Source organism: Cricetulus griseus, chromosome 2, assembly GCF_003668045.3.
Source record: "Cricetulus griseus strain 17A/GY chromosome 2, alternate assembly CriGri-PICRH-1.0, whole genome shotgun sequence".
Lineage (NCBI taxonomy): Eukaryota > Metazoa > Chordata > Mammalia > Rodentia > Cricetidae > Cricetulus > Cricetulus griseus.
In genome coordinates this window covers 97,207,603-97,495,234 of record NC_048595.1, presented here as the reverse complement: position 1 = coordinate 97,495,234, position 287,632 = coordinate 97,207,603, and the positions used below count along the sequence as shown (strand labels likewise).

At 44.3% G+C, this 287,632-nt stretch overlaps 6 protein-coding genes, 2 long non-coding RNA genes and 1 pseudogene across 19 annotated transcripts in view; 5 read left to right on the top strand and 4 right to left on the bottom strand.

The window, feature by feature from the left end:
• Positions 1–23,375, top strand: part of Ccdc180 (coiled-coil domain containing 180) — a 60,558-nt gene extending 37,183 nt beyond the window's left edge. Inside the window, exons 23-38 of the mRNA XM_035438690.1 lie at positions 2,878–3,022; positions 3,596–3,712; positions 6,314–6,412; positions 7,510–7,629; positions 9,158–9,330; positions 9,578–9,630; positions 9,745–9,823; positions 11,855–11,932; positions 13,787–13,853; positions 15,586–15,727; positions 17,304–17,464; positions 17,972–18,109; positions 18,902–19,013; positions 21,198–21,303; positions 21,974–22,109; positions 23,217–23,375. Of these exons, the coding sequence (XP_035294581.1) occupies positions 2,878–3,022; positions 3,596–3,712; positions 6,314–6,412; positions 7,510–7,629; positions 9,158–9,330; positions 9,578–9,630; positions 9,745–9,823; positions 11,855–11,932; positions 13,787–13,853; positions 15,586–15,727; positions 17,304–17,464; positions 17,972–18,109; positions 18,902–19,013; positions 21,198–21,303; positions 21,974–22,109; positions 23,217–23,375 (1,885 nt within the window). The remainder of the gene's footprint in view (positions 1–2,877; positions 3,023–3,595; positions 3,713–6,313; positions 6,413–7,509; positions 7,630–9,157; positions 9,331–9,577; positions 9,631–9,744; positions 9,824–11,854; positions 11,933–13,786; positions 13,854–15,585; positions 15,728–17,303; positions 17,465–17,971; positions 18,110–18,901; positions 19,014–21,197; positions 21,304–21,973; positions 22,110–23,216) is intronic.
• A 12,292-nt stretch (positions 23,376–35,667) lies between these two features.
• Positions 35,668–101,224, top strand: Tdrd7 (tudor domain containing 7). 2 transcript variants are annotated; one of them, XM_027403164.2, is made up of 17 exons: positions 35,668–35,812; positions 50,540–50,752; positions 52,717–52,858; positions 53,525–53,705; positions 59,044–59,117; positions 61,261–61,478; positions 71,954–72,537; positions 75,042–75,228; positions 78,226–78,337; positions 79,492–79,694; positions 82,321–82,455; positions 84,260–84,346; positions 86,334–86,468; positions 88,555–88,665; positions 90,394–90,896; positions 94,457–94,617; positions 100,761–101,224. In XM_027403164.2, the coding sequence occupies exons 2-17, from the start codon at positions 50,546–50,548 to the stop codon at positions 100,979–100,981; spliced, it is 3,261 nt and encodes a 1,086-aa protein (XP_027258965.1). In that variant the 5' UTR covers positions 35,668–35,812; positions 50,540–50,545; the 3' UTR covers positions 100,982–101,224. The 2 variants fall into 2 exon arrangements, with proteins under 2 accessions (XP_027258965.1, XP_027258966.1); XM_027403165.2 differs by having other exon boundaries at positions 35,696–35,837.
• Positions 55,135–57,706, bottom strand: LOC103159533 (annotated as a pseudogene).
• Positions 101,225–112,626: 11,402 nt separating the features above from the next.
• Positions 112,627–116,576, bottom strand: LOC113834383. Its single transcript, XR_003482883.2, has 2 exons — positions 116,455–116,576; positions 112,627–114,621 (listed from the first exon to the last, which is right to left on the bottom strand). It is a non-coding gene; the product is annotated as an uncharacterized LOC113834383 (long non-coding RNA).
• Positions 116,577–124,555: 7,979 nt separating this feature from the next.
• Tmod1 (tropomodulin 1) lies at positions 124,556–180,458 on the top strand. The gene is made up of 9 exons (XM_035439888.1): positions 124,556–124,713; positions 141,313–141,469; positions 148,268–148,387; positions 155,539–155,628; positions 156,843–156,973; positions 158,600–158,707; positions 161,568–161,711; positions 171,633–171,777; positions 178,933–180,458. The coding sequence occupies exons 1-9, from the start codon at positions 124,594–124,596 to the stop codon at positions 178,995–178,997; spliced, it is 1,080 nt and encodes a 359-aa protein (XP_035295779.1). The 5' UTR covers positions 124,556–124,593; the 3' UTR covers positions 178,998–180,458.
• Tstd2 (thiosulfate sulfurtransferase like domain containing 2) lies at positions 179,368–203,008 on the bottom strand. 5 transcript variants are annotated; one of them, XM_035439887.1, is made up of 10 exons: positions 202,989–203,008; positions 200,284–200,501; positions 195,294–195,607; positions 192,777–192,897; positions 188,525–188,650; positions 187,704–187,809; positions 184,382–184,500; positions 183,779–183,937; positions 183,032–183,170; positions 179,368–181,575 (listed from the first exon to the last, which is right to left on the bottom strand). In XM_035439887.1, the coding sequence occupies exons 2-10, from the start codon at positions 200,446–200,448 to the stop codon at positions 181,343–181,345; spliced, it is 1,482 nt and encodes a 493-aa protein (XP_035295778.1). In that variant the 5' UTR covers positions 200,449–200,501; positions 202,989–203,008; the 3' UTR covers positions 179,368–181,342. The 5 variants fall into 5 exon arrangements, with proteins under 5 accessions (XP_035295778.1, XP_027258955.1, XP_027258954.1 ...); XM_027403154.2 differs by lacking the exon at positions 202,989–203,008 and adding an exon at positions 202,877–202,977 and having other exon boundaries at positions 200,284–200,498; XM_027403153.2 differs by lacking the exon at positions 202,989–203,008 and adding an exon at positions 202,877–202,962.
• A 117-nt stretch (positions 203,009–203,125) lies between these two features.
• Ncbp1 (nuclear cap binding protein subunit 1) lies at positions 203,126–241,116 on the top strand. Its single transcript, XM_027403151.2, has 23 exons — positions 203,126–203,385; positions 212,389–212,477; positions 213,016–213,116; positions 214,998–215,154; positions 217,552–217,659; positions 218,346–218,467; positions 219,347–219,416; positions 220,157–220,372; positions 223,772–223,869; positions 225,030–225,093; positions 225,967–226,077; positions 228,295–228,359; positions 228,780–228,842; positions 229,676–229,750; positions 230,626–230,729; positions 232,514–232,636; positions 234,318–234,420; positions 234,927–235,020; positions 235,827–235,930; positions 236,569–236,683; positions 237,900–238,028; positions 238,498–238,611; positions 240,133–241,116. The coding sequence occupies exons 1-23, from the start codon at positions 203,352–203,354 to the stop codon at positions 240,244–240,246; spliced, it is 2,373 nt and encodes a 790-aa protein (XP_027258952.1). The 5' UTR covers positions 203,126–203,351; the 3' UTR covers positions 240,247–241,116.
• A 2,434-nt stretch (positions 241,117–243,550) lies between these two features.
• On the bottom strand, positions 243,551–263,965 carry Xpa (XPA, DNA damage recognition and repair factor). Of its 7 annotated transcripts, none has more exons than XR_003482879.2 (8): positions 263,702–263,965; positions 260,209–260,319; positions 253,310–253,415; positions 252,571–252,736; positions 250,900–251,017; positions 249,460–249,556; positions 248,274–248,481; positions 243,614–243,746 (listed from the first exon to the last, which is right to left on the bottom strand). XR_003482879.2 is itself a non-coding variant. In XM_027403159.2 (7 exons), the coding sequence occupies exons 1-7, from the start codon at positions 263,865–263,867 to the stop codon at positions 243,686–243,688; spliced, it is 867 nt and encodes a 288-aa protein (XP_027258960.1). In that variant the 5' UTR covers positions 263,868–263,964; the 3' UTR covers positions 243,553–243,685. The 7 variants fall into 7 exon arrangements, 3 of the variants coding, with proteins under 3 accessions (XP_027258961.1, XP_027258960.1, XP_027258964.1); XR_003482880.2 differs by lacking the exon at positions 243,614–243,746 and adding an exon at positions 247,186–247,322; XM_027403159.2 differs by lacking the exons at positions 248,274–248,481; positions 249,460–249,556 and adding an exon at positions 247,184–247,322 and having other exon boundaries at positions 243,553–243,746; positions 263,702–263,964.
• Positions 263,966–264,041: 76 nt separating this feature from the next.
• Positions 264,042–276,276, top strand: LOC103160726. The gene is made up of 3 exons (XR_004768269.1): positions 264,042–264,478; positions 274,204–274,372; positions 275,926–276,276. It is a non-coding gene; the product is annotated as an uncharacterized LOC103160726 (long non-coding RNA).
• Positions 276,277–287,632: the final 11,356 nt, after the last annotated feature.

Genomic DNA, 287,632 nt, shown 5'->3' with positions numbered 1-287,632 from the left:
TGCTAAAAGATGTGTTCTGCACATAACACGCCTATTGCACCTATAAACTCCCTGAGCTGTGACTACCTCCCCACTCCCCCTAAAAAGACCTGCACAGGACTGGGCCCACTGGACATTTCATTCTGGGAGGGGGCCAGACTCATGAGGCTCCTCCCATGGGGACCACCGACAGTCAGTGGTTTCTCAGGAAAGGGTGTCACCTTCTTCAGTGGGGTAGTCACTGATGAGTTACCCATATTTCTGAAAACAAGCCTCCCACCCCCACCATGTTCATACAAGCAACCCTAATTAAACTCAGTGGGCCACACACACACACACAAGAGCTATGAAAGTGGAAGCAAGGCTTGTTGAGAAAAAGGAAGGTGGGGGAAAGGCCATGGGGTTAATGTGAAATTCATTCTATACAGGTATGAAATTGTCAACAAATAAAGTTAGCTACTCCCTATAGAGGAATTGTGTGTCTGTCCTTCTCTTCCTAGTGTCTTTCATTTGCGTGTATCCTTCTTTGAGGTTGGTTTGTCTGTGTTATATCCTGTATCAACACTTTCTTCCCTTGTAAGGCTGAGTGATATTCTGTTGTGTTGTGTTGCATGCCACCCCGGCCTATTGATGAGTGTGTGGTTGTTTACACCTTTGGGTGATTGTGAATAGTGGTATAAGGGACATTATAAGTAACAGTTTGGGCTCTGCTTTCAAATATGTTGGACCCATCCCCAGAAAGAGAACAGGTGTATCAAGTGGCGGTCCCATCCTTTTCTTCCCAGGAGTTATTTTTATATCTATTTTCTATAGTAACTTTCATTTTACATTTCCACTAGCAAGGCACAGGAGTTCTGGTTTCTCTGAATCCTCACCATCACTTATTATGAATTTCTTTTTAAATTGTAGTGGATGTTAGGCAGTGTCAGAGGATGGTTTTAGTTTGCATTCCCCTAGTAACTAGTGATGGTGTTTTTTCTGTCTGCTCATTGGCCCTTCCCCCCCCCCCCGTCTTTGCTCATTCTTGCCTGAATATAATACCAAATTCAGCTTTTCACATTTGTAACAAGCCATACTTGATCCATTTTAATGCATGTGAGTGTTTTGCCTGTGTGTCTATATGTGCATCACATATGTGCATGCCTCATTGTAGCAAGCTTTGTTGTTGGTCACCAGCTCCCAAATAATGACACAGAGACTTATTAGTTATAAAAGCTCAGCCTTAGCTTAGGCTTGTCCCACTAGCTCTTATAAATTAAATCAACCCATTTCTATTAATCTAGATTTTTCCTTATGGCTTTCTACCTTTCTTATGTCCAACTCCCTCCAAGTCTTGTTGGTGTGTTGCACATTCACGCATGGATTCATCTGCTGTTTCCTCTCTCTGTTCAGAGGTCTTGCCTATTCCTCCTGTCTAGCTCTTGACCACCATGCACTATCCGTGGCAGTGTCTGTAGGGCTTACATTCGTTTTACATATTATTCAGGCACCTCTGTCCTGCATATGCCTGCACTTGTATCCAAGCCTGATGACCTATGTTTGGTCTCAGGATCCCACAAGGTGACAGGAGAAAACTGGCTCCTGAGATGGGTCTCCAACCACAAATGCATCATGGCATGTGAGTGCACACACACATGCACTCACACACACACTCGCACGTATGTATGCATAAAACATTTCATAAATAAAAATGTAAAAGCTATTCCTTAGGGTTTAAAACTGAACTGTTACAATTTTCTTTCCTGGTTGTATCAACTGTTTTTCCAAATTGACTGCTTCCTGCTTGTATTTCCCTTTCTGCTTATTTTCTATGTTAGTTACTTGTTGCCATGGTAAAATACCTGACAGAAGAAACCTAAGGAAAAGTAAATCTTGGCTCAGACTTGCAAAGGGTTACATTCCAACATAGCAAGAAGGCATGTCACAAGGAGCATGAGGTGGCTGGTCACATTGCTTCTGTGGTCAGGAAGCAGAGGTCTTTCTTTTTCTTTAAACATCTTATATTTGGTTATTTTGTAATTTATGTCAGATAATTCTAATATCTCTTGTGTTCTCCTCCTTGTTTTTTTGGTTCTTATTCATAGTGTCTTACTTCTTTGTGATTTTTTTCCCACTGAAAGTCACTTGTTTCTCAGATTTTATCTGCAGTGTCTTCTCTGAGGCCTGGACTCACAGGGCATTCCTGTTTTTAGTGAACCACTTGGGGAAATATCTACTAAGAACCAATTAAAATTCTCTGCTTGAGATTTTGATTCATTTTGTCATTCTAGAGAACAATATTCAGTTGGTAAACAAAATCTGATATTAAAAGGAGCTTTCTTTCCTTCTTGCCCTGGGATCTCAGTATCCTGGAACCTGATGAGGTTCATGTGTCAGTCAATCTCACTGAAAGTGCTACCCTCAGGACCCAGTTCCATGCGGGCTCTTCCCCCTGTGCAGTCATGGAGGCTCAGTGTTAAGGTCTCTAGGTCAAAGTCAGCTTTAGTACCACCCACATCCCAAGGGACCCTCTAGTTTCAGTTCATCTGGAGACTGCAAACCTCATCCTTATGTGGACCTTTTTATTCATTCATTCGTATTCATTCATTCATTCATTCATTCACTCACTCAATGGTATTGAGAATTGAACCCAGAGCCTCCTGCATGTTAGACAAGCATGTTAACACTAAGCTACATGCATAGCTTCCTTGTCTGGAGTTTGTGCAGCATTTCCGTTCTTCAGCTGGCCTGTCAGGGCACTGACCTGATGCACTAACTGGCAATCTCACTGACTCTGCATTTGCATAACCTGCATTTATCTTTCCACCACCTGCACCCAGATCTAAAGTCATGGCCTTGGGATGAACGAGAATGTTCAGTTTGACTAGTGGTCTTTGCTTCTCCTCAATCATTCTTCAGATTGTTTTCAGAGGGAGGCAACTTTTCCTCTGAAGAAATCGAGTCCCTGTGTCATCGACTGGAGAAGGAGGCTACTCGGATTGAGTTTGTTGAAAGTCTAATCATGATCCACATGGAGAAAATGGAGACAGAGTACCTAGAGCAGGTGGGGACCCCTGCAGATGGAGTATCTAGACCAGGTGGGGCTCCCTGGAGATGGAGCACCTGGACCAGGTGGGGCTCCCTGGAGATGGAGCACCTGGACCAGGTGGGGCTCCCAGGAGATGGAGTAGCTGGGCCAGGTGGGGCTCCCTGGAGATGGAGCACCTGGACCAGGTGGGGCTCCCTGGAGATGGAGCACCTGGACCAGGTGGGGCTCCCTGGAGATGGAGCACCTGGACCAGGTGGGGCTCCCAGGAGATGGAGCACCTGGACCAGGTGGGGCTCCCAGGAGATGGAGCACCTGAACCAGGTGGGGCTCCCAGGAGATGGAGCACCTGGACCAGGTGGGGCTCCCTGGAGATGGAGCACCTGAACCAGGTGGGGCTCCCTGGAGATGGAATAGCTGGTGGGGCTCTGTGTCCCCCCCCAGACAGCTTCCAGGACTGCCTGCCAGAGGCTGTCACTTCTGAAGAAAGGGTACACCTGGACCCCAGCCATATTTAAGCTCCCACATTCTTCCAAGATCTAATATTCCAGATCAAGTTTACCCCAGTTTACTTTTCATCTTTCCTTACAGGCCAATGATGTCATCAACAAATTTGAAAGTAAATTCCATAACCTGTCTTCAGACCTGATTTTCGTAGAGAAAATCCAACGGCTGATGACAAATCTGCAAGTGAACATCAAGTGTCAGGTAGGTCAGGTCCAGCCTCCATCTGGTGGACACCATCACACACACCTGCACATCCACGCGGTACAGCAGTGTGGGGTCTGTCCCAGGGTACTTCAGCCAGGAAGACAAGTAATGCTTAGGAGCTCCACCCATTCATTGAGTTACTGCACTCCACGATCACCAACTTATTTTGTTTAGCATTATTTGTCCATAGAAGAACTAGATAGACTGCTTTTATCTCCTTAAAGCGCTCAACCCAAAGCAGGACCTGAGGTCATGCCCCAGAACTCATGTCTAGAAAGCTGGGCACGGTATACATGATAGCAATTCCAGTGCTGGGGAGGAGAGACAGGCAGATCCCTGGGGCTTGCTGACTGGCCAGGCTAGCCTACCTGGTGAGCTCCAGGGCAATGAGATACCCCGTATCGACAGCACAAATTGGGATTGACAGGTTATTAAATAATAATACAAAAAGAGGACATGACATTGGGGGTGCTAAGGAGATGGGAGAAAATCTGGAAGATGTGTGAAATATGGTGAAAACACATTGTCTAAAATTCTCAAAGAATTAATAAAAATATCTAATTATGTATATTATGTTCTGTCTGCATGAATGCCTAAAGGCTAGAAGAGGGTGCCAGATCTCATTACAGATGGTTGTGAGCCACCATATGGTTGCTGGGAGTAGAACTCAGGACCTCTGGAAGAGCAGCCAATGTTCTTAACCTCTGAGCCATCTCTCCAACCCCCAATAAAAATACTTAACACAAAAGTGAATTGCTCCTGACAGTAACATATATGTTGACCTCTGGCCACTATCTGCACACACACATACACACACACACACACACACACACACACACACACACACACACACACACACACAGAGAGAGAGAGAGAGAGAGAGAGAGAGAGAGAGAGAGAGAGAGAGAGGGCCAAGGCTGAGAGAATGGACCTGGATGAGGTGTCTACAGGGACATGTCCTGATTCCAGAATTGAGAGGTCATGGGATCGGTGGAACTCATGGTACACTAGACATGAAGAGCCTGGGCTGACCTCCTAGAGATGGAGGGGTTTAAGTACAAAGCTTTCACAGCCCAGTTGTACATGCTCAAAGAGCTTAAGAGCTTAAGATGCTGGACACTTATGGGCATTGGAGATTGGCCTGCAACAGTGGCTCCAAGTTCATTGTCTCACACCAATGATGATTAAAAGCTCAGACACCCAAGGAAGTATGCAAAGTGGAAATGGGCTGTGTAAATAATTACTACAGGAAAAGTTAAGAAATTGAGAAAAAGTAAGAAATTAAGGAAAAGTAAGGGAAATTCCTGAGAGTGGGAAGACTTTCCAAGAGATGGAAGAACACTGTTTCCTTTGTCTAGGAGGGATTTTGTAGGGCAGTGTCAGGACTATTAAGATTGGTTAATTATCTGGGCTATCATGAGCCAAGCAAATGGAGGGCCCCCACTGTCTCTGCATACCCGCTGAGCCCAGGAAGAAGAGATAATCACGTGTACTTCTTGGGTTTCCCACTGAATTAGGAGTGTTGGAAGCCCTTCTCTGCCTGTCTCTGACTCTAGGTTTGTTTGTTATTGTCTTTGTCAGCTAGCCGCTGGTCATTAGCTTGTATTGCTACCTGACCTTGAAGGCGTCTTGTTTATTATACTGAGCTCTCTGTCCTCAAACTTACATGACCAGCGTGTAGCTCTATCATGGCAGTGCTAACTCGATCAAAGCCACCAAGATGCAGCTGCAGCTTTCTTAGTTATCTGACATGTCTCTAGGGTGGGTGAGAGATCTCGTAGTAGAGGCTTTTTTTTAGAAGTCATCCATACTTATGCTTTGGTCTGTTGTAACTAGCTACCTGAAGCAGGGTATGTTTGAAGGACAATAGTGACTTACCTGTTCCCTAAGGGACATTGCAGGGACAGCTAGGCAGCATTCATCGGCCCACTCTTATCCACTCGTCTTGGTTTCCTCATACATAAGCATAAGCCTTCGAATTCATTCCCCTCAGTGCTAAAAGCTCAGCCATTTAAGTCCTTCCATCTTTCTTTTTAACTCCAGCTCCTGTTCTAACTGCAACCTTTGTGAACCACTTGCAGCTTCTATCATGGGTTCCTTTCCCTTACTGCCGAGAGAGCCAGCTCACTGCTTTGGCAAGGCTGGCTGGCTAGAGAACTCTCAGGAGCCAGGTCCCCATTCTGAGGTTGCAAGCACAAATGACTGTGCCCAGATCTCTATGTGAGTACAGAGGATTCGAACTCACTTCCTTCAGGCAGCACCCTTGAGAAGCACCCTTGTCCAGGATACTGCCTATGTCCTCAGGTATCCTGTAATCTGGGATGCTGTGTTAGAGTGTGGGTATTCCAAGCTCTGAATGCCTTACATACTTAACTGCACTCTGTGGCGCCAGTTTCATTTAAACCATAACTATGTGATACATCAACAAACCTTTTAAACTTGTATTGATCTTTTTGATATGACTGTATACTTTGCCACTGGATTTTTTCCAGTGTTTAATCAATTTCCTGTGTATTCTAATATAAATATGAATTCTAATATAAATATAAATTCTATATATATTCTAAAAACAGAATCTCAAAACTCCTGGTTTCCTAGGTGGCAAAGTCCAATTCGCAAGCAGAAGGATTAAATTCTTCTCTGGAACAGCTTCAACACAAGATACAAACATGTCGAGACTGCCGGGGAGATAAGGGCGTGAGTGGATCACAGATTCTGAATGTGCACAGTCAAGACTGGCACAGTTGGTGTAGACTTGCATCTGGGTACCAGATTTCTCCAGCACAGAGAGGGTGGGGTGTCTTTGAGCCTCAGTGGCTAACTTTTGTGTTACTCAATGGAAGGCAGAAAGAAAAAAACAACCAATCCTGCTCCCCCTCCCACAGCCTCAGACGAGCATGCAGATGTTGGTGGGGGTGGGGGCCTGAGACTGGATTTGGAGACCCTACTTCCCTCTGCAGTGTCATTAGGCCTTCTTTGCCCTGGGAGCTCAGCCCAAGGTGAATAAGAGAAGTAGGAGCTCTGTGCTCCATTTCATCACAGTCCATAAACCGATTTTTCATGTCTAACCTGTGAAAAGTCGAGATCACAGTGGAGTTGAGCAGGACCCTGTTTGGGAGCATCTCTGGCTCCCCTTCCAAGCTCCACCTTTTCTTTGATGTTGTGTGGCTATCAGGAGAGTTTACCCAGCCTTCTGATGAGGTGGAGAAAGTGTAAGCTGGGCGAGCTATTCCTGTGTGGATGGAGGGGCCCAATTTATAGTCTGCAGAGCAATGGCAAGGAGACAGTGGTAAAGTCTTGGATGCATGGTGAAGATAAAGATGGTTGAGGGTGCATGCCTAGACCTGTAGGGTGCTGCTAAGGGGGATGTTGGTGAGATGGACAGTCAGTTCTCCTTCACAACTCTCCACACCCTTGCCAACTGGACCAAATTTGTCCTTTAAGCATAATATTTTAGGGCTAGAGGAGACACTAGGGGATGTCCCATATCCCCATTTTATAGATGAGGAAACTGAGTCAAGAATTTTTGAATCACTTGCCTATAGCTGAACCTACAAGACCAGGAGCAGAACTCCCCCATCAGTGAAGGATCTGCCATCTTAAGACAGCTGCCCAAGGCAGCCATCCAGTGACACCCCTCCCCCAACACATATACACACTCCTCCAGGACCATTTCCTATAAGAAAGGGGACTTGGAAGAACCCAATGTTGTCATTCCTGGATAAGCCCCCGTTCCTGCACTTCTGGTGACCTTGCCTCTTTTCTGGGGCTCCCTCACTCTGTATTCCCACTAGATGGTGGCCATAGATGACCTCCTTGCCTTTATCCGATCCTGGAAAGAAAAATTGAGCCAAAGGATTAAGTACCTCAACTGCAGCCTGGATTCGGTGTCCATTACTCGTGAGGTCTTTACGGTAAAGAACATGGAGAGATGGGGAAAAGGGAAACAAGTTGTAGTCTGGGCTCCTAGGAGACCCCACAAGATGTAGTACTGCACAAGAGGAGAGGAGATGCCCAGGTTTCATCAGGCCTGCTGGGGAGTTATGGGAAGATGACCCACCATGGAGTCAGATCTCAGCTGGGATGGCCTGTGGGCCAGCTCCTTGCACTTATCTCTCAGGAGACTCGTCACATCTTTGGCAACACTTCTCTCTCCCAAGGCTCTCAAGTTAGCCAGTGCATTCGGTCTCAGTCAAGTCCATTCACCTTTGCCTTCCCATGTGCCGTGAGCAGTCACATCCTCCATCTCCAACAAGACCCCAATGCCTCTTCCTCTAGCTACTAAGTCTCTTATGCACTCAATGCCCAGTCCTTTTACAGCAGCAAAGGCCCAAATAACTTTGTCATCCTCCTGCCTTCAGTGTCAAATGCAAGCCCTTCAACCAGTCACAAGGGAGCCTCCATGGGCTGTCACCAATACCCTTTATCCCTTTCTCCTAGTCAAAGGCATCTCTTGCCTTCTGGTCTGGGTGGGACTACCGGCCCTGGAGTATCTTCCACTTCCCCATGAGTCCACCGTCCAAGAGGTTAGGTCTCTGGTTAAAAAGCTAGCTGCTGGAGACTGAGCACTGGCATGGGCAGAGCCTGCATGACCTGCCTCTTTCCCCATCCCCACATTAGGTTTTGCTCATGACAGTCTCAGCCACTCTCAGAGAACTCAAGAGCCAATTACTGCATGAGTAGGCTGCTGCTCGGCTCTCACTGCCAGATTTTTGCCACTCTTCCTTCTAAGGGGAGGCTTTCCCTACTGGGCAGTCAGGTAACCCCCCTGCCCCCAGCCATTTCCTACAACTGCTCATGGCAATACGGAGGCTCCAGGGTTCCAGCCCATGCCCTTCCAAAGGCCTTCCAGGAGAGGAGACTCAATAAATGATGGAACAGTCAGACTAATTACTCTTTGTGGGTGTCTTTACTGCCCTTTCTCATAGGCAGTTGGTCACGCTTAGTCTTGTCTTCATTCATTCCCTCAACCCATGTGGTCAAGACACCAGTTGGGGTATCTATGGCTGACACTGTAGGTCTCACTTCATGCTAACAGAAGATGCTGGAACTTTCCCTTCATAGGACTTGTCCTAATTCTGACAACACATTTATGCGTGTGTGAGTGCATTTAATATCCTTCTGTCTTACCTAGACTGCAGGCTTCAAGAGGTCAGGTACCCTATATAGCCTCTCCATCCATGTCCCCAGCATTCAGGCATAGCCTTGTGGAGAGCAAGGACTCGGGAAATCTTTATATATAAAGTCAGGAATGAATGAATGAATGAATGAATGAATGATCAATCGACCTCCCCTGAGGGAATAGGAGCACAACCACTTCATAGAACAAATGAGCTCAGGCAGCTTGCTTCCAGCCATCACTTGGAAAAGATGGCAATGGACAGTATCTGTTGTCTCCTTAAAATGTGGTTCCTCTACTCAGAATTTCTCTCTGGACTGCAGGACAACACCATGAATGATATGGATATAGAGAGTGACATCCCTGCGTCTTCAGAGGTCGTTGAGGAGGAAGCCAAGGTGGGCCTTATAGCCCCTGAGTCCTTCTCCCAACCAACCCGCATGGGGAGGCCCATGATTGAAGACCCTGCTGTGGATGTGGTCAAGAAGATCCTTCAGTGAGTGCCTACCACTTTGGCTCTGGGGCCCTGTTCACTGGAGTACCATAGGGGTGCTGCTCCAGGAGCCTGTGACTTCAGGCCAGAGGTTTCCCCTCTTAAACCTCAGTTACTCACCTAAATCCTTAAGCCGGAGGTGAGACTCATGCACGATCTATTGAGGACCAACTGTTTGTTACCCAGGGCTTGGCCTGGGCTGTTGTTGTGGTCACTATGGAAAAGCTCACTTCCTTCCCTTTGGTTTCAGAATTCCTCAGACAAAACTGGCTTTGGCGTGTGATAAGGATCGTTCCCACACAGGTAGAAACACAGAGCTGTGGGTCTCGGAAGGTAGTGGCAGGGAAGTTGGTGGCAGCTGCAGCCTATCATCACCTCTTCTTCTCTGCTCTTGTCTTTGACACCTGTCACCCAAAGTCTTGAAGAAACATCGGTACCGGGGAGAAAAGTCTATAAAGAAGGCCTTGGCCAGCTCCAGTCTCACTTCGGCTGGGAGGTAAGGGTACAAGGCCATCCCAAATTTCCCCTTCCCAGATGCCCTGGGCCCAATTGTTCCCAGACAAAGGCCACATGGCCTGTCTTTTTTCTCAGACTCTGATCTCAGGCCCCACTTGCACTCATGCTCAGGAACTGTGCGGGAAGGAACGGGAGCGGCACTGCAAACACCGGCTTCATTCAGGCTTGAGTTCATCCTTAGGGGTGGATCACAGCTCCCACGTGTTTGTACCTGGAAAAGTTTCTAGGTGGCTATCATTGGGATGACAGGCATATCCCTGTCCTGCAATTTCCCCACGAGATGTACAGCATTAGAAAGGGGGACAGACTGAGCACAGGAGCAGGTGGGTTTCCTGGAGCAACTTCACAGATACGGGAGGACTAGGACATGGCATCTAAGTCCATGGTCACTTACGCAGCTCTGGGGAGGTCATCTATCACACATGAGCCTCTGGCCACTAGCTCTAACCTGCATATTTTAGGGAAAGCAAATGACAGAAATCAAATGGCTGAGCCAACTTTGACTCTACTAAGCTCTAGATAACGTGTGTGTGTGTGTGTGTGTGTGTGTGTGTGTGTGTGTGTGTTTATTCCTTGTGTAAATGCATTTACATCTAACTAGAAGTGTTGTATGGTTACCTATGGTTATCTACTGACCCTGAGGCCTTTCCTTGAGTCTTCATGGGAACGGGAGGATGAAAAATTCTGGACCTGATCACCTCTGCCACCTGCCCTCTACCTGGCCTTGGCAATAAATCCAAAGTTAAGGTTTTTGCTTTTCAGAGAAGTTGAAGGGTGGGTAAGCATCCTGCAGAGCTGTTCTAAAATTCAGTCATCCTGCCCCATAGGCATTGTGGGTTCTCAGGCACCCCAGGAAGGATCCAGTGGGTACAGAACCTCCTGCCCCAGACACACATACACTACAAAGTTGATGGGGGACGTCCTTTTTGTGTGTATGTTTCTCTTATTGGTTGATGAATAAAACACCAATTGGCCAGTAGCCAGACAGGAAGTATAGGCGGGGCTTCCAGACAAGAATAATTCTGGGGAGAGGAGGCAGAGAGGAGCTGCCAGGGAGGTGCCATGTAGCCTCCGAAGGAGTAGCATGCAGGAGCCTTCTCTGGTAAGCCAAAACCACATGGAGTTGCACAGATTAACAGAAATAGGTTAATAATTAAGAGAGAGCTTGCCAATAAGAAGCCTGAGCCACTGGCTAAACAGTTTATAATCAATATAAGCCTCTGTGTATTTATTTGGGACTAAAGGGCTGCAGGACCTGGTGGGACAGAAACCTTGTCTACAAATGGCACTACCAACATGAAGCAAGAATTTCCACATAAAACCTGACAAAAGCTTAAAAAGGGATTCTAAAAACAAAAGAACAAAGTCAAGCACAGCTTCTTGGTAGCAGCATTTTCTTGGGTGGGCTCTGTCACTATAGGCAAGCAGAGGCTCTCTGCTCCTTTAAGAGAGGCTCCCTGACTCAGCATTAGCTGCAAAAACCTCAGGACTCTTTTAAGAGGCCCTGGTACCAAACAATTAAGTGGTGTTTATGAGCAGCCTGTGATATGCTTCTTGGTGGTGACATGAACCTAGAAACTCTGCCATGAAGCCTAGACTCTCAGAAAGCCAAGGAATAGACCAGCCTTCACTTTAATCTTAGCCATGCAGATTAAAGACTCTTGTGGTCAGAAAAAGATAGAGATATACAGTAAAGGCTGATTCAGATGAAGAAAAACCTCTAAATGTTTTACAGTGTGTTTAGAACTATATGTAGGCTTGGGAGAGAAAAGAAAAAAAGGATAAAGTCCTTAAAAAAGAAATAGAGTAGCTGGGTGTGGTGGCACACCCCTTTAATCCCAGCACTCGGGAGGCAGAGACAGGCAGATCTGTTATTTCAAGGCCAGCCTGGTTTACAGAGCAAATTCCAGAACATCCAAAGATAAAAAACCAAAAGATAAAAGAAATAGAGAATCTGGATACTATATGCTATTGTTTGATTGCTGAGAAAGGATCATCTTCTGTCTCACAGCGTGACACGACATGCCAAGGTCATCAGAGTCGACAAAAAGTACCAGGTTCTGGGGGAAAAACCTCCTCCTCAGTCTGAGTAAGTAGTGGCACATTGTTCCCCCCCCCCCATGGAACCCTTCCCCTCTGTGAGAACCCTTCCCCTCTGTGAGAACCCTTGTCTATGAGAACCCTTCCCCTCTGTGAGAACCCTTCCCCTCTGTGAGAACATTTCCTTCTGTGAGAACTCTTTCTTGGTGCAACACTTTCCCTCTGTGAGGATAGTGGAGGAGTAGGGAAAGTAAACTTACACATCAAGATCCGTTTGTCTTAGGTTAATACATGTGTTTGTTGAGAGACATTTTTCACCCAAAAGCTCACATTTTTCCAAGCTCAGCATTTCATGGTGCCAAGACACCTTCGAGGTTTGAGGGCTTTGCTTGTTTGTTTTGTTTTATTTTGTTTTTACAGTTTTCCATCCCTACTGCATTCCTTTTTTCCTTTAATTGGCACTTTGCCGATTAAAGCAAAAGTCAGTTTACTTTATAAAGCTTATTTTTGAGCAAATCAGCCCAATCTCAAGTTGAAGACATCAGAAGCCCTTGGAGAACACCAAGCTCTAGAGTGGAGCCCCACTCTCTCACTGAGGGACCCCTACTCTTCTTGGCAGACTTTGACCACCCCCCACCCCCCCAACCCCCACCCCTCACCCCTCACCCCCTCCCACCCCCCCACCTCCCGCCAGGGGAGGTCTTATCTCTGGAGTTGGAGAACCATGTGAGGAAGGATGTCTAACCTACCAGGTGACTAAGGAGAGACTTCATGTTGGCAGTTTGATGTGCCCTCACACTATGCATGTGATTTCCTGTGCCACAGAAACTCTGACTCTGTTCCCTCTAGTCCTGTGTCATTTTAGTTCCATAAAGAGGTGAACTCCCACAGTAGTCAAGATACAGAACTGTTCCACCCCCACAAACATCTCCCTCTTACCTTTCCCTTCACCACCCCAACACGGAGCAATCAGGAATTTGATTTTTTTTCCTTGTAATTTTGTCAGCTGGAGAATAGCATACAAATGGGCTTGCAGCATTTGACTTTCTTAGTGACAGCACAATACCCCAAGTTCCATCTTAATCTCACTCTGCTACTATAACAGAATGTCTAAGGCCATACAATGTATAAACATCAGGGAAGGTGGAGAAGTTCAGGGCAGAACTACCAGCATCGAGCCAGGCATGGTGGGACTTGCCTATAATCCTAGAACCCAGGGGCTGTGCACAAGATCACAAGTTTAGCCTGCCTAGGCTACAGAGCAAGACCCTGTCTCCAAATGTATCTTTTCGTCAGGACCTCATTCCTATGATAACTAGCCCATACCCTGAGTTTCCAACATGTCTTAGCTAAGGTTTACTATTGCTGTGAAGAGACACCATAGCAAAATCCCTAGCTCGAGGCCCATTATCTATTTCTGATTAGTTAAATTTAAGTTTCATTTTTGTGGACTATGGTCATCTGTTCATTCTGAGCTCATGCAGGAAATTCAGGTGTCAGAGATATATCCATCTAATTATCTCCCAATCAGTATTTTAAATACTTAGTAGACTTTATAGTCTACTGGGAGAGACAGAGAATAATTAGCCAGTCAAACCAGTCAATCCCCAACCCACTGATTAGGGTGCTCCAGAATCAGGCAATTGAGAATCAGCACAGAGCTAGGATCAGGAGAAGAAAAGGGACAAATGACAAATGATACCAAGAAGTTTCACAGCTTTTTTTTTTTTTTTTTTTTTTTTTAATCGTGACATTCAGAGGGCAAGGTCCTGGAGCAGTAATGAGTAATTATTAGGAGTGACAGGGCTGGAGAAGAACACTCTGAACACTCAGATGCTTGGTTCTGTCTGTGTTGGTGCATCTGGAAGATGCACCTCACAGATCTGCTTTGTTTGGATTGCAGAGACTTCAAAGGCATCATCATGACTCTCCTCTGGGAGAGCAACGAGCACCTGCTGTTTGTGGTGGAGGTAAGAGCCCACTTGCAGGCCCTTTGCCCATCCTGGAAGCTCCCCCACCTCCTCTGTCTTAGGCAGTCTGTTGAGCAGGGTACTCTAGGATCCTACCACCTCAGGACCCTAATCAGTTTCCTTTTTGTTTTGTTTTAACTTTGCCACCTAAACTAAACCATCCAGTGTGTATTTATTTGTTTACTTATTTGTTTGTTTTTCAAAACAGGGTTTCTCTGTATTGCTTTGGGGGTTGTCCTGGAACTCACTCTGTAGACCAGGTTGGCCTTGAACTCACAGAGATCCACCTGCCTCTGCCTCCCAAGTGCTGGGATTAAAGGCATGTGCCACCAACACCCAGCCCAAATTTATTCTAACCAGTCAACAAAGACTGCTTGGACACAGTTTGTGTGTCAGTTGATGAGTGTGCCAAGAGGAACAAACCCAACCTCTATCGCTAAAGGCCCCAGCAACCCAGACATGGTGGGATGCCATGTTCCTTCCTGCTGAAGCCAGGGTTCAAGTCCTGAGACGTGGAAGGGGCATGGGCAGGAAGAAATGAAGTAGTGTCTGACCACCAGATGAGTTTCACACAAGTGGCTGGCCCTGAATAGCTGGAGCCATCTTTGTATATACTTCAAAAACAAGCATGTTTTTTCATACTAACATTTTTTCCCTCCCTCCAACGTCAACTTCTGGCAAAAATAAATAAATAAATAAATAAATAAATAAATATGTCAAATATATTTTTCCCCAACTTTGACACAAAAACATCTTCTAAACAAAAAACAATGCTTATCTTTCCGCTTGCTTGGCCACATATTGTCTTTACAAAGCTAAAAGTTGACAAGTATAGGCACACATTCTCAAGAATAACAATATCATCCAAAACTTAACAAAGCATATTATGGAAATAGGGGTGATCTGCCATAAGCTGCCAGCATACAGTTTGCTTGCACTTCTTCAACTGCCCATTAACTTTTATTGCCTCTGATCCTGTCAGCCACTGGATCAGAATTGTTTCCAGGGTCAGCTGGTATTCCCAGATAAGAAACCAGAGAAGCATCAGTTCCCAAAGAATTTTAAGGCCAAAATATTTGAGAAAAAAAATGGGGTTTCTGGGAATGATCATATCTGTCCCATGAGTGACTGACAGAGTGACACTGAAAACCACCAAGAGAATCATCAATATTATGATAGAGAAGAGAATATGCAGGCCGCACAGTTTCAGGAGTGTTCTGTGCTATCTCAGAGTCCACTCTTCTGTGCCTAGTGAGACTGTCTCCACGGGCTTTGCCTCATGGAAACCTGTTGGACAAGCACTCATATACGGATCCACAACTGGGCCACATGGCTCCCAACAGAGGGACACAGGTAGCCAGATGGGGCTTGGACACAGCCTGCATGCTATTCTGCTCTGGCATGTCCCAGAACACACTCAGGCCTCCTGCCTGCCTTCCACAGGCTGGGTTCTGCCAGGCAGGGCTCCCGTTCATCTTTCTTTGTGGTCCACAGCCTAATACTTTCTAGTTAACACATAGGCCTGTTCCAGTTTGAGATGTCATAGACTAGGGTCTCTAAGGGCTAAATAGGAGTTTGCCATTCAAGTAGCAGCATGGTCTGTTTGTAGCCATGCTTGGTGGGCATGGGATATGGAAGGGGTCACATGGGCAGATGGGGTACATGTAAAGGCAAGAGGTGTGGAGTTCAAGATGGGCTGGTGGGGACACACATGGTCACCTCTTTCTGGCAGGATTTTTACCGAAGAGAGAAACGCCCTGTCACCAGGCCTGAATTCATGTACGACACCTTTGACCAGTGTGCTGACCACATCGTCAAGAAGATCCTGGAGTATCACAGCCAGGTGGATGAGTACCACAACTCCTGCCTCCTGGGTAAGTGCAATTAAGCTGGGAGGAGACCCACAGAAGGAAGGCAGGAGCAGGTATGGTCAGGGGTGAACCTCAGCCTATCTTCCCTTTGACTCCTTGAGGAGACAGAGGAACAGCCCTGGGAAAAACCAACCTCTTGGAGTTAAGAGAGAGCACTGTTTGTTTCTCAGAGCTTGCCTTTCCATTCACAACCCACCTGACCTTCCCAAGCCCAGCTGACCACAAGGCCTTTGCTCTAAGGACAGTGATAGGGAATGGGTCCCTCTGAGCTCACTGGGAAACACTGACTATGACTTGGATTTCACTCATTCTACAATCACAGGCTATGGCCAGTCATTCCATGGCTTTTGGTTCATTCCCAGAGTTGTATAACTGCCACTAGTGCCAATGTTAGCCTCATCAACCTCTCCCCTTACAGGCCCAAGCAAACAACATTCATGCCTGTCTATAATTTTCCTCTCTGTCCCTTTCATGGAATGAATTCACATGACCCCTTGTGACCGTCTTCCTTTGTTTTACGGAATGTTTTACGGAAGTTATGCATGTTGTGAATTATATGGTACTTAAAAAAAACACAGAATAAGATTCCTCTGTGCAGATCTATCCCACTTTATTGGGCTCTGCTGTGTGATTTCAGAGGCAGCAGGGTAGGTGTGTGTTGGGGCAGGGGTTAGGAGGTAGCCAGACCTGAGGCCAAAATCGAGCCCTGTGACATTGGCAAAATGATTCTACCTCCCTGAGCCTCCATTTTTCTTATCTGTAAGCTGGAGGAAGTAACAACAGTTGCCATGGTAGGCTTCTTTAAGGGTTAATCCCTCGCAGCATGAGGGAGGGGGAGGCAGGGTTTCAAAGTCAAGGCTAGCCTGAGCTATACGATGATAAGAGTAGGGGATGAATGAGGAAGAATAAAAAGGAGGTAGAAGGGGAAGAATGGGAACAGGGGAAAGGAGGGGAGGAGGGGGATGTACTAGGCACAAGATAGAAAATTATGTTTTTTATAGTTAAATAAAAGGGGAAACTGGAAACACAGGAGTAAGATACTACAGAACGACCAATCAGTTACCAAAGAGAATAAACCAGAACTTCTAAAAAGGAGGCATCAAAACTTGACAATTTAAAGTGATGAGTGGGTGTGCAGCCAGATTTACATAGCTGAACGTGAAACTGGTGAAGTGGGAGGCAGACGCAGAGGGAATACCCTGCAAGACGAGGAGATGAAAGCATGAGCAGTAAAGATAACAAGAATGATGGATAGGTCTTAGCCCATGACTGTTTGGAGGTACAAGAGAGGAAGGAGACAAAGTCGAGGCAATACCCAAAGAGGTCACAGATGGAAACTTGTCCAAGATAATGAAAGACAACCATTTAAAGAACACTGTGAGAAGGAGCCCTCTGAATTTGCTTAACCTTCATTTTTCCATCTTTGTCTTGCCACTGGTCTCCTTTAGGTGGAGTAGCTCTTACCACATTGGAGACCTGTCTTCCCGCCCCCCTTTTTTTTTCTTTTGGAGACATGACCTCAGCAACTTAATTCTCCTCTATCCAGTCCCTAATATCCTACACTACCCTCCACATACAGAATTACGTGCCCAGGTGAGGCGGTTTGAAGAGCTGCTGCCCCAGGTGTGTTGGCTGGTGACAGAGAATTACAAGGAACAGCATTGGAACAAGTTTTGTGCATCCATGAAGGAGATCTGGGAGCAGTTTGAGCAGCAGCAGAAGCAACTGGAGAAGAAGAAGGTGAAGGTCACAGGGCCAGGAGTGCAGGGAGTTGAGAATGGAGGCAGGGCAGGAGCAGGGCTGAGTCTGAGGGAAGAGGGAGAGCTAGGTTTGGGGACCGCTGGGGACAGTGGACACTGGCGAATTAGTGACCAAGCCAACACTTGCAGGCAGAAGGCATTCGCCAAACTCTAAGCTGTGTTTGAAATCTTTGGTAGGGCCTTGGCCATTGAGATCAATGACAGTTCCAGTGTTCCTTGGTGCTGTGGGATATGACAGGTGCTGATTTTATTGAGCTAAAGGTCTAGATTGTGCTGGAGCAGGTGCCCAGCTCAAACTTCTTTCCAACCCTCAGAGTTGGCACCAGCCACCCTCCCACCTTTTCCTCACAGCCACTCAGTCCTCTTTTTACACTCAGAGCACAGGGCATACCTGTCTGGATGTGGCCTTCATTGATAGATGATGTTGGTCCTGATTTCACAGTCTGGCTCAAAAATCTCGACTCATTTCTGACTTGTTTGTTTGAAGAATGAAAATTCAGAGAAGCTCCATCCAAATCTTGGCCATCCCATATATGCCCAGCAAATTCAGTCCCTGAAAATTACGGAGGAGATAAGACAGGAAGAGCTGAGCCAAGTGTTGCGCTCAAACCGGGAGAAGTTGGAGGTGAGTGCTGCCACTCAGCCTCTGCCCAGGTGCTGAGGTCCCCTTCAGAAAGTTGGCCCTGACAGTTGGTACCTGAGCCAGAGAGCACAAAAAGGGTAGGTCTTTTTTGGTAGATGAACTGGCCATTATGGGATGCTTACATTGCTTTGATTTTGTGTGTTTGTTTGAAGACAGGTTCTCTCTATGTAGTCCTGACTGTCCTAGAACTCACCATGTAGACCAGGCTGGCCTTGAACTCACAGAGTGCCTTCTGAGTTCTGGGATTAAAGGCATGGGCCATCACGCCTGGCCATACTTTGACTCCTAAATTATTTACAAGAACTAGTAATGACCATTTTCTTCATGATCCATACCTACTTTTTTCAGTTTGGTGAATTGCCTGTATATGTGCCTTGGTCATTTCTGAATTGTGTGTGTGTGTGTGTGTGTGTGTGTGTGTGTGTGTGTGTGTGTGTGTGTGTGTGTGAGAGAGAGAGAGAGAGAGAGAGAGAGAGAGAGAGAGAGAGAGAGAGAGAGAGTTTGGGGATTGAACTCAGGTCCTGATGCTTTCATGGCAAGTACTTTACCCACTGAGATATTTTTCCAACCTCTCCGAATCCTTTCTTAGTTCAAATCAGACCAGATGTTGGGAGAGGTCTCTGGGCTCCAAGGACCAGGTGCTAGTAAATTCCCATGTGGTTGTTAACATGGCATCAGGGGTGCCTTGCCACAGTGGCCAACTCTACCCTCCCTCTGCTGGCCTGGTAGGGCAGATTTTGTTTATGAAGTCCATTTTTGCTCTCTTTCTTCCAGGAATTTGCCAAGAAGTACAGCCGCTTCTTCATAGCAAGTTTGGCCTCCTTCACAGAGAAATTCATGTTGCAGTTGGATGAAGTGGTCACCATTGATGACATGCAGGTTCCACGTAAGTGGCATACCAGCTGTGTCCCTAAGGGATCATGAGGTATAGGGTGGTTGGGGGTGAGGGGTGTCTGCTGCCCCTTAGTCAAGGTGAAACTTTTTCTCCATTGAGTGGTATTCTGGCCCCCAGAATGATCTAAAATAGCCACACTTATGGCTTTGAATGAGTGAGTTTGAGTATATAGCAAGTCAAAGTAACAAAAATAAATATCAAGTTGCAGATAGATCAGTAGACAGATAACAAAACATTATCATACAGTACTCAAAACACTCAGTTGGAGAAGTCCCTTTGGGGCACCCATCTGGAGCTACTGATGGATAATTTTTGGACAGAACAGGATGCCCCCTTAGTTGACACTTCTGTTATCAAACTTGGGGTGGGGGGGTGTCACAGCCTATGTTCCAAATCAGATCTGACTTTCCATCCTAATAAACCCACTAAATAAGCCAAACAAAGTAGAAAACAGAAAAAGAAAAATTTATTCAGTGTGGCCACATTCAGGAGAGGGACTAAGAAATCCAGCAAAGCCCCCAAATCTGTCTTCTGGGTCCTGAAGTGAGGTCAAAGTTTAAATAAAGGGCCACACATATGCACATCTAAACAATGCAGGTCAAAATATGTTCCCACTCACCACTGACCTATCATTGTCAACGTCAGTCTCATCCTATGAAGCGATCTAACAAGTCCTCATACTGTGTCACATCTCCTTCTGGGAAACAAGTCCCCCTCTGGCTGAGGTCATTTCCTTCTCCTAGAATGAGACCCCTGGCGAAATTCACATTTCTTGGAGACCACTGCTTCAACAGGCTGGCAGATCCAATCAGATGCTCATAACACGAAGCAGAAACCACCCTGGGAATTTGAGGCTGAGGCCTGGGATTCCCCACTGAGACTTTTCTCACGCATGGGATTCCCTCTGGCTTCTCTCTCTCTCTCACTATAGCTGCTTTTACATAAACAGTGTAAACAGTGGTCACCTCTGTTGGAAGGCATTCCAGCTGTTCTCAGACATTGTTCTTGGGCTATTTTGCAGGTCTCTCTCCATGTCACAGAGTTTAGGGGGTGAAGGCCAGCCTATTCCCAGATAAGTGACCTTGGAGGACACTTGGAGACAAATGTGCTTGGGTCAGAAATGGGCACCAATGGCTGCTTCCAGAGCCAGCTTCTTAGAGAGAAAAGCTTCTGTGTCTGTGAGGTCACAGTTAGTAAAGCACCTCTTTCCTGTCAGGGATGGAGTCCCATGATAATTTATTGATTTAATGTGGACCAATTGACTTTTCTTATTTTCATCAAAAACAATGTTTTGACTGAAAAAGTAAATGTCAACAGAATCAAAGAGTAAATATAAAAACAAAGTCCTGGCAGGGAATAATTTCATACTCTTGGGCATATGGTTTCTGAACATAAAATAAGAAACAGAGGTCCTAAAGGAAAGGGTGGCACTTCTCTGGGCCAAGATTAAGACAGGTTTAAAAAAAAACAAAAAACCGTCCACTATAAAAAGAAACCACAAATCAGAAGAAAATTCCTCCTCACAACTTGTGAGTCAGAGAAAGGCCAGCTATCCCTGTGGTGCTAAGAACTCCCACAGGTCAATCTTGAAAGCAGACAAAAACCAGACACAGGCGTTTCCCAAGAGATGCAGTTCCTGTGGCAATGACAGCAAAGGACACTCAGCCCTCACAGCAAAGAATGTGGGCATAAGCATGCTTGAATTAGAGGTAAATGTTAAGAACCTACTATAAGCTTTCTGTGTCTCAAGACACTCTTGAAGTGCCCAATGGGGCATGAGATCCTCCTGTCTCAGCTTCCTGGTGTCTGGGACCATAGGCATGTATCCATCTAACTTCTTGGTTTCAGTTTGGTGACTGAACTATTAGGCCTGGTGAAGAAGTCAGGGAGCAGAGGCCACACCCAGATGAGCAGACAAATAGACAGACAGACAGAAGGCAGGAAGTGTGTGCCTTGCTGGGTGCTCTCTTGAAGAGTTTCTACTGGTTTGTTTCACTCTGCACTCAGAGCCCTGGAAAGTTTGTCAAAGTTGGATCCCCAGGCCATCTGCTGAGTGGCCTTGACTGTTCCTTCCAGAATGAGGCCTCCAATCTCTAAATATGACCACAGTGTCACGTCCTTGGTTCTCAAGCTGTCTGTGAGGTCACAGTTAGTAAAGCACCTCTTTCCTGTCAGGGATGGAGTCCCAAAAGCAGAAACTATCACTCCTCATAAGGAAGAAGCTGGCCAGGCTGTCTCTGGATGAAGAGTCTGAGAAGTCCCTGATTGATCGTGGGAGCAGGTGAGAGTCTAGAAACAAGGGCAGTGTGAATGGTTGTATCCCCTGAGGGTGGGGCAGGGCTGTTGGGAGACTCTGAACTCAGACAGACCTGATAGCCCTAGAAAGTCATTGATTTCCAGCCTTGAATTTCCTTCTTTGGAATGACTGAGGCTGTTTGAAGAGAAAGTTAGGTGAGGTCACCCAACACATTCTGAGGACTCCACAGTTACTGATTCACATGAGAACCACTATAGGGGACTACAGAGAAAAGGAGGCCTGTCCAGTACAGTCTCAAGCTGCTGCTAGCTCTGTGAACCAGCTTTCAAAGTGCCTGTGCCCTGGTTCTGTGAGCAGTGATTCTCCCAATTGTATTCTCCACAGATATTCCTACAGCATAATAGTAAAAATGAGCCAGGAGCTCATGACTGATGCCTGAATGGCAGCCTGATAAGGAAGCAAGGCCCAGAAAAGGGAAGAAACTTAGGTGTGGCATTTCCCTTTTTCATTCAGCAGGCCCCATGATTGTGCACACTGTTAAGTCATCATGGAAAAAGGAAACAGCATAAAGAACCCAACAGGAAAAGCTTAGGGGATCTTTAACAAAGCCATCTAAATCCATGCTGATGGCTGAGTTTTCAAGCTGTGTGCTGGGTAGTTGACCAATGATGAAGCCAAGCATGTTTGTCTATAGGAAATGGCCAGGAATCAAGCCCAATGAAATCACCATTCAAACTAAGATACTGACTCGGAGGACATCATCAATAACTACCTCTAAGACCACGCTGGGCCACTTGGCCACCATAGAAGCCCGAGATGCTGTGTACCTGGTGAGTCAGAGTCAGGAAGAGTATCCCAGGGGGAACAAGGCAGCCCAGATTGGCTGGCCTGGGAAGGAGAGAGCTTCACTCCACTAGGTACCTTAACATCTGGCCCATGGAGAAAACAGCACATTCCAGCATGCCTCAGAGCCACGGGTCTCAACTCCCTATTGGCACAAGGACACATGTCAAGGACCATGTCCATCCCCTGGACCAGCATGGTCGCTGACTCTGCTGTACTTATCTGAGAGATACCTTACCTAGTGGTTGTGGAGAGACTTTGTGAAAGGACAGCAGAGCCAGGCACAAGGCAGTCAGACACAACAATGCCCATAGCTGTGGGAGTGCACTGGGGTACAATAGCAGGAACATCTGAAAGCCTTCAGGTGCTAACTGTTACCTCCTGTTCTCAACATGAGGCATCTTGTCACATCCTCTCCAGATGCTGAGGGATGTAGAATCTCCCCCATTTCACTGACAAGAAGAACAATACCCAAAGCCATACCACTCCCAAATAGCAGAGCCAGGGTTTGATCCCCACTGATAGGCTATGGGGCTGACCTGATGAGGCTTCACCCAGATGCCACCTGAAGTATATCTGAAGATACACAGATCCTTGGTCCTGGTGCCTATGGAGAAACTTGGGCCTATCCATATACCATTGGAGAAAGCCTGAAGTGCCCAATCCTAGTGTGTCCCCAGATGCTACTCCAAGTCGTAGGCAGAGGGAAAGACTCTACCTGTTGAATTTAGTGAGGGGTGGAGACCCAGTGCTCAGCCTTCTGAAGAAGCCAGGAACCCCCATAGAAGCTCCATGCAGGACAGTGGTCAGGAATGCTCAGGTTCCAGAAACAGAGGCATATGGGTCTCCATCCCTGCTCAGCTTCTCTTTTGCTGGATGGCCACAGGGTTCCAAGTCTCAGCATTCCCAACTCTAAGGTAGGAAAATAACCTCACATACCTGAGAGCTTGTGGGGTGAATTCCTTAGAAATGGCTTGTAGGGCTAGTGCTGTTTCCTCAGGGCCAGGAGCTGCTTGCTATGGGTCCCAGAGCTCAGGGCTCCCAAGTCTGTGAGGGAGGGAGTCACCATGGGCCTTCCTCTTGCCTCCCTTCAGAAATACTTGATACTGCTTGACAAAGAACTGAAGAATATCCATAACCACTTCAAGACACTGGAGTTGGAGGCTCAAAGATGGAAGGAGAGCTGGAAGCGTTCCCTTGACACCATCCAGGCCCTATACTATCCAGGCCTTCCTTCCTCGCACCTCAAATAAAGCCTTTATTTCTGCTCCCTGCCCATCTGTTTACAGCTCTACATCTCAAGCACTGTAGTTTCATCAGAGATGAGGACACTTTGAGTAAAGCAGACAAATGTGGAAGGGGTGCACTTGGTTAGCAAGGTTGGTTGGTGGGTACCAGGACCCAATCAGTTAAAACAGACACCAGGACATCAAAGGAGATAGCATCCATAAGCATGCTTGGTGCTTCATTTCACTCTCTGGATAGAGACTGGAGAAGACAGTGTCTGCCATTCAGGCTAGGAGGTATCAGGGGCCTGTCTGGCCTCCATTGTGGGGGATTACCACAACTAGAAAGCCTGTTCTTGGGTCAGGAGAGATGACTCAGTGGTTAAGAGCATCTGCTGCTCTTCCAGAGGACCCAGATTGGGTTCCCACCCACACTGGGCAGCTTACAACCACTTGTAACTCCAGCTTCTGAGGTTCCAGTGCCCACTTCCTGACTCTGTGGGCACCTGCACACACCATACATATTGTACACACACACACACACACACACACACACACACACACACACACAAATGTGCTAATAGGGAAAGCTGTGAGGTGTTCCACTGTTGCTTTGGGGTACCTTCTCCAAATGGCCACAGGCTTCAATAGTGAGAGCTGGGTCAGTATCTGCAGAAAAGACCTCTCATTCTAGATTTTTCCAGGGCCAGAACTTGTGAAAACACAAGGTGCAGGGCAAGTAAGCTGACCTGAGTTTGATCCCTGGAAGCCATGAAGTGTAACTGACTCCTTCAAGTAGTCCTCTGACATTCACATTCACAGTACATACATACAAATAAAACAAAAACCAGGCATGCAGTAGCCAAGTATCTTGCTCCTCTGAGGTTCTCTGGTCAGGTGAGATGTATGGGCAGGGCACTGTCTATAGAACATGCTAGTCTGTTTTCCAAAGTTCCAAGAGCTACTGAGATCTCTCACCAGGAAGTGAGATCACTTCTTCAGGGTTCCATTACCTGATCACCTTCCTTTAATGAGACCTACAAAGTTCCTCTGACCTAGTGACCACTCAACTTCTCTCATTGTGTCACTTCCTTGACTGTACCTGGTCACTGTCATTGAGAAGATCCGGATGTCTCCATGGCTGCAGGGCTGAGGAGACTGTGCTGGGGGCTCCAGAATCTTCTTACCAGTTCATTGTGCCTCTCAGGATCTCCCATTTCCAGATTGGTGCACTGGGGCTTGTTCTAGAGTCTACTTCCAAAAGATATCACTAGGTGAATGTGAGGTGATACAAAACCTGTCTATCCATTGGTGTCACAAGCAGCACCTGCACAGACTCGGAATGGGAGGAATGGGGAGAATACAATTCAAAACCTGCCCAGAGCCGGCCAGTGGTGGTACACAAACGCCTTTAGTCCCAGCACTTGGGAGGCAGAGGCAAGAGGATCTCTGTGAGTTCAAGGCCAGCCTGATCTACAAATTGAGTTCCAGGATAGCAAGGGCTACACAGAGAAAACCCTGTCTTGAAAAACCAATCAAACAAACAAACAAACAAAACTACTTGGCAGGGTCCCACCCTGTGATACTGCCCAGTTACTTTGCCTGTGGTCCTTGTTTTCCATTCTGTGCTATGAGGCATGGGAATGAAAGGAAGTTCATATATTGTCACCCTTTGGCCCAGAGCCTTCTGATGGCTTCCTACTGTTCTCAGAATCAGATCATGTGTCCTTTCCAGCCTATGTGGTAAGCAGCAACATGCTATGACTTTCTACTCCTGGTGGACTGATCCTCATGAAACCACTGAATGGTTATTGGTTTACTTCTGACTAATGTAATATGGCAAGAGCAGTAGGATGCTACCCCTGTCTCTGTAGGCATGAGCTATATGAACACATGGCTGGGTGGGCCCTATAGAATAGACATTTGTTTCTTGCAAGTCTGAGATCAGAGCGCCAACATGGACCAGTTCTGATAAGTTCTGGGGTGAAGACAGACTGATGTACGTGTGTGGACATGATGATACTCCAAGGGCTGAGGATAAACCAGGACACTGAATTACAGCAGTAGAGATAGAGTCTGGTGTCGTTCCTAAACACAAATGAACTTACAGAACCAGGAAAATCTGGTTCTGTAACCAGATTTCATTTTTTGTTACCCAACTTGACTTTGACTGTACTGACCATCACTTGAGTTGCTGTTGTTACAGTTGGTTGTTCTCCATCAACAGTGAAAGCCTTTTTAGCAAATGGTTCATTATTTTTAAAGGCTAGTCAATGCCCAATATATCACCATGATTCCATTAAATATTCTTTGCTCTTACTTACTTATTAACAGGGACACGTAAAGGACATAATCTATGCCATGCAGCCACTTGCAAAGATGAGCGTGGATTTCCCCACCATGTAGAAAGGCAGGTGAACCACACTGTCAAAGATCATGTAATTGCTTAATTGCTCAACATTTTTTATTCCAGAGACCACACATTTTCATCTATATCACAGGCTAGGATATTATTTGAGCTTCATTTGGTCAAATTATCTCATTAATATATAAATGCTTTTAAAAAGCAGAGTTTGGGATTTAGCTCAGTGATAGAACACTTGCCTAGTGAGAGCAAGGCCCTGTAGGTTTGGTTTGTAACACTCAGAGGAAAAAATGATAAAATATCTCTCTCTCTCTCTCTCTCTCTCTCTCTCTCTCTCTCTCTCTCTCTCTCTCTCTCTCTCTCACACACACACACACACACACACATCACACACAGAGAGAGAGACACACAGTCACACACACACAAAGCAAAAAAAAAAAAAAAAAAAAAAACAGAAAGAAAACATAAAGGAAAACAATGAAAGCCAAAGAGCTAACACACACAAACTTTGAGCTGGCAAGATGGTCCAGTGGACAAAGATACTTGCCACCAAGCCTGAAGACCAAAGCTGGATTTCCAGGCCCATGTGGCAGAAGAAGAGACCAATTCCCACAGGTTATTTTCTGATCACACACATGTTATGGAAAACATGTGTGTGCATACACACAAAATAAATAAATACAAAATAAAATGTAATGAAAAATTTTGAGACAGGGTCTTGCTTTCCTGGAATTCCCTATAAGAACCCAGCTGGCCTCAAACTCACAGAGATCCACCTATCTCTGCCTTCTGAGTGATGGGATCTAAAAGCATATGCCACTCTGCTTAACTTCATAAATTTTTGAAAATTTATTTTTATTTTATGTGCATTGGTGTTTTGCCTATATGTATGTATGTTGGAGTTACAGACAGTTGTGAGCTGCCATGTGGTTGCTGGGAATAGAACCTGGGTCCTTTGGAAGAGCAGCCAGTACTCTTAACCACTGAGCTATCTCTCCAGACCCTTTATCAAAATTTTGTAAATTAAAAAATATTAATCCTGCAGGGTGTGGTGATGTCTCATGCCTTTAATCCTAGCACTTGGGGAGCAGAGGTAGGAGGATCTCTATGAGTTCAAAGATAGCCGGGTCTACATGGGGAATTCCAGGACAGACGGGACTTTGTAGAGAGACCATGTCTCAAAAGCAACAAAACATATGTGTGTGTAAGTTAGTGTTTATGAGTGTGTGTATGTGTGCATGTGTATGTCTGTGTATGTGTGTGTGTGTAAATTCTATCTTTGTCACAGCAAATTACTGCTTCATCCTCTTAGAGTATCATTTGCTCATTTGTGGTGTCTATAGTATTTAACAAGTTAAATTTTTTAGAATTTTTCTGTGGATATGCCTTTAGCTGTAATTATCAATGTGAAGGAGAAATATTCTCTATTCATGAGCACAAACACTGATGATGACTCTTGTAACTTAACATTAGGATACAACAAAATCAGGCAGACATGCTGCCCAACATACTAAAACTACAGAGCTTTTATTTCACGGCAATAGTTGTAGTTTTGCCATCAAACATATAAAAGCAAATGCAGTATGCTGACCCATTCTTATTATGTAGTTATGGAGAAAATGTTTCTACTTACTTAGACACTCATCTAAGTGAAAATGCAAATATTTAGCATCCTGCAGAGAACTCTTGTACTCCTAAGACCAAGCCCACGGATATTATTTTGACTATTGGAGGCCTGGCTTTCATATTGTCAGGACTGCAGCCCTGACTAATGCCAAGTGATGTGTGGGCATGACACACAGACCATAAAAATAAGTCACTTTGTAGTGACAGTGCCCATTTGCCATGCCAAAGCTGTAACCTACAAATCTCAAAGAAATGGAGTTTGGCCTTTTCAGACTCAATATGGGGTGAGGATTGAGAGGGTGACTGAGTACCATCGAGGCCTGTGCTTTACTTGAGCCCTAAGGAAAGATCCCTAACAGAGTTATCAATTCTGTTTTGAACGTCCAGCCATTGCCTAACAAGGAAACGATGTGCTCTGGGTGCCACGCTCGAGAAAACGGATTAATCCGAGTTTGCTGGGAGGAATTAAGCATGACCTTGAGCCCAAAGAAAACATTAGGAAAGTTTGGCAGCATGCTCCAAACACCACAGGAGCTCCCTCCCCAAAGGGAGAGTTTATATTCCTCCTCTCCAGCCTCTGAGTTAGGACCCAAAAACTACACTATCTAGAGAGGGGCGTTTGGATAATGGAACTATGACCTTCAGAGATGCCTTTCTCATAAGCATGGGCTCATGGGATGGGAGTGAGGAGGCTCTCTGGAGTAGTCACATTCCTCACTGACAAGTCACATCCCTCCAGTCTGTTCTCTACCTCACCGTCTCTAAATGTGGATAGGGACAGGGTGCCTGGTAGCTTCCCAGGAAGGAAGCAATTGGAGAAGAAGCAGGAAAGACACACTGGAGACTTTTAGAAATTTAAAGAGAGAAACTATATGGATAACTAGTAACAGAATCAAGATCAAGGCTCCGTAGGAACAACTGTCATGTTTCATGGACTCTGTATGTCCATTTACTAGAATCAACAGGTTGTAATTCCAGCCCTCAGTGTGATGGTGTTAGGAGGTGGGGCCTTTGGGAGATGATGTTGGTCATGAGGGTGGAGTCTTCATAGATAGGACCAGTGCCTTTATAAAAGAGATCTCAGTGAGCTCTCTGCACACTTGTCACTATGTGAGGAGAAACCCACAACAGGACACAATGAGGAGCCAGCAATCTGCAACCCAGAGGAGGGTCCTCAGCAGAACCGGACCAAACTGGCACCCAGATCTTGGGCTTTCAGCCTCCAGAACCGTGAGAAATAAATTTTTTGTTGTTTGTAAGCCACACAGTCTGTGGTGCTTTGTTATAAGCAGCCTAAATGACTGAGGTATTGTCAGTCTGCAACTGGTACCCAGTTTGCTGATTTACAGGTGTATAGCTCTTCATGGGAGTTTTGCTACTAGATAAATGTTTGCTGTTTTTTATGCTTTTAATGTATTGCCTTTTGTTTGGGGAGTCTTTTATTCCACGCATTGGGAGTACAGACAGGTGGCAAAGCAGCACAGAAAGTGTTGAACTTGAGCCAGCCTTCACCCATTCATTCATTGCAAATGTTTGCTGCCAGCCTGTGTGTGCCAGGCGCCAGAACATGTAGTCATCATGATCCTGGACCCACCTTGAATACACAAGTGACCCTGTAACGAGCAAGCTGCGATGTTTACAAGCAGGTTTAGAGTCCAACTTCTGGAGCATGCGCTGTAGGAGGAGGAGCGATCAAGTCACAGCTGAGTAACAGCCAGATTCCTGCAGGAGTTTCCTCTGGACCAAGCCCTGCCCCAAACCCGGGGTTAGAATGTTACAAATGCAAATTACAAAGCTGCGGAGAGCAAGGGCTCCAGCTTTAAATGGAAGAGCAAGTAAAGGGAGAATTGGGAGATAAAATATTGGGCTAAAAGAACTCTAGGGAGTCCTTTGAAAGGAATGATTTCTTTAAAAGTCCTCAAGTGGTTAAGCGCTAGGGCAAATAAGGTATCCTGTGATGTAGTGGGTAATGGAGAATTCCATTAACAATATGCACATGTGTCTATTGCTGAAGAACGGGAACATCTTGCTCTCCTTGTCTCTGGATGGGGTTGGTTGTCGGGGAATTTCTAGCAGTATTTAAATCTACAGGGCCCAGGAAACAATTCCCAATCTCCATTTTATGACAAATATTTTAAAGCCTCTGCTCATTTACTCCTGACATAAAATTCACAGCTCCCCTGGTCCAGAAAAACAAAAAAATCACATAGAAAATTTATTGTAAAATTATGCGGAAAGTAATCCATGTTTATATAAAATAGAGGTTTGTCATCTACACCAAATAGCTAGCAAGGCATTGACACTTTGTTTGGAACAAGGGGAACTTACCTGACTAGCGACACAAGGAGCATCCAAGTACTGGTCCAGACTAACTGCCCAGTTATTGTGACAACTGAAAATACTCTTATGCCCTGGGGATGGGAGCTTCTCCCCTGGTGAAACTCTTGATTAATAGGAACTGACCTGATGGCCCCAAGAGAAGCTCTTCTGCTACTTAGTGGATTAGCTCTGTCATGGAAAGGGATCCAAGCTGGAACTGGAGCCAAGGGCTTTGGAACTCAGTTCAGTGTAACCTTGGACTTTGATGGTGGTTAGGGTCAGGGGCTGTGATGCTGCCTGGGTGGCACTTTTCGGGAATCCTAACTCCTCTTCCCTTTCAGAGTCTGTGAGTCAGTGCTGAGTGAGTGCCTCCCATGTTCCAGGCAGTTTCTTGTTGCTGCTTTCCCCTTTCTTCTCTCCCAGCAGCTATTACAGCATAATTTTTGTACCAATAGATTTAGCTGTTATTTCAGTTTGGTGCCTGATTGCCTTGTTTAAAGTACTAGTTACCACAACCTCCTGCTGTGCCAAACTTCTGGGCCTCTCAGCTCCCTGGTAGTGCTTTTTATCTACACCCAGTCACTGTCTGTATTGCAAGCCTTGTCTAAGGCTAAGCTGTATGAATGTCCGGCAATTCACAGGGAAGGGGGTGAAGATGGTCTCTTAGACAGCACAGGCTCTCCCCTGTTAGTTCTCCGCACAATATGCCCTTAAAGCTTTCATTATCCCCTTTCCCACTGTTGGTGGCTCTGTGGCCTCAGCCACTTCCCTGATCACCCTGCTGGGATTAGGGCCTTTCAGCTGACTCACCTTGGAAGCCTTTGTGGGAAGCTTAGGGGTTTTGCTTGATCAGCATACTCTGAGCTCCACCAGGGCCTGAATTTCAACAGGGTTCTGGCAATCCCTCCCTTTTGTTTGGTGTTTTGTTTTTGCCCCCTATTTTTCCTTACTCAGTTAAAACAAACATCGTGTCTAGAAATTTCTGTCTGTTCACAGGGCAGTAACTGAAGAGGGAGCGATGATACCATTAATGATTCATCAAAAATAGAGCTACCCAGAGGTTTCTTTTGTTGTGGATCTAATTTTCCTGACCTTGTGTAAGCAACTAGTAGCCAAGAAGCAGGGTTCCCCCTGGATTTAGAAACAACTCAGCATGTGGCAGAGTGGCAGGCAGGAATGCTGGTAATGTCACTTGCAGCTAAGCAGCTAGGAGAATGAAGACTCAGTTAAGCTGCACTGAGGAGATGAAATGCTGGGTCCTTAACTGCTTTTCCATGAGACCACATGCGAGGAAAAAAGTGCCGTCTAGAAGCTCAGCTAAGAGAGCACTTGTTTTTAGGTGGGGGCAGTGAGAGAAGTTCTCCGAGAGGTACCTCCGGTGACACCCAGTTATGTCACTGCAAGTCCCTGCAGTTCACAAATGGATCAGAAAGTGATAAACCAGAGTTCTATGGTGCTTTGTGTTTTCTTTTTGGGAGACAACATAAAGAAGCAACAGATACATTTGGGTAGAAGGTGAGATGGCAGTACTTGACGTCTCTCAAAATGCCACTTGAGATTTAGAAGGGAGGATTTGCAACGCTCCCCGTTGGCTGTGAAAGGGAGGATGAAGGGTGTATTGATTCTTGGGTTGTACTACAAAAATGTGTCGAGTAAGAGGGTAAAAGCTATAGATATGTGCTTGGAGCAAGGCCCTTACTGGGCTTGCTGGACTATTAAGGGGGTGGAGGTAGAGTGCCCTGCCAAGAGCCCTGTATCCTCATGCTTTGGTCAGGTGTCCTGCTGTCTCCACTATGGCTCTATTCACAAAACTAGGCTGCCCCGATGAACAAAAATGCATGAAGAACTTTGAGTGGAGGGATTTGTTTGTTTGTTTACCCTGGAACTCACAATATAGACTATGCTGGCCTATGGACTCACAGAGGTCTGCCTGCCTCTGCCTCCTAAGTGCTGGGTATAAAGGTGTAACACTGTGTCCAGCCTGGTGGAGTTTTTATATCTCCATCTTTCTCAGCTCAGGATACTGTAGCAGTGGGACCATCTTCCCTCCCTACACTTAGGCCTTGCTTTGCATTTCCTTTTCGTGATAAGCTCCCTTTGGTGAAGCCTCTGAGGGGACACATGATCTACCAGGAGACTGCCTCCTGAAAAAGTCACATGAGCAGGACTCTGAGGACCTGTCAGCAGCCTTGGAGATGAGAAATATGTATTCTCTTCTCCGGAATGGCAGATCCACCCATTTGCTCCCCGCCTCTACTCACAGTGACCTAAGATGAGCTTGGCCTTTTCCTGCGGAAGAATACCTTTGAACGGCATTCTATCTATTGCAAAACTCTGCTCTTTGGTTCTAGTTTTCCCTAAGGCAGTTTCCAATGTGTATTCAGAGTGGGATTTGACTCTGTAAAATCCTGTGTGTCTATGTTGTTTCCACAGGTTCTGACATATTGTTCCACAAAAGGATAACAACCCTGAGTCTAAAGAGTAGCCTGTGTAAGCTGGGCATGGTAACACATGCCTATAATTCCAGCACTTGGGAGTGTGAGGCAAGAAGATAGTTTTATGCTAGCCTCAGCCACATAACAAGCTCTTGTCTCAAGAAAAAAAGTCTTAATTATCCTAAATTCCAGCTTTAAAACAAGCAACCAAACAAGATCACATAATTTCCTTGCTAAAATCCAGCTACTTAAGACTCCTCCTGATGCATCTCAGTTAAATTTACCTGCAGAACAGACACTTTGTCCAAGGCCAGTGTATATATGAAAAGATGCTCTATGTCTTTAGTCACAGGGAAAGGCAAGTTAAAGCCTCTGTGCTATGTCCCTCAGTATATAGTCTCAATGTTCTATCCATCCAATGTAATGCTCCAATGTAATGCTCCAAAAAAGACTGACGTTATTCCAGAAGTCCTGAGTTCAATTCCCAGCAATCACATGGTGGCTCACAACCATCTATAATGAAATCTGGTGACGTCTTCTGGCCTTCAGGCATACATGCAGGCAGAATGTTTGTATATAATGTATAAGTGTATATAATGAATCTTAAAAAAAAAAAGACTGATGATGCTGAATACTGGGAATGAGTGGATGTAGCCACTTAAGAGTCCACTTTGACATTTATATATAATTATATATACAATATGATTATATATTATATAGTTAGGGATGCATATAAATATATATTCACATATGTAAATATATACACTTAAGTATACTTTATCTTACATCTTGATATTAATTCTACTCCCAGGTATGTATTGAAAAAAACCATTTGACCACACAGTGGTTATTTATAGAAGCTTCGTTCAGAACAGCTCCAGATTATAAGCAACAAAAAATGCACATTGAATGTGACATATCCATATACCCAGCCATCCTGTTGACTGTTGATAAGTACAACAGGGATTGATTCACAAAAAAGTTACACTAAGTAAAATACCAGACGCAAAAGACTTCATTCATATCATATGATCCCAAGCATATGGTACTTTAGAGAAAGCAAAACTGTGGTGACAAAAATCCCATCAGCAGCCACCAGGAGTGGTGGGTACAGGGAGGGAACAAAGGTAGGCAGAGGGCACAAGGTAACTTTTAGGAATGAAAAGACTAGTTCATCATTTGATGGTGATAGTGGCTACACAGTTGGATACATCTGTTAACATTCATCAAACTGCACACTTGAAATACTTGTGTGTGGCTACTATAAAGCTGGTTACAGAAAACTAGCTACAGCATAAAGGATCTCAGACTTAGGGTCCATGCACATCATTTTATGATTTATTTTGTACTGAACTCAGTACTGTCTAACTTCCTCTCCCCGAAGGCATCCTCTCAGTTCATAGGTGCTGTTTCGATCCCCCACCCCCATCTGAGTGTGGAGCTAGGACATGCCATGAGTATTGTAGAGTCCAAATAGGGAGCTGGCTGTATTCTAGATCTGTGAAAGCCACTGCCACGTTTGGAGTAGATTAGGGGACAGCGTAGGGAGAAAGCATGAAGTCTCTGTAGTTAGTTGTTTTTAACTCTTTGTTCTTTTGGAGGGCCTGCCATCCAGCTCCCAAGCTAATCACATGGAGACTTATTATTACTTACTAATGCCTGGCCTTAGCTTGGCTCATTTCGAGCCAGCTTTTCTTAATGTAAATTATCCTATCTACCTTTTTGACTCTGGGCTTTTTCATTTTCTTACTTCTATAATCTTACTTTCACTTTTACTCTGTGGCTGGCCCCTTCTTTTCTTGCTCCTTGATCTCTCTTGCTTCCGGATGCCTCTTTTTCTCCTTCTATTTATTCTCTCTGCCTGCCAGCCCTGTCTATCCCTTCTTCTGCCTCACTATTGACCATTCAGCTCTTTATTAGACCAATCAGGTGTTTTGGACAGGCACAGTAACACAGATTCATAGAGTTAAATTCAAAATAAAAGAATGCAACACATCTGTGCATCATTAAACAAATGCTTAACACAGCATAAACAAATATAACACATCTCAAAATAATATTCTACAAGTCTCTGAATCCATAGAGTGACAGCATTGGGAACAGGGAACAGGGCAGGGAGAAAGACATCCGAAACAGACTGAAACAGAATAAAGGAGATGTAGAGAACTCAGTTTCAGAGAGAGACACTTGGGCAGATTTAGGCAGGGGCCAGATGTGAGATTATGAAAGGGAACTGTGTTCAAAGAACATTCCTGGCCAAAGCCTTAGGACAGAATCTGCTGAGCACAGGATATCTGGCTTTCCACAATCTCCATCCAGTCTATTCATCGCCTACTACAGCTTTTCAATGAATGGAAAGTTCCTTAAGCACAAGGCTTATAGGTCCTCCACACACTTTTGCTATTTGACAGGAGGTATTAAGTCCATAACAGTTAATTATCCACTCACCCACTGAAGGATATTTATGCTATCTCTATTTTTTAGGTATTGCAAGCAAATAAACATCCTTGTACAGGTCTGTGGCCGATAAACCCTTTCCTTTGTCTTGGGTCAATATCTGAAAGTGGACTTGAAGGATATAAACCACTAGTATATGCAACATCACAAAAGAATCTCAATAGAATTCTGCTGAGTGAAGAAAGCCACACCCTTCCCCCAAAAGACAATCATATGAAATAATTACATTTATATAAAACCCTAGGGGGAAAAAAACAAGCAGATCTAATATAAAAGAGAAGTTACAGGACTAAGGAATGGGGCATAAGGTAAATATTATAGAAAGAGGGAGAACTTATGAGGGTGTGGCTGTGCTCGTTATGTTAGTTTCTGTGATGGTTTCTCTGTTGTATGCATACCAAATTCATCGAATGTACATTGAATCATGCAGCTTATAGTATGGCAAGTATATCTCAAACTGTAAAAAAAAAAAAATGCCAGCTGGAGTAGGCAGCAAACTCTCAGCAAAAACATACAGAATGATGGAAAGTGTTCATGGTGAGCTCAAGGCAAACCAGGTGTTAAGAAAATGTTAGTGGAATTACTGCGAAGGGGTGAATAAATAGCAGATATCCCACACTGTTAGAATGAATGAACGAATTTGACAAGTATGTATTTCATGCTTATTACATACTGGGCAGGATCCCAAGATCCCTGTCCTCCGACAGCTTTAATTTTAGGGCAGTGGATGAAAGTGGTGCAGCTATACAGGTGTGAAGGAGACGTGACAAAGCAGAAAAGAAAGGATAGAAGAAGGCTGGCATTTTAGTGTGGTCACCTTCCTCCAGAGAGTGACCGAGAAGACAGCTGAAGACGGATTGTCTACGGGAATGAAAACGAACTAGTGAGATGCTGAAGAGAATGAACTTTAGGGAAGGAGTGTGAAGCCCACAGCCCGAGCTCCAGCCCGGCGTGCGCACGCGCAGAAACCGCTAGGCGGCGTCGGTTTCCCCTCTCACCCGCGGACCCCGGAGTGGGCGGCGGCGGCCTGAGCGCCTGCGCTTGCGTAGAGCCGAGTCGAGCCGAGCCGGGCGGCCGAGGGGCGGGGCGTGGTGTGGTGGGGCGTGGCCTAGCGGGCGGGGCTTTAGGTGATTCCCAAGCCCCGGCTCAGGCCGTGCGGGGGAAACCGAAAGTGGGCGGCGGCCGCATCGGGGCCCTGGCGGAGGAGGCGGAGGGAGCCGGGCCCAGAGGCGCGGGCGTGGGCCAGGGGCCCCCGGGACGAGGTGAGCTCAGGTCGGGGCGCGACAGGTGAGGGCGACGCGGGACGGGCTGCGGGGCGGCTGGGCTCGGGCGGGACAGCGGCGGGGCGCGGCGTCTCAGGCCCCGGCCTGGTCCCCGACGCGGCGGGATTCCAGAGCGTCGTGCGTGACGCCCCGGGACGTGGGCCGGGCGTCCAGCGGGGAGGCCGCGGTGCAGCCAGAGATGCAGAGGGGGGCGTGGGCGGCGCGCAGATCTGAGCAAGAAGTGGCTCCCGGGCAGGAGCAACCGGCCGTGGCCGCCCGTGCGGGGCAGAGGTACCCGAGCTCTGCGCAGTTGTGCCTGCCCGCGGGCCACACTGCGGCGGCCTCCGCCCTCGAGACCGGCCCGTGAAGGCCGCGCACATCAGGCAGGACCTACATGTAGCCGTTCCTGTCAACCGTGAGCGCTGGGGAGGAAACAAGCTTCTACGGAGAAGTTGTCTTGGAAGTCGGAGCTGACGGCTTTTCTCTTCCCATCCTCTTGAGGGGTATATTTCTATTAATATCCAGGGCTACCATTCCCCAGTCATTTTGGGAGCAGGGAAGGGAGCTGTGTATAGAGATGTTAGTCAAGACCCAGCCCCAAAGGATTCTGATACTGCCACTACAGACCAACCAAGGAAACCAGTATTCTGGTTGGTAACCCCTTCGGCTCTGGACATCTGCAGAGAAGTGTTCTTGGGAATGGAAACGCTTTAGTGATAGAAGTGAAATTTAGAACTAAATCACTGTCACTTCCTGGATGAGAGTGTGGCATTCTACAGTGGGGCCTTTGCTGATACATACTGGCATCTGGGCTTCAGAGCTTAATTGTGAGGTCAGGAATAAATTGCACCCTTTCTTTGAGCCTGTTTTTTTCATGTACCAAATGGTAATAGTTAACTTACCCTTCGAAGTGTTGTCAAGACGAGGTAAACCCTTTGGCTCATAAAAGTGGTTCTTTTCCTTTCTCCAAACTGGCCATATTTTACAGTTTGGGACTTGAGGGTTTTTGGGGACAGAGACACACAGATGTTTTTATAGGATAAATTGGCACATGGTGATTTTTGTCGTTGTACCCAGATGACATAGTTGAGCTTCAGTTACATGCAAAGTACTGAGCCGGTTGTGGAGTCCACAGCTCCTCAACCCTTCTCTTTTGTAGATTCCATCTTTGCCAAGACAGCGAGGCAGCACTTGGCAGTGCCCTCCGATTTTAGTCCTGTGGATTGGAAGTGAAATGTAATCCCTGCTAATACCCTTTTAAATGCGCCACATGAACATGGCTGAGTGAACTATTGTGTTTTGCATTATGAGTTTGGAACTCTTACAAGGATCTTTCTAATATAACGGATGTTTAATAGAAATGTAAAGAATACACTTTATAACTAAATTCTGCGTGCTTGTTTGTGTTTGATGAAATACAAACAGCAAGAACTGAGCTTTGATGTGGAAAAAATGTCTGGATGCTTTCATGGAATAGGAGTTTCTTGTCGATTAGAATGAATTTGACTTTCATATTTATGTGAATTGGCTTCTTTCTTTGTTCCAAATTTGTTTCCTTCACTGTCCTTCATTGTTTCCATGAATTCCCCAAGAGGTCAAAGTCTGTCTTTTCAAACAAACAAAAAATAATCAGTTTTGTAATTTTTAGTCCAAGTGTGTGCCAGTCAGAGCTTCTGCTGAACCAAGATAATCCAATGAGATTTCCAGCCAGACTTAATATTTCAGCCTGTGTAGCTTTGTCATGAGCAAGCAAACTGGTAATTTCCATCAGAACTTTGGAGCCCATTTGTAGGATATTTTTGTTTGTTTGTTTGTTTGTTTGTTTACTCATTACTCTTTGGCTTTTTGGGGGTCCACCACTCAGCTCCCACATAAATCAATCACACAGTCTTATTCTTACTTTGAATGCCCAGACTTAGCTTGACTTGTTACTCGCCAGCTTTTCTTAACATAAATTATACCATCTATCTTTTGTTTGTAGGCTTTTATCTTTATTTCTGTATGCCCCCCTTTTTTTTCTTTCCCCGTGGTTTGCTGTGTAGCTGTGACTGACCCCTGGTATCCTCTCTCCTCCTCTTTTTTGCTCCTCCATCTTTTCTTTGCCCAGACTTCTCCTATTTACTCTCTCTGTCTGCCCGCCCTGCCTATCCTTTGTCCTGCCATACTATTGGCTGTTCAGCTCTTTATTAGAACAGTCATGTGTTTTAGACAGAGTAACACAGCATCAGAGTTAAACAAATACAACATAAAAGAATGCAACCCATTTTTGCATTATTAAGCAAATGTACCACAGCATAAATAAGTGTACCAGATCTTAAAATAACATTCTACAATACCCATTTCCTCCTCAAAGGAATCTGAGGAAAGCATAGAACCAATAGCTTTGCCTGTGCTCAAAAAGGCACAGGTACTTGGTAGTTAGAATTAGGGTTGAGACCCAGATTCCTGACCAGCCAACTAACTTAATCATCTCAGTGTGTAGACTTACAGAAATTCCTAACTTAGATATATTTCTGTAGTGGCCAAAATAAATAATTTGAAATAACAAGAATAAAAAGATAAACTGCTTCCTAAAAACCTCTAAGGAAGAGAATTACTCTTTCCTTTAAAAACCAGTTATAGATAGACTTACTTAGGTTCAACAAGTAGACTATCATTGGAAAGGAAATAACAGCCCTGTAAGCTTGTGCACACTGGGTGTGGTGAATACCTATAATCCCAGCACTCTGGCGTCTGATAGAAGGCTACATAGGGGGACTTTGTCTTTTAAATGAAAAGCAGAAACAACCCACACACCTTTCCAGATGAGAAATTGCTGGGTAAGAATCTTAGATACATCCTACCCTCTCTGAGGCTTGTTTACTGCTTGGTAAGATGAAAGGCTTGAATTAGCTTAAGTAATGTCTAAAATCTTCCAGCACACACTTTCTGGGGCTTTTAGGTCCCTACTTGGTAAGATCATGTAAGATCTTAAGGAGAGAGTAGCAGTTACCCGAAGTATATTCTCTAGAGCAGTGGTTCTCAATCTTCCTAAGACTGCATCCTTAGTATAGTTCGTCATGTTGTGGTGATTCCCAACTATAAAGTTGTTTTCATTGCTACTTCATAACTGTAATTTTGCTGCTGTTAATGAATCGTAATATTAATATTTAATATATAACTCCCGTGGGGGGTGCAACCCCCTGCTCTAGTGAGATAATACAGATGCTTCAATATTGAGGAAGTAGCTAAAAGGGTAAGAGAGTTTCCCCTAATAATCCTTTGGGGTTATTTGGGTAATTAGAATTTATGAAGGGGAATTAGAATTTATAATGGGAAAAATATAGTGAGAAAGACAAGACAAATTATACAGTTAAAAATAGTTGGAAAAAAGAGAAATTTAGCAGCAGAAAAAAACACAGATAAGAACCAGACTAGTGCACTGTGGTTGGTTGGTAGACACCCATAACCATAGGACACTGGAGGAATATGGATGCTTGCCTGTGGGATACCCAAGACCATGGTGGGCAGCATCAGAAAACATCTATTTCAAACGCATCAAAGCTCATGTTGTGTGTGGTACATCTGAATCCCAGCACTTAGGAGTCAAAGGCGGGAGGATCTGAAGTTTGAGGCCAGTCTGAGCATCATAAGGAGACACTGTCTCAAGCAAACAACAAAAACTTCCACAGATTCTTCAATGTAAGACTCTTTTGAGTCCTTTCTAGGTATATTAAAGAAAAAGAGCAATTTTATACAATATAGTTTTGAAATATGATGAGGATTGTTTTAAGTCATGTAAATTGTTTAAATTTAGAGTTAGCAATGTATCTTAGAGGTAGAGCCCTTGCTTAGCATGCAGAAGGCCCTGATTTCTGTCTCCAGTACCACCCCACCACACACACACAATATTTAAATGTGATGTCCTATACTTCTTATACAGCATTAGCATCGTGGGGCATTTGCAGTGAAGTGTGTAGCATAGAGGAAAGGGAAAAGGTGATGGGAAAGGAGGAGCAGTCAGGTCATTAGAGCTTTTGCAACATGTGACATTCTATTGGATTAGGCTATATCTCTGCTAAGTCAACTTGTGGTAGTACCTGTTAAGGTGCCTGTGTTGTGTGACAAAACTTTTCTTGGGGAGGTGCTACACACACATCTACTCACCCTAGATAAGGAGCCCATGACAAACCAAAGTACAGATGCCATTAAAGTTCTACTTGGTGAACCAGTGAGTTTTATTGGGGTTATGTACAGGTATATGGCTGAGGAGTTACAGGAGCAGAAATGACTCAGACAGCTGCATCACCAAGGCCCATCCCAGCATGACTGACAGCTCACAGAAGCTGGAAACCTGAAGCACACTGCACAGCCTGCAGGCAGTTAGTTTAACAGGTTGAAAACTATCCTTTCCAAGTGACCCAGTTGTTCTAAACCCCTTCCAGACAGCTGGCTGGTCTCGGATCCTGTGCAGCTTGGCTTGTCTGATAGGATCTCTCAGCTTTTATTGCTTACTCTGGCAGGGAGGGGATCTAGAGAATCTAGTCAGTTTCATGGACTTCTGGAGCTATTTTGAATTGTTTACCTTCTTGTTTTAAGGAGCTTCCCAGCGGGATGGGGTATTTCAATCTAGAGAAACTGTTAGACAACAGCCTGCTACCATTCTTTGCTAGTCCCAGGTCCTCTTTCTGAGGTTGGGTCTATTCCCTACAATGCTCTAGACAGCTGGGTCTGGGGAATTAATTGTGTTTTGTTCCAAGACCATTTGCAAAAGTTAGTGACCTTTTGCCTACTTCTTAGAGAAATCATGGAGATCCACTGGCTTGCTCACCAAACTTGTCTGTTGTTACACATGTTTATAAGGCAAGTAAGTGAATCAAGACAACTTCTGATATTTTGAATTAAATACAAAACTAGAAATTTCTCCAGCTTGTTTTCTATTTTCAGCCAGTATATTTTATCTATGGCCATTTCCCATACATAGCATTCTAATGCAAAAGTTTCTTGAGTAGTTTCTGCATGCACACATTGTGCTGAAGTGCATGTAATGCTGGTTTGATGCTTCTGTTCCCATGAGTAAGGAGAAGAAAGAGCAGGAGGGAGTGAAAATGAAGTATGGCCTGTTATAGCATTTCTTCTTCATTGACAGGTCTTTGCAAGCTGGCTTTGTGACTAATTCCTCGTGCCAATTTTTAGTTTGCTTTGCTGCTTGGGAGTTTTACTTAGCTCAGGCAACCCCTGTACTGTCTCGGCAGTCCTCAGGAATGTGGACCAGAGGCTCTTCACTCTGAAATGGAAGGGCCACTCCATTTCTCTCTACCTAGCCTCACTTGTGGTCACCTGGTATTATAGGATATTCAAGATGCACAAAGTAAAAGCCTTAAATTTCACTTAGATTCAGTGAAAACCAAATTTGCATCTACCACAACATTTTTAGAGACTAGAAATAAGGGGAAAGGTTGAGGCAGAATACCCAAAACTTTGCCTTTGAACTCTCAAAAGTTAAAATTCCCTTGGTAAGCTCACTGTTGTTCTTATAATGAATGATTCTCAAGATTTACAAAAAAGAAGCACTTGAAATTTTTTTAGAGGAAGATATTCCTTTGTACCTGAAGAGTGTAATTGCCATCAGTAAAAATTATAAACAGACCAACAAAAATGTCATGATAATCAAAGAGTTCATAAATTACAGCATTCTAGAGCACTATACACTGTAAAATACTATTTAAGCCGTGTCTCTGTTTTTGATCAGTACCTAAAGCAATACAGCTAATGGGATTTGCAACAGAGACTAGAAAATTCACCGTGCATGAGAACAAGGTAAGCACCTGAGCTTCCTTTCTCCCATCCCAGGAGTTAACAGTATTTAACCATCTTTCAGGTCCTCACCTTGCAGCCTCAGATGTCTAGGGAGCTAGTGTTCCTTGCAAGACAGTGTACTTTAGGGAGAAAGTGGGGATGGGGGAGGGTAGAATGACCTTAGTTTACAGACTGCAGGCATCTGCATGGGCATGGCTTTCTACTTTTCTCAACTATGAGCTCCTTTTTGTAGCTTAAAAAAAAAAACCCTGAAAATCTATTACTTACTGTACATGTACATGTGGTATTTGTTGGTTGATTAAATAGATAACCACCAAAAGCTTATGTGGAGTAACACTTTGTGTTATGAATCCCAGCACTCTGACTGGAATCAGAGACATGCCTAAGTGTGCAGTGTTCAGGCACTGCAGCAGCACTTACTGCCCCCTAGGATATGGACACCTGACAGTAATGCCATCATAATGCCCTGACCACTGTCTACTCACTGTGAACTTGGAGCTCAATGTGAACGAGGAGCCCAGGAATAGCCTAACAGTTGCTTTTCATCTGGTGACAGTCATAGTCTTGTTTAGTTTATAACAATCAATGTAACTTGAGGAAAGTTTTAATAATAAATGGCTTCATGATTATTCATATAATAGCTCACATATGTGTTGTATTATAGCGAGTAGAAGGAAGAGGGAATGGATAGTTAGATGGAGAATTTCTCATTCATTCAATATAATAATTTATTGAGTTCTTGTGGACTAGACACTGAAGAGTCTGCAGGGAACAGACACAAATCTTGCAGTGAAGGAGCCAGTGGCATAATATTGGGTGATGATACACAGTAAGGAACAGTAGTAGAATAGAGATCACTGTGCAGTTGGCACAGTGGTGACTTTGAGTGGAGTGGTGGCCAGCAAAAGCATTGCTGAGAATATGATGTTTGAGGTATTTATGTGAAGAAAGTAGTATTGACCCTGGGGCAAGGAGTTACAGGTGTGAGACTGGCAAGCACAAAGGTCCTGAGGTGGGGCTGTTCCAGAAACAGTCCCTGAAAGGTAAGGATGAGTACAGTAGAGTGAGGAAAAGAAAAGAGAAGAATTGAGGTCAGAGAAGATTTTAGTTTTTTGTCTGAATGAGACAGGATGGAAGGAAGTAGAAGGTTTTGAGCAGGAGAATGGCATGATGGGATTTAATATGTAAGGACTTCTTTGTTTGATATATGTGGTCTGAAGAGTAGATTCTAGAAAGTAAAGTGGAAGCAGAGACCAGTCAAGAGGCAAAGATGGACTAGTGCGACCTCATGGAGGTGGTGGGGAGTGGTGGATGTCAGGCATCCATCTTCAAGTATTGCTTGGTGTTGAGGTAGAAGGAATAAGAACTACTGGTAGGGAGCCTCCTCATGCTGGGGCCTTGGAGAAGGAGCTTGTGCCAGGAAAATAAATGTGCTGTTTGCATGCTGGCATTGAATTTGGACACACAAGCATAAGCAGACCCAGACACAACCTTCTGTAGGCTCCAGGTCCCGCCCACCAAATGGAATCAAAATATATCACCTATTTGTAGCAGCTTTGCTGTGGAAATAAATACTAAAATATAGACTTTTAAAATTTTTATAATCTGTGTTTTTAAAAGAGAATGTCAGTAGCAGGTATGTGGTAGCATGAAACTTTACCAGAGCAGTTCAGAAAATTTCACTTAGCTAAAGCAATTGCTAGGGAACAGAATTCAGCATGCAGGTTAAATGATAGGAATGAAAACTGAGGATGCACATGCACTGTTCCACACAGATGAGCTCTGTCATTGAAGCCTCTGCCTGTCCACGGGAATGATGACTAAGTATTGCAGTAGAAGGGCAGGGCAGTTAGGGCCCTGGTCATATGATACCTGTTGGGTTCAGTGCATGGAAAGAGGGAATGGAATTAGAGAAGGAAGCCTTGAAACCAGCTTTCCAGTGACAGTTAAGTCCTGAGTGGAGTATGTGACTTTCACCACCTCCTTACCTTCCTAAAACAAAGGCCTTGCTTGGGAAACTGCTGTTGGCCACACTTTCAAAACAGAAAGAAGGAAGACAGAGGGCTCCTTTCCTGGACAAGGTGGAAAACTGTCCTAGAGAGGAAGGAGAAGCAGACTTGTGTGGGGCAGCTAAAGAACTCACTTTGGATGAGCGGCAGGATGAAGGAAGCCTGGTCTTGTAAACCTTCTTTGTATGTGTTAGTGAAAGGCTTTCTAGTAGTTATTAAAATAAGCCTGTCAGAAGATTGTCCCCACAAGGCAAGTTTGTATACCATGAATGCACAGGCTTTATGTCATTTTTCTTGGCTAGTTACTCAGGAGTAGGATTGCCGAGTTCTGTGTCTAGTATATGCTTCACTTCTGAGAAACTGCTAAACTAGTTTCAGAGACCTGCTTTGAATACCCACCAAAAATGCATGTACGTTCTGGTTACTCTGCATTCTCATCAGGACTGTGTTGTCATTTTAAAAAGTGTGTGTGGTTTTTGCATGTGTATGTGTTAGAGATATGCATGTTTGTGTGGGTGTGCTTGCTAGAGCATGCATGTGTTGGAGGCCAGGGCTTGAAGTTGAGTATCTTATTCTACTGCTTTTTAACCTATTGGGGGGGGGGGAGTGGGAGACAGGTTTTCCTTTTTAAAGAAGTATCATTTATTTATTCTTTAAATTATGAGTGCTCTGTCTGCACATATGCCAGCATTCCAGAAGAGGGCATCAGATCCCATTATAGATAGTTGTGATCCACGTGTGGTGACTGGACTTGAACTTGGGATCTCTGGAAGACAGCGACCACTCTTACCCACTAAGCCATTCTCCAGCCCAGGGTTCTTCTTTTTGGCTACCCTGCCTCTTCCCTCCAGTGATGGTGTTATAAATGTATGTTGTCTGCTTAGCTTTTCATGTGAGTGCTAGGTTCCCAAATTCATGTCCTCATGTTTGTGTAGCAAGCACTTTACCCACCGGGACATCTGTCTGGCCCATCAGAAGTTGTTGCTGTTGGTGACGGTGGTGGGGTGTGTGTGGGTAATGTGGGTACCCCTGTGTTGTGGTACACATGCAGGAGTGAGAGGAGAACTTGAGATTGGTACTGACCTTCTACCTTGTTTGAGACAAAGTCTTTGTTTTTTTCTGCTGAATATGCCAAGCTCGCTGGCCTGGGAGCTCCCAGGGATCCTATCTCTTGCCTCTCATCTCAGCATAGAGCTGCTGGCATTACAGACTTTTGGACAGTTCTGGAGGTTTGAACTAAGGTCTTCATATGGGAGATGTTTTGTTTTTTGCTCTGTCTGCCATTTTGACTTTATTAGTGATTTTGTTGTCTGTGTGCAGGGAGGACTTGGAGGAAGGAAAGGGAAGGGTGAAACAATGTGATTATATTATAATCTCAAAAAATAATTTTTTAAAAGTGTTTGTTTTTGACATGTGCATCTCTACTGAAGTGTGTTCAAGTCATTTGCATATTTCAGTAGTTCTCTATTGAGTTTTGAGTGTGTATGCAGAGTACTAGTTCTTTCCTTTTCTTTTCTTTTCTTTCTTCCTTCCTTTCTTTTTTCTTTTTTTTTTTTTGATACAGGGTCTCTTTATAAAACCCTGCATATCCTGGAATTAACTTTGTAGACCAAGCTACCCTTGAACTTATAGAGATCCTCCTACCTCTACCTCGTGAGTACTGGGATTAAAGGCCTTCATCCAGCTAAATGCCAACTCTTCAATGGCTGTATTATGAAAATATTTTCTCTTAGTCTGACATTGTCGTCATTTTCCTAATGTCCTTTGGAAGAACAGAAATTTAAATTTTTGATGAAATTCAACTTGTCACCTTATTCTGCAGTTAAAAATAATAATCTTGACATAGTCCGAGGTCACAGAGATACACTCTGGTGTTGTTCTGAATGTTTCATAACTGTTTATGTCTGATCTAGATAATCTTTCTCAAGTTAGTTTCTCATAGGGTTCTAGGGTTCGAGGTTCTTTTTTTTTTTTTTTGTGGTGAGTGTGTGTGTGTGTGTGTGTGTGTAAGGATGATTGGATGTTGAGTTTTCTCCATTGAATTTCCCTAACATCATTGTTGAAAATCAGTTGGCGTGTATGGATTATATATTCTAGTTATGACAGTTCAGACTGAGGAGGTCTTGTTGAGAAGAGAAAAGTGCATTAGGAAAACAGGTCCGCATTTGCTACTTGAGCTTTGCTTTCATTTGAGAGTCATATATATTAGACCCTCATCGTAGGAGCTGTTCTTTTAAATGGACAAATAAGGAAATTACTACAGAGGTTTGCTCTTCTGTTTTCTAAGCCAGAGAAAAGGAAAGGCTGCTTATGTAGAGCTCTGCTATCCAATGTGGGAGCCACTAGCCACATTTAAATCAAATATTTACTTCCTCAGTCATCCTAGTATGTTTTAGGTACATAAAGCCACATGTGGCTAGTGGCTCCCATTTGGACAGCACACACATAAAATGTTTCCCTCAGCAGAGTGTGGTGGCACAGGCTATAATTTCAGCTCTGAAGAGGCTGAGGCAGGCAGACCACAAGGTCAGGGATATCATGAACCATGGTGAGTTCCAGGATAGCCTGGACTACATGTTGAAACCCTGTCCTTGTTTTGTTTTGTTTTTTCAAGACAGGGTTTCTCTGTGCAGCTTTGGAGCCTGCCCTAGAACTTGATGGGTAGCCTAAGCTGGCCTTGAACTCCATCTGCCTCTGCCTCCCAAATGCTGCCCAACTGAAACCCTGTCTTTTTAAAAAGTTTTTTAAGTAAATAAAATGTTATTTTATCACAGAAAGTTCTATTGGACAGCATAGGTAAAGATTTTAAAATGTCCCCTGGTTTTTCACTTTCCTTCCTTTAGTGACAGGATAAGCCACCTTTTCTGGTTTCTTGAGTGATACTCTGAATGTTTCTTCATTCTGTCTTTTTCTCTGAACAAACTGAAGCTAGATAGTTACTAGTCTAAAGAGAATATGAGCTATCGTTGACGGATAAACATCATTAGCAAAAATCCCTGCTAATTCCTAGGGTCTCAAATCCACCTTTCATTTTTCTCTCTTGTTCAACTTGTCTACTATTATTTTTTGAAATTATAATTACATCGTATATATATATCATTTGGTACTAAGCCCCACACAGTTACTTGTTCTCTGCATTTTTATCAGATGTGCTGTGCTGGATGGTTTTATGTGAGGTTGACACGAGCTAAAATCATCTGAGAGGAGAGAACTTCAATTAAGAAAATACTTCGATAAGATGGGGCTGTAGGCAAGCCTGTAGGGTATTTTCTTAATTGGTTATCAATGGGTGGTGGCCCAGCCCATTGTGGGTGGTTCCCTTCCCGACTGGTGATTGTAACACAAAAAATAAAAGACCCAGAGACTGATATTGGGGTTTAACCTGAAGATCAGGGAAGCAAAGTAGCCGTTGGCTAATCCTTACCTCTAGCTCAGCTGAAAGGGCTGATCCAAGAGCTTTTCACCAAGCCTCAATCTGCTGCCTCTTTCATCAGTGTGGATGGAGAATGAATGCCTCCTACTGAATACTGAAGACCCTGTATAAGGACAAATATTTAGAGTGTAGTTAGGAATTTTGATGGTTTTGGTAAGGTGGTGGTTATAAGTTCTCCTCACAGATCTGTGACTTCACTGGCCCAGGGTAATTGGCAGGGTTTCCAGTACAAGGCATGACTTCCATTTTGTTTCCAAGGTATGAGTGCCACTGTTACACCCTTAGGGTTACCATGCCATGCTGGTCGTTGATGTGGCTTATAGGCCTCGTAGCTGGATAGGACTGTTTGTTGCTCCCCTCCCTTGGAAGCTTATGTGGCACCTTCTGGTACCATGCATGCTACTCCTGAGGGAGGAAGCTTTCAGGTCAGGTCTAGCTCAGCCTGGTGTTGGGAGTTTTTATTAGTAGTTTATGACTCTTAGAAGGGGCATTATTAGTGAAGTTGGGAAATTTTTATTTAAACTATATATGTGTATGTATATATAGACTCATGAGTATTATAGATATTTTATGTAGTTAATAGTATGTTTTATATCCTCTCCCTGTTTCTGTATTTATCTCATCCCCTTCCTTAATTAGAGCCCCCCCCCATTTTTCCCATTTCTTCCTTCAAATCACTAGAACCTTGCTATTCTGCTACTACCCTCACCAATGGTCCCCTTTTACTCTGCTGGTTTCTGCAGTTACTCTAGGATATGTACTCATATCTGATAATCTGGAGATAGGAGACTCATGTCAGGGCCTTGTTACCAACTCTGTTCCATATTGACTTAAGGCCAGAGAGTTCAAACCTATTCTTACTCAAGGTTAAAGGATAGTATGTTTGACTTAAGGTGTGGCTACTGGATATCTTGACCCTCAAGACCAAATTACAGGATGTTTGATTTAGGGTGTGGTGACTAGATGTTTTGGGTATTGGGAAGGTAATTACATTTGTTTATTCCTTGTATCATGGTGAGGAAGTCTTTTGCCCTCCCCTTTTGCTTGAGGTGTATAAGGGCCATGAGTAACAAACTTGGGGTGTCTTCAGTATTCATTGAGTGTCCTCCCGACTCTATCTTCTGTCTTTTGTCTCTTTCTTTTCTCAATCCTCACTCCTTTCAGGCACAAGCTCATCGGCTGGACCCCGTAATCTCAGATGAAAAACTATTCAATGTTCATCTTCCTGGGTCTGGGTTGACTCACTCAATATCCTTTCTAGTTCTGTCCATTTACCTACAGATTTCATGATTTTTTTTCTCTACAGCTGAATAGTATTCCATTGTATATGAACCACATTTTCATTATCTGTTTATTGGTTGGTTGAGGGACCTTTAGGTTGTTTTAGGTTGTTTCCATTTCCTAGCTATTGTGAATAGTGTGGCAGTGGACATGGCTAAGCAAGTATCTGTGAAGCAGGGTGTCAAGTCTTTTGGGCATATTCAAGGAATAGTATAGCTAGGCCATGGCAGATATATTTTTAGTTCTTTGAGGGTTTTCCACCCTGATTTATAGGGTGATTAAGGAGTTTGTTGTCCCACCAACAGTAAGAAAGGGTTCTTTTTTTCTCCCACAACCCCTCCAGCATTTGTTATTGATCTTTGCAACTCTGACTGGGGCAAGATGAAATCTCAAAGTTGTTTTGATTTGCATTTCCCTAATTGCTAGGTATAGTGAACATTTTTGAAGATATTTCTTTGCCATTTTTTATGTCTTCTTTTTGAGAACTTCCTGTTCAGGTCCCAAGCCCATTTTTTAAATAGATCATTTGTTTTTCAGACTTCTGTTTCCTTTTTTAGTTATTTATATATTCTGGATATGAATCCTCTGTTAGTTGTATAGATGGCAAAGATTTTCTCCCATTCTGTGTGTTTACCCAGGCAGAAGCTCCTCAGTTTTATGAAGTCACACTTATCAATTGTTGGCCTCAATTCCTGGGCAAATGGGGTCCTATTCACAAAGTCCTTTTGTAAACTTGTATATTATAGGGAACTTTTGTATATTGTAGGGAATTTTGTATACTTGTATATTGTAGGGAACTGCCTATGTTTTCTTGTAGTAGTTTTAGTGTTTTGGGTTTTACATTTAGGTTTTTGGGGTTTGATCCATTTGAAGTTTTTTTTTTTTTTTTTTTTTTTTGTGTGTGTGTGTGTGTGTGTGTGTGTGTGTGTGTGTGTGTGTGTGCAGGGTGATAGATAGGGGCCTAATTTCATTCTTCTACATATGGACTTCCAATTTTGTTGAAAGCTATGCATTTCTCCAGTATATGCTTTTGACATCTTTGTTGAATATTAGATGGATGTAGTTGTATGTGCTCATGTTTGAACGGTTTGTGCCAGACACACTTTTGAACATTCTATTGATTCCTTTTTGGTCTGCAAGACACTGGGATACAGCTCTCATCCTTTCCCTCCTATCCCTCCTCTCCATCTCCCTTTCCTCCTCTCTTCCCCACTTGTGTTAGCCTTTTGTAGTTCTTTTTCCTATACCTATCCCTCCTTACATGACTATCTTCTACAGAAATCCATCTTTAGCCTTGTCCTTGTCTATCCAGATGCTGAAGACCAGTGACTCTCTGCCAGCTCAGGCCTCTAACTTGAGTTCCTAGTGAATATATCTGTATGGCTATCTTTGGACATCCAGGAACCACCTGTCCAGAATGAACACAACCTTTTCCTCTCTTGCAAACCTGCCTCCAGCCCATGGCTCTGTGAGCAGTTACTACCCAGCAGGCTTTAGCCAAATACTTGGAGCCCTCATCACTTGTGGCTTCTGCATCCCAACTACTTTTAGCTTGGGTTTTGTTTGTTTGTTTTGTTTTGTTTTGTTTTTAATTCCTCATGCCCTATTTTCAGGTTCTCCACATTTTCAAGCATTCTCACATCTGTGAAAATCTTCCAATTTAGTTTTTACTAAGGCTAAGTGACTTTTCAAACACTGGAGCCGATCACTTTATTTTCCTCATTTGTGATCTCCCTTCAGTGACGCATTACTTTAACAAATGCAGTCATTAGCATACTGTGGTTATCTGAAAGTCTGCCCCTGTCTCCCTCTCCAGTTTGGATTCCCTTCCAGTCCTGCCAGTCACATGGCTCCCTGGAGTTCTCAGAGCACTCCTGTGCCCTTTTCTCCTACCTCCACACCTCTGCCTTTGCATTCTACCTAGCCCCACAGCCTGGTTTTCCTCCTGTTCTATTCATCAGAAATCCAGGCAGGCCTCCTCTTATACCTTTCTGACTTACCCTGCATTCCCATGGTACTCCATATAAATATATAATTTCCTTGTATTATTCTCACATAGGAGATACTCAGCATAATCTGAGTATGTGGCATAATCTATAAACTTGTTTGTGGCATAATCTATAAACAGCTTCAGCTCTGAAAAATCTATTCCCATTCACAGACTGATGAGACATAATATAATAACCTTCTCCTGTGTTCTTATAGGTGAAGATGCTGGAAGCAGATCTGGTTTCAAAGATGCTAAGGGCTGTCCTGCAGTCTCATAAGAACGGGATAGCATTACCTCGACTCCAAGGAGAGTACCGATCTTTGACTGGAGACTGGATCCCTTTCAAGCAGCTGGGTTACCCTACTCTAGAAGCCTACCTGAGAAGTGTGCCAGCAGTTGTCAGGATAGAAACTAGTAGATCTGGAGAGGTAAGATGGTATCTTGCCTGTCAGAATTCTCAGACAGAGTTGAAGTCACCTCCCTCCTGGTGCTTCTGATCTCATACCTGTGGTAAAAGTGAAAGCACTGAGTAGCTTAGATCATAGCATTAGCACACCTAAGGTACAGCCCACATTCTCATGTCTTATGTAATGTAATGCCTCAGAGTATTTGTGATATTTATCCAATTCCAGTGTCTAAACAGAATAACTAACTGTACAGGAAACTTGAAAAAGTCATATCTACTCACTATAAACCTGTACAACTGTTTCAGTTTTTTATTACACATTTATTTATTGTGTATGTATGGACACACACTCATACACACCATAATACACATGTGGAGTTCAGAGTTTGTTCTCTCCTTCCACCCTGTGTGTGGACTTGGGGATTGAATTCAGGTAGTCATATTTGGCAGCAAGTGCCTTTACCTATTTAGCCATGTCACTAGCCCTCTTGCAAGTGTTTGCAAAGGTCAGTAATGACCTGGTCACTAGATCTAATGGGCAGTTTTAAATTCTCATCTTTGACCACATTCTTGCCAATCCCTGCTATCTGGACCTGGCTTATTTCCTAGTTGATAACTCATGGCAGGAGTGTCTCTGTCAAAAGCTGTGTTGTAGTTTTCTTCCTTCAGTAGCCAGCTCCTCCATAGGAATATGATCATAGTATCCTCTCACTTTAAGCCCTCTAGCTTCTCTGGAAGGGCATTAGTGTGGTGTGGGTACAATAGACAATGTTTGCTCACTCTATGTGTCAGCAGTCTCACTTACTGGTACCTGCCCATTTCAATATGATAGGGACAGGCAGAATTAACTCCTGCACTCCCTGCCCCAAAGGTGCAGGTTTCTGGGTACCCTTTCCCTTATTTGAACTTCTGAGACGTTTCCCACCAAGTTTATTATGTTTGATTTTTCTGTTTGGGGGTGCAGCAGGGGTGGGGTGGGGCTAGGTAGAGAAGAAAAGGAAACCAGGATCAAGAGAACAGTTGGAGGAGAAGATCATCTGTAAGAACTTGTGTAAGGGGAAGAAGACACAAGTTAATTACAGTTTATATCAGTAGTACTGTGTGTTGGCATCCCACAGCCTCCCAAGTTTAAGACATCAGCTCCTGTTCCTTATAGCACTCATCAAAGAGTTCTCAACTTTTCTCTCTCTTTAGAAAAAGAATTTCTGAAAGTGAGAGATTGGCCTTTTCTCTCTTCATAATCTATACTTCATAAATATATGTTGAATGCTTGAATGATCAGCTATCCAAATGAATGAATGAACTGGTAGTGCTTCATAAACTTTCTGAAATATGTTTTATTTTTAACTCTTTTCTCCCCTATTTTGGGCATTTAAAAATGTTTCCAAGTTTTGACTATTTAATCTCCCCTTCTGAACATACTGAGGCAGGTAACTGTTCTTTTGACTTACATTGTAATGTATTGTCAAGAATAGAAGCACTGGCCAAAAGAGTATGAATGTGATTTGACGGTGGCACAAAGCCATATTCTTGAATTCAAATGAGAATCTCGTATGCACAAACAAATGTAATTTTAAAAAATAATACACTTTGGCCTCACAGAGCCAGCCTCAGTGTGTGAGCTAGGAGCTTCGCTCTCTGAGCCCTGACTGCTTTTCCTTGTGTAAGTGGGAAAAAATGTACCTTTGTGTCTGTCCTGGTGTATGTAGAGCACTGGATGTTTTGGGCTTATTTGCTAACCCCTTGTTACCTACTTTATTGAAGATATTTAATACCCGTTTAAAGAATAAATGACAATCTCAAGTTGGAGAAAGAATACTAGATCACGTGTGATTCCTTTTGTGTTAAATATAATTTTGGTCCTGCAGAATTGGGAGAGAGCCAAGCAGAATTGCATACACCTAGCTTTGGGTATATTGGCTTGCTGGCACCCAGACACTGCAAACTGGCTCTCAGAATGTCTTGTTCTTGCTCTGCTTCTCACAGATCATCTGCTATGCTGTAGCCTGCACAGAAACTGCCAGGATCGCTCAGCTTGTGGCTCGTCAGAGGACCTCTAAAAGGAAAACAGGGCGACAAATTAATTGTCAGATGAGAGTCAAGAAAACCATGCCATTCTTTCTAGAAGGTAAGGCTTTCGTATAAAAATTTAAGTCTGTCCCTAGTAGATTGTCATAAGGACTTACAGAAACATTATCTTTGTTCCTGATAACTGTTAATTGAATAATTTGTTGATATCCACATGTCAGAAGAAAAATCCTGCAATGATGAAGGGATAATGAGTGTGGCTCACAAAGCCAACCCAGTGGTCACAGTGCAGAATAATGCACCACAGGTAACTGTGGTGATGGCTAAGTGTGGTTTTACCCTTTTAGCTTATTTGACAAGAATCCTCATCCAGAATATTGGATGAACCAAGAACCCATAATAACATATGGTGTACTGCCATCACTGTGAATTAGGAACATGGGCTTCTAATGAAGGGAGACTTAGGCTGCAGGTACACTGTGGACTGAGAAGGTGGGAGGAAAATGTTGACCCCACACCAACTGGTGGCTGCTTGGGAAGTGCTAAGTGGTGAGCAGAGGGAAGCACTGGCTAGTGAGGCAGGCAGGACCCTCATCCACAAAACACTCCCCAGGCTCATCTCCTACTCACCACCCTACCAAGTCCCCTCTTTGTGTTCTTCCAAATTTCTGACAAGTGTTACCCACAGAAATACCTGGTCAGGGAGCATAATGAAACTACAGTTTGAAGAAGCCAGCTGATTCTGTTGTGTCTACCTAATTTATAGGGAAACCAAAGGCAACCCTCAGACAACCAGGATTTGCCTCAGACTATTCTATCAGCAAGAAACCTAACCCAGCACTGTTAAGAGACAAAGGAAGCACCCTGGGAGTTAAGGCTGATGTGGACATGCCACCTTACCCAGACATCCCAGTGCAGAGACATGTGAGCATGTCTGCCAGCAGCAGGTACTGGGCTTTATCTGACTTAAGGAGAAGCGTGGCAAGCTGGGCTAACAAGGATTAGAAGTGTGTGTTCATATTGAGAAGGACTGCCTTTCTGTAACTGCATTCATATACTTCATTATCAGTAGGTCCTCTTACTGCCCAGTGGCATCACCTGAGTGCTCCCCATCCTGTTCCCTTTGGCCACTGTGATCTCCCCTTGTCCTATTGGCCGTTCACACTCTTAAGTTGTTCTAAGATGTTATGTTACATACTTTTCAGGCTTTTTTTTTTTTTTTTACAAAATTGTTCTTTAAGTAAAATCTCATCTAGCCGTAAACTCTCCTTTGCTCTAGTAATCGCTCACGGCTATGCAGTAGTGTTTAATCATGGTGCAAGGGCACCACGGAACTGGAATGGTAATGAGACACTACTGTCCTTAATTTGGGGTGGCCATGTCTGAGCCAGCTAACACTAAGATCATTATTTTATGTTGTGGGATGGTTTCCTCACTTGTCCAGTAAAAACGTGCCAGTAGCTAGTTGAAACGTTTCTATTTCTAAATGTTATGGTTTTATGAAGTTACTCAGAGGTCAGCAAACTACAATCCATGAGCTACAGTCCAAAAGCCCCCTGCCTGCTTTTGTAAATACAGTTTTATAGAAGCATGGCCATATCCTGCTCATGTATTGCCTGTGCTATTTTGTTCTGCAGTGGCAGAGTTAAGTGATTGTGCAGAGCCTAAAGTCTGTCCTGTTGACCTCCTGACAGGAAACACATGCTGAGCCCTGATAGAGCTGAATCAGTATCCCATCTTCCTTCCAAGTTGAAAAATTGTGCCCTTTTGCAAATTTGTGATATAGCAGTGTCTACTGGGGGGTAAAGGTCAGTTTTTCCTCAGAAGCTTTCCCTCCAGATACTAGAGTATTTAGGAAGACTTAATAGAAAATTAATTTGGCAGAAAGGTATGCTTTGGAATTTCCCATTAAGCCTTCACATGAATCAGTGCAGAGGTGTGGAACTCTGAAATTGCTTGTGCTAAAAATCTTTAAAAAAATTATTAGTAGCTGACAGTTTGCTTCTTTTAGAATTAAAATACTATTAGGAAACATGCTTCATTTTAAACAGTTTAGTTTTTTAGGCAGTATTTCACATGTTCTTTTTATTCAAGGGCTTACTCACAGGCAGTATTCAAAGTCAGACTTTTGAAATAAAGGCCTAAACTATGGAATGTTACAAATATGACACTGTCAAAAAATGAGCATCTGGATAATTTAAACCATTGCTATCCTTTCAGTACAAGTCTGTAACAGGGAATGAGTAGGATCAGGATCATAAGACAAATGAGAAATCACAGGTGCTGGGTACATTTGTTAATGAAGAGAAATGTCAGTTTCAACCTTGCAGAGTATGAAACCAGCAACTAGTTCTGTGACAGAGCATCAGCCGTATTTCAGAATATTGTCTGTAAAGCCTCTTTCTCCACCACCAAATCTGCATCTCTCTGCTGAAGCTCTTTCTCTTGTTCCTATTGCCTCTGCACATCCTTCTTTAGACACTGTAGCCTCTGGGAATAGCAGAGTCTTCATGTTTCTTGAGTTCTTCAAAAGTGAGTAGCTCCAAATGAGTTTGTTCAATTTGGTCCCAAAAGTCATTCAACTGTTTCATGAGCCCCATAGCATGAGACTGGTAACTGTCAAGCAAAATTTTCATCTTCTTTTCCATCTTCGCAGCTCTTTTGGATTCTATGGTAATGTGACTGCTGTTTACCTCAAGTCTCTTTTTAAGTGATTCAAGTCTCTCCTGTTTTGCTAGCTAGATTAGCCCTTGTGTAGCAGCTATGACCAGGAAGATACTGGACTTCACTGTAGCATTCTTCCCCACCTGGTTGTAAGTTTCACTGGAGAGCTCCCCATGGATCATTCCTTGTTTTACCACTTTCATCTCTTGTACCAAAATATCCTGGGCATTTTTCAGTTCTTCTTTGGAGAAATCCTCATAAGGGTTATAATTAAAATAGGTAATGTGCTCTGAATTGTTGGTGGCAAATCCAACAGTTTTTCCTTTTTTATTTCCAGATGGCTCACAGGGATGTTGTATAGAAGGTCATAATGAAGCATAGTTACCATTTCTTTTTTGATCAATTCTTCACTTTTCTGTAAGTCTATTAGAGGTGGTTCTACATTTAAAGGTCTTTAAATAGTTTTGTTTAGTTCAGATGGTCTTGGTAGGTTCTTCTGAACAGCTTTGTGAATTCCTTTCATTTCCATTATACACTCAGCATCTCCTATGGCTTGCTTTCCAGCGTTCACATCGGCAGCATCTTCAGTGTAGGTATCATCTATTTCAAGCTTTTCCAGCTCCTCCTCAGCATTTTCTGGTAGAACAATTTCAAAATTGTTGTTAGGCATAGCAATTCTCTTTCAATTTGCTTCACATAAGAGGGCTTCCTGTAGTCTGCCATTCCATCCTCTGAATTAATGTTTAACTTGTCTCTAAGTAGTGTTTTTCCTGGGGTGGCCTTAGTGACTGGTTTGGGTGTTGTTCCACTTGGAGGAGTCAGACGTTCCGCTCCATTGGAAGAAGTGTTTAGAGGGGAAGATAGAACTGTATTGGAAGTCTGCACAACTGGCCAGTGTGGGGTCACACCAGAGAAGTCAACTCTCATGCAGTGGAGTATTAAGCCCACCTTTCAATGGAGTGTCCACATTGCTCAAGGCCATGAGGTTCTGAGATTCCTGTAGAATCCTATCTTGGGAGGCCAGTGTCCCTGCTGTCCTCAAAGCAAGGCTATTGTTTGTGACAATGTGCTTAGATAGGAGAGTGCTAGAAACAGAGTTTGTGATTCCACACTCCCCTCAGTCTGCCAAGCAACTTCACTGGCCTGCCTTACCTTGGCAGTTTTCTGGAGTTCTGCATCTGAAATCTGAGGGGCAGGCAGCACTAACTTGTTTCTCTTTGTAGGAAACACAGAGATACCTTTGGGTTGAAGAACAGTTGATGGTGATTCAGATTCTTTGTCCTTTTAAAATGCTGATTGTCTTTCCTTCTGTGTCTTCCTTCTAATTTAGAACTTAGTTCCCCATCAAAATCCTGCTGCCGTAATTTCCTGAATCTGCATCAAGAGCCTGATAATTCTCCAAAGTATCATAAAAACCAAGAATGGTCTTTTTTGCACATGGGATTTCGTCATTATAATCCATTCCTCTCTTTGTTCTCCTTTTCTTTTTTTCTGAGCCTCTATGCCAGCTGCTCTAAGCTCCCGTCTTTTCTGGAGGGCAGCAAGGCACCTTGCTTCTTCCAGCTGCTTCTCTCTCGCTTTCCTCTTAGCCTTCTTTCCTTGAGTATTGACCAGGTGGGTTCAAGCCTCAGAAAGTATCTCAAGTTCATCTCCTGCCATATCAATTCGGTCAGGCAGAGCTGGTTCTGTTTCTGGATTTTTGTTTGTTTGTTGTTTTTAAATTTAAATTAGAAACCATTTTATTTTACATATCAATCCCAGTTCCCTCTCTCTCCCATCCTCCCATGCCCCCCCCAACCCCCGTTCACTCTTCAGGGAGGGTGAAGCCTTCCCTGGGGGATCATCAAAGTCTGTCACATCATTTAGGGCAGGGTCTAGGCCCTCCCCTGTGTATTTAGACCGGGGGAATGGGCTCCAGGTTTAAGTTTGGGGGGGTCATCTGTTGTTAACTCTTTATTGTCCCTTTTATCTGGAAGGAATTCATAGTGTTCCAAGCACTGGGTTGCTGTTCTTCCAATGGTTGGCGTGATGGTCCTCCACTGTGTTGGCATCAGCTTGGTCAAGTGTAACAGTTTTCCTCCTGTTCTCTAGACTATTCAGTTTTTTTAATACTTGGGTCCAGCCATTCATACCATCTGGCTTTGCACTGCTTTGCTGATTTCCTATGCATCAATGAGGCGACCCTAGACCACTGGTGTTTCCCATTTTCATAACTGCTGCTTTCAGAATTTCATCCTCGGTATTTCTTTCTCCACATGCCCCCTTCAATTATAATCCGAGGCATCTTGGTGGTGGAGTGGCCCAGCAAACAGACAAGAGGAGCTTCAAGAAAATAGCAAGAGGGGGCTGGAGAGATGGCTCAGAGGTTAAGAGCACTGGCTGCTCTTCCAGAGGTCCTGAGTTCAATTCCCAGCAACCACATGGTGACTCACAACCATCTATAATGAGACCTGGCACTCTCTTCTGGCCTGTAGGGACACATGCAGGTAGAATGCTATACACATAATAAATAAATAAATCTTTAAAAAAAATAAAGTAGTAAGAGGGCTTCAGTCACAGGATGCAAAGAAGCCAAATCCTCCAAGAATGAGCTTCTGTTTGGAGGAGATGAGGTATTTCTCAGTGTAGAAGATGGAAGCCAATTACTCGGGGACTTTCCAGCAGAAGCATCCAACACAGCAACCAAGGAGGTCAGCTATGCCACAGTTTAGTTTTTAAAAGTCTTTTGTGTTGCTCAAAACTGTGATTGCCTCTCCTAATGAAAAAATGTAGCATTGGTTCCTTTGAGGATAGTTCATTCAGCCATTCAGCACTCACTCTTTTGCTAGTATAAGGCATTGCTCAAGATCCGGGCCACAGCTGAGACACCAGTGAAGGACAAATACAAGAACATGAATGTGTGTGTGTGTGCATGTGTGTGTGTGTGTGCGTGTGTGTGTGTGTGTGTGTGTGTGTGTGTGTGTGTGTTGGGTGCATGTGGATGTGTGGGTGTGTGTGTACGTGTGTGGGAGTGGGGTGTGCATACCTGTGTTTATGTGTGTAGGTATGTGAGTGGATGTGGTTTGTTCATCCTCATATTTGGAAACATCTTCCTATGTAAGTCCAATAGTTGATAGTAAATTATTTTGGAAGGGATATAAGGCAGGCAGGTGTGGTTATTGAGCAGCCTTTCTGCTACTTTGCAACACCTCTTTCATTATAGCCAAGATAGAGGGTAAATGTAATATTTCTAAGATCTGTACTCTTCTACTCACCTGTACGCCTGTTTTAAATGGAGTGACTTGGTGACACATCCCAGTCTGTGGTGCTGCTAACCTTTCATCTTGGGGTTATAGTCCAAAATATTGTTTATTTCAAGTGTTTATTCTTTATGTGCTTTTATTTATTTATCCACTTAAATATGATTAGTTGAAACTCTAACTTCCAGGTTCTGTAGGAGGCTTTTAAAGACCTACTTTAAGTTTACCTTTACCATACTTTTCTCTGAGTAAATGTGAAGTATGATGCCAGATTTATTTTCTTATTTGGGAATATTTTCATAAGTTATTTTGCTGGTCAGTGCCATGAGAACTTGAAATGAAAAGTAGAGTGTTAAAAACTGGCCATTCTTTCACACCTTAGGTTTAGTCCAAAGTCATCCCTGCCAGCACCTTTGCAGACGCACCTCTCAAGGACCTGCGCCAAGGAAGTGAATGGTATGTTTCATATGTGCCACGAGGCTCGGGCCCCAAGACAAACAAAACATCCGATGGTGGCTTTTGACATGTGCACTCAACTTCTCCTGCATGAAATTTATCTCCCTCCCTCTATGTCTAACTTTAATCTCATGGAGTGAAGTGATCTTTAGAAAACATAATGCTTCCAGTGATATTATCAGCATGGCTTAAGGCCTTTATCACACTAGAGCCCTTCTACTCTGTGTCCATGTGGCCCTTGCAGAGTTACCTGTTTTCCTCATCGTCTCCCTAATTAGAGGGTAAACACTCAAGACATGGCGCTCAGCAGCCTCACTTTAAGGAAACTACATGCTCTATTTCAAAGTTATAAATGTGGGACTGAGACACTCTACTAGTAAAAGTTGGCACTCTAAACTGTGAGGTGTGGGGCCTAGAGAAATGGCTCAGAAGTTAAGAGTATTAGCTACTCTGCCAGAAGACCTGAGTTTGATTCCTAGCACCCACATGGTTGGCTTAACAACCATCTGTAATCTCAGTCCCAGAGTATCTGACACCCTCTTCTGACTTCTGCAGGCACCACACACATGTGCTGGTGCACAGACATACATGCAGTCAAACACAGCCATACACATAAAATAAAAATAAAGATTAAAATTATTTTTAAACTGTAAGGTAACAGCTAAGTTACCAAAAGGGACATTAAAAAAGCAGTAGGATGGTTAATAAAGTCAAGGAAACCCATGGTTAGAAATGCACCACTTACGGATGTGACTTGTGCAAGCAGTGTTTAAGTCCACTGAGTATTCTCACCAAGGACAGGTTTACAGAGTGCTGACCATGTACTCAGTGTAAGTGACTGGACAGGATTTGCTGCTTGCACTATGCCTCTTACTGAGTTCTAATTCCTTTTCCATAGGAATGTACTTATTTCATATTTATTTCATACTTATTTCATTGCTTATGAAAATGAATAGTATGATTTTTGTATATAAGAATTATTTTTACATATGCATTTGTAAACCAGGACTACTAAGTAGTTTTATATTAAGAGTTTAAAATAGAATAAGTTATTTCCTTAATAGGAAACACATATGGGTATCCTGGACCCTTCTGCTCTCTGTGCCAGTCTAAGAGTATCAGAGACACATCATCATGTCTTCTAGTGAGAAGAGAGGAATCAGCTCTCAAATATCCTCAAGGAAAACTCCCTTTGCTACCTGGCATCCTTGAAGACCAGTGTCCCCAGACTAGATTGTATATCTCTATTAATTAGTTAAAAAATAAAATTACTATATTTAACAGAAAAGATATCTTACTAAACTGTAAATGCATTCTTCATGTAGATGTTAGATTTTTAATACTTTGATATGTATCCTGGTAGAATTCTCAGTAGGTTTGACATGGCTTCCATAGTTAAAATACAAGAATGGTACAGAAATACACAGGTTTATCTCACTTAGTATGTAAACTCAGGCACTCTTAGTTTTAAATAAAAAATAAACAGAAGTGAAAGAAGCTATCTAAAAGTTTATGAAAGATAAATATTGAAGAAGTAAATGCCAGTGCGTGTTGGTGGTGATGTCTGGGTGCCAGACCTGTTGTTGGTGTTCATAACTAACTGGGATTGTTTTTGTAGTTTTTGAGCTTCTGTGGATTGTTAAATTGTTTTTCTTAGTAAAAGAGAAAGTTCACTATAATCAGAAAACCTGGACATCTTTTTATCTTTTATAAAATGTCCTTCACTCTTCCTACTAAGGCATATTTGTGCCTTATGTAACAAAATTATAGCATTATGACTTCCAGTTGAGCACTGCACATACATTTATATTATGTAAAATGTTGCCTCACTTAGTTGCAGTTAGAAAAGCATTAGTTAAATAGTAAAACATTATTTTTTACCCAGCAAGATTGCTCTAATGTTCAAAGTAAACCATAAAGCATCATTGCAGAATGAAGCGGCAAGTTACCTTGTTGGAGGTGTCTTGGCTCTGCTGATAAAATTCAGGGGTAATAGGGTGAGGTGGTCCTCAGTGCTGTTCAGTGTAAGTCCACAATCCTCTAAAATTCATGGTCCCATATGCCCATAGCATAGCAAAGTCAGAGACACAAATGTTAGGTAATGGGAATAATCTATTAATGTTATCATTCTTTTAATTTAAAGATAATTTAAATCAGACTGTTGAGAAACCAAATGTCACGCCTCCTGCCTCTTACACTAATAAGATGGATGAGGTTCAAAACCGAATAAAGGAAATATTAGACAAGCATAACAATGGCATTTGGATATCTAAGCTTCCTCATTTTTACAAAGAGTTTTATAAAGAAGACCTTAACCAAGGAGTTTTACAGCAGTTTGAACACTGGCCTCACATTTGCACGGTACGTGTTTTCTTCTTTTTCCCTTCTTATGCCTCTTCCCTGCCCAGCTTGCAGGTCCCAAGTCACTAGTCATGGGAGCAGAGTGCTTCATGTGTGCTGTTGTACTAATCTGTCCCTAAGATTAACACATGTGGCTTCTTAACACTACAAGAAAGATGTCAAGGTTGGAAGTGCTTTACCTATTTTGTCTTAATTTTAAGATGCATTTAGTAGTTGATAATATAGACTGTCTACCACTTTGTATTGATTGAACTTCTGCCAATAAACATTGACTGTTCTGCCATTTTAGCATTTATTGGTAGCAATTTGTATTAGTCTCAGTTTGTACATGCTTATTCTTAGAGCATTTTCAAGACTTTCAGCTGGAAAGATAAGTTATTTGTGCTAATTGTTTTTACATAGAACTTTGTTTGGAACTGATGCTATACTCATTTTTGAGACCCCCCTAACAGGCTCCCCTCATGGTAGAAACTAAATAGATTGAAAGTTTTCTGGAGCTGCCTCTGCTCAGAGTTAGTGATCCTAATAAGATGGTGGATCAGGGCAGTTTGTTAGAAAACTTGGTCCAGCCAGAGATAGAGACAGCTAGATTCTTGCACCCAAGTACTTTGTAGATGTTTCTTAATTATGAATATAGTCTGTTCAAAATGCAGCTGTCCTAAATGGCAGCATTAACACCTGCTTAGAACTTGTGTGTTTGTAGAATCAACTTCTTGAGTATGTTTGTTTTGAAAGAGGGCTTTTTCAAAGCCTCTGACCTAAGAAAAGCATGTGTTTTTGTCACTATTTTCCTCCATAGACTATGGTTCCCTTTGAGTCTAATGCCCAGTTCCAGACAGAAGTCATCTGTCCATACATCCATCCTGCTTGCTTCCCTCCATTCACACTACACTGCTTGTGTTTATCACTGGCCTAGGTGCTGGAAGCACTGAGATTAAGTCTGGTGAAGTAAATAGCAATGGAAAAATATGGTTAGGACAGTGTGACAAATGATAGAATACTCCAAGTGAAGTAGGGAAACAAGAAATGTCAAACTCTGGAGACACTGCTCCGTTTCCTGGTAAGTGCAGGAATAACAAATGTTCTGGAGAATGTCACCTGTGGTGTTTAAGATATAGAGCTTGTTCTTAAGATGGGAATTCTGTTTCCCTTCATTTGTGGAAGACTTTCCTTGAATGTGGTATGTTGATATTGATGTCCCCTCAGCCACCTTACTCCTGAGGGAGCTTGTTAGCCATTTGTTGGCCTGAGTTTCAGCCCATCTTGGATGCATACGATCCTTTGATTTTTAAAAAAATCCCTTTATAATCACATACTTTATAGTAAATTTTTAATGGCCATAGAGCTTTTTATGGTCAGGATACATAGATAACTTGCTGCTATATTTGGATAAGGAATTTTTCCCCTCTCTCTCTCTAGACAGGGTTTCTCTGTGTGCCCCTGACTATCCTGGAACTCGATCTGTAGACCAGGGTGACCTTGAACTCATAGAAATCTGCCTGCCTCTGCCTCCTGAGTGCTGGGATTAAAGGCGTGTGTCACCAATACCTGGCTTTGGATAAGGACTTCTTTAGAGCATATATTTAAAGAATAAACAATGTGTCACCTTTTTGGTTGTTTTATACTTCATGAGGATTACTAGCAGTTGTGTAGCTCAATTTATTACTTTTGGAGAAATTTGCCTCTTTGCTGCTCTGCATGTCTACAGAGTCCCAGAGTATTTGCTGCTCTGCATGTCTACAGAGTCCCAGAGTATCTATCCTGCAAATGTTAGGCTGCTACCTAGATGAATGGTTTCCTCTTACATTTAGATACTGAAGCAACCGACTTTTTTTGTTAGGTTTTCAGCACTTGGATCCATCTGTACCTCATGATCATTTCATGCCCAGTCAGGAGTGTTCAGCAGGAAGCAGGACTGCAAAATTCATGCCCTACCAGTGTCTCTCTTGGTTCTGAGTAGGGCTATGTAGACTGAGTAGGAGGCTGAGGAGGACTCCCAGTAGGAGGTGCTGATGGAAGACAGTGTGTCTAGGATGCCACAGAATTCCAGTCATTTAGGTGTCTGTTGATACTTTTCACGTCTATTTTTTAAGTTCTGAGTATTTTTAGCTACTTCAGTTATCCCTTGGTCCTTTCTCCCTGGCATTGAACAGTTGCACCAGGCTTATAGTCCTTTTCTCCCCTTTATTCTCACCTCCATGAAGAGCAGAAACACTGATGGCATGCCTGGCGCTGTGTTACCACAACCAGCAACTCAAAGGCAATGCAGAAAGTCTGGGATTAGAAATGGGCCCTTGTACTGTGGCTCATCATGACTGAAGAACAAATCTAAGTGCATTGTATTTCTTCATTTTTAAAAGATTCCCCTCAACTGTATAAAACACTCTGTATGAAAAAAATTAAAAATCAAGTTATAAAAATGCAAATATACTTGCTATGATACCTTGCCCATATTTTATTTTCTGAATTCTAGTTAACTTTAAAATTTTGCTAAAGCCTTGAGCTGGATTATGCATTATATACTTTCAACAATATAACTTCAAAAGTGACAAAGTCATATATACTTAGCTGTTGCTAAGATACTTAGGCATCTCTCTTCTCTTCTACCCACACTTTAATCTAAGCATGTGTTAATTTCTCCTAATAAACCATAACTCTGCATTCTAAAAAAAAAATAGAACTATCCTGTAGTCCTACCATACTTGTGGATGTTTCCATATGCTTGTCTGCAGGGCAGCTTCAACTTCAGGGACCAGATAGCAGCTGTGAAGTTTTACTTTGATGGAGCTTCAGATCAGGAGTGTGCAGTACCATGTTATGGAATGCTAGATGACAATGTTGAATTTTTATTTGTAGACAGGATACTGTTATCACTTTGTAGCCCAGGCTAGCCTTAAGCTCACAGCAGTCCTGCCTCAGTTCCTTGAGTGCTAGGATTATAGATAAGACTCCAATGCTGGGTTGCACGACATTTAACCTTTTGTGTCACTCAGATAGCAGAGGGTGTGCTGAGCTAAGGATACTGTAAAGTAATGAAGAGGTTCTTGTTTTTAGACAGCTGTGAAGGAAATAGAAATGGTGGAGAAGCTTCTCTTAGCTGTGTGGAGTCCCCATCAGGGCCTAAGAGAAGAGCAGTAATGTCTACTGGCCGCTCTAAACAAGATGCTCGCTAACTGTTGGACCTGACTGGCAGTTACAAAACACTTGTGTCTACCAGCCAGTGATCTAGGTGCGAAGGATAAAACAGAAAACAAGACACACATAGTCTTTGCTCCCATGGAACTATCCTATACATCGAGGAAACTCATCATTTAGACAGATAATGGTAGGCCTGCACTAGTTATGATGGCCACCCAGGAAGGGAGTAAACAGAAGGACTTGACATGGGTGACAAGTGCTCAGAGGAGATGACTGTTAAGTGAGACCCTCACACTGAGTGATGTAGACCAAAGGGACAACTCACACCAAAGTCAGAGGCCAGGAAATATTTTCAGGAAATTTAAGAAGACAATGGCTCAAAAGGAAGCTGAAGAACCAAGCATGAACCAGTTAGCTTCATAAAGAATCATTACTAGGTGGAAGTGGTGTGTCCCTACTCTGAGGTCGCCAGGATCCTGGCCTCTGACTGACTTGCAGATCTTACAGTAGGGACTGCTGAACAGGGGATTAGACTAAAACCTGCTGAGACCTGGTGGAGAGAACAGCCTCTTCCCTGTGTCAGCTGGCATGTCCATCTCCAGTGTCCTGCCCAAAGCAGAGTAGAGAGCTGAGAGGCTAGATTTTTGAGCCAGATCAGATGCACCCAGCTGAGAAGAGTTTCCACCCACAGCCTTAAAGATCCTGGAAGACCACTTTGGAACCCCCAGACAAGTATTCCATGTTTAATGTCACAGCAGGCCTTAGTTACAGAAAGTGATATGTTATGATTGCAATGTAATATTACTGAATGTAAGATGTCATGAATAGTTGGAAATACCTGATGACACTGATTATTAATAGCTTCCACAAAGATGATTTGCTATTCCATGCATTTCTGTTGGGTATCATCTTATAACCCATGGAAGTCACTGCCTTTTTAGAACTGCAGAACCTCTGAGTGGGAAGCATTCTTACAATTCTTACAAGTCTGCACAATGTCTGAGAAACTAGAAGCAGCAGCAGTTCCTTCACTCGCATGAGGCATGGTTTGTGCTCTTGTGTGCAGGAATGTGTTAATGTAATTGTAGAATTAATTGATGAATATAATAAAATTCTCTTCAGCCCATGCAAAATGTGTTGCCTTAAAAATAGCCTGTTCATAAACAAATGTGGACCCCTTGGGAAGTGGAATATGAACAATGGGAATACTATCACTACCCAACCCTCACAGTATCGAACACAACATATATATATATCCAGCAGAAGCCGTGGTGAAAGAGAAATGAAGGGCATGGCTATGGAATCTGGTTTCTAGCAAATGGAAGTCCTGGACAATTTGTAAGTCTCAACAGACCTTTGAATAGATGAAAGATGAACTGGCACATGGCAGAATGAACAGAAGTTGAGAAATAGTGAGCCATCTGTGTCTGAGCTACCCACAGGCCTGAAGGATAAATTGTGTTGGAACATGATTTGAAGCCTCAACACAAAACAGCTGCTACTCCATGGAAACAGAACTGTGCCCATACAGATGTGTTGGAAAGTATCTTGACTTGATTGGATACTACATTCTTACAGAATCTTAGAGAAAATTCTAATTCCATAGAGACAGTAATCTCTGAGGCCTCTGCTGCTCATTTGAGGGTGTCATTTCTTAGCTATATAACTTCCAACCTACATATCATCCTCTAAAGCCCTAATCTCATCTATGAGGTAACTAATCCTACACATCATAGGGTAGTTGTAATTGAATTAAATGTGACAAAATACATAAAGCAGCTGCCAGCAGAGCATCAGAAACCACAGCCCAGCCTTACAGCAGACAAAGCCATTGCTGAAGCAGGGGGATGCCCAGCAAGTTCTACAGAAAGAGTTACTTCAGTGAAAGCAAGAGATACTACTGAGTGGAGAAGGGTCCAGATGAAGAAACAGGGACTGCAACTCTAATATGAGCATTGGTGCCATCTTGAAAAGGATTCCTCTCCTTTCCTCACCCCTGCCACAGGTAATGAGAGCAAGAGAAAAGCCTAGTTCCCAGTGAGTCCCAGCTCCTAGTCGGAAGCATCCCAGAACGTTCTATAGATGTAACTGGAAGATTCCATTATCTTTCAAATGTGTGAGCCAGTGGCTTGAGCTTGGGCCAAGATGCCATGAATTTTATCCTTGTTGAAATGGGGCAGTGTGTGTCTAGAGACAGCATCAGTGAGAAGCATTAGGCAGACAAGCAGTTGAGAGAGTTGGCAACGCAGGAGGCTCTACCTCTGCAGCCACGTTCAGGGTTGTGGACAGCCAGGGATTACAGCAAGAGAACTTCTTAGGTCACATTTAAGTTCCTGTAGATGTGCCACAAATTATGCTTCTTAAACAGAACCCACTGGGAAGTACGGCTCCTTTCAGCACCTTGGCTGTGGATACTAGTATGGGGTGCTGCTGCAGAGGTGTGTGAGGTGTGTGTTGATATCCTGGCGTCTCCCTTTCCCGGGTCTTGGGCAACCTGGCCCTGTTCCTGCTCTTGACTCCTCTCCTCCTGCCCCATGGTTTCTCCTCAGCACCTGCCCGTTGCTCCACACCAGCCCTCTCCTGGGCCTGGGACTTCTCCTTCGGGAACCTTTCCTGGTTAATCCTAAGGCTCTCTCCCTACCCTGGGGTCGCTCTTCTCCTGGCTACCTTCCCTTACCCCAGGATTCATCTTTGATAGGTGATCGCTGCTCACTGACAACTCAAAGGCTGTCAAATGTTGCATGGCTGTGTCATGCATGCATTAGGTGGCAGCATAAGGACATTGCATGCAGAAACCATGTGGAACTGGGGCCACGTGGAGCTGGGCCAACAGCAGCTCCATGACTCCAGTTTCAATGGACCCAACTGCTGAGACTCATTCTAAACCACTCCCACTCCCCATATAAACAAGCACCTCCTGCCTGCTCTCTCTCTCTCTCTCTCTCTCCTCTCTCTCTCTCTCTCTCTCTCTCTCTCTCTCTCTCCCTCTCCTCTCCTCTCCTCTCCTCTCCTCTCCTCTCCCTCTCCTCTCTCATTCTCTCCTTCCATTTCTGCTCCTGATCAGTTAACACCTATTCCTCCCTTTGCTCCCTTTCTCAATAAATTCTATGTGGGTTTGTTGAGTTTCGTGGATCACATGTTTCATCGCCTGAAGCTGCAGCAAAGAACAACAGTGTATGGTGTAGGGCTACACTGTGCTGGTTTAGCTGGTCTCTGTCTTTCCTTGAACATAGTGCATCCCTTACCTCCCAGCAACACATGCTTCAAATTGTACCAATCAGTCTCTTTTTATTGTGGGTCAGTGACACTAGCCCTTTCCTTATCTCTCAGCTCTGCCTGCCAGCCAGTTTCACCTTTAGCACAGAGAGGCTGCCTAAGGAATCAATTGACCAGTCTTCCTGTGAATTGAGCATAGGTACAGGCTGTGAACAGTGACAGAAATTGTCATTGTTGAGGAAAGGCACTTGGGGTTCTTTCCTTTGCTACTAAGGTCAGAGTTTTACATTATTTAGTTAGTTTTTTTTTTTTTTTGTTAGTATTGATTCATTTTGAGCTTATAACCATTGTTAAATGTTTAGAGGACTGGAAAGGAGATCTATAGGTGAATAAAGGTGTTTATTACACCATTTTGAGTTTCAGCTGAATGATAGCCATGTAAGTTTGGAACATTATATAAGGCTTCAACATAAAACTGCTTCTCCATCACAACAGAGCTGTGCCCATATAGATGGTGTGGGAAGTCTCACTTTAATTGGATGTTACTAGATTCTTCTAGAACCCTGAAGAATTCTAATTCCATAGAAACAGTAAACTTAACTTCAGAGGCCTCTGCTGTGCTCTTGGCAGGTTAGCCTTCAGAGACTAAGTTCCCAGGTAAAACTAAAATGAAAGAAGATCTCCCTTGGTTAAGGAGAAAACAGTCAAGTGCAAAGGGTGAATTCTCACCTGTATGAAAACACACCTGTCCAAGGAAGTTGATGTTTTTTCTTTGGACCTACACCCCCAAACCTGCTGTGTCTCCTAGAAGCATGTAGAAACCTGGCGAGGGGACTCCAAATGATGCAGAAATGAAGCTGGATAGAATGAACTTGTGAGCGTAGAAAACTTAAGGCATATTTGACATAGACTCTGGTGGTCACCACAGAAGGTGGCTTGTCTGTGGCGTAGAGTGTTAGTGTCTTACATCACTGGTCTCTCCTGTAGAGGGCATCTTATGTGGAGGTACAGGCCTTGACAGGTCCTGTCACTAGACTGATAAGGATGGACATCCAGAGTCAAAGCTACAAAACAAAAAAGGCCATAACAGTATGTTAAGATGTTGAGGTTTTGCCCCCAGTGGGGGTAGGGCTGGGGGTGAGGGTGGGGATGGGGGAGCTCTTGATCCTTTCCTAGGTATGTGCCTGAATCAGGCGGGCCAGAGGAACCAGAAGTTGTCAAAATCCTCTTCTGGGAGATCTGTTAGAAATGGTTTCCTGGCTGTCACATGCAGGAAATTACAAAAGCCATGTTTCTGTGTTGGGAGCTGAATCAGGAGCCCTGTGACATGGGCCAGAGTACAGAAAAGAGCAGATGTCACACACCTAGTGTAACCATGGTTCCTTAGCTTTAGGGAGATTTGGAGGGTACAGGTTTCCTTTGTAAGCCCATTGTAGAATATAAAGGTGTGTTAGTCTTGTTTATGCTCTGGAGCATTTATTTAATGATACAAAGATGTGTTTGATTAAACAAAATTTTCCTACAGTCAGGAGGCTGGGTCAGCAATTAGCTGACAGGAAGTGGTAAGGAGAAGCCAGGTGGAGAAGGGTCTTTAAGGAGGGGAGAGAAAAGCACAAAGATTTCTGGGGGACACAAGGAGAAGAGGTGAGCTACTTGTTATTCGACCTCTCTGAGGAGTTGAATTCCACCTCAACCTTTGAATCTTGAGTTCTTTAAAGGACAGAGATTTAGGTAAGTAGCTGTGAAACAGAAGTCCTCCACTGCAGCTCTTGTGGCCTACCGCTGCTGATGGCAGAGCTGCAGTTGCTGATTCAGACAGCCTTGGCATAAAAGGCAGAAACAATTTAAAAAGCAGTCAGAAGAAAGTGCCAGGAAAAGCAAGTTTCCGTCCATAGAAGATTTTAAAACAAATGAGATAAAAAACATTTGTTTTATTTTTTAAGTCTAAATAATGTCTTCCATGTATATTCTCCCCTTTGAACTGAGAAACCTGTAAGCTGGTAGTCTCAACCCCTTTGGGGCTCAAATGACCCATCCACAGGGTCACTTAAAACCATCTGAAAACACAGATGTGCATTACAGTTCATAACAGTATCAAAATTATAGTTATGAAGTAGCCACAAAAATAGTTTTATGGTTGGGGGTGGGTCACCACAGCATGAGGAATTGTGTTAAAGGGTCGCAGTGTTAGGAAGGTTGAGAACCATTGCTTGAAGCTGTTCTCCAAAGGTTGGTTAATGAATATTTAGTCCAAACATGTTTTCCATGTCACTAAATTTATCAGGGAATACATTTTCTTGAGATGTTGAATGTGTCTGGATTAACTGGAGCTAGGTCAGGTGTTCCTGAAGTTAGGTATGTGTTTAATCTTAGTCAACCCGCCAGACCTTTGAAGAACCTCCCTTTTGAAATAAGGAAGCAGTCTACAGCCATAGCTCCCTGAACACACCCAGGCTTATCTGAAATAAGGAAGAATCCACTACAATTTCACTGGAGTTTACAATTCAAGGAAATCATGGAGAGAGGGATGATTACCTTAAACAAAAGCATAAACTGTGGAGGAGCTGTCTTCTAGTCTAGGTCATTTCCTGACTGTTGCTTGGACTTGAGTAAATTCTTGCCATTCACTTTGTAGGCTGATTGGCAAAGTTTGACATAGTTGCTGCAGACAGACTTATAAATACCCTGCTTCTAGATGCCTTTTAAGATCATCATGGAATTAGCTGGAAATGGTAGTGCACTTCTACAGTCTCATCAGTTGAAATGTAGAGGTAGTCAGAAGTTCAAGGTCATCAGATAGATGGCCGATTTGAGACCAGTCTGGGCTACATGAAACCATGTCTGAATAGCACAGATTTTTCTTGAATAAAGACTAGAAAAAACAGGATTGTGCTTTTGCCTTAGACCAACTTCTACTAAGTGGATAAGTTGTCCATAACTTCTGTCAAAAACAGTGCTTCTTGTTTAGAAGGGCTCACTGCATTGGCTGTGTGCAGAGACTGCACATAGGCCTTTGCTGGAGTTAATGTAGGTCATCACATGTTATCATACCTAACACATAGGAGGAAATGGAGGCTTGGCCCTGGAGCTCGTGGATGATGGGGACCAAATAAACATTGAAGTATCCTTTATTTTCAGGTAATGTCTTTGGAAATAAAAGCTTCATAAAACTGGAAAATGTGTCCTTTTAGGGGTTAAGTGGGGACACATGCAGTTGTGGACTGAGGCTTGTGGCCTGTTCTCTGCTGAACTAGCTGGCCCACCATGCACTTGAGATGGCGTTGAGAAGAGGTTGGTAGGTGAAGGCTCATCTGGCTTTAGATATGGAAGCCTGCCTGTTGTGACTTTGCCAGTATAGTGCAAAGCAGCCTTAGGTTACATAAGTCGGGGGGCTTCATGCACACTGAATCCCACATGACGTTCTCCCATGAAATGTTTCTTCTGACTTGTGGGCCATTTAAACTCTGAAAGTCAGTCTTAGCCTACAAGTTGGGGACTGTACTGGGCAATAAGCTGATGGTTGCCTACCCTGGTCTGTCGGAGAAGGGCTTCGACTTAGAGGACATTTAACCCCATCAGTTCCTCAGGGTGTGCCTCTCAGGCATGTGAAGTCAGAGTCTGGAAGATACCTGGTGGTCTTTTCCCACTAGCTCTTTAGGGTGGCAGTGCTTTCAGTTGCCTTTCTGGTGTGGTGATTGAGCAAACTATCTTATCTCTGGGGCATCTTCACTGAAGAATCCCTCATGGAAGGCTGAGGAAGGAAGGCAGCACTCCTGTTGTGCTCACATAGTTCTCGTGTAACTCCTGAGGTGTATTCCTGATGTAGCTTCATCCCACACTAGATCCAGTGTATGTTGTGAGCTTGGCTCTGGATTTGGCAGACAGACACTGACTCATGATTCCCTGGAGCAGTGTGAGTCTTAACTGTCTTCTGAGTGAAATGAAGGCCTTTTCTTTTCCTGATTGTTTCTGAACTGTGGCTCAAGCCATTCGTCAGGTGATGCATTAAAAAGAATAACATTTACACCTTTTTTTGCATCATGAAATTGAAAAGGGTGCTTTTCTCAAACTGTGTTTTAGCCACTGAAATATCTGTCATTTGCTTTCTTTAAAATTTTCAGGTGGAAAAACCTTGTGGTGGTGGTCAAGATTTACTTCTTTATCCTGCCAAGAGACAGCAGCCCTTGAGAAGTGAACAGGACCCTGAGAAGGAGCTCCCGTCCCCACCACCTGCTCCCAAGCAGGAGGTGCCATCGAAAGGGAACCCAACAGTGATGCCAGATGTCAAGCAGAAAGTGGCAGAGCTGCTGGTGAAATACTCAAGTGGCCTTTGGGCAAGTGCACTCCCCAAAGCATTTGAGGACACATACAAAATCAAGTTCCCCGAGGATGCCTTAAAAAATCTTGCCTCGCTCTCTGATGTGTGCACCATAAGCTACATTTCCGGAAATACCCAGAAGGCAATTCTTTATGCAAAACTCCCATTACCCACTGACAAGATCTTAAAGGATGAAGGGCAGGCACAAGGAGATTTTGACATCAAGTCAATGATTGAACAAGAATATTTGCAGATAGAAAAAAACATGGCTGAAAATGCTGATGAGTTTGTGGAGGACATAACCGTGCCACCTCTGGTGATTCCTACTGAGGCCTCCCCATCTGTGTTGGTGGTTGAGCTGAGCAACACAAATGATGTGGTTATCAGGCAAGTTGGCATTTCTGGTTGTTAAGATGCGGTGCAGTGTTGTCACTTGGCCATTCTTTGAATGGATGCTGTTGAATGAAGGAAGAAAACCACCCTGAGGGGGGTTATAGTGAAGTGCAGTAATACACTAATATTTGTTAAATGCTTACAGTATTCTTAGGAGAAAAGAGGACTAATAGTTTTTAAAATTGAATGGTAATACGAACTTGGAAAAATTATGTCATAAGCATCATGGCAACTATATCAGAAACATTACATTTCTATCCAGCCTGTAAACAGAAAGCTCTCTCCAGACCAGGTGATGCCATCAACCTAGGTCTGTGCAGCAGTCCTGAAAAGTCAGGGTAGCTAACTTCACCATACATCTCAGATTAGCTGGTGGACCTAGAGGTGCCCTGCTGACTTGAGTCTTTAGATGTCATTGTGTGGGACGAGTAGCTGTCACCTAACTAGCTAATGATAGCTAGAATTGAAAACAGCTTGACTCTGAATGCTTGTCTTAGGCTTTTAAGAAAACTATGAAGCACACAGAAAATGCAGAAAGATTGCAATTTGCTGCTTCCTGCAGTGGGAACCTGTATCAGTGAGGCACTGGATCACCATCCAATGTGGAGCTGGGGCTGGGTAGAGGGGGAGAACACTGAAGCAAAACAGAATCCAGTCCCCTTCACCCCAAATGGCCCTCTGGTTTGGGCTGCCCAAGACCCATACCTGAGCTACAAAAATCCCAGAGAAAGCCCAAATCAAAATCTCCAAAAGGAAGAGCTTGGCAACATTAAAGCTCCAGTACTTAAGCAGACCAAGGCTAAGGAGACAATGATACCTGGCTTCCTGGCTCCGCTGTTAGGAGGGCTCCTTACAGGGGCTATAGTTTATATGGGATATTGGATGCAGGTGAATCTTTGTACTGGTGGCATGCTGAGATTGATCTATACACCATTTCTGTCTGATTGCTCAGGTAATTTGGAGACTTACAAACCTGTACTTGTTACTGCCCACTCTCATGCAGCTGTAGCACCATCCCTTTTCCTCACACATGAGTGTAGGCATCCTTCTCTACTGACTGTTGCTGCAAGCAGAGGCAGCTGCAGCTCCCAGGTGCCTGCCAGGAGTTTGTACTGGGCAGATTCCCTCACCACAGTTCAGGCCCTCAAGGAGGCACTCTGACCAGGCCCCAGGCTTCCAAGAGCCTAGAGCCCCATGGAGGACTATATCCAACCTCTCCTTAACATTTGCAGCACTCAGTAAATGCAAATGGCGGAGTTTGACAAAGTATCTAACCAGTTCAGGGATAAAGACCACATATAGAGTTTCATCTTAAAATAGCCATTGTCTCCAAAGATGCATTCTTTGCATTTTGTGTAAAACTTCTTTCTAGCTCTCTGTCTTCTCTCTACTAACAGGGAGGTTGGGCGGCCATCTCTGTCCTTCTGATAGTTACTAAGACCATATGGAGCAGTTTCTTAGTGTTTCCTCGAATCACCTGAGGCCCTGGATAAAACTGGATCAATACAAGAAACAGGTCTTGTGCCACCCCACCTCCTTAGCTTGGTGACTTGGGGGCTCTTCCAGCTGACAGGCTTTATCCTGTGGCTGAGATCTTCTCATTTTATGAGCCAGACTTGGTTTTCTAGATCTAGCTAGCATCCTGGAATGAGGCCCTCAAGGAAGGCAAGAAAACAACCCATTCATGGCAGACAAGAAAGGAATGTGTTTTGAAAACACACTGGATCAAAGGACTGCATATCAATAGTAGAAATGTTTAGAAAAGGCTGGGGTATGTTTGAAAATAATAATTCTCAGGATGTACATTTTAGAGGAATCCAGACAGAACATGTCACCTCTAAGATATTAGCTCAACATTTTGTTGTAATTTGCTCAAATTTTTTAAACAAGTTTTGGGAGGCATTGCATTGCTACATCTTTCTGTCTATCTTGCAGAGCTAGAGATGGAGCTCAGGGCCTAGCACAGACTAGGGAATTGCTCTGCCACATATACCCCCCAGTCCCAGGCATCACTTTGTTCTTTTTTGATAGTTTCCCTGCTTTTTAAAACTTGAGAATTCTGAGATGCAGCCTCAGCCAGAGTCAAACTACCTGCCAGGTTCTCCTTTCAGTAATCCATACAGATAGATCTAGCAGCCTCAATCAAACTCTGGGGGCTAATCTGGACTCCCATGGTGTCTCCATGTACCTTCTCTCCTCCCTCCCTGGGGTCTCTTGCAGCTTGCTCCTCCCTGGGGCCTCCAATGCCTACTTTTCATCCAGCCACTCTCAGGGCTGTCTAACATGGCCATGTTGGGCAATGATCTCTATAGTCCTGTCTTACTGCACTTAGAGAAATGTTCCATAAACACAGTTCCTCTCCCTGCTGCTGTGAGCAGCAGTGAGACTGGAAGCAACTATGGCTGCAGGGGAGACAGGAACACTGGTGATGCCCTCTAGACTGTTTTCTCATCAGTTCATCTCATCTGTTACCCTGCGCTGTCCTCTCATCAACCCAGGTATGTAGGCAAAGACTACTCAGCTGCTCAGGAACTGATGGAAGATGAGATGAAGGAATACTACAGTAAGAACCCCAAAGTGACACCAATCCAGACTGTGCACGTGGGGCAGCTGCTGGCAGTCAATGCAGAGGAGGATGCCTGGTTACGCGCGCAGATCATCTCCACGGATGAGAACAAGATAAAGGCAAGCTCAGTTTTGTCTAGCATGAGGTAGATATGTTACCAGTTTTCAGATGTGATTGTTGCTTCTCATTGTGCATTCATAATGTGTGATTTTTACCAGAAATTCAAAGATAGTGTCTGTCAAAGCTATCCCCATCAGCTTTTATGTTAATGGTAGTCATGATATCTCAGTTTCCTAAAACCATAGAGCAAATGTAAAGTCCTCTGGGAGGGGCAGGACTTGGGTCTAATCAGAAGGGTATTTCCCCACTTGCAGCACTAAGGAGTTCTGTGAGCAGCTTCAAGCAAGCTTTTCCTGAGGATGCAGCCCCAGCAGAACTGCTATTCTTCCTCTCAGTGTCTTAGCCTGAGCTGGACTGCTCCCAGGGCCACCCTCAGTCCTCTTGGGTCCTGGTCCTGCCCCATCATCAGCCTCCAGGACTTCTGGCAGCTAAGAGGAGTGTCCAGGCACTGCTATTACTCAGGTGACACTGAGATCTGTGGCCACTTGATGGAGCCAGAGAACCAGAAATGAAAGCACTGGGTGGCTGCTCACTGGTGGCTATCCCAAGTAGAAATGTTTGATGTGCTTTCCTAGAGCAAAAAACACAGGGAGAAGTAGGTGAGTCATACGGGCCCATCCGGGGACAAGCAGTTTTTGAATTATGGTTGCCATTTAAATATATGTTATCAGCTGGACCTGGTGGTGCAGGTCTATAATCCAGCTACTTGGGAGGCAAAGGCTGGATTATACAATTTCAAGGCCAGCCTGGGCAACAACTCTGTAAGAAACTGTTTCAGACAGTTACAGGCTGTCACTCCATGGTAATGCCCTTGCCTGGGATACATAAGGCCTCACGTTCAGTCTCCAGTACCACAGAATAAACAAAACTCTACCCCTACTACCATCACAGCAAAGACATAGTGTGGTGGTCAATAAAGAGGCCAGCTGCAGACAAACCCTGTGAAGACTTTGGAGCACTCCCAGTATGTTGCTGGTCTAACAACATGGCCCGATTTTTCTCTGGATTTCTCACACTGCATCCTGTTATTAGAGTATCTCCCATGGGTCCAAGAAGAGCAAATCCAAGTTGCAGTTGTAGATTGCTATTAATGAAGATGAAAGCTGCCTGAGTCTTGAAGCCTGTGAGAGGAAAGAACTAAGTGTGGCAAAGGTGGACTTGTGCACCGAAGTGGCCAACAGCTGACCCTTTGGACTCTTCTGGCCACTTGGGTCCAGGCAGCAGAGTCCAGTATCATTTCCTAAGAGGGAGTCTTCGATGCAACAGCCAGGCACATTCATCACATGGTCTGGAGTTGGAGGGCTCTTTGCCACTTTTCTTCCTCAAACTCTGCTGTGGAGGAATTTATCTTTATTTCCTGCTGCACCTGTACCTCATTTTCTTCAAAAGACATAGGGACCTGCCTCTGTTGACTTGTGTTTTCTAGCCAACTCTCTGCCTGCCTTTGTTTGCTTTGTATTTTATTTTTAGTAACTATCTATCATGTATTTTCCTTAAGGAAGCATAATAGGTTATCAACAGTCTCAGATTCTTATTCTTTTTTTCTTTTTTTGTTTTTGTTTTTGTTTTTGTTTGGTTTGGTTTGGTTTTTCAAGACAGGGTTTCTCCATGTAGCTTTGGAGCCTGTCTTGGATCTTGCTCTATAGACCAGGCTGGCTTCGAACTCACAGAGATCTGGCTGCCTCTGCTTCCTGAGTGCTGGGATTAAAGGCATGCACCACCAACAATGGCTTTTTTTTTTTTTTTAGTTATTTTAAACCCATGATAGCAAAACTTAAGGTTTCTTGTTACTAAGAAAAAAAGCTTCCAAAGCTTGGGAGGCAGAGGCAGAGAAATCTTCAGCCTGGCCTATATAAATGAGTCCCAGGCAAGGCAGGGCTACATGGTGAGACCTTGTCTTAAAAAACAGAGGGGGACTTTGTGGTCTTAGGACTTGGAGCAGAGTTGTGTGTGAGCTGTAAAAGTTGTCTGTGCTAATGGCGTGTGTTCAGTAACACTTTTGTAGCCCTAATGAAGTATCCTGACAAGAGACAACTCGGGAAGGGATTATTTTGGATGCAGTCCTTCACTACAAGACAGTTAAGGCCGGGGCAGAGCAGTTAGTCCATTTGCAACAAGAGCAGGAAGAAATGAATGCATATGCACTTGGTGCTCAGCTGGCTTCCTCTACTTTTATACAGTCCAGTCCATGGCGCTGCCCACTGAGAGCCTAGGTCTTCCTGTATCAATTAAGGTAGTTGAGATAGTCCCCTGCAGACATTCTACAGGCTACCCTGATATACACTCACTGAGATACTTCCCAGTGATTCCAGGGATATAAAGATGACAAACTAACCATCACAGTGAGAAGAATGTGCAGTGCCAGCTCTGTCTCGAAGCTGGGCCTTTGCTATTGTGCATAAAGACATACTCTGTCTGTGTGCACTGGAAGACAACACTGGGTTTTCCTTTTGTTAAGTAGAATTCTGTGTGGTCCAGCCTGACATCATTGTTTCTCCCCAGAAACATGTCAGCCCCTAGTAGCCAGTGACCTCGAGCTAGCTGTCACAAGTGCCGCTTTGGGATCCTAGCATGTGCCCATTATCAGAGGGCTGATGGCTTCTCTGGAAACAGCTGCTGCCCCTCAGAATGGGAAGGACTTGTGGCAGGAAGGACAAAGTGACACTGCATTGAATGAAGATGGGGAGAAGCCAGATAGCAGCATTGGTAGCCTTGGCAAAGCCTCAGAGTCTGCTCTGCCTTGGCCTTGTTTTCCTTGTTGACTAAGGGGCTGTGTGCACTGGAAGCAGACAAGGGCCTGAAACATGGGACCCTGAGGTCCAGCTTGTTGTTGTCTTGTGAAGTACACCAGGGAGCCTTTCCTTTGGCTTTGAGGAGACATCTGAGGTACTACTTGCTGATTATGGAATAAAATGAATCCAGTTAAATGTATTGAAGTTTTTAATAAGATTGAAGACTTTGAGCACAGACATGACTGGCTTTGCTTTATTCCTTAGGTTTGCTACGTTGACTATGGCTTTTGTGAAAATGTTGAGAAGAGTAAAGCATACAGACTGAACCCACGCTTCTGCTCTCTGTCCTTCCAAGCTACGAAGTGCAAACTAGCAGGTAAGGGGCAATTCTTAGAAAACCCTTGTTACTAACCTAGGTGTTCACGTTGGAAATGCTCACTATGTAAACCAGACTGGCCTTGAACTTAAACTCCTCCTTCCTCACCTCCTCAGTGCTGCTGTTATAAGTGTGGCCCACCACACCCAGTTCATAACATGTTTTTCTTGAAAGGTTCCGTAAATTAATTTATATGTGAGGTGTTCTGAGATATAGTAATGATAAAAATATGACAGTGTTTTTATGTTTTGTCATATATATATATATATATATATATATTCATTATATTGATCATAGTTCATATTTTATTATAAAAAGTTAGTCTAGCCATTTGAAAGGGTGTGTGTTTGTTTTGTTTTGTCTTAGTAAAAGTTGATACAGCCTTATATCATGGGACTCGTTCAGTCTCAGTCTTGTTGCTTCAGGTATTAGGAGGGCCCCTCAGCCCTCCCATGGATATGGACTGAGGGGATGCACTCTGCTAGCAAACCCTTGTGCACCCAAGCTGAGTTTGACTGTGGGTTGTGTGCTGGTTCTTGTACCTTTCCTCTTTACAGAAGCGCATGAGTGTGCACATGTGGGTGGCAGCAGGAATAAGGTGGGGAAGGCACAGTGAGATTAATGGTACTAGGCATTGTACCAAGGAGGCTTGTACTCTTAACATCAGTTTCCTCTGATAAGTCAGAGCTTCTGTGGTATCCTTGGAGTCAGTGATAAAGGGGGAGGGAAGGGGTTATTTCAATTTTCAGTAATACATATTAACTTTGTAAGAAAAGTAGTTGTACAAGTTTAATTGAAAAAGAAAACCAGGTGTAGGAAAGCTATTACAAATACACCATTGACAGGTTCTTGTTCATCTTAGTCTCTTGTTTTATATACTCACTTGCATATATGTCTTGAAGGCAGCTCCTTCTGTGGTAAAGCTCTGGTTGGTCATCAGGCTCCTTATGTTAAGAGTACCTGCTCTAATGTGTCTCTTAAAGAGACGTTCACTTCATGACCTTCATCTACAGATGTGTAAGGTAAAGAATTATTGTGAAATGAAGCTTCCGTTAAAAAGTACACCATTATGAGTAATCAAAAGAGACAATGAAGTTGTCCATCCACAATGCTTCTGTGACTAAGTAGAAATGAAAGCTGTTGCTTTTGTCCAGGGTTGGAGATTCTGAACGATGATCCCGACCTCGTGAAGGTGGTTGAGTCATTAACATGTGGGAAGATCTTTGCTGTGGAGATACTCGACAAGTCAGATATCCCCCTGGTGGTTCTGTATGATACCTCAGGAGAAGATGATATCAACATCAATGCCACCTGCCTGAAGGCTATATGTGACAAATCTCTAGAAGTTCATCTCCAGGTACCACTATGGGGGTGAGGGTGGGGTCCTCTCCAAATGCTACTGCCTGCAGAGGGTCGAGCCAGGAGAGGCAATAAGGTAGTGCAGTTCTCAGTAGCTGGTGTTGATTCTGACACTGGGTAGTTTATTTTAGGCATGTTTAAGCACAGAACAATTCGGAGAAAAGTTTTCTGGTGATGATTAAATCAATCCCCTTTGCACTGACATGACTACATTGAAGCTCTTGTAAAGAACCAGTGACATCTTCCATAAAGATAGGCTCTATAGATTAACTGAGAAAGCAGGACCAGAGTAAACAATGCTTATGAAAAGGGTCTGGGGGTAGCTCTATAGATTGATTGAGATAAATAGACTCATGATAAGGGTCTGGGGGGGGGGGCACTATGACCTGGCCATATAGATAGCACAGAGATCACCAGGCTCTTAACCAGCCTTCCATCTCTAGCCTTCTGGGCAGAAACAGGTTATACATCCCTTCCTTTAAAGATACAACCATGCCTGCTTCACACTCCTGGTTTCCCTAGTGGTGATCTGTGAGCATAAGGACCTCCTACAGAAGTAAATCATCACAGCCTGGGGACATGGTTGAGCAGGCACAGTGCTTACCATACAAGCAGGAGGACCCGAGTTCCATCCTAGCATGTGCATACTAAGAAACAACAAGAAAAGCCCAGCTGCAGTGGCATGTATCTATAATCCCAGCTCTTGGAGAAAAAGGCAGGGTGACACCTAGGACTCATTAGGCAAGCTGTCCTCAGCAGGAGCCCTTGTCTCAAAAGGGAAGGTGGAAATTCACTGGGGAAAAAAGTTGGTATTGACCTCTGGTCTACATATGAATACATATATGCAAGCACACGTGTGTATACACACACACACACACACACACACACACACACACACACACACGCACGCACACACGCACTTTCAAAAAGGGGGGGGAAAGAGAGTGAAGGAGGGGATATGAGAAGAAAATCACCAGAAAAGAAAGTTAAAGATTTTAGGCAAAGAATTGATACTATATAGTTAGAAAAACAAGGAGGGGGGTATAGGGGAAAAGATGTCACCTTACTTTAGAAAAGCAAGGAGGGGAGTAAATGAGAAATGATAAGCCAGTCCTAGTAATTATTTCTTAGGGATTAAGTTTCTTATTTTCCAGTGTCTGCAGTGGAAATAATTTTATATGAATTTTTCCTATAAATATTTAAGAAATACAAAAATTCCATCAGTGAAAATATTTGTTAGCCTGAACATTCTTTAAATCTATAAGATGTAAGTGCTCCAAATGAGCAAACTAATAATTATAGAATACGCAGCTGAAAGAATAGGGTGGGTGCTGAAGAACAGGCCTACCATTTTAAACACTTGATAAAAACATTTAGGGAAAGAGACCTTCAACAAATAAAACTATGAATTGTTTTTTATATGTTGTAATTTGACTCCCAAAACGACTAAGAATAAATCATTTTGATTATAGTTTTTAAAAATCATTAAAATTCATGTTGCCCATTGTGTGACTAGTTTGATGTCAATTTGGCACAAGCTAGAGTCTTTTGGGAAGAGGGAATCTCAATTGAGAAAATACCCCCATCAGATTATCCTGTAAGGGTGTTTTCTTGCTTGATGATGTGGTAGGGCCCTGCTCACTGTGTGAGGCACCACTGAGAGGCAGGTGGTCCTGGTGCTTGTAAGAAAGCAGGCTAAGCAAGCAATGGAGAGCAAGCCTGTAAGCAGCACTCCTCTATGGCTTCACTTAAGTTTCTGCCATTAGTTCCTTCCCTGACCTCTCTCAGTGATGGACTGTAATCTTGCAAGGGGAAACAAACCCTTTCCTACCCAAGTTGCTTTGGTCATAGTGTTTATTACACCAATAGAAACCTAGCAGACACAGCAGGCTATTAATGGAATGGATTTTTTTGAGATTGAAATACAAGCAACAATAAGTCTCTGTGTCATTATTAGTGAGCTGGTGGCCCCAAACCTTCTGTTAATCTGTAAAAGTATGATTTTGGAATACTTCTCATTCTTGGAAAGAAAATATGACAGTTAAAAAAAACACATTCAGCCTTCTACATGATGGACTACATAGGAAATGTCTCTTTTGTGTCTTACACAAATGGCACTTGTATCATTTAAGTTGTGAATTTCCATTTGCTCAGATGCCTTTTAACTTAGAGAATTTTAAAATATTACATTAGTTCATTTTCTTGTTACTGTGACCTAACACCTGACAGAAGTGACTGAAGGGAAGAGAGCTTGTAGGCTTGTACTAGGAGGGAACATAGCCCACCATGGCCGGGAAACTGTCACTGTGGGCCGGTAGGGCGCCTGCCACATACTTTAGCCAGGGAGCAGATAGAAATGAAGGCCTGTGGGGCTCAGCTCACTTCTTCCTATTAGTCAGGAATCCAGCCCATAGGATGATGCCACCCTCACTGATGCTAGGTATTCACTCAGTTAAACATTTCTAGAAATACCCTCGTGTGTACTTCAGAGGTATTGTAATTCTCAGAGCTGTTGAGTTGACAATGAATGTTAACCATCACAAATACGTAACTGATGGGCTGTTCAGGTAGCTGCTTAGGTAAAGGAAGCATTTGTCATCAGTCTCCACGTTTGCTTGTTCCAGGTGGATGCCATGTACACAAATGTCAAAGTGACTAACATTTGCTCTGATGGAACACTCTACTGCCAGGTGCCATGCAAGGGTCTAAACAAACTCAATGACCTTCTCCATAAGACAGAGGACTACTTCCACTGCAAGGTATGATGGAACACCATCTCCTAAGATCAGCCTCAGACTGCAAGCAGGGGAATTGCAGAATGCATTAGGGTGAATAATTACTTAATACTTAGAGGCTGATGTTTCAAAATTATGAGTAGAAAATCCAGATTGCAGAGCTTTGGGGGGAAGCTCCCACTCCTGCCTTATAAAATGAAGGTGCCGCAGTGTGTCCCGCTGAAATATCACAGATAGTTGCCGTACTGCCTAAAACAGTGCCTGGCATGTAGGAAGTGTTCAGCAATAGAATAGTTGATGACTTGGGGCAGGTAACTGATGGGCCCCCATCACAGTTGCCTATGACTGTCCACATGAGCCAGCTTGTCAGGTGTCACCCGTAAGCTCTCTGCTGAGGAGAGACAGCCCATAAATGTGGTTCTACAATTCAGTTCTGTGAGCTCCTTCCTCATCTCCCTCTTTCCTTCCCTTCTTCCTTTCATCCTGAGTCAGGACATGCAGAGGGTTAAGTCACTAATGTGATCTCCTTGCCTCTTGTGTTTGGCTAGCACCTCAAGTTACTGTATTCAGCATTATAATATTTTCACTACTTGGCTACTCCCCTGCATTATGCTAGAGCAGTGGTTCTCAGTGTCCTTAATGCTGGGACCCTTTAATACAGTTCCTCATGCTATGGTGACCCCCCAATCATACAGTTATTTTGTTTCTACTTCATATCTAATTTTGCTACTGTTATGAATTGTAATATAAATATCTGATATGCAATCTCCATGGGGGTCACAACCCACAGGTTAAGAACCACTAGAGTAGAGATAGTTGTCAGTTTTCTACATTCCTTATTTAGTTTCATACATAGAATATATAGTTTAAACTATGTGTTCAATCGCTTTAATTCTTACTCATGCTATAGGGAGTGGAGACATCAAATATATAGCTTTACTCTTTTATGTTGGAGATGTCATTATATTTAAATCATATCTAATTGATTACATAATTATAAATATATTACATGTATACAAATTTTAAATGAAATAACATATAAATTACATAAAATTTATGTTATTTAATATATATTATACATAGTATGTTTCTTATATATAGTATGTTTGTAAGTATAGATGGCTGTTTCACTTGCTGATTGAGTTTGGGAAAATAGGAGACTCCTAGAGAGGCTAACCTTGTGAGGATTCATTTGTCCTAATCACCCAGGATGCTGTAGGTACTTGACATTTCTTAGTGCTATGCCACTCAAGGGGAGTCCTTGCCCAGAGAGGACCAGAACAGAACAGAAAGTCCTGGACAAGCCCTCAGTGCAGGCTGGGGCAGAAGAAGAGCTGAGGAAAACCCTGCCATTTGTTAGTATTTTACAGGCACTGATGAATCTGTGTTCCTAGTTTGGAGTTAGAAAGAAATGAAACAGTAACATGAAGTTAAATGTTAAAAGGCAGAGAGAAGAGGCCTTCATTGGCTGCCCTGGCCTCCTGACTTCATCTATCTGCTCTGTGGTCTGGTCAGATCCAGCAGCCCTTTTCTTGTGATAGCCAGAGCCAAAGCCCACATGAACCCTACTAACCCTGCTAACATTGTAGACACTTTAAGTGTCAGTCTGTAAGCCACGTGTGTGAATGAACTGGTACTAGCAAGAATGACAGCTGAAGTCAGAGTCTATAGCACAGTGGTAATCTTGTTGTGTCTACTACAGCTGTTCCTGGGGAGAGAGGGAAGCCTGACTACGTGTGGGTAAACAGTCCACACCTCCACGCTGTTCCCAGTGCTGTAGCCATGTTTGCTGAGATTAAGAGCTGTTTCTTGCTTTTCTGTTTCATAGCACATGACCTCTGAGTACTTCATCTCACTACCCTTCTGTGGGAAGATCTGCCTCTTCCATTGCAAAGGAAAATGGTTACGAGTGGAGGTAAAATGAGCCCCTTGACTTGTAAAGGTTATTATGTGTTTCATGTATACAAACATTTTCTCAATAGCACAATACAAATGCTTGGCTTCATCACCAGTTTCTGATAGCCAAGATGGCCTCATCCTGCCTCAGCTCTGACTTTCTTCATGTTTTTAGTATATTTATAACTGTACACATAGCTTTGCTATGCATTATATACAATAGAATATTGTATACTAGAGCCATATATACTAGAACTATAGAGATAAATATGTGTGTAGAATATGCATAGTAAAAAAAAATAGGTCTAGGGAGATGGCTTGGCCAAAAAGTGCTTTTTGCACAAGCATGAGGGCCCAAATTTGGGTCCCCAGCACCCACACAAAGAACCAGGCACAGAAGCAGGTGCCTGTAATCCCAGTTCTGGGGAGGCAGAGAAACCCTGGGGCAGCCTTGCTGAGTTGATGAGCTTGAATTAGTGAGCTGTGGATTCATTGAAAGATCCTGTTTAAAAAATAAGGTTGAAAGTAATTGAAGAATATTCCTATCAGCCTCTGGCCTCTGCATGCTTGTGTACACATGTTTGTGTTCTCACACATATACACACACATGCATATGAATGATTAAATGAACAGCTTTGAATTTTATGTAAATAAGTGTCAGTGCACTATCTACTGAAGCATCCTTTTCATTCATTGTGAGACTCAGCTCTGGTGCTGTTGCAGCCTATTTTCATGCTGTGCAATGCAGCAAGATGAACAGTCCGACACTATCACACCACTCTTCCAATGAGTGTTGTGGTTTTTGTTGCCACTGTGAACCTTCCTGTGTGCAACATAAGAATCATAAGGATACCAACCCTAGAGGATAAGAAGCATCATTTAATTGCTTTCTTTGATATGTAAGAAGTGCTTCAACAGATGACCTTCCTGTTTAGTAAGACTCAGCCATCCCTAGCCAAATGAAAGCAGCAATTCTAGAGTGGTAACTGCCTTTGATATGACTATGTTCCCAGAAGGCTGAAATCTAGGGTATGTCACGTGTCACATGCTCAGCATGATGTTATTGAGCTCTTAAAGCTCTGTTGTTTAGTTGATAGTATGTAAATGTACAGATCTGTTTTTAACTCAAGATGCTCTGAAGAGTTAACAAAAGTAATATAAAGAGTCCCCACTTGCCCTGTTAACATCTTGTATAACTAGTCTTTGATTACCAAACCAGGAAATCAACATTAATACAAGTAGCTAATGTCCAGGATTGTCTTTTGTTTTCCACATTATTGTACCACTTTTCTGCCCTGGGATCCAATCTGGATGCCCCGTGGGTATGCATGTCACGTCTTCTCTAAATCTCCAACATGCTGCTAGTTAGTCTTCACTTTTATGACTCTAAAGAGTGGTGCCATTTTGTAAATTCTCTCTCAATTACGTATTTAAATTTCTGCTATGTACTTTGCACAAAAGTGTTTCCTAGTGTGTGTACAAATACTTAGAACAAATATATGAATAAATATATAGTATATTGCTATCAAATTGTTGAAGTGATGCCTTTGTTCTTGACAGTTAAATAAGACTTACTGGGCTCTGTGTAGTTTTCCCATTACTGAACGTTAATTTGGACTTTATTTTATCCCTGACTCTGAGCTTCAGATTTTTTTCAGTTGGCAGAAACAATAGAAATGACTAAGTTTTATAGCAAAACTGTAAAATATATTATAATTTAAAAACATTTTCCCTCTACAAGTAAAATCCCATCTTGAATAGTCCTTTTTTATTTTCCTACACATTTTAATATTTTTAAAATAGTGACATCTAATTAGCAGTATTTCAAGGATTAGAGAAGTGGTAGACACTGGTGTCCTTGCAGTGGTCAGTTGGTCAGTACTGTTTTCTGACTATTGACTTACTATTTCCTGAACCTTCAGCTCTGTATGGGATGTGATGGTGGCAGTGTGTCCTTCTGTCCTCCCACTGTGATAGTGAGTTAGTCAGTGTTCATTTCATTGCAGATCACGAACGTCCACAGCAGCCGGGCCCTCGATGTTCAGTTCCTGGACTCTGGCAATGCAACATCCGTAAAAGTATCAGAGCTCAGAGAAATCCCACCTCGGTTCCTGCAGGAAATGCTTGCCATACCCCCTCAGGTATGACCTGCCTCAGCCTGGAGGTCTATGCAAGAGCTGCCTGTTGATCAACCGTGCCAGTCCTGATCATGCTCATGAGCTAAGTCTCTGTAAGAAGATTGGAGAGTGTGGATGTTCTGGTCTTTAGAAATGATTTGGCTGACTTGCATAAGAGTCCAGGCACATTTACAGACCACTGTTTAGTAAACACTTGTTTTCAAGAACACCGAGTCATTAGGCCATTACCCAAGTAGAGGTTCTATTGTAATAATCACATGCCAGTACTGATATCTAACTAGCCAGCTTCCACATGCTTCAGGATGGTGGTGTATGTAAGTGTTTATTCCCAGGGTTGATGGTTTATTTGGCTCACCATTCTTCTGGAAATATGTTCTCATATATATATATATATATATATATATATATATATATATATATATATATTCATTTTCTTGTAAAACTTTCTCCCACATGAGAAATGGGAGTGATAACATCAAACATAGCCTGTCCTCTTAGGGAGCCTTCAGATGGCAGTGACAACATTAACCATGGCCTGTCCTCTTAGGGAGCCTTCAGATGACAGTGACAACATTAACCATAGACTGTCCTTTTCGGGAGCATTCAGATGACAGTTGTGAATCACTATAAACTTATTCCTATTGTTAAGAAGCACTGACTACCTTCAGAGAAAATAGAGAATTTTTTACAGGAGTATAATATATATTCTATTAATTAAACATTATATTCTATTAAATATATAAGTAATTAGTATATCACATAAACAATATGTGATTAATTATTGTGTTCTATTAAATATTCATTTGCATCAGACTTGGTGGGCATGCTTCTATAGTCCCAGCACTAGGGAGGTAGAGGCAAAAGGATCAAGAGTTCATGATCTTCCTTGGCTACACAGTGAGTTTAAGGTTAGCCTGGATTCCATGAGACCTGATCTCCGAAAACAACAAACAAAAATGGATTGCATAATGCCCCTTGACTGTTTTCAGAAGATACTTCTTACCATCAGGACTAGCATATAAAGCATGGTTTGCTATGACTAGCATGTTTCTCTCAAGTCCCCATTTCTTTTCTTGACAAGACAGTTATAGAGAAGAATTTCACTATGCAAGCCTGTTTTAATAATGTCTTTAACTTTCTTGATATGCAGCCATAATAATGGATGTCCACGGCCCTTTGAGTGCTACTGTTGCTGTGACACAGCTCTGGCTTTCATGTCTCCTGATGGCCAGGTCCACCTAGGACCTATATCATATTGACAAGTTCTCTGTCAGGAGAGAGGGGCTTCAGGCCTCCCATCACCTCTAAGAAAGTCACATAACACTCCCAGAATAAAGAATATTCTGCAGTATTGTGTGTAACAGACATTAAATGCCCCCTTTTCCCTGTTAAGTTTAGCTAGATTCCTTATTTGAATAAGGAGCTTTTCCTGCAGCTTTTCCAGGAAGAGAGGCTCAGAGCCTAGGGGGAGGGTGGACATGATGGGCACTTAGAGAGTACAACAGGGGTCTGAGGAGAGGGGTGGAGTCACTTTTATGTCCGGCACAAGATTTCCTCCCTCAGTTCCCTGAAGTCACTCTCCCTCCTGTGGCGTTCTGCAGTAGCTCAGGAAGAGCACACTGGGAGCACATTTGGGTACCTGTAGATTTAAGGTACTTTGCCCTCTCTGACTCTTATCTCTGCCTTCAGGAGGTGAGCACAGGTGCTCAGCACCCATGAGTTTCTCAGGTGATGCTGAGTAAAGTAGATAAGCTTCCTTTGAGACTTTTGCAATAAAACCAGGTTATTCCAGGTGTCCCATCTGTTCAGCTCTGTGACCTGCAACAGGCTGCTCTATAGAGCTGTTTCACCATCTGTAAAATGGAGCATAGAATATGTTAGACCAGAAGGATTGTGGGGTGACATAAGTGTCTGGTATAAGACCCCTGGCCCCTGGGAGGATTAAAAAATAAAACCAGTAGTGACATAAATAGACAGGGTAGCAGACACTCAACCAAGGGCTGTGACTGCTGTTATCTGCTGCAGCATAGTACCTATTTTAAGATGATGTGTTTGCTTCATACTACCCTGTGTGTTCTGTTTGTTTCAGGCTATAAAGTGCTGTTTGGCCGATCTTCCACAGTCCATTGGCATGTGGACACCAGATGCTGTTCTTTGGTTAAGAGATTCTGTTTTGAATTGCTCGGACTGTAGCATTAAGGTTAGTTATCCTACTGGTTCTGGGATGTCTGGGAAGAGCTGGAGGTCAGGGTTTGCTTGGATGAATTTCACCTCATGTCATAAATGGACACTTTTACATCAGACACAATTTTACTTCCAAAAGATGAATTAGACATGTGGCTGTAAGATATTTCATGGCTAATTTCTATTTATCTCCTGTATTACTTAGAACTCCCCTTTTTCTTCTTATTAATAAGGTAGCAAAGTGAAAAAGATTAAATTGACTCCAGCTTTGTGATCAGATTGCTGGATATATGTTTTTTAAGATGATAAATGTACTATCTTTTCATCCACTGCTAACCTTCGTGACTGTGAACAGGTCATCCATTGCTAATCCCAGTGTTCACCCATTTTTCCTGAAGCTTCTTAGCTTGTTGCTTCAATTTTTAGGATGAAGAACATTAGACTCCTCTCCTCTCTTAGGTCTTAAGCCCATGTAGACAATGGTATTGTATGTAAACATGGAACCGAAACCCCTTGAGTAGTGGCTTCCCAAAGATCTAAGCCATTCCCTCTCGTCCTGACCCTCCTGTGCCTGTCCCCGTGGAGCCCAGGCTGCTGCTGTGCAGCACAAGCATTGCATGCTCCACGCTGCTTGATTGTGTCTGTCTGGCTTTATGGTCTTCATCTGTTATATGATAGTAAGTATTGTTTTCTCACCTACTCATAAAAGTGTTGGGTACACAATAAAAGTACTACTTGTTTTTCCTTTTGAGATAGTGTCTTGCTTTGTAGCCCTGGCTGGACTGGAACTTACAGTAATGCTCTTGCCCAGGTTCTGAAGTGCTGTTGCTCCTGGCTCCTGTCATCACTCTTAGCTTTAAAAGTATTTTTAATGGTTAAATTTTAATGGTACTTCTGTATCATAAATATCAAAATGAATTACAGTCCATTTCTCGGCAGATATTAAAGGATGGATTTAATTAGATGCATCTCACTGAGGGAGCACACTTTTCAAAATAAATGGTCCTAGATGGGCTGCTGCCTTGTTGGCTTCTACCCCTCTTCCTACCTGTGCTCCTGTCTCCTATTTCGTGTTCTCTTTGATAGATGACAGACATAGTCTGAAGTGTCACATCTTTGTCCTTCTTCAAACAAACTGGGAAGAGCTGATGAGACTTCACTTAAGTTACCCAGACACACATCAATGCAGTCATAATGAACGCTGCATGGTATTCCCACATGGACACAGCCTGACAAAAGGAATGGGTGGGAAGTCAGAAGGTCTCTCATTTAGTGGATTCGTCCTTCTCTTCTTCTCCTCCAGCTCCTCTGTGTAACTGAGGAGGGAAGATCAGACTAGGACCAAACAAAGAATTAGGACCGAAGGTCCCAGGTAGTGGCCTCTTGTTGGATCTTTGTCATCATCCTGGCTGTTTTATTGCTGAGGATAGGTGACAAGTGCATGGAAGCCTACTGTATTGGTTCTCCTCTAGATTTTGGAATGTCATTAATTTAAAGATTGAATCTTGCTACAGTGCACCCCTTCTTCCATTGCAGGATTATTTTTCAGTTATTTCTGTAGGACTTGCTGGTGTTTTTTAGATGTTTTGGCTCAGTGCCTATGAGGTTGTGAGAGGTAATTAATCTTATCATAAATAATTGTACTACAAAATACTCTTTCATATTTAAGGTTAATAATATAGCCGATCCTTGGAATATAGTGGCAACATGGATTTTCTAAGTTTCTCTTTTACATTTTCCAAAGGTTACAAAAGTGGATGAAACCAAGGGAGTCGCATATGTGTACTTATTTACTCCGAAGAACTTCCCTGATCCTCATCGCAGCATTAACCGGCAGATCACAAATGCAGACCTGTGGAAGCATCAGAAGGATGTGTTTCTGAGTGCCGTGTCCAGTGCAGTCAGCTCACCTGGCAGCAGGAATGGCAGCACACCTGCACCAGGCAGCCCTGGAGAGGGTCTCAGAAAGAGCCACCCAGAGGTCATCAGAAAGTCCGTGCTGGACCACACCAGCTCTTTCTCTTTGGAGGAACTGCCCCCTCCAGTCCACTTGTCAAAGTCAGGGGAACACATGGATGTGTATGTGCCCGTGGCCTGTCACCCGGGCCATTTTGTCATCCAGCCTTGGCAGGAGATCCATAAGCTGGAGGTGCTGATGGAGGAGATGATCTTGTACTACAGTGTGTCTGAGGAGCGCCACATAGCGGTGGAGAGAGACCAAGTGTACGCTGCCAAAGTGGAGAATAAGTAGGTCCTTAGCCTTTGCTCCTCGGCTAAGAGTGTGTGGAATGGTCCTGAGGGTCTTTAGTCTCTTCAGGGAGACTTGGCCTGCACACATGAGAATTTTGAGTGAAACATGGATTTGATGAATTGTGCTGATTTTCTCATGTTTAAAATGGTAACATTCATGTAAAACTCTACTAACCATTTTAAGTGTTTACCCTATTTTCCTATTAGAGAAAATGTTTTTATTCAGAAAATAATTCTTGTTTACATTTAATGAGTTATTTTTAAATTAAATGTTTATTGTGGAAAACTTAGAGAACAAAAAACATAAGAAAGTAAAACTAGCTCTTTAGACATAATATTTGTTAAGGAACTTGTGTAATTTTTTTTCATTTTTCTGTGTGTTTGTATCATTGATATGCTATTATAAAGTTGTACTTGCTTTTTCAAAACTCTAATATTCTGTGCTAAAAATTCCTCAGAAACAGTTAATGGCTGATAATCTCTCTTGTGGGGAAAGCATAACTAGCATTCTCATTAATTATGTAGGTTCCCCCAGATCTTTGAGTACTATGAATAGTAATAGGTATTTTTACCAATAATAAACTGTTGTTTCCACCTCTGACTATCTAACAAGAGAGTCTTTGGAAAGATATTTACTAGTTGGAAGATGAACTGATTCCCAGCACAGTTGCTTCCTGGTAGTTGTAGCACCTTTTTAAGGAATGACATGGGGTCGTGTTTGGATCCACACCTCCTGCCCCCAAACTCATCAGGTTGTTCTGTGTCTGCCCCTGTAGAGCACAGTCTCCCCACTCTGCACTTATGCCATGGGGTTTTAGGAAATGAAGAGCCACCTTAGGGGAGACAAGCTTCTTAATGCTGAACACAAAGGTCTCTCTCTCTCTCTCTCTCTCTCTCTCTCTCTCTCTCTCTCTCTCTCTCACACACACACACACACACACACACACACACACACACACCCCTTAAAAGATCAAACTGCTCAATTTTTTACACAAAATACTGTTTTCTTAAGATAGTAAACATAGGCATATAGAAAATGTCATATTTATGGGAGGAAGAAAACAGTTTTTAACTCTAAAACGTGAGGAAAAATAATGATGCTAATTTTGAAAAGCTTGAGCCTGTGTCATAAAGCTTTTCATCTGCAAAAGTCATTTTTATTGTGTCACTTTGTTATTTACAACTCTAAGCATAAATGGTTTGACTCAGTTTTTATGTATCTGTCTCAATAAGAACTCTTCACAGGATGATTTATTTATAGTCAAAACCACCCTCATGTTAGCTGTCTTCAGAAAGGGGATGAGTGATGATTGGTTTGGGAAGTCTGCTGGTGGGGGGGAGGAATTGCCTCCCTACTTTGCCCTCCAGCTGTGCCTGTTGATACAGCTCTCCCCAGGATTTGTGGGTTTTAACCAACTAACCAATCGTTCGGGGGAAAATAGATATTTTATAGCTAAGAATATATTAATGATTTTTAAGTGTCATGAGTTAATCAGTGTTAGATGTTTAAAGCTATCTTAAGACTTGGAACTACTGGACCTTATTCCCAGCTATAATATGCTAATACATAGGAATTTAACACATTTTTTTAAATTGTCATGATCTCCAAATCTCTTCATGAGAAGCACCTAGAAACACAGTAAGAGTCCAGATTCTCCTTTCTCACCCAACCGGAGTCTAAACCTCAGGGAAAGGCCCAGAGTCTGTGTTTTAATGCTCTGGGTCATGTTTGCTCTGAAGTGATGTCTAGTCCAAACCAAACTTTTGTGTAAGCTCCTGGCTTCAGACTTCAGCTCAACAGCAACACACCCACTTTGTACCCTGTTCTTTTTGCTGCTCTGTACTCAAACGATTGGAAACATAGACCACCATCACTTGTCCCCTGTGGCTTAAAGATGATGCTGTTGATGGAAACTACATCTATTTATTGTACCCCTTTTTTTGTCTCTTACACAAATGGGTAGCCTGCAGCCTGACATTTCTGCCCAGGACATGGCCCCTCCAGTCTGCTCTGCAGTTTTCATTCAGCTTATCTTCAGATGGTGGCTGTCACTTGCTAAGTGCCTGTTGTAATGCCAAGTATTGAGCTAGATGCTTCCAACCAGAAAATACAATGTCATACATGAGTAACCAAGGCTCAGGCCAGAGTGACACCACAGGACGATGGGTCAGGGGGATTCCCATCCAAGTGTGCTTGGCCTCCCAACCCCAAGTTCTTAACATGAATCCATTCTGGGTCCCAGTTGTCTGTGAGGTTCGTGCATTTTTTGCTTTCTGCTTCTTGAGTCTGCCCCAAGGTTTCTGTATTCCCTTAGAAGCCCACACTCACATATAGGGATTAAAACTGGCCTCATTGTAGGCTGCTAGCTGTGTTTTCACCTTGGGGCTGCTGTAGGCTTCTGGCTGATAAATTTATTGAAGAGAATGCCTGGTCCTGCCACCAGAGGGCCAGTCCAGCAGGCCATTCAGTTGCTAAGACATCTGTAGATGCTTTGCTTTAGCTGTGATGAACTGCCCTCCTCCTTCAGTTGAGACTATAGACGTTAAACTGGTCCTTCATAGTTTCACCTTCAAGTGTGTTTTGTTTTGTTTTTCATTTTAACTGCTGGCATAGACCCAATGAAGAAAAGCATACCCATGTGAATTTTAGGTACTTTGAGTCAAGCTAGGGTGCTTCCCTATGCCATTCTACCCTTTTCAGGTTAGTTATTTTAGGGCAAGCTAGATTTTGTGGGGTGGTTTGGTTTTTGACATTTTTCACTTGGAATAATTCAAATCATCAATTTTTCTTTTCATTTAATTTTTTTGAATGTTTAAAATTTAAGTGCATATATGTTTACTTGCATGTATATCTGTGCCTATAGAGATCAGAGAGGGCATTGGGTTCCCTGGAACTGAAGTTAAAGACAGGTGTGAACTGCCATGTGGGTGCTGGGAATTGTACCAGAGTCCTTTGGGAGAGCCCCTGATGGCCCAATTATTTTTTTTCATTCTAACCAGAGCAAACAGATTTGTTGAGAGTAAGAGAACTGAGAATGGGAGGGGATCCAAGGGAGGAATACCCTGAAATATCCTTTGTTCCAAACTTTTGCTCTCTCCCCAGCCTTCCACCGAGTCCTCTATGTCCGCACCATTCCTCACTCTAGCCTCACTGGTACTTGCTCTTCAGGCCACCATGTCTTCTCAGCTCTGCTCTGTTCTTATCTCAAGCAGATCTCTAGCTTCCACTCATCCTACCTGCATCTTCCTTTTCATCTTGCAGACACAGACTATGTACAAACGTGGCCATGTTGTGTCTCCTCAAGATGAAGGGATCCCTTGTCTTGTCCTCACCACCCCCATGCATCTGTTTCAGCATAAGGATAGTTGGCAGTGCAAAAGTCACTGCCTTCCCACATGAGACCTATAAAACTCCAGAAGGGGCAGAGTGTATCAGTGTATCACAGGTGCTTCCAAACTTCCATAACTGGTTTTTCTATGCACCATATAATGCTTGCTTCCCTTTGGAAATTGTGTTGACTTTGGTTGTTTTCTCTTTTAATCCAATGTGCTTCTAGGTGGTACAGGGTGCTTTTAAAAGGAATCCTGACCAATGGGCTGGTGTCTGTGTATGAGTTGGACTACGGCAAGCATGAGCTAGTCAACATAAGGAAAGTGCAGCCCCTAGTGGATGTGTTCCGAAAGCTGCCATTCCAGGCGGTCACCGCTCAACTTGCAGGTAATTTCTGCAGTGTGGTTCAGCTGCAGCAGTTTAAACTTTCCTTTATCCTAGGTTTCACTAGTTAGCCCACTGCATGTCATTTCAGCTTTTTAATGCTGGCTGGTACCTGTCCATGATGGAAGTCATCTTAATGATCAGCAGTCTGTTTTCCCCTCTGCTTTCTGACTCCGATTGCAAGCCTGATACATTCCTAAAGCTGCTGCATCCTGGTTTTCCTCATTTTCAGTTTTCCCATTTGGAGGATATAATGTCCTACATGGGCTAGTTGTCACCCCTCCCCCAGAGTTGAAGATTGAATGCAGCATCTCATTTGTATGAATGCTAAGCCTCTGCTAATTATTTTGATGGCTGTAAAGAATTCCATTGAGTCAGTATTTCCCTGTAAACCGTAGTATAAGAGTATTTCCCTGTGAACAGTAATAAAAACCAGCAAAAGCAATGGAAACTTTCAACCTAAATAACCAATAAGCAGAAAATGTAGTTGTTTTTATGTCAAAGTTACTGCATAAACTATTAAGTGCATACAGTGGACCATTAAATCACAGAACATAAGAGTGTCCTGTTTGCATCACAACACATAATATATAATTCACAAATATATAATTTTACCATGTATTGACATTCTTCGACTCTTCAACATGCTTATTTAGTAGCTCAACAGTGACATACTTTGTTGTGTTGTCTAATGAGGTCTTCCTTTGCTGTTTTGAGAAGCAGTTCAGATGTGGCTCCCCTGTAAGCAGTTGCTGGGGCCCCTTAATTTGAGCAGAGGGCCTGGAGGCCACAAGATACCTGTGCTCTCTGTATTTGGCCTTGCAGCCCCCCTGTGCCATTTGGCCCTTTTGCTGCTGCCTGAAGCCTTGGTCTTGTCCACCCCAAACAACATGGGACAGTCAGGGAAGGCAGTGCAGACAAGGGCATGTATGAATTCTCTGCTAGTTGCCCAGCCTCTAGTCAAATACTTGCCATTCTCTCTGCCTTTCTGCTAGGAGTCAAAGCAGCTCCCCATGATGATTGAATACAAAGCAAAAACAGTGCTCTGCATGGTCACTAGTTAGTCTGCTTTGGATTCGGACTTTTAGTTGGTTTCTTTAGGTTTAATGTTTCCTTTTTCTTCATTTCCACTTTGAATACCCAAGTTTAGCTAATAGCAAATTTTGTCAAATATGGCATCTCACTGCCAAGAGGATTCTCTGAGGGATGAGCACCTGGTGTGCCAGCAGCCCTCAGAGGACTTTCTGTAGTCGAACCCATGGTGCTGTGTCTCCCTAAGCACTGCTCTTGCCACACAACACGCCTTTGGTGTGCTGAGTTTTCATTTTCATTTAGCTCAAAATATTTTAAAATTCCTTTAGGGGTTTCTTCTTGGCCTATATGTTAATTAGAATTGTGTTACTTCTTCTTGATGTTGTGGGATTCTCCTGCTAGCTTTCTGTTGATCTTCAGTGTAACTCTGTTGTGGTTTCTGTTGTTTTGAATTGTTCCAGTGTATTTGATGTCCCAGAATATGACTCCATGAAATCTTGAGAAGAATTATAATCTGCTGTTACTGGATGAAGTGGCCTGGAGGTGTCACTTATATCCAGTAGATTTACAGTGTTAAGTTCAGTGTGTCCTGCTGGAGCTATATGCTGCTCGCTCCCCCCCTCTCTCTCTCTCTCTCTCTCTGTGTGTGTGTGTGTGTGTGTGTGTGTGTGTGTGTGTGTGTGTGTGAGGGGACTGTGTGGTAGATATGCGTATGTGGAGAGGTGTGGTGTGTGGAGGTACATGTTTGTGGTGTGTGTGTGCATGTATGTGTGTGGTGTGTTTACAGGTAGAGCAGCTGCTCATGTGAATAACAGAGGTCAGTGTCAGCCATCCTCCTGTTTTGCTCTGGACTTGGTGTCTGGAGTCAAGGTCTTTTCACTGGATGTGAAGCTTGCTGACTGGCTAGATTGACGGCTCAGCAAGCCCCAGTGTCCTCCTGCCTCTGCCTCCTAATACCGGAACCATTGGCATGCATCATCATGCCATGGGTTTTTTCACGAGTGCCTGGGATTGAACTCAGATCCTTGTGCTTGCATGTTTCCTACTGAGCCACCTCCCCAGCCCAGGTGGGTTCCGCTGTTTGTCCCTGCAGCTGTAGCCAGTTTTGCCTAGAGTGTGTTAGTGGTGTGATATTGGGTGTGTCCACATTAGGGACCATTGATTGTCATTGCATTGTGGTTCTCTATCCCTGATGACTTTTCTCAACACTGAAGTCTGCTCTTTCTCACTGAATATACCTGCATGATTACTGTCATCATTGCAAAACTTTCACCATTCCAGTACCTACGTTATACAGTGTGTCTTTCGAGTAAGTTTCTGTTACATGCATATAACTGGGGCTTGCTTTTTTATCCATTCTGATAATCTCTTTAATTCATGTGTTTAGACCAATGATGTTTAAAGTGATTATTAAGGGCTGGGGAGGTAGGTCATTTGGTAAAATGCTTGCCATGCCAACACAAGTTTGATCCCCAAAACCCATGTAAAAATTTCTGGGCTTGGTTGCTTCATCTTTGTAACCCCCGCATTGAGGCAGAGATAGGCAGATCCTGATGGTTCCTTCCTGGTTAGCCTAGCATACTGAGCAAGTTTCAAGCCAGTGAGAAACCTAGTCTCAAAAAACCAAAGCCAGTTGGCTTCTGAGGAATGAACAGTACCCAACATCCTCTGATCTCCACATGACAGTCATACACAAGTAGATGTACCTGCATGTACCTGGGTACCCATACATACAGTATCATTATCAGTATAGCTAGATTAATGGCCACCACAGTTACTAGTTTTCTATTTGTTGTCCTTGCTCATCATTCTTATTTTTGTCTTCCACACTGTCTGTCTGTCTGTCTGTCTGTTTTTGAGATGAGGTCACATAACCCCTGCTGGCCTCAAAGTCATTAATTAGCCCAGGCTGACATTGAACTCCTGATATTCCTGTCTTCAGATCCCCAGTGCTGGTATGTCTTCAAATCATAAGTGCATACCACCATGCCTAACTGATTTCTGTGTTTTAGTTAAGCATTTTATAGGCATCCATGTTCTTACCTTAATACACCAATCATATTTCCCTTTCTTAAAACTGTTTTTAGTCTGGGGATATGGCTCAATGGATAAGCACTTCCATGCAAGCCTGAGGACTAGACTTCAGTTCCTAGAACTGACATAAAATGGGGTATGCTTGATGGCCCAACTGTAGTCCCAGCACTTCAGAAACAAGGACAGGGAATCCTGGGTAGCTAGACTATGGAATCAGTGGACTCTAGGTTCAGTGAGAGACTCTGCCTCAGTAAATAGGATGGAGAATATCAGAGGAAGACAATTTATGTGACCTTTTGGTCTTTGCATTTATATACACATGCATGTTCATGCATCTGTACACACATGAAAAGGAGGGAAACCCTGTTAGTGGTTGCCCTAGGGTTTGCCACATACATTTACAGCTAATTCAAGTGTGTGTGTGTGTGTGTATGTGTATATGTGTTGAGATAGATCTCATTTGTAGCCCAGACTACCCTTCAACTCACTGTGTAGCTGGGGATAACCTTGAACTCCTTTAGTTCTCGTCCCTTTACCTCCCAAGTGTAAAGATTATAGGTATATGCCACATTCTAGCTTCAACTCGTGTGTGTGTGTGTGTGTGTGTGTGTGTGTGTGTGTGTGTGTGTGTGCGCGCGCGCGCGCGCGCGCGCGCGTGTGTGCTGATTGCCTGTGTCAAATAGAAGACAATGTCAGGTGTTTTCCTTAGTCACTCTCCACCTTATTTTTTAAGATGAGCTCTCACTGACCCTGGAGCTGAGTCATTCTTCTAGGCTGGCTAGCCATCAAGCTCCAAGATCTGTCAACTGTCTGTCTCCCCAGTGTTGGGGATTATATAAGTGCACTACCATGCTTGGCTTTCATGTCAGTGCTCTGAGAACAAACTCAGGTTCTCCTTCATGTGTGGTAGGTTCTTTACCAACTGAGCTGTCTCCCCAGCCTTCAAGACTAATTTTAAGTAGTGCTGTTCTCCTTCACAATTAGTACTAATACCTTATAAACCTTATAAAACAAAGTAATCCTAAAACAAACTAGCTTCTTCCTCTTCCCCATGTATTACAGCAGCCATTTTGCTTATGTATGCTAGGTTGCATAATCAAACACTTGGATGCTGGTAATTAGAATTTACTGTTATCTACCACTAGATCAGTTACAGGGAAGAGGAGTAACCAGACACAGGCCTGTCCTACCAGCATTAGGGAGGCTGAGGCAGGAGGATTGTGAGTCTGAAGCCAACCTGGGCTGTGTAGTGAGACATAGTCTCAAAAACAGACAAACAAAAGAATGCATTTTACCTCCACTCAGTCTTCTCTGATGCTTTTCCTGTCTTCACTTTGTTTTTTTTTCCCTCTGAAGGTTTTTCCTCTTCCTTCTGAGGCAGCCTACTGACAGTGGATTTGACCAATTTTTTGTTTGTTTCAGAGTCTCTTTTCCTCTTTTGTTTTTCTTTTCTTCTCTCCCTCCATGCCTTGAACCCCACCCCCTTTTGGATTGAACGGCCTTGTGTGTGCCTGGGAAGCACTGTCTGACCAGTTCGTGCTCTTTGGAGGACTGCTTGAGCAGTTCTAGCTGGTGAGTTTCTTGCTTCTTTGTAGCACTTCATTTTCTTTGCTCCTATGGTTTCTGTTGTCCGGTGTAAGTCTGGTCTTTGTCCTGTACCCAAGGTGTTGTCCCTCCTTTGGCTCTTTTCACAACTTTTGTTGTTTTTGCTTTTCTGAGGTGAGGTGTGGTGTGGTGTGGTGTGCAGACATGTGTTTACTGGTGTGGCCCTGATTGAGGTTGTCAGTCATTCCTCCCAGGAGATGCTTTTGTCCTGTCTTCCTTCTCCTGTTCCCACTATACTCACCTTCACAACTTCCTGGTTGTCCCAGTTCTTAGCAGTTCCCTGCTGGGTCTCCTTTCCAGCCATCTCTTTGCTTCAGTTTTAGATGCTTCTGTTGTCACACCCTTGAGATAGGAGACTCTTTCCTTGGTCCTATCAAGCCTGCCACTGAGCTCAGCAATGAGTTCTTTTCTCTTTCAGTGTTTTCGTTGTTGTTCTCAGCATTTCTTTTCCTTCCTTCCTCTTTCCTCTTTCTTAAAATTATCTTAAAATTTCCACATTTCTGCTTAAATCATGCATTTTCTCCCTTTGGTGCTGAGGATAGACCCCCAGGCCCCACACATGCTAAACAAGCCTTTCCCCACTGCTTGGTGCCTCAGTGGTACCATCCTGTTTTTAAATGTAGCCTGTCTCCTCCATCGAAACTCTCAGTTGTCACTCATACTTTTTAAATTTCCTGGCCTGGGCTTTCCAGAATTCATGCCATACTGACTGATTCTGAGGGTTGTTCAGTCTCTTCAGCTGTAGGCTTAGTACCACTTGTTTTGATGGAGGTGAACATGACATCTGGGTATTTCTGAACAGGCTGTCAGTGTAGTGTAGATGTTTGGGACTGGGGGTGTCTTAGTCCCATAACCGGCTACCACCACCATGAGTATGGGGTGAGCCTGTGAACCTGGAGTATAAACTTCACTGCCTTTCTGGAATCCCTCTTGAGGAGAGCAGGGTTGCTTTGGCCAGAAGGGGGCTGTGTAAGAGCTGAGCAGCCCTTGGATACATGGGCTCAGATGAAACACTGCTCTTTTTTCTGACTCTCTGTTGTAAGAAATGACAGTCACACACAGATCATCCAGCAGATCTTTTCTAGTAACTTACTTTTAACCCATTGTGGTAGGGAAATCATTAAGAAAAATGTCATCAACAGTGGTGCTGATGCTGTTGCCTCTGGCTGTCTCAACTTTAACAATCTACAATTTAGGTTGGGAAATGAGAGTAGTCATCATTATGCCCCTTGATAAGCAGCATGGACATCTCAAAGGAAACTTGTCTGCAGGTCAAGGCTAACCGAGGTGACTCCACTCAGGAAAGAACAGCTGTGAGCCAGGGAACATTGATCAGCTGTTTTTTGGCAAAGGCAGGTCTAACCTGGAATACTTCAACTACTTTGGAGCTGATTAAATAGTTCTTCCTCCTATTGGCTCAGGAAAAGGCAAGAGTGGCCACTCACTGCTCCCCTCACTCCCTGTCTTTCTCCTAGGAGTGAAGTGCAGCCAGTGGTCGGAGGAAGCTTCGATGGTGTTTCGAAATCACGTGGAGAAGAAACCCCTGGTGGCATTGGTACAGACAGTTATTGAACACACTAACCCTTGGGACCGGAAAGTAGTGGTCTATCTAGTAGACACATCGCTGCCAGACACTGACACCTGGATTCATGACTTTATGTCACAGTATCTGGTGGAGCTTTCAAAAGTTAATTAATCACTGCTTGAGACCTCGACAGCAAATTGTTCTCTAAGCAATAATACAAAATGTGTAGTAGGCCCTCAAACATCTTATTTTTACTACATGGCTCTGACTGTTGTGGAGGATTGAAAAGAATATGCTTTGTTTGATGAAAGATATTTAACAAGTTTTGTTTAACACAGTTGACTTTTCAAAGAAAATTGCACTTGAATTATTAATATAATATTAGAATAAAATGTTTAACAATGTAAAACCTGATGTCTTAGTTTGTTTTCTGTTGCTGTGATAAACACTATGACTAAAAGAAACTTAGGGAAAGAATTATTTGGCTTAAAGGTGACAGTCTGTCATCAGGGGAGGCCAAGGAACTCAAGCAGGAACTGAAGCAGAGGCCATGGAGAAATGCTGCTTCCTGGCTTGTCACCCATGGCTTGCTTAGTCTGCTTTCTTATACCTCTCAGGACCACAGACCCAGGGTTGTCCCTGCCCACAGTGGGCTGGGCTCCCCGACATCAATCATTAATCAAGACAATGTTCTATAGGCTTGTCTATAGGCCAGTCTGATGGTGACATTTTCTCAGTGGAGGCTCCTTCTTTTCAGATGACATTAGTTGACACTCTAACCTGCACAGCCCATCCTAAGGTGGAAGCATCCATTGCCACTCATGTCTGCATCGTGGTGTTGGAGTCTTCTTCAGTAAATGGGGATTGTAATGACTTGACTCTGGTGCACTCTGAGGTAGTGATGAGTCCTAAAGCATGTGGCCCCAAAGCAAAAGGTTACCCTCAGTGTCTGGTATGTCAGTGTGGATGCAGGAGCAGCCAAACAGTATACGCCTTGCCAGATCTAAAAAAAAAAAAAAAATTACATTTACATGTGTGTACACATGCACACATTTCACAGCACACATGGAATCAGAGGAAAACTTTAGGAGTGGTTCCTTATCCTTCCATCATGTTCAGGAATTGAAATCAGGTCATCAATTTGTCAGCAAGTACCTTTACCTGATTAGCCATCTTGCCAGCATGTACCCCAAATCTTGTGTAGCATCTCATTGTCTAGAGTCCATAGCAAGACTGAGGCTTTCTATAATCTCCCTCCCCCAGCCCAACCCTGTCTTCTACACCTGTGCCCAGCCACGTGGACCTTTACCTGCAGCCTGGGCCCCACTTAACCTCCATCCAAGACCACGGACATTTCAAACAAGACTTGTTTCCCTCTAAACTAGTTCCAGTTTTCTTGTCAGTGCCCTTTCTGACCTCCCAGGCTGACCATGAGACCTTCCCTGGTGCCCCTTCTATGCCACTGTACTTCGTTCTTGGTTTTTGTTTGTTGTTTGTTTTTTGTCTCAAAAAAAGCTCTTGCTATGTAGTTCAGGCTAGCTTCAAACTTGAGCTCCTCCTGTTTTCAAAGTACTGAGGTTATACCAAGACTAGTCCTCCAGTGTAGTTTGAGCATGCCTCTCCTGATACAACTGATAGCACTGCAACTGTCTCAGTCATCTCAAAGTATGAGTGTCCCTTGGACAAATCCTAGTCATCTCTTTAGCCAGTAGCACAACACGGATTGTTAAGCAACTGCTTCTCATGAACCTTGAGTTGGACTGCCTGATCATATCTGCAGTCCACACTCCCACCTTTGCTGATTGCTGGCTAACCATGTGACACGTCATTGCATGCACCATTTTAGCTTTTGTAACTGTTGTATGATCACTTCCTGTGTCACCCACATAGACAAAATGACACTATGGTCAGTTCAGCATATGCCAGATAATTGGTGGGCAGACAGATGGCCAGATGGATGGATGGTAAGCTTTAGCTGTGGGTAAGATGGGGTGGAGAAGCCCCAGATGAAGGGCAGAGCACTGGACACTCTTAATTGGAATATTAGGATAGGCAGCGTAGGTACAGTAGGCAGGGGAGCAAGCCAAGCTGAAGGATGACAGTTGCGGTTGAGCATGCTGCATTTGAGCTAGTAGACTGCCAGGAAAGTGCTCATAGGCTATTGGAAATGTTAAATGAGTGGGCTTCAGGGGGAGAAATCCAGGCTGGAGACAAACATTATTTGTTTTTATTTGAGGAAAACAATAATAGAAAAAGAAAAGACCAGGTTTTAAAAGGGTTTTCATCTTAACATGTAAAACTTATTCTAGTTTTACATGTGAAATGTATATTTAAAATTGTTATGAATACTTATGCCAATAACTAAAACAATTGATTATGAAATAAAAATTCTTCCAAAATTGCAAGATTAAAGAATACTTATGCCAATGATTAATTATTTATGATGAAATAATTTTTTCCAGGACATAAATGTTGAAATGATTAAGGCAGTGTTAATTTTTTTTTATTAGCATTAACATTCTGTTTCTGACAACAGAAAGGGCACAGATCCTTGAATTGTACGCAACCAAAGGAAGACTTTTCTATTTCATTGACTTAAGAAATGTTTCCAGTCTTAAAGAAAGCATTAATGTTGGTTGGTGTAAAGATAAAATTAATGTGATGTGAGGTAGCTTGACACATGGATGAATTTGGCCCCGGGCCTGTACTACTGAAGTCTGAAGTCAGTTCTAGGTGGGTAGAGACCTGAGTGAGGGAGGCTAGGGTAGGAAGTAACTCGGAACACCCTTCCCACGACATTCCCTGAGCAGTACACAACTGGCAGAGCACAAGGACAGCTGTCTTCAAAAGGCTGGAAGAGGGTAGAGGACAGAGTGGGAAAATACACACTTGAATATCATATATGGGGTATATGTAACCCTGTGGTGTTGATGTATGTTGATGCATTGATTATGTTCAGTAAAAGTGGGCAAGCATTTTGAACAAACATTTCATTAAAAGAAAATCTAGCTGGCTTATAAACGAAAAACTGTCCACACGTGGACATGGGGCAATGCAGATCAGAATCTCAGTGGATGCTGTTGCTCTCTATCAGAGTGGCTACAACCAACGTAGCAGTTCTTATTAAGCCTGCAAACAGCATTGAGCCCAGTGCTTATCTCTCCCAGAGCTGAGCCTGGGCATTTCCCACAGCCATGTGTGCACCTGTACAGGACACTGAAAATGATCTCAGCTACACTGTAATATCCCGAATTCCCTCCCACTAATAGTAGACTTTTAAAATAGGACATAGTCATGTGGGAATGTCACATTTGTCGTCTTCATATGGTAAATTAACTCAGTATGAAACCTATACATTGAACAGTGAGAAAGAACAATGCATCACAAATTAACCTCAGCCTTGAGCAAGAGTCACTAACCTGGCAGTAAGGACATGATTCCTGGGAGGATCCAGAAAGCAAACATCTTAGGAGGGACGTTGGGAAGGTGGGGAGCACAGGCTGGTGGTTGGCTGGCATAGATGTTCTTACTGTAAAAGTTCAGGAAGCTACTACACGCTATGGGAACCATGAGTCCCTTCTTTGTTTAAAAATACATGCCACTTATCCCCTGATAGGAGTATTCCTAACAGCGTGGGGGCTTTATAATACAAAATGCTTCGGGAAAATACTTTCCAGCGTTCTCTTTAAGCATCTAGAATAGAACTGGGGTTTCCCTCACCACAGACGTTGTGATAGTCCAACTGAGACGTCTCCCTGTGTCTGTTTGTATTCTTTGGTATGAGCCATTTGTTTTTTGAAACACTTAGGGGTTGGGTTTGGGTGTAAGTGGTTTGTTCTCTCTGGAGAACACATTAGCCTTTTAAGAAAGCAGAACTTTTGTTCAGGTTATTTTAAGTGGTGATTTCAGACGCTCCACTCTCCCAGCTCTGTGTTGGAGAAGGCGGTCGATTCTGTGTTGGAATTGTGCGTCCACAGATTGTTAGTAGAACCTGGGCGCATGCCAGACCTGACCGGCCTACTGAGGAGAGGGGACAGGCTGCCTCTTCAGAGGAAGCAAAGGTGTAGCTGGACCGATTTTACTGGAACATTCTAGACCAGATAGAATAAAGATCTGCCCATTTTTGTCCAGATACTTAAAACATTGCTTAAAATCTTCGCGAGACAAGTTGGGGAAATCAAGGCCAAGGCAGGGAACGACACAGTCACCCGGCTCTAGGCTCGGGGTGGCCCAGCTGGTGCCCCACGATCCTTCCAGCGAGTGTCGCTCCCCAGCCCGAGACTACTTTGCACCCCGGCGCCCCTGGTGGAGCGGGAGGGCGGGGAGGGCGGCGGGGTGGGGCGGGGCGCAGTGACAGCCGAGTAGAGCCCGCCCCCGGCTCCCACCCGCGCGGCCGCCAGGGAACTCGCCCAGCCCCGGTTCCGCTCGTTTCCACCGCCCGCGCTCGCGCCGCCTCGCATCCCGGTAAGACCCCAGCCCGCCAGCCCTAGGTCCCTCTCGGCCTCGCGGGGCTCCCTGCCGCAGCACCGGGGCGCAGCCATATCTGGGCAAAATATTCAGCTGTCGCCAGCGCCGAGAGGGGACTGAGCGTGGTTCCCTCTATAAATAGCCGCCGCCGCCTCGGGTGGCCTTCGGGGCCATGCGCATGGGGGTCCGGTTCCCCAGCCAGGCGATCGGGTCGCTGGCGTTCGAGTCCCGGCAGCCTGGCGCGCGCGGCCCTGATCAGGGTACCCGGGCTCTAGACCAGGTAGCCGAGGGACCTTGGGAGCCGCCCGGGGCGCCTCGACACGATGGGAACTGGGCACGAGCTTGCCGGGGAATCTGGAAAGGGAGGGAGTCCGCGCTCCCAGCTGAGCCCTAATCGCACCGATCTGGCTCGTGCGGGAAAAGTTTCCCAAACTGCTGGAGCTAGCGAGGTTTAAAGCACCAGCCGCACTTGTGTTGCGTTGCGCAGCCAGGTGTGACGGGAAAGAGCCTGGAGGCTGAAGGCCACTGGCTGTCGCCAACTCGGGGTGGCCTAGGCAATCCTGCTTTTTTCTCTGGACCTCGATTCTCCTATTTGTAGGGTAAAGTAAGGGTCCTTCGAGGGGATAGGGCCCGAGGCCATGAGAGCCGCCAGGCGTGCTCTGAAGCGCCCACACTCGCTGCACCTGTTATCCAATTTCGGGCTAGGGATGCTGGGGACACAGCTGCAGAAGTCAGAGACTTTGGTGACTCTTGGAACTCAGGTCCTGGCCTAGGACCCACTAGGGCCCTGGGAATAGCCTGGGAAGTGTGCCTGGGGTGTTTCGGGACATCTCTAGCCTGAATAGCTTGACAAAACAAGCGAACAATGAACTGGGCAGGCTCAGGGAATTCAGCTCCCTGACTATGTGCACATGTGATCCTGCTCTTTCCTTAGTTACTCTCTCTCAGCTGGTGTTCACCTTCCCCAGTGAGACTCCTGAAGACCACCTGGACCAATAGAGCCAGACCCTAAATCCAGCTCCCGGGTTCTTTGCGGGGGAGGGGGCACCCATAAAGCTGATCTTTCTCCCTGGGTCACCACCAGTGTTGTCCGTGAAGGGCCTCAGAGCCCCTTGCTCAAGGTCATGCATACCCGGCTGCAGTCTGCCTGGCTTACTAACCCTTCCCTTCCCTGACAGGTCTGGGGACTCCCTGAGCTACTCTTGTGATCTGTCCATGGCTGGGGCTTTCCCTGGCTGGAGTAATAGTGTGACGATTCTAGTAACAGATCTGGAAGATTCCTCAGGTTTTTTTTTTTTTCCCCTAAGGCTATCTCCATGCTTCACAGATAAAGGACTGAAACGGGGTGGGGAGGTGGGAGGGTCGGGGGTGGTGAGCCAAATAGGTTCCCTCTGACTTCAAACCTCACAACAAACAGGCAGAGTGAAGAAGGGACTCCATCACTCTGGCATCTTATCTCTAATGAGCTAGCCTCACAGTCCACGGTTCAGATAGCAATTGGCCCTTGGGTGCCTAGCATCCTAAGTGGGAAGCTAGAGTCCTCTAAAAATAGCCTCGGCCCACCTTATCAGAGGCTCGCACCTTCTCCCTCCTCTTGGGCAGGGCTCTTAGCTGCAACTAAACTGCAGAAAACAGACTAGGTGGTGTCAGCTCTAAGTAGTAAAGGGGGGGGGGTGGCCTGGAGTTCAGGCCCCTGGCTCCAGTCCCAGCTCTGTTACCCACCGAGCACGACCTTGAGAAGTGACCTGGTGGACAAGATGGTCTTTAGTGGAGCTGGAGTGCAGGGGGCTGGAGTTCTTCTACCCTCTAGCACGAGGAAAAGGAAATGCAGAGAGGAGATCTGGAGTGTCCATCCTATGATGATGGACATGGGTGTCCATCCTCATCCTATGATGAGGACCTGGGGGGGTGGCTTTTCAAGAGCTAAGTGGAGAGATGGATAATGATAGTTACTACTCAAGGTCAGAGTGCTTGAGAAGTGGGGAGGTGCCATCAGAGTTAGGAGCCAGCTTGGGGACTTAGTTGCAACTTGGAAGAGCATGTTGCAATAATAGGTTCTGCCGGTGGTGACCTGCTTGGCTTACCTCAGTTTCCCCTGTGTATTGCAGGGCTAACCATTGTAGCCACTTCATTTGGGCTGTGGAGGGGAGTGATTGTGGGCAAGCCCGGAGCTTAGAACCAGTCTGGTTCCTTGTGAAGATGTGCTTAGTGAAGCCGAGGCAGGAGCTTAAGAAGAGATGGCTCCCAACACTTTCTCAACGTTCCAATGGGAAGAGAGAGGTGGTCAGAGCTGGGGCAGAGGGGAGGCCTGTGTTTGTGAGATGGCAAGTGTGGTAAGAGGTAGAAGAGAATCCAGGGGTGACCACAGAGTGTGAGAGAATCTGAGGGGTGTGCCCATGGCAGGATTGAGGTCCTTCCTGAAGGACATGCCTCATGTCATGGAGTATGCATGTGGCTTTCAACCCTTGGGACTTTACTGAAAAAAAAAAAAAAAAGTAAAATGAAGCAGGTGCCTGTGTCCCCTATTGACTTCAGGATCTGTAAAGGAGGGTGGCAGTGAGCCCTGTAGGGTGAGCTGACCCTGCTCTGGGGGCCTCGTGACCTCGGTTTGCTTATTTCTGGGATGATGTCATCTATTGATGACTTCTGCTGAGCCCAGTCATATGGCTTCTTCCGGACTGTGTTTTGATTTTTCAGTCTTCCTAATGGACCAGCCCAGGCTGCCAACATTTCCAAAGAGGCCAGTTCATTTTCCCTTCAAGCCAGAACACCAGCCAGATCAATTATTTGGCTACTAGGAGCCATTATCAGTTTAAAGCCAGGGGCCTGCTTCTTGGGCTTAGCATGAGTTCAATCACAGAGTGCTGGGGCCATCTCCTTTGTTTTGTAAAATCCTCTGGTTTATTATGATGGCAACAGACTCCCGGTTGCTCTTAATGATAATGAAACATGAGCTCACTGGAATCAACCGAGGGCATGGTCTGGAGTCTTCTGGGCTGAGGCATTGGGTATCTTGTCTGATAGAAAAGCTAAACAAACTCAAGCATTTCTCTTGTCCATTTCCTTGTGTCATTTCAGAGTGATACGATTTGGGATAAGCTCAATATTGCAGTGTCTAAGAAGGTGGGTAGGAGGGGGAGGAGACAGGCCCCACCCTTATGTCCCTGTCATATGCCCAGGGTCCCTGGCTGCCTTTCACTCTGGGACTTTAGAGTAGTGCCACAGGGCTGTTCCTAGAGACGTCTGTAGTGGATGGTGGCAGTGGCCATTGGGCATTTCCTCCCATGCCGAGATGAGGCAAGGAAAGCAGAGGCACCTTGTGACCTCATTCCCCCTGCTTCTTGGACTCATCTTCTGCCTGACCTTTCAGTGCTGCTGCCTGTAGTGGCCTCTCATCCTGCTCCTCTCATACCTCTTTACCTATCTGACAAGTCCTTGTGTCCAGTCTGAACAACTCTCCTTAGCCACCAGGCTCCTGCACACTGGGCAAAGCCAGTAATGGGTCACCAAGATGTTTCTGCCTCAACAGACCCAGCTTTGGGCTCTCCTGTTAATCCTCTTGTGTTCTCATCTTGGTCACCAATGACACTGTCTACCTGGACACCAAGCCAGAGCCTCCCTTCCCTTTACTGTCCCCTCACAGGTCACCCAGTCGATTGTACCTTCCTTTACAGCTCCTATCCATTCTTAGGCCCACATGTACCACTACAATCAAGGACTTAGGCCTCTCCACCCCAGGCCATTGTTGGAGTCTCTTCAAAAGGGACTAGGCTGCCATTCAAAGGGATTCCCAAAACAGAGATATGTATGGTCTTTTAACACTTTTTTAGGGGGACTCCCCATTTCCAATTAAAGACCACAGATTCCTTAGCACTAAGCAGGATCTGATCCCAGGGTACTTGAAATCCCTGCCAGGCCTGCCCAGATCCTATGAACCTTCCCAATGGTCAGAAGTATGCTGACTTTTTGTGTCTCCTGCCTTTGCCTCGCCTGGGATGCTGCTCCATGTACTCAACCAAGGAACTTCAATCATCCTTTAAGGACCGGCTCCTTGGTTTCTCATCTCTGCTTCTTTTTAACTCCCAAGCACCGGCTCAGTGTGCTCAAACCGGACCCATTTACTGCCTTCTGTCTGGGCAGATAGGAAGCTACTGGAGGGCAGTCCCGGTGGCTTCTGTATGTATGTAGTATCATCCTTAGTGTCTAGATCACCGCTCAAATGCTTGCTGTGGTATAGGTTCTAGTAAATGGTGGACGGATGAATGAATGAGTGAATGACTAAGTCATCACAATGACAGGCATACAATACACATTAACTGGCATTTATATGTTTTCTCATCCATGAGCCATCGGCTCCATGGGGCCAAGAACCAGACATGCTTGGTTGCTTCCTATCAGGTCCTTAGCTCCCATCAGTCCCATCACAATGGTCAGCCAATGAGACAATCTCCCATATCATTTGAAACTCACCACAATCCTATAAAGGCAAAACTTGTTTTGTTTTATAATTAGACAGTGGACCCCAGCAGGAATTGGGGTGCATATTCCAAAATATTGAGGTGCTGTCCAGGGTTATACACTTGAGGAACAAGGGTCCCCACATTCTGTGTCAATGCCTCTCTCTTTCTACTGGACATCTCAACCATGTGGAATCTTTCTGTAAGTATGCAGATTCTAGCTGAATTTCCAGTGAGCATTTTGCTTCTAACGAGCTGGATGATGCCTGTCAAGTAATAAGCCTAATTACCACTAACAACTCTTACCATCACAATAAAGATCCCAACCTTCATCCCCTCCATACCCACACCAACTTTCTCCTGCTGGACTTTAAGACAGTGTTTCCTAAAATCTACAGGTGAATGCTTTTGCACAATGGCTCAACAGCAAGGGCTGTTTCTGGTCAGCACACTGCTTACAAGTTTGGTACCAACAAGCTTGTGGTCAGTATTGGGGTGGGAACCTGAGACAGCTTAGATGCTGAGATAACAGACACCCAGGGTTGTACAAATTAAAAAGGGATGGGGTGGGGGAGGAACATAAAAACAGTCTTCCCCGGTGCCAACTCAGGCAGATTACAGAACCTCTGAATGGCAGTGCTGTATGTGTTTGTGTGTGAGCTTTGTGCATCAAGTTCTGCTTGCTTGCGTGAAAGCATTTGAGACGGCTCAGAATAAACCTAGATGGACAAAGAAACTCACAGAGACAGGCCACTTTTTTTTTTTTTTAAGACAAGGTTTCTCTGTAGCTTTGGAGTCTGTACTGGAACTCGCTTTGTAGACCAGGCTGGCCTCCAACTCACAGAGATCTTCCTGCTCTGCTTGCTGAGTGCTGGGATTAAAGGCGTGCGCCACCATCACCCAGTAGGCAGACATCCTTAAAAGACAGAAGAAACCTGGAAGGTTACAATCATGTCATAGATCATTGCTGTAGAAAAATGAATATATCCATCCATATTGCAGCTCACATAGCATTCCAGTAGTTCAAAGACCCCCCCCCCCGAAATCCATTCAGAAGTGCTAATGCCCAACACAGAAGGAGAGAGTACTTTGCAAGGGTCCTGGCTGGACATGGCAACTATTTCTGGACATGCAGCTCCCGGTTAATGATGGTAACTGAGGAGATGAGGTCAGCTTCTTTGTGCCTGACACAAGGAAGGGCATGGGTCTTTCTTTTTTTATTATTTTTTTTATTAGTTCAAATTAGGAACAAGCTTGTCTCACATGTCGATCCCTTCTCCCTCTCCCTCCTCTCACCCCATCCCTCCTCCCCCACCCCCACCTACCCCCCACCCCATCCACTCTCTACTCCCCAGGCAGCGTAGGGCCCTCAGTGGGCATGGGTCTTTCTAGAGACAGAAAAGCTTCATGAGCCTTTAGTCTCAGCCTGTTGTCATGACAACACACCAAACTAGCTTCTTGTAAAAGCCACACATGACCAGCATCTTAAGAAGCTTAACACCCTGGCTAAGAACTTAGACTCTGGAGACCAACTCCTTGGCTTCACATCTCAAGTCTAACAAGCACAGGCTATGTAATGCAGGTAACTTTCATCCCCTCCGTGTCTTGGTTTCCTCATCCATCACGTGGGTTGTTGTTAGGATTGAATAGCTATATGTAAAATGCTAAGGACAGCACCTGGGATGTGGTCCTCCTAGGGAAGCATGAGTCCCATGCTGAAGCAAGGCAGGCAGCAGGCAGTGGGGAGCAGGGATGGTGAGCACAGCCTGATGGCTCGCTAGATCTGAGTACTGGCTCTATGGCCTTACCTAGCATACTGGGCTAGTGTACCCATGCCATCTATGCCACCTGGAACCCCGGATGGGACCTTACTTAGAAACAGGGTCTTTGCAGATACTGATAGTCAAGGTGAAGCCATACCAGATAGAGCAGTCCTATGGCCAATGGCTGGTGTCTTTATAAGGAAAGTGAATGCAAAGGGAAGAAGCCATGTGGCAAGGTAGCTGGAAATTGGGAGAAGCAGTGACAAGGCTTGACACACCAGGGATTGCCCAGTCACCAGAAGGGAAGAAGAGAGTCAGGGGCAACCTCCACCCCTGTGCCCTCCCCTGTACCCACTCCCAGATTCTCCCAGAAGGAGCTAATCTGGATAATACCTTGGTTTCAGATGTCTGCCCTTCTGAACTGTGACACCTTTGGTCATTCACTGTGGCAGTGCTTGAAAGCTGATGTACTTAGGTTACCTTATTTCTCTGTCCCTAAGTCTCTTTGCCTGTAAAATGGGGATTAAAAAAGTACCTGCCCTAGCATTAGCAAGACTGCAGGAAGCAAGCCACATAGGGAGCTTGGTATAATAGGTGCTGCTGTGCAGTGAATAAGAGTAAAACTGGTCAGGAGGGGTGGGCTGGTACAGCACTTGCCTCACATGCTCTAGGCCCTCCAGTTCCATCCCCAACCACAAAGGGAAGAAAGAAAGAAAAATAGTCTCTACTGGCACAGACTGTTATCTCTGATACTTGAGGAGGAAAATTAAAAGTTCAAGATCTTTCTGGGCTACAGCGTGAGTTCAGAGCCAGTCTGGGCAATTTAGGGAAACCCTAACCCAAAATGAAGTCAAGGGCGGCTGGAAGCTGGCTGTTTTCTCACATGACTCAGGCTTGGTTCCCAACATGGACTTTGGGCAGTTCACAACCACCTGTAACTCCAGCTCCAGTGGATCCCCAGCTCTCTCCCAGCTTCAGTGGGTACCTGCATGTGCATACACACACACACACACACACACACACACACACACACACACACACACACACACTATCACCATTATCCTTTTTGTGAGACGCTACAGTGATATGAGGCACTAATAACCTCAATGAGGTATCAACAATTTTCCACTGTGTTTCAACACAATTTATTCACCCAGAGCCCTGTTTATGAGCTCTTATAGGGTCTGTACGTTTGGGGCTGAGACAGCAAGACAGTTTGTGCATTGATCTTTGTAAAGTTCCATGAGTCCAGTGGTAGAGTTGATGCCTAGAACTGGACCTGCTGAGTCAAAGGGATTTGACGGACAGGGATTACCTGGCTTTGGAAGGCTCTGCATGTAGGCAGTTCCTGGGCCTTTAACCCTGGCACTCTACAGGTGAGCACCGATATATTCCAGTGTGGGTTTCGTCATCCACCAGATGCTGATGGACCACCTTTTTCTTTTGTCTGAACTGCCTGTTCCTTTCCTGGTACCACATGTTTTTCTGGACTGCTCTATTTTTGTTTTTGTTGCTGTAAGAACTCATCATTAAGCAACTTAGCCTTTTGTTCAAGGCACAGTGGATATATTCCTCCCAAGTTGCCTCTTGTCATTGCTCATTTGTGATAATTTTCATATTTTCAAAAAATACAAACATGCTTCTTAGAGCTCTATTTTCTGTGAACGCCCACAATGAGGCCAGGTGGGGACAGGAGGAGCCCAGGGAGATTTCCTACAAGTTCACTTTCATTCCTCTGTGACTTATCGCCATCAGATCCACAGGCTCTCATGTAGCCCAGGCTTGGCCTTGAACTTACTATGTATCTGAGCATGACCTAGAATTTCTGATCCTCTTGCCTCCAGCTCCTGAGTGCTGGGATTACAAGTCTAAGTGTGACACCACTCTGGGTTTATGAAGTACTGGGGTAAAACCCAAGGCTTTTGTTGCCAGCCTGTTGTGTGTGTGTGTGTGTGTGTATGTGTGTGTGTGTGTGTGTGTGTGTATCCATCCCGTCCCTCCCTGCCTCTCCCATGCAGGACTTAGTATAGGCTCCAGGAGGCTTGCCTTTGCCATAAACCCATGCAGTTACTCCCATGAACCCTGACAACTTTCTCTTTTTGTGTTATAAGGTTTGGAACCCTCCTGAACATGTGCACAGAGCCTGGCCAGAGCCAAGGCAGCTAGAACCAGGGAAGTTGTACAAAGACAAGGAAGGAGGCAGCCCAAGGGCTGCTTAAGGGTGGGGAGCTGGCAGCTGGAGGAGGGGGTACCTTGGAATCCCTGGAGCCCTGCTAACAAGGATTTGTGTGGTGATGCCGCTGACACTGTGATGACCCCAAGAGATGTAAAATGTGTGTGTGTGTGTGTGTGTGTGTGTGTGTGTGTGTGTGTGTAAAATGAGTGTGTGTGTGTGTGTGTGTGTGTGTGTGTGTGTGTGTGTGTGTGTGTGTTTGAATTCGTATTTGAACACTCACCTTTCTGATTTAAGCTATCCAGTAGCTTTGGCTACATGGACTTTTGAGGCCCAGTGTGCTCTGGGTTGGGATTCGCAGCAGCTACAGAAAGTGACAGGCAAACCCTGTGTTTAGTGTGGTTACTTTTTTAGAAGGTGCTTTCCCACATGACTAACAGAAGGAGCTCAGCCCAAAAACAGAAAAGCACACAAGCCAGAAGACACATTTTCTAATGATAGCTGAGCCCCCTCCTGTCGTTGTTGCAAACACATCTTTCATAACAGAACTGGATTCCAAAGGGCCTTCATAGCAGCATCAGGAACTGAGCCATCAGCTCCTTCTAGAAGGCCTCTTCTAGAGATGTCACTCTGCTCACATGCCTGTAGTGACAGGTGCTCCTAACCCCACGGATCAGCCCAATGGCTTCCTGTGCGTCATATATATTGTTGAGGTGTTCCTTGTCCTGGTCAGAATCCATGTCTCAGTGACCTCAGTAAAGCTGTGTCTTCTTCACTCTGGGGAGCCATCAGGCCACACTGTGTTCTCTTCACTATTCACTCTTCAGCATTCTCCAGTGTCTGAGGAATGGCATCCGAGGTTGTCCTGTGATCTCCATCTTCCTGGTCCATTGGCTGTTCTACACGTGACACCAGCTCACCTTCTGTGGACTCAGTCAACATGTCGGTCATCTGCATGACCAATGGACTTTTCAATAAGCATTTTAGAGAGAGAGAGAGAGAGAGAGAGAGAGAGAGAGAGAGAGAGAGTATGTGTGTGTACCACATGTGAATGGATCCCCTGGAACTGGAGTTACAGGTCACATGGGTGCTGGGACTCAAAATCAAGTTCCCTAGGATCATAGCAAGCCCTCTTTAACTGCTGAGCCATCTCTCTAGCCCCACAGTGGGCTTTTGAAGTGTGTCAGCATCATCAGCCACCAGGGAAGTGCACAGTGAGATGCTACTGCTACCTACCTGGATGACTACACAGATGAGTACTGACAATAACAAGAGTTGAGAAGGATTTGGAGCAAAGAGAAGGCTCAGGCATTTCTGGTGGGAATAAAGAACTATACGATCGCTTCAGAAAACTGCATCTGTTGCAGTTTGGTAGCATCTATTGAAACTCAATGTGTACCCATTCTGTACCCAGCCAGCCAAAAAGTAAGTGGTTCTTTCTCCCAGAAGACATATTCAGGGCACTGTTGTTAATTCCCAATTAATGGAAACAACTTAAGCGTTCCTTAAAAATAAATCAATCTATTGTGGTGTGTTTTGTGTGGTAGAACACTACACAACACTGAAAAAGAACAAACTGTTAATACAGGCAACATCACTGATGAATCCCATTGGTAGGATGTTTTGTTTGAAAGAAACCAGGTCTGGGACTGAGGAGATGGTTCAGTTGACAAAGTAGTGGCCTTGCAAACACAAAAACTGTTTGATGGCCAAAACCCCTGTAAAAAGGCCAAGTGTGGTGATACACTCTTTTAATCAGAGTTAGGAGGCTAAGGCAGTTAAATATATGCCTGAGGCTCACTGGCCAGCCAGCCGAGCTCACTTGGCAAGTTCCAGGCCAATGGGAGACTTGTCCCAAAAAACAAACAAGATTAGTCATGTTTCTAATTCAAATAAAAAAAGGAAAACAAACAAACAAAAAGCAACACAAAAAACAGTGGACAATGCCTGAGGAATGGTGCCTGATGGTTGTCCTCTGGCCCCTACACATGTGTACCATGCATACCCTCACACAACATGAACATGCACACACACACACACACACACACACACACACACACACACACACACGAAAGAGACCAAACCCAAGAACCTTTCCACTGTATGTTCCAATGTATACTATGTTCAAAATATAGTTGGTGTGTGTGTGTGTGTCTGTGTCTGTGTCTCTGTGTGTGTGAGTGTGTGATGGGGTGGAGACTTAGAGGTCAGCAGCCTTCTCACTCACACTCTGGGTTGAAAAACAAGAGCACATGTGTTGATTATGACATTACATACTAAGAAAAACTACGATGGAGCAAGAGAGAAAATGAAAGACATCATTTTATTGATACTTTTCTCCTAGCTTTAAATTTTAATTCTCTGTCTCTGTCTCCTTTGTCCCTCCCCCTTGTGTGTGTGTGTGTGTGTGTGTGTGTGTGTGTGTGTGTGTGCTCGCACACGTGTGGTGTAGAATGTGTGTGTGCACATGTGTGCAGGTGCCCACAAAGGCCAAAAGTGGACATTGGATCCCCCAGAGCTGGAGTTACAGGTAGCTGTGAGACACCCAATGACAGTCACTTGAAACAGAACTCAGGTCCTCTGCAAGAGCAGCAAGAGCTCCTAACTGCTGAGCCATCTCTCCAGCCCTCTTTCCTGCCTTTCAAAAGCCCCATGGTTTTATCTCACAATGAATCTGTTAAACTCTGTAGGCACTTGTCTTTGACACTGTTCTGTTGCTGTGAAGAGACACCATGACCATGGCAACTTTTATACAAGAAGGCATTTAATTGGGGGCTTACTTACATTTTCAGAGGATTAGTCCTTTATCATCATGGCAGGGAGCATGGTGGCAAGCATGGCACTGGGATAGTAACTGAGAGCTACACAGGGATCCACAGAAACCTCAAGGTCCACCCCTCAGTGACACACTTCCTCCAACAAAGCCACACCTTTGTTTGACACACTTCCTCCCAACAAGGCCACATCTCCTAATCCTTGCAATTCTTTCCCACAGTCCCACTCCCTGGTGACTAAGCATTCAATTATATGAGCCTGTAGAGGCCATTCGTATTCAAACCAGCACAGCTGTTGTATTAGTTACTTATCTCATTTCTGTGGCAAAATACCAGATGAAAGCAACTTAAGGAAGGAAGGGCTGTTGCAGGCTTAAGGTTTGAAGGTATGGTATGGTCCATCATAGCGGAAGGCATGACAGCAGGAGTGTGAGGCAGATATCACATTGTGTCACAGTCGGGAAGCAGGGTGAGATGAACGCTGGTGCTCAGATCACTTTCCCAACCCCCCCCTTTTTTTTTTTTACCATCCAAGACGGTAAAAATGGTGGCCAATCCAGCCTGAAAGTCCCCCACAGACATACCCAGCGGTTTCTGTAGATGATTCTAGATCCTGCCAAGGTGACAGTCATGATTAACCATCATATCCGTCCTGCCTAGGAGACTCATGCAGAATGGCAGGTGGTACTGGGCACCTTATTTGGGGGGCTCCTGGCAAGGATGAGGTGGCCAGGCATTTGGACTCTGATTGCTCTGAGAACTTCCCCTATTCCTGCTTCCTCCTTTTTTCTCCAGGGACTAGTCACTAAGTCACCCAGGGACTGGAAATTCATGCCTAAAAGCGGTTGTTGCTTAGATGCTACAGAGGTCTCTGTACAGTGGGGAAGTGGCTGTTGTCACAATCCTCCTCTCATTTTATGACCTTGAACTTGTCCCCAAACATTCATCATCTTGTTCCCCCTTCCACACCCAGCTAAGTGCTGGTTGACTTTCTTCCCCAGCTGGCGGCATCCTGAGGTGGGACTCACTTGAGCACTGTGCTTCTAGGGACCTGTGTCCCTCGCTGACAACCACCTACAGCTACTGTCTTCTTCCTCTGAGACAGGCTGGGGCTGAGCACTGAGACGAGATGTCAAATGTGACTGCTCTCCCCTCTTCTGGTAGTGAGGGGGAACAGTGACTACAGACTTACCCTCCCCAGGTTGTGTGAGGTATGGGAAGGGGGGAACCAAAGGGCCTAGAGCATGCTTAGAGGAACTGTGCACTGAGGGCTTGCTAAGACCTGGAGGGCATGATGGGAAGGGACAATCCAGGCTGCAGGAAAATGAGAACTAACCTAGGACTGAAATTCCCAGGGCAAGGTGGTCAGAACATTCAAGAGGAAGACTTGAAGTGGGATTAGAAGCTGGGAAGGTGTGGAGGACACCAGGTCTTGACAACATCAAACCCTAGGGGCAACTGGAGGCTTACAGGCCACGGGAGAATGGTTTTCACAGGTGTTTGAATATAGTCTGAGGAAGGAGAACTGAGGCAGAGGAATGGGCCAAACTGTTGGGATAACATAGATACTAAACTGTAAAAGCCCTGAGAAGAGAAAACAGGACAGAAAAATGAACAGTAGAAGACACAGGATTCCAGTCACACAAAGACAATAGACAAACCCAGGCAAGGCCTTGAGAGCAGTCATAAACTGACAGGAGCTGGGCACAGGGAGGAAAGGGGGTTTCTATTTAATGTTGCCAAGTTTTGGCTGAGAAGACTGTTAAGCATGGGTGTGACAGAGCGGAAGGAGCAGGGTCAAGTGGCTGGGCTGACCCAGGTGCCGGTCCCTGCAGGCCGACCAACCCCCCATCTCCTCTTTCTCCTCCTCCATCCTATGCCACACAGTAGGCCTTTGACCATCCAGGCCTGAACCCTGGGCTCAGTTGGGAGTGGAGAAGTATCAGATGATACCAACATGGCTGTTTCAGCTTCTTCCAGAGAGAGGGCACAGGGAAGGCAGCTCTCTTGGGAGGTACAAGGGATGCTGTAGATGCTCTTGGGTCCCTAAAGCCAAAGAGGGAGATTCAGGAAAGAAGACAAACAGTATGTAGTCTGAGATGCAGGATTTTGTCATGAAGAACCGTGGCATAGAATCCTACAGCTGATGTGTCTTCCAAAAGAGAGGCTCACATGTCAAAGAGTGAGAAGATGACATGTAGATTTATCTTCAAGATATTCCCTGGCTGAAATAAGGTGGCATAAATGGAAAACTTTTAATTTGAAACTGTGGTTCAGCCCTTCCTGAACTTATGGAGATACTATCATAAATCAAGATGGTGTCACCTTGTGCCTCCTACAAAGTGTGCCCCATAGCAGACACTGGAGGACCCACTGCCAGGATGGCCCGTCCCTCCATGACAGGGCAAACCAGCATTCAGTGTCACTGCAGCCACGCTGCCTGGAGCTTTCGGTTTCTGTGGCCTTCCTGATGGATAGCCTTAGCCTTGACCCACTAATTTTTACTGTGCAACCTGCAGAGTTTTATTTCCTGCCACAGCTTGTAAATTCACTGTTTTATGTTTAGTGGCTGCTTGAGGTTTGTGCTATAAAGAACCAGGGTGACTAACTGGATCTGCTGTAAGTGTAACCTACACACCAGATGGTAAAGGCCTGAGCGTGTGAGGGTATTTTTGAGTTTTTTCAGCTCCTCTTTCCTTCTTCATACTGACACTTAAGGCAGGACCCAATTTATAAGGCAAGTGAAACAGCGCAACTGTTCTGCTTCAGGAGGACCACATCCAGAGCTACTGCTGAGGCAGGATCACCCTGCCCACCTGCCTGCCTCTCAGGGTTCCACTGCCTCTCAGCCCGGGCCAGACTTCCCATGTAAAGATGGATAAACAAGACTCTAACAAGGCAGGGTGCTTGCCTGAGTCTTCAAGGATGCTGGATCAAGAGTCCAAGGGTGCTGCTGTCTGTTCCTCTGATGGTGCTTCTGCATCAGGCACGGGGCCTGGCTGTAAGGACACAGTGACAAAGAAAACACAGGTCTCCTTGGAGGGTCTTTGTGGTCTGGTAATAGTGCGGGGGGAGCAGTAGAGAAGTAGGGGCTCCTACAGCATCAGCGTGGCACTATGTGAGCCTGCGTGGACTATGCCCCAGACTGCACTCTAAAATTGCCCTTATAATCCCCAGACTGCACTCTAAAATTGCCCTTACAATACTCATTATAGCATCCTATGGGGTGAGTCCTGGCTCTGACCTCATAGTCCCATGAGTGTCAGCTTTGTATGTGGTCTTTTATTCCAGGGAGCTCTTCAATGACCCTAGCATACACATCAAGCAGGGCCAGGGTGAACCCTCTCAGCCTTTGGTCCCTTTCATGCATCTAGAGACACGTTCTCAGAGATCTCTGGGCACAGATCTCTGAGCAAACAGAGGGCTCAAGAATTTAATGATGGTTGCCCTGGTAATTAATATGAAAACTAGCTCTCCAACCACATGGGGGGTACTCTCCATTTCTGACAACTCTCCTGTTAGGAAACAGAGGCCTTGCATAATTGTTATAAAGACTGAGCCTGCAATGGAATCTATTAACAGAGTCCATGTCCCTCCTACTTTGCCTGCTCTCCACCTCCAGTTCCCTCCCAGGCCCCACACTCAGAGGAGAATCCTTTGTAGAAACTATCTTGTAAGCCAACCAGATGAGTTAGCTTGAGGCTGACAGCTTTATGGTTTACCTTGGGAATTCTCTGTTCTTGGCTTATTTAACGTAATGCCTCCATCCCTCTGTAATGTTCACAAAGCACTTGGCATTCAAAAGGCCTTTAAAAACCCTATGAAGTAGGGATTTTGAACTCAGCAGGTGGATACGATAATATAACTTCCGTAGATGCAACAAGAGACCTGCTCAGGAAATTGGATGATGTCAGCTCTTTGAGTGGCATCCTGGGGGTGGCCTGTTGCCAGGCTTGATCTCTCGCCTTCAGCAGGCCCCGGAGATGCCTCCTTTCATCTGGCTTCCTCCCCAAAGCTTCTGCCCAAGCTGCAGTCACATGGATGCCTTGGTCCTTGTTCTCAGGTTCCTGGCTCACCCATTCTCTAGGGTCCATATGTGTGTGATTCTTCTCCTAAAGTCTTACTGATAGTCACCTAGAAAATGAGTCAATCAGCAAAAACTAACAAGCACAGGAAGCTCCCAGGTTTCAACACTGTCTGGATACTCTCAAGTTGTGTCCCGATGGACTCTGTCCCTGTGACATCTCTTCTTGTGTATGGCTCCCCAGTATGACCTAGAAGTGACCATAAGACGGTGCAAGATTCCAATTTGTGGAGAAGTTTCTTTAGAGACCTAATGTCATGACAAAAGAACTGGGGAATTCTATTGCACCCTATTCCTGGAGATATCTCTTGTGTAGCTAGCTGTGTAATAAAAGTTTTGAGAAGCCTTTCATCCACATCTTGTGGAACTTGGAACAATATAAAACCTTTGAGAACTGTCTTACCACATCTTTTTATTTCTAAGAAAAAATACCTTAGGCTGGGTACTTTCAAAAGCAAAGAGCTTTATTTAGCTCACAGTTTTGGGGATGAAAATCCAAAGTCCAGCAGCCCCATCTGTTCCCCTGCAGTGAGAGCCCTCTTGGTTGCATCATAACATGGCCACAGAAACATGGTGGTGGGAGGGTATATCAGAAGTAGAAATCACATAGCAAGACCATGACCCAGAAAGTAAGGGGAGAGGGTCCTGGCCATTTCTTTTGCCAACTTGACACAAGTTAGAGTCATCTCGGAAGAGGAACCTCAACTGATACAATGCTTCCATCAGATTGGGCTGTGGGCAAGCCTATAGGGCATTTTCTTGATTGATTATTGACATAGGAAGGCCTAGCCCACTGTAGGCAGTGCCACCTGTGGACAATTGGTCCTGGGTTGTATAAAAAAAAAAAAAGACAGAATGAGCAAGGTATGGGGAACAATCAAGTAAGCAGCACTCTTTCATGGCCTCTGCTTTGTTCCTGCCTCCGACTTCCTGCCCTGACTTTCCTCAGTGATGGAGTGTGACCTGAGAGTTGTAAGATGAAATAAACCCTTTCCTCCCCAGGTTGCTTTTGGTCATGGTGTTTTATCATAGCAATAGGAACCCTAAGAGAAATGGCCAATCTTATTCTTTTATAATGACTCTTCTAGTAGTAAATAAATCATCTCACAAGACCAGAATTGGCCCCTTCAATGTCGACCCTTGCAATGCCCTAACCACCTCCAACTAAGCTTCCCCTCTTAAATACATATGATATTTTATTAGTTCTTTGAGAATTTTATGCATGTATTTTGATCATGTTTACCTCTTTAATCATCTTGGATCTACCCCCACCTGCCCCCAACATCATGGCATCTTTTTTTTTAAAAAAATGACCTATTGAGTCCAATTTGTGTTGCTCATATACTCCTGGATGTGGGGCCATCCATTGGAACATGATGACCTGCCAGTGGACCCTACCTCTTAAAGCCTCCTGTACCAGGTTCCAGTGCAAGAACCTTTGGACAAGCAAATCACATCTAGAGTGTAGTGAACGCCAAAGGCATGTTTTGAAGCCAATCTCAGAGATACTAGTTCAGAGGGCATGCTGGACAGCTTTGTGAGCTCCTTCTGGAAGCTGTTATTTGACTCCCTCTGAGCCCGTAATGGAGACCATGGATCCTTGTGTTTCCTGGCTTCACTTAGGACAAGCCAAATTAGGCTATTGTGAGAGGGCTTTCTGCAGCTGCATCTATAGCAGAGTACCCAAAAGCAAATGGAAGTGAATGCAAGGGTGAATTTATAGTCTGACCTTTACATCTGTGGGATCTGGTTAAAGGAAGACTTCAGCTGAAGCCGAGGCTTTCTCAGAGAACAGGACAGCACTTAGGTTCTGTGTTTGGGAAGCTCGTCCTTCTTATGAAGGTGGCTGTCAGTCACTCTGCCTTCCCCTGCAGATGTGCCCATGCATGCAGACTTACACTAATGGAACATGCCCCTGCTCTCCAAAGTGCTTTTTCTGGTGGTTAGTGAACTCCAGTTGTCCTTAATTAACAAATCACAAGTTTTAAGTGGATTGATTGTCTTCTCTTAGTTTTCATTTTCTCACAGATGAACCATGGGCAATTTGTGTTTGTTTGCGTGGGAGTCTAGAAACAACTGCTGTGAAAAGGGTGGTGGTGATTATACAAGTATGCTGGGGTGCTTGAACAAGGTACCCCTAACCAGGAAGCTGAACAGCTTGAGTGAGTGCATGTCTGGAGGTTGGAAGCCAAGAAGCCAGTCTGATTCCAGGATGAGCTTGTTTAAACTCATTCATATCTGAGCAATCCTGTAAGGACCACTTTCAAGGGAGGGCTCATTTTAACCTGTAGTGTGCTCCTGGGTAACTGATGTGCTGGTGATTAAAACATTGGAAGTTTAAGGCAATAAGTTGATTCATTACTCTGGCTGTGTGCACAGGACTAGATGCCACTCTGCCACATTTAAGGCATTCAGCTGCTTTTTTACCTGCCTGTCCATCAGCCTCTGAAAGGATGGAGGGTAGAGAAACTCAGGTAGTGGGGAAGCCTGGGATGGAGGCAGCTCACAGGCAGAGATCTGCAGCAGCTGGAATTCTCCAAAAGGAGATGAGTAGGAGTCTCCTCAGGGATCCAGAGAGGAGTAGAAAACCAGAGAGGTCTGTTTTCAGTGAGAAGCTTCCTGCTCTGAGCTGGGTCCTGGGAGTCAGGAACAAAGGGCTCATGGGAGAGGTGCTCAAAGAAACACAGATCCTGTACTGGGGCCTCCGTGAGGTCAGGTTCATGAGAAGTTGTCAGGACTTCTCAGGGAGATAGGTCAGGCTAGTCATGTTATTATTTTAGTCAGGCTAAAGGAGAGAAGGGCTCATGGCCTTACTGTCCCCCTCAGACTAGAGGGAGGCAATTTGGTGCAGTGGAGCAACACCCACAGCTGTTGGGGACCCTGAGTCAAGGCCATCTTTCAATTTCTTTGTTTATCAAAATGATCTCACTTAAAAGCCCCAGATAGAATGAGTTCACAGGTATGAAAAGTGATGTTAGGGTGTTGGGTAGTATTCAACAGGAGAAAGCAGCCTGGAAGTGGCAGGCACAGACCCTGTTCCCTGGATAAATCACTTCTTCCTTCTGAAGCAGATCCCAGGAGAATATAATGAGGGGTCCAGGCCATGGTTCTCTTGACCATGATATTCAGTGATTCCATGAAAAAGCTCCTAATGCAGACACACTAGATCCCCGCAAGACCTGAGTTCAAACTGGGGGCAGACCACCTCCTGGTATGGGTTAGGTGAGTCTCTCAACCTCTCTCAGCCCAATGTCCTTATCTATGAGAGGAGGATAACACTAACTACTCAGGTGCACGTTAAATAGGAGAATCTGTGTGTTGTGCTTAATGGGTGGCTCTGCATGTGGTCAAAGCCGTTGTTGTAGGATGCTTTCCCTCAGGATTGACTGAAATATGGCAGGTGAGGTGCCTGCATGCAGCAGGTGTTCACAGCCCTCCCCCTTTAACCTGACAGTTGCCAGTTCCCACTGGGACACTAGGAAGATTGTCCAGAAAATAATTGAACTACCTAAGAATAGATTTCTCATCAAGCACTCAAACGGTTGATAGCCACCCATTTGCTTCCAGTTACTGGCAATGTTCATTACAACCAACTAAAAATTTATTAAATTGCACTGGCCAGATGTTCAGTGGGTGGAGCACTTGCCACGCAAGCATGAAGACCTGGCTAAAAATCTTCAGAACCCCTGTAGAGCTGAGCATGGCAGAGGCAGGAGAACCCTGGAAGTGTGCAAGCCAGCTAGCCTGGTGTTCACAGGTGGGAGGAAGCAAGGACTGACAGCTGAGGTCACAGGTACACACCCACATTCACTCACACAGATGCAGTAAGACATACCACATATACATGTCAAAGAAAAACAATTCATTAAACCACACACCTTCAAGACTTGCCATTTGTTAGGAAGTGGATAGAGAATGAATTCAAATTAGCCACTATTAAACACATCCCACCTGTTGCTGGAGAGAAACTCTTGACAGGGATCTATCTTAAGGGCTTTTCCTCCTCCTCCTGGCAGGTCACCAGTCAGCACAGAAGTTCAGAAGGCAAAGACACGCCCTTCCACAATGTCCTACAGACGAGAGCTGGAGAAATACCGAGACCTGGATGAAGATGAAATCCTGGGGGCCCTCACGGAGGAGGAACTCAGGACGCTGGAAAATGAGCTGGATGAGCTAGACCCTGATGTAAGTAGCAGGAAAGGGGAACACTGGTCTTGGGGGTGGGGGTTGGTGTGCCCCAGGAACTTGGTAAAGGGGCAGTGTGGTGGTCACATGGGGGGAGGGGCAGGTGGGCCATTCTTGAAGCCACCAGTGCCTTATATGATAGTGTGTTGGAATGATGTTGCCTTGGCAGGGCTATTTTTAAAATGTTGTATTACTCATGATTCTCCAGAAAAACAGAACCAATAAGATGTGTATGTGTTTGTGAGAGAGAGTAAATGTATATCCACTGAGAGATTTATAAGCAATTGGCTTATATGGTTTTGGAGACTGACAAGCCCTGAGATCTTCGATTAACAAGCTGGAGTCCAGGAGGGCCACTGATGCCAATCTGATCTAAATGCTTGTAGGCTGAAGACCTAAGCAAGCTCATGCTGTTACTTCAAAGATGAAAAAAATAACAAAACGAAACAAAAAACCGTGGTCCAGTTGAGGGGAGGGTCAGCTTCTCAGGTCTATTTAGGCCTGTGACAGATGGGATGGGCCCTCCCACATCACAGAGGCCATCTGCCTGACTCAGTCTACAGATGCAAATATTCATCTCCCCCAGAAACACCCTCCCAGATACAACTAGAATAACATCCAACCAAATGCCTGGCAACCCACAGCTCAGGCAAGGTGACTCACAGAATTGCCCGTGACAAGTCCTCCTCTTTGTTAACTTGGCCCCTGTATGTGTCTCTTCACACCAGAGGCAATTATTAGCAAACAAAGACAACAGCGTGTCATAACTGTGCCCAACATGATACTCCATATGACAGAAAAATTTCTCTTCTCCAGGAGGGAAGGCAAAAATCCTCAGTGATGTTTGCTCAAACACTGTAATGGAAAATTAATACTTAAATAGTACCATAAAATGTCAGTATAGCTTATTCTATATGATGAGACTGGATGTGGGGATAGGGGACATAATGATCTTTGCTGTCTTCACACATGTTCAGGAAGCAGGGGATACTCGTGACAGTTGTAGCTCTGGTTTCTCTAGCCAGACAGATGGAAGTGGCCAGCATTTATAATACCTTCTTCCATCACCTGTCCTACACAACCTCTGCCCTCAGCAAGCTGAGGGTGTGACCTGATGAGGGTGACCCTGAGTCTCATGTCTGAATGGTTTGTGTTGTTAACAGTTCTTCTCAGGCTAGGTTGTTGCGTTTCCCACTAGCTTTCATCACAGCGGCCCCTGGAGCTACCCCAAGGGTTCCCCATCTTCCGTACTTCCACTGCAGAGTAAGTGGTAGTCACCTTCAGGCAGCCCCTTCACCTGTTGATGCTAAAGTGTGAGGAACCCTAGAGGCCAGGTGGCAGTGTTGACCTCCTGCTCAGTGGAATCATTGTGCCTCCTGTGACAGAAACCTTTGCTCCTTCCGAACTGAGACCAAGAGAAGGCAGAAGACCAAGGGGATAGATGCAAAATGGTTGCTAATGGTTCACTGAGGGTGACATTGTAGGCTACCACTACAGTACCCAACCTTGAATCCTGGACCTGTGGGTCTTGAGGGAAACAGCACACATGAGGCACCTGATTCAGAGCACATGCAAACTTCTAGGGGAGCCCTGCCCCAACACTGCAAGGCCCCCACCTCCTGGCTAGCACTACAAGGCCCCACCTCTTGGCTAACACTGCAAGGCCCTGCCTCCTGGCTTAGTCCTGCAGCAGTCTTGGTAGGGCCATTGTGCTGCTCTAGCATACCTCACTGCTTCTGGACAGTGGAGAACAGGTTGGAATAAATTGATCAACAGAGAACTCCAAGGACCCTCTCCTGTTCTAAGTTTCATAAGCGAATCTCATAGTTGACATATTTAGGAAGTTCTTTCAATGCTCAGAGTTCTCCTGTATAGTCAAGGTGCCTCAGGGATGGATGTCCTGTTTGGCAAGCCCCATCAGAGCTGTGAGCAGGATCAAGGAAGACATTCCCACCACCCTCCTGGACAGGTCTCCAGCCTGTAACTAAATGCCAGATACCCAGCACAAGCCAAGGCAGAAATGGATAGCATTAAAGATGGAGCTTCCATGTCCCTTTTAAAGCCAGTCATTGTTCAACTCTGACCTAACAGCGGCTCATAAGGAGAACATCACTTCAGTAGCATTTTACTAACCCATAGGCCATCACTGCTGAGGCACAGTGAGCAAGGCCCAGCAGGAACAACTCAAGGCCAGAGTTAGATGTCCCACCTCCAACCTGGGCCCTATCTTTGGCACATGTGATCTTGGGCTGGCTGCAGTCTGTCCTCCCCCAGGCCTTGGTGTCCCACCAATGAAACTATGGAGTTGGTTGGACGTTTCAGTGCTCAGCTTCAGGCACCCTTTTTCATCTACAGACGAGGCTTCTTCCTAGATAGCCTAGAATGCATGTTTAAGGGCTGGTCCCAGCTCTCCCCTCCCCTGCAATAACATCCATCTAAGTAGTATGTCCTCATCTTGCTGTTTGCAATTGTCCAAACTATGAAATGGTTCCTTAGTGGGACTGTTCAAGTTGGCAAGCAAAAGATCTTAGTGGAGAGTCTTAGGGCCTTCCTTCCATTCAGAGGAAACAGCAATGGATCAAAAGAAAGGTCGAGCTTTTCTGCTCTAACTTTTCTAGATCAGTTTCCATAGAATAACAAGAGAGAATTGCTTTCAAGAGTGAGAATACAATCCATGTTAACTTGGTGCTAGGTGCCATTACTGGAGCCTGGCACGGATACTGCTTCTGGTTAGCTCAAGGTGTGCCAGGTGGGCAGAATAGATTACATCCAAGAACAGATGGAGCTCAGGGCCGGGATTACTTCCTCCTGGTGGGAGGTTCCACGGAGCAGTTGAGGTTGGAACCATGCCCTTGGTTTTCCAAGTCAAGAATAAAAGCAAAGAATTCCAGTGTAGGGTGGTTCCCTATGCCGGGGTTCGCTGTGGAGGAGTCTCTGTGTGGAAAGTAGGGTGTGTCTAGAAAAAAGAGGGGGTGCATGATAGAGTCGAGGTGGCAGGCAAGGTGACCTGGGGAGCCTCTTAAAGGGAGGTGATCCCATGTGGCTTAATGGCTTGGGAGCTGACCCTGGAGGTATTTAGACCCAATGGGAAGTGAAAGGGGAGCCTTGTATCCTGGGAGCTCCCATAAACATATGCTTTTCCTGAAGATAGGGATGCTGCCCTCTCCACAGACCTACCCTGTTGGGAATTTGTACCATTCCTGGGAGCAGTGTGACCATCCATCCACCCTACCCCAGACACCTGCCTGCCCACTGTGTCTGGCCCTTTGCTCTTTTGGCATCATCCTGAGCTGCAGTGTGGGCACGAGGTCAGCTGAGGCTGTGGCTGCAAATAGGGCAGGTGATGACAGGGGTCAGAAATCAGCGTCAGCCCCAGGAGGGTGGAGCCTCTCAGAACCAAGCTTTTAGTTTCCAAGGACTGGACTGAGGCCCTGACTGGGGCCCTGATTCACCCCTAAACCAACAAAGAACTCCTACAGAGTTCCCTACTCAAATAGGCTATGTGGCCTCAGCACAAGTTCCCAGGGGCCTCTGTACCAGGCAGCCTGCTCTGTCTCAGAGATAGCAGGGACAAGGCCACTCTGTGGGTACCCACAGGAGGGAGGGAAAGGACACAGGAGGTTCAGATTGCTGCCCGTCTTGCCAGGTCAGGGAATGGGGTCCCATGAGTCAGATGGTTAGCAGTCTGGAGAGAAGCATAGACCGTGAAGCCAGCACTGGCTACCTGAGACCTGTCCTTCCCAACTACTGTGGTTTCAAAGGCTCCTTTCTCTCTCTCAGTTTAGGGAGAAGAGAAACCAAAGAGGAGGGGAGATTAGGGAGTGGAGCAGTTAGTGTCCCAGCCACACAATGGACCCCTTCAGTGAGGTGGGCTCCCTCACCTGATTTACAAGACAGTTGGGTTTTGAAAGGCAAATGGGGCTCCCTCCATCCCAGAACAGAACACTCTAGCTCCAATTTCACTGGACCTGGGCCCAGCTCAGTAATCAGGACTCTGGGAGAGGCTGAAGGTATTCAAGCCTGGAGGAGGGGCACCAAACAGGTACCCAGTCCCCCTTTTACAGGCCAGAATCAGAGTGCAGAGAGGGAAGGGAACCTGTCCCTAGAGCAGATGTCTTTCAGAACCCAAGCAGCTCCTGAGACCGCAGTGTCCAGGCACTGCGCCCTGGCAGACTCCACACTCCTGCATGTATTTTTGTGTCCTGTGCTGATGTGGCACTTAGTGTGTGTGCACATGCTATTCTAAGAACATGGGAGATACAGCTCACTTAGCTTCACCGTGATCCTAGGAGACAGGTGCTCTTGTCAGCCCAGTTCTGCCGATGAAGTAGCTGAGTGGCAAAGTAACTTGCCCAGTGTCTCCCACATAGACAGTGGCAGAGCCTGAACGTGGTCCTAGAGTTCATTCACACCCTAGCCTCATTTCTGAGACCTCGTGGGACTTTGTAAGAAGAGAGACTTGAGGCCACAGATGTGCTGTGGCTTTGTGGTACCACATGCAAATCATCCCCTTTCTTTCTGGAAGGAGGTGGAAACACAGACAGTGGTATCTGGCCTACTCTGCTCCAGGCTCAGGCCTGGGCCTTTTCGTGTTTGGATCTCAGTTCCCTTCTCAGTGAAGTAGACCCAGTTGGTCCAGATAGCTTGGAAGCCCCCTGGAGCTCTATCCACTTGTAATTTTCTGAGCTCCTCCTAGCTGTCTTGGTGCCTGATGGCTGCAAACACTTCAGAGAGTGGTGTGTGGGGTTATGCAACTGTTAAGCCTCAGTGTCATGTGACAGAGTCGAGTAGAACACTTAAAAAGCTTTGCCACAGAGGATTCCAAACTTGTGCACATGGGAAGAAAAAAAAAAAGCCTCGAAACTTAGTGTCTCTCACTCTGGAAAAACTCGAGCTTATCATGAGATTGCTGCCCTTGGACTCCCTCGGGAAAGGAATGCCTCATGAGCTAAAAGTGTCTGCTGTTGACTGATTCCCGGCCCTGCCCTTTCTCTCTCAGCGCAGTCAAGTGGGTGCTGCACTGAAGCCCAGCCAGCTCCTCGCTCAGGTCGCCCTTGCGCTGGGCGGTGGGAGGGATGAGCATGGGAACAGCGAGCCAGGCAAGTGAAGCATGCCAGTAGCTGCAGATGGGCTCTTACACCTTCACAGACCTTCACAGTCAATGCACCCGTCCTCTGAAAGGGTTCAGCATTAGCTCCATCCTAAGATGGGGAAACTGAGGCTTAGAGGAATGAGGGTTGGGTTGCAATAGCTCAGTGCCTCCTAAGAAGGAAGACATAATTTTGATCCCCAGAGTCCAAGTGAAAATGCCAGGAGGAGAGGCTCTCCCCTGAATTCCTAGTGCTTAGGGAGGAGTGAGGAGGGGGAGACAGAGATGGATTCCTGGAGTTCATTGACCAGCCAGTCTAACCAATCAGTGAGTTCCATGTTTACTGAGAGACCCTGTATCAATAAATAAGATACTTTGGCTTCCACATACTCAGGAACAGGCAGACAAGGGTACCAGCATGGGCATATTCAAGCGCGCGTGCGCGCACACACACACACACACACACACACACACACACACACACACACACACACACACAGAGAGAGAGAGAGAGAGAGAGAGAGAGTTAAAATATATAAAGAAAAATTTAAGAGGCTGCCAACAAATAATCTATTAATATTGCTTGTTAGCAAGACTTTAAAGGGAAATTGACTATTTTTAAAAGGCTGTTTACAGGAGAGAAGGTAGATTAATCCCAACCTTATAAAGGAATTGGAGCCTAAGAGTTGATTTTTAAGTCAGCTGTTGGGAATTTGTGACACAGTATCACCACAGAAACACTAATGGAAGCAGGCTGTCTGCAAGGCCTGAGGTAATATGATTCTGTATAGACATGCTCTTGCATGCCAGGGGTTCAGCATTTCATGGAAATTGTCTCATAACTCTCCACAAAGATCCTGTGATTGAGCCCCATGGTGGCAGGAGTCAATGCCATTCTGTAGACAGGGCTAGGGTAATGTGGGGGACCCTATTGCTCCTAAGTGGTAAACTGTATTCAGCAGAAGCTTTCTGGGCTTATGTGTCAAAGGTCCTGAAAACAAGAGGTGTACATGCATACATGCATTCATGCACATGTAAGGGCACACATTCAGAGAGACACATGTGCACACATACACATGCACATACATGCACACATGCATGCATACATACACCCACACATACTACCATATGCATACAAAATACAGGAGAAAGACCCTTACTGTGGCGTCCTCTGGACATATGCTGTTTGATTGGTAATGTCTTTGACCAAGCCATCATACCAATCCCGTGAGTCTCATGACCATTGTAGTGATGAAAAATCAACAATGGCAAGACTGAGAATCTGAGAGAGGGGGGAAGGCTTACCAAAGGTCACAACCCTGGGTCAGCAGCAGGGTCATAGGGAGGACCTGGGCCTTCCTGTCACACCTCAGGGCTCCCTCCAGGTCTGACTCTGCAGAATGGCACATCCTCCCATACTGCAGATCAGGTTCTGTAGGGCACAGGGCTCGCCTGGCCATCCCAGGAGCAGCCAAGTTTGGTCCATGGAGCTGTGATGCTCCCTTGTAACACAAACCGGCAGAATTGCAAGCCCAGGACAGAAGTAAACAGTTGGAATGGAAAGAAATAAATCTCTCCTCTAAAAATAGGCTCCCATCCTTAGAAACACTGCCCAGCAGTGTGTGCAGAACTGGGGATAGGCCTGGCCAGCAAGGATGAGAGTCAGGCACGGCTGCAGTGTCCCCACCCCACCCTGTCTCGTGACACCTCTTCCTCACCCTTCTCCATTCTCCAAGCTTCCTAGTGTCCTTTCTTTTCTGCCACTAGAACCAGAGGTAAAAAATCCTCCCATTCTACAAGACAACCCCCCCATCATGGCACCCCCTCCACAGGAAACAGGGTGCTTGCTTTCCATTGTAACATATTTAATAGCAGAGGAAGAATGCACTACAACACCTACATCCCCACTGTCCATGTTGAACAGATCTTAAACTCTTATCTTCTTTGACTCATACCATCCTTAAAAAGGAAAGATAACTGTGGCTAAATCCTGGAGCCAGCTTCTCATCCTTAGCCTATTCTCCATCTCTCCCCATTCCCCTAAGCACTTTCTACCCCCCAGGCAGCAAACCAGATACCCTTAGCACCAGGTGTGGGGTAGAGATGAAAGAAAGAAGTCTGTGGTCACCATGGCTCATCTTTTATTTTTCCTACCTTCAAAAAGAGTTGTATACAATAAATCCACAGTGTATAAAAAGATTCACTGTACAGAAAAAGAACTTACACATGCCACAAACTTTGAGGAACATAAGCCACATCCAAAACAATTACACAGAGTGTCTGACTTTGGCTCCGTGTCAGAAACAATAGGGAATGGTAGGGACTAAGGTAAGTGGGAGTTTGTCTAAAGGACACCTGCTTTTGACTCTGCCAGTTGGTGCCCACATGAGCATACAGATTCAGGATTGTCATGCCAGATAAAACGTTGAGAGGTCCTGGAAATCTGGTTTTTCATGTGCAGACGTCTGGTTTTTAAAGCACTAGCAATTTATTGAAACACTCAAGACCAAAACTAAAAAATCCAAACTTCTGTATATCTTTGGGTCATAGATTTCTCCATTTTCAGGCCTGTCTTCTGCTCTGTATCACAAGGTTTTGTTTTATTTTTCATTTAAAACACATATACACAAGCATACACACACACACACACACACACACACACACACACACAAAGGTCCTTTTGGTTATATCAAAAGGACCTTGACTGCTAGAAAGATGGGTCAGCAGATAAAGTGCTTCCTACGTAAGCATGAGGACCTGAGTTCGGATCCCCAACACCTACAGGTCTGACCAGGGATGCTTGTGATACTGGACTGGGGAGTAGGGAACAGATATAGGTTGATCCTGGGGCTTGCTGGCAGCTAGTCTAGCTGACCAGATGAGCTCTAAGTTCAATGAGAAGCCGAGTCTTGAAAAGTAAGGTGAAGTGATTGAGGAAGACTTACCAGCATCAGCGCTGGCCTCTTACACACATGTGCATAATTCATACAGCAACACACATGAGCACAAAAAAAGAACAAAAGAGAAACAAAGAACTCTGAATATTGCCTGGCATACAGTTTGGACCTAAATGCTTGATTTGTTAACTCACTAAACTCTAAGCTTTGTGAGACTCAGAACAACATTGTAACACTGTCCCATAGTTTGATGGAAGTAGAGCCTGGCTTCTGATCTGGTTCTCCTGCTGGGCCCACCTGGCTTCCAGGATGTAGGCTTAAGGCACAATGAGGAAGGATGGCCCATCTGTCAAGGGGGCCCTGGTCTGTCCAGCATGGGACCTCAGTGAAGTCCTCCTCTCCTGGCTCTCTGTTCCACAGCACCCATCCTGGAGGCTGTATCCCTTGCTCCATCCTGTACTTTGGGGGGCTGTGGGGCTTAGTCAAAGTACTCAGACCAACAGAAGCATGCTGTGCACTGCCTCCCCCCCACACACACACTTTTTTTTAGACATGACTGATTTCTTTGGCAAAGGTAATACAATAGTTTATTTTCGTTACCGTGGAGAATCAGGTTAAGGGCCATTCTGTGCGTGGCTCACCATCCATCGCCAGAGGTCTGCAGATCCTTGAGCACACTCATTATAAACAGTGTCATTTGTATGCAAACATGGGCTGCCTGCCCTGTAGCTTTTAAGCCTGAAATCATTAGTGCAGAGGACCTTTTTAGATTTCCTAACAGTTTTCAGGAGTCTGCAGTCCTTTGTTATAGTACATTGTGTGCCGGGACAGCTGTGTGCACGCTCACATCTTAAGCCCACAGTGGTCTAGCTTGGGAGGTTCCTAACACAGCCCTCCCTACGAATGGCAATGATGGCTGCAGAAACTTCATCTTCAGGCTTTCAGATGCTTGTTTGCAGGCTGTGAGACCCCAGGTAAGGATCTGTGGACCTCTCCTGTCCTTTGGATGACTGACCTCTAGCATGTGGGTGTGAAGGTCAGGCTAAGACACTGCACACCTGAGTCTGGTGTGTAACAGAAGTTGATGTTTAAAAATGCCAGAAATAAGCTGCTTGTTGTAGCACACACCCGGAATCCCGGGGAACTTGGGAGGCTTCTGCAGGAAGATTGCTAGTTTGACACCAATCTGGGCTATATAGCAAGTTTAAAACTTTGTCTTAAAAATAAATAATATTTTTGAAAAAGAGTACCATAGAAAATATGGTTAATTTCCCCTCTACAATTATTTCCAAAAATATATTAAACTTTGTGCTTCTATAATTAGAAAATTTCTTTGTTTTTTAACTTGTGTTTTTTTATTTGTTTGAGGCAAGGTACATCATCCTAGACATGTAGCCCAGGCTGGCCTCAAGCACACAGAGATCTGCCTGCCTCTGCCTCCCAAGTTCTGACATTAAAGGCATGTGCCACCATGCCCAGCTTTTAAAAACATTTTTAATTAAAAACCCATGGGTGTACCTCTTCTCTAGCCCAGTGCCAGGAGTGGGCAGGATACTTCACAAAGGGATGTCCTGACTTCCTCTATGTGGGATTTTAGTATAAGAGAAAACTTGGATCAGACATGGCAACCTAGCAGCCCATGGCTGAGGCCACTTTAAATGTGTTTTATTTGTCCTAAATGCCATTTTACAAATGTTTAGATTATATGTCAGTGTTTCAAAATCAAAAGAGTTCACTTTAAAAGGTTTCATCAGCCCACCCGAATTCGTACATGTTATCAGGTTGCTGGAGCCACCACATGCCACAGTCAGCCCTGCTCCCAAGGGTCCCACCGTGTCATCATCAGAGTGCCTATAAATCCATTCCTTAAACCCACAGGGACTTTCCCTTCTAAGGCAAAATGGTGGGCACTGTGGTGAAGCCAGAGCGCTTGTGTGGTAGACTCACTTTAGGCATACTTGCAGGAGAAGGGAATTCAGACTCCTCAGCGGACAAGTGGCTCCCCTTGTCTGCAGGTATCATGGAGTCCACCACTACAGGTGATACACAACCTGGTAACAGATCACTCTTCGTTGTCCAGTGAGTGACCCCTTTAAGATGTTGACCAAGATGTATTCAGGGAAGGACCATCAGTGATTGAGATTTCTTATCTGCTCCACCCCCTTCACCTCTCCACGTCTTTGCTCCACCTGGTTGGGTCATGACTCTATAACCTTGCACATTGCCTGGACACATGTTAATAATGCTCACTCGGTAGGTGTTTGTTGAGCCATTTTTTGAAAGGCAATGAAAGATATATTCTACATACATGTGTTCATGGCATATTTTCCTAGCCACCAAGAATGGTGATGAGGACTCCTCCACACATTAGCTGGCCTGTGTCTTGAGAGTCAAGTTTTGGCTCTAAGCAAACCTGATAGGTGGATTTTTCTCTCTATTTTCTCATTCATGGTTCCTTTCTGTCACACAGCATGTTATGCTGTAGGCTACGGCAGCATTTTTGGTCCAGCTGGCTCTGACCTAGTCAGTCCCAGTGTCCCTGCTGGCCCTAGCCTGAGAACAGCTTCCCTTCCCAGCATCCCGGGACTGCTTGGGTTAGTTGTTGCTTTGGCTATTTTGATAATATTTTCTCACTGAAAAAAACACAGCCCCCTTTTTTGGAATATAAGCCACACACATCATCCAATTTATCCATTTAAAGTAGACAGTTTAGTTTTTAAAGTCTGTTCACTGTTGTCCAGCCTTCACCACAGTCAGTTTAAAAACATTTTCATCACCTCAGAAAGAAGCTTCTCTGTGACTTGTTGCTCAGCCCCGCTCCTTCTCATCTGTCTCAGCTCAGGCCGGTTTAATGAAGGACTGTGGAGTGCAGGGTGTAAGCACTGGAACCATGTTTTCCAAGTTCTGGAGGCTTGGGAGCCCTGGGATAGATCTGGAATCTGGGGTGGGGGTCTTATGGAGGAATCCTTCCTGGCCTGGGATCAGCTGCCTTCTCACTATGTCCTCTTGTGACAGGTGGCTTGACAGCAAGTCTGTGATGTCTCTTCTTGGAAGGATACTAATCTTTCTTATTGGATCAGGGCTCTATCCTCATGACCTCAGTTATCCTTTATCATTTCCACACAAATCTTGTCTCCAGATAAAGTGGTGTTGAGGGTTGGGACTTCAGTGTGTGATTCAGGGATTGGGGACACAGTTCAATCTGTAGCCCCAGCCGTGGAGCAACAGTTTAGGTAATTTTTGTCTTTACAGGCAGTACTGTTTTGGACATCACATTGCAGGGAGTCATGGAGTTGGCCTGGTCCAGCTGCCTTGAGAGGCATAAGTCATAGGGTTTTCAGGTTAGAGTCTGTGTCTCCTGAGGCAATGTGTGCCTTTCAGTTCCTAAGAAACTGAGGCACTCACTCAGGCAGTGAAACCTTTATGCCGCCTGTGTATCTCTGATCCCTAGAAGTCATCGAAGCATACAGAAGCCTGTTAATTAATTTTGTGTACCCTGTATAGCCTGCAAACGTCATTGTATCCTGGCAACTATAATTGTATTGATCCTGGAAACTTCCATTATATTCTGTTTCTGATAAGATAAAAATTCTGATTGCTTGTAATAAACCTGTCTCAGCCTCAGTCTTGCTGAGACCCCTGCAACCAGACCTGTTGTTAATTTCCACCGATCATATCAGGAGACCCTAGCTCAGAATGTAAGCTTTGGCGCTTACATCACATAAATTACAGCAAATAATAATGGCTTTTGTATCTGGCTTCTTTCACTTAGCATGTGTTCCGATTCACTATTCATTTTTATGGTTTGACAGTTTTCAGTAGCATAGATCTACCATATTTTATTTATCCAAACATCAGTTGGTAGAATTTAGCATGTTTATTTTTGTGGCCACTATTAACAATGCTTTATGTACATTTGTGTACAAGTTTTGTGGTTAACCTATGGTTTGAATTCTTTCCCATTTCTAAATACAGCTTCTGGGTCATATGGTAATTCTATGTATAGCTTTTTCAGAAACCTCCAGGATGCTCTCCTAAGAGTCCATGTATTGTCACATGCCTACCAGTAGCCAAGGTCCAGTTTTACCACATTCTTGCCAACACTTGTCATCTATGCTTTTTGTGGTGCCTGTCCAGTGTGAGCTGCATTTTGTTGATGTCTGGTGGTGCTGAGATCTCATGTGTTTAGTGAACATCTTTGAGAGTGGTTTCTGGTTTGGTTTGACTTTTCTTTTTTGAGATGGAGTCTTACAATGTAGCCAAGACTGGCTTCAGACTCTATCCTATCAGCTTCAGCTGGGATTAAAGGCATGTGTTACATCTTGTCATGAATGTTTTATAATGAAAAAATTTAACTTCTTTATTTTGTGTGTTAGGGGTTATATGTGCCTGCATGTGGTGACCAGAGGTCAATGACTAGTGTCTTCTTCCTCATTTGCTTTCCACCTTATTTTTTTAGAATAATGTTTGGTTCTTTGGATGGCCAATACATGTATACAAGGTATACTGATCACATCAATCCATCGTTACCTCCCCCTAACTCCTCCTAGTGCCCTCAGTCTGTGTCTCTCTCAGCTTCATGTCCTCTTTCTACTATTGTTATTAATAACCTCCTGAGTCCAATTAATGCTGCCCAAGTGCACATCCACCCCATTTTTTTGCAACAGGGTCTCTCACTCATTCTGGAGCTCTCCAGTTAGGCTAGGTGACTGGCCAGCAAGCTCTAGGGACTGCCCTGTCTTCACCACCTGAGCACTGGGATTGCAGATGCCCACTAATTTATGTGCTTGCAAGGGATCAAACTTAGGTCCTCATGCTTATGTGGCAAGCATTTTACTGACTGAACCATCTCTTCAGTCCCCTCATCAGGAATGTTAAATGTTCTTTGAAAAATATGTACTCAGCTTCTTTGACAATTCTTTAATTTTTTTGTCCTCTATTATTGAGTCCCAAGACAAGCTCATACATTCTATGTACTCTTATCAGATATGTGATTTAAAAGCATTTCTCCCAATCTGTCTCTCTGCCAGTGTCCTTTGAAGAACAAATGTTTTTAATTTTGATGAAGTCCATCCAGTGCATTTATTTTTTCTTCTGTTGCTCATTGTTTTGTGTCATATCTAAGAAACCAATGCCTAATCTAGAGCCCAAAGATTTATGTCCGCAGTTTCTTTTAAGAATTTTATAGTTTTAGCTTTTACATTTTGGTCTTTGATCCTCTGTGAGTTAATATTTATGTACACTGTGAGGTCATATGCTGTTTTTGAAAACAAGTTCAAGTGATAAATAACTAAGAGTTTTAAAAGATGTAACTCTCTTTGATTTTAACTGAGGATTCTGTGATACTTTTTCAATGTAGCCTTTAATGGAAAGAAAATAAACTTTGAGCCCTAATAAGGCTGACGTGGTCACAATGTTCTTTAAAAAGTTGATGAGCTAAGAACCACCAGAAAATACTTTTGAAATTTTGGTTTTTAAAACTCACCTTCTTTCATTAAATATTTAACTTAATGAAGCCATGTTTTAGTATGTTATATAACTAATATTCTTACACACATTAAACACATCTTGCCTCCCATAACCTGTTTTTGTTTTGTTTTGTTTTTCAAGAAAGGGTTTCTCTGTGGCTTTGGAGGCTGTCTGGAACTAGCTCTTGTTGACCAGGCTGGTCTCAAACTCACAGAGATCCACCTGTCTCTGCCTCCCAAGTGCTGGGATTAAAGGCGTGAACCACCACCAGTGGCTTCTTTTTTTTTCTCTCTCTCTCATATTCTATGTCATTGGTTTAATCTAGTGGCCCTCAGCCAGGGCAGTGCTCCCCCGGAGAAGACTCAGCAGTGTTTGAAGATGGTTTGGGTGTCACAGTACATTAGAGGTCTGCTGGCCTCTAATGGCGCAGAAACCAGAGCGACTATGACCAAGGCATCAGAGCAGCTGCCATGACCCTATTGTCCAGATTAACACACCATGATGCCAAGGCTGAGAAACTGCCCCAGCTAACTCAGGGTCCTCTGGCAGCAAGGTCTGAAGGTGATGAGAGTTTGAAACCCCTTTACTACCTCATGGGTTTCTCTCATTACAGTACCAAGCCCCAATCCCTTCCTGCCACTAAAATCTTCTACAGTAGCCTCAGAGGGTGTCACAGCTCTGTAATTATAATATTGAGGAGGCAGACAGAGGAGGATGGCAAGTTGGACACCTCTCTTGGCTACAGAATGAGTACCTTCTTTAAAAAATAGAATAATAAAGCAAAAAAAAAAAACAGAAAGAATGATGAAACCCTTTATGGAGATGAAAATCCCTACATGCCTCTTGAGGGAACTCTCAGGCACTTACCCTCAGGGAATAACTTATTTCATATTTGTGTATCTTGGATTCTAAAGTATATTTGGCTAAATCCTTCTGTTATCCACATTTTGAATGACTGGTCTCCTGCTGAAGTGTATCTTATCTGATGATAGAACAATGGGAAGCTATCACTTAGGTCATTTAATGTCAGTGCTGCTGGAGAGATGGCTCAGTGGTTAGAGCACTGGCTGCTCTTCCAGAGGACCTGGGTTCAATTCCCAGCACCCACATGGCAACACACAACTGTCTGTAACTCCAGTTCCAGGCCCTCACAATACAGGCAAAACACCAATGTACATACAATAAATACATAAATAGCAGTACTGGACAATCTTGCACATCACTTAATTTTAACTTCCCTCAAATATGTATGAGACAGCCATCATCATTGTTGTTTGCATTTCGTAGCCATAGAAGCCATAGCACATGGGGTCAGTGGAGCTTGGTAAATGCCATTCAGTTGTACCACCATTAGTCCTTGTCAGCATTTAGACTTGATATGTGAGGCACAGGCATGTCGCAAAGCAGGCGGGTCACCCTCTATAGATAGCATGGATCACCCACTATGGATAGACATGGCAGGCGGGAAGGAGTACCCTTATCCACTATACCACAAGAAGCCCCTGCCACGGGATAGGAGTAGAACTCTACATCTATCTTTAGGAAGTGTCATAGGATCTGTACCTGCCTTTAGAAGCATGGCTCACCCGGAGCATCATCACAATGGATGCTGTCTGTGAATCACCGCTTCCAGAGAGCTGTTACTCTTGTGGCATTATTTGTATTATCTCAGATCAGCTCAGGTTTGTTTATCTGCCTGCTGGTCCTCTCCTCATAAAATACCCCGGTTCCCAATGTCTCTGCTGGTCTCTGGCCTATTTCCATTTGCACGTATCCCAGCCCTCACCTTTGAACCCCTTATCCCCCAGCCTTGCAAATTGTAGACCCTTGTGACTCAATGTGGAGCCACGCCCTGCTACTATTGAGACAACAACATGTGTTAGCCAGCGGGCAAGCGCTTCATAAGCAACCCATAGCTATTAGCCTGTGATCTCTCTCTTCCAAACTTTATCCCTGTGGGCATGCCCATCCTGTGTGTCTCTCATCCTCTCCTCAAGGGGTCTTCAAGAAAGGATAGAGACTGTTGTGAGTAACAAGAAATAAACACTTTGAGGAGACCATATTTGAGAATAAGCACTTTAAGAGAACCTATTTTTGAGATAGGAATGATACCAATTTAGCCAATTTGAGGGTGCAGTTAAGATTGCACCCCTGCCTCTGAGACATCCCCTTCTAGCTATCTGAATGTAAGGGGCACAGAGTGCATGAGGAGTAGAAGTGAAGTTTGCCTCTCTCCAAAAATCTGAGGGAATAACCTGGGTTTGTTCATGCTCTAGCCCTGATACTCCTTGGGCAGTCTTTCTGTGTTCTGGGCCTCAGTTTCCCCTTGAAGAGAGGGTTATGTACTATCTGGTCTCTAAGCATCCTTGGAGCTCTTATTTTTGATTCTTGACATACTAGGGGCTGACTCAGGTGAAACCAATTTGAGTGATGAAAATCCCACTAACTCGGAATCTACTTTGGTAGTGAACACACACCTGGAAGCCTCCCCGTGTTTGAAGAGAACACAGCACTTGGCTGATGTTGTCATTCTTGAGAGACCCAACTCCAGCGGTGTCATTTCAAATATTTAATAGGTCTCATGAGCACAGACCCACCAGAGTCCAAAAGGCCATAGCGACCATGGGCTGAGTGTGCCTTACCTGCTTTGTGGTTCTGTCGAGCCTTTCTCAGGCTTGTTGGGGATTTCCTTCTTTGAGTCATCTTCCATTCAAGACCCTACCAAGCTCCCTTTGGCTTCTCTCTCTCTGATCACTTACCACACTGTAGCATTCAAGCACTGAATAATTTTGCAGCCAAGTATTGAATTCCAAGAATCTCTCTATGCTCGGCATGTGTTGGCTGCCCTGTTAATGCCACACATTTAAAAATGTTACAGGTAGGGACACCACAGGACGGAGCCCCACAGCTCCTCTCTGCCCCTTAAGTGCTGTGTGACCTGGGACAAGTCCCAGCCCTTCTCCAGCTATCTGGTTCCTCACATAGAAAAGGAAAGGACTTGGCTGGATTCTCCAGCTCTGAGGTCCCTGCTAGTCTTTGTTGTGTTTCTGGAGAATTGTGTATCTATAGCTGCTGACTGCTCTCTCTCTCTTTCTCTCTCTCTCTCTCCTCCTCTCTCTCTCTCACCCGCCATCCCCGTCTTAGAATGCACTGCTCCCTGCAGGCCTGAGGCAGAAGGATCAGACCACCAAGGCGCCCACAGGCCCCTTTAAAAGAGAGGAGCTTTTGGATCACTTGGAAAAGCAAGCAAAGGAATTTAAGGACCGAGAAGACCTGGTTCCCTACACAGGGGAGAAACGAGGTACTAAACAACACGGCTCTTATGAGCTTATCCTTCCTGAGGCATTGCAGAGGACCACTTGTGTGTCCTTCCCTGTGTTGGGCCAAATGTACCTGGGCCTCTCTTGTGTCTTTCCTGAATAGGAAACAGCCCCTTCCCCCAGAGCATCATCCATGGTGTATATTCAATTGGGAATAGTTGGAGGAAAAACACTCACCCAAACAACCAAAATGTCTCCTCAGATCCTCTTTAACTAGGGTGCATTTAGCTATTTTTCATTAAAACCTAGCTACTTTTGAGAGGAAAAAGAAAGCTATTGCTAATGGCATCAGAATATGAGACCTAGACAAGGACCATTCTGTGGAAATGAGGAGCAAAGTACATAGCCCAGCTCCTTCTTTCTGACTCTGCCTTCTCTAAAGTCTTTTTCTGGCACTGGTAACATCCTTCCTTCCTCTCTTCTCTGGAGACTCTGCTCCTGCCACATACATCTAGAAGTCTCCATGGGATCATAGACACTCTGTGACTGACAATCAACCCTCCAGATCCTCCCTTGTCTTTTAGATCTTCTTCTTGCATGGCACTCTCTGCCTGGTTATTTGTAGACTCTTTGGAACAAAAGGGCGATGAATAGGGTAGACCAGAAGTCTGAGTTCTGCTCTTCAAAATTTACAGACTTTTTATACTACAAAAACTTGATATATGTCTCCAAGCCCTGAGTGCTCTTCCTTGCCAACAAACTCTATGTCCTCATGGGTGTGCCACCCTCTTTTGTAAGAGACACAGTGGTTAGAAATAACCTATAACCTACTACTTCCTACTGTGAGAGCTCAGTGAATTACTTCTGTTTCCTCTTCTGGCATACAGGGATGAGAAGAACATTTCCAGTCTCCTAGGGCTGTTAGGAGGATTGAGACACACATTGGCCCACCCTGGCACAGAGCAAATATCATGGAAGCATTATCTATGACTGCCCTGCTGATCTCGTTCCATCCGTACTGACCTCTCTTTCAGAAACATTGCCCCTGTCTCCTTTGACAAGGTGTCTGATCCCCTCTCTGATCCCCTCTTGGATATTTTCCATCTTAGGGACCTGGGTGTGTATTTCAAATTAGTTCACATACTGTCTTCATCTCCTTTATCATCATCATCTCTTAGGAACTGGTCCCTGAGAGTTGGGATATGGGTGATGTTTGCCTATGTGGTAGCACCAGCTGGCACAGGGGCTGCTGGCCTTCAGTAGTGCTGAACAGAGAGTGGGCTGGGTATGAGTTAAAGGTGATGAATGTGCACCAGTTCAGTGACATACTGCCTCAGCCCACAGGCCCATGAGTGTTCTGTATCTTGTCACATCCCCAGTACCCAACTAACACCTTGCACGTAAAAGGTGCCTCCTGAATATTTGTTGAATCAATACATTTGTTTTAGTTGTGTACCCCTGTTCCCACCTGCAAGAATATAAGCATGTTAAACCTGAGTCTGTCTAGAGCCGTCCCTTCTGTGTCCCTGTTGTTGTCAGCAGAGTGCCTGAAGCTGAAGCCTGACAGAATTTGAAAGCAGAGAGGCAGACATTGTGGAGGGATTCTAACCATCATAGGCCCCTGGGTTAGAGCTTGTCCAGGCTCTCCTGGAAACTGGAAAGTCCAAGAGACTTGTGAACCATTCGAACCACAAAACTTGGAAGAGTGCTGGTCCGAGACTTCTGGAGAGGGTAGTAAGAGGGGGCAGTGATGGTGGGGAGGAGGTTTGCTGAATGGACCCAACAAAGAATGTGTGCCTTAGTGATGTTTTCTCCCAAGAATTTGTGCCATAAGCAGGAATATCTGGCTCCCATAGTCCTACCTGCACATTTGAAACGTAGGTAAACAGAGGCTACAAGAGTGTCAGCAGCAGACCTCTGAGGGAGCAGTAGAAAAACTAGAATCCATTATGTTTACATTTGGCAGGAAGTTTAAAATGTCATCAAGAATGTAACTGGGGTTGGAGAGAGGATTTGGAGGTTGAGTATTGCTTTTCTTCTGGAGGACCCAGATTCAATTCCCAGCACCCACACGGTGTCTCACAACTGTCCATAACTCCAGTTCCAGAGGATCCAATGACCTCTTCTGGCCTTCAGGGGCATCAAGAATGCACACAGTGCACACACATCCATTCAACCAAAACACCCATGCACATAAAATAAAATAATATTTTTAACAGAATATAATTTATGGTAACTGAAAATCTTATGGGTTAAATAAGTAGAGATCTGCACAGAGGGGCTAGGGCCAGAGGCCCTCCAACTCTAACTGGTATCTCATGCCATTAGCTCAGGCTTTACTGAGAATTTAATACCCCACACTGGGCCCATATCTAGCTTAGGTTGAGGGGAACAGCACCCAGTCACCCCAAGATATGCTGGGAGCCATACACCTATGCAAACATCCTGAAGAATTTGGAGCAGGAGTCATTCCCATTCAAGTGGGGAGATCAGAATAGGATTCCATGCAGGATATTTTCATTTGAACTCTATTTGGCTTCATATGCTGGGCAGTTGAATAAACAAAACTGACAGAAACCTAGTTAAAAGCTGATCAGCCATCTGCCCAGTGCCAGGTATCAAGGTTCTCTCTAGCTTTTCATTCTGTCTCCCTTGTAATATATTTTTATCTTCATGGCCCATCTAGCTGCTGGAGTGCCAGCCATCCTGTTCACATCCCAGCTAGGGACAGAAAGAGAAGAAAGAAGGTTAAATCCCTCATATGAGAACCACAGAGTCACCATCCTCAGGGGAAGGGCCTGTAGCAGGGGGTTAAATATTTACTGAATGTTCATTTACACATTGCATCAGTTATGTTCACAGCCGACCTACAACCTCAGCTCTTAGACATTTTCCTTCCTTGTATGTTTTTGCCTTTGCTTGGAATATGACATCACCATAGAGTTTCTCATACATTTTCCCCCTAGTGATTTTATTGTGTGCTTTACTTGCAGAGGTTAGTGACATTTGCTATAAGAAGAGAACAAAGTAATCACTTCTGTGGAAAATAAGCACTGATCCCACATCAGGGTGGGTTTTTCTAGACATTCTCCCCCTATTCTCTTTTCTTTTCCCAATCTGGTTCTTTCTGTGGATAGCTTATTCTATCACCTACAAGTGAAACCAAACTCTCTCTCTCTCTCTCTCTCTCTCTCTCTCTCTCTCTCTCTCTCTCTCTCTCTCTCTCCTCTCCCTCCCTCCCTCCTCCCTCCCTTCCCTCCCCGTGTGGTGGTGTGTGTGTGTGTGTGTGTGTGTGTGTGTGTGTGTGTGTGTGGTGTGGGTGGTGGCTGGCTGCTGGCTGGCTGGCTGGCTGGCTGGCTGGCTAGCTTCTTTCACTTAATATGTTTTCAGAGTCAGTCATATTCCATAGTTGTTGAACCATTCATCCACAGATAGACATTTTGATTGTTTTCCATCTCAGTCTTTTAGAATGAAATATTTCTGTAGAAGTATAATGAATATTCCTATACAAGTATTTGAGGGTTTTGCTGTTGTTTCTGATTCAGGGGACAGGACCTAGAACCTATCACATGCAAGGCAAGTGCTCTATGACTGAGTCACATCTCCCCACACACAAGACTAGAGGCAGGTGTCTTACTAATTTGGCTGTCTTTGAACTCCTTGTTCTGTAGTCTAGGCAGGCTTTGACCTTGAAATTCTCCTGCGGCAGCCCCCTGAAAAGCTCAGATTATACACTTGTACTGCCAGGCCTTACTCAAGTATTTGTTTAAAAATCTGTTTTCAATTCTTTGGAGTGTATACCTAAGGATAGAGTTGAGGAGCCCAGTGATAACTCTTCGATCTTAGAGGAACTCCAAACCCCTATAATAATTGTACCTTTTTTTTTTTTCAGCAGTCCATAGGAGGTTCAATTTTTCTCATATTTTCCAACACTGATTCGCCACATTCCCTCTACAGCAGCATCCTTGTGGCTGTAAAGTGGTGACCAGTTAATCATCTTCACATGTGTCTGTTGGCTATGAACATATCCTCTTTGGTGCAATGTCTGCTCAAGTAATTTGCCCATTTTTAAGTTGGGCCATTTGGCTTTTTGGTGATGAGCTGTAAAAATTTATTTCTATATTCTTAAATTTTATCCCATTTATTTATTTTGTGATCATATGCATGCTTGCACCTGCATGTGTATATATCCCACAGTGTGCATGCCTGTGTAGGTCAGAAGGCAGCATGTAGATATTGGTTCTCTCCTTCTACCATGTGAATTCCATGGATTGAACTCAGGTTGTCAGACTTGGTGGCAATGGCACTTACCAACTGAGCCATGTCACCAGCCCTGGTTCTCTATTTTTGATACTAGACTTTTATCAGATGTGTGATTCGTGAACATTTTACCCACCCTGGGAATTGTCTTTGCACTTTCTTGATTAAATCCTTTGAGACATAAAACTTTCAATTTTGAATGTCCTAGATGGTATCTTTTGTTGATTGTGGTTGTAACATGATTCCATTGCTAATTCTAATCATGCTACTGTTTTCTCTAAAATGTCTTGGTTTTAGTTCTGTTAGGTCACTGATCCATTTGGGTTTTCTTTTTGCATATGGTGTGAGGTAGATCTAACTCCATTCTAACACATGTGAATATATCTAGTGACCCAGCACTTGCTGAATAGATATGGTGTATTATTGATAGTAATTTGCAAATATGTTTGGCTTGGGAAGGGCTCTCAATTCTGTTGTATTGTTTGTTGTGTTCACCCTTATACTAGTATATCACTAGCTTTGTGCTTATGTTTTGAAATCAGTGAGCACTAGGCTCCTAATTTTGCTGCTTTGGGGGATTGTTTTGGTTATTTGTGTGACATTGCTTTTCCATATAAACCTGAACATTAGCTTTTCTGTTTCTGTGGAAAAGACTTCTGAGACTTTGATGGGGATTGTGTTTTATCTGTAGGCTGCTGTGGGTAGTATTGCTAGCTTAGTATTACAAAGTTTCTAATCTATGAAACCAGATTTTTTTTTACATTATTTCTATTGTCTTTAATTTCTTTTATCAATACATCATAGTTTTCAGTGTACATGTATTTAAACTTTATTCCCAATTATTTTATTCTTTGGTTATTGCTGTGAACTGTTTTCCTAACTGCCTTTGCATATTCCTATTGCTGCTATACAGAAACGCCACTGATTTTATCCTCAGCATCAAACGTTGCTAGATTGATTAGTTCCCATAGCTGTTGTTTGTTTGTTTTTCATTTTGGGTGGGGTTTTTGTTTGGCTGGTTTATTGATTAGTTATTTTTTGGAATGTGGAAGTTTAGACTTTTCTCCATGTAAGAGTATGTTATTTGTAAACAGAAACATCTTCTGTTTGAGTTCCACATATTTCTCATTCATGCCCATCCACTCTAACTAGAACTTCTAGCGATAAAGCTGGGTATCCTAGTGTTGTCCTTGATCCTGGGGGCTTGTTTCCTTTCTTCTGTGAGGCCCATGTAGGGGGAAATGCTGACCACGCCTGAGATGGAGCCAGTCCTGTTCAGCCAGGCGGGAGAGGGAAAAGGAGGACTGCAGGCCTGCTTCCCTGGTATTTAAAGTCTTGCTACATCACTCTGACCACGCCCAAGTGTTACCTGTGTCAGCCCCCAAGCAGGCGTGGTCAGCATTTCCCCCTACAGCCCCAGATCACGGACAGCTGTTGTAGCAACTTTCTTCTGATTGCGCTTGCCCCAGACAGGGCACACATGCCTAATCATAGACTACTTGAACTCAATACCACAGACCAGTTAATTTACAAAGAAAAGACAAGAAGTTCAAAAGCAGGCAGCAGAGGCAGGCAGTGGTGGAGGGTGGTGTTCCTTTGCATTCTGATGTGGTGTGGAGGGCCTCGCTCAGGGAGACAGAAAGCATGGGTGCGCAGGTATATTTTCTTTCCCTTATAAAATCACTAATGCCATCCCAGGAGCCCAGCCTCGAAACTTCAACTAACCCTAATTGTCTCCCTCGAAGCTCCACCTCCATACCCTGAAGGTATAAATTTGGGGATGAGGTTCCCAGTCCACAAGCTTGCACTTTCTCAGGAATAAAATTAATTTTTTTTGTGATGGTTTTCAAACTTGATTTTTCACAGGAAATTCTTAATGATCTCCATGATCTTTAAAAGAATTTTTATTTTTTTATTTTGAGGTGTATGTTTGTGAGTAGGAATGTGAGTGGGAATGCAGGCATTGGAAGCCAGAGGAGGGTGTCAGATCCCCTGGAGCTAGAGTTACTGGCAGTTTTGACTCGTGGGATGTGGGTGTTGAGAATGGACTCAGGTCCTCTTCAAGAACAGTAGGCACTCTTAACCACTGAGCCATTGTTCTGCCCCCTCCATATCTTTTGTAACAACCGCTGGAATTCCCAGGTACAGACTTTTCCAACGTCTCTACCAGTGGATACACAGTGTCCACTCAGAGCTGTCTCATATCTCCCATGCCCACTTATGAGCATGACACTTTAAGAGTGGAAGGTCCACTAGGTGGTGGTTGTGCGAGCCTTTAATCCCAGCACTTGGGAGGCAGAGGCAGGCAGATCTCTGTGAGTTTGAGGCCAGCCTGACCAGGCTACAAAGCTACACAGAGAAACCCTGTCTCGGAAAAAAAAAAAAAAAAGGGGGGGGGGAGTGGAAGGTCCTGTGAAGCTAGGACGCATTTAGCTCCCTTTTATCCTTAACGATCTGCTGTTTTATATAGCTTGTTGAAGAATGTTTACAGGTTTCTCGCTCATATCAGAACCTTTGGTAAAGGGATCTCAGGCCCCAGTGTGGCCACACACCCTGACAGGCACCCTGTATGTTTGCAGGAAAGATCTGGGTTCCCAAGCAGAAGCCAATGGATCCTGTGCTGGAGAGTGTGACACTGGAGCCAGAGCTGGAGGAGGCCTTAGCAAATGCCTCAGATGCAGAACTGTGTGACATTGCAGGTAAGAGACATCTATCCCCAGGACTTCTGCCTGTCCTCCTGAAGGCCTCCATGTGGAGAGCCTTGACTGCTGCATTTGAACAAGAGTGCCCTCTCTACATCTAACAAGGAATATAATGATAAGTTTAAAAAATATTAAAAAATTCATTACCAAAAACCAAAATGAAGAAAATAAAGCTGAAACCATTCAAACACACCCTGTCACAGAACCACCTGTTGTTGCCATGAGTCCATTCCCCAGGGAATGGGAATGTAGTCCAGGAAGGGCCAGGATGAGCCCTGTCCTAGCCATCCCCTCCAAATTCTGCCTAAGCCACCTTATAAAGGGCTTGGAGCAAAGACGGCTGTGCTTTGAGAGCACCACCCTCGAATCTTTTATGTGCCCCACCCTCTGCACACTCGTGGGCCCTTGCTTCTCTATCATCTTCACAAACACTAAACTGCAGGCTGCGCCTGGCACCCCACCTGCCTCACCACCTGTGCTCAGTGAGTAGGCAATGCGGGGGAAATACTGCAGACCAGTAGCATAGGAGAGGAACAGGACGATGGCGGTGAGCTGGCAGTGAGTGTGGAGCTGGGAGAAGGGCAAGTTGGGCCCAGAGATCAAGTGAGTTCTGTGTCCTTAACAGAGGAAGAGGGCAGTGAGGGAAATACGGAGTTCGGTTTGTGGCCTGTGGCATCTGAGTTATCCATGGGCCACCCAGATGGAAACAGCTGTGCATGATGGTCTAGCATTCTGCAGGAGGTTTTACTTGGACATGATCAGAGGTGCCAGGCTTAAGGAAGAACACATGGCAGGTGGGGCCTGGGCTCAGGAATGGAGCAGGGCAAGCCTAGTGTGGGCCCATCAACCAGCCACAGGTAGGCAAGGGAACAAAGGACTGAGTGAAGACAGACAGACTGACGGTAAAAGATCCAAGAAGGTAGAATGGAGTTTCAGGCTGCCAGAGACAGTGGAGCTCAGGCCAAAGCCAGACAGGACTGCATCTGCCTCTGCTTCATCCAGTCTGCCAGTCTCCCCGGATGCTAGTTGCGGCTCTTAGTGGCACTGAGGCAAGAGGAGGGGGCTGCAGTTGGCCTTCCTCTGTTAGTTAGCAGGGCTGTGGGGCAGTGATTTAAACTGTAGTGCTGGTGACCGTAGGTGGTGGCAGTGAAAGCCAGATTGCAGGGACCTGGGGAGAGATGGGACAGAGTAGGCAGGTGGCCTCTTTTTCCAGATCCCCCTTTCCTCAACAGAAAGAGCTGGTGGTGAAAGACAAAAGCCACAGGGCTCAGAGAGTGGTTTTCAGTCTAAGCAGCCAACTGGTCCCAAGAGGAACCCAGACACACAGCTCAGGAGCCAGGTTGGCTTCACGGGGCTCAGTGGGTTATGTAAGATGCCAATGGGGCCACACTAGATCCTTTAGTGTGCACATATATTTCAGCCACCCCTCTTCCCCCACAGGTCCCTTGACTTCTGGTTAATCGGTGCAATGGAGAGTGGATACCTTGCCCTCCTGCCTCTAATTACTCCCCAGGAGCTGTTTTTATCTGGGACCTGCTCCTCTGAGCCCTGCATGATATCATTGTCCTCATTAGAGCACGTGGGGATTAGTAAATGACCGCTGTCAGAGCAGGCTCCTGCCCCAACTGCCTGAGCCTCAGCAGAGCAGCCCTCCGGTCCAGTCGAGCGTCTGGGCCTGCTCTTGAAAACATTTTCCTTGTTGTTGTTGGCACACTGTGATGATCTGCCTAAGATCCCAAGCCCCTGTGATGTCCAGGAAAGCAGCAGGAGGCTGTGTGTGCATCTCATTGTTAACTGACTGTCCTTGGGTGCCTGTCATTATTTGACTTTGCAAGATGGAAGCGTCTTTGGGGAAGGAGGCATGGAACATTTGCTAAGTGATGAACATGCCCCAGGTGCTGTGGAAGTAGCTCTGCATACAGCACTGTATTTATTGACCGTGACAAATCCTATGAAGTAAATTCTATTATTGTCCCCGTTTTACACCAAGACACCAGCTGCTCCTAGGGCCGTGTCAGAATCAAGGAGCTAAGATGATGCCAGGCTTTGTGGCTGTGGGTAAAAAACAGTCAGGCAGTTGGAAGCAAGCTGTCCTGGATGGCCAGAGGTGTTTGGTGTGGCAGGCCCACCAATCATTTTGGCCCAGAAGGTGGTTGGACTCTCCAGTATGGATGACTTAATAAAGGAAGAAAAGCCTAGAGAGAGACGAGGGGTCTGCAGGCTGCCTCTGGTCTACATGCTCTCCCCACGGGGTGTTTCAGTGAGCCAAGCCTTCACCAGGTTTCTCACACATGGCATCAGTCACCAGAGCTTTCCTACCCACTGGGTACCAGGCTGTGGACTTGTTCTGGTGAAAAATATCCTAACAAAGCAGCTCTGCCCACTCTCATGGAACTAGCATTATACAGGCAAATGAGGCATGATCAGTAAGAGTGTCACACTGAGTGTGACAGGAACAGGGAGTGCGAGTGGGGCACGTGGATTAAATGGTGGGGTCAAGGGAAATAAAGGAAGACATAGAAATTGAGTCAAAAATAAGACAATTGGGGTGATCTAGACAAAGTGGGGTAGAGAAGAGGAAGGGCCATGGTGGGATACTGGGTTCCCATTCAGGCCTGGGAAGTACTTACGTAGCAGTGTGATGCACTAACGCAGGAGTGACACAAAAAAGGTGCATCGTTGACATCCCATGCCCTCAGTTATTGAGTTGATATTCACTGTGGAACACCTGTCCTTTACTAGGATGAATGAGAGCCATTCTTTTCCCTCGGGGGCCCAGGAGGTATGTAGGAAGAAGACAGGCCAGAAGTATGTAGGTTTCAGTCTTAAGCATGCGTCCACAGGGTGCTGGGTAGAGCTCATGGGTCTCTGGCAATGCAAAGGTCTTGGCCTGCAGCCTAAGACTTTAGCTTAGAGGGGGACAAGAAACTAAAGGGAGTCAGCTGCAAGCGCTTGAGATTATCAATGCCTCCTACATCACTCAGGGATTTGGTCTTAGCTGGGTTTTAGAACCCTCGCAGTAGGGAAAGAATGAGGAAAGGAGTGGGGTGGGAAGAGCCAGCCTTTGGAGGGAGGGAGGGAGGGGAATTGGCCAGCCCTAGCTAGAGTGACCCCTGGTCATTGGTGGCTTCCATGTCTGTAAGCACCCATCCTCCTCTTGTTCTGAGACTGGGGGTGTGGCTTTTTAGGAACAGTTCCTAGCACCAAGTCCAAAGCCAGATTTTGCACCTGCACCTAGGATGTAAGAACACGCCTTGCAGCCCTCCACCCAGGACCACTCACGCCTGTGGCAACCGGAGAAGCCGGGGACGTGTGCTGTGATCACACTGCACCCTGAGTGTGGAATTACAAATGGAAGGAGCCCTGCCAAGGCAGAGAGAGGAAACAGAACTCAATGTTCTTTTTCAGAGTTCAAAAATAGTCCTTTTTGAGTTTTGAGGAAGATCTAGACTTTGAGAGAAAAAGAAAAGGGAAAAAGAAAGAAAGAAAAGAAATCAAGTTCCCTGGTGCTAAACTCTGTCTGGCTGAGATCTACAAAGAAGGAAGCAACACAAGATGTCAGGGTAGGGGTTTCTTTGCATCACTTACCCCTGGTGACAACGCACACAAAAAATGAGCCAGGGAGAAAGCCACAATTGTATCCTAGGGCCAGTAGTCCCAGGCTGGTGGTAGCCATTTAGCTTGTCACCCTCTCTCCCTTCTTCCCTCCCTCCCATTCCTTCCTTCCTTTCTTCCTTTCTTCCTTTCTTCCTTCCTTCCTTCCTTCCTTCCTTCCTTCCTTCCTTCCTTCCAAGAACCCTAATTTCCTCTGAGCTGCCAAGTGGGATCCTGCTTCTTTAGCCTCTTCCTGTATGCACATACCATCTCTCCAAATATGTTGTTAGTCCTCCAATTTTCTCCAGTTCAGGGACTATGTTAGACTGTAGAACTCTTAGTGGCCCAGTAGACACAGTACTGTCTTATATACTAGGAGCCTCTCTGCTGAGTCACATGGCAAACCATGTCCCTGTTAAGTGTGGTGAGGGTTGTTTGACAGCACCACCATCTAGAACAAGGATGCTTGTTCTAGAACACTGAACGTGCTAAAACTGTGAGCATTGTTGAGTGACTGCTGTCCCATGGGAAGGTAAGAGTTCGGCATTCAAGCACGTTCAGTTTTGCAGCTGCAGAAGCCAGAGAGACCAAGGAGGGAATGACTTCTACAAGGTCACTCAAAGAAAGTAGAGCAACCCAGGGCTCTTTACTCTTGGTCCCTTCACACTCCTCCGTGTCCCTCTCTCACCCATCGAAGGATACTGGAACTCAAGTGCCAAATACCTTTTCCCTTTTTATTTTTGTTTACTTATTTATTTAACTCTCTGTATGCTCTGAACTGAGACAGGCATCCAAAAAAAAAAAAAAAAGGAAGAAAGGAAGAAAGCAAGGAAAAGAAAGAAAGAGAGAGGGGGCAGGGAGGGAGGGAAAGAAAGAGAGAGAGGGGGAGGGAGGGAGATAGAGAGAGAAAGAGAAAGGAAAGGCGATGTATTTCATATGACCCCCACCTTGGCAAACCTGAGAACTCTGCTGCGTGGGGGCTGGAGCACCTCTCTGGAAGATGAGTGGAGTGATGTGACTCACCTGCTGCTGACTCAGCCTCTGCTCCCTCAGCCCACAGGGACACAGCCTAAATTAAAACCTCGAGAGCTGGAAAAGCAGCAGCTGTCTCTATCCCCAGCCCTCCTCAGTGATGAGCCTAAGAGCCAGCAAGGCTAATTTTAGCAAAGACTCCTGGGGTAAGAAGCAGAAGGGGCCTTGAGATCATCTCTTCTGTGGTTCTCAGTTCCCATTTGGGGCACCAGAATCACCTCAAGGAACCAAGCATAACTGTGTACTCCTGTAATCCCAACACCTAAGAGGCTGGGGCAGGAGGATCATGAGTTCAAGGCCAGCCAAAGTTATGTAATGAGACCCTATCAAAATGAAAAAAGAAAAAGGCATCCAAAGAAATTTCACCCATCAGTCCAGGAGTGAGCAGGACACCGATCGTGTTTTATAGCCCCAAGATGGTCTGCATATGCAGCCAGGGTTGAGAGTCTTGCATCACCCCTGGTTGGACACAGGAGGCTGAAGCCCAGAGAAGAATGACTTGTACAAGGTGACATCGAGGACATTGTCAGAACCAGAACTTGTTCTGAGTCTTCTTTAAGACCTGTCACGTTCTCTCTCTACCTAGAAACATATCTATTGAAATGGTTTAGAAATTTAAAAAGTCACCAAATATTTACCATATGCCTATTACATTCTAGAGGAAATGGGAGAGTAGTACTATTCCTCCCTGACCTCTGGAAGCCCATAGCCCAGCAAAGAAAGTACACACGTGTCCTGGAACCATGTTGCTCTGAGGTACACTGCAGTGTAGGAAGGATACCCGTATTGAGAGAGAGGGAGGAATCTAAGAATCCTCTGTAGTGGAGGTCTTTATTTATGGCTAAATAAAATATAGACTATCAGTTAAATTTGAATTTTAAATAACTTTTTTAGTGGGACCTGGTAGAGCAGGCTTGTAATGTCAGCTATTTAAGAGGCTGAGACAGGAGGATCAAAGTTCAAAGTCACCCTTGGCTACAGAATAAGTCCAAGGCCAACCTGGGCAATGTAGTGGGATCCTATCTCAAAATCAAAAGTAAAAAGGGAGCCAGGAATACACCGCAGTGGTAGAGCACTTGTCCAGCATGGCTTCAATTTCCAGAACTGGAAAAAGGCCCACAACTTTTGAATAATTTACCTCAAATATTGAACGGGGCATGTCTATTCTAAGGGATTATCATGGACCCAAAGATCTTTTCTGGTCCAGAACATGGGCTACTCAGGGAGAGGGGGTATCGCCACCCTTGTTGTGCCTACCACTTATCCAACCCAACCTCATTCCTCTTCCCTGTCTCCCCGATCTCCAGCTCCACTGGTCTGCTTCTATACTTTGCCACCTACCATCCCCACCGTCTAGAACATTCTCTCTCCCTTCTTTTGACTTGGCCAACAACTGGTCATCTTTCCCTTCCTAAGTCACTGGTTTATGCTCTTCCAGGCTACACTGAATGATTCTTTGCAACACTTGACACCTCCCGTGCTTAGGGTTTTCACAGTGTAGGGCCCTTGCTCAGCTCTGCTTGCTCCCATTAGGTTGTAAGCTACATGGGTAGAGCCCTTGTCTTTCATGTTCAGTTCCTCCAAGCTGGCACACAATGAAGGCACTCAGTCAATGCCCAAGAAATGAATGGGTGAAAGAATAGGTAAGCACGCAGCAATGAAACTGTTTTGGCATTTCCGGAAAGATCTTTCTAGCTGTTCTATGCTGAATGATGGAAGGTAGAAAGTAGGGAGAAACGAAAGTCGGGCCAGTGATTCCACAGCTCTGTTAAGGCAGATGCTTCTCCACTAACAAAGGGTCAGTGGCTTGATGACCCCACAGAAGTTGAAAATATAAATCAAAATGCATTTAATACCCAGCTGAACACAACAGCACGCCAGGCTGAGGGTGCCGCCATCTTTGTTTTCTCTCCTGGTGATGGTGGATTGACTGAGCCAAGGCTCACTGACCTGGTCTAGAATCTTAAGTACCTTATCAGCTGTCCCAAGCCTAGGAAAGGATCAAAATGTAGATCAAAGTACTGTTTCTATTAAATGTGTATCACTTTGAGTGCCCTCATAAAGTTGAAGAAGTATAATAGGACCATTCTAAGTTGATGGCAGCCAGGAATAATAGATATTTAACCAGAGCAGAGATACTGGCAAGGGAGATGGGACAACCTGAGAGACTGAGGGCTGTCAAAGGGTCTGAGGGACAGGGTAGAAAATGGAAGTGTAGTCCTTGAAAGAGATCCTTCCTGGGAAGACTCATTCTGTTGGATCATGTTGGGTGGGGAGTTCCTGTGTGACCTCAAGGAGATCTGGAAATCTGTGACCAGAACTGAAGAGGGGTCTAGGGAGGGTGGAGATTCTGAGAATCACAGGAATGAAAGCTAGGATGAAAATAACCCATAGTTTTACATTTCTGTCTATGTGCTTCCTACCATTTCCATGAGCAAAGCTCCCAGCATGTGAAAGATGAGTCCCCAGGAGGCATCTCTGTCTGCAACAGCAGAGTCATGGACCTCTCTTTGTCCCCACAGCTATCCTGGGCATGCACACGCTCATGAGCAACCAGCAATACTACCAGGCCTTGGGCAGCAGCTCCATCGTAAACAAGGAGGGACTCAACAGTGAGTACACAGCCTTGCTTGACTGCCATCCCCTTCTCTTGCTGGGCCCTGGGACTGGCTCACAGAGGGCACTTTGAAAGAAAGGTGCTTCCTCCTGCATCTTGGAGCCTGTTCTCCCCCATACTCTGGCTTGTTGCAGATTTTATGCAGGCAAATGTCTTCATCATCTTCTTTGAGTCTGCTGGGATCTTATGTCTCATTTACAAAGTCTTCTTCATCTCAATGTCATGTTTTCTTTTAAAGGTTTTAGAGATTTGCTTCTTATATTCAGTATTTTAATCCTCCCAGAGCAGATTTTTTTCTTGTGCTATGGGATACCATTCCACTTTGTGTGTTGTTCATGTGAATGTATGTGTGTACTTGGGGAAGACAGATGTCAGTGTCTTCCTTAGTTGCTCTCTACCTTATTTCTTGAGACAGTCTCTCAGTGAACCTAGAGCTCACATATTTGGCTAGACTGGCTGGCTACTGAGCTCCTGGGATGCCATGTCTCCACCTCCCCAGTGCTAGAATTAATAGGCACAGGCTGCTGCACCCAGATTTTTTTCTTTTCTAACATGGATTCTGGGAATGGAACTTAGGTTCTCATACTTGTGAGAGGACTTTACTGATCAAGCCCACAACATAAAAATTTTTATAGACCTCTTTTTCATGCAACAACATTCTTTGAAAAATGTGTTCTTTACCACTCTGTAGGGCTATATCTTTCTCTTCAGTTTCCACTATCCTCTTCTGTCCCATGAGACACTTTGGCCTTTTCTGGGCCCATGTCACATTGTCTCAATTATGTAACTGCATTATTCCAAGCTAACATTTTAGGCTCAAAGAGAAAGGAGGGTGCCAAAGAATAAGCATCCTTCCTTTTGGAAAAGAGCTATATTTCTTTTCAGTCCAGCCTCATCTCACCCTCCTGGGAGTCCACTGAGATAACAGCATGGTGGTAACACCAACCCCACTGCAGACAAGGACTTGAGAGAGGGTTTAGGTAACTCACCATATTATAAGAACTCAAAAGCATCATCCAGGGATACCCAAACCTCTTGGCTTCCTCCCTGACTTCTTCCAACATATCCCAGCCCTTGGTACCCGCTGTAATGTGCTGCCTCCCTTTACACCCTGAATTCAGCCAATGCTTCCTCTCAATGAGTCCTTATGTTGGAAGAAAGTGACCCCTATGTTTCCGTAAGCCAGCTCCTTTTTATCCATCACTCTAGGTGTGATTAAACCCACACAGTACAAGCCTGTGCCTGATGAAGAACCAAATTCCACAGATGTGGAGGAAACGCTGGAAAGGATAAAGAACAATGACCCAGAACTTGAAGAGGTTAATCTCAACAATATCCGGGTAATGTCCTGCTATTTCAATTCATGTGTATTGGGGGTAGGAGTTTTCAGTTGTGGGGGGATATTTCTTGACATACAGATAGATGCCAGCAGTTCAGGGTCCTATTTGGACCTGGATTTTTCCTGAATCAGAAACAAAGACAAGTCTTCACATATGGGAACACTTGAGGGGTGGCCAGTGTCAACAAGCAAACCCCACAGTCCTGGTTTCTTTCAGAGGACAATTCCAAGCTCAGAAGTCCAGTCCATAGACCAGTCCAGCTCTGATCTGGACACCTGCCATGTTGCTCAAAAACACAGAGATTCTCTGTGATAAAATTGTGAGTCAAAACTATACTGCAGCATGGGACCTCAAGACTGGCAAAGCCCTGTGCCTACAAGACTCATGGGGTCACAAACTCCAGGCGAGCACTGCTCCTGAGACATCACTATTCCCATGAGCATGTCATGCTCATATCTAATATCATTTTCCAGCCAGGGAAGATGTCAGTACAAGTACCCCAAGAAATACCCAAGCTGTGTGCCATAGTTCTGTGGCCACTTCCCTGTGTGGCCACCAGGGCAGGGGGCAGGAGGAATGTGGAAGCAGACACAGCTGCCTGCCCACCTGCTGTGCCCTGAGGGCCCCAGGATTAGCTGTGAGAGGGTGGGGTAAGACGGGAAGCCAGCCCCTTCCCTCTGCTCTCCTTTCTTCTCGGCTTTCTTTTCAGTGGCTGCCAGTCCCAAGCACAATCAGATTGGAAACCGGTACCCCGGTTTTTTCCTCCACCTGGCTCCTTGTTCTGCTCCCACGGGGGCTTAAGTGACACTTTGAAACGAGAGCTCTGGAAGAGCATAGCCAGCTCTGTCTCAGTGCCTCCATTGTCTGCCATGTGAGAGATGCTAACACAATCCAGAGTTGTATGTCCTGGGCAATGACTACTGCCTCAGACAGGCACAAATGGTGGGATTTCATTGGGAAGTATTCAGCCAAGGGCGTGAATACCTGCAGGTCTGTTTCCCTTCTATACCAGGAGGTGGCTGGACATAGATCAAGTCTTCACCTGAGGAGTTTAAAAGCATACACCAATGCCCAGGCCTCCCTCTGAGGCTGTGTATGTGATGGTCTGGGGCTGGCCTGCACATCAACATGATAAAGTGTCCCCGGGACCCACAGACCTGCACTGAGACCCTTTGAGACAGATATCTCAGAGAACAGTCAGTACATCTCCCCACTGTGCCTTTCAAAACAGACCCAAAGGGGGGAAGAGAGTCCTCCAATGTCACACAGCAAGTCAGACACACTGCCAGTCCCTGGGTGGAAGCCAGCGTCCAACCCTATCCTTCTCAAAGTCCTCAGCCTTTTGTAAATATTCCTCCCGACTTCAGGCATTGAATACTACCCCTTCCCCAGCCTCCCCATGCGTGGGACAGAGTTGTGGGTCCTATCTGAAACTTTCTGGGGTGATTTTATCAGTCCATGTACTGGAGAATCCCTCTGGCACATGACCCATCCAGAGACTTGCTAGGACTCTGCAGGAAGCCAGGCTGCATTTGGGAGAGAGCTACTGTGCCCTCACCCCTGCAACCACCTGGCTTCATGGCCCATGTAGGGCTGCTGTTCACTCTTGTGCCTTTTTCTCTGCAGAATATTCCCATCCCCACCCTCAAAGCGTATGCGGAAGCCCTGAAGGAGAACTCGCATGTGAAGAAGTTCAGCATCGTGGGGACCCGCAGCAATGACCCTGTGGCGTTTGTATGTTCTGACCCCTCCGCTCTGCTGTGTAGTCACCGGGCACTCAGGCCTGGTTCCACTGATGAAGAGTCCTATGGTGGCATGGCCGGGGCCTCAGCGGGGAGCCAGGAAGGGATATAGATGGGACAGCCCTCACACAATGCCCTGTTCTCATCCCAGCTAATCCTTGCAACCACCCTGCTCTCAGAAGGGTGGGTCTCCAGGGAGGACAGGCAACTGGCTTTGTCCAACGTCACACAAAAAGAGAAAAGCAGACCTGGGATCAAACAAAATCACTCTGACGCTCTCAGTTGGTCATTGTCCACTCAGCACTTCACATTCAAAGCTCCTCCCCTTCCTGGGGTTCAGCTTCTCCAGCTGGCACATCACTGTCTTCATCAGTGCATCCCAGTGGCCAGTTTTACTTTTACAGGTGTCTCTGAAAATACTGCCAGTCAGCCAGGTATGGGGATGTGCACACCTGTGAGAGCAGCATTCGGGAGGTGGAGGCAGGAGGATCACAAGTTTGAGACTAGCCTGGATTCCATGAGGTTCTATCTCAAAAAGCAAACAAATGAAAAAACAAACAAACAAAAAAAAACATGTTTACTCAAAGTAAATTGTGCTTACCAAGCAACCGTTAATTTTTTTTTTTAAGTATCCCATACAGATTTCTTGACAGTCTGTACATAATGCTGAATAAGACTCTGGGAATCTGCCTGTAACCAGTCTCATATCCCACATTTGTAGCCATACCCATCTGTTTGGGCTTGAAGGCAGCCAATTGGTACAACACAATGCAGCTGCACTACCACTAGGAGCTGGTGGGAGCTGTAGGAATTAGCTTCCCAAGGATGGTAGGGAGCAGAGTAGTAATTAGTCCTCCTAGTTTAAAATAGGTGACAATGTTTTCTCCAGTACTTTTGAAATAACTGAATGAGCTCACAGTGGGGGGCAGAGGCAGCTCACAGACTGCCAGTGTGGGAACTTCTAGATCAATGACCTCTGTCTGTCCGTAGTGACATAGCTGGCAAACCCCCATGTACTACTTGTTCATGGATCAGAAACCAGGCAAGGGCATGCTGGCACTCAGCTCCATGCCATGGATGGTTTGGGGGCCTGGACTCCATGCCAGGCCAACAGCTGGTGGCAGGCCTTCATACCTGCATACCTATTACCGAGTGCTGAAACGCTTCTTGGCCTGTTGCTAGACCAGGTGCCAGAGCCCTGCAGGGCCCCCCACTGCCTGGCTGGCACTAACTCCTACCCTCTGTTCCTCTATTGTGACCAACACACAGGATCTGACACTCGGGTGTGACAGGGCCTGCCCAGTTAAAAGCATGTGCAACCCATGGCCTGGTGCACCTGTCCACTTGTTGTTAATCTGGGTTGATGGTTAGGTCAGACCAGGCTTTTCCTGGGAGGGGGTGTTGCTGGTGAGGCTCAGGGAAGCCACCCTACACAGATCCAGGGGACAGCCACTGGTCAGAGAGGAGCTGACACATCACCTCTGAGTATGCTAGACTCAGGGAGTCAAAGGAGAGAGGGTTTCAGCACGAAGGCTCCCTGGGAGCTGGGCCTCTGGCAGGGTTCAGCAGGCTGGGGGAGCACAATAGGCACCCATTCCTGGCATCGCTTCTGACTCCCTGGCACACTGATCACAGTGTCCCAGGTCTCTTAGCTGCTGGTATCGTCTTTCCCCATGACACATCATTTCCACCAGCTGCTAATTACCTCATTTCCTTCAGAGGCTCCGATTGTCATCTACACCCCCCGGGCTAGATCCCTCTCAAACGTGCTGAGGGCCAGCTGGGCCGTGCTCTGTAAGCCAGCCCTGTACTCTCTAAGGCTCAGAGAAAGACCACAGTGACATTTCAACAGGGCCATAGAGGAGACAAGCTTGGCATCCACAGGGGAGACGGAGACTCCCTGGGGGTTCTGGTGATCATTGCTTGATGGCCTACTATGTGCTGGGCACTGTGTGGTTCAAAACATATATTAAGTTGTATTTTCAGCCCACAAAGGGTAGGCTGTCTAGTGGTGGAGACACACCAATAAAAAACATGGAGGAGTGTGAGAACACTTGGGAGGTAGCTCAGTCAGTAAAGTGCCTGCCTCACAAGCACAAGGAGCTGGGCATCATGTCAAAAGCTGGGCATGGTGGCTCATTTGTAATCCCAGTGCTAGAGAGGTGGACACAGGACAATCTCTGAGGCTCCCTGACCAACCAATATCGACTAACTGGCAATCTCCAAGCCAACAAGAGAGAAGCTCTCCCAAAGGAAGATGACATTTATGAAGATGACATCTGAGTGGTCTTCTGACCTCCACACGCACACACATATACCCGCACATATGTAGGCACGCACATACATGCGTATGAATGCATACACATGCCTGCACATACATGAACATGCACACACAGACACACATGTGCACAGATACACGCAACAATAGCAAATAGGGATTTGAGGAATGGAGGTTCCATGATGGAGATGTGGATAAGTTCTGTGAGGTTGCAGCCCTGGGTAGCCGGGGATGTTGGCAAAGCTCTTGGAGCAAGAGGTAGGAAGGATGAACAAGACTTAGCCGAGTGAAACAGAAATGAAGCACAGAAAGGCTAAGACACTGAGCATGTGCAGCAAACCCAGAGAGCCAAGGCTGCACAGGGAAGAAGCAGCTCTGCGGTCTGAAGGCTCTGAGCGCCGATGAGCATGCCCCAGGAAGGGCGATTGGAGCCTTGGCAGGCTGCAGGAGAGCAGAAACAGAGTCGTGCTTAGAAAGGTAGCTCTAGAGACCGCCTGGCCTAGGCAGCTTGGTGTTTGTGGATCCGCCCCAGCCTTGTCAGCGGTAACTCCCAGGTCCTGCTCTTCTCCCGAAGGCGCTTGCTGAAATGCTGAAGGTGAACAAGGTGCTGAAGGCACTGAATGTGGAATCCAACTTCATTTCTGGAGCTGGGATCCTGCGCCTGGTGGAGGCTCTCCCACACAACACCTCTCTGGTGGAACTGAAAATCGACAACCAGGTAAGTCAGGCAAGGGGTCTTCTCACGCCCTCCCCCACACATAGCAGTCAGCACCTGTTCGCATGATGGCAGAGCAGAGGACACTGTGAGCCGCCCCCAGGTGTCCCTGCCCAGACCCCACCTTCTTTCCAATATGTGCTCTGACAGCTTCTTCATGTGCCGTGAGTAGCGGGGCGCTCACTCCTCAGCACCAGCCCTGTCCCTTGACTTTGAGAATGTCCTTTCTTACACCCAGAGCAAATGAACTTGCGAGCCCTGCGTGCTGCCTCAGTTGTTCTGTGAGGAACCCGAGACATGGGGCTCTTCACTAGGAACACCCCCATTCCCTCGGTCTCCCCACTTGATGTGGCTTTTGAGTCTCCTCCACGTGGCACCTCCTCTGTCTTTATCCCACAGAGCTCCGGCTTCTCTGGCTTCCATGGTTCTGTCATTTCTTTGGGGGCAACTCGTCTGGTCTTGGTTGTGTAAGAGAAAGCTAATAACTGGAACTGCATGTGGCAATCACTTGGCTGTTAGACAGTTGTGGGTTGCTGTAGAGTGGGAGGCTCAGTACTACTGTGTGCCCATCATCTCTGATATCCATCACTATGCTGTAGGATGTGGGTATGGTCAGTCTCTGACGAAAGAGGCTAAGAAAGGGGTGCTTAGGAGGCAAGATTTGAATCCACAGCCCCCCAACTCCAAAGTCCACTCTCTATCCACTTCTGCACATCGCTTCCTAGAATAATTCACTATCTTCTTTATAGATGGGGAACTCGGGGATTTTTCTCTGCACTAGAACATGTGGCTGAATGGTTTTGTGTGTGTGTGTGTGTGTGTGTAGAGAAGATTGGAGGGGATATTGTAAGATTATTGTGTCCAAGCAAGACCATCAGTAACTTGTTGTAAAATGTGGCAAACAGACAGAAAGTGCTTAGAACACAAATGTGCAGATTAATCACAGCAGGCTTGTTCCCATCAGAACTAAACATCATCAGCCTCCAGAGGCCTGGGTACTCAGGCCGACTCCTGAGTCATGGCTTTTGGAAACTTCCCAGCTTGCTCCCACTCTGGTCCCTATTCCTATGTCATACAGTTCTGGGACATCTTATGCCCAACCTGCCCATTCCCTGCCCAGAAAAACCTCCTCTTGCTTCAGGTGACTTTGTGCCTCACAGAGCATGCTAAAGCATCTTGGGCCAGCGTAAAGGGCAGTGTGCACATCTCTGCCTGGCTGCACCTCAGTGATTGACGAGCAGGAGTGTAGACTGTGGGAACTGCAGGCACCACATACAAGCCCTTCCCTCCTCTTCACCCCTCCATCCCTCCCTCTTTTTTTCTCCCTTTTTGGTTTTTCGAGACAGGGTTTCTCTGTGTAGCTTTGGAGCCTATCCTGGCACTCACTCTGAAGACCAGACTGGCCTCAAACTCACAGAGATCCACCTGTCTCTGCCTCCTGAGTGCTGGGATTAAAGGCATGTACCACCAACGCCCTGCTCTCCCATTTGTTTCTTGAGAACCAGTACACCCCTGCCTTCTCTGCTTAGCTTCCATAATTCCTCCAAGCCTTCCTGCCCAGAGAGTTAGGTGTTCCTCTGTCCTTCGGCATCCCCAAGAGCTTCTCAGAAGATGATGCCGTGTTAAGAGTCTTCTCCTTACCTCAGTACCCAGCCTGGTGCCTGGGCCTCATGGGTACCTAGTAAGTGAACTTGTCTTTGATGGTTATGTACACTGTTTACTGCTCAATGATAGGAGACAGAGAAGAACTCTGCAATCTGTGTACTGTAGCGAGAGTACTTTCTAATTTATAGAAAGAGGCTGCATGAGCCAACAGTCTTCCTGTCATGTAAATGCACTGCTGCATTGGACTGGGCATCTCTCATATGCTGGGAGCCTTGATGCTGCATTGGCCCTGACTGTTTCTGCCTTGTCCCTTGGCCATTGCTGACTCTGATCCCCTGAAGGTGGGAAAGGCAGAGCAGATGGATCTCAACCTGCAGTAGCACCCTCCCTGCCAGCTTGGCTACTCATGTAACTTCTGTCCTGGCCAGGAAGGAGTCAGGGCCTTCACAGCATCATCTGAAACCTGTTTCCCAGGGCAGACCATCAACCAAGTGGTGGCTGATGTCAAGCTGCCCACCTTCCCTGTTCAGCTGTGTTCCACCTGTGCCCCCAGGCACAAGACAGAGCTTGTGCTGATGGTTGCCTTCCCCCTGACCAAACACCCTAGTGTAATAACAGTCACTGCCTCAGCCTCAGTTTCCCTTTTTGTAAGTGAGGATAATTAACAATTGTCCTAAGGGGATTACAGATCTGAAGGCTGACTCCATTGGTAACTTTTAGGATCACTATGCAGGTTGTCTAGGAATCTCACACACTACCCAGAGTGTAGTGTGACAGGAAGCATGCTGGTTGCTTTGTGTCCCTGAACCCATTCTGTGCTCACCCTGTAAGTGACCCTAACTGCTACATGGACTACATAACCTGCCTAAGGTCACACAGTTAGTGACAGGGGAAGATCCTGACTCGGATCTATATGACTTTAAAGCCCCCATGTGACGTCTGTTGTGGTTCTTGAAATGACTGTAGTTTTGTGAGCCTATCTGGGCCTTTCTCTTCTATTCCATCCCCTCGGCCACGTTGGCCACTTTGGAAATGAGGCTCCAATTGAACCTAAAAGGAAGCCACACTGGGTAGGAGGGGAGACAGGTACAGAAATGACCTATCAGGTGCTCTTGGAAGCCTCAGATGGGGGAGGGGGAGGGTGGGGACAGGGTGGGGGTGGGATGGAAGGTCCAGTGAAGGGAGCAGGTCAGGGTGTCATGGAGAAGACAGCATCGAAGTTAACCCAGAGAGTGGAAAGTGTCTCAAAGGGAAAACGGATGTCAGGGCATGCAAAGGAAAAGAAACTAGAGAGAAGGCTGGGGAGAGTTTGGAGCCCATCTAGGCAGGACCTTGAAGAGGCCTGTGGAGATTAAGAGGCAAATGGCCTTGAGGATAAGCCTGTAGGCTCTGCTCTGACAAGATGGCTCCTGGATGGATGGGAAGGATCAGATATGAAGAGAAAGCTAAGGATAGGAGGCCCGCAGAAGTTACAGCCAAGACTTCTGGCCCTGCCTAAGTGGGATCCTCAGGTTGCAGTAGGGCCTGGCAGGGAGGGGCTGAGTGGAGGCTTCAGGTTGGAGGCTTCACTGGCCCACACTCAGAGAAGGGCCACACATGTGTTGCAATGTGTCCCAGGAGGCCTAGACACAGTTGTCTTCTCATGGTGACCTGGGTAAAAGGGAGGGGCCAGGAGGAGGTGACAAGTGTCATTGATTTATTCTTCCTCCTCAGTTCGTCACCGAAGTCCTTGAAGGCCAGAGTGTTTGCCTCAGTCCTTGGAATTGTAACCTGTGTCGAGAGACTCTCCTTCTCTCTCCTTTTACGGCCAAAGAAAGGGACTTGGGGCATTCTACACAGGGTGACATGGATTCTGAGGCAGTTTGTTTACTCAGTGCTTCCCGTTATCTCTAGGCAATGTTCTGCTTCTGCCCAAAGCTGCCCAAAACCCGGCAAGGGTGGAGAGCAGCCTGGGGGGGCCCAGAGCTGGACTGAGTAGCTCCGAGAATATCTCACCAGCTTTCTTTACAGGTGGGGAAGTTGAGGACCTGCGAAGGAATGGGGCTTGCTTTAGTCACAGGCCATTATCCAAGACAGAGCTGGATAATAACACAGATCTTTGCTGTGTGCTGAAGATGAAAAACCCTATCTGGCCCATGAAGTGGGCTCTAACCGAAGGGTGCTTGGAGAACCCCATCCCAAGCCATATCATACCATATCATACCATATCATACCATATCATACATCACCCACAGCACTGCTCTGCTTCTGGATTCTCCTCAGCCTCCCAACGGTGATGTGTCCAGCAGCCCCTCCCCAGTCCCTCAGAATAGATAAGACCTGGAAACACGACCCCTCCAATTGAGGATATGTTCACCATCTGGGCATATTGATTACAGTCCCACTTTCCCCTCCCCTATGTGACAGGGAGTCTGCTTGATATTTTGAACAGAAGCCACAGGAAGCAGATTATTCCAGGTTAATTTGTGTTTGGTTTTTTTTTCTCTAATTTAACGATGTCTGGGAGTATATCTGTTATCTATAGGCATGTAACAAATGACCCCCAAGGCTTAGCCTCAGAGTTCTGGAATAAACCAACACTCAGCAAATTTGCTCAGTTTCCAAGTGATAGGACCACAGGGCAGCTGAGTTGGCTAACTTCCTCCAGAGCATGCAATTCAAGGCAAAGAAGGAAGTCCCAACTGCCTTTGATGACCCAGCCTTGGAATCTGAACAAAGCCTAGTCTGACATTTTCTTTTAGAAGTGAGTTTGGTAGGCACAGCACACACTCAGGAAGGAGGTGGGCAAGGCTCTACCTTTTGAGAGAGTCATACCAAGGATTTTTTAAGACCTAGTTTTACTAATTCTTTGAGAATTCCAGAAAATATATTTTGATCATATTCACACCTAACTCCTCCCAGATCCATTCTCTACCTCCCTACCCACCTTGTTTTTTTGTTTTTTGTTTTTTGTTTTTTTTAAATAAAACATAACCCAGTGGGACCCTGTCTGAAAACAAAACAAAATGAAATGAAATCCCATGGATGACATCATTCAAGAAACCGACTCTCTTCCTTTAGACATCAACTGTCAGTAGTTCCTGAGCTAGGGAAGGGGGCTTGTGCACCATGCTAGAATGCCGCCTGGCTTGGTCTTGTGCGGGTCTTGCGCAGGCAGCCACAGCTGCCATGAGTTCACGGTGCAGTGGTCCTGTCATGTCCAGAAGATGCTGTTTTGCTCCAGTCCTCCCTGACCTCTGGCTCTTAGAATCTCCAGCTCCCTCTTCCATGGGCGATAGGGATGTCCCAGCTGTGGCAGAGCATCCTACGGACACTTATTCCCTGTACTTTGGTTCTAAGTTTCTGCATTAGCCACCATCTATTACACAAAGAAACTTCTCTGCTGAGGTTTGAAGGCTGGGCTAACATACAGGCAGAAAGACACAAGCTTAGAGGACAGTTGATACTATGTCTGTTTAGCAGAATAGTAGTAGTTCACCCCTGGCTTCCGGGTGCTTGTCAACCATGGGTGCTTGTCAACCATGGGTTCTTGGCCAGATTTATAGTATCGGGCATGTTTCTCCTCCTGTGGATTGGCCCTTAAATCCAACCAGAAAGCAGTTGGTTACCCACAACATGTGTGCCTCAGTCATTATTACAGTTCACAGGGTTCACAGTTGGGTAAGGCTGTGGATGACTCTCTCTTCCTCAGCCCCCCCACCCCAAGCAGCCTGCTTAGCACTTTCAGATACTATGAAAGCTAGCCAGTGAGGAAAAATCTCCTGGGTCAGTACCAATTTGATATCTCCACGCCCCGTGACAAAACTGTGTGGTGTCTTAGCAATGTGGCCCTACTGTCAAGTTTGGCAGGCAATGCAGAGCAATAGCAGTAGCCTATGTTGCTTTGGAGGCATCTCTGAGACATCTGTGACCAACAACTCAAAGGGAGGAATTCCACATGTGGCACAGGGCTTTTTATTTGGCAACCTCTGGCTTCTGGAACAAGCGTTTTTACCTGTGAAGAGTAACTCTGACGCTCTCTCCCTCTCTCCCTCTCTCTCTAATCTCTCTCTCTCTCTCTCTCTCTCTCTCACACACACACACACACACACACACACACACACACACACACCTTACAGAATGCTATGTTTCCATATGATTATTTCAAAATATACTTAGTGCCATCCCTCTACTCCTCACTGTCACAAGCATCCTGCATATTATTCTACACCGTAGCACTTTGGGGAGAACAGCCCTTCTAATCAGCAGAGCTACCCAAGGATGCAACAAGTGTCTCAGGTGGTGAGCTTCCTCCCCAGGGGTATGTCAGAAGAGTGGAAGAATTGTCAGTTTGCAAATAAAGGGATATTCATGCCAGTGAGAGAGGTAGCATGATGACTCCGGTGTTGGCCAAGATATTCCCAGGATACCTTCCTGATAATGTATTTTCTTTCTTTTTTAAACTTTTCTTTCTTTCTTTTGTTTTTTGAGACAGGGTCTCACTACATAGCCCCGGCTGTCCTGGAACTCACTCTGTAAACCAATCTGGCCTCCAACTTAGAGATCTACTTGCCTCTCCCTCCTGAGTGCTGGGAGCAAAGGTGTGAACCACCACCTGGCATGATGATGTTTTGCACTTGTCATCTAGGTCACAATAAAGTGGCCTGTCAAATGGGCTAAGTAAATGGCCTAATGTCCAGAGTTTCAGCCACCAATCCCACCACATAGATCCTAACACCTGAGGCATTTGTCCTATTCTCATCAGATGGAAAACCTCAGTTCATAAGCATGTCAGAGTAAACACAAAGAGTTTTCTCACACATTCCAGATTTGGCTGGTGATAGAAGGAGCTAAACACAGGTATCTGCTCCAGGGTCTCTAACTGTAACCCTGGACCCCTGAGGAAGTTCAAAGGCAGACACAGGGCAGTCAAAAAAGTCACAGTGACCAGGATGGCAGAACTGTGGTCCTCCCATTGAGTCTCCATGCAGCAAAGGGACTGTGCAGTGATGGAGGAGACCTCTGTCCCCTGAGGCAAGTAGGTGGAAGGCAGAGGGAAGGCCAGAACTCCATGACCTCTAAAACCTCACAGGGCTGCAGGCTGTCTTGTGATACCCAAAGGCGAGTCTGTTGCGTATGCTTTCTGCAAAACAGCCACAATGCTGATTCAAAGTGTGCCCCTAATGTAAAATAGCCTCTCTTCCCCTGCAAAGTCCACTGCACTGCCATTTGTGGGGTAAGGTGTGGACACAGCCTAGACAGCATCGATACTTCAGCATCTCAAGAGCATCCTAAGAAGCAGTTTAAAAACAAGGCGGTGCTTCTCTTGTACTAGCTTGGGAAGACCTCTACCAAATAGTGAACGGAACAGGAAGTTGCAGAAAATAAATATGATATGAATCTATTTAAGGGAAAAAGCAACAAAACAGCCCAGCCCTGTCTATTTCTGTCCTGTATTGGCCATGGTGGGATGCAGGACATCTGTGGACGGGGGTGGGGGAGGTGATGAGAAGAAGGGATGGTATGAAGGTAGACTGTTCACATCTCTGCATCCAATCATTTGAATGTTAAAAAGGAGATTATATTTATCCACAAGTGATTTATTTAATCCTCCAGTAAATCTGAAAGGAAGCAGAGTATTTCACTGCCCAAACTCTGCCAGCGCAGTCCTGGTAGCCCAGACCTTGGTCTCTCCCTAGGGACTTCTTACTGCCTTTGACCCACTGTCAAGGTCTAAGGTCACTCTCCTGATCTTTTTATGCCATCCAAGCAAGCTATTCATAGGGTCACAGGCTGTGGTCCCTTGAGGTTTTAGAGGCCATGGAGTCCCAGCCTTCCCCACTAATGACGTCAAGGAAGACTCAGAAAGAGGCCACTGCCTTCTACCTACTTGCCTCGGGGGACAGAGGTCTTCTTCATCACTGCTTGGCCTTTTGCTCCATGGAGACTCAATGGGAGGACCACAGTTCTGCCCTCCTGGTCACCTTGGCTTTTCTTCTTCTTCTTCTTCTTCTTCTTCTTCTTCTTCTTCTTCTTCTTCTTCTTCTTCTTCTTCTTGTTCTTGTTCTTCTTGTTCTTCTTGTTCTTCTTGTTCTTCTTCCTTCTCCTCCTCCTTCTGCCTTCTCCTTTCTTCTTCTTTGTTTCTTTTGTTTGTTTTTTGAGACAGGGTTTCTCTGTATTGTTTTGGAGGCTATTCTGGAACTCGCTCTTGTAGACCAGGCTGGCCTCAAACTCACAGAGATCCACCTGCCTCTGCCTCCCGAGTGCTGGGATTAAAGGTGTGCGCCACCAACACCCAGACACCTTGGCTTTTCTATCTGTCCCGTGTCTGCCTTTGAACTTCCTCAGAGGTCTAAGGCTACAGCTAGAGACCCTAGAGCAGATACTTCAGCTCCTTCTGTCACCGGCCAAATCTGGGATTTGTGAGAAAACTCTTCATTTCTGTGCACCCTTGCCTGTGACATGAAAATTCTGTTAAACAGTGTGTGTCCCACAGATTGATGGTGAAGAGACAGTGGGTGTGCCCCTTTTGTGGTGTCCTTGTGATTTTGCTTGGCACACTGTGATGACTCCTAAGTAGTGCTACCGTAAGAATAAGTCAGGCCTGAGAGGTAGTTCTGGCCCCAGTAGCTCTTCTTCCCTCCTCTGTGGAGTGAATCTTTAGTCTCAGAGGCCCTGGAATAGGAGAAGGAAGCAAGCAAGAGGGTCCCTCAACATCTTATTCAAAGATGTGTGTGCTTTTCTTTTTCAGTGCTGGGGATCAAACCCAGGGTCTGTGTGGACTACAGCTTCTCTCCCAGTTCTACCCAGTAATACAATATGCACATTATCTGCCTTAGTTTAGAATGGTTTAAGGCCAGGGCTATGGCTCAGGGGTAGAATGTTCACTTAGCATGTACAAGCCCCGGGCTCGGTCCATGGCACCACAAAAGAATAATGGGAGAGAGGGAAAAAAGGGAAGAAGAAAAAGGAAAGGAAGAAAAAAGAGTCCAAATTCTCACTCTAGGAGGATCAGCCATGATTAGCTGAGAGAATCTTGTGCCCTCTCACACACCCAGACATGTCTGCACATATCCCTGGGAGCCTGGACACCAACTTGAAAATCTGGGACTTCTACAGTCCTTCCAGTCCTAGATGAGGTCAAGGCCATGTCTTGGCTCTGCTGTTAATGAAGTAAAGGTCTGAAGTCTGCCTTCATCTCTACATGCTTGTTTACTCTCAAGGTAGAGAGGCTACTTCCAGCCTACCCTGTCCCCCAAAATGCAGGCCAGGAGAGAGAGAGGGAGAGGGGTAGGGAGGGGAGAGAGACAGAGGAGACAAAGAGATAGAGAGACAGAGAGAAGGGGGGACAGTGTTTTCTGTGGGAATGTATTCACATCACACCTGGACCATTCCCTTATCTCATCAGTGGGTCCTACTCTCTCCACATCCTTGTTGCCACTATCTTTCCCATGATCCACAACCCAGTGTTCACGCAGCATTCTGGTTTGGGTTGCATTTTGGTTAGTCACTGACAAGGGTGAGTGTGTTCTCTATATGCTTGCTGGCTATTCATACATCTTTATTAAAATTTTATTTTTATGGGTTTTTTTGCCTGTACACCAAGTGCATACTGATGCCCATGGAGGCCACAGGGCATTGGATGCCCTAGGAGTGGAGTTCCAGACAGTTATGAGCCACCATATGGATACTGGGAATGGATTGAGCCCAGATCCTCTGGAAGAACAGTCAATGTTCTTAACCACTGAGCCATCTCTCCAGGTCCTTGTACATCTTTAAGGAATTTCCATTCAAATACTTTGCCCACTTCTAACTGATTTATTTATATCTTCTTTATATGTTCTGGATACTAGTCCTTATCAGATATATGATCTACAACTTTTAACATTCCATATTGTCTTCTCCACTCACCCGTGTGTGTGTGTGTGTGTGTGTGTGTGTGTGTGTGTGTGTGTGTGTGAGAGAGAGAGAGAGAGAGAGAGAGAGAGAGAGAGAGAGAGAGAATGTGTGTTGAGTGTGTGTTCTTTAGGATTCTCTAGATACAATATTAATCATCTTAAATAGTCTCACATTTTTTTCTACACTGTCTTGGTCAAGACCCCTAGAACAGTACTGCTAAAAGTGGACATGGTGGCATTTTCCTGATCCTTGGGGAAAGCTTTCAGTCTTTAACCATGCAGGATAATGCCAACCCTCTTTCTCCATCAGCTTCTCTACATGGCTTCGCTCTGAGAGTGCAGGTAACACCTCCACACAACCTAGGGCTTCTGTGGAGAGGTAGTTTTAGGTAAATCTCATGTGTAATTATTGGCCTTTGTTTTTCTCTTTTACAAACCAAAGAGCCAGCCCTTGGGCAACAAAGTGGAAATGGAGATTGTGAACATGTTGGAGAAAAACACAACGCTTCTCAAATTTGGCTACCACTTTACCCAGCAGGGGCCCCGGCTGCGGGCATCCAACGCCATGATGAACAACAATGACCTTGGTGAGTCCACATCTTCATTCTGCTTGCTTATTTGCCCATTCTTCCCCACACTTTGCAGGATATGTCAGGGAAAATCCTCCAGACACCCCTGACTTCAAGGAAGTGGTTCATGGGGTCAAATTCCTGACTTGCAGTAGGATCACATCTTGTTCTGTGTTTATGTAGGTCTCCCCATGTCTGTGAGCTGCCAGCCTTTGGGACCAAGGGCAAATGCCTCTCCTCCCCAGCCCAGCAAGCAGAGGCTGGACCCAGGGCTCACATCAGCATGTTGGCTAGAGGAAATGAAATGTAAGGGTGCACGGGCTCATCCCGGGTCTGCTCCTCTTCTGCAGACTCTTCTCTAGGTCACACTGATTTTGTTCAAATCCCAAAGCTCTCACTACCAAGAGCCACAGCCCAGGAGAGGCCATGTGGCTCCCAAGGCGAAGCTGGAAATGTGCAGTTCATAGAAAAGTAAATGCAGGGCCAGCAAGATGGCTCAGTGAGTAAATGTGCGCAGTGAACAAGCTTTGCTGAACTGAGTTCAGTCCCTAGAACCCATAAAGTTGTCCTCTGACTGCACACACACGCACGCACGCACGCACGCGCACACGCACGCACGCACGCACGCACACACACACACACGCGCACGCGCGCGCGCACGCACGCACACACGCCTAATTAATAAAACACAATGTAAAAGCAAGTTACATTCCCTCAATCCTGCTGAAGTATCTTTGACTGGCTTTTCTAAATAGAAAAAGAAAACATCACAGTCTCTTTTGGTGATGGGCTGCATCAAATACAAGTGCAGCAACAGGATGAAAGGCAGCAGAGTCATCCGCTGGCTTCCGCGTGTTGATTGCTCACGAGTCCTGGGTGTGGTTGCGTGTTACATGTCCCTGATACTAACAAGAACAGGGTATGCTTGTCAGATAGCATGACTGACAAGGCTCCAGGAGAGTGAGAAGGAAAAGCAAGGCATCAGCAGGTCTATATTGTTGCCTTGATTGAGAGTGACATTTACCCAGAATGTCATACAGCCATGACAAACTAAATTACACTTTCTTTTGTGGGAGAGAAGGAAGCGGGATGAGTTAGAAAGGAAGCTGATTTCTGGATCAAATGATGAAGTCAAATGGGGTTTTAAAGTCTGTCTTTGGAGTGGTTTTCATCAAATCCTCACCACCAGGGCTCCCTACAGCTTCCAACCTTCTGCAAAATGAAAAGAGCCTGACCCTGACACAGGGGTGTAGACGATCCAAGGCTGTCAGATCCCCACCCAGAACTCAGACTTACACACTTCCAACTGCAGGAGCCATCTGTCAAAGGGGTCAGGACGCTGGAGGCACAGGCTCTGGCTGTTTGTTTGTTGCTCACTTCACCAGCCACTTTCTCTAGAGCCTTAAGTCTGAAAAATATACTGTCTTGGTTTATCTGAGGTGCCATTATTTGAAACAAAGTAAGATCAAACATAAATAAGATGCAAAATTCTTACCACAGCACAGAAGTGATGGATTAAACCAAATCATAGGATGAGGCCAGCTATCAGAATATTGTAGGGCCAGCTGTGATCTGGGTATTAACTAGCACTTACAAACCCTGAGTGTTGGGGGCTGGAGAGATGGCTCAGAGGTTATGAGTCTTCCAGAGGCCCTGAGTTCATATTCCCAGCAACCATATGTTGGCTCACAACCATCCGTAATGAGATCTGGTGCCTTCTTCTGGTGTTCAGGCAGACATATAGACAGAGCACTGTATACACAATAAAGTAAATCTTAAAAACATAAAATAAAGAAAAAACCCTCAGTGTTATTCTGAAAAGCAATAACCTCACATTTTCCCTAGTTATAGATTTAGCATTTGACAGGATCCTCATGCCCGCCACCTCAGAGCTAGCCTGGCTTGTTGTCCCTGGAACCACAGAGAGAAAGGAAACCACTTTACACAGGAAAAAGTTCAGATGCCCAGAGTCCCAGGTGCAGCAGGGGCATACCAGAGTCTGTCTGGATGAGACAGACAAATTCCGAGACTCAGATTGCAAGCCACAAGCCCTACTCCCATCATGAGGACTTCTGAAGGCCACTGTAGGAGTTTCAATTCTAGAGCTGTCAGGATTACAAGTGCACTTTCTACTTTCCTGCTTGAGACTGAAGCCCAGGATGGTTGGGGACCATGGCTCTGGTCACAGCTATTGTTAGTAACTTTTCTGAGAAACCTTGGTATGACTAGGCTATGCTGGGTGACCTGGGATAACAGAAAGGCTAGTTCTTGGATGTATGAAGCCTTGCCACCTTTTAGGGAAAGACTCAAGACTCAAAGGCATGCTTGAGAACTCAAGAATGTCTGCAAGCTCTGTCCAAATGACACAGGGAAGTGATTTATGAGAGTAGAAGCCAGTTGAGCAAAATGTCCTGGTGAAGAGGGTCTTTGTCCAGCCTTGAAAGGGAGAGAAGGTAAGGGCGTAACCCTGCAAGAGCTCTAGGAAGGACTGAGGTACATGCTTTAATAGGGTACCCGGCCTACAGTATGTTTGTATTCATTGGTTTTAGTGACAACTTGACACAAGATAAAATTGTCTGGCAAGAGGGAATGTCAACCAACAAATTGCCTCCATCAGATTGGCTTCCAGGCAAGCCTGGGGGGCATTTTCTTTATTAATGATTTATGTGAGAGGGCCATCACCTAGCCCACTGCAGGCCATACCACCCCTAGACAGGTGGCCCTGGGTTGTATAGGAAAGGCAGCTAAGCAAGTCAGGGGGAGCAAGCCAGTAAGCAGCATTCCTCTATGATCTCTGCTTTAGTTCCAGCCTACAGGTTCCTGCCTTGGCTTTTCTCAGTGATGGACTGTGATTGGGACTTGGGGCATGAAAGCCAAATAAACTTCAGTGAAGGCAGGTACGGGGTGGGAACCATGGCAGTTTGTTGAGCAGGGATGCCAAGATGAGATGATGAGAGTGCTTCCGGGTACCCTGGGGCCTGTGTGCAGCTGTTATCTTGCTGTTTCTCACCTCAGTGACACAGGCCACATTCACAGCGCTGGTTAGTGATGTATAATTTCCATCATGAAAAGCAAATTGTGTACCCATTTACTAATTTCCATTATGAGAACCACTTGGGATTCTAATCAATACGATTGGCTTCTTCCTGAAAAAGGAAAATGCCTAGCAATCTTCCAGCCTGGTGGCTTCCTCCTGTTGCCATGCTGTGCAAGCAGGCAGTCCCCCATGCTTCCCAGTGGGGTGTTTTATCATGAAAGCCTCCAGCAGACCTCCTTGGTAGTTGTCCGCAATGCTGTGCTAGAGCACACATGAGAGCCTTATGCTCTTCCTGCTTGCATCAAGCCCTGTCAGTGGCCTGGGGCTAGGGCCTCTGCAGTACTTGGGCCTATAGGTGGGCTCCACCTTGGGGGCATTGAGCCACTGCCTGCAGCTGGCCTACCTGGTTACCTGATTGTATCTTTTGGTCTTCCCCACCCTCTCTCAGAGCTCTTAGCAAATCGTTCTGTGGATGCTCACAGACAGACCTGAGATGTCAGCTCCTATCCATGTCTCCCTGCAGCAGTGCCTCAGATGACCCCCGTATCCATGCTATTTATAGCCCAGGCCAAGCTAAGGGTGGCTCTCCAGTCCTCTGAACCTGCCACCAGCATACTCTTTACGAACTCTGAAGCACGGCCTCCAAGTCAGGCAGTGATGGATGAGACTGTGCAGAGAGCAGCACACTCAAAAGCAGAGCATCACTCCTTTACCGTACACGCATCACCTTTCTAACGGCACTGAGCCAGTCCTCAAATCAGCTTTTCATTTGTAACAATAAATTCACAAGTTACAACTGCTTATATTTATAAGGTACAACATAAGGGTTTAATTCAAGATTAAAACCTAGAATAATTATATCAAGTTAGCATTATTGGTCACCTCAATATTTTTCCTGGGGCAAAAACATTTGAAATGTACTTACTTTCTCAGCATTTTGAAATGCACAATACACTGTTAGTGACTGCTTACCAAATCATGTGACGGTCTCAACTTCTGAGGTTTTAGCCTTTGACCACCCTCTCATCGCCCCTCCCTCCCACTATTCTACGGGTTGCTCCTGTTGCTGGATTTCCTCAGATTCCTCTTATGAGGACACGATTTGTTTCTGCACCCGGCTGTCTCACTTAGCATGATATTCCCGAGCTCTGGCAGATGGCAGGGTTTTGGTGTCTTTGAAGTCAGACAGTGCCGTGCATAGATCCCACATTTTCTCTACCGGTTTATCTTTTGATAGACAGTTGGGTTCCTTATCCCATCAACCGTGCGTAGAGCTGCAACACTTCTGTGATGCACTGACCCGGGATCTTTGGGGTAATGACAGTGCCTAACAGTGGACCTGCTGGATCCCATGTCAGTTCCTTTTTATCCTGAAACTATCAAGGCCAAGTGCCATTTTCCCTACAGCCACTCCATGTAGAAATCTAGGCATCTCCTGGATGCTGCCCTGACTCCTGCCAGCCAGTCACCTCCGCAACTCCAGCCTCCAGCCCACCTGGCCTGCCACATTTCCTTGCAGCTGCCTAAACTTCCAGCTCCTGCCACACTTTTCCCAAAACAGGTCACTCCACTCTGCTTCATAGATGCCTTGCCAGGTCCCATTGCTCAGGCTCAGCTCCTCCATGAGGCTCCCACGTCCCTTGACAGAAACATGGCTCACACTGTGATGCACCAGGCTCTGCTCTGAATGCTTCCTATATTACTAACTTAAGTGATCCATTGGCCACCGCCTGCTAGTATTACCCCACCTGTTAGTAAAACTGCAGGTCTGCGGTAGAAGTTACCCACTGGCAGAACTGAGGTTTGAACAGAAGTCTCTTCTCAGAGCCCTGCTTTCTATACTGTCTAGAGAGGGTTCCCCATGACATCCTGACAAGCCATTCTCTTGCTAGGCTAACCATCCATTCCAGACAGTTTAGGAGTGCCCCTGGAAGTGACCCACCAACAAGCTTGTTTAGAGACAAGGCTTTCCTAGTTTACCATTCTCCACACTTTCTTCCTTTACAAACTTAGCTGACCTGCTTCCCAGCCATCCCCAGAAGATCGAGCCACTTCATCCACATGCCTCTCACACCTCAGAGGCCTGCCAAGACACCTGTAACCCTCTGTGAAGGCTACTGTTTATCCATTTTGGCCTCTGATGTGCAGTATCTTCATTTGATTTCTGTGCCTGGAACACAGCACTGGGCAAAGGCTGAATTACACACATGAATAGAGTGCTTCCTAAGACACAGTAGAAAGACTCATCTGGCCACAAGTAATGGAGGGAACTCAGGCAATGGAGAGGAGTCCTGATCAGATCCCATCTGGCTCTGCTAATAAGCAAAGGAGCCTATGGCTGTTTCCATGGACAGCAAAGGATTCTTTTTTTTTTTTTTTTTTTTTAAAGGAAGTAACAAGTACATTGAGTTAGAGACCTGGCCCAACTCACTTGCTAGAACTCTAATGGTGGGTGACTACTCTCTCTTGGCCCATCATCAAAATGGGCAGACATACACCTGAGTAAATGGGTACCCCTTTCTATGAAAGCCAGTTCTTAGGAACTATGCACCCAGATCTAACCCATGTATATAAGGGAGAGTAATGGAAGCAGCCTCCCCACCCCCACCCCAGGTACCTTTCTATACTTTCCATCAAAGACCAGTGACTAAGGTTGTATTCCTAGTTCTGCAGAATGGCTGTCTTCTCTGAGGGAGAGGGGCTGATCCTCTCAGGATCAGATGAGACACAGCCATGAAAACAAACTACTGAGAGAGGCATTAGGCTGAAGGTCAAGATGAGTGACAAGTCTTGGCTCCATCTGGTTCTAGCTTTGCTATTTTTGCTTGTCTGAGACAGTTTCATGTAGCTGAGGCTGGTCTCAGAGACTAGCCTTGAACTCCTGATGCTATGATTACAGGGGTGTGCTACCACATAGATTATCACTAGCTTTCTGGCTTTAAGCAAACATATTCTTGCTACCATTTCCTTATCTGTGAAATGGAAATGACAGCATGGAGAGTCCAGAGCCTTTACAGGGGTTTTTGTTCAAATCCTGGTTCTTTATGTCAGTGGGTGATCCCATACTACAGGTATGGAGAGGCACAAGGATAGCTCACAGGCATGCTTGCACAGCTAACCTGGGGCGATAGGCTCATTTGTAGACACTGCACATCTGGACAAACCCCTTCTGTTCTTTAGCTTTTTGTTTCTGTGCAGATTCCCAAACTGTATGATCTTCCTTCCAGATTGCTCTCCTCCTCCTGACCAGGGGTTAGGGAAGTGGGTAGAGACCCACCATGGACACCTGTGAGCTGAGACCTGCTTCCCGCCTTTTTGGCCACACCTTCGAAAGCACCTGCTTCATCTGAGTCATGTACCCGCTTACAGGGTGTTGGAGCTCATGGGCTCTGATCTGGTGGTGGTTGTACATCCACCTCAGCTTGGGAATTGGAGGCCATCTTAGACTGACTGAATGGGTAGCAATTGTCACCTGTCTGCCACATCAACAGACTCTGTGATTGCAATCTGCCCACTCTTATGGTCTTCCCTGACCTTGTGTTTTCTCGTAGTGAATCTAGCTTGCTTCTTAGCCTCATTACACCAGAGGGGCTTTTGTCCCTGTCAGCCCCAGCCATTCTCTAAGCTTTTGTATCTTCTGTTTGTAACCTTCTGGCTCATACTTTCTTCTCTAGGTTTACCTGCCATGTGAACAGCATTTGAGGATGAACTTTCTTGTGGCAGGGGAAATGTCACTTTAAACCATGAGGGGGAATGGAAATTTTAGTTACTGACATAGGCAGGAGGCAGGCCAGGCATTCCCAGAAGGAGCAGGAGCAAGGGGGACATTTCAGAGGGTAAGACCTCAGTCTTAAGACTGGCTCATGTTAGCTCTGCTCAGATACAGTGTTCAAGTGTTCAACTGTGTGTGTGTGTGTGTGTGTGTGTGTGTGTGTGTGTGTGTGTGTGTGTGTGAAGGACTGTGTGGCCAGCCATTTAGAAGAGAGGTCCACCCTATCACAGACTATTAGTAACCAGGGACAAAGTATACAGCCTTCCTGTGACTGTCCTTGACAAGCAGCCTGACCTTGTAGAGCCAGGGCTGCTCAGGACTGGCAGGAACAGCTGACTCACATCTCTTCCCTATTCCTTTGCAGTGAGGAAGAGGAGGCTCGCAGACCTGACGGGACCTATCATCCCCAAGTGCCGTAGTGGTGTCTAGTATGCAAAGGGAAGCCCACGCCTGTGAACTGGACATGTTCTACTAATAATCTGTGTTCCCCAGTGGCGACCAGGAGGCAAACACTGGCGTGGAACTCTTGTGGTTAAGTTCTTTATGCACTAAGGTTTAGGTTAACTAGTGACTGTAGTTGGACCTTTTATACAATATGGTCAATGTGAAGTTTTCTTTAGTCACAAAAGTTCAGTCTGGCTATTATTTAAAATGAAGAAGCCCTCAAACTGGCAGATCTTGCTACAGATAGCTCGACAGTGGCAGTGACAGCCCAGGAGTCCCCTTGGTGGCCACGCTTTCATGTTTAGGGGCATTTACAACATGGAACACATCAACACAGAGCACTCTTCCCAACTAGTGTGGAAGCGCTGTAAAACACTTTATTACAGATTTGATCATAGCAACTCAGTAAAAAGAACAGATAATCATGATTTTTCAACCCTACTTGAAACTTTAACCTCAAGATTAAAGCTGCCAAATTGATTCCAGCATCAACCCCTCTCCCCCCAAGAATGAAAGGCAAGCTACAGAATCTTCTAAGAGTCAGAAAGACACAGGATTCCTTCTGCCAGATAAGAGAAGGGGAAGAAAAAGGCAACGGTGAAATTTCAAGTTTTAAAATCTACCACCCCAGGCAACAGACATACCCCTGAGTGCTCTGTGTGAACACCTGGGATGTACTCACTGCAGTCAGAAACCATTCTTTCTTTATTGAATGCCAACTTCATGATGAATGAAAACATCTCCCTATACCTCAGTGGGCAAATGGCTTATGTGAGGCCAATGCCCCTGGGTGAATTTCCAGTCTACCGTGGCTGTGCTATTTAGCATGGCCCTGCTTACAGACACCAAGTGCCTGCCTGGTCACTTATGAGATAAATCAAATCACAGAGCTCTTGCCTACAAATGAAACCTCTGAAGGACAGCAGTGCACAACATCTAAACGGCAAGGAATTAGGAAATCCTGACCAATGACACAAGTGATTATTCTGAAACCTAATTTCGGCGTTCCTACTTGGATCCCTTTTTTAACACCATGGGAGTCAGTAAAAATGTTAAAACACATTGTTCTTGTGCCTTTTAATAGACCATAGTGCCAGTTAAACTAGTATTTTCGTTTGTTGCTTTGGGGAATTATTTCCCTTAGGGATTCAGCCAATATTACAATAATGACAAGGCTCAAGAGCTGTTGAGTGCAGCCCAGGGGGTTTCTGACAAGGGAAAATCCTGCAACACTGAACTGTAATGTTGTGGACAGTACAGGGTAACTAGAGGTGGAGCCAGGGCCTCACCACTATGACAATGTCTAGTGAGGCTGCACATGGGCCCAGGAGTGGCACCAAGCTGCAGGGACGGCCAGCCCCACTCAGCTTCTCCTTGAAACACAATTGCAGCTGCATTCTGCATCACTGGAAACTGCAACATTAATATTAAAGCCATCGGTCTATGTGTGGTTGTGTGTGTTTCTTAAGACTCTCGTGATAGGGACATGTGCCCAAAGGCTAGAAGGCTAGCTAGCTGCTATGTTGAATAATCTCCCTAAGAAAGTACCTTGTGCCCCAGGTGTCCTAAAGCCTGCTGCTCATTTGGATCCCTAAAGAGAACACTTAGAAGCTGAGAGAGGGGATGCTGGGTAATGCAGGGCTCTTACGGGGACATCTTTCAAAGAAACCAAATCAATAAAAATGTAGGCCACTTCTTTAAGACCACCTCTATCAGATGAGCTGTTAGTCTAGTCTGGGGCTGGCATTTTCTGTGAAGGGACAGACTGTAAATACTTTAGACTCTGAAGGCCACATGGTCTCAGTAGTGCCATGATCACATGTAAAGGGATGGGTTGGGCTGATTCAGTAAATTCTTTTAAGTAGAAAGTGATCAACACCACAGATTACAGATCTCTTTGAGAAGTTAGGGAAGAGACTGAGGCAGGGGAAGGTGACAGCTGACCTGGTTTAAGAGTTCACACCCAGCAAAAAGGCAAAAAGGTTTGCTGCCAAGAGCAATGGCTACTACCCAGCTGCATGGCAGAGAAGACATGGTACAGCTGCCAAGCTCAAGGCTCTTTCTCTCAACATCCTTGGGATCTCACATGGTTCACCTTTTTTCCAGGCTCCAGCATCTTCTGAATCAAAGCAGGTAGATTAGGTAGCCAACACTGGACTCCCTGTCCCCTTTGCCTGTGGCCATCTGCCATGGTGGCAGTGACCAACACAGAAGTTCCCAATTTGTTTCTACAACCTTGACAATGTACACATAACCACTTAAGCCTACATTGTGAAGCTTCACCACTCAGCCTCACCAGCATCAGGCCCTGGCTCCAGATTCACAGGGAGTCATGCATGCTGCTCCTGAGGGATGCGTGGCCTCCGGGCGGTACACTCACATTCTTCTTTAAAACTGTCCTGGGTGGGGCCTGAAGCCAGCTTGCCCCCTTTGTCTTGACACGTGACGCAACAGGCTGTGAATCCTTGTCCTTGACAGGCAGAACAGGTCAAAACGAGCTGCCGGCATTGGAGAGTAGAACAGAGTTTATATTGGTCCCACGGGGCTCCACAGTATGAACATTCTAGGGAAGAAAGAGTCTTATTATTCTCTCTTTCCCTCTCCCCTGTGTCTCTACATCCCTCTGACACACACGCACACGCACACGCACAGATGTACTTATCCAATTCCTAAATACAACCCTGAGTTTACTAGAATCTAACATACCATTTTGGTCCAAGTCAGGTAGGGTGACACCAACTATAACCTCAACACTTGGGAAGCTAAGACAGGAAGATTGCAAGTTCAAGGCCACCCTGGGCTACATGCACAGTGAGACCCTGTCTCAGAAATAGAAACACATAGGTCAAAAGAAAGCAGTACTCCTATCTTCTAAGAAAGAGAAAGACCTCTGTTGTGGGGGGGGGGCATAATGTGGAGAGGGTTCTGGCAACTATATTCTGACTTACCTTCACCTAACCATTGCTCTTTTTTCCATCCATCACCTCTTTCTCATGAGCACTTCTGAACCAGCTTATTACCCATTACATGGTCTCTCCCTGAGATAATCTCCCTTTCCAGGGAGACCACATCACATCCAACTTGTAGAATGCATAACTCTCCACCCCAGGCTACCACCAAAAGCCACTGCCAGGACACCTGACCACCTAACCCTGAACTGCACATTATCCTCCTTTTCAGCCTCTATTTCCTGGTCAACTTCTGGCACCTTTGAAAATACCACAGTTCCCCTCATTTGGCTGTTACCTTTGGGCCTTTTCTCACACTCACAGTCACACACAGACACCCAAGTCCTGCAGGTATTCCCTCTACGAAATCACTAATTTGTTTTATACTTATAATTTGAGGTTTTAAATAAGACAAATATTAGACAATCACAATGAATAAAAAGATTGGAAAGGTAGGCAGGCAAGATGCATCAGTGGATAAAGGCAATTGCTAGCAAGAATGACATCCCGAGTTCTATCCCCATGATCTACATGGTGAAAGGAGAGGACTGACTCCTGTAGGTCGTCCTCTGACCTCCACATGTGTGTTGTAGAATGTACATGAGCACATAAGTAGACAAGTTAAATGTAACTTTTTACAAAGACCAGAAAGGAAGACTAAGAGGTCTGTACTCACAAGTGTTTGTCTACCAATGACCTGTAGTATCCAGGGCAAGTCACCTTCTGGGGGACACTGCAGGCAAACTAATAACCGGCTGCACCAGTCACCTTCACAGCCCTGCCCCTGCTTTTCCACTCTCGCCATCCCTCAACTGTGCACTCTGGGCCATGAGCTATGGCACGTGTCACCCGTTGCTTGGCAGGGTAGATGTGGCTGATCTGGCTGTCTAAGCAGACATCCCTTTCCTCCCTCATGGTTTCATGTGTGTCCCTCCTCAGACGCAGCTCAGCTGGTGAGGGTAACAGTCCCCATGTAAAAAAGGTCCAGTCTCTGGTCAAGGGTGTGCAAGCAGTTGCTGCGCTTTCCTATCAGGACCTCCAAAGGTGGGCTCTGGACCTGGACTGACCTACCTGATACCACACAACTGTTGTAGGCCAGGGCAAACCGCTCATCAAAAACAAACAGCTTCCCTTTGTAAAAACCATCAGGAAACTCTTCCAGGTACTTGTGGATGCCACCCTTGAGCTGAAACACTTCCTTACACACCCCCTGCATACAGGAAAAAACAACAACAACAACAACAACAACCATCAAGATGTTAAAAGAAACAGAGACTTAGAAGCAGCTCCATGGTGGTGAGTGCCCAAGCAAAGCATCCACCGCCTGTGCCCATCGGCCAGGGGCTCCCAGTGGCCTCCTGAGGGTGTGGAAAATGCTGACCAAAGGGTCAAAGAAGCACCTGGCCAGACCTTGCCTACTGGGGGATGGGTGACAATAGCAGCCAAGCCCTTCACCCTCTTAGACCCTGGGAAGCCTAACTATTTTTGCCATTCCCTAAATATAGGAATGCATCTGTTGGGACACGTAATGTCACTGAATCTGCTCTTCTAGGGATCAGGCACATGGATTAGGAAAGGGAGCCACTCAGCTAAGCTTGTTCTTTTGTAGTTGACAAGTCTTCAAGACTGCTAAGTGCTAGAGACTTAAGCTCAGGGTTATACTTACAAACTCCATTCTGGAGCTGTGCCAGGTAAAGTAAATCCTACAGCTGGCTAGGGTGGCTGGGGGGAGGTAAAGGGGGAGGAGGGGAGGCTCTACATAGGCTGATGGTGGTAGAGCTGCCTTCACCCCTGTGTACTGGGCCTGAAATGGCTCACCTTGGCTCTGAGGTATGCAGAACCCCGCTCACAGCGGATGCCTCCAGTGCAGTACATCAGCACCCTCTTCTGCCTGAAAATGTCAAGGTTTTTGTCAACGTAGCTAGGGAAGTAACTGAATTTCCTGATGTCTGGTGCTAAGCAGCCCTGGAATCGTCCCTACAACATAGGGACAGAATGAAATAATTAGAAAAATGTACCTGCTGGGAACCCAGTTCTTTCCGTGTAACAACCCCACCTTGGCAACGGTAACAGGCTTTTGCCACCCAAGGTCTGCATCCTACTCTCTGATCCTTTAACCTCAAGATCTGGAACTACACAGGGCTGGGGACAGATCCCTCAGGGAATGGTCAAGGTTACAATGGCAGCTTTCACAAGGCCATTGGTACATGCCAAGGGGAGGTTCATGGGAAACAAAATCATTTTATATGCCAAGATGTCTTCAACTTGTATTTCCTTGGACTTTCTCAACAGACTTAGAGTTCTGGACTTACGTTCTCCCTGATGCTGCCAGTACAGGAAGAAGGCTGATGACACGGGACATAGATGGTGCTGTGTAAAGCACCCACCCTTTCATGCCACTCAGTTCTGTATCTTACTTACGATTTTGCTCTCATAGAAGTTTCTGCAGTCCAGTATGATAGTATCACCCTGTTCCTGATTTGTCTGAGATAAAAGCTTTTCTATTTCTTTGTGAAATTCACCAGGGGATAAATGGATTCCTAAAACCAAGCCAAACAATTAAATCAAAACAAAATGAAAATCTAATTACAATGGTCCTAACCTGACAGAAGTGCTGACTCTGCTTCTTTGCACCTTAGCCTCTTGTCATTAATTACAATGGAAAGAGATGGCACTATCTGATGGTCAGGGTAAAGTATCTCAGCATCCCCGGCATCTCCATCTCCTTGCTCTAACCAGAGACTGCAGAGCTCCCACAGTTCAGAAATAAGGGATTTTTCTTAAACCAGATGCTTGAGGATTTATTTGGAGTTTCAGGCCACTGTATGCTGTATGCTCACTAGTGAGTCAGGAAATGGACAGTGTCCTCCTGTCAATGTTCACAAAGGAGCTTCAATACATTCAGGAGTCACTACAGCCTTCACATTGTCAAGTAACAAAGTTGACCCCAAATTCAAGGCTTGGCTTAGACCAAGGTAGTTGAAAGCATGGTGTTATGGAAAAGTTTGAGCATGTGTGTGTTTGATACAAGGGTAAGAACGATGTATCTATATTTGTGTGCATGCATAAAAGAAAGGTGTGGGAGGAGCTGACAACACACATGAAAAAATGAAAAAGAAGGTGATAGAGAAAAAGAAAAGCTATACGACAGGAGAGAAAGGAGATGGAGATGAGTATTAATGTGCAAGAGGCCTGAGAGAAACGCCTCTAGTCTGTGGAGCCTTTGCCTCTAGACTTTCAGGATAGAAATATTCCCAGACATCTTATTAATTGTGAAGAACTTACAGTGAGCGCCAGAAGCTTCACTGTATTGGGCATGGACCCCCAACAACCACTGGATAGTTCTTCAAATGTGTCTAGGTTTCCAACTCTCAAAGCTACAATTATAGAATGTAGCCAGACCTGATGTCATTCAGGTAGTGCACATAATTACATGGATCCCAAAACAGTGTTGTCAAAAGTGAGGTTCAAAACTGTGATGAGAAGCATGGAAATTCCCTTTGCCTTCTCCCTGCAGGGAGCTTTGGGGAACCAAATGTGTTCTCTGCTGCTGCTGCTGTTACTGCTGCTGTTACTGCTCTTCTGGCAGAGAGGGCTCAAATAGACAGAGATCCCGATGGACATATTGACAAGAGGTCCCTTTAAACCACCTGCTTTAGCTGAAGGCAGTCCTGGCCAGAATCCCCTCAGCTTCCAAGCAGTGTCCTGCCACACCCAGGAGGGCTGCTGTCATACTGCCTCCTGCTAAGATGGGGACACCAAGCAGACACTCCCCTACCTGGGTCCTGTTTCTTCATGCATATGCCTATTTGCAAGGTGCTTGTATCTCACCCCCATTCCCCTCTAACTTAACTCGTGGCCTTCTCTTTGACATCTATCTATGAAAAATAAACACCTGAGAGACAGGCGCCCTTTGTTCTTTGAGGCAATACTGCCTAGGTAGCAGTCATGCGAATGGAGGCAAAGAGACTGGACCTGAACTGATCAAGGATCTGGCCCAGAGCTGTCTAGCATAGATGTTGCTAGTCACCTGTAGCTGACAACTACCTAGTGTACTTTGAGGAAGGTGACAGTAAGTGTGGCAAACACGCTGCATTTCAAGGACTTAGTATGAAAAAAAAAAAAAAACAACCTCATTAGTAGTTTTATATTCAATACATACTGACATGTTTTAGACATGTTAACCATGATAGGTAAGCTCATTTCACCATTTCTATTTACACTAGAAATTGAAAAATAATGTAATGTGGCTCCCATATTTCTACTAGACAGCACGACTCTCAATCTAAATAGCAATCTAAGGGAGACAACAGAACAGAGGACGACCCTACTGGGATGTAATTAGTACCATTCCAAGACTGAGGAACTCTAAAGATAAAATTAATCTTCAGGGCAAGAGAAATGTCTCAGCAGGTAAAGGAACTTGCCTTCAAGCCTCATGATCTGAGTTTTATCCCCAGAACCCCATGGTGGAAGGAAGAACCAAGTCTCATGAGTTATCCTCTGACTTCCACATGTTTGCTGCAGCTTGAAAGCCCCCCACACTCACTCACAAAAATATATACAAATAAGTGTATCTCCAGGAGACACAGTCGGCTGAGGACTACCCTGTGGGATGCAGTTAACACTATCCAGATTCTGAGAAACTCTACAAGCCAAATGAAAGCCAATCTGCAGAGCTGAATGTACAAGTTTACAGACATTTTTTCCCCCTTGTTTAAGAGATCTTAGTTAAATCTGTTTTATTTGTGTGTTGGCCAGAGGACAAGCTCAGGCATCAGTGTTCACCTTCCACCTTGCTTGCAAGGCTCTCCTGCTTGCCGGCTGCCTGTGAGCTCTGAGAGGCTCCTGTTTCTGCTTCTCATCTCATAGCAGGAGCACTGGGAGTGCAGATGTACACCACTGTGGAATGCAGGATCCCATACTTGAGTGACAAGTGCTTTACCCACTGAGCCATCTTAGCTCCTCTTATTTAATCCTAATAGAAACTTAAGAAATCATGACACAACTGGAAATTCACTGACAAGATATTTATTAAGTAACTACTGCTAAAATGCTTTAGACATGGTTAGTAGTAAAACTTAACTATTAATCTGACTTTTAGAGGTATCTACTGAAGTATTTATGAGTGACACAGAGGTTCTCTTTAAAGTGATCTAGGATGAGGAAGGGATGGGGTCAGAAGACAGTTTGCCATGAATGAGTAGCTGCTGAGGCTGCGTGGTGAGCATATGGAAGTTCATTCTAGTATTTCCCCTACTCTATTTAGTGTTTGGAAATTTTTATGGTAAGAAGTAAAACAAAACCAAAAATCCCTGCCAAACAAATGCCTTTCAGTCATCTATAGTAAGCACAGGGAAGCAGGGATAGAATGTTCTAGAACACAACTTTGGTTTTGAAAGCTATTTGCTTACTGTGGCAAAAGCCCACATGCTCTTTCTGCTGATGAACTATTTGCAAGTAATAACTACACCACTTTCAAATTGCTCTCTCTGGAAAAAGGAAACAACTTCTTGCCAAACCATCACCAAGAAAAATGTGCTATGGGTCTAATGGGGGCCTTTGGTTAGCATAAGCACCACAGAGGTCAGTTTAAGTCCTGGACAGACAAGAGCTAGCCACCCTATGGCTATTTTAAAGAGAAGATTCACTATGGTTTCTGCTGACCAGTGTCTAACTTCCTTATTGTCTATTATGGTTTATTTCTATGACAATAAGACAAATCTTTAAAATATAAGCATACCAGGGTTCTTGTAGGAGACCTTACTGGGGCTGATCCCCATAGGCACGATCTCTTCAAACACACCGACTCGCAATTCTGGGAAGCACTGAGCTCCTCCTTTGCTGCTCTAACCAAAGAGAAACAAGACAGAGTTTACTTGTACCACTGCCAGCTAAAGACAAGTGCCAAACATAAGAATTATGGTCTGTTTAATAGAGTGATAGCTGAAATTTTAAACCTCAAATTAGGGGAAAAAAGGAACTGTCAATAGAAATAAAGTTATGGTCCAGAATGTTCCCGATAACTCAACATGTTAATAAATGTTTACTGTGCCACTTGCACATGCAGGAACATTGTGTTTGTGTGGCTATGTACATGGAGCTCATTCCCATGTGAGCACACGCCAGCTTTTGTTCTGTGTCTTGCCATGGTCAGTGTGAGAATTAGCGAGTGTTCCCGCCAGTTTACCACTTACTATGATGAAGCATAAGTCCTTGGGCACAGCACCTCCACTGAAAGAACCACAACTTTATTCTCCTGTGGTGTCAACTTTAATTTCAGGTTTACTTAACCATAGTCCACCACAGAGACCTGCGAACCAGTCTCTCCAGGAAAAACACCCAGGTTTTAGATCCCAGCTTGTTTAACTGTAACATCCTTATAGGAAGGGAGACCAGGGTCTAGGAAAGGGTTAGGATTAGAGTTAACAGTGAACAGAATGTTTGTTTCGTTGCACTGACTTGGAACTCACAAAGGAAGGGATTTGTCTGGCTCTGTATGCACTCTTCAGCGACCCTCAAAAGCAGACTGCCCTAGCTTTAGTTTTTTTCTGTTACTCTTACCTTAAAGTCATCCTCACACAGGTAATCCTTAAACAATGGGCAAGAAAGCATGACTTCCACATACAGTCTGGTGGCCACTTTACTTCCTCCAACAGTTCCATTGATTCCTTCAGTAGCGATCCGAATCTGAGACACAAGACGGTGAGGAGAAGAGGTCTGTCTTAGCTTGCTTGTCTTCCCAGGATAGACTAAAGGTCCCTTTCATATCAGTGAACATAACAGGAAGAGCAGAGGCCCTGCTGTGGCCACCACAGTATCATAAGACAGCATGTGTGTCCCTCTGAAGCAGTGTGGCCCAATGGTCAGCTGAGGAATTCAGTCCATATGTGCCAAACAAGAAAACTCTGTACTGAAATCTCTGGAAAGCCTGTTTGCTCCAGAGCTCTAGCTGTCCTGTAGCCAATGGGGTTCCTGAGATGAGTCTAAACCCAGGCTGCAGATGGAGCATCCGGAGGCTAGGGAAGAAGATGACCTCTGCCACTTCCCCACAGGTGGCCCAAGAAGTTTCAACTTTGATGTCTCCATGAAACTTACATAGGTACAACAATGCCAAAAGTGAACAACAACAAAAAGTCCACTGAGGAGACTTCACCCCAATCCTAAAGAGGGAATTTATCTGATAATGGGATGCACATGTCACCTCTGCATGGAGGCTCAAGAAAAGCCATGATCCCAAACCTGTAGGCTGGAATTCAAGTTGTGTTTTGCTCACTGGGGTTTCCTGTGTCTGTATCAATGCCTGCCTCATGGTGGGCTCAGTATTCACAGAGTAAATGCATATGCACCCACATCTGGGGCTCTCTGGCTTCTCTAATCTGAAACTGTCTCTAAAACACTCCACTGAAGATGGAACATGAGAGCCTGGGTTAGGGCATGCTTGGAAGCCTGTACAGTTGGTCGTCCTAATAGAATAAAATCCTGTGGGTAAGTGTAAAGATGGAGCAACTTTACAAGGAGCCACCTTCAGAGCAAGGTGCTAGACAATGCCAGTTGGGCACCATACAGTCTCTGGAAGAGAAGTGACTCAATTCAAGGCCCAGAACTGTTACCACTATTCACACATGAATACAGCCACATTTGAAAGTTGTATGTGGCTGCTCATGTTCAGGGTCCAGAAAAGAAAACTGAGTTGTCTCACTTGATCTAACTCTTTAGGTCATGCTATAAGCCAATGCCAATTGACTGGTAGTAACTACCCAGAGAAGTATCCTGATTACCACTGACTCCCTAAGAAAGAGAGCTGCAACTGGGTGTGGTGGCACACACCTTTAACCTCAGCACTCAGGAGGTAGAGGCAGGAGGATCTCTGTGAGTTCAAGGCCAGCCTGGTCTGCAGAATGAATTCCAGGACAGTCAGGGCTACACAGAGAGACCCTGTCTTGAAGGCTGCAGTCCAGGGAGCTTGCTCTGTGTGTGAGGCAGGGAAGCAGAACACACAAGCCATCTCTGTTCCACAGGCCACCCCGCCCGTCACCAACTAATAGGAGACTACAAAGAAAAACAGCCTTGAGCCAGCAAGGTCAGGAAATCCATCTGAAAACAGTCCAACTGAGGCAATGATGAATGCACATTTTTATGTGACTAGTTCTGGGTAGGTGGGCAAATACTTTCCTATTTCATTTTAATCTCAGAAACCAAATGCATGCCATGCACATCCACTGCCTACAGACCTAGGGCAGAGTCATCTCTAAAGTCACTAGATTTGTAATATCTAGATTCCCAACAAGTTTCAAAGATGCCCTTTGGTGAACAGTCTTATAAGTAGGAAGCTGAGACAAGCAGCAGTTAGCATTGTGGAGCATCTGCTGAGACCCAGCTCTATATCATAACCTTAAGGGGCAGATGGACAGCTCCCTTCCAGACAAGAAAATGGCAGCTGTGGCTGCTGCAGGGAATCAAGAGAAAAGAGCTGATGAGTAGTGGATCTGTGACTCAACTCTTGGAGGATTCAAATCTTACCATTTGTCTTTTCCAGTCTGAATATATCCCCTCTAATTTTATTAATTAATCCATTCATTTCATGTGTATGTGTGTGTGTATCTGCATGTATGTATTCATACAAGTGTGTGCAGGAGCCAAGAAAAGTCAGAAAAGGGCATTGGCTCCCCTGGAACTCCAGCTATAGACCGTTGTGAGCTGCCATGCAGGTGCTGAGAATTGAACTCAGGTCCTCTGCAAGAGCAGTAAGTGCTCTTTAACTGTTCAATTTCTTGAGGTCATATGATACACAGCCAGGAGCATTAAGGTTCTCCTTTTCCTTGCCTAAGAACCAATATTGTCAAATCCTAGCACTAAAGTAGCTCACTAAACTGGCCAAGTCTTTGAAGTCTAGAAATTTGGATCTGAGATCCAGGAAGATGCTGCCACCTGGTGGACATGACTGCTCACTGCTATGGCATCACAGGCTGCACCCCAAAGAAAAGGCCTCCTTGACCAAGAGACCTTCCCTTCCCTCTGTATGTAGCACAGCTGCTCTTGAAATTGCAGTAATCCTCCTGCCTCAGTCCCCTGTACAAGCATGTACCACCACACCTAGCTTTAAACCAAAATAAGACTGATTGCATAATTCTGTACATTTTGCATGAGCAGTCATCTTTCTTGGTGAGAAAGTTGAGTTAACAGAGATGGTGATATATATTCAGAACACAAAATACTGGTTTTCAAAATTATGGCTAGGAATTAGGGATACAGTTGTTGAAAAGTAAAGCCCCCCCACCAGACTAAAAGAGGTCAAACTGCAAAGAGTTACAAATAGATGGGTGCCATGAAAGATGACAGAAGCTCCTAGAGGGGACACTGAGGAAAATGGATTAGATGGGAGGTCAGGAAAGTTTCAGAGAAAGCGTCATTAAAATTGAGACCCGAAACTTCAGTAAAATTAGATAGGGAAACAGTGGGTGTGGGAGAGATCCTTGAAGAGAATTAGCCTAGAAAAAGAGGCAAACAAAACAAACCTTGGTGGGTCCCAGGAAACTGAAGGACACAGCTGGAACATGGAGAGTGGGGAAGGCAAGGGCCCCAAGCCTGCAGCAGCCTAGGCTGTTAGGAGGTGACCTAGCCCACCTGGTCTGCTGGAGCTACTCTAACAAGCTCATTCTGGCTGTTGCATTGAGAGCAGATTAAATGGTGGGAGAAAATTGGGAACTGGAGGCTAGTGGAAGTTACCACATGGACTAGACAGGGTGGTGTGGCAGCTTGTCTAGGGTGCTAGAAGTGGAAAAGAGAAGTAAATGGAGCCGAGGGATATTGCAGGGCAGGGTGTGGTGATGAACTGAATGGGGCGAGTTGTATTAGTCCTTGTCAAACAACAACGGGGTGGGAAATGGCACTGACCAACCAGTTTATTAGTAACTTGGGAATGGAAGAAACTCAAAAGGTTTCTACTTCACTTCCTTTTGGTTTGAAATTATTTAAATATACATGGAGGATAAAGCATAAACGGCATTTTACAAAAATGAATGCTATCCTCTGATGCGGAGATGAATGTTAGCATCTGGGATGTGCTTCCCCTCATCTTTACATACACTCGTGGACACGCTAGCAACACACAGTCTTTCCTTTACTCAACAGGCTCTAACCCTTAAGGAGTGCCTTTTATATGCTTGCTCCAGCACTGAGAATATAGTGATATGATCTTTGAGAGCAGCAGAGACAAAGTGTGGTAAGGAAACAGCATTGGAGTAGAGCTCTGAGAGTGTACCAGACATGGCAAGGAGGGGAGGGCCTCGTAGAAGGGAGGCAGGTACAAATGTCAGTACCTGAGGTGGTAAAAGACCTGCTTCTAGGAAAACCAAGGTGCTAACTTAGAATCAAACCTACATGCAGAGGTTTTTGAGTTCAGAACACTTCCCTATCTCAGCTATGAGCAAACATCTGTATACAGATGTATCAGAACATAGCAAATCTACTCCCTTATGTAACACCCATGAATGCTTTCAATCTACAACAATGATGAGTAGGGGTTTTTTTTTGTTTGTTTGTTTTGTTTTTTAAACAAACCTGAAATATTTACTATTTGACCCTTTGGGTACAGTTGACTGACTCCTGATCTATAAAATAACATTATCAACAGCTGTTTAATACTTCACTAGAGTGACAAGCAGGATTTCCCTTGTTCTGAGAAGCTGGAGTGAAGACTTCCACAAAGAGCACAGCTCCCACAGTCCAGGGTTAAGGGGACAGTATGAGACTATACCGCAGGGCACATGTGCAGGGCATATGTGTAGCAGAGCGCCTGTGCAGCAGGACTTACCTTGCCTGTGAGGTGCAGCTGTTGGCACAGAGCTGTCTGCCAGGCACAGATCCAGTGGGGGTCCTCCAAGTCACAGTAGCAGTAATACAGGAGTACTTCCCCTTCTTCATTGCCCTGGCTACTACAAAAGGAAGGTCAGAGGGCAAGAGCACCGGAGCCACATGAGGCCACAGTTTCCAATAAATCCAGAAGAAATGGGAGAACACAAGATGGAACTACTCATGTCTGTGTCCTTATTATCCTCCTAACATAGGAGCACTTCTCTTTCATATTTTCTCTACATACGACGGTCTGCACTGGACTTTTACATTACAAAAAGCAAATCTGCTTTACTGTCCCCACTTACCACTCACACCCAAGACACAGATATTAGCAAGCCCACTTTACAGGCAAGCTGGAAATGAACCCGCTGTGGCTTATCCTCAATCAAAAGGCAGTACCTGGTTTGACTGGCTCACCGTGGAAAAGCTTTACTTCCAGTTTTTCATATAATCCACTTACTTATGAGACATGCTATTTTTTATTTTAGGGGGTTTTTCAAGACAGAGGTTCTCTGTATAGCAGCCCTGGATGTCCTGGAACTCGCTCTGTAGATCAGGTTGGCCTTGAACTGACAGAGATCCACCTGCCTCTGCCTCCCGAGTGCTGGGATTAAAGGTGTGCATCATCACACCCAGATGAGACGTCATTATTGGCCACACAAGACAAGCCTTTCTATGTCAGCATGCTCACATAGAAGAACTAAATCACTAAGAAGACATCAGTACTTTAGGAGACCAGAGAAGAATATAATATAGTTTGATACTTGACTTAAAAATATTCAAAGCCGCCAGGCGGTGGTGGCACATGCCTTAATCCCAGCACTCGGGAGGCAGAGGCAGGAAGATCTATGTGAGTTCGAGACCAGCCTGGTCTATAAGAGCTAGTTCCAAAGCCACAGAGAAACCCTGTCTTGAAAAACAAAACAAAACAAAAAAGCAAAGAAAAAGTTTGGATTCTGAAAATATTATATTCTCCAATAATCTTTTAAAAAACATTTTATGTATTTTCTATTTTATGTGTATGGTGTTTTGCCTACATGTATGTCTGTGTACCACATGCATGCAGTGCCCACAGAAGCCAGAAGAGGGCATTAGATCCCCTTGAATACAGTTGTGAGCTACCAGGTGTGTGCTGGGAATCAAGTAGCCAGTTCTCTTAACCACTGAGACATCTCTCCAAGCCCTTCCCAATAAGCTTGATGAGTGATTTGTCTGTCTGGCTGCATAGCATTGAATTCGTCAGTACCTGGACCAAACAAGTCTGTTCTTACCTTCTCTATTTATTTAGACATTTTAAATTAAAGTGTAACTTACAATGAAATTCAAGCATACATTCCCATTCAAACCCTCAGAAAGAACCTTTCTCTCATTACAGATTGCTTTGCCCTACAGTCATGCAACCATAAAGCAGACCCTCTTCTGCGTGGCTTCTGTTCTCTCAGTATAAAGATTTGACAAACCATTCGCACACATCCTTGTCCCTGGCTCTTACTGCACAATGTTCCCTATCTGTTTTCCTGTGTAGCTTTGGCTGTTCTGGAACTCGATCTGTAGACCAGGCTGGCCTTGAACTCACAGATCCGGCTACCTCTGCCTCCCAGTAATGGGATTAAAGTCGTGAGGCAGGGCACCGTATTCTAACATGACTACATCCATCCTTTCATGCTCTTGCTATTGCTACTTATGGTTGTTTCCAGTGTGTCTTTTTAAATTATTCTTTATTTTTTTAATCTTTGTGTGTGTGTGTGTGTGTGTGTGTGTGTGTGTGTGTGTGTGTGTGTGTGTGTATGATGTATGTGTGCGGTATGAATGTGTTTGTGTGCAGATGTAGGCCATGGGTGTCACAATGTGTATGTGGAAGTCAGAGGACAATCTTGGGTGTTGGTCCTCACCTTCCGCCTTGCTTGCTGACCTGTGAGCTTTTGGGGATTCTGTCTGCCTCCCATCTTGATGTAGGAGCACTGGAACACTAGGACTACCCATGAGCACAACTATGACTGGCTTAAATGGGTTCTGGGGATTCAAACTCAGGTCCTCATATTTACATGGCAAACATCTCCCCAGTGAGCCATTTCCAGTCCCTGTCATTTTAAAATGTAACTAGTTTATTTTTAGTTAGCAGACAAAATAAGGGGTTCTTTCCAATATTTTGTTATTACAAATAAAACTGCCACAAACTTCATGTTTAGGCTTTGGTGAGCATATGTTTTTATTTGTTTGTTATATACCCATGAGTGGATCACTGGGAAGATGTCTGAACTTTAAAAGAACCTGCCAAACTCTTTTCTGGAATGGTGCGACCATTTCTACCCTCACCAGCAATGAGTGGACATTTTAGTTGCTTCACCATGTCACCTGTATTTGCCAAGGTTGGCCTTTCTCCTTTTTTTGCCTATTTTAGTGAGTTAACTGTAGTATAACGTTGTGGTTAGGAAATATCTTAAAAGCAAACCAAAATACAGAATAGGAAACTTACCAGCTCAGCTCATCAGGGCTAAAGCGGCTTATATCAGGGAGCCAAGCAGACACTTCCTGACTAGGAGTGAGATAGTTTTTCGGAGGGTTCTGTCTGTCTGCGGATGTAAGACTCTGTGAAGCACTCAATGCTGCAGCTAGCTGCTTTAGAATAGAAGCTGTCTGATGGTGAACTTCTTCAGCGTGCTGTGTTGCCACATGTCTGTGGATGCTGGTCTGGTCTGCAAATACCTGCTGACAGCATCTCCACCATTTTTCTTTAAATTCATGAGAAGGTGATGAAACTTGTTTGGTTTTGACAAAAATGGCAAAGGCCTGTAATTCACATTTCAAATAACACCATTATTTAATAGCTTTAGGTTTAGGGTTAAGTTTCACTCAATCTCTTATACTACTTTTTATGTGGTAGGGGTTTTAGTTTAGCATCCTGCCAGTCTACAAAGAATTCCAAGAGCAAGAGCATGGGCTTGTATTGCTTCCAACAACCCATACACTGACTCTGGAGTAGTAAGGTATGTTTCATATTCTGGCCTTCCACACCTGAGCCTTCAACATCTACGTTCTGCACATGACGTGGACATGGACAAACCCGGACACCTTATTGCTTCCACCTTCCAGAGAGTCCTTGTCCACCCTGTCCTCTGAGATGGGAGTTTACTCTGGTTCCTCTAAGACAATAGTTCTCAAACTTCCTAATGCTGTGACCCTTTAACACAGTTCCTCATGTTGTGGTGACCCCAACCATAAAATTATTTCATTGGTACTTCATAACTGTAATTTTGCTACTGTTATGAATCGTAATGTGAATATCTGATATGCAGGATATCTGGTATGTGCCCCCTAAGTTTAGAATCTCTGCTCTGTGGAATCACTTTTAAACACTCAAGAGTTCATTGCAGAGGCCTCTTCTGACATCAATCTGTTGCACTCCCACTAAATACTATTTCTCTACTTTCTGGACATAAAATTTTCTATTTTCATGTTTGGTTCTACTATTTACCTTTGAAAACAAATGTGAGGAAATAATACAGCCTGTAGGTGCCAAATTTCTACTTGGAAAAGTAAATCAAAGAATTTCATAAATGTTAAGCAGCATAATAGAATCATGTCCTTGTCTAGTACAGAACAGAGACACAATGACTCCCAAGTGTTTCCCTATCCTGCTTCCAGGATCATCGTTTACTATTTCTTTTACAATCTTATTCAAATGTACCCATTTATTCACTGTTCCTTAATGTTACTCGAACACCCCTGCCCTCCCAGCCTAGCTTCTGCTCAGCTTACTGTCTGGAAATACTCTTCTTTTGTAACTTACCAAAATCTTATCTAACTGAAAAGATGCCCATTCTTCAAACACACATTTAAGGCAACTACAGCTCAAATCAGACAAGTACCCCCCAGGAAACTGGCAAGACTGTTCTGAAGTAACAACCTCTTACTACTCAATCATCAAAATCCATTTTCCTTTCTTCCTGGGAAACTGTTTCCTAGCCTTTGGATTAAGGCTGTACAACTGTTTCCCAATAGAAGTGACACGCCACAACGCCACTTCTGGTCCATAAAAACCTCCCATATGTGCTCCTCTGTGCTTGCTCACTCTTCAGCTTTACTGGAGTGGGAACTTTGGAAATGTGCTGAGGCCTGCAGAGGTGACATCAGCCTGGGTTCTTGCAACCTCTGTGTTACTAAAGATGCCTCATCTCCCATTTCCCAAGTCCAAACTCCTAATGTGCTCCATCCACTACAGGTGTGAGGCCAATTGTTCCTGGAGCCTCTGCCACCACAATGAATACATTAGGAATTTCTACAAGACTAATGAGGAAGAACACAGAGCAAAGGTATCAACACATATGTAACAAAAGCAAAAGGTGGTGCACACCTAAGTCCCAGAAGAAGCAAAAGGATCTCTGTGAGTTCAAGGCCAGCCTGAGTTCCAGGCCAGCCAAGGCTGCAAAGTGAGACTGCCTCCAAAAATAAATAAATACATAAATAAATAAACATTTTCAAGTCTCTTCTTTCACATCCTATATCCAATCCAGCAACTCTACTTCCAAATACACACAAAGCTAACCATTTCTCCCTTGGCTACCACTCCATAGATCCAAGCCACCATCACTCTTCCCTGGATTGTTATAATAGTTTCTTAGCCTCCTCTTTTCCATACTCATCACCATTTGTTTTCCATTCAACTGAAATGTTTCTTTTAAAATCTAGATCAAGCCAGGCATGTGACATGTGGATCTCTGAGTTCAAGGCCAGCCTGGTCTACAGAGCAAGTTCTAGGATAGCCAGGGTTACACAGAGAAACATTGTCTTGAAACAACAACAAACAAACAAAAAATACGAACAAAAACCTAGAACAGGCGGGCATTGGTGGCACACTCCTTTAATCCCAGCACTTGGGAGGCAGAGGCAGGCGGATCTCTGTGAGTTTGAGGCCAGCCTGGTCTCCAGAGCAAGTGTCAGGATAGGCTCCAAAGATACACAGAGAAACCCTGTCTTGAAAAACCAAAAACCAAAAACCAAAACAAACAAACAAAAAACTAGAACAGATATCATTCCACTGCTCAAAATTCCCCAAAGGCTCTCCTCCTATCCTCTAGGAAGTCCCCATAACCTAGTTCCTTCCACTGTTCCTATCCCATCCCATTTCCACTTCTTGGCTTTGGCTCAAACCTAGCATGCAGGCATCTGTAATACCTTCAGACTTTGCACTGGATTTTCCTCCCTCCAGTGTCTGTACGGTTTGCCATTCTTCACATTTTCAAATCTCACCTATTGACAAGGACTTTTTCTGGTGAGAGAACAAGCTAAAATTTCTTTAAACTTCTCTAACTTTTCCCTATGAAACTTATATCATTTAATATATTAAATAGTTATTTATAATTGTATTACTATAGTACTAGTTTGTGGTTATCTATTAAAGTTCCTATTACATAGTTATTACATAATTATTACCTATATATAAAGTCTTCTATAAGATGACTTGAGTCTGCCATAGATACCTAGCCGGGTGTTGGTGGCGCACGCCTTTAATTCTAGCACTCGGGAGGCAGAGGCAGGTGGATCTCTGTGAGTTCGAGGCCAGCCTGGTCTCCCAAGGCTGGATAGGCTCCAAAGCTACATAGAGAAACCCTGTCTCAAAAAAAAAAAAAAAAAAGCCAAAAAAAGCATCAAGTGTGAAACTATACATGCATGTCAATGTATGCTCTCAACTACAAAGCAGGTGAAAGGCCTAAGTCTTATTGGCATTTAGTTTTTATTGTCAATATTTTAAATATTGCTCCCCCCACCAAAGGCAATATAAATACTTCATTTTTATTTGTATATTTTTTTTAGTACTAAGACTAAATTTTTTCCTACATTTTCTGATTTGTTAGTTTATATGTATTGTCTGTTTTCCTTTTTAAAAATTTTAAACTTTGTATTATAATTGGGGAGAGGGGCACATGGCATGGTGCACACTTGAATGTCAGAGAACACCTCTATAGAGTCAATCCTCTCCCTCCAGCTCTACATGGATTGTGGGGTGGTGTTAGAGGTGAATTGCATCACTGATGAACCTTCCTCAATTTATGCTAGACTGGCTCTGGAGTATGCAGGGCGGGGCACAAGTAGTCTGAAATGACATTCTAGGGCCTTTTTAGTGTTTCCTTTAGTTGATCCCTCATGACAAGCAAGAAGAAAAGAAGATGGCACTGCTATTTCCTTCCCAACCACTGATGAACTAAATGGGAAAAGGGGAAACCTTACAGTGAGGAAACCTAGCAGACAATTTCCACCAATATCCAAAATGAAAGGATCTGTAACAGGAACATCAGCACGTGGGGCACCTGAAACAATGTGTTAACATGAACATGGCATTTCTTCCAGGATAGTCTTCCTAAAGAAGCAAACTCTGAATCTCATAGAAGGAAATATCAGTCAAAACCAAAATGAGGGTCCATCTACAAAACAACTTATTTGTAATTTTCAAGAGTGTGATAGCTATAACTTGAGAGAAAAATTCTAGTGTTCTAGTTTAAAGACCAAGTTGGACATGGTGGTACATGCCTGTAACCCTAGCACTCGGACTACTTGGAAGGTAGGTATGAGTTCAAGGTCAGCATTGGTTACATAGTCAAAAAGGAAGGACTAAGGTGTGGCAACCAAACCAAGGGAGTGAGCACTGTAACTGGCTCAGTTTCTGTGTAACCAGGGGAGCCTCCTGCATTTGAGACAAGTGGTGAATGTGAATGGAATCTCTGGACAAGGCCAGTATGTGTATCATTTATAAAGTTCTCACTCTTCTGTAAGTCTGAAATTATTGCAAAATAATACTGGTAAAGGACCTTTGTAACCTCTGAATTTCATTTTCAAGAAAATCTGTATGGGACTGACTGAAGGTGCAGCAGGGAAATTACAGAGATATTTATTCCACACTGACATAGAGTCAAAAAGAGGCTCCCTAAGAGGACCACAGGCTGAAGGTGAGAAAACTAGGTCTCAGCTACCCCTCCTTAGTCAGCCAATGGTTTCAACAACAAAATACATGGCACTGATGAAGGGCATCACCCCCACTTCTTTATAGTGCAGGCACAGTGTTCTCAGCAGCTGCAGCATCCTGCGATGCTCTGTTCTTTCTTCAAAGCACTGAGCTACCTAGATGAGACCAAGCTTTTTCCCCACCAGCAACAGGCTCAGTAACAGCCTCACTAGAAGCCAGCTGACCTATTACCTGTCAGTCCTCCTTATACTACGGTTCTGAGCTCCTAGGATTCTTCTACACCTGAGTAAGGAAAGAAATTCATCCTTCTTGACCAGGACCTGGAATCCTAAAACATTCCACCATAACTACATTCCAAGACTACATGCTGCTAGAGACTAGACTAAACAATAATCTATTTCTATATGTACTTTACTATCTATATATATATATTTACTAACTAACTAACTAACTAACTATATATATATACACATACACGATCATGAAATCACCGACAGCAATTTACCTTTTTTTTTGCAAATGAGTATTTCTTCTTTATATTGCCATCTAACTCTGCTTTGAGACTGTTGCTGGGGTTAGTAAGATTTGATTCTTTTAAATCCAGATCAGAAAACTTTAAAACGCAGGTCTCCAGGCTATCTCCTTCATCTGGTAAAGTGGAAGAAGGCATCTGGATTGATCAGTGGGGCAGATTTCTTTCAGTATCTTCCTTTCAAGTATCTTCTGAGACGTAAGAGAGAAAATGCAATGCTCAACTTTTAGGTACTTGTGGAAGCAAATCAATCGTGCAAATTAGCAGTGGCCACATAACCCAAGCTATCCATTCATAGCTCACTTAATAGTATTTATGTGACAACTATGCTTGGCCAAATACCCTTCTACACACTGGGAATAGAGCAGTAAATGCAACAGGAAAAAGTCTATTTTACAATCGAGTGGGAAAGATACGCCAATAAACTGATTTTTTAAATTTAATATTTTAAAGAAAAATTAGCAGAGGAAGGAGGCAGGTGAAAGGGCTCTTTATACACAAAGGGGTAGGAAAAACCTTTCTGAGATACCATTTTTCAAAGAAACATGAATTAGGAAGCAAGCCATGTTAAAAATGCTAGGTGGATAATAGAAGGAAAGCACTATATACATCCCAAATCAACCAACGCAAGTGATACTATGGCTTTGTTTCTTTTGTTCTCAAATCTCAGAGCCAAAATTTCAAAATTGCTACTGTGGCCAAATCTCACCAAAATAGATACAACTATAACTAATGAACTGTTTTCCTTTTAGTTACATTTTATTTACTTTGTGTCTACTTATGCCTAGACTCCTGCCAGGATATGGACCTGGAGGAAAGGGGACAACTTTCAGGAGTCAGTTCTCTCCTTCCACATTTCACAGGGTCCACTGATCAAAATCATGTCCACAGGCTTGTGAATCAGGTGCTTACCTGCTGAGCCATCTTGACAACCTCTATTTTTTAAAATTCATTTTTCTGAGACTGAGTCTTGCTGCATAGTACAGGCTGGCCCTGAACCCCTAGTAATTTTGAATTTGAGATTCCCCTTACCTCTACTTCTAGAACACCATGCCACCATACCAGACCCTAAGCTTTGCCTTCCTTTTAAAGTCAGCAGTCCACTCTGAACCGAATTCCCCAGTGCAAGGCTCCAGCATTTCTTGCCTGAATTACTGATGCTTAACTACCTTCTTGGAAGACTTTTCCAAAGTCTGAACCTACTCAGATAATCTGTCCCTGCCTCTAATCCCAACTTGTACCACTCTTCCTTTGCTATTAGGTCAGACCACAATGGCTGTGGTCATTTCTGAAGGGGTCCTTCAGGACTTCAGCTCCAAAAGAGCAGAGGCTTCCTTTTGCTCACCTGCAGCTTCAGTATCCTGAACACTGTACAGAAAGCAACAAATGTTAACTAATACAATATAGTGCTTGCTGAATGAAATAAAGCAAGAGTTTAAGAGTCACAGAAATGCCGGGCGTTGGTGGCACACGCCTTTAATCCCAGCACCCAGGAGGCAGAGGCAGGAGGATCTCTGTGAGTTCGAGGCCAGCCTGGTCTCCAGAGCGAGTGCCAGGATAGATTCCAAAGCTACACAGAGAAACCCTGTCTCAAAAAAACAAAAACAAAACAAAACAAAACAAAAAGCGTCACAGAAATAATTCTGTAGGCACCTGATGGTCAGCCGTGTAGATTTCAGAGCAGAGATCATCAGGCAAAGGAAACAGTTAAGGCTTGATTCCTAAAATGTAAACAAGCTGAACTTATCAGAAGAACATAGTGGTTCACACACAGCGATGGGGACAGAATCTAAGAAGTCATAGTTTGGAGTTTGCAATGGAAATTCTAGGAGAGTTGGAGGGCATATGATCAAGATGGATGGATAGATAAAAAGAACAGATGAAAGATATTCTCTAACAAGAAGAAAGGGCCGGAAAGATGGCTCAGTGGTTAAGAGCACTTACTGCTCTTGCACAGGACCCACGCATGATTCTGGCCCCACACAACCGCCCTGCACCCACATGGAAGCTCACAAATGTATGAAACTCCAGTTCCCGGGGATCTGATGCCCTCTTCTGGCCTCCATGGGCTGCTGCACAGTCGGGCACAAACACATAAAACAGTCATATTTTTAAAGTCCGTGAAGAGTTTTAAACATGGTAGTAGGTTTCATTAATGGACTTGCTCTCAAAGTACAGCGGGCAGTGTCTGTGAAGGATCTAATGACTCCTCCCTAAATTCATGGATTAAGCAAGCGACAGAAACGGCCTTTTACTGAAACCGGTAAGACTGAACGAAGAGTTTCGGCCAGACCATAGACAAGGCAGTTTGGTGTCCATCAAAGACATCAGGGCAGAGGGCGTCCACATACTGCACACGTGCAAAGGGACAGAAGAACAATTGGAACCAAATCGATCAATTATCCGCTGCCTCCTCATCCGTCAGCTGGGAGAGGTAGGCGGCAAGAGAACCATGAGCAGGCTGGGCCGTGCGGGCTTGACTTCCCCACCGCTGGGGGGTGCCCTCCCTACCACCCCAGGTCTCCCGAGGCACCTACGGCCGGGCGGCGAGGGTGAGAACACATACCCGCCGGTCCTAGGCCTTTCCTGGGTCTCCCTTCACCAACTTGGCGCCGCTCCCCGCCCTCGAGCCCACGCCCCCCGGCGCGCGCGTGCGCAGAAAGTCCCTAGGACGTCACCTCGCTCCGGAAGTCTCCAAAGCCGTCGGCGCAGGGGCCGCCGGGAAAACACCGCGAGTTCCCAGTGCAAAGCTGAGGCGGGATCTCCGGGGCCGGGACTATTTAGCTCGCCATCTGGAAGGCCCTAGAGTAGAAGGCGGGAGGAGGCGCCTGTGTGCGGACCTGCAGACGCCGGCCTTTCGCCGCGGAGCCCACCCGGTGCTTCTCCGCTGGCGCTTCCGGCAGGCGTCGTGTGCGAGTGCGCCTGCGCGCCGGCCAGTCCGCGCGCCTCGCCGCTGACCGCGCACCGGCCGGCCGGCAGTCCGACGGTTCTGGTGTTGCAGGAGACTCGCTGCTCAACTCGGCTGCGCACCCGCGAGCAGCATGTCGCGGAGGCGGCACAGCTACGAGAACGATGGTAAGTGCCCCCGGCGTGGCCGCGGCCCCGGCGTGAGAACGGGGGCCGGGCTGCTTTGGTCCTCGGGTCTCTAGGGAACGGATAGGCAGCCCTTTCTCCCCGGGAGGGTTCTGGGAGCCCGGGAAAAAGCGGCTGGAGCGGCTCGGGTGTGGCTAGTAGCTTCAGGAAAGCGACAGCGGCCCCGCTGCCCCCAACTCCTTCAGTCATGGGGAAGGAAGGCCTGGTGAGCCCCGTGGGCAAACCCGACCTGGTCTCCGCCGACACTTAAGACTTGATCACTCATTCCTGAGCGTGGAAATGCACGAGTGTCTGATCTTGCCCCTTAGGATCAGTGACGGTTATCTAGTGGACCAGTGTTTTCATGTTATCCCTCCAGGGTGCACCTGGAAAGGACCCTGGGAAGACAGGAAAAGAACAAAGCTATGGCAGGGGACGGATGAATTGCAATCTGAGCCCTACTCTTCTACCAGCCACCCATTGATTTCCTACTTTTAAGCTTCAGGGAAAGAATTTTGCGTCTTACCATCACCCCAGAGTCACTAATAAACACTTGCTGTTCCGTAGGATTGGCTTTAAGCCTGTTCCTCTGTATAAGAAAATGCAGGCAAACTAACCTGAACAGTCTAGTAGTTCTCATGTCGGTTTGATAGTCGCCAGCAATGAGGTTGTTGTGTTGCCATCATAAAAAAACAAACAAACAAACAAAAAAAACAAGCTCAATGCTGCACCATTACTGTCCTTCAAGGACTCAGGCACATAGGAGAGTAAAACTTGGAGCTCTTGATATTATATTGAATTACGATTGAGTGTGAATGGTTAAAACAAGAAAGACTTTTAGAACCTAAGGGTTTATGTTCAAAGCTAGACATCTGCTATTTATTGTGTCAGGGTCACATGATTTCCTAAGTGTATATACCTGAGTGTATAATGTGGAGTACTATTAAGACTTTTGGTTTTTATGAGGGTTAAATGTGATACTGTGCTCAAGATTAGTTCATGATGTTTATCAACTTTTAATGTCTCAGAGACACCAACACCCAGCTTGTTGTTTTTAACATCGTGGTTTCTTGTGAATTGCATATACAGAACACAGGAAGTAATTTTTTCTCTGCTTTGTATTTGATTAGCGTACTAATCTGCTTTGGATTAGAGAATTTGTCCTTGGCCTTTATCTCTTCTTCTTCTGATTCTCTTTGCTCATCTTGGACTTCTTTCCATTCTTTCCCTCACTTCCAGGGTACCCCTAAAGTGAGGGGGAAATGTTACTGGAGAGCCAACTGGAGAATTAGAGTATAAATATATAGAAAACCTCTTGTTTTGGTTTAGGAGGCTTTCGTAAGTTTTTGGGTGTAGTTGGCTTTTTTACCCCAGCTAGCAGCTGAATCATTTTCCCAGTTGGGTCTGACTACAGAAACCTTAGAATAAATAGGACAAAATGATGTAAAATTAAGCTTTACTCAATCAAAATTCAGTGTAGCAAATCATTGAGTAGTAGAAAGGCTGTTTACAGCTCCTCCAATAGTACACATATAGAAATATACATTATTAAAGTTTAATAGAGTTCAGTGATCTAAATAAAAAATGTGATGCCTTTTAGTGAAGTATCTACAATTATTTATTTATTTATTTATTTATTTATTTATTTTGGTTTTTCCGGACAGAGTTTCTCTGTGGCTTTGGAGGGTGTCCTGGAACTAGCTCTTGTAGTCCAGGCTGGTTTCAAAATCACAGAGATCCGCCTGCCTCTGCCTCCCGAGTGCTGGGATTAAAGGCGTGCGCCACCACCACCCAGCTAAAAGGAGGAAAGGAAGCATATTTATTTTACATCTATGTATTCTTTTGTGTTTTGTTTTGAGACAGAGTTTCTCTGTATTGCTTTGGAGGTTATCCTGGAACTCTCTCTGTAGACCAGGCTGTCCTCGAACTCACAGAGATCTGCCTGCCTCTGCCTCCCGAGTGATGAGATTAACAGTGTGAGCCACCAACGCCCAGCTGGGTGTGATGAGATTAACAGTGTGAGCCACCAACGCCCAGCTGGGTGGCTGTTTTTAAAGGTGGCTAGAGATTTTAAAGATATCAAAGTTAAACAGATCTGAGGATTTCTGGGTTATTGTCAGCTCTACTCTGACTTTCCTTATACTGGGCTGGGTAGCCCTGGCCTTCTGCATCTTCATTCTCTCTCTTGAATCTGGCAGTCTGGTCATTTCAAAGGAAAAGCCCTCAGTACCAAACATGTGTACTTTCCCCCATGTTATTCCCTAAATGATACAGTGTCACAGCATACATAAATCATGAGAAAATACCAGCACCACTTTTGTTTTTTTGGTTTGGTTTGGTTTGGTTTGGTTTGGTTTGGTTTTTCGAGACTGGGTTTCTCTGTGTAGCTTTGGAGCCTATCCTGGCACTTGCTCTAGAGACCAGGCTGGCCTCGAACTCACAGAGATCCGCCTGCCTCTGCCTCACGAGTGCTGGGATTAAAGGCGTGCGCCACCACCACCCAGCTAAAAGGAGGAAAGGAAGCATATTTATTTTACATCTATGTATTCTTTTTTGTTTTATTTTGAGACAGAGTTTCTCTGTATTGCTTTGGAGGTTGTCCTGGAACTTTCTCTGTAGACCAGGCTGTCCTCGAACTCACAGAGATCTGCCTGCCTCTGCCTCCCGAGTGATGAGATTAACAGTGTGAGCCACCAACGCCCAGCTGGGTGTGATGAGATTAACAGTGTGAGCCACCAACGCCCAGCTGGGTGGCTGTTTTTAAAGGTGGTTAGAGATTTTAAAGAAATCAAAGTTAAACAGATCTGAGGATTTCTGGGTTATTGTCAGCTCTACTCTGACTTTCCTTATACTGGGCTGGGTAGCCCTGGCCTTCTGCATCTTCATTCTCTCTCTTGAATCTGGCAGTCTGGTCATTTCAAAGGAAAAGCCCTCAGTACCAAACATGTGTACTTTCCCCCATGTTATTCCCTAAATGATACAGTGTCACAGCATACATAAATCATGAGAAAATACCAGCACCACTTTTGTTTTTTTGGTTTGGTTTGGTTTGGTTTGGTTTGGTTTGGTTTGGTTTGGTTTGGTTTGGTTTTTCGAGACTGGGTTTCTCTGTGTAGCTATGGAGCCTATCCTGGCACTTGCTCTAGAGACCAGGCTGGCCTCGAACTCACAGAGATCCGCCTGCCTCTGCCTCACGAGTGCTGGGATTAAAGGCGTGTGCCACCACCACTCGGCCTATCAGCACCACTTTTGACATCCTCAAGTTTTGGTGTCTGAGTTGGAGTCTCATGGATACCAAGGACAACTATACAATATAATCAGGACTTGCTAAGAATTTCCTAACTACTTGCAGTACAGTAGCAGACAGTATAACAGTGGAGGCTCCCTTCCATATATCAATACAAAACCCAGTGTAGTGTAGTTTATCATATGATCACAGGATTGTGGAGAATAAAGTGAATTAAAGGGTACAGGGACCAAAGTGAGAGAGAAGGGTAAGGCCTCCCTGCAGATGTCCTGTGACTTGAGTGATGTAAGGAACAAGCCATATGGATGTTTGAGAAAACAGAGGTTGAAAGGAAACCATGAGTATAATGTTAAGCTTTCTTTTTCTTTCTTTCTTAAGATTAGAGCATTTCTGACATGTTCAGAGAACAGTAAGAAGATCATTGTTGGTAGAATAGAGAAAATAGGGTTAGAAGTTATGAGAGATAAAACCAGAGAGTTTAGCCAGGTAGTGGTGCATGCCTTTAATCCCAGCACTTGAGAGGCAGAGGCAGATGGATCTCTGTGAGTTCAAGGCCAGCCTGGTCTACAGAGTGAGTTCCAGGGCAGGCTCCAAAGCTACAGAGAAACCTTGTCTCGAAAAATCAACAAAGAAAGACCAGAGAGTTTAGATGAGGCTCTTAACTTACTGGGCCATTTTAAACATTTCTGTTAGGACTATATCTTACTGGGGATTCATAGAGGTAGTAGTAGATAGCTAATCAATCAGTAAAGTTCCTGTAGTTTATTTAGAGAAACAGAAAGGACTATCCTAAATGGAAAGTACCAAATGTAGTTCAGTCTTAAACACTTTTGTTGTTTTTTGAGACAAGGTCTCTATGTGGCTGTCCTGGCTGTCTGGAACTATGTAGTCCAGGCTGTAACTACTGTGGTCTGGCTATATAGACCAGGTCGGGTGTACCTACCTTCCCCCCAAGGTGTGGGCCACCGTGTCTGGTAGTGATAGATAATGTCTCTGAACCTCTTCATTTACTGTTGGATATGTATTTTATCAGTGTTAAGTATACTATTTTTATGGTTAAAAGGACTTCTTCGTCAGAAGTCCAGAAAGCCTATTTAATCTAGGTCTTTATCTTTTAGACAGTGACTGATGTTTTTAAACTTAACTATAGAAAGAAAACTTGAAGAGAAGTGGAAGGTTTGTTATGCTGAAGGATAGTATACTTTGTTTCAGATTTTTTTGTTTTTGTTTTTCTTTTGTTTTGTTTTGTTTTTGTTGTTTTGTTTTGTTTTTTGAGACAGGGTTTTTCCCTGTGTAGTTTTGGAGGCTGTACTGGAACTAGCTTTTGTAGACCAGGCTGGTCTGGAACTCACAGAGATCCATCTATCTCTGCTTCCCGAGTGCTGGGACTAAAGGCGTGCACCACCACCACCCAGCCTGTTTCAGATATTTTTAATCAATTTAGATTTTTGTTTTAAATCTGTAGTCAAAGTATATTACTTTTCTTGGCTGAGTTTTATTTTTTCTTTCATGGTGTTGTTTTTTTGTCTACATTGTGGATCCAAATTACACATCTTATTCTCATAAGGGTATAGGAAATAGTACAATGTGTCCTTGTAATATTAGGTTCATCTTGCAGTGAGAAAATGATTTGGTGTCTGTGGGATTTTTTTGTTTTGTTCTGTTGTTTGTTCCACCACCACCACCACCCGGTTTCCCTGTATAGCCCTGGCTGTCTGGAACTAGCTGCATAGACCAAACTGGCTTCAAACTCAAGAGAGATCTGCCTGCCTCTGCCTCCAGAGTGCCAGGACTAAAGGCGAGGGCCACCATTCCAGGCTGTTATTTGTTGTCTTAAGAGCCCTCAGAGTGGTTGTTAACAAAGGTCTCTTTTCTGTACTAGATAAGCGCAGAAAAGATAAAGCAATATGTTACTTTAACATATATTGAAAAACTTACATTAGCCCTGTTTTAAAGCCTGTTTTGGATTATGGTACCACCATAGACTTGTTTTTCTTTTATTGTTCAGGGTATGAAAATGTTCAACCAATTCCCCAAAGAGTGTCTAAACTATCTATTAGGGCAGTGGTTCTCAGCCTTAAAGCTTCAACCCTTAATATAGCTTCTCATGTGGTGACACCAACCATAGGATTATTTCGTTGCTACTTCATATCTGTAATTTTGCTGCTGTTATGAATCGTAATATAAATATCTGATATGCAGGATATCTGATATTTGACCCCTATGAAGGGTCGTTAAACCCCGAAGAGGTTTGGACTCACAGGTTGATAACCTCTGGCACTTTACCCACCGAGCCACCCCCATTTCCCAAACAGTATGGATGTTGTATATATGCACATGGGTGTGTGTGCCATGTAAAGGCCATTGGGTGCCCTCCTCTATCACCCTCTGTCTTACCAGACTGAAGCTGTGACTTAACATTTTGATTGGCCAGCGAACCCCAACAATCCTCATGTCTCTGCCTCCCATAGTATTGTAGTGGGAGGTACCTGCATGGCTGTATTTGCTTTTTTTTTTAAGACAGGGTGTTCTAGTTAGGATTACGATTGCTGTGATGAAATGCCATGACCAAAACAACTTGGGGAAGAAAGGGTTTATTTCAGCTTATACTTCTAGGTAATAGTCCATCATTGAGAGAAGTTAGGCCAGGAACCTGGAAGCAGGAGCTGATGCAGAGGCCATGGAGAAGTGCTGCTTACTGGTTTGCTCAGCCTGCTTTTTTGGGGGCGCGGAGGGGAGCAGGGTCTCTAGATAGCTCTGGCTGTCCTGGAACTCACTATGGAGACCAAGCTGATTTCAAACTCAAGAGATCCATCTCCCTCTCCCATTCAAGTGTTAGGATTAAAGGTGTGCTCTACCATATCTGGCTCAACCTGCTTTCTTATAAAACCCAGGACTACCAACCAGCCCAGGGGTGGCACCACTTGTAATGGACAGGTCCCTCCACTGTCAGTCACTAATTTAAAAAATGTTCTGCCGGCTTGTCTACAGCCCAGTCTTGTGGAGACATATTCCCTATTGGGTTCCTTTCTCTGACATCACTAACCTGTGTCAAGTTGACAAAATTAGCCGGCACAATTGACTCCTTGTCAGTTTGACATACTTTACTTAAGACATAACCTTTCCCTTTTTTTTCATCTCCAGTATCTCAGATTAATAAATAACACAAATATAAAACATATTACAAACGTAAGAACCCAACAGTCTTTACCAATGCAAACACTTTGGATTTTAAAACTTTTAAAGTCTCAAAAATAAGTTGCTTTTTTATTCAAGAGGCAAGAACCAGAGCACATTCACAGTCTGAACAAAGCAAATCCAAACTCCCACCTATAAATAACTCTGTGTCCAATGTCTGGGATCCACTCATGATCTTCTGGGATCCTCCAAGGATCTTGGGTCTCTTCTCTTGCTTCACTCTCTGCAGCACACACAGCTTGTCTCTTAAGCTCTGGCAGGTTCCACTCCATCCGTGCAACTGTCCTTGGTCATACCATGTTACTGGCCTCTCCAAAATGCTGGGGTCTTGTCTGCAACTGGGCTGCTCTTTCACCAATAGCCCTTTCCGGGGCTCTCTTCACAGTGCCAAGCCTCAGCTACTCTTCATGACCCCTTTGATCGTGGGCCTTCAACTGCTGTGGAGGCTGCACCTTCCTCAGTGGCTCACCTTAGGTTCTGAGCCTCAGCTGCTCAGGGATGGCACCATCCACAATGGGCTGGACCCTCTCCCATGATCACTAATTAAGAAAATGCCCTATAGACTTGCCTACAGCCAGATTTTATGGAGGTATTTTCTCAATTGGGGTTCCCTTCTCTTAAATGACTCTAGCCTGTGAATAGTTACATAAATTTAGCCAGCACAGGGACTCACTGATTTGCCCTGGCTGTCCTAGAACTGTAGGTAGACCAGTCTGGCCTCAAATTCAGTGATCCACCTGCCTCTGGCTCCCTAATGGTGGATTTAAAGACCACAATACCAGGCATATGTTAGCTTTTTGATGTGAATTCTAGGGATCAAACTTGGCCCTTCATGCTTGAGTAGCAAGTATTCTTATGCACCAAGCCATCTCTCCAGCCCCCCCCCCAAAGTATTTTTAATAAAGGTGCTGTATTCTGCTTCTGTGCTCTCACTCGGACTGTCTGCTGAGTTCAGTGTCTTATTACTGTCCATGGGTTCAGACTGTGATCGGTAGCACTCACATGTACCTTTCATACCCTCTCAAGTATCAGGTAAGAAGAGTGACTCTTCACATTCTAGTACTTTCAGTTTTCTCCAGATAAACCTTGGCTGGATAGCCACAGCAACACAGAAGTTAACAGTTCAGAGATATGACTATGTGCCTGTATTTTCTCATTGTCTTTAGAAAGTCTGCCTTGTCTCCCCAAAGCAGTGATTTCTGTGTGTCAGGCTTACAAGAGGACATGGAAGAAATGTTTGGAAGACAAAAATGGTTGCAAACTGGAACAATGTATAATTAGGAGGGCTTTGGGATGTGATAAAGGATTAGTATAGTAGATGGGCCAGAAGGAAGGAAAAAGTTTGAAAAGGTTTAGAAAAACAGCTGCTCTCATTCAGCTAGTTTTTCACTCTGTATTCTCTGACCCTCACCTAAAATCTGGTTCTGAATAATAATGAAGAACACTGTTGGTGCATTATGCATTCTGAAGCAGTTTCTTAGCATCAGCACTGTTAAGTTTAAAGTCATACTTTAAATAAAAAATTTCCAGCAGAGTCAACTTGTTTCTAAATCCTTATTTCAGCAGTTTCTGCAGTAATTTAGTTACATCATCAGTTTAACAAGTACGGTTGACACTATGAGGTTTAGGAACCAAAAACTGTGGGTCAGTAAGCAAGTTAAAAGAATGGAAGCAGCAGTACTCAGATTATGGGTGTTTGGTGTGTTGGTGCCCTTCAGTGTTTCCGAAGAAGTGGACATTGCTTACACAAATCTAACTGAAAAAATGCCTCCTGACATTATTCTTTATAGTGACCTTAATAACAGAGACAATGTGAGGCATTGGAAAGATGGCTCAGCAGTTAAGAGCACCAACTGTTCTTCTCAAGAACCTCTGTTTAATTCCCAACATTCACATTGTGTCTTACAGAAGTCCATAACTCCAGTTACAAGGCATATGAATCTCCCTTCGGGCCTCCACTGGCTCCTGACATACAAGTGGTACATAGTTATACATATAGCCCAAACATCTGTACATATAAAATAATAAAAAAAAATTAAATATATATAAACGCACATGCATAGAGAGGGAGAGACTGGGGTCTGGAGAGGTGGCTCAACAGTTAAAAGCATTTACTACACAATCATGAGAACTGGAATTTGGGTCTCAGCACTCTAAGTGTGTGCAGTATATGTCTTTAACCACAACTTCAAGAGAGTGAAGACAGGAGGATCACTAGGAGTTACCATCATCCTAGCTAAGAAAAGTGAGCCCCAGGTTCGGGAGAGACCTTGCCTTAAAGAATAGTGTGGTGGAGGACACCTAGCACCCTCTCCTGGCTGTATATGAGTGTACTAGCATGGGAACCTGTATACATGTGTGCATCCACTTACGTACACACAAATCTAAAAGAATGCGGGATAGAAATTGTCCAGGTATACCTAGACTAGTTAAAATGTGATTGGTTAGAGCTACTCTAAAAAACATAGTCTGATGGAAAAGAGGTTAAAGGCTAACAAGGTGACAAAAATTGTGATAGTAGAGTCATCATGTAATTTTTTTTTTTAATGTTTCTGAAATAGGTGGACAACCTCACAAAAGGAGAAAGACCTCTGATGCAAATGAAACTGAAGATCATTTGGAATCTTTAATATGCAAAGTAGGGGAAAAGGTAGGTATGCATCAAACCCAGGGGTTAGGGTTGTGGCTGACAGCTTTGATTAATTTCTGAAGTTGTAGTGGGTGATTCAAGTTACAGACAAAGTGTGTGTTATTACTGCACATCTGTATCCCAATGGGAATGTGTTTTGGTAATTTTCATTAGACAAGCCTTAAAATAGACCTGAGGATAGTCCTCAGCATGATGACCTGAAGCAGACTTGGATACCTCAGACAGCAGAGGGTGATTAGTGAGAGTGATGGAGCACAGCCCATGCTGTCCCCACACTTGGGATGGATGCACATTCTGCTTAGACTGTTTTGAAGATTTTGTTGACTCTCTTTTCATAGAATATAATTCTAATGAACAGTAACTACTCGGATTTATTACTGCTAAGTGAATTTTCTACAAAATTGTCCTTAGTTCTTATTTTTCTTCCCCACAGTGCCTTATAGAAGACCTTAATGTTTTATGGTCATCTAGGAATTTTAACTTTTAAGTCATTGATTGCTTGAGCGCTAACAGATAATTAATGTGATGTCCTCTGCAGAGTGCCTGCTCTTTGGAGAGCAATCTAGAAGGCTTGGCTGGTGTTTTGGAAGCTGATCTTCCTAACTACAAGAGCAAGATCTTAAGGCTTCTTTGTACAGTGTATGTATGTAAAAGATTTGTGCATCAGGTGATAATGTATTATCTACTCTTATGTGCTTTGGGGAATGTGCAGAGGATGTGTTTACATTCCATGTCACTGGCCTCCCTTCCATCCTGAAACTCCTGCTCATGAGATGCTCCTCTTGCCCTTTGTTCAACTTATTTTTTTCTTTAAAGGGATACATAGAGCTAAAATGAAGTGGTTTTCTTATGTTTTCTTTCTTAGAATTTTGAAATCATTTGAGTTAATTTTTTAACTCAGAAAATAGATGAGAAAGTAGATGTCTTTTTCAGCTCAGACCCTTTCCCCCATCAAGGCATGCACATTTGCATGTTTAAAGTAGAGTTGAGTTGGTTTTGTTTTTGTGTTTTGTTTTGTTTTATTTTGTATCAGTAGGACAAAATATAGTGGAAAACTTGGAAATCAAGTGAATGGCCTTCCTCAAAGACTGAAGATGCTTTTGAATCTTTTAATGAGCATAATTGTCCTCCATGCTATGGTTGCCATTTCAGTAATTTAAAATCAATTGTTGGATGTTTGCAGCTTACTTTTAATTTAAAAATAGACAAAGCAGATTCCATTTTAACTCCTAATAGAAAATTTTTAAAGAATTATTTTTTGTGTATGAGTGTTTTGCACATACATGTGTGTCTGACTTGGAGGTCAGAAGAGGGTGTTGGGTACCCTGGAACTGGAGTTATGGGCAGTTCTGAGCTACCATGTGGGTGCTGGGAATCCAACTTGAGTCCTGCAAAAGCAGGTTTCCTTAACTGCTGAGTTCTCTAGACCCATAGTTATATTTTGTTTTTAATTTTCAAAGGAATCCCGTCAATTCGGGGAAAATGTATTTCTAGACTAAAACTATGAAAACAATCACTTTGTTACAGTTATCTATACAATACCCACTGTTTTGAAAGTATGTATTATAGAACTGTTATGGTAGTGAAACTGTTAGAAGCCATGCTTGTTTGTGTAAGTCTGGGCTGGTATTGATTGGCAGTGTCCTTTTAAATTTTTTTACTTGGAGAAAGCCTTATGGCCCATGGTTTATTTTCAATACAAGTATCTTTTGAGGTCCTAAATCATCCCCTGTACTCAGCAGTGAATAATTGTGTAATTAAGAAGTGACTTTGACTTCTCTTTTTAGGCTTATCTTTATTATCCTTTTATTTATTTTTTGTGTGTGTACATGTGTGGCCAAACATGTGCCTCAGCATGTGGAGGTCAATGAACACACAGAAGAATCATTCTCTCTTCTACCCCATGGGCCCTGGGATTAAACTCAGTGTGGCAAGAGCCTTAATCCACTGAGCCATGGAGCTGTCCTCAGCATTTTCTCAACTATATTAGCAGACCATATTAAGAATTTCTTATAGGCAATTGGTTGAAACTAATTTTAATTCTTTACCTTTTATAAGCAACCCAGTAATGTTTCTCCAAGTGGAATTCTGGTTCCATGGCACTTGGTTAGCTAAGTTTAGAAACTCCCAATGCTCTGTTCCCCTTTAATGATTCTGCATTAAAGGATCTGTTTCACGGAACACTTCTGATATTACCATGGAAACCATTTGCTGTGGAATTGGTATTTCCACCCAATGCATTTGAAGAAAAACTGGTCTAACATTAGTTGCATTAATTTTGGTGGGATAACTTCAGAAGTCACTGTTCCTTAACTCTTGAATTAACTAAAATGAAAAATATTGGGGTCTATATCTGCATACTTTTCAGTGATACATATGCCTTTTCTGAAATCATTTTCAAAACACAGTTAAAAGTAATTTTGTTCCAAAGTTATTTGATGTTAAAAGCTTTATGTACAATTCAACAGCTTAATATAAAACCTTTGTTTTGGGGTTGTCTTGTACGGGTTCTCAAATCAGTGCACGTCTGTTACCTGAGAAGTTGACAATTTATACAACATTAGTTGGACTGCTGAATGCCAGAAATTACAACTTTGGTGGAGAATTTGTAGAAGCTATGATTCGCCAACTTAAAGAATCACTAAAAGCAAATAACTATAATGAAGCTGTATATTTGGTAAGTTTAATGTGTGTGTATGTGTGTGTGTGTGTGTGTGTGTGTTGTAAGTTAGTGTTAAAGTGGAGGAAAGAAGCTACAGCCGATTAATTACTCCCTTGTCCTTAATTCTTGTCCTTGTTCATCTTGTAACTGTTCTTTGGGAAGCCATTTTCACTTACTACTCAATGTGATGCATGTGTTTACTTTGAATCTTAGTCCTCTTCCTTGCAGAATGATTCCTTACATTATTTTCTTATCTCTTGGTTTCTAGAGCATGACTGTTTGAAGACCTACTACTACTACTACTAGTAGTAGTAGTAGTAGTAGTAGTAGTAGTAATAACAACCACCACCACCACCACCACCTCAGCATTGCTCCTATCTTTAATTCTTATCTCTTTCACTGGGTTGTTATCTTTTATTATTTAAATGTTTGTCTTACAGTGCTTCTGTCTTTTATTTAAGCTTTTCTGAATCATTCTCATTCACTCACATAGCTGCATAAACCAACTTTATTTTGAAGGGAGCCCCAAATTTATAACTATCTCCCACCTCAACCTTTCCTGAGTTCTAAATCTATATCCCAACTACAGCCCAAAGATTTTGTCCCTGCAAGTCCTGAAGTTTATGTGTTGTCTATATCCCTCTTCTGTCTGCTCACCAGCTCATGCACAGGGGCCACTATCTGCTGGGCAAGCCATCCAGAAATCTGACATTCATTTTTAGCTTTTCATTGCCTCCTTACACATCTCCAACCCCTCTCAATCCTCTCCTAAATTCCCTTCTTTGTCCCATGGCCTCTAGCACAACTTGTAACTTTTTTGTGTTCTTAGCTGTTTCTTTACTTGACCTTTGTCCATCTGACGTCTCTGCCTTTGAATCTGTCTTCAGTAACAATAGTACTAGAGTGACCTTTGTGTAACTAGACGCTGCTCCTGTTGGTTACTGGTTAAAGCTTCACTTCCTTCCTGTTTTATATAGTGGGTAGTCTTAATACACAAAATGATCCATTGAGCTGCAGGGAATCATATATGTATTTAACATATTCTGGTTACGTTGGTCCCACAATATCTTCTCTTTTCCCACCTGCTCTTGCTGTACTCTTTCTAGTCTCCTTTCTATTTTGATGTCTTTTTGTATATGTGTGACTCACTTGCATACAAGTGTGGGTGGTTATTTACTGGAACATGGATGGACACCTTACTAATGGCTACACAACTAAAGAAAATACCTCCTTGCCCAGAAACTTTTAACTACCAGTAGCTCCTCAGGAAAGGGTTGGGGCCTCATGAACTCCATCCCTGTCCATGAAGGAATGTTGACCTGTCTGTAGCTGCTGTGAGGTTTTTAGTGCTGTGGTCATATCCTGTCCAGAGGATAGCATTTTTGCAGACTCCTCCCCAACCTCTGGTTCTTAGGTTCTTTCTGCAACGTAGAACCTTTGTGTGTCTTGAATAAAAGACTTAATTAAGTCTTACTAATACCTAATACATAGATTGGTAGTAATCCAGTACTTACCATAAGTAAGTACCTACATGTTGAAAATCATTTGATCACAATCTTTTTTATTGAAGACAAATTCAGAAAATTTTGGACACCTGTCAGGATATAGGATTAAAGTCTTCATCTTTCATGATTGCCCCAGTCTGGTTGCTTTCTCTTGTCCCCTGTATACCCTGCAGCTATGTAGTTACCTGCACAACCCTGTGCCAAGAATGCCTTCCCTGCTCCCCACTGAGGGCTTTGCTCACGCTTTATAACCTTGCCCAGTTGCTTTCTCCTTACACTTTTTCCCTTGTTACCGATGTCACTGGTCCCAAGGGCACTTTTTAACTTACCTTTTAGTGCAGGAGCCATCCCTTTTTGTTGAGATTGTGTTTGTCCCAAATCTGCTATTAAGTTCCCTTAAACAGTACCTTAAATAGTGCTTATATAGTCTTGGCACGTAGTCAATATCTCTTTTACTTAAATTTTCCATTTTTATATTTCAGTAAAAATTATTCCTAGCCAAACAAAAAGACCAACCTACTTCAGTAGAATGGAATAACTAGAATATCTGGCTGTCCAGGTGCTTAATGTAGCATAGCATGGAAACCCACAAAGTCACAGATACCTGTCCAGCATAAGATCTTTAGTACAGCTACCCAATTTCACCATTGTATCACAGAAGCATGGGTCAATAAGTGGCTGAATGGGTGTGAACTGTCTTCTACTGCAAGCATGGTTATGCACACTGAAATTTGAATTCATGTCATTTTGTGTGAATATTACTTTGTTTTGAACATTAAATTTAGAGACTTCTTGGCTCACAGGTTGCGCAAACGAAAAGATAATAAGCTAAATACAGACATGGGCTTTATTTTGTGACTATTATGAAAGACTATTAGGTTAATACAGATATCCTTTGCCCTCACAGGTCCGTTTTCTATCTGATCTTGTGAATTGTCATGTGATTGCTGCCCCATCTATGGTTGCTATGTTTGAGAATTTTGTAAGTGTGACTCAGGAAGAAGATGTGCCTCAAGTAAGACACCTTTATGTTGAATCTTTTCTGTAAAGTACTGTACCAGATTTTTTTCCCTACTGATAACTCTTTAGCAGCAATAAACAAAATACAATAACAGATTATCACACTGTAGTGCTTAATACCTGAAGGGCAAATCAACTAACTGGCTTATTGGTGGGTTCTCTTGACATCATTGTGTTAGTTCAGATGATTTTAATAAGATTAGAACTGTAGGGCTGGAGAGATGACTCAGAGGTTAAGAGCACTGGCTGCTCTCCCAGAGGTCCTGAGTTCAATTCCCAGCAACCACATGGTGGCTCACAGCCATCTGTAATGAGATCTGGTGCCCTCTTCTGATGTGGAAATATACATGGAAGCAGAATGTTGTATACATAATAAATAAAATCTTTTTTTAAAAAAAGATTAGTAGAACTGTATATCTAGAAATCCTCTAGATGAGCCAGATAGTTTATTTAAGCCTTATTGAAAAGCCTCCCCAGGATTGCATTTTCGACTAAAAAAGATTGGCCTGGAGAGTTGTATAGCTCACTTGTAGAATGCTTGCTTAGCATCTGTAAGAATTGAACTTGATCCTTGACACTGGAAAGAATAAATAATAAGAGAATAAATAAATAAAGCTAACTAGCATGTTTTTGGTTTTGATTTTTTTTTTTTTTTTACTTACCTTTTTAACCTTTCTTCAGGTGCGACGGGATTGGTATGTGTATGCATTTCTGTCATCTTTGCCTTGGGTTGGAAAAGAGTTATATGAAAAGAAAGATGCAGAAATGGACCGAATCTTCTCCAACACTGAAAGTTATCTTAAGTAAGGGCACAGCTCGCATGTTCTTTGTTGTTCACATAAAGATATCCTGCTGATAGGATAAATGTCTTCAGTTTTCTTTCAGTTCCATTTTTTAAAAAACAAAACCTTAAAGCTTCTGAAAAAGTCCTCTATTAAATTTCATTCTCCTGCTGCCATAATTCATTAAGATCCCAGTACTTTGCTAATGTAAGAAGTTGGTATCATGTGTGCTAAGCAGTTTTCATGTTGTTGTGAAAGGCGTAGAACACCATGGTGTAGTAGTTCCACTAGTGTTCTAGTGTTCATATGTTTATGCTTAAAGGTCACCTATAGCACTTAAAATTATACCTCTGCCCAGGCATCTAAATCGAGTGGAAGAGGTTCAAACGATTCCATCTGATTGGGTTTATTAACAGTACCATGGTATTGTTGTGTTGTGTTTTTTTAATGGTTTTCTTTATTAGTATAATAAATTAGTTCTCTGTGGATATTTAGTTTGTGCAGTCTCCTTTTACCTTAAATAAGTATCAGGGAATATTATTATATATAATATATATGTATATATATATTGTGTGTATGTCTGTGTGTATTTATGGGGATATGAATTCATAGGAATGGAGTTGGGTGAAGATTCAGAACAACTAAAATTTTGACAGAAATGGTCACATTGTCTTCCATAGACATATTCTTCCAGATTGTACCAATTAACCCCTCTGTCACCAGTGTTTGAGATACAGATGTGCTGTTATCTTGATGACAAATAGACTATTATCAAAAATGTTGCTATCTGCTGATCTGATGGATGAAAATGTTTTTCATTCTTTTAATTAATACGTGAAAACCATGGAGTGTCTTTTATTTTTCTAAAGCCTAAGTGTAGATTTTCATTTTTACTCTTAGACGACGCCAGAAGACTCATGTGCCCATGCTACAAGTATGGACTGCCGATAAGCCACATCCACAAGAAGAGGTGAATTGTTTTCCATCCTGTGTTACTTGCACAGCTTTTGAGTAGATCTTACCTCTGTAACATGCCCAAACTATATCACCAACCCTGTCAACCTGAATTCAGTTCCCAGGACCCACGGGTAGAAGGAGGAAACTGATTCCTATAAGTTGTCCTCTGACCTCTGAGAGTGCCCTATGCCCCATGTGCCACACAAATAAGTAAAACTGCAGTTTTACTCAAACTATTGCGTTTGTGTATCTTAGCTAGGTTTTTAAATATTTCCAGTGAGGAATTAATTTCCTCAGATTCTTAAGCATAGAGGAGATATTTAATATATGTTTGAGTATAATTGAAACAGCCCCTTGCTTTTTAGAATACCAGTGTCCACACACTTGACACATTTTATATCTAAATACTCAATTTTAAAAATAGCAGACGCAGTCACCCCAAATGTTCTACTGAAAAAAAGCTGCTAAAGTAAAAATGGAGAATGGACTGCTTAGTGGGTAGAGGCAGCCTTACCACAGAATGGAAGGAGAGGAACACCTTCCAAAAGCTGCCCTCTGATCTCAATGCTTGTGGCAAGAGCATGCACACTAATGCAATTTTAAATTTTTAAGTAAAAAACAAAAACTTAGTGCCATTCTTTTCTACTGTATGAAATACCAAGTTAGTTTATTTTGTCCTGTATTTTAGAGAATAGACATTTTCTGTACTGTCTAGCCAAAATGTTTATATTAAATATTAAAATCTCTTTTTAGTATTTAGATTGCCTGTGGGCCCAGATTCAGAAATTGAAAAAGGACCGGTGGCAGGAAAGGCACATCCTAAGACCCTACCTTGCCTTTGACAGCATCCTCTGCGAAGCACTGCAGCACAACCTGCCTCCTTTCACACCACCACCTCACACAGAAGACTCGGTGTACCCGATGCCCAGGGTAATTTTCAGGATGTTTGACTACACAGATGACCCAGAGGTATGGGAGTACCCAAGAGTTTCCTTTGACTTGTACCCTAGATATTTTTCTTTTTCTTTGTTCTTTCCAGGGATCTTTTGAGCAGGGTCTCTCTGTGGACCCAGATTGGCTGTGAGTTCACAGATTCTCTTATCTCAGCCTTCCAAGTGCTAGGATTACAGCCTTGTACCGCATTGCCCAGCCCAGCACTGAAATAACCTTTTAATTTTCAATTAATTTTTCAGCATTAGATTGATTAAAACTATAATACCTTGTTATGTAAAAAATTGTTTTGTTCATATAAATAAGAGAGACAGTATAGTTTACCATTCAAGAACCAATTGGTTAGCATTTTAATGCATATACTACGTGGGAGCATGAGTGAGTTATTTACTTCCTGTGCCTCAGTTCCCAGAGGAACAATAATAGTATGTAAAAAATGAACAGTGTCTCATATGAGTGCTCAATTTTAGCTGTTTGGGTAGGGGAAGTGTTGTGGGGGGTGAGCAGAGGTTGACTTCAGCTGTCTTTCATTGATCAGTGTGCGTGCGTGCGTGCGTGCGTGCGTGCACAAAGTTTCTCATTGAACCTGGAACTCACCATTGTATCTATATTGGCTGACCAGTAGGCCCCATGGGATCTGAGCACTGGGCATAGAGGCATGTGTCACCAGATCTAGCTTTTAATGTGGATTCTGGGGATATTTAATTCAGTTCCTCATGCTTGTACAGTAAGCACAATACTCCAATATCCATTGAGCCATCATCTCCCAGGCACCATGTTTAGCTAATTTTTGTTGTTTGTTTAATGTGTGTCTAGGTAGCCCAATCTGTCCTCATTGTGACAACCCTCCTACCTAGGCCTCTTGAACTCTGAGATAGTACTCGTGAGCCACTATGCTAAACATGTCTGCTTTTTTCCTTCTATTTTCTGAGAAAGGGTCCCATCTAGCTCAGGCTGGTCTGGTACTTGCTGTGCAGTTGAAGATGACCTGTAACTTGTGATGTTCTTGCCTCTGCTTCTGTTATGATTGCAGGCATTAACCACCATGCCCAGTTGTATATATTGCTAAGGATTGAACCCAGAGCTTCATGCAAGCATTCTACTGACCAAGCTACCCCAAGTCCCATTTAGCTATTGTTAATTTTTTTTTCAAGAAAAATGCTGCCTTTTCTAAATTGTCCATATTTTTAAACAACTCAGATTAAGTGACTCATTGTACAATTATTAAAAAGTATTTTGTCATCCTCCCAACTTAACATTCTAATTTTTTTAATTTATTTACTTATTTTTATTACATATACAGTGTTCTGTTTGCATATTTGCCTGCACACCAGAAGAGGGCACCAGATCTCATGATAGATGTTGTGAGCCACCATGTGGTTGCTGGAAATTGAACTCAGGACTTCTGGAAGAGCAGTCAGTGCTCTTAACCTCTGAGCCATCTCTCCAGCCCCCTAACATTCTAATTTTTAAGATGATTCTTATAGTGTTTTTGATTATGAAGCCAAGTTGTTGGCATCCCATTAAGAGGAGAACATGATTGCGTTGTGAATATTGGAAGTAAAAATGAATATCTTAAGCACACTAATTATTTTATATCTCAGTGTGTGATGTCTGTCTTGAAGCCAGACAGCAAGCATATAAGTACTAGATTGTTTCTGGAAGAAGTTTAGCTAGCTAAAGAACCAAAACTGTTGCTGGTTCCATTGTTGTTGCATGTAACAACCTTAACCCTCAGCACAGTGGACGTTTCAGGGTACGTATTTGTGAACGAGCACCATTCTGTGTATTATAAGGTGCTTGGCCTGGCTCTACTTCTCTGGTTGCCCTGTCAGGTAACTAGTGCCATGTGCCAAAATAGTTAGAGAACACCTGCATTCCAAGAGTGGAATTTATAGTCTGTATGTTTAGCACAAGTGAAGTATAAAGAGAATCAGCTGCTTTTGGATGAAGTGCTACTGCATATAGGACTTTGGTTTGGTTTTGATTTTGTTGTTATTTATTCTTTTAAAGAATACAAACAGAAATAAAGCAGAGACTCCAAATGTCCCCTTTCCAGGTTTCCCTTGCCTGGAAACTGCTCCTTAGTCTGAGTTTCAACCTCTTCTCCCTGGATCGGCTGGAAACAGAACATGACTAGGGTGGTGGTGGGAAAGACTTGGTGAGGATCAGTTTGACACAGATGGGTTTAACACCTGGCTTGGGTTCCCATTCAATAGTCCACCCTTCCCAGAATAGTGGGAGGACCTGATTGCCTGCTTTGCTGTATTAACTTAATAATATAATATAAATTAATATAAGAAAGCACTTTGATTCAAAATTACATGATGACCTAGTAGGTATTTCAACAAAAATCTAGTTTATATTCATGACATTTAGTCTTTGTGATTAGTTATTATTAGTTATAGCAAAAGAAACAAGAATTTGACCTCAGAATGTATTTCTCTTGTGCTAATTATATTTCCTGCTGTTGCTGCACACTGTGCCTGTCTTTCCTCTGTCAGAGAATATGAATACCCCAAATAGTTACCTCAAAATGAAAATGTTTCATTCTGTGGCAGAAACAGGTTACATTCAATTTTTCTTTTTTCTGGAGAGCCCCCACAGTGATACGTGTCCTCACACCTTCTGAGTATCTGACCTCAAGCTTCCTTTGGCCTTTTTAAGGCACAGGGGCGGCTAGCAAATTTCGTCTCTTTCTTTTTCTCTCCAGTTTGGACCAACCATATATGCTATTGCAGCACTTCCAGTTCGTTCTTTTGTTTCTTTTGTTTGTGTTTCACCTGAAATTTATAGCTGATATGTGTGGGACCCAGGTCCTGTAGGAGTCTCCTAGATCTTACCAGAAGCTGGGTTCTCAGGTCTTCTAAGGATGAAATAGATGTTGTATTCTGATTTGAAAGAAAGAAAGAAAGAAAGAAAGAAAGAAAGAAAGAAAGAAAGAAAGAAAGAAAACGTTTCAGTCTTTTGTATTTTGATAGTGTCTTTAAAAGGTATTTATTAAATTTAGAATACTTGAGTGGATAAAAGCACAGGCCATGAAATCTGACACCAGAGATCCATCATAATCATGATGACCTGCATGGTAAAAAGAGACAGCCAGTTCCCCACAAATTGTTTCTGATTGCCACAAATGTACCATGGCACACAACCACACATGATGGATGGGTGGGTGGATGGATAGATGATAAGAGTTTTTTAGAGAGAAAGAGATGAGTTGGTTTTTAAAATTTTTTTAAAAATTGATTTGTAAAATAGGCATGGTGGGTATTTGATATCTCAGGGGCACAATACATTCTTGATTCTGTGGTAGGTACCTAACAAAACAGTTCAGTCCTAGATGCAAGTATTTATTGAATAAATGAAAGAAATCTGTTTTGTGGTTCTGTGTGTGAGTTCATTTGTTCTTCCTTCCAGGGTCCTGTTATGCCAGGGAGTCATTCAGTGGAGAGGTTTGTCATAGAGGAGAATCTTCACTGCATCATAAAATCCTACTGGAAGGAAAGGAAAACTTGGTGAGAGTCTCTTCATGGTACTTGTAAAGGGGGTAGGAAACCATTTTGATGATTTTATAAGACCAAAATATATGTTGGGCATGTATAAGACTGGAGAGATAGCCTGGCAAGCATGAGGAGCATCGTTCAGGGGCCCAGAACCCATGTAAACAGTTGGCACTCACCTGTATCTCAGTTCTGGGGATGCTGGGACAGGAGTATCCCTAGAGATTGCTGTCCAGCCAGTCATAGCTGATCTGTGAACCCCAGGTGTTATGTATATGGGTATTTTTCCTGCATGTATGTCTCTTGCATCACTTGCGTGTCTGATGCCCTCAAAGGCCAGAAGAGGGCTTTGAATCACTTGGAAAAAGGGTTCCAGACAACTGTGAGGTGCTGTGTGGTTGCTGGGAATGGAACCCAGGTCCTCTGTAAGAGCAGCCAGTGCTCTTAACTACTGAGCCTTTTCCAGTCCCTGAACCTCAGGTTTAGTGAGGGGCCTTGTATTAGAAGTAAGATAGAGGGGCTCAGAGGTTCAGAGCACTGGCATGTCTTCCAGAAGTCTTGAGTTCAATTCCCAGCAACTATAAGGTGGCTCAACCATCTGTAATGAGATCTGGGGCCCTCTTCTGGCGTGCAGGAATATATGCAGACAGAACACTGTATACATAATAAATCTTAAAAAAAAAAAAAAAAAAAAGTAAGATAGAGAAGCAGTTGAAGAAGGCACTTAACACTGACCTCTTGACCTCTGACTTCCACATGCCTGTTCATGCACACACGGGTACATACATTCCAAATATGCTAAAATTGAATAGTAGTCTGATTTTAGTTTGGATGTATGGAAATTAAAGCGTACTAATGCTTTTTTTCTGTTTTCTAACATTCAGAAACCTGAGTATTAATACATTTTCATAAAGCTGGAAACTTTTGGCTTAGTTTTTGAGGAGAAACATTGTATTGAAGAGTGGAACACCTGTAAGAATGTGCTAAGTTAGTAGATCTGCAGGTGCTGGTGTTAATTTCCTTTTTGTATGTAAGACAAACAATTCATACCATGTTAATAACTGAACACTAGAACATTACAGCAAAGTTCGTTTTTCAGCTAAGCTCACTGCATTTGAAGCTGGTAGGGTTTGTGTGTCTTGTACCCTTACTAACTGAAGTCAAACTTCTTACAGTGCTGCACAGCTGGTGAGCTATCCAGGGAAGAATAAGATCCCCTTGAACTACCACATAGTTGAGGTATGCATTTCATGCCGTTCTAACTCTGTTTTCTTAGTCTGTCTGCGGACGGTTTGTCTGTGCGCTCCTTGCTACTTATCAGGCTCTGAGAATGAATAGAGAAACAAGGAAATCTCCACAGTTTGTGTTCTCAATTAACCTTGCTAGTAAAAAGAACGGAGATTGAAATACAGAGCGTTTACCTGTTGAGTCATCTTGCTGGCCTCAGCTTCCCTCTCCCTCCTCTCTTCCCCTCTTAAGTGGCACACGCCTTTAATACCAGCACTTGGGACGAAGAGGCAGGTGGATCTCTGAATTTGAAGCCAGCCTGGTCTATAAATCAAGATCCAGGATAGCCAGGGCTACACAGAGAAACCTTGTATCAAAAAACAAAAACAAAAAGACTGGGTGTCATCATATCACCCAACCTGACCTGGAACTACGACCCGTCTGCCTTATCCTCCTGAGTTGCTGGGACTCTAGGCATGTGCCATCATCACACATGGCTCTAAGTCATATTTTTAAATCTCAGTAGCAGTATAAAATACTCAACTGTCTTGATCCCTGGTCCACCAAGAGTTCTCAATACCCACAGGAATTCTGCTCCATTGGTTGAGCCCCTAGATAAAATGCCTCCCTCAGTCAACTCTGAGACTTCAAAGGATAGATTATTGTACATTGTCTCAGCAGTAATGGGTCACAGCAGCTTTCATCTAATGGACTCTTTGTGTATAAAAGGGGGCTGCTCATTATGTTGTTGAATTGGAGGTCTCAGAAAGCATAGTTTTTCAGAATAAAAGGGAATTCTTTTTCCATTGTAGGTGCCATTGAGTTTAGGATTAGGCTGTAATGTGTGGGTCCTTACGATGTTTCTGACTCCGAGTTGTTTCACAGGTGATTTTTGCAGAGCTGTTTCAGCTTCCAGCGCCCCCTCACATTGATGTAATGTACACTACACTGCTCATCGAACTGTGCAAACTTCAGCCTGGCTCTCTGCCCCAAGTTGTATCCTTTCGTGCTGTTAAATGTACACTGTTGGTTGTGCTTTTTAGAAGATTGCATTATGAAGCTGTCTTTTCTCAGTTTCACCTTTATGTTCCTATGCTTTGGGTTTTAGCGATAATGGTTTCATTTATTTTTAAGTAAATAAGACTTGGGACAAAATGCATGTTTGTAAAGTTAACATATAGCATCTGCCCCTGCTTAAAACAAATGGGGCGCTATAGCTTATACACTCCTTTGTTTTCCCCAGCAGGATCCTGCTCATTTCACACCACACTAATAATGCTGGTATTATTCCCTTGCCTTTTGTTTGTTTTCTAAGATAGCCCAGGATGGCCTCACACCCAGGATGATCCACCTGCCTCAGCCTCCAAACTGCTGGGATTAACAGGTTTGAGGCCATATCCGCTATTCCTTTGCCTTTTTGTTGTTACTTTTTGTTGGGGGGTGGGTTGGCTTTTGGTTTTGGTTTTAGTTTTTCAAGATAGGGTTTCTCTGTATAACAGCCCTACCTGTCCTAAGAACTTGATTTGTAGACCAGGCTGGTCTTGAATTCACAGAGATCCCCCTGCCTCTGCCTCCCAAGTGCTGTGATTAAGGTATGTACCATCAATGTCCAGCTCCTTGCCTTTTAAAATAATGGGTTTTTTTGTTGTTGTTTTTAAGAAAATGTATATTCTGCCTTTTCAGGACTTCAGGTCTTCTATAAGCCCATTAGATAAGTTCTATTCATTGTATTATTTGAATAAATAGTTCCCTATCTCTGTGTGTGCCTGTATGTGTTGTGCTGCTTCTATGAGTTACTAGGAATGATATTAGTCTGCCATTTGTTCATTTCTCTAGTTCCATTAGCTTTGCTTTGTCCATATTTGGTATAAATATGCTCAGATTTGTTATGCCCTTTGTGAAATAAGCTTTTTTACCACTCTTGAGTGGTTTTAGCTTATAGGTATGTTATGTGGCTTTTATCTTTAAAAGGCCTTGTTTTTTTGTTTATTTTTGTTCTTTTTTAGATGGGTGTGTGTGTCGTGTTTTGGTTTGGTTTTTGGAGACAAGGTTTCTCTGTGGAATAGCCCTGGCTGTTGTAGAACTCACTAGACTATACTGGCCTTGAACTCACAGAAATCCACCTGCCTTTGCCTCCCAAAAGTGCTAGGATTAAAGGCATGAGCCACTGCCAGGCTAGATAATTTTTCATACAGTATATTTTGATTATCTTCTGTCCTCTTTCCCAACTCTTCCCAGTTCTTAGCCAATCAACTTAATGTCTCCCTTAAAACAAAAACAGAAAAAATGAAAATCCAAACAAACTTTGAGGGGGAAAGGAGGAAGAACAAAACATTAAAACAACACACACACACACACACACACACACACACACACACACACACACACACACACACACACACACACACACACACACACACACACACGAATTTGTTTTGTTAGCCAGCTACTCCTGCACATGGGGCTTGCCCTGGAGTATGGTTGATAATACCCAGTGACACTGCATCGGGGAAAACTGCTTTCCTCTTCCCCAACAGGTATCAATTACAAGTACTTTCTTGGAGAGGGGTCAACTTTGTGTCCACATCCCCTTCTCAGTGCTGGGATCTTGTCTGATCTCAAGCTGTGCGCATCTTGTGTGCGCTGTCAGTCTCTGTGAGTTTGTGTGAATCGGCCCTGTTGTGTCTGGAAGAATCTGTATCCTTGGAGTCGCCCACCTCCTCTATCTCTTAGGGTCTCTCCACCTCTTCCTCTTCCACATGTATCTGTGATGCTTCTGATTTTAACAGTAAGCATCGTCAGCTTTCTTCTAGTTAAGATGATCTTCCCTACAGCTTTCTGCACCCTCATGTCTCGTGTGTGTTGTACTTACTCCAGGCTGGCGCTGTCATTGGACTACACACTGTCATGCCCATTTGATTTTTCTTTACTGTCTGTCTCTTAGATTATGAAGAGTTTGAGTTGTTAGTACATTTTGTCCTGTTTTACATCCCTCCCCATGTGTCTGTACACACACATCTTTCTCCTTCTCATGTTTATTGCACATCACGGACAGTTTAAATGTGAAAAACAAGATCAGTTATGTGAAAGGATGGCAGACACACACAGTTCTTAGTGACAGAGATTTAGAGGTTATGATTAGTTTTCGTTTCTCCTGCCACAACTTATTTTAAAGGAGAGCAGAAGGTAGTTTTCCTTATCTTCAACCCACAGCTTGCACAGGCGACTGAGATGCTGTACATGCGTCTGGACTCGATGAGTACAACATGTGTAGACAGGTACAGCCATTGGTTACTTCTGTACTAAGGGTTATGTTAGCACCTTCAAGAACTTATCAGAGGGCAAATTATTCCCTGCTTTCTATAAGAAACTAACTTCTTCCATTTTATCAACAGTTACAGGAGAAAAATAGCATATTCCTTCATGGTCATATATAAATATTTTTCACAAAGTATGAGCTTAACTCATGTCTGTTACCTAACAAGAGTAAAAGGAAGCACTATTATGAGAACTGAGATAGCTGGGGGACTATAAGGCAGCTAGTTAGAGACTTTGCTAAGAAAACAGTCAAAGAGCTACAGGTAGCAAGTGGGGTGTGCGCATAATACACAGTTTAGCTGTATGAAGGATTATATAAATTGCTGGTCTAAATTGCTTTCTTACTTTCTCCTCCCCCCTCACTTTTCTCCCCTATGTAGGTTTATTAATTGGTTTTCTCATCACCTAAGTAACTTTCAATTCCGTTGGAGCTGGGAAGATTGGTAAGTGTAATGTTTTATCCTTCCTTATTCAGAAAAATTTTATTGGAGATCTCAGTCTGTAAAGTCCTTGCCACTCAAACATAAAGACCCAAGTTTGATCTCCATAGCCTATGATAAAAGCCTGCCATTGAGCCCTGTGTGGTTGTTATTCATCACTTAATCCCAGCCCTCAGGAGGCAGATGCAGGTCAGTCACTCTCTGTGAGTTCAAGGCCAGCCTGGTCTCCATAGTAAGTTCTAGACCAGCCAGCACCACAGTGAGATCCTGGTTTTTTATTGTTAATTGTTTTTTTTGTTGTTGTTGTTGTTTTTGTTTGTTTGTTTAAGGAAAAGCCAGGTATGAAGGCATGGGCTTCTAATCCCTGCACTAGGGACATGGACATTGGCAGATCCTTGAAGCTCACTGGCCAGCCAGCCTAGTGAGAAACAAACCGTGACTCAATCAAAGTGGGTGCACCAGGGGAACAGCACCCAAGCTATTCTCTGGCCTCCATGCATGTGCACAGCACATGAATATACACATATCCAAGAGAACCTTCATACTTAAAACTCACTTTAAAATAGTCTGTTGTGCTGGACAGTGATGGCACACACCTTTAATCTCAGCACTTGGGAGGCAGAGGCAGGCAGATCTCTGTGAGTTTGAGGACATCCAGGAAACCCTGTCTTGAAAAACCAAAACCAAACAAACAAAACTGTTGTCTCTAGTATTTATTTCATTGATATTTAGTTACTGTATATAGGTTGAAAGACCCTAGGGTAGGCCAGGAAATGAAGATTATATATACAGAAGGTTATGTATCTGAACTTAATAAAACCACATTTCTTCCTTAGGTCAGATTGTCTTACTCAGGATCTTGAAAGTCCCAAACCAAAGTTTGTAAGAGAAGTTCTAGAAAAATGCATGAGGTGAGCTCTTTGTACTTTCTCCTTGAATTGGGTCTCAGTCTCTCCTGAAGGAGGCTGCTTGAACTGCTTATCATCTGACAGGGTTTCTTTCTCCTTTGCATTTGTGGTCCACAGTATTCTTTCTTAAGTCCTGGTGTTGGTCCATCTTCCACCTCATGTTTTAATCAGGATTTGGACTATATTTAATCAGCTGTACCGTTTGATTTTATGTGAATAAAGCCAAAAAGATATTTTTTCAATGTCCTCCAACATTCATGACCATTTTCTCATTTTCTAAGCTTGTGTTGTTTTCAAATTCTGTTTTCTTAGCTCTCCTCTAGAGTTATCTATTTTAAAAGCCTTAACCTCTAAAAATAGAATATGTTTGGGGGGAACTGTAATCTGACTCTTAATGTTTATTTTTTTAAGGGGTAGGTAGGTTTAGACCTTTGGAAAGATGGAAATTAAATACATCTGTAAATACTTTACTCTGTGTGTATGGTATATCCCTCTCTCACATCTAACTCAGCATTGTTTCTTGCCATCCTCTATCTATAACATGATATGTAAATGCTTTGTCGGGTGGTAAGAACTTCTATGTGTTTATTTCTTTGGTGCATTACAACCAGTCTCCCAGCCATGCCAACCTTACCTCCTCCTCCATCACGTCACATCTTTCGCCACCAGACTTGTGGATCCCCTAGCCCACACCTCAGTGCAAAGTCAGTACATTTTGAAGCATGTCTGAGTTATTCAAAGTCCTAAAGGACTTTGTCCCCATTAGCTTCTTGGTTGTTCACTGAGTTGGGATACTGGATCCTGGCTTTCTGGGCAAGTAGAGTATTACCAAAGACTAAAACATGAGACCTTTTCTGAGGCTCTTTTTTGTATTATAGGTTGTCTTACCATCAACATATATTAGATATTGTTCCTCCCACCTTCTCAGCTCTGTGTCCTGCAAACCCAACCTGCATTTACAAGTATGGAGATGAAAGTAGCAGTAAGTAATGAAACAACTTGAAATCTCTCTCCGTAAAAAGTACTGCATGCATGAAGCCAGTTATTTATAGGAAGAGAAATTGACTTTTTCTTAGAATTGTATTTCTGTATTTGAAAAGTGGCCCATCATTAGCCACTAGATTAAGGATTGTGCTGTTACCTAATTAGTAATTATTAGCTTATAGCTTTTTTTCTATTTATATTGTTTACAATGTTTTGTACATGGCATTTTTAATATGGTACAAAGAATAGTAAGATGAATTTATATCTGGAATGTACTGAAACTGAAAATGCATTTGTTATGATGGAGACTTCTTGAATTGGTTATCATCATGGCTTACTATTAGTTAGGGTTACTATTGCTATGATGGAACACCATGACCAAAAACAAGTTGAGGAAAGGGTTTATTTGGCTTCTATCTCCATATCACTGCTCATCTTTGAAGGAAGTCAGGACAAGAACTCAAACAGGCCAGGAACCTGGAAGTAGGAGTTGATACAGAGGCCATGGAGGAGTGCTGATTACTGGCTTGCTACAGTGGATCTTATGGAGGCATTTCTCAATTGAGGTTCCCTCCTTTCAGATAAATAGCTTGTGTCAAGTTGACATATGGCTATCTGGCACACATCTGATACTGGAAACACTGGGGCACATAGCATTCTGCTTCTAGAAGTAAATTTGTAAACATGACTTACCATTTGGCCCCATGGGTTCTGGAATTGCACTATGAATCAGAGGTGCTGGATTGCTGTGGTCTTTCTGCTTTGCACAGTGTATATACTTCAGGAAGGTGGTGTGTGCAGTGGTGGCCAGTAGTACAGAGGTAGATGTCAGGCTGTCCAGCCGTGCTGTTGTGATTGCACTGAATGTTGTCATTCATCCATGAGCCTCATGTTCTGTGCTGCAGGAAGTTCTCTGTGTCTGAAAACTCTGCTCTTCCTTGCTTTGTGCCATTACATTAACTCAATACAGAAAACCCTTTTTATCTCTAGTTCCTGTTTCTTCCCACGTCTAGCCCACGTTTGTTATTTGTAAATAATTTTAACCTTTAGCAAACCTACTTCATAGAAATATTTTCTGTCTACTTCTGAAGTAAATTTCTTGGTTCCTCGGCTTGGGTGTAAATTCCTTAGGACAAAGGGTTTTTATTTTTTTATTTATGTGTGTGTTTTTGTTGTTTGTTTTTCATAGAATTTCTTTCTACTTTCAGGGACAGGCTCACAGCAGGTGTTAGTTGTATGACTGTCTTTGTGTGACCTGTTATAATAATAGGCATCAGTTGTTACAGATCTTACTCTTGTCTTATGATCCTATATTGATTGCCCCTTTTCTTACCATTGTCTGAATGACACTGAAAGTAGATTTCCTGTTGTCTTGATGATGGCATTACACTAGCATGACTTCTATACCATAAACACACATTCACAAAACCCTACCTAGTAAGTGCAGAGCCTCTTATGTTCGCAGCCTTCACCTTGCTTGAACTCATTTGCTCCAGAAGAAAAGGTTGTTGGCAAAAATTACCAAGAAGCTGTTGGGTTTACATATGTCCCAGAAACCTGAGGACTGGTGTACTCATGAGTACTGACTAGATGAAAAAAACAAAAACAAACAAAAAAAACATTGAATTAGGTGAAGCTTTCATGTATAGTATCATAAATGGTTTAAATGCTGATCTTGGCTGAAGGGTGTTCTATTTTAAAGGGAAATAACTGAAAGTGTTTATTAGCTGCTCATAAAGCAGTCTGTCAGCTTGATCTACGTCCCCTCTGTTCTGTGTTTAGATTCTCTTCCTGGACATTCCGTGGCACTCTGTTTATCTGTTGCTTTTAAAAGTAAGGCAACTAATGATGAAATCTTCAGCATTCTGAAGGACGTACCAAATCCTAACCAGGATGATGATAATGGTAAGAGAATTGCTTCTTCAGCTGAAGCACATGGGTCATGTTAAAGCATAAACAGCTCTGATGAAACATGAGCTCCATAAAATCCTGTTGGGTGCTCATATAGCAGTTTCACCCCCTTATCTAAGAGGCCCTAAAATTCCTGTGAAGCAGCTTATATTAAGAATGTAAACTGGGCTGGAGAGATGCCTCAGTGGTTAAGAGCACCGACTGCTCTTCCAGAGGCCCTGAGTTCAATTCCCAGCGACCACATGGTGGCCTGCAACCATCTATAATGAGATCGGGTGCCCTCTTCTGGCATGAAGGCAAACATGCAAGCAGAACACTGTGTACATAATAAATAAATCTTTAAAAAAAAGAAAAAAAAATGTAAATCATCCTGGGTGTGGTGGGGCACACCTTTTATCCTAGCACTTGGGAGGCAGAGCAGGTGGGTCTCTAAGTTAGATGCCAGCATAGATTACACAATGAATTTCAGAACAGCCAGAACTACAAAATGAGGCCTTGTCTCAAAACAGTTAGAAAAAGAACACAAATCATGTCCTACATAGTAAGTAAATCACACAGTGCTTATTCTAAGGTTTTTTGGGTTTTGTTTTGTTTTAATATTTCTGCTTTTATATAAAGGGGTATATAAAGGGGTTCCTGAATGGGAAAGCTTAATGTGTTGGATATTTTTGGTATAATTGATGTTTTCTTTCAATTATAAGCTATTATGAGACTAATGCCTAATTTTTACTTAGTATATACCACACAATTTCAGCCAGCATCTTAGCTTTGTTGTATTTTCCTGATATTAATGGGGAAATTGACAGAATGGCATATAGGTTTACCTGGCTTGTGACTAGATAAGTAAAGAAGTACTGCAAGAATTGCTCTAATACTTGTTAAGGCATACTGTCAAATAGTTATTTATAATAAGTAAATCTGTGTTGCACAGAGAAGTCTACAGAGACGGCCATCTGGTTGGGGACTATACCTAGAAGGTGTCAGTAGCCATGGTAATACTAAGTTTAGTCTTTGGCATATGTCTTAAGATGGAGGTTTAAAGGGTTTACTGGTTTTGCTTTTAGTTAACATTTGCCACCTTCTAAACAGAATATGAAGGAGGAGTTATGTGTAGTGCTTTTTAAGGAAATGGGTTGAAAGCCTGCTAATCTGAGCAATTTGAGGTTTGGTCGTATATCAAGTCCCATACATAACCATAAATTAAAAAAAAAAAATTATAGAATTGGGAAAATTGTTCCATAAAAGACAGGATTAAGGGTTTGCTTTCTTTTTTTTTTTAAGATTTTATTTATTTATTATGTATACAATATTCTGCTTCCATGTATATCTGCACACCAGAAGAGAGCACCAGATCTCATAACGGATGGTTGTGAGCCACCATGTGGTTGCTGGGAATTGAACTCAGGACCTCTGGAAGAGCAGTCGGTGCTCTTAACCTCTGAGCCATCTCTCCAGCCCAAGGGTATGCTTTCTTGATGGAGGATTGAGATGAGGCCTCACTATGTAGCTTTGCCTGGCCTAGCTTAGTTTTATATTTGAGTGGACTTTGTTTACTTTTACTGGAAGATTATTATGTAAATGTCTAATGAGCACACCTGTCTGCTTAGCATCCCAGGGTATGGCACCAAGGAATTACTGCACTTAACATTGTTAATCTTGCTATGAATTTTTTCAGATGAAGGCTTCAGTTTTAACCCATTGAAAATAGAGGTCTTTGTGCAGACTCTGCTGCACCTAGCGGCCAAATCCTTCAGTCACTCCTTCAGTGCTCTTGCAAAGTAAGTATATGCACTTACCACCAATGCTGTAGTCATTTCTACCTAAAGTTGAATATGAAGATCTTACTACATAATTTGATAGCATAAGATTCGGTTTGTGGTGGCCAAAATGCTTCACATGGCTAAGTATGTGCAGTGTAGATGTGCATGTGGAGGTGAACTAGTACAAAGGCAGGTCCTCGGGACAGTCTTTTACACAGAGGGGTCTGTCTGGCCTATCTAGGCAGCTTCCAAAGTGAGAAAGCAGAAATGAAAGCCTGCCCAAAGGTTGGCCTCTAAAGACATAGCAAATTTGATAAGCATCCAGAACAAAAAGAGAGCACTCTCATAAGTTGATAACAGCTTCTCTGCAGGCTGAATTCTAATGCTTTTGTGTATTTAGTGATTACTCTGGTTATCTTGCATTTGCATGTTGTATTTTAAATTGAGTAAGAATTAAAGGGGCTTTGACAACACCAAAATGGTTTGTGTGTAATATCTGTGGTATTTTCCACCTTTGTCTAAAGGTTCCATGAAGTCTTCAAAACTCTTGCAGAAAGCAATGAGGGGAAGTTACATGTTCTGAGAGTTATGTTTGAAGTTTGGAGGAATCACCCACAGGTAACGACTACTTATTTAGATATAGTGAGGTCCCGGCTATGTAGACATGCAGATTAGAAATTATCTTTGAGTCTGCCAGGAGAATGGTTGTGGAAGTAATTGATGCATTCTTTTTGGTAAATTTTTAAATTTCATTGATTTGTTGGCCAGGGGTGTATGGGAGGGCCACAGAGCCTGTGTGAAGTCAGATGGCAAATTTCAGGTCAGTTCTCTCCTGCCACGTAGGTCCTAGGTATTGAAGTTGGGTTGTCAAGCATAGCAACCATCCCAGCAGCCCTCAGTAACATTCTTCAGATAGCACTGAGGCTGGTTTGTGCTATTGCATTTCCACACTTACTAGATGCCAAGTAAGGAAATTGTTGCTAGACAACAATATTTGGTAGGAAGTAGTTAGGCTTATTTATTTCTACAAACAAGACCCATAAGATGCTGTTTTTTAACTGGAGATTTCAATTGAAATTACACATACACACATTTTATAGAGGTATTATCAACTAAATTTTCCTAATGATTAAGTGCTACCACTCAAGAGTTTCATGCAATCTTCTTTGTTAATATAGTATTTCTTACAGTATTAGAGCCTATCAAAGGGCAGAATAAGCTTAAAGACTGACCAGGTAAGTCAGGAGTAGTGGCACATGAGACTCTTATCTAGAAGAGAAAATAAAACCATGACCTATTACTTAAACTGGTCAGTTCCATTGCCACTGGAATCAAATTTTATAGCCTCGCTATTTTATGTTTATAGCATTATCATTATGCCTATTTATCAGTCAAACTTGATCCTGTCTCTGTTCTCATTGTAGATGATTGCTGTCCTTGTTGATAAGATGATTCGTACACAGATTGTTGACTGTGCCGCAGTGGCAAACTGGATCTTCTCATCGGAGCTGTCTCGTGACTTTACTAGGTTTGAACCAGAATTTAGAGTGCATATAAGAGACCATGTGTTTGCCAGTGCTTAGAGAACATGAACTGTGTGAAATAGTTCATACCACCTAGTAACATTTTTTATGAAGTTACACAGGTTTTAAAGATGATCAGAACCAAGACAGCCAGAGTTGACACACAATGAAAGTAGATGGGATCAAATTAAACTCTAGAACAGTCCTTTCACGTCTCCACTATACCTGTTATTGTTAGTGCACACTGGTCTAAAATTACTGCGTCCCAAGGTGATAGATGTGATCAAACCAAATGGCTCAGTGGGTTGGGAGCTTCCTGTCAAGCCTGGTGAGCTGAGTTCCCTGGGTTTGATCCTCAGAACTTATATGGTAGAAGGAGAAAACCAACTCCATGTTGGTATTTATTAAGGATAGGCAAGTACAGTGTATGGTACTGCCTTCTGGGAGCCCACTTGGGTCTAATGAGTGGAGATGGCTGCTCACATAATTCACAGCAGTGATGAATTAAGTGTTGGTGCAGAAGAATCCTAACCAGAGAATAGAAGGCCCTATCAGCCCTTAGGAATAATAATCTGAGCAACTATGATGTTTTCTCTGTAAGTGTAGCTTAACATACATTAACCAACTGCTGTATTACATTAAGGTTGTTTGTTTGGGAAATTTTGCACTCTACAATTCGTAAGATGAACAAACATGTTCTGAAGATCCAGAAAGAGCTAGAAGAAGCTAAAGAGAAACTGGCAAGGCAACACAAAAGAGTAAGTCACGTGCTGATTCACACATGGTTAGAGGGTATGACAGTCTGCAGGGTAGTCAGAGTCCAGTGCCTTGACTGTTGCGTGCTGTGGCAATGACACTGACCACAAGTATTTTTCCCTAGTTTACCACCTCTAGTTTAGCCTCCTAGAAAAGGACATGTGTATTTCTGAGTCCGTCCTAAAGGGGAAGGGAGACAGTTGTAGACAGTTGTAGAGAGGTAGGACAAGTAAGTCTCAAGTCCCAGCTAGTCAGGATACTTCTCATGGTGATAAAGATTATGTTTAGAACTGCAGTTCTCAACTTATGGGTTGCAACCCCTTTGGGGATCACATATCAGATATTTACATTACAATTCATAACAATAGTAAAATTATGGTAGGAAGTAGCAGCAAAATAATGTAATGTTTGGGGGGTCACCACAGCGTCAGGAACTGAATGAAAGGGTGGCAGCATTAGGAAGGTTGAGAACCACTCCACTGGTTTACAGGAAAGCTGGCTGGATCCTGTGACATAATAGTGAGTATTCTGCCTGGGTATTGGTGGCACATGCCTTTAATCCCAGCACTCAGGAGGCAGAAGCAGGCCAGTCTCTGAGTTCAAGGCCAGCCTGGTCTACAGAGTGAGTTCCAGAACAGCCAGGGCTACACAGAGAAACCAGATAGATAGATAGATAGATAGATAGATAGATAGATAGATAGATAGATAGATAGATAGATAGATGATAGATAAAATTAATAATGGTAGTGAGTGTTTTCCATTACAGTATTCTCTGGTATTCAGTGTATACACCAGAGTTGAAGACAGGGAAAAGATAAGTTTAATGACTGAGCTGGCCATAGTAGAGACACCTCATAATCTTCACTCCACTGCTACTACCAAGACTAGTACCACTGAATTTCCCCAGAGCTATCACTACAAGAATAAAAGTCCTTTAGTGTAAAATCCTTCCCCAGGAGTAGGGGCATAGCTCAAAGATAAAATCACTTGCCTAGCATCTCCAAGCTCCTCCTACATTTGGCTCCTAGCACCAGCCATTCCCCATCCCCCCCCCCAAAAAAAAAAAAGAAAAAACATCACTAGGGATGTGGAGGCAGGAAGATAATGCAATATTCAAGGCCAACCCAAGCCACATAGCATAATCTGGTGTTATAATCATTCCCTTTCTTGGTAGATTTTATACATTGAATTGTTACTTTGTTCCTATGCCTTTTGTAGCGAAGTGATGATGATGACAGAAGCAGTGACAGGAAAGATGGGGCCCTGGAGGAGCAAATAGAACGACTGCAGGAGAAAGTGGAATCTGCTCAGAGTGAACAGAAGAACCTTTTCCTCGTCATCTTCCAGGTAAGCCAGCTTGGAGTATGGGGTGTAAAAGGAGCCCATTCCCTTAGATTGAAAAGTTGCAATTTTTAATCACAAAAATAGTTAAGAATACAGAACTTTGCAAAAGAGTAGTGTCACCACTCGAAGGCCACAGTGAATCTGTGTTGTTTGCTTACCATTTAAATACGTATGTTGTTTATTCCTTCTGGCTAATGATTTAGATGATTGCTTTCATTCCTATGAACATTTTTGTACATAGATTGTTATTAACATGCTGCTTTCTTAGGACAGAGGCCGGGACATATTTCTAGAAGAGGCAAAAGGGTTTAAATCTCTCCCTTGCTAAATTGACAGTTTTGGGGGAGCCCTGAAAGTCAGGAGTACACAGCAATCTAGTGGAGCAACAAGACCATTGGGAACTCTTGGTTTGGATTTGCTCAGCAGTTAGATTCTCCCTCTAACGCTTTTTCCACCTCTCCATCCTTTGCAGCGTTTCATCATGATCTTGACTGAGCACTTGGTACGATGTGAAACGGATGGGACCAGCATATTGACCCCATGGTATAAGAACTGCATAGAGAGGCTGCAGCAGATCTTCCTGCAGGTTTGTGTGGGTGGGCCATGAGCAGTGTAAACACCACTGTTTTTAGTCACATGGGCTTTGCAGTTTAAAAACCCTCAGCAATCTAAGTGGGAAAACACTTGTCTGTCAGGCGTGAGATCACAATTTTTTTTAAAGATTTTATTTATTTCTTATGTATACAACATTCTGCTTCCATGTATATCTGCACACCAGAAGAGGGCACCAGATCTCATAACGGATGGTTGTGAGCCACCATGTGGTTGCTGGGAATTGAACTCAGGACCTCTGGAAGAGCAGCTGGTGCTCTTAACCTCTGAGCCATCTCTCCAGCCCCCAAGATCTCAAATTTTGATCCCTACCACTGTTCAAAAAAAATAGTTCTCATAAAGTGTACCAAGAGGTTATGTATCTTTTACAGGCCCTTTAACTTATGTCCATTTGCTGCCTACTTTTCATCAGAATATTTAGACAAGTTGGTTTTTTATCACTCATGCTCTGAGTTGTCATTTTCTGTGGTAGGAGCCCAGCATAGCTGTAATCTAAAATGAAGGAGGTGGGCAGGGAGACCACTAGCTGTTGGTGTTGTAGTTGGATTTATAAAGGTATTTTAAAATCTTAAATTCCCATGGCAAATCATGTCCACAGGAGCAAGGTAAACTCCCTGGGGCTTCTGGACACAGTACCAACACCTGCTTCCAGATGTGGTTACCATGTGCAGGATGGTGCAGTTCAGTTTTCCTCTTCAAGGCATTAACTCCCTAAGTTCTCCTTTGTTCTAGAAAGTGATTAATTCAGAATTAGCTATTTTTAAAGTTCAATTCTTTAAGCCTCCAAATAATAATTCTCCCCCAGGCATTTATAGTTATTAGCTAGTTCAAAAGGTAACAGAGGGGGGCTGGAGAAATGGCTCAGTGGTTAGGAGCATTGACTCCTCTTTCAGAGGTCCTGGGTTCAATTCCCAGTACCCAAATGGCAGCTCACAACTGTCTATAATTCCAGTTCCAGAGGACCTGACACCCATGGCAAAGCACCAATGCATATAAAATAAAAATTAATAATTTTTTTTTAAAAAAAGATTGTTTTGTTTTTAAAAGGTAACTGAGAAACCCCTAGTTCTATGGAAATTTCTAAGTTTATTTTAGTCTTCAGAGAAAAGGTTCTCATTTTCTGATGCCTTGACTCCCTAGTCAGGCTGATTTTCAAAAGGCTGTAATGAATTGTGTCCTGACTTCCGGGATACCCTCTGAAACTGTCTGTAGTGTAGCTGCAGGTGTGTGCAGGTTCCTGCCATGCCTTGCATCAAGGATCCCATTCCTGGGAGGGCTGTTCAGAACTTGGTTTGTTTTACATCAAACAAACGTCCCTCCCCCTCCTTTCCCTGCATGGTCTCTTAGGGCTGGAGTGTCTCAGGAGATGTGTCAGCATGCAATACTTTCCCCCCTACTTCTTGTCAGTCCTAAATGTGGGTGGGCTATGAGGAAAATGTTCTGCAGGGTTGCTTGCATTTGGCTCCTGACTCAAGCCTCTTTTCTTTGTTCGCAGCATCACCAGATAATCCAGCAGTACATGGTAACCCTGGAGAACCTGCTTTTTACTGCCGAGTTAGACCCTCACATCCTGGCTGTATTTCAGCAGTTCTGTGCTCTACAGGCCTAACAGTCATGTATCTTCCCTTTTTATCTTGAAATAATTTGTCTTATTTTTGATGGTTTGAATGTTTGCTTTCTTGTAGTAGCCTTTCACTTCCTAAAGGAAACAGGGGAGGAGGGCAAGTGTTGCTTGATGACAGCAATGTTATGATGTCATGTTATCATGTAGCGTTGTACATACATGAGACACAACTTTCCTGTGATGAATTTGATACTTTTTCTCCTTAGGGCACAAAACAACAGGTTTGAGGTGTGTGAAATGCAAGGTCAGACTTGCAAAGTAGTAGACACAACCAGGAAGCCTAGCTTTTCTCTGCTCCTGGGTAACATGGCTGGAATAAACTGAAGTTATGTTTTTTAAACTTTGGTATTTCATGATTTAATCTTGTTTCTTACTGAAAGTCTCTATCTGAAGCTATTTCTTGCAAATGTTTTTAAGTAGCCATCTTATGACACTACTTGTTAAAATAGAAAATTATTAGAATTCCCAAATTTGTCTAACTAGAAGCCACCCGGGAATCTTGAGTTATTTTTAATGGTGAGGTACAATGGAGATGGCAGTTTTTCTACCTTTCAGGTGATTGCAGGTTTGGCAGCTGTTGTTGAAAAGCATCTGGTCATGCTCTGCACCTCCAAGGAGGATTTGCCCAAGATCCCGTAATATCACAAATTGATGTGCAGCAGGCAATAAATGAGCTGAGATGAATGTGGAATTCAGTATGGCTTGGGGCTTGTCTCTGTGGGTCTTGGGGCAGATAATTGATCCCTGAGCCTGTTGAGGCTTAAGTAAAACAAGTGTGTTTTGTAAAATAATGCATTATCTGAAATTCCAAATTTCTGGGATTTTTAAACTTCTCATTAAACCTTAGAAAAATCAGCTAATAATGATACAATTACTGGTAGTAATTTTGTGCATTTGTTATCTTTTTGTACATGCTAGTAAGTATGCATTACAATTGTCTGTTTGGATATATGGGTCTTTAATTACTAGAATATGATTTCTTAATACATGGGAATTCCTAGGCTTTTTAAATACCATATTTAAAGCAGGAGTATTATCTAATCATTTGAATTCAGTAGATCAAGGTTAGATGGCAGGTACTTCAGAAAGACAAAATCTGGATTCTTAGCTAAATATCCTACTTATTTACATTGTTCCTCCTTCCCATTTAACACAACTCATGCTGTAATTGATTTGAAATGATTCTGGTCCTCCAGCAGCAGAAGAATTAACTATTGAAGGCATTGGTAACTGTATCCTTTCCTGAGGCACAGTGGAGTCCCGTGGAGTTTGTGCTCTCCTTCCCTTCTGTGGATCCTCCTGTACAATGGTTGTTTCTAGAAACTGATAATATGCCCCTGCTGTCTGCTGGAAAACTGAACAGAAGGCCGTATCTCACAGAAGAAAAGATGCAAAAGCAGAAAGCAGCTGCCGCCTTCTCCCATAGACAGGGGTGGTGGGTCACTGCATACCATGCCTCTCAGATTCTGTGAACTCATGCCGATGCTCTTTAACAGGCTTTTGTCAGGGTAGACATGATGCTTCATTCCTAAAAGTGAAAGGTGTGAGATCCCTTTGCCAACCTGGGCTACCAGTGATATCTGGACCCCAGGGTTAACTTGGATGCAGCCAGAGAACAGAGACTTACAGCCAATCAGATCTCACTGTGTTGGCCTTGACAATAAGTGTTGGCTGCTACACACTGGGTACAAGAGTCACCATATTCAATCTTTCCAACAGATTTCTGATATGATTGTCCACTTCACAGATAGAAGCAAACCCCAGGAAAACTTGTCTGAAGTCTACAGCCAGAAAGTTAAATCTATGTGTCTGTCTCAGGAGCACCTTGTCTCCCCACAATGCAGTAATACTTAACAGCATCCTAAACCCCAACTTACTCTTTGTCATCAGGCCAGAAACTTCTCTGTCTACAAGGAAGTCTGGCTGCCCGTCCAGGACCAGTTTTTACTGAGCTGTAATGTTTAGCATAGCACACATAAAGTGCCAGCCTTGAAAAACACAGAACATCTACTGAGTAAGTATTTCTAAAGAACAACTAGTAATGATGGTCCCATGTTATGTAGGATTGACTTGTTTTGAATTTGGCTTTTCTACTAGTATAATGTGTAAAGTGAGCTACATAAGCTCCCTAGTGTAACTGAGGGATGGAAGCACCCACTTTATCTCAACATGGGTTTTTGTTGAAGCCTCCTTGCTGATGTTTAAACACAGTACACACTGTTAAGAAAAGCTTCTGTCCTCAAAGCAGATTTGACCTCAGCTAGTTCTACTTGAGCTACAGTGTAGAGAAATTTGTATGCTATTCTTTTCCTTTGCTTGAGGTTTTTGTTTGTTGTTTTGTTATTTTAGATTCTGTGTAGTCCTGGCTCTGCTGGAACTTGCTCTGTAGACTAGGCTGACCTAAAACTCACAGAGATCCACCTGCATCTGCCTCCTGAGTACTGGGATTAAAGGCATGCGCCACCACTGCCAGCTCCTTCTCTTGGTCTTTTCTTCACATATAATGGTTGCTTCTGATACCTGTTATTAGTGATACTTTTTACTAATACTTTTGACAAGACTGAAGAAAAATCTGGCTAGCTAAACTGATGTAAATGGATATGGAGAAGTAATATTTACAGCTGTCACTTTCCAGTGTTGAACAAGCATGGAAACAAGTTGTTACCTCTCCCTGGGTTAGATGAGAACTTATAGGCAGATAAGAGTACATTAAGTGATGAGTTAAATGCTTTGGATGAAATAGTCTGACACTCAGCTTTGAAAGTAGCCTTTTCCCCCTTTGACCCAGCATTTCCAAATTGCTTCATGAAGGTTTTGAAGAATGGGGCTTGGACACAGACTGCGGAGTTCATTGTACTTGTTCGGGGTACTTGTTTCTGTAGTGACATTCACTGTTGCCATTGCTGAAGACATCAGACCTGCTGGCTTCTTGAGCTAAGTTCAGTTCCATCGACCTCACCCTGAAAGTACTTCCTCCTATGCCAACCTAGGGTTTACCTATGTCCCTTGTTCCCATGGAGTAGCTCTAACCTCTAATAAGTCACTTTTTACTTATCTGTGTGCAAAGGAAAGGGCCACACAGGGTGTGCACATGAATGTACAGGTGTACGTGTGTACCTTTTTTCTTTAAGCATATCCATCACCAGAGGGTTTTTCTTTAGTTAGTAAAGGAAATGACCTGCCACATTTGAATATTACTGTACCACTGGGCTCCCACAAATGGGACACTGTGCCCTCAGCCAGACCTTAGGAACAATCATTTTGTAAGTGTTGTTTCTATGGAGACTGGTACAATTGAACAGAACCTTTATTTGAATATAAATTTGTTTTTAAAAGTCACATTTTCTCGTATGTCAGTTCATGGCCACACAAGGTACAAGTCTTTCGGTACATGTCATCTTCCAAGTTTTCCTCTGGTCCATACTCATGTTGGTGAGCAGCTGTTTCTCTTTTCCACACACTGCTTCTTACTGCTCGCCGCAATTCTAAGGGGGGAAACAAGTGTTTCAGCTGAATACGAAACAAACCCAATGAGGCTTTCACTGGTATTTGAGTATGTAATGTATATAATGGTTTCTTTTAATGCCAATAGCTGGTTCAACAAGCTTGCCAAGCCTGCTTAGTCTCTGCAGTTGCTCATTTCATTGTCAAGCAATATGAACTCACAGAAATGGCTGTGTGGGGTAGTTAGAAGTGTAGCAACAAAAAAACAACAGATTGGGATGTGTTGGGCATCTGACAGGATGCCAGAGCAGCAAAGTCAGCTGGGGTAAGCAAAGAATGAGACTGGCTCAGATCCCAAGGTTTTCAGTCAGGAGTTCTTGTCAGTCAAGTTCTACTTACAAGAAAACTAGAAAGCCAAGACTCTCCTATACTAATATATGCTGATGTATTTCCATTGTAGTGGAGTGACCTCTTGTCTAGTTTATAAAACGACAGCATTGTTTTAGCATTTTGTTTTGTTTTGTTAGGACAGTCTCATGTAGACCCAGGCTGGTCTTGTAAACTCTCTCTGTAGCCTATGGCCACTCTTAACTGTTCAGGCATGAGAGCCACATCTGGCTTATGTGGTGCTGGGGACTGGGTCCTGGCTTTGTGCATGCTGTGCAAGCACTCTGTCAACTGTGCTACATTCCCATACCAACACCATTGTTTTCTACAAATAAACTGTCAGGGGCTGCAGAGATGGCTCAGCGGTTAGGAGCATATACTGTTCTTCCAGAGGACTTGGGATCACTCATAGCATCCATGTCAAGTGGCTCACAACAAATAACTACAGATTCCAGGGTTGCTCATTTTCCTTAAGATATTTTGCTGTAACTAATATCAAAGCACTACTAAAATCTTTGTTTCCAGCCATAACACACATACCTTGGGTAAAAGCAAGACAGTGATATACTGGACACTGGACTAAGTACTTAAGATGCATTTACTTTACATCTTTTTGGGTAATTACAGACATGTCATCCCAATGTTTACAGATGGGCAAACGGAGGCAGAAGTTACACACTGCCCATGGTCAGTCAGCTGATGAGCAGAGGGACAGCCCAGCTTAGGTCCCCAGGGAACACCCTGGCCCTGGGCAGCATTCTTCACTAGTCCTGCTGCCTTTTTCATCACTGAGATTTACAAGGTTCAGTGTGTCCATGATCTGCTAGAAAGGTCTGTCATCCAAACTCTAGTCTTGGTCATCTCATTATGAAAGAGCTCTGATTTTTCAAGTCTCTGCAAAGCTCTCTGCTACCTTCGTGAGTCCGTGTGCCTCCTGACTGCAGAGGAGCAGCAGGCATCTCCTGTGTGAGTTGGCTGGGGGAATATATTCTGCCACTCTCCTTGACTTCCCCACTGGGAAAACCCTTCAAAATTGGGCTGCAATACAACCAAACTAAGCTACCTTCTCTGCCAGATTTGAATGTTGTATGTACTTGGGGAAGAAGAATTGCTTTCTTCTCATACATACTGCATATGTGAAAAACCTAGCTTTCCAGCCATGACTGAAGACTGGCGTTTTCTTTCTCACTGTTGTTAAGTCTGTGAAGCTACATAATGACACGAAGAAAGCCAGATCTGCTGTGCTTCCTGTAGACATACCTGGCAGAAGTGGAATCATAGGCTGGGTATTGCATATCCAAAACTCTTGAAAGTGATTTATGGATGTTTTTAGATTTTTGAAATATTTGCATATACAAAACTAAACATACAAGGTAGTGATTCTGCAACATACTCTTAAATGGTTCAGAAAAAGTGTGTTTTTAGTGAGAGCATACACATGATGTAAATGACAGTATGACAGCAGCTCAGTCTGGGAAAGGCATGTGTTTGTGATCCTCAGTTCCATTATTCTAGCAATTTTCTGCAAGTCTGAAATTCTTTCCAAGTAAAAGGGGCTTTAGGAAAAGACAGGAACCAACTTAAAGGAGACTCCATTGGCCAAACCTGAGACAATTTGAGCATCAAAATGAAGAGTGACAGGAGGAGCCTGCACTACAATGATCTGATAAGAGCCCACAAGTCAGTCCAAAGGATGCTTTACAAAACAAAACCAAAGGTCAGACACAGTAAGTAGTACATGCCTTTAGTCTCGGCCGGCAGAGGCAGGTGGATCTCTGCATTGGAGGTCAGCCAGAGCTACGTAGTGAGTTCCTATCTCAAAACCAAACAGGCAGAGTGATGGGGATCTGTAATCTCAGCAATTACAGAAGCAGAAGCAGGAGGACTGCTACAAGTTCAAGTCCACCCTAGGCTACATGAACGTTGTCTCAAGAAAACAAGAGCCAGAACCCAAGGAAAAGCTGTTTGTTTGAAAACGACCCCTATTTATATGCAAACAAAAACTGGCTCATAGCCGGGAGTTGGTGGCGCATGCCTTTAATCCCAGCACTCGGGAGGCAGAGGCAGGCGGATCTCTGTGAGTTCGAGGCCAGCCTGGTCTCCAGAGCAAATGCCAGGAGAGGCTCCAAAGATACACAGAGAAACCCTTCTTGAAAAAAAACTGGCTCAGCTAAGAATCATTTCCATATACTAAACCACTCAGTAAAACCGGTGCTACATCCACAATGTTGTGTGTAATTACAAAAAGTAGTACTTTAGTGGAGGAATAATGACTGTCACACCCCACCCCACCCCTGAAAATTAGGTACTGGCAGGCCTCACATGCCCTTTATCTCCTAGGAAGTATTCCTCCCAAAGACAATCAGCCTGAGTCTAATGGAGCAAAAACAAGATGCTGAGCAGTCCAGGGACAAAAGAGAAGGACTAAGGAATGACATTAAAGGTGCCACCCCAGGGGCTCCTGGATCTAACAAATGGAAGTGAGAGGGGTCACTGGAACAACAGATAGGAAACATTACATATTGCATAATTGTTTTAAATTTCCTAATTATGATGAGCTTTTAGTTAAGCTTTCAGATTTGTAAGAATCATAATGTTTATAGATAAATCAGGGCTTAGCAAAGTGTATGCAAGTACAGAAGGTTAGAAATGGCCAAATGTCGGGCTGGAGAGATGGCTAAGAGCACTGACTGCTCTTCCAGACGTCCTGAGTTCAATTCCCAGCAACCACATGGTGGCTCACAACCATCCATTATGAGATCTGGTGTGCAGATATACATGGAAGCAGAATGTTGTATACATAAGAAATAAATAAAATCTTAAAAAAAAAATGGCCAGATGTCAATACTTGGAAAAATACTGTGTGTGCACACTGCAACAATGATGCATAGGTGTCAGAGGACAACCTGGCAGGAGTGAGTTCTCTCCTTTTACCAAATGGGCTCTGGGAACCAATTTCAGGATTGGCAGCAAGCGGGAAGGTTTATGGGTTTCACAACCCTCATGAAAGTTGCAATCAACTGTCTTTTGTTGACTCTTGAGATACAAAGGTTAGAGTACACAAAAGTAGAGGCACGCAGGTCTAACATACCTTGGGAAAGGACCCAGGGTGCATATGCTACAAACTGGGGCCTGTGCGAGGCTGGAGCACCAAATGGTGTGTGGCTTGCCATGCTGCAGCCTCCTGGTCCTGTTGGCAGTAGACAGCTGATGCCCAAAGACTGCCTCTCCTGGAAATGAGTAACCAGCCTTGCTGAGAGCCTCAGAAACTGCTTAGGATATTCACCCAAAGAGATTTCCCAAAATGCTTGTGAAAAAATCAATACCACTTCAAAGCTTGTTTTTAGTAACTACATTTTTCGAAACGGGATGTCTGCAATCAAAGCAACCCAGGGCTGCTTCTGATGTAAACATACAAAAGAGCTAGCTGAGGGACACCCAACACTTCTACATGCTGGGTGGGAGGGCAGGTATGCTGGCTACCTGGAGGAAAAAGACTACAAATTTGTGTTCCATGAACTAAATAGGATGCAGTTGTACCCCTCAAACTCCTCAGAGAAGCTCCATGACAGTCACAAATGACATCCACAGGCCAGTGTGCAATGTCTGCAAACTCAGAAGGGCCCTCTAAATGGGATGTCCTTACCTGCCCCTTGCAGGGGTAGGGGCCATGCATAGTAACAATGAAGGTTAGCTAACTGGCCTTTCAGAAGGAAAACTGCTGGAACTAAGCATGCAACATGGAGAAACACCATAACCTTATTTAAAGCAAAAAAGCCTGCAGACCAAAAACATTCTGTGTGTGGGGTTCTTGTCTGCTACTGGGCTATGCACCCTTCAAAACCCAGCTGAGCAGCAGCAAGCCTGCATTTGGCTCTGGCTCAGAGATGTGGAACTTTGTATGTATTTACTTAGGGCATTCACACTTTTTCTGTAGTAAACTCAGTGCTCTAACTGCTAACACAAACCATATGTTAAGAGCAGGCAAATGCATGGTTAAGCGCATTGGCTGTTCTTCCAGAGGTCCTGGGTTCAATTCCCAGCAACCACATAGTGGCTCACAACCATCTGTAATGAGATCTGACTTCCTCCTCTTCTGGCCTGCATATAGGCGTGTAGACAACATAGTATACATAATAAATTCTTTCTTAAAAAAAAAACAGGCAAATGGAATTGCTTACCTTCCCATAAAGAAGAAAGCTTTATGTCAGCTTCGCTGTGCATCAAGAGGAACCATGTTCCAATTTCTTTCCAACTAAAAAGCCTTTAGAATTGCTTTGCTTCCTCTCTGTTCTGAGCAAACTGCAATCAGCTCCTTGTTTCTACTCTACAGTCTACTCCACTCAGCCCTCTGTGGCCTGGTCAGGACAGGGAAAGATCCACCAAGCACTGGAGCGAATCAACAAAAAGCCACAATTAAAGAAGGCATCACACTGACCTCAGCACACTGAACACCCCAAGGTAATGAGGTGACTCAGGCTGTCCAGAGCTCACAGTCACATGCAAAGGGAAATGGCAGGCACTCTTTTATCTGTAGGCACATGGAGAACACACTCATGCAAACATTTCCTTAAAAAGCATGCTTCACCCAAACAAGAAATGAACCCAAATAAAAAAAAAAAAACTGTCAACTACAACTAAGGAATAAGGAAAATCTATGGTAGTTTGTCTGGCGAACTAATACAGTGACCAAATATAGTGACCAAAGAGTAAACACCAATTGAGTGCATGTTTTAGAAATTATGGGAAATTTCTATCTCTCTCTCTCTCTCTCTGTGTGTGTTGTGTGTGTGTGTGTGTGTGTGTATAAAATCTTCATATTAGAAAGAAATTAAGTGCATCTCATAGTTTTTTACTAGTCAAATTGTAAGAATTTAGTTACCGTTACATGACATCTTGACCAGACCACAGAATTAGTGTCTAAGGAAAAGTTATATATAGTGTTCTTCATCACTTTGTGGATACAAATTTCTAATTGGTACTTATTCTTTTAGCCATATTTCCTTGTCTGCACCAAGGGTCAGGTTGATTTCTAGGAGCTGGATTAAAACCCTGGACTTGGGCTGGGGAGATGGCTTGCACTACAGTGATTGGAGAATCCACCAGCTTAGTGGGTAAGAGTGCCAGTATGAGAAACTGAGTTTGAATTCCCCAGCACCACATAAAAAAAAGAAAAAAAAAAAAAAAAAGTGGAGCATAGCTGACTGTAACCTCAGCATTGGGGGGTGGGAGAAGTCTGTAGGACAGGTGGGTACTGGATACTGAGAGCTCACTGGCCTGCCAGTCTAGCCAATGCCAGCTTTGGGTTCGGTGTAGACCCTATCACAAAGGCACACACACACATATCCTGAGCTAGCAATATCTAACCTGGAAGCCTCCTTCCACACCCCTTGCTTAATGCACCTCTTCATTGCTTTATCTTGTATTAGGCTGCTGCACTGCTGTAAGGAGGGATGGTGCAAACCTCAGAGAAGATAGAGAAAAGGCCAGTTTAAGAGGAGTAACTCTTTTCAGTGGGTCTTTGCTGGCATCTAAATGCAGGCTTATGTTGCCTTGCTTTTGCCTGCTGTTTGGGTTTTTCATTTGGTTGATTGGTTGGTTGGTTAGTTGATCAGTTGGCTTTTTGTTATTGTTTAGTTGGTCTGGAGGTCAGGTTTTGTTCTGGGGTTTTGTTTCTGTTTTTTGAGCCAAGGACTCTATAGCCCACACTGGCCTCCACCTCACAATCCTCCTGCCTCAGCCTCCTGAGTACTAGGATTACAAACTTGTACCACTCCCTTTTCTTTACTTTTAAGACATTTGGCTATCCCATTCACCCTGTAAAACCTCTTCTAAATTTTAAAATCATAAGAAAAATTAACATGGCTAATACTGATTTGAAATGATCAAGTAAATATATAACCAAACCTATATGCAGGATGCATGTTACTTAGACACAGTGTGCACCACAGGGGTCTCTACATAGTGACCACATGAAGGGCATGTACTGATTACTTCCTGAAGCCCCTCCTTTGGGGATTGTGCTCACAGCCCTGAGTGCTCCTGCCACACCCTGGGTTCTCCCTGGTGTGGAGCCATACCCAGCACACTCTCTCACTATCTCAAGTTTCCGTCCTGACAATCCAGCATCTCGGTGAGCACAGACAGTGCTTGGCACATGGTAGGTACTAGATGTGCATGGATGGACAGATTTATGAAAACATTATGGATACACATGTGGATAATGGATGCAGACACAGATCCATCAGGGAGTGGAATGCCACATGTGGACAGATACCCCAATGGAGGAATGACTGTAGACATGAGGAAGACTCAGTAAGAGAACCTGACAACTGTCCCAACATGTGCAATCATCTACTCTTCTTTCTGGGATTTCTTTAAATATTTAAATAAAGAAGCCCAAGAAAACTAATACCAGGTATTCCTTCTAGCTACTAAATCTGATGACTATCTAGCTCATGGTTTTTGTTTCAAGCAATAAGAGAGGTGGCTACTGAGTCTTGTTATTTTTTCTTACTGTGTTCTTAAACACTGCAGGCCACACAAGATTTAACTGGTGCCTCATCCCACCACCTCCATCCTGCCACCACAGCTGCCTGCACAAAATGACTCACATGAAGACGATGGCCTTTAGAAATGTAGTACTGTGAGGTTTGAACCAAGTCTCACATACCAACCCATTGAGGCCAAAGTTCAAGCCCATTTTTCTACCTTCTGAAAAAGACATCCCAACATAGTCTACAGACAGGAAGGCCCGCAGCACCTTTCTCCGTGGTGAGTCGAGTAACAGGGAATCCTGCCGCTTACCTTTTACTTTTTTATCAAACTTCTTCTGCTTCATTTTCTCTCGGTTTTCCTGCCTCACTTCCTTCGCGTCTTCCAGCGCGTCCTGGCTACCCCAAACTTCCAGAGCCCGCTTCACAACCTACGGCACAGGCCAGACTTCAGTCACCTGGGACTCAGTCCTAACTCCCACTCTCACAGATGCCATGAAGTCACATGAACAACAAAACCATGTAACTTAACAGTTAAAAATTCCCTTAAAGTCCCACTTTTTCCAGAAAGAGTTGAATATGACTAAAGAAACATAAATGAAGAAAGAACTCAATGAGAAAGAACATGTAAAGTCCAATCACAAGGTCAAGAGGGCAGGAAATCCATGAAAGTCTTGTATTCCTCTTGTGTGCATGAGCATGGTACTTGGGACCGAAATAAAGACTGGCACAAAGCAGCAAGTGATGAGAAAACCTGGGATGCTTTAATTAGCACCATTTTTACTTTGAATTTACATTTACCATTTGAATGGTACCTAATACAAATGATGCATTTTTAAGTCAACAGTCATATATTTAATGAAATTCAGTATGTTTTGTTTCACAATGTGGCTTAATTCTATTTATAGATGAATATAATATCGAATTATCTAATTATACTAAATATATATTATATATTTATATCTAGTTTATGTATAATAAAATAGAATAGATATTTAATTATATACAAGTATATAATTATCTAATAATACTAGAATATCTTCTAGTTTATTCCTGTATAAACAGCTCTAAAGCAATGTCTCTTCATACTTTCATATAATGGAACAAAAATTCTAATATCTAAGCCATTCTGAAGTAGATACAGGATGACACTTGGACTCTAGGCAACAGGCTGGGCAGGAAAGCACACCAATAAGTGGGTCTCTGCCATGGCACACGTGTAATCTGCTCAGAGAAGGCGCTGAAATCTGCTCTGAGCTGTGCAAGTCATGGGGCATCGGGAACATTCCAGAATGTATTTGCCAATACAGTTAGGCTTCAGACATTTGTGAAATAACTGCAATGCTACTCATCTTAAGAGCCTTTCTTGAGCTAGGTGGTGGTGGTGCACGCCTTTGATCTCAGCACTTGGGAGGCAGAGGCAGGCGGATCTCTGTGAGTTTGAGACCAGCCTGGTCTACAAGAGCTAGTTCCAGGACAGGCTCCAAAGCTACACAGGGAAACCCTGTCTCTAAAACCAAAAAAAAAAAAAAAAAAAAAAGCCTTTCTTTGTCTTATTTATTAAAAGAAGACTGAACAAAAATGATGAATATGTGTGATATAACATGTTAATTGGTTTAATTTAGCCATGCCATTGTGAACATACTGTATTCTGTATCATAATTGTGCATGACTTTATATATGAACTAAATAAATGAATGAAAAAAAAACAATAAAAGAAGACTGATAGGCAAATGAATCTGACCCTTTCCAAACCTGTTTTAGTGTCCAAATTATACTCCTAACATGCTCATGCCAAAGTTACCACAGCAAAAGCAAGATGAAAGCACTGTGCTCTAAGCGGTCATTAGCTATGACTGGAAAGGACATGTGAACCAAGAAAAGGATATTCTTTACTATGTGAGCAAACCGCTGTTAATAATAACTAGCAGTTCTGCTGAAGTTCACCTAAGGTTGGACACCCCAAGCCCAGCTTACTAGAGACCTGTAACTTTAAGTAGAGCTTCATATCGCCCCACTGTGAGTGACGAGGGTTCTTCTTCACGATAAACCTAAGCGCAGGCTCTCTCTTCTCTAAATCGCAGTCTTTCAGAAGGTATTCCTGCTTGGCTTCTGTTTTGGTTATCAGCTTGTGTTTGTCATCAGCATCTCTAGAAAAGAGCATCATATAAACAATTTTAATTAAACTGACGCAACTGAGTACCTGCAGCTGTGGTGAAGACATATAAATGGAATTAAAACCATTTTAACAGTTTTGAGCAAAATTCTCTAGTACAGTGGTTCTCAACCTCCCTAACGCTGCACACTTAATACACATTCCTCATGCTGTGATGATTCCAACCAAAAAATTATTGCCGTTGCTACTTCATAACTAATTTTGTTACTGTTATGAACTATAATGTAAAACCTAAACCGGATGGTCTTAGGCGACCCCTATGAAAGGGTCATTTGAACCTCTAAGGGATCATGACTCACAGGTTGAGAACCGCTGCTCTAGAGAGAAGAGACTCAAGAGGTGCAAGGTGGGGAAGGTGGAGGCAGAGACCAGGTAGAAGATCGCCACTTGGAGGGCTGAGGCAGGAAGACTGCAAACTTATGGTAGCCTGGATAGCTCAGTGAGTCTAAGGATGGGCTGAGGCCATGGCTCAGTAGTTGGGTTGCCTAGAATGCTTGTCTCTAGCACCACAAAAACAAACAGTAGTTTTAAAGTTGAAAACAAGCACCTGCAGCTATCACATGTTGGCAAATCAAAGTGGTTCATAAGATATGAGTCCATGAATTCTTTCCCACATTCTTCACAAATCGCATAATCAAACTCCATGACGGGCCCTGCGGGAAGAAGGGAAGGGATTCTTTATCCTTTTATAGGACTAAAACAATACATACTTTCCTCTATCTTTCTAGCTAATCTTGGGCTTATAAAAACAATTTTCTAATAGGGGAAAAAGAGAAAAAGGGGAGGGGTGCTGGTAATTCACCAAGTCCTTCTGAACCCCAACCATGAACACACTGCATTGCTTACACTGCTGCAGGAAGGAATCCATGTACTGGCTTAAAGCATGGGTCTGTGTGTGGGGAGTCATGGAGTTGGCCTGGTCCAGCTGCCTTGAGAGGCATAAATCATAGGGTTTTCAGGTTAGAGTCTATGGCTCCTGGGGCACTCACTGAGGCAGTGAAGCCTTTAGGCCACCTGTGAATCTCTGTTCCCTAGAAGTCAGCGAACCATATAGAAACTTGTTAATTTTGTGTACCCTGTATAGCCTGAAAACTTCATTGTATCCTGGCAACTGCCATTATATTCTGCTTCTGATAAGGGATAAGAAGTCTGATTGCTTGGAATAAACTTGTCTCAACCTCAGTCCTGCTGGGACCCCTCCATCCCAGTCTGGTTAAGATTCACTTCTCATGGGTATATCTGGTAACTAGTAAGTGCTGACACCTCACCTTACATCTGTCACCTCACCAATCTGAGGTTTGGCAGCCCAGTGAGGCCCAGTGGGTCAAATTCAAGTAGTCTTCAGGGCTATGTTCCTTCCTGGGGGATTTCAAACTTCTAGAGGCTGCCCACAGTCCTGTCTCACTTCCCATCTTCAAGACCAGGAATAGCTTCCCACATCCCATCACTGGATTCCTTTGCAAGCCCAGCCCCTCAGGAAGCCCTGATTACACGGGGCTCCCTGGGATAATGGTGATCTCCCCATCTTTAACTTTGATCCTGCCTACAAAGTCTCCTCTATGTGAAGTAATAATACAGACTCCAAGGCAATTAGAATATGGACATCTTTGGGGGCTTTTGTTCTACCAGTTATGGTACTGTGGATAGTATAAGGAAGACTGGCCCCCTAGGACTGGGGGGAGGCATCTCCTTACAGAGAGAACGACGCCACCAACCTATCGAGCAGTTAAAGCAATAGAGAGTAAGGCAACATTAGGAGTGAATACAAAGTTCCCTCAGACAGAGACATTATTTTTCTTTCATTCTACCCTGTCAACAAAGCAAACACATCCACTTTATCATGTCACCTCCTGGATTAAACCTTGAGGGAGAATCACTGCTGTGCATCCCTCAGCACCCAACACAGAACTGCCCCTGGTGAGGTGAAGCTGGGTTCCCTTATAGATGTCAATGCCTAGCTAAGGGCTTTAATCCTAATGGTCCTCAAGCAAGTGTAAGTCCTACTACAAAGTCCTTGGGATGTCTGCCACTGCCCAGCCCCATCTCTGAGGACTGCCACAGTGGGGACACACCTCTGGCACTGCCCCCCTTAGAGATCTGTCTCTCGACAGACAGATCCCATCATCACCCCATAAGTCCACTAATCTCCGAAATGGTTCTTTATACAAAAGGGCACAGCTACAGAAAAGAGAAACAAACTATTTTAGAGCAAGGCTTGTTGGTAGCTTCAGAATATCTTCCAGGATGAGAAGCTCTGTGGTGAGAAGTGCCATCAGATGCCTACAGCACATCATTATCCAACAGCCCCAAGAGGTGCTATGCTGTGTAGGTGAAAATTAGTTCACCCCAGGAACTGTGAAATATACCCATGAGATTGTCCACCTGTCATCCTGTTCACATTTGCCACGCTTTCTCCTTATCCATTTATCAAAGGCTCTGTGTTTTTATTTTATTTGTTTGTTTGTTTGTTTTTTCAAGACAGGGTTTCTCTGTGTAGACCAGGCTGGCCTTGAACTCAGAGATCCGCCTGCATCTGCCTCCCCAGTGCTGGGATTAAAGACATGTGCCACCACACCACATGTGTTTCATTACCATCCTTCATGACTTTGGTATGTTCATTGTCTTGAATGTAACTAGTGCCTAAGTCACTGTAGCATGTCTCCATCAGTTCAGAACCCTAACATATTTTCTGGCATTACATGATGGTCCACTTTCATCTTTGCCATGTGCCCCAACAGGTCACCAAGTTCCAGATAGTATGTCCCAGGAATATCGCCTTCAGCATCAGCACCTGTCACCCACTACCACCCACCTCACAGTTGTTTTATCCCACAGGCAGCAAGGGCCGAGGCACTCCCATCGCAGGTTGTACCTGCATCTGCAGAAGCAGCACTGATGGGGGTCACCCTAAAATTACTAACATGGTCAGAGCTTCTAGCCTATGAGTGGATAGTGTAAGTCACCAGCCACACAGGAGCGGTCAAGGAAGCTTAGAGCTCAGATCCTGGGAATAAGCATTTTCCACTATAGCTGATACGGACACAAGTCTTTTAGGTGTCACCTTTATAAAGGGTAAGACAAAGTCTTAACATACTTACAAAAATAAGACCAAAATCAAAACAAAGTGGTTTTAAAACTGTGCATGTAGGCCCAATGTTTTCAGATTCAACCAGACCCCAGCCCCTTGACCAACAGGAACCTGAAACTCACAATGCTCATGTGTTCTGTCCTTCCTTTTGGTAAACTTTTATTTTTGTTACTATTTTATCACTTGAATTCTTTCACAATATCACCAGAACCAGGACCCTATTTTCAGGAAAGCAATGTCATAAGTGTGTTTTACTATTGGTAGCAACCAGTATGTAACAGCTTATTACATTAAAATGGAGCCTTTGTACATTCGGGAATCCAAACTGGTCATGGTTAGTCTTGTTATGGTAATGTCTCCAGGGGCTCATGAGCTGGAACATTTGATCCTCAAGTAATGGCACTATTTGGGGAGGTTACAGAACCTATAGGAGGTAGAGTCTAGATCAGGGGTTCTCAACCTTTCCCACTGCAACCCTTTAACACAGTTCCTCATGTTATGGTGACCTCCAACTACAGAATTATTTTGTTGTTACTTCATAACTATAATTTTGCTACTGTTATGAATCATAATGTAAACATCTGTGTTTTCCAATGGTCTTAGGTGACCCCTGTAAAAAGGGTCATTTGACTCCCTAAAGGGTACAAGACCCACAGGGAGAACCAAATGAGGAGAGCAGGACTTGAGAGCCATAGTGCAGCCACACTTCTGGAAGAGCTTTGCTGCCTCCTGGTTGGTACCTTGTAACAAGCAGCTGCCACTCATTGCCAAGGACCAAGCCCACTGGCCTGCCTTCCCGACCATGGCCAACTGATACCATCAGAACTGTGGCCAAAAAACTTTCTCACTTGAATTTTCCTGTCAGTTATGAGAAAAATAGCTGAGACAGTTTCCATAGTCACACAATCACAGGGATGTAAAGGTCACTGAATCCTTTGTGTTCCCTCATAACACAGGGCTGCTCCCCATAGCACTATGGTGAGGTGGCCCTGCTTTGATTTCCTTCTCCCCTTCCCCCTCCCCAGTCCTCCTATCAGTCTTAGTGCTCTGAATCCCCGAGACTTTACAGTGGGAGGCAGCTATCAATTCGAGGGACGCTTCTTCAGGGGAACTTAGAGGCCCACATGATCTATGCACCATTCTGGAAGTGTCCACAGGTAAACACACATAAGCACACCCTTATTATATGCAGTTGACACTTCCCTCTCTGGAACTGTCACTCACAGTCTCAAACCCAGCTCCCCAAAGGAAATCCCAGTGAGTGTGCATTCCTTAGACCAAGAGAGCACTTCTGGGCTTACGGGCTGCCGGGAGGGTTCCTCAGTTAGGTCAGCCAGTTTTGACAACAGTCTCTCACGTGTGGACTGCAAGACTTCTGGCCAATGTTTCAGAGCCTACATGCCTGCCTATACGGCCTCTTGAAATGTGATACCCAGTATAAGTATAAACTTGTTACCCTTTAGGCCTCAGTGTCTAGACTCCCTAGCAGGTGCTGCCACTCATCCTGCTGGACACACTTATGCCACAGCTAACGGGCTACACCGGGGTCTTCCAGCTCCAACACGCTCAAATCTCAAACCTTTCTGTCTTCCACAGTGTGAAGGCACTCTCGGCTGAAAGAATGTGCACATACAACTGATTTACCCACACGTCACCTCCATGTGGCAGGTTCAGAGCCCTCTTTCTATTCCAGCTCTAAGTAAAAGAGTGTCCTAAGTTTTATCTCATGGGTACTGGCTTCTCGTTTTGAGCTATAAAACAATTTCTCCTTCTTACTCTTTTTGTTTTTTCTGTTAGTTTTTTCTTTCTTTTCCTTTTTTTTTAAGATGGGGTTTGTGATGTTAAGTTTTTAATTGTCAAATTGCCACAACCTAAAAATCAGCAGAGACAAGAGCCTGGACTGAGGAACTGTCAAGATCAGGTTGGGCTGTGGGCCTGTCTGTGGGGGCTCTCTTCATTTCCAATTCATGTGGGATAGCCGCAGCCACTGTGGGCAGACACCATTCCCTGGGCTGCAGACCTGGACTGCATAAAAGCAGAGGGAGCTAGCAGAGGAGCATTAGGCAAGCAGGCAGCATGGGTACATTTGTTTCTCTTAGCTCTTCACTTGGGTGACTTCCTGCTCAAGTCCTACCTTAAAGTCCCTTAATGGCAGACTGTAACCTAGAATTCTAAGACAAATTAGCCATTTCTCCCTCATACAGCATTTTGTTAGGGTGTTTGTCACAACAAAAATGAAACTAGAATAGGGCTTTATTGTGTTTTACCAATCTGGTCTGCCTTTTTCTTTTTCTTCTTTGTTGCTCTGGCTGATCTGGAACTAACTGTGGAAACCAGGCTGGCCTCAGGCTCCCAAAGATCCACCTGCTGGGATGAAAGGTGTGTGTACCACCAGACCTTAACAGGCTAGTCTCAAACTCACCATCCTGCTTTAGCCTCCCAAGAAACACTGTGCCCAGCGCATCAAAAGACTGTTGAGGCTAAACACTAAACTGAACTCCTGGAACCCAGTTGCAGACAGAGAGGAGTGAAGAACAAAGGGGTCAAGACCGGGTTGGTGAAACCCACAGAAACAGCTGACCTGAACAAGGGGGAGCTCATGGACCCCAGACTGATGGCTGAGAGACCAGCATGGAACTGATCCAGACCCCCTGAGTGTGGGTATCATTGAGGAGGCCTTGGCAATCTATGGGGCCTCTGGTAGTATATCAATATTTATCCCTGGTATACAAATGGACTTGGAGCCCATTCCACATGGAGGGATGCTCTCTCAACCTGGACACATGGGGGAGGGCCTAGGCCTGGCCTAGATGATATGACAGACTTTGGGGATCCCCCATGGAGGCCCTCACCCTCCCTGGGGAGTGGAGGGAGGATGGGTAGAGGGCTGGTGGGGTCAGGGGAGGAGGGAAGAGAGAGGGAGCTGGGATTGACATGTGAGACAAGCTTGTTTCTAATTTAAATAGAAATAATTTTTTAAAATAACTGTTGAAAATTTATTCCATCCATCAGTATCTGGGCTCCTCCTGCCTATGATAAAACAAAAGCAAATTCCACCCCACGAACACAAAACAAGTGACCGTCCCCATGTGCCTGGGCATTTGATTTCATTGTTGTTAATGATTATATTTAAGAAATGTAATCCCATATTGATGAACAAAAAAGGATTACATGAGAAAATAAATTCCAGGAATTTTATCATGAAGAGCATCATTTAAAACTACACATTAACGTTGGTGGTGGTGGCACCCAAATTTAATCCTAGCACTCAGGAGGCAGATGGATCTGTGAGTTTAAGGCCAGCCTGATCTACAGAGTAAATTCTAGGACAGGCTCAAAAGCTACACAGAGAAACCCTGTCTCAAGGGAAAAAAAAAAAAAAAATATATATATATATATATATATATATATATATATATATATATACACACACACACACACACACACACACACACACACACACACACACACACACATGTGTATGTATGTATGTATAACTACATGTTAACAAGTCCCCCAGAATATAAATTGTCTACTTCAGAGAATAGTAATAAAACTGTATGTGAATTCTGAAGCATGAAATGTTCTTCTCTCTCTCTCTCTCTCTCTCTCTCTCTCTCTCTCTCTCTTCCTCTCCCTCCCTCCCTCCCTCTCTCCATAGGGGAGTTATTTTAGTTGGTCATTGCTAATGTTATAAACAAAATTCTCTTCAATGCCAATCCAAAGATATTCTGAGCTAAGAGAAAATAAACCGTTTACATGCTGAAACTGACAGGAAACGTATATCTAGAATTTATACAGGTTTATATCAGCATTAAGGGATAGGTAGTTTAATTTAAAATTATACAGAAGTTTTGAACAAATATTGCTCCAAATTTAAAAAGAGTAACAAATACTTAAAAGGATGTTCAACACCATTAGCATCTAGTATACACAATTCAAACCTGAAGTATGCTATTGATTCACATGGGATAATATGACCAAAGAGACTAATAAGATAACTGTCACTGGGATGTGGAGAAGCCAGTCCTCTCCTATATTACTGGTGAGAGTTTGAAACTATGAATCTGCCTAGTCTTGTAGTGCTTCAAAAAATTAAACTTCATATTACCATATGATCAAGAAATTACATGTGTAAGCATATTTGTTCTTCCATGAAAAGAAAATAGATTCTTTTCTCATACAATAAATTCTGATTACAGTTTCCCCTCCCTCTCCTCCTTTCCAGTCCTTCCCTTAACCCCCCCCCTCTGACTTTTTAATCTACCACCAATCTTCTCATTGATCAAAGGGCAAAAAACTCATGTTATTCCAAATAACCAATGTCAATACTTCTTTTGTGGAAAACCCAGCTTTACCTGGCTCATGAACTACATTTGCAATCTTGTGTTCCTCTTCTTCCTCCTCTTCTAAAATGAAGCCTCCTTTGGTGTCAATCATTTTGGGAGGGGCTTTTACGCTGGTCATGCCTACAGAAAACAGATAAAGGCAGTCATCAGCTGAACCAGGCAAGGCTGTGTGTTCCTCTATAGGTAGACAAGAAAAGGGTAACAGTGTCACCACTCTATTCAAACCATCCAGAAGGTCCCAGCTGGTGGCACATGGCAAGAAAACAAAACAAAAAAGCCTAAGAATTAGAAGTAAGATGGTATTTCCTCACACATGACATGAGCATGTATGTAAAACAGCCACAAGAACCTGATGTTCTGACCAAAGGACAACCTCCTGAAGCCTCTACACTGACTACAAGACACAGCAGAAACCAAGACAACCAGAACCCTGGGATGCATCTGGTGGAACGTGTGTGACTGTATAGTAGGAAATGGGGCCTGCTATGGCTCCAACAAATCCAAACCAAAGCCCAGATCTCAAACTCCCAGCACATCTGAGGTTGTTCCTCCAATCATAGACAGGACAACCCACTCAGCACTATTCAGTGGACACCTACACCCCTAACCATCCTCCAGCGACTACCAGCTGAGTGCCCTCTACTTCCATTCAGACACTATCTACCTGGAGTCAGACCCAACAGGTTGGCGGTTCAGTCCCTGACTGCCCAACTTCAGATGCCAAATGGAGACCAGGGACTTTGCTCTACTGGCTATAAATCAGGGTTTTCCCAAAACTGCTTCCCCGGTTGCAGTTAATCTTCTACAGCAACACACACAACTTGGGAAAATAATTCACTTACATGCACCAATTAATTGCCAAGGGTTTTAAATATAAATGAAAAGTCAAGTGAAAAGACACGCTGGGCAAGTGGGGGGGGGTGCACAAAAGTCCCAAGTATGGGAGCTTCCTGCTCTACCATACTCCAGCCCCAAATGCCTGCCCTCCAAAGACCTACACAGGTATACCTCATAAATCTCATTCCATATACAGGTTAGCCACAGTAAACCACCAGTGGAAACACAGGGAACAGTGGAAACACACCAGAATCCAAGGTTTTAGATAGTAGCAAGGGCCAAACCTTCAGGAGATCTAAGAGCAGCTGGCTCCAGCCCTGCCGCTAACTCCTTCCTACACAAGGCTTGTGAAGGCAGGGGGAACGCCTCTAACCGAAAGTACACTGGCAATACCTACTATTTACTTCGGTGGTTCTATCATAGACACTGTCAAAAAAAATCACTTGAAGGGGATTATTTTAACCAGAACTAAAAGTGAACAGACAGGAGAAGCCTGGCTGGAGAAGTGTCTATTTAAGAAACACCTTAAGAGAGACAAACACGACCCTTCCTCCAGTATACCTGATGGAAGCAGATGCAGACATCCACAGACAAGCACTGGGCCCAGCTTCAGGAGTCCAATTGAAGAGATGGTGGAGGGATTATATAAGCAAGGGGGGAGGTCAAATCATGATGGGGAAATCCACAGAGATAGCTGACCTGAGCTTGTGGGAGCTCACAGACTCTGGACAGATAGCTAGGGAGTCAACATGGAACCAACCTAGGCCCTCTGTACGTGGATTAAAGTGTGTAGCTTGGTCTTTTATGAAGACCCTAGCAGTGGGAACAAGACCTGTCCCATGCATAAACTGGCTCTTAGGAACCCAATCCCTATGGCGGGAGGCCTTGTTCATCCCTGCGGCAGGAGGGGAGCTTGGTCCTGCTTCAACTTGATGTGCCAGGCTTTGTTGATTCCCATGGGAGGCCTTATCCCATCTGAATGGAAACTGAGGAGGAGTGGAGGGGGGAGGTGGGGAATGGGAGGGGAGAAGGGAGGGGAAACTGAGGTTGGTATGTAAAATAAATTAAAAATGATGAATAAAAAAAGATATTAAGAAGAAGAAGAAGAAGAAGAAGAAGAAGAAGAAGAAGAAGAAGAAGAAGAAGAAGAAGAAGAAGCAGCAGCAGCAGCAGCAGCAGCAGCAGCAGCAGCAGCAGCAGCAGCAGCAGCAGCAGCAGCACCTTGAGGATTTAGTGGCAGAAGCAGGAAGTGATTCCCTGAAACAGCAAACAACAAACTAAAGGGAAAAATTTCCAAGCCTGTAACAGAGTTAAAATTCACAACACCTTCCTACCCGGGGGGTGCGTGGTTGTGAGTGAAGTAAGGGGTGGGCATTCAAGTAAGATAGAGAACTCTTGCTTCCAAAGGCAAGAACATTCACCAGGTGGACTGACCAACCTTGCCTAATCTTAAAACTACGTTTCTTTTTCAACACTAGAGGGTGAACCCAGGTCTTAAACATGCCGAGCAAGCCCTCCACCACTGAACAATATCCACAGCCTTCTTTTTAGTGTTGAGTCAACACCGCCTTACTAACTTGCTCAGGCTGACTTCGAACTCTAGCCCAGGTGGACCTTGAACAAGATCCTCTTGTCTCAGCCTCCCCAGCAGCTGTGGTTACAGACCTGACACACCAGAGACATCTTATGCTACTTCTAGTTTCCCTGGTGTTCAGGAGCTGCACGATCTCTGTACTTGCCAGCTGTGTGCGCTCCGTTTGCAGGGGAAGGATATTTGTAAGACATTTATCTACCAGTGTCCATCTACATGTGGATAATGAGACACTGAGGCTGTGTCACATCTTTCGAGATCTGCACTATGAACAACAAAAATGAAGATAACTTTTTATATCACAAAATGCTACATATCGACTTTCAAATGACTTCGAAGGATCCAAATCTAAGTTAATTTACAATTAAGCTCTGCTGGTCAGAAGCAACAAATCAAATTCAATGGCAACTCGAGAAGCAAGTCTAAAAGTATAAAATATACGTGTTATTATACTGCTAAAACAAGTATAGTACACACACAAATATATGAAATTGGGAAAGGAGAGGAATAAAAATGTAGAAATAATCTGGGTGAATTACTCCTAAGGGCAACACCAACAGCTGAAAGCACAATTGACATTAAGAACGCAGAAAAACAGCCAGCTGGGGGCTACCCTAAGATGGCAAGTATAGCCAAAAATGAACCCAGGGCCACATGACCCGTTCTGGTCCTGATAAACCTGAGAAAAAAATCCTTTTCTTTTCTGATCTCAACTGTCAGGGGTAAAATAGGGAGGGGTACCAAACCCTGACCCTTCCATTTTCCAGGGTGGCCGTGAGATTCCGAAAATCGGGTAACTCCAAAGTGAGGGGCACTGCGTGTGTTACTCAATGAGGCCCTTGAAGACAGGATGCATAGAAAAGGCTGGGTCACGGTCGCTTCTGGGAAAAGGTGCAGGCTTATTGTTTAAGTGGTTGCAAGGCTGAAAGCTCTGCACCATAGAGGCGCCAGGCAGAAAGCACAACAGGGAAGGTCTGGAACCAGGGAGGCACCAAGGCGCAGAGGGATGAGGCCCGGGATAAGGCCGTAAGCCCGCGGGAGGGAGGCCCTGCGCGCGCCCGTAAGGGGCCCCACCTCCGGTGGCCGCCGCCGCGGGATACGGCCGCGCCGCCAGCCGGGCCTGGCGCAGCATCAGCGCCCGCTGCCGCTTCCGCTCCACGCTCGCGCGTACGGCGGCCGGCAGCTCCGCGGGCTCCGGTGACGTCCGTGCATCCTCCGCCGTCGCCGTCGCCGTCGCCATCGCCAGACTAGTCCGGGGGTTCGCGCACGCGCACTACAAGTGGCTTCTCCTCGTAGCTACAATCCTGACCCTCCTCCACCGTCGCCCTGAGCAAAGGAGTGCGCCTGCGCAGTCGAGAAGTGGAGGCGGAAGGGATGGTGTGCGCGAGGCAATGCGCTTGCGCAGCCGAAGGGTGGTGGCGGAAGGGATAGTAGTGCCCTTGTTGACTTGTAAACTGTTCCAAGCGATGCTGCTGAGGCCAACTTTTTAGATCTAGTAGTCGTCAAATAATAGTTGCATTTAGTGGTTCAGACTCTAAGGTTTGAACTCTCATTCAGTCATTCTTAGCTTTGATTCTAAAATCTGGGTAGCCTTAAGCAAGTTATTTAACCAAAGCTTCGTTTCTTCAGTAGAAAAGGGATTCTGGCATTACCCAGCAGGTCCTTGCGAACATTAGCTCTGCCATCGCGATGCCTGGCACATATAAAGTGGCCATTAGCATGCCAATATGTGGCGGTCACACAGACCAATAGCTAGCTTCACATTGAACACATACCTAGAAACCAGCCTGGGATTTGAAATGAGAAACCTGCCTCAAGCTTTCTGGGCGAATGCAGAACTTTACCAAACTGGTGAGTGTAAGACAGATTGTTCTTCCTATGGAACTTTCCTTGTGCTGCCAGACAATGATCCAAATGGGGACCAACTGTCCTAACTTTCAAAAATGTACCAGCAGAACTAAGAAACACCATGTGCTTTCCAACACATGTTTGCCGAGTCCTTATCCCACTGATGTTCAGAGGTTAGAGATCAGGAAGTATATGCCAGTAGTTTTAAGGTATTGGCCCTCTGCTATTTACATATACTTATATTTAAATCAGGTACCTGTTGAGATTTTCTGACTAAATAGGTGATAAAAATATTTCAAGCCATCCTGTTCTCTTTTTGTCTGACTAATGTCCCTCCCCATCCACTTATTTTGTCCAGGTGGAAAAAAAGTCTCCAATTCCATGACACCAAAAGCACAAGCCACAAAATAATAATAATAATAAAAATAATTAGTATGTCAAAGTTAAAGACTCTGGCACCTCAAAGAACATTATCAAGAAGGTTAGTCCTTGGGAACAAAAAGAGGCCCCTGGGCTAAGGTGGCAGGTTGCAATTTCCTCAGTGCATCTCTGTGGATGACGAAAGGTGAGGGTAACAAAAGAGGGGGTGTGTTTCAAAGACAGAAGCCAAGTATAGAGAGAAATGCCTGTAATCCCAGCACTTGGCAGGTAGAGGCAGGAGGATCAGGACTTCAAGGTCATCCTTGGCTGCATAGTATGTTCCAGACCGGCCTGGACTACATGAGACACTGTCTCCATAAGAAAGAGAGTGTAGAGAAGATCACCGGGCATGAACAACTACAGCGTGACATCTAAAAAGCATGAGAAAAGAGGAAGGCAATAGAGAAAAGTGTATTACCATACAATGAACTTTTTCAGCCATGAAAAATAATGAAGAATTGACTGATCTGTGCAGCAACATGGCTGAGCCTTTAAAATGTTAGGCTAAGGGCTGGAGAGATGGTTCAGCAGTTAAAAGCATTGGCTGCTCTTTCAGAGGTCCGGAGTTCAATTCCCAGCAACCACATGGTGGCTCACAGCCATCTGTACTGAGATCTAGCACCCCCTTCTGGACTGCAGGTATATTTGCAAACAGAAGAAAATCTTAGGTTAAGAGAAAAAGCCATTCACAAAAAGGCTTGAGTGCATTTATATGAAACCCACAGAATAAGCAAGCCCACCATGATAGAAGCAGATTGGAGGTTTCCGAAGCATGAATCTGAGATTACTGGGAAGACAGGCTGCTTAGAAGGTATAGGGCCTCCTCCTGAGTGTCTAGACAGTTGTTTATGACTGCACAACTTCATGGATGCATTTTCTGGCCAGAGGAGGGAGTCTGAACATTACAATTTTATAAACACCACCACCACCCGGGCACCAACCCTGGTTAATGACCTCCATAGTCTCTGCATGGTTCTGAGTTGGTGGCTGAGGGATACTTCTAGGGAATGAAGTAACAGTGTTTCCCCTAAAATAACCTCTGAGAGTGATCAGTGCTCAGGATCCTCTCCCCAGCAAAGCCCTGATTCTGGCAGGATGCAGATGTACAGCTGGGATGGATGCTTCGGATGCTTCATGCTTTGTGGGCTCCAGTGTTTTGAAACTCTTGGCAACCCTCACTCTCCAGGTAACTCCCTCTCCTGCACCACAAGGATTTTGGGATAGTGTTTCACATAACCATGTCTGAACTGTCAGCTGGCGCCTCAACCATGCTCAAAACAGACTCCATCCTCAGAGAAAGGAAGAGTACATGCCCTGATCTGTACATCCCACAGGGTGACAAAGGCTGTGGGGTTTGCCCAGAGCAAAGCGCATGAGTCACCTTGGTGGGGGCACAAAAGGAAAAAAGACAAGGACAACAAACAAGGGGCCATGCCCCTGCCTCTCTCAGTCCCATCTCGGGGAAGCTGTGGCTACATCCACCTTCCCATATTAGACTCCCCTGTCTCCTGACCTACAGATCTTTGCTAAACGAGGAAGCTGCACAGAGGACAGAGAGCATTGAGAGCCCCAGTGGAACTGAAAGAGAGCAAGCTCTGGAGAAGGGAATCTAGGCAGGGCCCTGCCAAGACCTCCTCTCTCTTGCATGACTGGGCTGTTTTTCATCTGAGTCCCTGAGGCTTTACTTGGACCATGGTTGGCATCAATCACAATAGGAAAACATCTGTGATCGGGAACACACAAAGGTATTGGCATCCATCACAATAGGAGAACATCTGTGAGTGGGAACACACAAAGGATGGGCTCTTTGCAGGACAAGGTGCAGCAACTGGAATGAGCCTAATGATGTTGATTTAGGTCATGAGGACTTAACCAAGATCTTAACCTCTCTGAGCCAAAAGACAGAGCAATTGAGGAAAAATCAGAGCAGAGCCTTGATGGACAGAATATACATGCAGGAAGATTTAGAGAATGCCTCCAGACCCTTAAAGATTGTCTTTTTATGGGCGGGTGGGGGTGGGGGTGGTGGTGGTGGAATGAGTCACTTCAGGACAGGGCCAAGGAGAAATGACTGCCTCCTTGGAACATTACAATCAGTCATCACTGGCTGGTCCTAGGCTGTGCCTCTACCAGATCTGAGTATGGCCTCTTCGAGAATGCCTGCCATCACTCCTTTCTCTGGCTGTCTCTACACCTCCCTTGTGCTGGGCTTGGGGTACAGGGTAGCACACCAGCTGTGTCATGAGCCACTTGCCATCTTCCTAGGTTTCTATGTCCTTGAGAGCAGGGATGCTGAGTCACCCTGTTACTACAGGGCCTCTATATAATATGGCACACAGTCACTGCTTAGCAAACTGTTGCTGAGCTCAATGAATTTAACTTCATGTCGAATAAGCTTAGCCATGTATCTGTCCAGCACTGAAACTCAAGTTCAAAGCTGAACTTTGTGAACATCTTGTTCCCACTTGCACACCTGTGGTGACATGAGACATTCTACAATGGCTCTCCCACTGCTTCCTAGCTTTGTCTCTATTTATAACAACAACGATAGCCAACATTTACATGAGGCTAACTATACACAAGGTTTTTGGGTTGTTTTGAGGCAAGGTCTGCTGTGTATGTATGTATGTTTAAAACAGGCCTCATCAGGGTACAAGGAACATACCTAAACATAATAAAGGCAATATACAGCAAGCCAACAGCCAACATCAAACTAAATGGAGAGAAACTCAAAGCAATTCCACTAAAATCAGGAACAAGACAAGGCAGTTCACTCTCTCCACATCTAGTCTATATAGTACTTGAAATTCTCTAGTTAGAGCAATAAGACAACAAAAGGAGATCAAGGGGATACAAATTGTAAAAGAAGAAGTCAAGCTTTCACTATTTGTAGATGACATGATAGTATATGTAAGTGGCCACAAAAATTCTACCAGGGAACTCCTACAGTTGATAAACATCTTCAGCAAAGTGGCGGGATACAAGATTAACTCAAAAAAATCAGTAGCCCTACTATATACAGACGATAACTAGGCTAATAAAGAAATCAGAGAAACACCACCTTTTACAATAGTCACAAATAACATAAAATAACTTGGGGCAACTCTAACCAAGCAAGTGAAAGACCTGTATAACAAGAACTTTAAATCTTTGAAGAAAGAAATTGAAGAAGACAACAGAAAATGGACATATTTCCCATGCTCTTGGATAGGTAGAATTGACATAGTAAAAATGGCAATCTTACCAAAAGCAATCTATAGATTTAATGCAATCCGCATCAAAATCCCAGCAAAATTTTTCACAGACCTCAAAAGGATAATACTCAACTTCATATGGAAAAACAAAAAACCCAGGATAGCCAAAATAATCCTGTATACTAAAGGAACTTCTGGAGGCATCACCATACCTGACTTCAAACTCTTCTATGAGCTACAGTAATGAAAACAGCTTGGTATTGGCATAAAAACAGACAGGTGGATCAGTGGAATCCAATCAAAGACCGATATCAATTCACACACCTGATTTTTGACAAAGAAACTAAAATTACACAATGGAAAAAAGAAAGCATCTTCAACAAATGGTGCTAGCATAACTGGATGCTGACATGTAGAAGACTGCAGATGGATCCATGTCTATCACCATGCACAAAATATAAGTTCAAATGGATCAAAGCCTTCAACATAAATCCAGCCACAGTGAATCTCTTAGAAGAGAAAATGGGAAGTAGCCTTTAACGCATTGGCACAGGAGACCAGTTCCTAAATAGAACACCAGTAGCATAGACATTGAGAGCAACAATGAATAAATGGGACCCCCTGAAACTGAGAAGCTTCTGTAAAGCAAAGGACACAGTCAACAAGACAAAATGGCAGTTTAAAGAATGGGAAAAATCTTTACCAACCCCACATCTGAAAGAGGACTGATCTCCAAAATATACAAAGAACTTAAGAAACTAGTTATCAAAAGAGCAAATAATCCAATAAAAATGGGATACACATCTAAAAAGAGCATTCTCAACAGAGGAATCTCAAATGGCTGAAAGACACTTAAGGAAATGCTCACATCCTTAGCCATCAGGGAAATGCAAATCAAAACAACTCTGATACACCATCTTATACCTATCAGAATAGCCAAGATCAAAAACTCTGATGACAGCTTATTCTAGAGAGGATGTGGAGTAAGGGAAATACTCCTCCATTACTAGTGGGAATTCAAACTTGTACAGCGGATGTCGAAATTAATAGAGTGATTTCTCAGAAAATTGGGAATTAATCTACTTCAAGACTCAGAAATTACCACTTTTGGGCATATACCCAAAGGATGCACACTCACACCACAATGACATTTGCTCAACTATGTTCAAACAGCATTATTAGTAATAGCCAGAACCTGGAAATAACCTAGATACCCCTCAACTGAAGAATGGATAAAGAAAATGTGGTATCTTTACACAATGGAGTACTACTCAGGGGTTTAAAAAAATGACATCTTGAAATTTGCAGGCAAATGGACAGATCTAGAAAAAGCCATCCTGAATGAGGTAAACCAGACCCAGAAAGACAAACACAGTATGTACTCACTCATAATCCTAAGTAGGTGTTAGACATAAAGAAAAGGGCAACCAGACTACAGGCCACAACCCCAGAGAACCTAGGTAACAAAGAGGACCCTAAGAGAGACATACATGGATCCACCTAGGAAGGGGAAAAAGACAAGCTCTCCTGAGTAAATTGGAAACATGGGAGGCTGAGGAGAGGGTGGAGGAGAAAAGGTGAGTGGGGGAAAATGTACAGCTCAGTTTTAAAAATGGAAAAAAATAAAATTTATTGTAAAAAAATAAATAAAAGAATCTAGTTTGTGGGGAAAAATCTCACCTCACACTCACAATCCTCTTGTTTCAACCTCCTGAGTGCACAGGTCATTTAGAATTCACTAATTAGCATTTAGAATATACTTATTCATTAGTGGACTTGCTAGTCCAGTTCACAGAGGAGAAAAGTAAAATACAACAATGTCATGGAACTTCTGTAAGACTAGACAAGAGAGAGAGAGAGCCAGGTTCACCTCTGTCCATGAGAACACATTTCCTGGCACCTCCTTCACAAGTTTGTCTTGTCTGGGTTAGTGTACAGTGGTGGGTCAGCATCTCCCATGTGGCTAGCAGAGCGCTTTAACATAGAAACACCTGTGCCAGTCTCAAGCCAGACCAGAGTGACTGCTGCCTATCATGGGACAAGTCAGGAACATGGTCTAGACTTCACCAGTTAATAGGCTTGACCTACAACCACATAGTGGAAAGTTAGGCTTTTAGGTCCCTGTTCTCTTATTACCCCTAACTGGGGGTTTCCCTTCAATTGCCTTTATGACACGGTGGCTGCCGTTTAAAACCACAGACCACTTGCATTCATTGGCAAGTACTTCCTCTAATAGTTAACAGTGCTGCCAAGTAAGTGCAATGCTTGGCGGGTACATTTGCTTTTGTGGTTTTCATCATGCCTAGAAAGTGGCTGAGTGTCCCTGCCTCTGTCCCTGCCTTGGGCCAGCTGCTGCTGGCCTCATTCAGTCCTGGCTGACTCTTCCCTCCCTGTGTAACCTCTGACCTGGTGCCTCAGGCTAAAGCCCCTGGATCCATCCTCTGCAAAGACTGGCTGCAGTACTTTCTACAACATTGCTCAAACAACATTATTTGACTTATCATCACAGATTTTAAGTTCACATCTGGTCCCAGAAGTCTTTGGGGGACCTGCTGCCATCAGCCCTCATCATGGACTTAATGCTTTAGCCAAACTGAGGGAAACTGCATTTTCTAGATCCATTCCACTCTGCACCATCTCTTCTCTATACCTTAGAGATTTTCTTGATATTTTGACTGGATACCACTTCTTTGCTCATGGGAAACTTAGCCCTCACCCTTTGCCCCATCCTCCAACCACCCACATCCATCTTCCACAACTCCTAGACCTCTGAATGGTAGAAGATGCATTCTGGCTTGAGGCAGGATCCTTTAGCATTTAGCAACCAGAGGGTCTGGCCCAGAGTGGACATTGTCAAACCAACTGTTGAGTACCCTTGCAGCCACCATGAGCTGATGAGAACACATCCCTGAGCAAATAATACCTCATACAAGCAATGCCTCCCAGCTTTGCTCAGACAATTCACACACTCTCCATCTTGCCCACTTAAAACAAGTCTAGTCATAATCAATATGTTCACAGGTTGTCCAAATGTCACCACAATCCACTCTAGAATGTTCTTGTCACCCTAGAAACAAACACCACAACCACTAACAGTCACTTCCCTCACCTCTTCCTCAAACCACCGAAGCATTAATCTCTTCCATCCTCAGAAGATTTGCCTAACCCGGACGCTCCCTGTAAGTGGAATCATAGAACACATGGCCTTCTGTGTCTGGCATCCTTCACTTAGCATAAAGCTTTGATCCATGTTATCATAAAAATCATCAACATTGCAGTTTGTATCAACACTTTTTAAAATTGACAACACTCCATTAGGTGGACATGCAATCTATTTATCCATTCACCCACTGAACCCCTGCTGTGAGCGTGGGGGCGGTTACCAGCCTTTGATGTCTCTGGTGGATACAGACACGGACATGGATTGCTGAAGCATGTGGGGTTCCGTGTCTAGCTAGCATCCTCAAGAACTGCTGTGCTTGCCAAAGCAACTGTGGAGAATACGGATGAATCCTGCAGCAGTTGTAGAGAAGTCCCTGCAGAGTGAGAGAGTCATTTGTGTGGCCAGGGTGAAGAAGAAAAAAGTAGTGAATACATCCACCTGTCTGAGACATTTCAGACTCAAACAACAGCATGCAGCTTAGGGAAGCTGGGCATTTATCTTTCAATTATTTAGAAATCCTTCACTTCCTCGGATACACCTGTGTTCTGTTTTTGTTTTCCTTTTTATGTGTCCCAGACTGGACTCAAACTTTATGCCAAAAATAGCCTCAAACTTCAGATCTTCCTACCTCAACCTCCCAAGAGCTAGGGATGTGTGCCACTGTGTCAGGTTTATGTGGTGCTAGGAGTCAAACCTAGGGCTTTGAGCACTTGAGACAAGCATTCTATAAACAGCCACATGCCCAGCCCCTCCCTTTACATCTTTTATTTAACTTCTTCGAACTGGGCATGATGACTAATGCTATAATCCCAATACTTGAGAGGATGAATTAGGAGGATTGCCATGAGTTCCAGGATAGCCTGGGTGACATACTAAGACCCTGTATCTTGTAAAATGACTAAATCAATTAACAGCATATGACCCACATACTTCATGGTCAGAACACTAGACATCTACTCTATATACTCAATGGGATGGCTGTATGGTGGTGCAGTTGCTATAGCTTTATTTATTTTTAGCTTCTTATTAGTATGTGTGTGTAGTGTGTGCACTCGTGTGTGTGTGTGTGTGTGTGTGTGTGTGTGTGTGTGTGTGTGTGTGTGTTCTCATGCCTGTACATATGGAAGTCAAATGACAACTTTGGGGAGTTGGTTTTCCAGGTTCTAGGGTTCAAACTCAGGTCATCAGGCTTGCATGCCATGCTTTTTTTATTTTTTTTTCCACCTGGGCCATCTCCCCAGCCCTCCACTTTTAATTTTTAATGAAATGTCCTATCATTCTTAACTTACATGGCTCCTATTTCTTTTTAAAAAATAATTTATTTATTCTTATTTTATGAACATTGGCATTTTGCCTACATGTATGTCTACATACATGTGTGAGGGTGTCAGATCTTGGAGCTATAGACAGTTGTTAGCTGCCATGTGGGTGCTGGGAATTGAACCAAATTCCTCTGGACAGTTAGTACTCTTAACCATTGAGCCATCTCTCCAGCTCTGCTCCTATCTCTTGAATTCTCTCTTTGATAAATACCTGATAAGAAAAATGGTTTTGGGTTTGTCGATGCTTTGTGTTTGAGATGGTGGGATCAGAACCCAAGGCCTTGAGTGTGTTGGGTGGGGCATCTCCACTGAACTACGTCCTTACTCCCTCTCACACCCCTTTTAGGAAATTTTACTCCGAGACAAGGTCTTGCAAGGTTGCTTAGACTGGCTTTGAACTTGCTGTCCTCCTGCCCCACCCTCCTGAGCAGCTAGGATTACAGGTGTGTGCCACCATGCCCGACTATTGTTTTGTTTCATGAAAAGAAAAATAGCATATGCTCAAGGTGAAATGGTACCTGCCAGTCATCTCAGTTTAAAGGGACAATAAAGAGGGAGGCAGGCAGCAGTGACAGGCTGGAGCAGGCCCAGAGAGGCCACGGCCTTGCACTTTGTTAAAGAAGAGCTAAAAGCCCAGGGTTATATGTGAACCCTTCAGTCGCTAATGGCTGACACCAAAGATAAGAAGCATGTACCATCTTGTCCCTTCCTGGCATCTCCTCCACGGTTCTCTTAGCTCTGTTCGCCTATCCCAGCACGTGGAGCTCAGGCTTAAGGACACAGCCTTTTCTCCCTGCAGGCTGCTTGAGGCTAACAGAAATAGACCCTTCACTTACATCAAAAGCCAATTCCCCGTGACAACTGTCTCCCTACCCCTGACCTGCGCTGCTCAGCAGTTGAGCCATTCAGTAATTCACTCATTCATTCGCTTATTGACCCCCAGAGGCATGCTTGCACAACATCTGTTAGTTCTAGTGTAGGTGATGTGAGCTCCTGGGAGAAAGGGGTATATCTTCTTTTCTCTGGTTATTTCCGGTAAACCCTTGCCTCCTACAGTCTAGACAGAGGACGCCCAGATGTTGTTCCCTTCCCCTGGGGCGGGGGGGGGGGGGGGGACACACCACTTCCTTATTTTCATTCTGGATATAAGTGTCCTGGAGAGATGCTCTGTAGGGGACCTTGTGGCTTTCTTGGGTAGCAGCCCAGAGCCCTGAGCAGTGAGCATGGGCTTGGATGGCCTTGTGGCCTGAACACATCCCTGTCACAGCAGCAGTCTCCCCGGGGAATGACTAAGGATAGTTGAGGCATTTACAGACACTTAAAGGGAAAGTGCTACAGGCACTAAGAGGCAGGGGGGGACTTGGACTCCCAGTCATCGCTGAGTTTCAGCCAAGCTCAGTCATTTGGGCAGGTTATGACTTCTCCATGAGCCTCAATATCTTTACCTATAAGATGGGATGAAATTACACACAGGCTTTGGCTTCAGAAATAATTGTGTTGTTCAAGGTCCCGGCAGTAGATGCAATGGTTGTTGTCACCCATAGCCAGTAGAGGGCACCAAACTAAACGAAACGAGACCACCAAGCTCCTGGGGACTGGAAAGTTATAAATTAAATTACACTTTACCAGGTATTTGGGAGCCATCATCAAACAAAAGCGAATTGATAGTGGTACAAACAGCACATCAAAGAGGAAAACATCTGGACTTGTGTTCTTGCCCTGGACAGAATTGGGGCGCTATTTGACCTTGACAACGATAATCTATATCTGGACTCCTCTCTTCTTGGAGACCAAGATGGTGAGTGAGGCCAGGGTACCTCTGAGAGACTTCCAGCTGTCTATCACCAAGTATCGGGTAGAAATCAATACCGGGCAGCATCCAGGTGCGGAGGTCGGGGAGAGTAGGGCCCTAGCTAACCTCTGCACGCCCTCCCCCAGGCTGTGCTGGTGATTTGGTCCTGGTCCAGGGAAGGGCGCAAGGACTCATCCCGATCTCACAAAGGAGTGCTCTCTCAGAGACCTGGGTGGCAGCGTTTTCCTGCAGGAGCACGATGCTTCCCCAAACCTTTTGTGCTGGTTGCCGCTGCAGCCACCGAGACCACCCAGCCTGACAAAGAAAGGAATTCTTGTGTGCAGTTGACAGCCCTCAGGTTGACGGCTCTGCTTTTGCCCGGGAGGCTGTCACTCGCAGAACAATGGCAGCGAGCAGGGTGGCTCTCACCTGAGACAGGCGCTGCCGCCAGCGAAGGGGGAAGCGCGGGTCCTCGCGCTGTCAGAGAACCCGCCCGGCTCATATATATATATATATGAAAACAAATTTCAAAAACATTGTTTGGGGTGAAAGAAGTCTTTCATGTCTCATGAAGTCTTATCTATGTATATGTGCTCTCAATTTGATGCATAAATAAATGAATACATACCTCATTGTTTCCGTTTCTGGGAATTTCTAAAGCTGGTGAAATTAAGCAGGGGCACCAAAACTCGGGCAACTGGCTGCTGCCTGAGCGGCAGAGGAAGGCTTGATTGCAAAGGGATGTGGGGTACTTTCTGGGGGATTGAGCTATTCCATGTCCTGATTGAGTGACAACCGTGTATACATGGTTCGTACACATCATTGTAAGACGAGTTAACGGCTTTCTTTAAATTCTCTGATTTTACACTGTGCAAATTTCACTTTGATATCACTGATTTTTAAAGATGATTGGCAAACAAATTATGACTTTTCTTATTCTCAAAAGAATAGTGTGTTGGCTGGGGCTGTAACTCAGACATAGAGGGACTGTGTTTAAAAATACCCTAGGTCCCAAACCCTGAAAAGAAAAATCACAATAGAAGACAGCAAAAATACAGATGGTTTACAAAAATGGAAATGAAATTCAACCATAATCTCATTGCCTGGAGATTTACATGGCTGTCATTTTATATTAACATTACCACTACTTTATTTTCACCAAAACAAATTTTTTCTCATCTAATTTATTTAGGCATCAAGTTGAGAGCATATATATATATATATATATATATATATATATATATATATAGTTAAGACCTCATGTGATATGAAAATAATGAACTAAAAATTCTCCCTGCCTCACCTACTCTCTGAATCAGTCACTTTTTCATTGACTTATAGATTATCTTAAAGATATTATGCAGGAAGACATTGTGCATATGGGTGTTCCACACAATTATATTACGCATAAATATGTTGTGCATACGCATATGAGGCTCTCCCTCACAGGAAAACTGCAGGCGTTCTGTCCACACACTCCGTACATCAACCTACATTCTATAACACGACAGCTTGTCTCCCCATGTCATTAAAATGTTTCTTCCATGTCATTTTTACAGTTTTGGCAGAAGCAGGGCATAAATGGAAATGTGCCAGGCCAAATGAGTGAAGCCCCCAGCATGGTTGCACACCGACTCTACTTTCCTAGCCAGCACCAAGGTCTCAAGTGCCTCAGACCCTGCTCCGGACTGTCTCCTACTTATGTATGGTATTCCCCCCAAAGTAACCCAGGCGTAACTTCTAATTTCTGTTTTTTCCTGTTATTGGAACATTATATAGAGGAGCGTTATAACAGGTGTGGGTTTTTAAGTTTGTTAGTATTGTGCATGTGTATATACATGTGTGTAGGTGTATGTGTGTGTTTAGGTGTGTAGGTATGTGTGAGTGTGTGTGTGTAGATGTGTGTGAGTGTGCGTGTTTAGGTGTGTGTGAGTGTGAGTGAGTGTGTGTGTGTGTGTGTGTGTGTGTGTGTGTGTGTGTGTGTGTACTTGCCATGGCATGCATGTGGAGGACATAAGATGATTTTTGTGGAGCCCATTCTCTGCTCCCATCTTTTAGTGGGTTCCAGGATTAAATTCAGCTCACTGGGCCATGTGAGCTAGGACCACTTGCTGGGCCTGCTTTTATGTCTATATTCTTTCATTCAGCAGTAGATGAACGAGGTTGATTCATGTTAATATACTCATTTACTTTCATTGCCATATATAGCATCCCTCTGTATAAATACATCACAGTTTCTTTATTAAGTCTACTGTTGACGAGGATGTGGGCTCTTTCCAGATTTGGGCCATTTTAGCTGGCATATACACTCCTTTGATGTCTTTTGGTGAATGTATTAACCACATGCTTAGGAATACAACTGCTAAGTCACAGTCAATACATATGTTTACGTTTGGCAGAAAAAGCCAATTAGCTCCAAAAGCTGGCTCCCCTAATTTACATTATATATTCAATGTATGAGTTCCAATAGCTCTGCATTCTGAACTACCACATCTGTTTTAGTAGCACATCGTTACATGTAAGGACGCCATGGTTTGAACCACATTCCTACAGGCGAGAGTTCTTTGTCCAGGACCTCTGGCATTTTCGCAAGCCTGAGCACTCGTCTCAGAATACAGCATAGTGATGTCAAGCTTTATCATCCATGTTAAAGAATACTATCCAGAGAGGGTCTAACGACCCTCAGATGAGCAGAGACATAAAAGCATAGGGCTGAGAGTGTGGCTCAGCAATAGAGTGCTCCCCTAACATGCACCAGGCAGGGTTCAGTCCCAAAATTTGCCCCAAAATACATTTATTGGCCTTTTATATTGTTTCTTGTATGAAGGTACACTCTTGACCTTTGCCAATTGATGTAATCTTATTATTTATTTATTTTCATGATAAGAGAGTTGAACCCAGGGTCTCATATACATTGTACAAGCACTCTACCACTGAGCTATATAACCAGTCCTTTTGCATGTTTTATATCGAGACAGGGTCTCACTAAGTTGCCCAGGCTGGCCTTGAACCTGCAATCATTGTGCCTCAGCCCCACCAGTCGCTGGGATTACAGGCTTGAGCATCAAGCCTGGCTTATTTTTTTTATAAGAACTCTTCATGTGAACATTAGCTACCTGAAATTTTATTACATTTGTCATTTTGTGGGTTTTTACGATGAACAGATGCTATGTTTGGTGAGATGGCAAAGACTGGCTAAACCAGGGATAAGGGGGACCATTTTGCTCTATAATTCTATGAAGCTATCCCAGACTTGGGGCTCACTAGCCCAGTTTTGAAGATAAAGAAACAGAGCCCCCAAAGGGCAAAAGCTGAACAAACTCCCACAATGGGAAACTCACAGAGTGGGAATGTGGAAGATCCATCACAGCAACGCCCCCCCCCAACAAGGCCTCCAAATCCCTTGTTCCCCAGGGAGATGGAGCCAAAGGTCCAAGGTGTGTACACAGACAGCCTTTAAAAGGAATGTGGGTTTTGTGGCTCAGGATTTCCCTCCCCTTTCTAAGCACGTTTCGCATGCCAGCAAAGGGTGTGCATGTGGGGGGGTGCAAGGGGTGTTACAGAGTTTCATGTCATTTCTAAGCCACCTTATAAAGGAGGGCCAAGCCTGGAACCTTCCATGAAGCTCAAAAGTTCTTTCTGGTCTTTTTGGTGCCTCAGTTCTGCAAGGGAATGGCTCAGGATGAGACTCAGCCCAAGGGTGGGAACTAGGCTTGGGTTCTGTGAAACGTGACTGGTTGAAATGGTTTACTGGGCTCTGTGCATGCGTTTCAAATTCATGAAATACTCCCTTTGTTACAACAGATAGAAAAGCTCTCTGCTTCACAGCCCGAGACAGAAACCTGAAAAGATGGAAGTAGCCTCTGCATGCCCGTGACCCTGGGCCCCTACACTAGTCTCCTTTGTAGGGTGAAGACTTCTAAATACTTTGAGCAGAGGCTACATATTGCAACCTGTCCTACAGACTGACCATGACATGTAATTTCTCTGGAACTCTGCAAAGTTACAAGGATGGGTCTGTTGAGTGTTTTTTAGAGTTTACCATGTGTGTCTGACCATTGAAGCTATTCTGGGGTGACATTCAAGACTTCTTAGAGGCAAACCTTCCCTTGGAACTCAGTGTGGGGTAGTGCCACTGTAGAAAATGCTTTTATGGAGCCAGGCGGTGGTGGCGCACGCCTTTAATCCCAGCACTCGGGAATCTCTGTGAGTTCGAGACCAGCCTGGTCTATAAGAGCTAGTTCCAGGACAGACTCCAAAGCCACAGAGAAACCCTGTCTCGAAAAACCAAAAAAAAAATGCTTTTATGCCTAAGCTAACAGTGGTGGCTTATATCTGTAATCTGCATACTGGGGGGCCGGGACATGAGGACTGTTGTGAGTTTTAATCTAGCTGAGGCTTACAGTGAGTTCCAGCTGGTGTGGACTACAGAGTGAGAGTCTATCTATAGGGGAAGGGATGGAAATATATCTGTGTTATATACACTTACTAGTGGCAACTGCAATATTTTAAACCATTAACACATTCTTCAAGATTTGTTTTTATGGATACCAGTATTTTGCCTGCCTGTGTGTCTATGCATCACAGACCTGCAGTGCTCACAGAGGCCAGAAGAGGGTGTCAGATCCTCTGGAAATAGAGTTACAGACAACAATGTTGGGAACCAAACCTGGGTCACAGCAGCCAGTGCTCTTAACTGGAGAGGCCACACCTCTCCAGGCCCTGTGTTGTGTTGTTAAGGTGTGAAGGAAGCTGTGAGATGTCTTCATTGTGTAAGAAAAGTTTTGTTAATATAGTTAAACTGTAATGCACTCTTGAATGACTCAGGTTTGGAATCTTTATTAAACATCTTAATTTCTTATTATTATTCTTATAAGTGTTGTTATTATTATCTTTATAATCTATTTTGAACTTCTTGATAATATCTTTATTAACTTTTATGACTTTGTTAAATGCAATTTTCACAAACATACATAAATGGATTTTCCATTTGGACCATTAAAATGTTTCAAATTGGACTTTTTCCAATATAAGCCCTTTCAAGGTCTTAGAAGAATATAGGAAAACAGAAAAATCTATTTTCTATTTTCCAAAACAAACACTACAGTTATTTTCTCAGTTTTTATATGTATACAATTTTTACATAGTGAAAATATGACTTTGTAATTTTATACATTTACTGATTCAACATTTTAGCAGCAGAATTTTATATTGGTTTTTTAAAAGATTTTATTTATTTATTATGTATACAACATTCTGCTTCCATGTATATCTGACCTGCACACCAGAAGAGGGCACCAGATCTCATAATGGATGGTTGTGAGCCACCATGTGGTTGCTGGGAATTGAACTCAGGACCTCTGGAAGAGCCGTCAGTGCTCTTAACCGCTGAGCCATCTCTCCAGCCCCTTACATTGGTTTTTATATGTGATGATTGTGTACACAAAGAGAACAACTTTTAAAAATATTTACCTCATTCTTAACGTGTGTGTGTGTGTGTGTGTGTGTGTGTGTGTGTGTGCCTGGGTTTATATGCACCATGTGCATGCAAGTACCCAAGGAAGCCAGAAGAGGGTGTCAGACGCCCTGGAACTGGAATTAAAGGTGGTTGTGAGATGCCTGATGTGGGTCCTCTGGAAGAGCAGTAAGTGCTGTTCATTGGGGAGTCATCTCTGTATCTCCTAAAGGGGGTGGGGAATAACTTAAGATGAGAGATGACCTTCCAAGAGGTGCCAATAACATTAAGTGAGTCTTCTGTGATGGCTCTAGGTGTTCACGAGGTAGCATCTTGCCCCCAGTGCAGACCTGTCCCCACATTAAATCCACGAGGGTCCCAAGGAAGCTCCTCCTACTAGGACATAAAGATGTATCTCTGGGAATCACTGTAAGTTGAAGGGCCAGGTTAGGAGGACTGGGAAACTCCAATCTCCACAAAATAGAGAAAATCCAGATGAGTGGTGCCATCACCAAGTCTTGCTTTTCTTTTTCTCACAATTGGCTGTAAAATAAGCAATTGACTTTGAGCTCATGGCTCAAACACCTGTTGTCTGGGCTGGAGAGATGGCTCAGCAGTTAGGGATGTGTGCTGCTCTTACAGAACACAGCTACATCAGGCAGCTGATAACTACTTATAACTCCAGCTCCATGGGGACCGGATGCCCTCTTCTGGCCTGTGCACTTGCACTTGTCTGTGCATACCCCCAACAGACACATAATTAAAAATTCATAAACAAAACCTGGTCTTCGGGGGTCCTGACGAGAACCTGTAGATATGTGGTAGTTGAGACTCAGGGAGCTTCTATGATTGGACAAGGTCTGTTTCAGCTGACAAGTGACAGCTTTGGAGCCCTGTTGGGTGTCTGGGTCCCTGGCTCTTCCTTTTCTGTACAAGCTTTCCTCTCCTTCCAGGCAGGCACACAGTGTTAAAGTGAAGTTATCACAGAGTTGGAAGATACTTGAATGCAACAGAATGGATGGGCTTATTACAAAATCCTCCTAATTCCTCAGTCAACTGCTCGGAGCCAATCTGGGTCCTCTGTAGCTGGGTTTTCAGCCTCAACCGGCAGGTGCTGAGTATTCAGAGTGGAAAGCATGCAGGCCTGGGAGGTGGCTTTGCTTTCATAATGGCCACAGGTGCTCTGGTCTGCCTTTCTGCTTCACCCCTTTCACACTTTGCCAGACGACAAAGACCTGATGACGACAGCCAATTCACCTTTCTGAGACTCTACAAGACAAGAGGGATTTGCTGCGGGAGGCGACTTGCATTTTCTTGTCTGTCTTTCCCTTGGGAAAGTAGAACTCTCAAAAACAGCTCCACAGCAAGAAGATTCTGAAGGGTGGTTCAGGCTTACATCTGGGAAGGAGATATTTTAAAATAAAAAAGCCAGAGTGAAATTCAAAGAAGCCTTCTAATCAAGACTATATGAGATTAGAGTAGAAATTTGTTAGTAGCTAGAGAATGTAAGAAAGAAACCATATTCTATTAGCGGCTTTAAAAACAAACAGGTTTCATCCTGAAAAGTGTGTCCATTGGCATTTAACATCATTACAGATGAATATGTCCCCAAGTGGGGGGCTAATAGAACCTGTCATGAGTCTTTGCTTTCTCTAAGTACTTAGAGTTTCCTTTAAGACAGCCTCCATTTCCTCATCTAAAAGACACCGATTTTGAACACATGACTACTGAGGATCTTTCAAACATAGTCACTGTTATGGATGTGTCAATCAAATTCGACCTGCAATAGGCCTTACCCTTGGCTCTTTCATTGCATAAGGTACACATTTCCACTGCTGAGGCCATCAAGAGGCTCGCCATACATGGCTACTTCTTGCACGTAGTGTCTTTGCCATAGATGGGTAGCAAGAGCCAGAAGGATGTAAATAGAGACATGGATGCAAACAATTTGAGGTTGCATTAGAGTAGGAGCCATGTCAGGGGTACAGGTGGCTGATGGCTGGAACAGGCCCTCTTGTCTTTTACACTGATGTCACTGTGATTGATATGCCCCATGAGCATTTGTCTCAGTTCAGGCCCTTCATGGTGGACTCCATCAGTTGTCTCTTTGCTGCAGTGCCTAAGAGAGATGTACACTCTTGCCCTTGAAGGCTCATTCCTATCTGCTGGTGGCATCTTGTCTAAGTACTGTGGGAAACATATTTACACCACACCAATAAAGCAGCCTTTCAGGCCACTACAGAAGTGAACATTATGGCGGGGGGGGGGGGCGCGTGCACATGTACCTGAGCTGTAAAGTCAGGACCCCTGGCCCTTTCCCACAATGAGCCTTTGGCAGGCACACATTTTGTCTGGAGTTAACTACATCATGGGGCCTTCGATGTGAGGAGTTAGGACATTCAGACTCAGAAACTCCAGGATTCTTCTCGGTGAGCCTCAACTGTAAAATCTGTAAAATGGAGGTCACACTATTTTTCTTACCTGCTCAGAGTTCTCCAGGATGTGGTAAGGGAAGAACAGGGACCAGCTCCCAAACTCTGAGCTGTGATTTACACATGAGGAAAGCTGTTTTAGAGAAGGTGAACTGCAGGCCCAAGTGTCCCCAGCAATCAGGCTCCACTAGAGCAGGAGATCTGGCCCAGAAGAGAAGGCCCACCAGGCTAATGAGACATGTGTGACAGACCAGAATATGCTATGCAAACCTCACCATCTTAAATGGCTCTAGGTTTTAATCTCCCTGATAGCTTCATTTCTAAAATTGTATTCAGAATGGGCTACGGCTCGAGGTTCTGTTTCTCAGCCTTTAAAAGGAGGGCTGGAGTGCTTGAATTATCCCCGGTGGTCTCTGGTCTTAATCTCCTGGCTACCAGCTGCTGGGGCAGCAGTGACTTCGCCCACCCCTGTGCCTCTTAATCAGGAATGCAGGGAATTAGCGAGTGCATAAGGCCACTTGACCTTCTTTGGGGTGACATGGCATTGGGGACAGCTGTGGGATTCCTTTTATTGGCAAATGATTCTTACCTGGGCTGGGTAAACATTCTTTAAGCTACACATCACTCTCAGATATTTGTCTCCCTGGCTTCATTCTTGCCAGGTTGTATAAACTAGAAAACAACCCAGGAGGCTTCCCACCCACGTTTGCTATGATCTGGAATCCTATCACAAAAACCAAAACAACAGGATACGCTCTTAATGGCTGAAAGAAAGTCCAAAGCTTACTATAAGACCAGTAAAGCTACCTGACACCCTACAGCCCTTCTCTCAACCAAAGAGGAAAAATCATAAAAAATAATTAAACATAATTAAACTGAGGCTTGGTGGACAAAGCACTTGCCATGAAAGCCTAAGGACCTGCATCCAAAACTTCATTCCAATCAAGGTACAGCACAGTCAGTATTAAGAAAGACCAGGGTGACATTGAATAGAAACGGCAGCTCTGATTGGAAGGAAATAATCAGGAAGGTTCTGTCAGGAAGGTTCTGAGGGATAGAGAAGAGGTAAGACACTTCTGTTTGGAGAAACATGTGAGTATAAGCTTTGAGAAATAAAGAGGAGGGAGAAGAGAATACTTGGCTGTGTCACACCTTGGGGACTTAGGGTGCCAGGTTTGGAAAGTGGTCTCCATTGTGTAAGTGCTAAGGATCCTTGAAAGTATCTTAGCAGGAAGTGATGTCATCAGAGAAAATGACATCATCAGAGGGAATGATGTCATCAGGGACAGTGGAGCCCTTAGAGTTGTGCAGCATTGTTAAAGAGGAGAGACATAATGACATAATGACTTTTAGGAAAAGAATCCTGATAGGTCTGGGGACAATGGACCAGAGCGAGGCTTGGGATGCTCAGGCTTGTAGGTGGTAGAGGAATTCTAGGGGAGGTGAAGCAGGGGACTGAAGGGAGAACTCATCTCTCCCCAAGTGGGCCTTAGCTGTGACTCTACAGAGCTGGCCTTGGGACAGCAGAGTCCCTGACTGCACTGTTAAAACCAGAGGGCATCGCAGCTCCCAAGACCAAGCAGTCTGCTTAGGGGTTTCATCCCCTACTTAATACTCACAGATGCTCAGGGACCACATCTGACTAGTTTGAGAATTGTCTGTAAAATGAGGGGTAGATGGCAGTAGTCAATTAAAGGGGTTTTGAGAGACAAATGAAAAAGCGCATACAAAGCCCTTAACACAGCCCTGGGCCAGCACAGGTGTTCAGCACATTCGAGTGGAGAGGGACAGCCAGAAGGGCCCCTCACCTGAGTCCTGGGGGAGTGACTCCCCCTGTCTGGCTCCAGGAAGAGAGCAGGTCCTCAGGCTGCTCTTCTTGGTGTGCAGTCACTGCCCTGGCTCTGGTCAGCACTCTGCAGCCTTCTGGACTGTTTGCTTGTCCTAGATGATTGATGGGATCAAAGGGCATGCTCTTCGTCACAAAGAAACCTGCTTCCTCCAACGGGAAAGGGGCTCTCCTCTCCCTGCTGCCTTTCTATCCGTCCAGCATCAATGCTCTTCTAGCTTGCTCATTTGCTCTTTCTTCCTTCCCTTCTTTCATTCATTTGCTTATTTATTTATGCATGCATGCATGTGAGTGTACTGCACGCGTGCGTGCGTGCGTGCGTGCGTGCGTGCGTGCGTGCGTGCGTGCGTGTGTGTGTGTGTGTGTGTGTGTGTGTGTGTGTGTGTGTCTTGTGCCCATGGAGGTCAGAAGAGAGCATCAGATCTCATGGAATGGAGTTACAGACCGACAGTTGTGAGATGTCATGTGGGTGCTGGGAATTGAACCCAGGTCCTCTGCAAGAACAGCTGAGCCATCTCTCCAGGCTTTCTCTTCCAGGCTGCACTCAGCCTGCTGAGCTTGTAGCCCATGGCTGTGCCTATTTCTGGGACACAGTGGCATGGCCGAGGCTGTCCCCACTTTTCCCAACCTGGGCCAGGGAAATGCCAGTCTCTTCTGGAATTAAAAAAAGTCAGCTACCCAGTTGTCCCTATGGTGAAATGTGGGCATAAGTCACTATAGCATCCTCTGATGATATCAAGCATGTGTAGAAAAGGCTAGAACATGGGCTTCTTTGTAGCCTTGACACTTTGACCATTCCTTTTCATTTTCTCTATGCAATATAAAACCACTTGAGCAACAGACATCCGAGAAGAAGCTATAACATCTTATCTGCCAGTGTCTTTGGCCAGTGTCTTCGCATGTGCGTGTGCACGCGCGTGCGCGCGCGCACACACACACACACACACACACACACACACACACACACCTGCATTATCTAAATACAATTTAGGGACCAACATCAAGAAAAGTAATAACTGTGACCCGTAAGATGTCTCTGGATAAGGGCACTTGTCTCCAAGCATGGTGACCTGAGCTTGACTCCTGGGACACACATGGTAGAAAGAAGGAACTCCACATGTGCTGTGTGGCAGCCTGCCCCCACCATAGGTAAATAAACATAATTTTAAAATTTAAAAAGAGTTAACAACAGAAAAAATAATTCTAATCAACCCACCATGTGCATTTCAAATGTTACATTTCCTAGAACATCCTTTCCAGCCCTTGTTCCACAAGCCAATCCAGGATCAAAAATTGCACTCCATTGCACAGTGTTTTACTCTCCTTTAAAACAATTCTTTCAGATGTTCATCTTTCTTCAGCATTGACATGTTTAGACAAAACAGGTGATTTTTAGGAAAAGACAATTTGACACAAGGTCTTGCTATACAGCCCAGGCTGACCTAGAACACATGCGTGCTGGGATCACAGGCCTGTGGCTCCTCTCCTGGCTTCTGTCACCTCCTCATCCATTAGATTCAGGTTTTAGATTCCTATATAAGTGAGGCTTTGTCCTCTCAGGATATACCGATGTTCATCAGCAGGGACCTGGTGTCCATCCATCATCAGAGAGATTCAGCCTTGGCACTGCCCAGCTTTTTTTTTTTTTTTCCCTTACAACAATCTGTGGGAAGACACTTTTGGGTCATATGAGCTTCTTGCCAAGCTCATCTTGTAAAAGACAAACATGAATGGAAACAGGACTTGAAGATCAGTGCAGGTAGCTGTGCACTGGCAGTTATGAGAATCACGGGAGAGTAATTACTCTGAGTTTACAACCCAGGAACAAATAACAAAGCAGATTAAGAAAAAGAAAAGGCTAAAAGACTAGAAGCTAGCCTAGGAGCCACGAGGGGAAAAAATGTATTGCTCTTTTTTCTGTACACCCCAGATTTTACATGCCAAGAATATATTTTTATAATGGGGAAAATGACTTAAAACGGGTTTCCTTTTTTAAAAAAGATGTATTTTATGCATGAGTGAGTGCTATCTGCATGCATGACTTTATGTCAGCAGAGGGAATCAGATCCCACTAGAGATGGCTGTGAGCCAACATGTGGTTGCTGGGAATTGAACTCATGACCTCTGCAGGATCAGCCAGTGCTCTTAAAGAGCCATCTCTCCAGCCCCAGGTTTTGTTTTTACCAGAGTGAACTGGGGGCTAATACTCGCTTCCCAAACTGATGATGTAACAACGCTCAAATGAAGCCATGTGTGTGGAGATGGTTTAAACTTTACAAGCAAAGGTAAATGATTTCCATTATTATTTTTAAATGTTTGCTTTATTTGTTTATTTCATGGGGGTCATGCTTGTGTGTGAGAATGCCTGTGATATGATGCATGTGTGAAGGTCAGAGGGTAATATGCAGGAGTGGGTTCTCTCCTTCCACCATGTGGGTCCCAGAGATTGAACTCAGGTCACCAGGTTTGCTGGCAAGCATCTTTACCCACTGAGCCATCCTGCTGGCCCATAAGTGATTTTCTTAAAGAACTTCTGAAAACATGGCTGTTTCATGTTTAATTGGTAGTCCAGGCTGGCCTCAAACTCTACGTGTAGCTGAGAATGACCTGGATCTTCTGATCCTCCTGCCTCCATCTCCAAGTACTGGGATAACAGGTGTGGACCGCCACACCCAGCTTGGGTTTATTTATTTATTTTTTTTAATTACAAACTTTATTTTTTTAAGTGAGTGGCCAGTTGGGATAGCTTTTGAGCCTGAGCAAAGATGTGCCCACGGCGTCTGAGCAAGCCCATACCGAATCCATCTTAAGGCTGGTGCCACTCATAGCTGCATGTTGATTCCAGGTCCCTAAAGGTCTCTAGGGAGAAGAAGTCTTATAAAAGTGGTGTGTTTGGCAGTGCTCCCAAGAGCCTAGAGATGGGTGAGTAGGATGGGGAGGTAAGGAGGTCCTTGGGGTTACCCTAACAAACTTCTGGGCCACCCAGGAGTAATTGTGGTTAAGTCACATCTGGGAGTTCTGTGAAGTCACATTCTCAGGTTGTCTGTGTCAAGAGAAAGGGTCTGAAGACTACAGTCAGTCACAGGAGGGCCTGAAGAACCTTCCAGGTCCTTCAACACCCTGTACTCCAGCAGTGTTGAGGAGGCAGAGATGGCTGCAGACAAGCCCCCAATACTGAGGAATCTGAAGGGGATCTGCGCAGGGAGTGGTGTCAGCCCAAAGAAGGGACTGACTCCTAAGGCTGGGAGTCCTAGTGTCAACATAGAACAGGCCTCTGCCAGCAAGACATATGGAGACTGTGCTAATAGAGAGGTCCAGTGACCTACCCAGGGCTACACTAGTTAGTAGCAGAGTCAGTTTTCCAGCCTGTCTGACTCAAACTCACACTCCCTTTCAGAGTGTGCTAGCATGCCACGTGCCTCGTCTGTGAAGGGCCACCCATGAAGAATCCTTCAAGCACCACAGTGTCTTACGAAGCCCATCTGTCCTCAGAAACCTCAGAGGCCCTCTGGATGTCATCGAAATGGCAATAA

Bases quoted from the DNA above. Each gene is read 5' to 3' on its own strand.
- Xpa (XM_027403159.2), bottom strand. From the start codon at position 263,867: ATGGCGACGGCGACGGCGACGGCGGAGGATGCACGGACGTCACCGGAG. The intron at 260,320-263,701 runs GTGGGGCCCCTT...TGTTTTCTGTAG, and splicing joins CGCGGCGGCGGCCACCGGAG to GCATGACCAGCGTAAAAGCC. The intron at 247,323-250,899 runs GTAAGCGGCAGG...ACTCATTTCCAG, and splicing joins GTTTGATAAAAAAGTAAAAG to GAGAGGCAGTCTTTGGGCAT.
- Tdrd7 (XM_027403164.2), top strand. From the start codon at position 50,546: ATGCTGGAAGCAGATCTGGTTTCAAAGATGCTAAGGGCTGTCCTGCAG. The intron at 72,538-75,041 runs GCAAGTTGGCAT...TCATCAACCCAG, and splicing joins ACAAATGATGTGGTTATCAG to GTATGTAGGCAAAGACTACT. The intron at 88,666-90,393 runs GTTAGTTATCCT...CATTTTCCAAAG, and splicing joins GCTCGGACTGTAGCATTAAG to GTTACAAAAGTGGATGAAAC.
- Ncbp1 (XM_027403151.2), top strand. From the start codon at position 203,352: ATGTCGCGGAGGCGGCACAGCTACGAGAACGATG. The intron at 215,155-217,551 runs GTAAGTTTAATG...TTGCCCTCACAG, and splicing joins ATAATGAAGCTGTATATTTG to GTCCGTTTTCTATCTGATCT. The intron at 229,751-230,625 runs GTGAGCTCTTTG...TTTGTATTATAG, and splicing joins GTTCTAGAAAAATGCATGAG to GTTGTCTTACCATCAACATA.
- Tstd2 (XM_035439887.1), bottom strand. From the start codon at position 200,448: ATGCCTTCTTCCACTTTACCAGATGAAGGAGATAGCCTGGAGACCTGC. The intron at 188,651-192,776 runs GTAAGTCCTGCT...CTTGTGTCTCAG, and splicing joins AGCTGCACCTCACAGGCAAG to ATTCGGATCGCTACTGAAGG. The intron at 183,171-183,778 runs GTGAGCCATTTC...TCCTGTATGCAG, and splicing joins CTGCATACCTCAGAGCCAAG to GGGGTGTGTAAGGAAGTGTT.
- Tmod1 (XM_035439888.1), top strand. From the start codon at position 124,594: ATGTCCTACAGACGAGAGCTGGAGAAATACCGAGACCTGGATGAAGAT. The intron at 155,629-156,842 runs GTGAGTACACAG...CCATCACTCTAG, and splicing joins AAACAAGGAGGGACTCAACA to GTGTGATTAAACCCACACAG. The intron at 156,974-158,599 runs GTAATGTCCTGC...TTTTCTCTGCAG, and splicing joins TTAATCTCAACAATATCCGG to AATATTCCCATCCCCACCCT.